Source organism: Lutra lutra, chromosome 3, assembly GCF_902655055.1.
Source record: "Lutra lutra chromosome 3, mLutLut1.2, whole genome shotgun sequence".
Lineage (NCBI taxonomy): Eukaryota > Metazoa > Chordata > Mammalia > Carnivora > Mustelidae > Lutra > Lutra lutra.
In genome coordinates, this window is record NC_062280.1 from 56,942,436 (window position 1) to 57,181,791 (window position 239,356).

The 239,356-nt window shown below is 44.5% G+C and overlaps 1 protein-coding gene across 11 annotated transcripts; it reads left to right on the forward strand.

The window, feature by feature from the left end:
* Positions 1 to 260: 260 nt before the first annotated feature.
* On the forward strand, positions 261 to 238,893 carry TANC1 (tetratricopeptide repeat, ankyrin repeat and coiled-coil containing 1). 11 transcript variants are annotated; one of them, XM_047721853.1, is made up of 27 exons: positions 271 to 383; positions 55,519 to 55,640; positions 78,970 to 79,049; positions 107,507 to 107,707; positions 147,374 to 147,478; positions 159,672 to 159,802; positions 160,884 to 161,070; positions 175,658 to 175,921; positions 181,294 to 181,416; positions 182,210 to 182,491; positions 183,683 to 183,840; positions 184,640 to 184,871; positions 187,002 to 187,168; positions 189,089 to 189,696; positions 196,525 to 196,633; positions 197,457 to 197,579; positions 203,950 to 204,186; positions 206,191 to 206,376; positions 208,944 to 209,022; positions 224,067 to 224,200; positions 225,971 to 226,094; positions 226,415 to 226,590; positions 229,355 to 229,487; positions 230,879 to 230,970; positions 232,984 to 233,130; positions 234,005 to 234,105; positions 234,750 to 238,893. In XM_047721853.1, exons 3-27 carry the CDS (start codon positions 78,989 to 78,991, stop codon positions 236,179 to 236,181), a joined length of 5,592 nt encoding a protein of 1,863 aa, XP_047577809.1. In that variant the 5' UTR covers positions 271 to 383; positions 55,519 to 55,640; positions 78,970 to 78,988; the 3' UTR covers positions 236,182 to 238,893. The 11 variants fall into 11 exon arrangements, with proteins under 11 accessions (XP_047577808.1, XP_047577811.1, XP_047577810.1 ...); XM_047721852.1 differs by lacking the exon at positions 55,519 to 55,640 and having other exon boundaries at positions 261 to 383; XM_047721855.1 differs by lacking the exon at positions 55,519 to 55,640 and having other exon boundaries at positions 261 to 383; positions 181,294 to 181,395.
* The last annotated feature ends 463 nt before the right edge of the window (positions 238,894 to 239,356 follow it).

The window sequence follows — 239,356 nt, forward strand, 5'->3', positions numbered from 1 at the left end:
CCGGCCGGGAGAGGTGGGGCGGGAAGGCGCTGCGCCCGCGCTGGGCGTAAAGTTCGCGCGCTGCGTCCCACCGGGTCCCGGGAGACGCCGAAGCCCGGGGCGGGGAGGGGCGCGGGAGGCGCGGCCCTGGCGGGCGCGCGAGAGGAAGGTGCCTTCGGGAACACGCGCAAGGGCGGGGATTCGCGCTGCCAATGAGGCCCGGGTGTGGGCCGTGCGAGGCGGGGGGACGGGCCGGAGCGCAGCCTTCGCTGTGGCAGCTGCGGGAGCAGTGGCCGCGTCGGGAGCCGGAGGAGAGGCAGCGGCGGACCGTCGAGCTGGCCGCGCCCCGAGGCCCGGCCCTGGGGTGGGGAATCGCACGGCGGAGTTGGAAACTTTCCCGGCAGGTAACTCCCGCCGCCCTGGCGCCGCCGCCGGCCTCCCTTGTGTCCCGGGCAGGGTCAGCTGCAGCGGTGCAGAGGGAAAGAGAGGGTCCCGCGGAGGAGGAGAGGGAGATGGGGAGAGTGGAAAGGCATGTGGGAAAGTTTCTGGAGCCTGCCTCCCCCGCCAGCCCCCCCTCGCTGGGCACACCCGGGAGCTTTCCCGGGATAGGTTTGGACATGTTGGGCGCCCGGGCCTTGGTCCTGCCGGCTCTGGATAGTCGGCGCCTTCCTTTCGCGGTCCCGTCCGCGCGGGACAGAGTCACCCCCGGCAGAACTGGGGTGCCCACCAGTCCCCCGGTGCCCCCGGGGACGCGCGGCAGCACGCTGGAGTTTCGGGACCACCCCCTCCCGGCGCTCCTCCTCGCCCCCTTTCCCTCCACCTGTGTAGCTCGCGGGCTTGGCAAAGGCTCGGGCTGCGCCTGGTACCTGGGGCAGGGGAGGCGGAGAGAGGCGCGCCTGGCACCGCGGGGTCCAGGGCGCCCCCGGAGTGTAGGGGAGCTCGGGTCGTGAAGTTGCCGGTTGAACTTAAGCCGGAGGGCGGAGTGGGGGTTGTGGTATTTCCCCAGTCGGGGCTGAAAGTCTATTGCTTCCCTTCCAAAACACAGCTATTAGCATAGCCACGTTCTTTTATGTGTTGGGGGGGGGGTATAGGATTAGACATTGAGGGGGAGCTGGAAAAGACGATGATTGTATCAAGATTGTGAATTCCCCTGTTCGTGGGTAGTGGAGAGTGGTCACTTTTGGAGGAATTTATGTCAAGGCTGACGTCTTACTGGAAGACTTTGGGGTGCGGGCGCTCAGCGCTGGGGGCATGGAGGGCTCCCCGCTTTGGCGCGACACCTTTCCGGAAGGGCTGGCGAGGAAGGAAGCCCTAAGCATTGTGTGCCGTATTTGGAGACAGAAAGGTCCCGGGATCGGTAGTCTCAAAACTTACTTGACTTACTGTGTAAGGCTCCGGGAGGAAATGGCAGCGGTGCCCAGGTAGAAACAACGCGTCGCGGCCAGGGGTTCGGAGAACACTGGCCTCGGCCACAGTCTTCCCCTCCAGCCCAGTTTTGGCAGCCCCAGATCACTGTGCCTCTCTCTGATGATGAGACTCCTATCGGTAACGCTAACGCTGTCCCTGCTGGAGTCAACCGGGTGAAGGTAGGAGGGCACCTTCATCTTGAACTTGACCCTAGGAGCAGCGCCGTCTGGGCGCGTTGCAAGGTAAATGCAAGCTGAATCTAACCGTGGGACGGGCCTCGAACTCTGGCACGGGAAGAGAAGTTCCTGGCTTAGAATCTTAGAGAAAGGGTTTAGGACTGCTGAGGTCACCAACTCTGGAAATGCCAGACCACCAGACTGCAGAGGTTAATAATGTGTTTGGAGGGGGTGGGGATGGGAGAGGAAAGGAGAAATCCGGTTAGTTGGTACAGAGACGTGGTATTCCTCTATAGAGGAAATGAGGGACATCTATTTTCCCCAGATCCGTTACCCTACTTTTCCCCTCCCCCTTCCTGGGTCATCTTTATTCCTGGCACTCCAGGGATGGGGGAGGGGAAGGAGAAGCAGCGGTTGTGAAGCTCCTCTGGCCAGCTTGGAGGTATTTTAGATCTGCTACTCCTTAGGAACGTTCCTGGATTTTAACAGCTGTTTCTTGATTGCTGGGAATGAGAGAATTTACGAGCGACTGAGAGATGGTCATTATAGTATAGTCTGAATGTTTCACTCATCTAATCTACTTAGAAATCTCACCAGGGACCTTCCTGAGAGTATGTCAGTTTCTGCAGAGTTTGTCAGACAGAATGTTTGGTGGATGTCAGTCAGAACTTGTGGTAAATACATCCTGGTGGTATTGAGATGAAAAGTATGCAGGGATAAAGGAAATATGGTATCTGACATCCTTCAGGACTTCCTCCTAGCGTTGCTCCTGTTACCTGCCAAGTGAACTTGGTCCAGGCTTCCGGACTGTTCTGATTTGACAATAAGGGATGGGAAATAGTGTCATCCATTTTAGAGGAGGCAGGAAAGTCCAGAAATAAATGTAAGGTTACTTTTTCATGACCCTGTCTTTCAGCTGAGATGCCACAAACTTAATCCTGGGACTTGAAAGCAATGTTTTTCTGCTTTCCTGGTTTAACCACCAGAATGTCCAAATTATCATAATTTATGTCCATACTGGAACTAAGGCATAACTGATTCATAGTCAGCCCTTTTTTGCTTCCCATAAGAGCCTGTGGAAAAAAAGAACATTTTGTCTCTTTCACCACACACGATTTATTTGGTGCCATACTGGGTTTTTGATACTGGGTGATTGAGGGCACAATTTTGAAGACAATGAAATTGTCTTGATTAAACTGTCCATTTTTAGGCAATATCCCCTTCAGAGTTGCTGATTAATTCTTTATTTATTTATTTATTTATTTATTTATTTATTTATTTGACAGAGAGAAATCACAAGTAAGCAGAGAGGCAGGCAGAGAGAGAGGAGGAAGCAGGCTCCCTGCTGAGCAGAAAGCCCGATGTGGGGCTGGAACCCAGGACCTGGGATCATGACCTGAGCCGAAGGCAGCGGCTTAACCCACTGAGCCACACAGGCGCCCCTAGAGTTGTTGATTAATTCTTTATCTCTCAGGGAATAGTATCCTAGTATCCCTGGGCTGCTAGTATCCCTGGGCTGCTAAAACTATTATCCATGTTATAATGATGCCTGCCTTATGGCATAGCTGGAGGTTAATGTTATGTCAATGTTTCTTTTAGACATTTCTAACCCAATTGTAAAGGTTTTGTCTAGGCTGGGTTGAAAGTAGGCTGAGAGCCTCACAGTCAGAGAAGTGGCTTTATTTTTATCTTTCTGATGAAAAGTTTAGTTTAACTTGTTACAGGAGTAAAGTTCACAAAAGCAAAATGAAGCAGAGGATCTGTGTGTGTGGGTGTGTGTGTGTGTTTATCTGTGTGTGCACACTCATATTGCTGGGGAGGGATTTTAGTTTCTAGGATAACTTTGTCTTTTAACTGTGTATTTCAGTGGTGGAAAATTAGAACCTCTTCCCAACCAGTTTACAAAAATGTTTTCTGTACAAGGCTCCAACACCTTTTTTTTTTTTTTTTAAAGATTTTATTTACTTATTTGACAGAGAGAGAGAGATCACTAGTAGGCAGAGAGGCAGGCAGAGAGAGAGGGGGAGGCAGGCTCCCCACTGAGCAGAGAGCCTGACGCAGAACTCAATCCCAGGACCCTGAGATTGAGACCTGAGCTGAGCTGAAGGCAGAGGCTTTAACCCACTAAGCCACCCAGGCGCCCCATGTACAAGGCTCCAACACCTTTCTGGGCCTTGTTTTTCCTCATCATTGTCATCTCTAAAATGGAATTATCTTTTCAGTGCTCAACTTCTCTGAGAGAGAAATGCAGGCTTTCTGTAACCAGTGCCGTAGTATTGGCACAGTGCTTTGGTTTACAAAGGGCTTTACCTACATATTTTAACACTTAATTCTCAGTTTAGTAAACCGAGGCTGAGCCAGTTAGATCAGTTTACTGGGTATCATCTATAAATTGTGGAGTTAAACTTGAAGATAGATCCTGTGATCCCCCCCCCCATTTATGGAGTCACCTGAGAATTGGTTAAAACTTGACAAACAGACTAATGTTAATATGTGGCAATTTCTCATATTTCATTTATGGGTTATTCTGGTTTCAGGACCCCAGGGTTAACATCTATACTTTGATGTCAGAGATTAAAAACAGATCAGTGATAATGGTAATAAAACTTTCTCCCCAAGAGAGTTTCAGAAATTCACATACCTCAAACTAAACATTTGTTTATTTTCAACTCCTCTTTTATTAAGTAGGCTTCAGGGTCTAGTGTGATTTATAATCCAGACTGGTAACCCAGACAGCATTCTTAAGGAAATCACTTCTCAAATCTGTGTGTCTTTTTTAAAAATAAGAAATGAACATATCATTTGCCTTTTATCTTGGTATTTCTTAGCAGAATTACAAAGCCTGGATAAATATCCCTTTTTTGGTGTCATCATTCTTGGGTTCTTTCTACTGATGTCTGGATAAGTCTAATTTTGCAGCACTTTCTATGCTACATAAGTTCTTAGGGAAGAATGCTGTTCGTGTAACAGTAAAGAGGTAAGGAGTAGGCTGCAGGTGACCCATTTTCATAGGGACTCTAAATGTCTGTCCTGTGTCCTGCTTGCCTGCTTAAGAGCGGAATGCAACTTGACACTCATTTGGAAGCTGGTATGGATTTTCTTTAAAAGGTTCTAAAATAAAATTATGTGCTAAGCTATAGGCCCTTTTATGTCTGAGCAGCCTGTCCATCTTGAGCTTTTTAAACTTATTCTCAGAAGACTGCCTCTTCGGAATATGAAGCAGTGGGGTTTAAACCTCAAAAAAGAGTAGTTACCCAAGAAGTACTGATTGACTGACTGGAAAGGCTGCCATTTCCAGGTGTGTGAGTAGAGAGAGCATAATGAAGCACTATTTGCTAATGAAGTTGAGGGAGACTTTGTTATCAGTGTACCTGAAGGGAACTAATGTAGCAAAGCAGAAGAGCTCCTGGTTTTTTTGTTTTGTTTTGTTTTTAAATCAGGAGACTGGATTTTGAATGATAGGGGAAAACTTTTGGTAAAAAGAAGGCTGTCAGGAAACATTATCTTGTGGAGAGTGAAAGGGGTTCCGGTGTAGTGTGGTTAAGGTACTGAGGGCGGTTGCCCTTCTTGAGTAGATGTTTAAGGGCTCTTGTAGGTATGTGTGATCAAGAAGAATATTCTGGAAAGAAGAGTCCCATAGGCAAGAATGTCAAGGACAAGGAAATTGGTGCAGAGGGATGGCATAGTCCCTGGATTTTACCCACTGATTTTTGCCACTACCATGAAGGAATTTATTAGTAAAATTCTTCCAGCTACAGTTGTAGGTAAATGTGAACCGAGTATGTTCAGTCATATAGCCCAGAGCCACCGTGACTCACCACCTTCCCTGCCCCACCCAGCACACCTAGGGTTACTTGCCTGTCATGAATAGTGGCTTATTACCTCTTTGAGTCCAGGTGGGGGGTGGGGCAGTCTCTAAGGAACACTTGGTTATGCTCTTCTCATGCATATATAGTCATGCAAAACCAGGATCTTTTATTACATGTGCTTTTGAAGAAATGTGAGAAAGGTTTGACATACAAGGGTACATATAATTTGCACGGTTTAGAGCATAGTGTATGCTTATGTAATGTGCTTTCTCCCCCTCTGTCATATCAGTATATTCTTTGGCACTGTTTTAATGGTTGTTTGGTAAACCCATTACATATGCTAACATAATTTATTTAACCAGTCTATTTGGATGTTTAGTTGCGTTGAAAAGTATCTCTTAGGCTATCAGAGCCCTTTGGCTCAGATGTGGTTTACTCATCATTAAATTACAGGGCCCATATAGGGGCACCGGCTGCTGGTAGCTTCAGAATCTCACACCATCAAGAAACGGACTCTTTGCTCTTAGTTCCGGTTTGGGAAAACCCTGGAGAGAACCCGGATCGGCCTGATGCCACCCAAAGGACAATTACGGTTGGCAGTCTCCATTAGACCCACAAGATGGGCTGTGGGGAGACAAAGTATCCCACAGAGAAGGGGTTCATTGTTAATGGAAGAGGGAGGGAGCAGGCTAAACAAAAAGAGCTAGTTGTTTAATGCAGGATATGTTACCAAAAGTGATATTCCTAGTCATAACAACATACCAATGTACCAGAGGGTAAGAATGATTTTAACGCTCCTGTGATGTGCACCCTACAGTCTTGAGACTTTTCCACATTCTGTGCGGATTTGAATTGCTGCATAGACAGGCTCTTGTATAACAGGATATTGAATTACTGCAAAAAAGTTGGGAATTGGTCATTATTATCATGTATCCCATTATACTTCCCTCTTTTTGCCATGCTTTATTCTAAATTACTTGGGGTTAGTGACATCAATTATTAATGTTTATTGAGTGCTTGCTTACTCTGAGCTACATGTTTGAATAAAAAAAAATTAGTGGAAATGAGACAGTGTAGTTTTTTCTTTCCCCATTGTCCTGTGTGCATAGAGTATTATACCAGGGATGGTTTGTTGCCCAAATCATAGCATTCTGCATCCTGGCCCTTTTTGCTTCTTGTGGTTTAAATCAGCTACTCTTTAATTGATCCAGAGGTGGAAATTGGAACTAGACTCAGCTGGCTGGTTTTTCTGCCTGGGCTTAGGCTCACTCACACTCTAATGGTTACATGATTCTTTATGGGGGCCACTGCTATAGTAATTTCCACTTTACTTAGAATCATCATCTTGCTTTTGATTAGTTTTCCATTGGCCATGCACTTCAGGGCAGTTGGGTGTATCCTCTGCCCTAGGGAGTGACTCTTGATTAAGTCAAGTCATCTTTAGTAATACCATACCTCTTGCTAGTGACTGACTAATGAATATTTACGTGACAACTTTTAGGTACCGCCATATTGGGAACTGAAGGTTGTTGGGAAAATAGAACAGGTTGACACTCTAAGGATCATAGAGGACAAAGATGGATGTGCCTAAGAATACAGTGACCTTTTCCAGCTACTGAATGAACTAATCCTGAAACCACTGTGACTCAGAACAGCTTTATTATTGTTTGAGGCCATTATCTCCAAATGGAATATGCTAGCCCATCCAGTCTGGAAAGGAAGGAACTGTTAGAACTTTATCCAGAAAGAAAAGCTTTACTAATATTTAGTAGATGGCTGACACTGGTTGGTGTACCTGAAAGTCTGCTGTTACTTAGGTTACATGAGAGATGAGTGGGCACTTTACAGCCTAGTGGAATTGCCAGTGGTACTTTCATTTTTATTCTTGCTTTTGGTGCACTCTATCCATGTAAATGGGTTTATGAATTATATTACCTATTTTTGAGTAAACTGACTCCCACAAAATGGGCAAATGGCTTAAAAAGATTCTTGCAAAGAAAGCTTAATGGTAATAATTTAAGTTTATAGGATCAAGAAAGTGTCTTTAGGAGATGAGAAAATGACTTTTTTAATGAATATTTTTTTATTTTTTATTTTACTTTTTTAAAAGATTTTATTTATTTGACACAGAGAGAGAGCACAAGCATGGGGACCAGAAGAGGGAGAAGCAGGCTCCTAGCTGAGCAGGAATCCCGGTACGGGGCTTGATTCTAGGACCCTGGGATCATGACCTGAGCCAAAGACAGATGCTTAACTGACTGAGCCACCTGGGTGCCCCTTTTATGATTATTTTTTAAAGATTTTATTTTAGAGAAAGTGCCAGCTGGAGCTGGGGAAGGAGTGGAGGGGGAGGGAGAGACTCTCCACCAGACCCCCCATAGAGCCTGTTGAGGTGTTCCATCTTAGGATCCTGAGATCATGACCTGAGCCGAAACCAAGAGTTGGAAGCTTAACTGACTGAGCCACCCAGGCGCCCCAAGGAAATGACTCTGAACTCAGATTAGTAAATTGGCAGAAAAATTGTGTATGGATTTGTATTAATAAAAATAAACTTAAGAATACTGTTTGCATCACTCTTATCCTTTAAAAAGTTTTTAATGGATATTTTATAATGTACATACTACATTATACACATGTAATTCATAACTTCATAGTTTTAATTATGTATAAATTATATGCAATTTACAACATGTTGGGGGTACATGTTTAATTTTTTCACTTTTAGGGCTACATGGCCAAAAAGTTTTGAGACTGTGTTTTCATCTGTAGTTTTATAATTCTTGTTATTTGTAGCTGAAAGCACAACTGATGCAGGGACCCATAAGAGCCATGGCTGTTCCCTTTTATTCACAGCTTTCAAGATTCTCCACGATATGGTTCATTACTTTCCTTTCCAGACCCAGTTGTCTTCTGTCTCTGCAAATGCCACTCAGCTCCTGCCCATTCTATAACTGTCACATACTTTGTATCAGTTTTGCCTCAGGGAAGGCTGTCCTCCCCATACCCCACTACATTTTTTTTTTCTTTTTAAATTTTTTAAAAAAATATTTATTTATTTGAGAGAGAGATAGCACATGAGCCGGGGTGTGTGGGTGCAGTGGGAGAGGGAGAAGCAGACTTGCTGCTGAGCAGGGAACCCAACATGGGGCTCAATCCCAGGACAGGAGATTTAGGACCCAAGCTGAAGGTAGATGCTTAACCTATAGAGCCCCCCAGGCGCCCCTCCCCACCCTGTTTCCATTGTCCTTCAAGGCCTAGCTCAAATACTGCTTTGTTACTAACATTTTCTCATCTTCTGCTTCTGTATTTGCATGGTTGGTTCCTTCTGTTTAATCCCCCTGGGGAACATTACTTGGACAATTACAGTGTTTTTTTGCTTTTTGCCTTTTATAAGGTGCTGGCCTGCTTGCTTTGCCTATGGGTTCGTAAGTAGGCTCCATGCCCAGTGTGGGGCTTAAACTCACAACCCCAAGATCAAGAGTTGCATCGCATGCTCTACCAATGAAGCTAGCTAGCACCATGGATTGTAGGCGTCTTGATGGTTGGAGTCCTGCCTTACCTTAGTCAGTTTTTTAAATTGCTTGTTTCCCTTTCTTGGGAGAAAAGGGAGGCAAGCAGAGAACACACAGTTGTTAAATTCAGCTCTGTGCTGGTTACTGGCTGGCAGGGAGGGTTCCTCTCTCCTCCAGCCCTCAACAGCCTTAGGCAGTAGAGTGCTCCATATACGTGTAAGGGATCTGAGGGCAAAGAATGCACATGGCTAAGACGGGAGGATCCTGGATCCAAACCCCGGGGAATTTTTATTCCAAAATTTTTTGTCTGGCCTCATATGTGTTGTCCACAGTTAGACATTGTTCTCCTTTCATGTGGGAACAGTGACATGGGTACACACGGGAAGCTCTGCGGGCTGACGCTGCAGAAACATCAGGGGCCAATCCTAGGCAGGTGCAGTCAGTTCAAAGGAGAGTCTCCTTCCCAAAACCTGGAGGATGTGTTATATGAAGCTCTAAGTGCCCATGGACAGTTGGCTGCCTGCAAGTCTCACCAAGAAAAATCATGGGGGGATTCCCATGGTAGGGTCTGGCCTGAGTGTCCCCGCTGGAGGAGGTGATGGACTTTACATGGTTCAGCTGAATCGAATTACATGTGCTGTTATTCTCTCCATGGTAAGGATAATTGAGGGTTGACAAGTTGTTGGCTTTCAAGTTGAGCCATGTTAGATATATGCTATCGTGATGGAAAACAGACATTTCTTCAGGGTTTTGAGGGTCAAATGACAGAATGTCTATGAAAGGGTTTTGAATGTTGTAAATTGCCTCTCTGATGCAAGAGAGACATCAAATTTTATTGTTCCCTTATAGCAGTGACTTTGCACTCATACTTCTTTGTTAGCCATTTTTGTCTTATTTTAAGTGTATTCCCCAAGAGTTTTTAAGTGTTGATGCTTTTATTTTTTTTATTTTTATTTTTTATTTTTTTAAAGATTTTATTTATTTATTTGACAGACAGAGATCACAAGCAGGCAGAGAGGCAGGTAGAGAGAGAGGAGGAAGCAGGCTCCCTGCTGAGCAGAGAGCCCGATGCGGGGCTCGATCCCAGGACCCTGAGATCATGACCTGAGCCAAAGGCAGCGGCTTAACCCACTGAGCCACCCAGGCACCCCGTGTTGATGCTTTTAAATGAATAGAATGGAATATATATATATAGAATGCTTTTAAATGGAATATATTTTACTCAAATGAATTGCAGATATTAATCAAAAGCTTGCTTTTACACTTTTAGCCATAGAGTAGATAGAATTTGTGATAAGGTCAGTCTGTCTTGGGATGGAATTTGTTCAAGTACCCAAAAGACCCTTTATAAGAATAGGACCACTTTTGGTGCATAAAAATGGCAATTGGGGGCACTTTGAGGTAAATTGTTAGAAGCCCTTAAGAATTACCTGAAAGACTGTCAAAGAGTTTTGATTTCAGTTTTTGTTTAGTTTTGTGTTTTGTTACTGTGAAGCCAGTAACTTATTCTGAGAAGTCATTGGTGAGGGTTTGAGGAGTCTTTGAACTGTATCAAGGAAGTTTCGAAAGTGAAAACATGGTGCGCTTTGACAACTTATGAATTTGAAATCTATTCCGTTGTGGATTTCAAAGGAAATGGATTTGAATAAGTAAAATTTAACTCCACTGAGGGAAATTTGGCAGTGGCAATTTTGTGTTATACAAAGAGTTTGATTTAGAAATTAAAACATGTTAAAGAGTCAGTATATACTTATTGATAGATGCAAAGACAGAAAAAAGTGAGAGGTTCCTAAATTGCAAATAGATGCAATTATTAATTTTTTAAATTATTATTTAGGGCTCTTGGAGCATGTATGTGACTTAAGAGAGCCTACTTCAGAGTAACTTAGCTGGGTAAAACAGCAGTTCCCAAAGGGAGTTTCATGGAAACTGATTCTCAGGGAATTAGTAGATGTTATGCAGTGATAAAAGGCTCTGTGTTCAAATAAGTGGGAGGATCTGGGTTAACCAAAATAAAATAGATCTCTTTATTTTTAACTGCAAGACTTTTGAGCACCATTCTTTTAAACGATCCTTGTGAATCTCCTTGGAGTGAAACAAAGTTTTAAGCATTTCCCAAATACATTGAATTGTAGAAACTTTCTTTTGCAAAGCATCTTTGCCAGAGAACAATGTTGGGTGTAATTTGCTGAAATATTTTTTATTTTATTTTATTTTCTTCAAGATTTAAAGACAAAATTTTAAGTAATCTCTATACCCAGTGTGGAGCTTGATCCTACAACCCTGAGATTGAGAGTCTCAGTGCTCCACTGACTGAGCCAGCCAGGTGCCCCTAATTTTCTGAAATATTTTCAAGCAAAGCCTAGACATCCTGACAAACTTTAGTATGCATTTCTAGCTAAGGACTTAAAAAAAACCCTACCACCTCATTATCACTTTTCATAAAATTAAGTGATTTTTAATGTCATCTAATTGTTCCCCAGATGGCATTTGTCACCATTTCTGTTTTCTTGGAACTGGGATTTGATCAAGGTTTTCTTTCTTTCTTTTTTTTTTTTAATTTTATTTTTTATAAACATATAATATATTTTTATCCCAGGGGTACAGGTCTATGAATCGCCAGGTTTACACACTTCACAGCACTCACCATAGCACATACCCTCCCCAATGTCCATAACCCCACTCCCCCCTCCCAACCCCCCTCCTCCCATCAACCCTCAGTTTGTTTTGTGAGATTAAGAGTCACTTATGGTTTGTCTCCCTCCCAATCCCATCTTGTTTCATTTACTCTTCTCCTACCCCCTTAACCCCCCATGTTGCATCTCCTCTCCCTCATATCAGGAAGATCATATGATAGTTGTCTTTCTCCGATTGACTTATTTCGCTAAGCATGATACCCTCTAGTTCCATCCACGTCATCGCAAATGGCAAGATTTCATTTCTTTTGATGGCTGCATAGTATTCCATTGTGTATATATACCACCTCTTCTTTATCCATTCGTCTGTTGATGGACATCTAGGTTCTTTCCATAGTTTGGCTATTGTAGACATTGCTGCTATAAACATTCGGGTGCACGTGCCCCTTCGGATCACTGATCAAGGTTTTCATAGTAGCACTGTGGGGTTTTGTTGATTTTGTCTTTTTAAATGTAGAAAGATGCTATGTCACCACTCCTTCTTTTTCCCTTCCAACTTTTAGAAGAGATCTTGTATGATGTCCCATATCTGAATTTGTTTCCTTGTGGTATTGTTTATCTTGTCCTTTGTCCTCTGTATTTTCTAAAAATTAGAGGTTAGATCTCAAGGCCTGGTTTAAATTCAGGTTGAATATTTTGGGAAAGAATAGGTTCTAGACTATGCTTTTCTCTTCCCTAGGATTTGGGAACAGGCATTTTAATTTAGCAATATATATTATATATATATATATATATATATATATATATATATATATATATATATATATAAATGCTATATAAATATATGTAATGGCTTAGAGTTCACTTGGAAGTTAATTTTATTAGTGTAACAAGGGGGTGCAAGCTTAATTTATTCCAGTTGTGGTTGGAAACGTGGTGTTATTCTGAATAGTTGGTCTGGTTGAATGGTTATAATTTTTCAGTATATTTTAAGATTATAAACTATGTGCCTACTGGGTAAAGTGGCTTGAGCATTAAACATTTTTGGTGGTTGAATTTTATGGAGAATAACAGGGTATCCAGATGTGTGGGTGGCTCAGTCAGTTTAAGTGTCTGCCTTCTGCTCAGGTCATGATCCCAGGGTCCTGGGATCAGGTCCTGCACTGGGCTCCTTGCTTAACGGGGAGCCTGCTTCTCCCTCTGCCTGCCCCCTGCTTGTGCTCTCTCTCTGACAAATAAAAATCTTTAAAAAAAAAAATGACAATCTGAATTGTAATTGTAAAACATGATTCTATAAAGATTTATTCTAAGCACATTAATTTAGTAATATGCATTAATTCTACCTCTACTGGATAAATTTTAACAGAATATTTTTCTGATAAATGCTTATGCTAATTTAAAGTACAGTTATTAATCTAAGCACACCCTCAGGGTCATAATTTTATATGTACATTGTGTTAGAAACTCAGACATGTAAATAAAAGTTCCTATTATAGCTGACTTTGCTAACTTAATTTGATATTTAAGTTTTTTTTTTTTCCCTTGATATTCTTCCAAGTACTTGTATGTCTGGGAAAAATTAAACTCAAAGAAATTTTGTGTGTCTCAATGAAGAATAGCATGGTATATATAAAGTCACCTTGCATGATGAATGGTAGCTATCATAGGTAGTTCCCAGCACATTCTTGATTTAATCCCCTAGAAGGCAGGAATACTGTTCTATATATTAAAATTTGTTTGTTGTGAATGATAAGGTACCTTGGATAGTAAGTACTTTGGAACTGTAGTAAGTACTACACTGAAAATACATACACGGTGCTCTCTTTTTTTCTCCTTTAAAAAAAAAATATATATATATATAGGACTTAGTGAAACAAGCCTGATCTTTGAAGCCTGGTGAACTGTGGTTTTGTGTGTGATTCTGGGCAGCTTCCTTGACCTCTGTCTTTTTTTTTTTTTTTTAATATTTTATTTATTTATTAGACAGAGAGAGAGGGTTCGTTCACAAGTAGGCAGAGAGGCAGACAGAGAGGGGGGAAACAGGCTCCCCGCTGAGCAGAGAGCCCAATGCGGGGCTCGATCCCAGGACCCTGAGACCCTGACCCGAGCCGAAGGCAGAGGCTTTAACCCACTGAGCCACCCAGGCGCCCCTTGACCTCTGTCTTTTTATCTGTAAGATGGGGGTAGTAATCCTGTTTCATAGGCTTCATGCCAAGACTGAAGTTGAGAGCCTGTATAAAACGCTCACCACTACTCGTGATGAGCATCAAGTGACATAATGGGAGTGCAGAGTCACTGTATTGTACACTTGAAACTAACATGGCGTGCTCTGTTAACTGGAATAAAAAACTTAAAAAATGAACAGACAAAACAAGACAAAACAAATGCTTAGACAGTGCTTGGCTCGTAGGTGCCGAAACACATCCTCTTCTCTCTTCTTTTCCTCTTGGCCATATTTCTAAGCTCAACTTTCTAGATCATTCGTTGAATGGAAGTTTTTGTCCAGAGTGTTTCTATTTTTATTTATTTATTTTTGTTCTTAGTGTTTTAAAAATTGCTTATTTTAAGATACTTGTTATGGAGTTCTGGATAAGACCTTGATTTCAAGATAATTGGTATAGTTTGTTGCTTATATTAAAACAATTAGATGTTTATAGGAAATGTTTTGAACAAACAAGTGGAACATTTTTAGGTGGTAATTTACAAAGCAGAAGGAACCAGAGAAGAAAGGGTATTTAAAAAAAATTTTTTTTATTTATTTATTTGACAGATCACAAGTAGGCAGAGGCAGGCAGAGAGAGAGAAAGGGAAGCAGTCTTCCCGCTGAGCAGAGAGCCCAATGTGGGGCTCCATCCCAGGACCCTGGGATCATGACCTGAGCCGAAGGCAGAGGCTTTAACCCACTGAGCCACTCAGGCGCCCCAGAAAAGGTATTTTTTTTTAATTGGCGTGAGGATATTGCTAATAAATGGTCTGGTTTTAAATGAAAAACAGTATTTTACAAATCCATTTATTTACTAAGGATTGTGAGAACATGAGAAGCTCTGCAAAGTTCAGTAGAGTTTCACTTGAATGTGGCTTAGAATAAATAATACACTTTATCTTACTTAGCTGAACTAAGCCTGTAGCACCAGACTCAATCAAGTAACATGTGTGTGTTTATGAACAGGGTACAGCCAGAAGAGCAGCCGTCCTGCACTGGAGAGGGGCCGGTGCTTCCCTGAAGGGCCTCAGAGCTTCATAGTGGGGACCAGGGGAGCTTCTCCTTCCTGGCCTGTGCCCCGTTAAAGACTCATGTAAAGGGAGAATGACTATACCCGAAGTTCTGAATGGGAAAAGTCAAGGAATACATTTTGGAGGCTGCTTAAATAGACACTTATGGGCCTTGACTCCTTGGGATTTTGGGTAAACCAAGAAGTCTCCTCCAATCAGTTGTTTCTGAGTCTTGGGACCTGTGGTTTTCTAATGGCTTGTGCAAGAGCAGGTCCCAGGAAGACAAGGGCTCACAGTGCTCTCTGCCCAGGCAGCACCTGTTCTCTGAAAAAGGAACCTGATTTCCTAAGGGCACTCAAGTCCAGTGCACTTGAACTTGTTATACTTTTCCCCCTACCATTTAGTAACAGTTTTGTTTATCCCTTCCTTTCTGAAATGTTTTATTTAAGCAAGAGGGGCCCCTTAAGCTGTCCAGCTCCACATACCGAAAGTCAAGCCGGAAAGAATCAGAGAGCGTGATTCCCCTCTCCCATCATGGAAAAAGGGAGGAGATGTCATTTCTAGAGGGACAGTGATTGAGTTCCAAGCAGATGGAACTTGCAAAGGCATTTCACCTTCACAGGGCTTTTTTCTTCCTTTATTAAGAGCAATCTTAGCTAGCTCAAGGAATATAATATCCTTATGAGTTTTAGAAATAAGAAGGGACCATGAAGGTATTAACTGTTTGACAAATTAGAAACTATTTTCATTTGGTGGAAGTCTTGCAATAATTTTTCCAACAAATATTTCTCGAGGGCGGTCCATTGTGCCCTTCTGAGGTCAAGGCCCAGCTCTGTGCCTTAATCCAAGGAGACAAGTTCATGCATAGTACCAGTGATAGAAGGCAGGTATGCAGCAGGAGAGTAGAGAAGGAGGTGCAGAGGAAGAAGGAGGAGGAAGAAAAGGAGGAGTTGGTGGTCAGGGAGGACTTCAGGGAGAGGGTGAAGGATGCGTTGCACTTTGCCAGGCAGGGAAGGGGGTGAGGGGCTTTCTGGGAGGGGGCAGGAGCAGCAGAGGCAGGGAGGCGTGAAAATACAAGTCATGTTTGGGGTACTGTTACTAGAACAGATGGTGCTTGGCATTTGGGTACCGTGGCAGGGAGGAAAGGGCCAGATTGCAGAAGGCCTTGCATGCTAGGCGAAGAAGTATGGATTTGATCCTGTAAAGCAAGTGATAGCTGTCACAGGTTTTGAAAGCAGGGAGATGATGTAATCAGCTATGTTTCGGGAGAAAAGCTCAGGCGGCGGTGGCGTGGAGGAGAGCCTGGCTCGGGTACAGATGGGCAGCAGGGCTCCCTGTTATGAGGCTTTTGAAGTAGGTCAGGTGAGAGATGATGTTTGGGGCCTGCACTAGGAGGAGGAAGAATCCCAATGTCAGTTCAGTACCTTCTGTTGTGCATTTAGGGTGCATTCGCTCATGTCATTGCTGCAGAGCACTTTTCATGGAGTGTGGCTGTCTTCACCCTCATTTTGCAGAGAAGGAAAGGGGCAGAAAGTACCCTGGCTCTGCTAAGATGTGCTCGGGTCGACAGCCCTGTGCCATCATGCTTTCACAGCAGAGGGAATGAGAACGCAGAGGAGGGTGAGTCTGGGAGATGATTTTTGCAGCAGAGTGGAAGCTGATCCCAGAACAGAGTAGGACTTCTTAGCTGCTGACTCGAGGTAGATGTTTCCAGGCAGGTGGCAAGGTGTGCACAATGGGTGATAGCCATGACCAGGGCCTTGCTGAAGAGGTGAGGGGCAGGGTTTAGGGCCCCTTGGGGATACCCTTTTGAAAATTCCCTATGGCCAGTTGGAAGTTTGGTTCTTGGAGCACATCCTATCCTCCCTGTGGGAACTCCTTGAAGTCCTTCAGGTAGGCCTGGACTAGAACTTCTACAGGAGGAGATGAGTAATGGGCCCTTCCTCCTGAGCCCCAGTCCTAAACAGTGCTGTACTGCCCTTAATCCAAAGGGCCCTTTCCAGCCCGTGCCTGTTGCTGTTTCTGTTGGTCTGGAGTGAGGGTTCGCAGTCTGCGTTTCTTTCAGGATTCTGGGATCCTGGAGTGAGCCGGGCAGGTGGCAACAGGATTGGACTGTTGAGAATGTTTGGCTCTGTGTGGCCTAGGCTGTCTTTTCACTTTACTTCTTTCGGGGCTTTTCAATAGCTCCTTAAATAACATGATGTTGATCTCTGGTAAGAACCAACACCTTGGAAAATTGCTTCTTTTTAGGAACGTTCATACATTCATATTTAATTTTGCCAAGGCTATTTTTTAGTTATTTGGATTATTCCAAGACTTGGGAATGTGAGTACTCTTGAAGGTTGTTTTGGGAATTGAGTGACATCAGGTCCAAACACCCAGGCCTAAACCTAGCCTTACGCCCTTAATCTTGGGAGGGAGTGTGAAGACAAGTCTTCAGCGCCTGCTTCTTCCACTTGGCCCCATACTGAGGGCTGACCGTGCAGTGCATTTCTTTTGAACCATTACCTACCGTATCCTACCTTTCCTAAAGAGGTAGGCATTCTTGTTTGGTTGTGGCTGATAATAGAAGAGAAAGCATTTTTTAGGTTTTATTTTCAGCCTGTGTGTCTTTTGCGTTGATGTCTGGTGACCATTGGGACAATTTCTGCTGCTTTTTCTCTCTGAGGAAGTAAGGTTTGGGTTCATTAACTGCTTGCTGCTGAGTGGTTCATTTTTCTCCTGTGTGGGAGGGAGGAGTGACTTCCTCTTGTGTTCCCACCTTTGCGAAATGCCACTCCTACTTTCTGTGCTCTTTATAGCACTTCTCTGTCCAGTTTTCTAATCCCTGTCCTGGTGGAAAGCATAGAAGGGGAGCCACTTGTTCTCCGATTGGTTTGTGCAGTCACTGACTTGGTGCCAGGCTCTGGGCTCTGTGGTTACTCTTAGACAGTCCAATTTCATACTCTTAGAGGCCGTGGGAGCAGGCAGTCTTTGCTCAGCTTGCCCATGGGGGTCCATCTGTGGCCCGGAGGCCTCCTAGCAGGTTTCCAGGAGGACCCTGGTGCTTGCTCCTGCAAGCTGCTCTCTGTCCCGCCTCTCACCCACTCATGGCCCTTTCCAGGGGTGGCTCATTCTCTGCAGAACTGGTCAGTTTTTAAATCCTTTATGGGTGCAGGCCCAGAGGTCGGTTTTAGCCCGTGGTTATGGGGACTGTGGATGCGGCGTGGTTGGGGGTGGGGAGAGAGGAGGAGTGCTCGCTGGGAGAGCGAGCTGGTGAGATTAAGCGGGTATCACCGCTGCTTACTTCGGCTTGTCCTCTTTATTGTGAACGGCTCCTGAAAGACCCTGCCTGAGTGTGCAGCGTGCGTATTTGTGGATGCTGTAGGTGAGATTTGCTTGCTGATGACCTCCTTTTTGCTTTCTGCTATTTTAGTCCTGCATTCTAGGTTGCTTTTGGCTGACTTTCGGGGGGGATTTGGGTTACCCACAACAGTTATGAAGGTGTCCTACCCTTCAGGACTGCCTAGTTGACCTCCTCAACTGAACTTTCAGGATCAGAATGGGTGGCCATCTGCTGAATGGAGAGATCAGAGATTCTGGAGTAAAGTAGACTTGCTCTCAAATTTTTGCTCCCCTTAATGCTTTTATTTTATTTTATTTTTAAAGATTTTATTTATTTATTTGACAGAGATCACAAGAAGGCTGAGAGGCAGGCAAAGAGAGAGAGAGAAAGAGAGAGAGAGAGGAGGAAACAGGCCCCCTGCTGAGGGGAGAGCCCAACGTGGCGGCGCTCGATCCCAGCACCCTGGGATCATGACTCGAGCCGAAGGCAGAGGCTTTCACCCACTGAGCCACCCAGGCGCCCCACCCCTTAATGCTTTTAGACAGGTTTCTTAACTTCAGGGCCTTGGTTTCTTCATCTGTAAGCAGGGTATGGTTGTGTTCAGGGAGGAGTGGTATTTGTGTGCTACATCTAGAGGAGGGTTTTACACCCTAGTATGTGTTCCGGAGCTTCCTTTCTCGTCCTGGCTTGATTCAGTGTGCCAGATAGTGTGCTAAACTCTGGCAAGCGCAAAGATTAATGCAATGTTTTCTTTCCCGGAGACATTTAAAATCTAGTGACTGGGGTTGACTTGCACAAATTTATCCTGAGGGAGGAGGATAGGCTGTGGGGGCAGCCACTGCATGGGAGCATTTCCTCTGCCCTGAGGGTTGGGAGATCCTTGCTTTCTGGAAGCAGGTTATACCTAAGCCCTCTCTTGAAGGACTGAGTAAGAATTAAACAAGCAAAGGAAGGTGGGATGGGTTGTCGCTAGAGCAATAACATGAGCAAGGCATGGAGTGTTTAAGAGAACTGTATGCTGCCTGGGTTTGGCTGGAAGCAGGAGGTCCTGGGAACAGAGCCTGGAGAGCCTGGTGGCCTTTGCTGAGAAACTTAGATGTAAAATTTGCTAGGATGGAAAATCAAAATGTAAGGTAAAAGAGTTACGTAAATAGTGTTTAATAGCATTGTTGGGCATTTTTATAGCACACGGTCTGATTTAAATCGATTAGCGTGCAACTGTAGAAGAGAGTGATCTGCTGGTGTTAACAGAATGAGGTCAGTTTATATGTGCTCTTTTTATTTTTTATTTTTTATTTTTTTTAGTTTATATGTGCTCTTAAGGAAAAACTTCCAAGAGTATTATTAAACGAAAAAGATAAATATGCACAGGGTGTCTTTGGAAGTACATATCCGTATATGTAAGCCACGATTGTCTTTCGGACGGATGCGGGGGTCTGGGATGGAGGACAGTCATCCATTGTACTGACGACCCTTTCGTACCATTTGTCCATTTTTCCACATGCACGGATTTCTTTAAAGAAGGAAAATACTGTAAAGAAATGACCAGTGTTGTACATCATTAGGTGAGGCAGAAACCAAGCAGCAGTGTAAAAATAATGTGGGCTGCTGCTCTATAAGGCTGTTATGCAGAATGCCTAATTATTTCATGCTCTGACAATAATACCATTCATTTAGAGTTTTCCTCTTCCACATACATGACTTCAGTCAGAATTAATCACTTTCCTCTGTACTTTCACAGCAATTAAAATGTTTTAAGAACTGTACATGTTAGATGATACTCTGTAAAGTTTGGGAAAGGAGAATATTATTTCTTTAATGCAACATCCATGGTTTTATTCCCGTCCATTCTTTGTATATGTGCCTTTGTGAAAACTACAACTCAAATGCACATTTACTTAATGGACTTCTCTTTTTATATGATTTCTCGTGTTTTCCTGAGTTTTGTGTAATTGTTCTCCTTATCTTTTTGAAAACCTACTTTTTTGGGGGAGGGGGTGGGAATGCGGTGGTTCCTTTCCCAGTGGCCCCTGTGACTAACTCATGCTTACATCCTATCACAGGTGTGCTGGTTTTCTGGGTTGATGTTCATCTCTAACTATATCCTCAGAGCTACGATGCCCCTTCATTACCAGACTGCAGGGCACGGGGAAAGGACTCAGCAAGTAGTTTTGAAGGAATGGATGTTCCTTTTGGGCTTTACAACAGCATTTTAAGGGCAAGAAGGGAGATATGTGCAGTTTTCAGCCAAAGAAAGATTCAGGTTAAGCAATCCCCAAACTCACATAGCAGCAACCTGTAAGTAGCAGAACTCAACCTTGAATTCACTTTTCCTGACCTCAGCCATTTTCCCACTGTTATTGAAATCAGAATTTTCAGTAGGTTTTGCTGGGAAAAGAGAGGGTGGGGTTCCATTTAGAATGAGTGAAGAGGATTTTGACCTTTTGAAAAATTTAATTGCTCTGGTGTGTTCTGGCAATGGGTGAAATTGGTTCAAACCCCAGCAGCCTCTTTGACAAGCTGTGTGACCTTGGGCAAGTTATTTAACATCTCTGGGCATTAGTTTATAATTAGTTAAGTAGGTCTAAAGTGTGTGTGGGTACCTACCTCCACAGGGCTATCATAGTACACATAAAGCTTTTAAGATGGTGCCTGGCACATGCTAGGGACTTATTCAATGCTAATATAACTTTTTCTCCTCATGGTTTGGTGAAAAAGAATAACCAGTGTTGGTAAGGGTAATGGGGAAATGAGTACTCTACAGTGTTGGGGGAATAAATGGGGATAACTCTTCTGGAGGGCAGTCTTTCAATGTGCTAATTTACAACATGCCAGCTCTTTGACCTAGAAATTCTAGCTCTAGAAATTTATGCTAAGAAGATAATTTTATAAACACATAAAGTTATATTACATGGATATTCAATGCAATATTGGTTAATAGCAAAAAAGTGGGGAAACCAAATTTCCCTCAAAAGGAGCTTGGTGATAAATTGGTGACCTGTACAGTGGAATAATAAGCAGCTTTGTACAGATTGAGAGGGAACTGAATGAGGGGATGTGAGAAAATGTCTTCTATCCACTGTTAAGTTGAAAAACAGGCTATAGAGTAGTATGCATGCCATAATCGCATTTGTGCTTTTTTTTTTTTTTTAAAGATTTTATTTATTTATTTGACAGAGATCGCAAGTAGGCAGAGAGGCAGGCAGAGAGAGAGGCAGAGAGAGAGGAGGAAGCAGGCTCCCTGCTGAGCAGAGAGCCCAATGTGGGGCTCGACCCCAGGATCCTGGGATCATGCCTTGAGCCGGAGGCAGAAGCTTTAACCCACTGAGCCACCCAGGCGCCCCGTATTTGTGCTTTTTTTCTTGAAAGTGTGCATTATGTAACTGGCACCTTTGAGTGTCAGTTTGAGGGTCTACTGTGTGCAGCTTGTAGCCCCGTTTAAATGGGTTGTGAAGGTGGAAAAAAGTCTGAAAGATCTTCGGGTGATAGGATTGAACAGCCTTCCCTATTTTAAAAAATTACTTCTATACTATTTTTTCCTAAAAGAGGAATTGTTTACATCCTTCATCCTGGTATCCGGCACATTTTATTCTTATTGTTTTATTATGTTTTTTGAGAGACAGTGTGTGTACCCAAGTAGGGGAGGCGGGGGAGAGGGGCAGAGTGGGAGAGAGAGCAAATCTTAAGCAGACTCCATGCTCAGCAGAGCCCAGCATGGGGCTGGATCTTACGATCCTAAGACCGTGACCTGAACCGAAATCAAGAGTTGGATGCTTCGTTGACTGAGCCACCGGCTGCTCCAAATTAAAATTTTCTTCTTAAAATTTTTTTTAAATTTATTTATTTGACAGAGAGAGACACAGCGAGAGAGGGAACACAAGCAGGGGGAGTGAGAGAGGGAGAAGCAGGCTTCCCACCAAGCCGGGAGCCTGATGCGGGGCTCGATCCCAGAACCCTGGGATCATGACCTGAGCCGAAGGCAGACGCTTAACGACTGAGCCACCCAGGTGCCCCTCTTCTTAAATTTTTAAAAACGTGGTTACTAAAGCTCTCTCTTGGTTTGTCTAGAGAGAAGGAATTGTCTTTTGTCCTGACTTGTGTTTCCTCCATAACATGGAGCATTTGGTGTCTCCTGTGCGAATGAGTGCTGGTTTGGTAGTGATGTTTCAAACGTCGACTATATGTTTGACATTATCACTCTTAATCATTTAAAGAGTGCTGAAGGAATTAAATCTTTTTTTTTTTTTTAAGATTTTGTTTATTTATTTGACAGAGAAAGAGAGATCACAAGTAGGCAGAGAGGCAGGCAGAGAGAGAGAGGAGGAAACAGGCCTCCTGCTGAGCAGAGAGCCCGATGCGGGGCTTGATCCCCAGGACTCTGGGATCATGACCTGAGCTGAAGGCAGAGGCTTAACCCACTGAGCCACCCAGGTGCCCCGAATTAAATCATTTTAATATGAAAAACTTTTCAGGTGATTTGGGCAAAGTAACTCTAGTATATTTGACTTAATCTAGTTTAAACTTTCAAGGGAAGTTTCTGTCTCAGTACAGTGGAGGTTAAACTATCAATGGGTCTTAGCATTTTTTACTTCATGGTTTGTAGATCACAAAATAGATTCATTGTTTTGTAATTAACTGTAGAAGCAGGATCTGTTTGTGGGGAGAGGAGAGTGAGTGGAAGGGGAGATGAGGTAGAAAGGAACAGGGTCATATATTTTAGAATGCAAACTACATTCGTTTTCACTGAGAATGAAGAAAATCAGTCTCGATGTTCATATCTCAATTTGAGATCTTCATATTGAAAAATGTTGAGTTTTTAATATTTTAGATTTGCATTCCTTTAAAAAAACAACTTACAGGGTGCCTGGGTGGCTCAGTGGGTTAAGCCACTGCCTTCGGCTCAGGTCATGATCTCAGGGTCCTGGGATCGAGTCCCGCATCGGGCTCTCTGCTCAGCAGGGAGCCTGCTTCCCTCTCTCTCTCTCTGCCTGCCTCTGTCTACTGTGATCTCTCTCTGTCAAATAAATAAATAAAATCTTTAAAAAAAAAAACAAAAACAACTTACAATCAAGTTGACTTACTTGAGGGCTTTGTAGTATTGTTTTGCTAGATCGTATCTGGCCAACTTTATTGTATTAGGGCTTGAAAAAATACTTTGGATTTTAAAATTGAATTCTTGGCATTCTATATGAATCATATCATAAAAGAACTATTATTTTGAGGAGAAAATGGATCATTATATATATATAATATATATAATATATGTAATATATATAATATATATATTAAAGGAGTGGTACGAAAGGTATGTTTAAGTCTGCTTTCAAGTTTGTTGGAACAGATGACACCAGTGTCATTAGAAAGATGACAGGCTTGGAGCTGGACAGAGCAAAGTGTGAATTGAAGTTCTGCCATTTCCACATTGAGTGACCATTTCCAAGACCAATCCTTGCCTTGCTGGTTGTGAAGACACAGAGGGACAGTGCATGAAATGTCTGATTCTTGTCCAGTTAAATGTCCAGCACATATGAGTTCCTTCTCCGCTCTTGCGGTTGAGATGAAGATTCTTTCTCTGTGTTTATACCTGTGCGTTCTGTGGTCCTAGCTGAAGCTGGCTAGCTAGCTGGTGGGCCCAGTGCTGCGCCCTGAAATGTTAGGACAAGCGGGAATTCAGTCATTATTGCCATTGAACATTTTTTTTTTTTAAAGATTTTATTTATTTATTTGTCAGAGAGAGAGGGAGAGAGAGCAAGCACAGGCAGACAGAATGGCAGGCAGAGGCAGAGGGAGAAGCAGGCTCCCTGCTGAGCAAGGAGCCCGATGTGGGACTCGATCCCAGGACACTAGGATCATGACCTGAGCCGAAGGCAGCTGCCCAACCAACTGAGCCACCCAGGCGTCCTGCCATTGAACTTTTCAGTATAATGAATGGTTACCAGTTACCAGTGTTTGTCTTACTTTCTTTTAAAAAGAAAGATTTGGGGGGCCCTGAGTGCCTCAGTTGGTCAAGCATCTGCCTTCTGCTCAGGTCATGATCCCAGGGCCCTAGGATCGAGCTCCATGTTGGGCTCCCTGCTCAACCGGGAGTCTGCTGCTACCTTTCCCTCTGTACCACCCCTACCGTGTGCTCTCTTTCTCTTTTTTTTCTCTCAAATAAATAAATAAATCTTAAAAAACAAAAACAAGATTTATAGGGATGAAGTGCAAATTCCAGTGTAAAAATGTTAATCTTTGAAAACCCAGAGCTAGGCTCCTGTTATCAGGCACTTGAATGTTATCAAATCTGCTACAGGCTAACCAGATCCTATTGGGTAATCCTCCCCACCCACCCTCAAGCCCTTGGCCAGAGGGCAGCTAGCCAGAAGTCGGATACTTCAAACTGAAGCTCCCCAAATGGCCAGAACTGCTTTGGATCTTCCTTGGGTTTTTATAGAATGGGATAAAGAAAAAACTTCCAGGTGGTTAGGTCGTCGTACTAATACATGTCTGCATTCACACTGCCTTCCCCTTTCACTAAATCTATCCTGGCTGTGAAGGCTCTGTCCAGACCCCACATTTCTCAGGATGCTTCCCAGACAGTGCTCACTTCCACTCTGTACTTCTGCCTGCAGTAAACGTGTTAGCATAGGCACCGCCGTCCTCATCTTTGATTATGGCTGACCCGTGGGCACCCACCATCTGTGACTTTTGCTTGTTTTTCTTTACATCTCCTACCTGGATGCAATGTGGACTTTCAGGACACAGCTCCTGATGTTGTTTCTTCCTTTTCGTCTGGTCCAATGTAAGGTTTCCCACACAGCAAAAACAGTCTTCTTTACTTTTAACTTAAAAAAAAAAAAAAAAGAGAGAGATAAAAATGATCTTAAAAAAATAATTTTTCGATGTGTTCCTTCCTTCAGTGTTTCCTTTTCATGGGTATACATGCACATGATATGTATGTTAAATGACTTGGTATGTTTTTTGTTATATAGTTTGCTTTTTTACATACACATGGTATGTGTTATTTTATATTAAGATGTATTTTATAATGTGATTTGAAATGATTTTAGATGTGATTTGAAATGATTGTGTATCATTCATATTCTAGCCTATAGGTATAACATAATTTTTTAAACTATATATTATTGAATTTTAAATAATGCTACAGTGAACATTCTCCTTCCACAGCTTTTAGTTGTAATTAATTAATTAATTAATTTTGGGGGTGGGGAGGGGCAGAGAGAGAAGGGTAGAGGGGGCCAGAAGGAGGAGGGAGGGAAGGGGGGTGAGAGGGAGAGAGAGAGAATCTTAAGCAGGCCCCCTGCCCAGTAGGAGCCTGATGTGTGGGTTCAGTCTCACAACCCTGAGATCATGACATCTGAAATCAAGAGTCAGATGCCTCACTGACTGAGCCATTCTAGTGGTCTTTTTTAAAAAATTAATTTTCTTTAAAGTAGGCTCAATGCCCACTGTGGGGCTTGAACTCAAAACTGTGGGATCAGGAGTCACATGCTCCACCAACTGAGCTGGCCAGGTGTCCCTCTCTTTCCACAGTTTTATTGAAAGACTTCCAACAACTTAATTGTATTAAAATCAATTTAATACAGTAGTTAAAAAAATGAAGTTGTAGAATCTGTTATTTTATTACTGTCCAAGTAATCCCCATGGTTTGAGACTGTTCTAGTTGTTGTGGGGTCCTCTCAGAATTAAATATTAAAGTACTAATGATCAAATAAACAGGTATACTAATAGGGTGTCAGGTATTTAAATAGGGTATTTATATAAAATAGATACTAAAGAACTTACGGAAATAACCTGAGTATCCTTTAGTGGATGAATGCATAAAGAAAAAAAAAATAGACACACAAACACACTAGAATAATATTCAGCCCTAAAACAGAAGGAAATTACGTTGTCTGTGACAACGTGTAGGAAACTAGAGGGCATTATGCCAAATGAAATAAGCCAGACAGAGGAAGACAAACAATGTACGGTATCATTTATATGTGAAATCATTTCTAAAAAAAAAAAAATAAAATTCAAACTCATAGAAAGTAGAAAAGTAGTGGATGGGGGTTGGGGGAAGAGATTCTGGCAAAATATGACAAACTTTCAGTTATAAGATGAGTAAAATTTGAGAATACACCCTGTGTATAACAGGGTGACTGTAGTTGATAATACTGTTTTATATGTAATTGAAATAAATTTGCTAAGAAAGTAAAACTTAAAAGTTCTCACCAAAAAAAAAAAAAAAAAAGTATGTGGAACGATGGGTATGTTAACTTGGGGGTAGTCCTTTCATAATGTGTCTGTATCAAAACACCATGTTGTGCACAATAAATATCTTACAGCTTTTTTTTTTTTTTTTTGGTCAATTAAACATCAGTACAGCTGGAGAAGAAAAATAATTTTATGCAAGAACTGTATATAAATTAAAAACAAAAAACTGGAGAGGGGTGTGTATGGCGGTGTGTGTCCCAGGGTGAATGTAGACTTTGACAAAAGAATCTACCTGTGTTACAATTATATGACAAAACCTCACTGAAAGGGATGAAGGACAAAAAGCATGAACCTGACAACTTTGGAAAATGGTGTTTTGAGTAGTCCCTCATAGAAGAGTTCCAAATAGTTTATGTTAATTCCACTTATTCCTCCTTCAGGAGCTGGGGCTTAATTTCCCTCCTTCCCTGGAGTGTGGGCTGACTTAGTGACTCACTTCTGAAGGAGACAATGTGCAAAGGGTGAAAGGTAAACTTAGAGTGAAGTAAACGGACAAACACTAGCTTAACTGAATTATCAAGGTTGACATCACAGGCGGTCATGCTGTTAGCATGTGTCCTTATTATAATGTGAGGAGAAGGGCATTTTACCTTTCTTGTTTCCCCTCTTGACCGCAGTCTCACTATGAGAAAAACATCACGGGGGCGCCTGGGTGGCTCAGTGGGTTAATGCCGCTGCCTTCAGCTCAGGTCATGATCCCAGGGTTCTGGGATCGAGCCCCGCATCGGGCTCTCTGCTCAGCAGGGAGCCTGCTTCCTCCTCTCTCTCTGCCTGCCTCTCTGCCTACTTGTGATCTCTGTCAAATAAATAAATAAAATATTAAAAAAAAAATCACGAAATCTCAACTGAGGGATTTTATACACAGTACTGGATCAGTAGTCCTCAAAACTGTCAAAGTCATGAAAAACAAGGAAGGACTGAGAAACTGTGACAGAACAGAGAAAACGAAGTAGATAGGATCAGTAATTACAAAGTGGGATCCTGGAGTGGAAAAAGGATGTTTATGGAAGAACCAGAAAAACCAAATGAGGTCTGGAATTTGATTAATTTTTTCAAAAGACCCTAAAATCCCCCCAACATTTAATTATGAAAACATTCAAATGTAAAGAAAAGTTGAAAGAAATGTACAGTGAACAGCCACATACCCTCCCCCTGATTCAACAATTAGGATTTTGTGGTCTTTGCTTTGTTACGTATCCATCCATCAATCCATCTTTTTTTTTTTTTTAAGATTTTTATTTATTTATTTGACAGACAGAGATCACAAATAGGCAGAGAAGCAGGCAGAGAGAGAGGCAGGGAAACAGGCTCCCCGCCCAGCAGAGAGCCCAATGCGCAGGGCCGATCCCAGGACCCCGGGATCACGAACTGAGCCGAAGGCAGAGGCTTTAACCCACTGAGCCACCCAGGCGCCCCAATCCATCTTATTTTTAAAACTGTTTCAAAGTAAGTTGCAGACATCAGTACATGTGACCCCCCTCCCCCACTCCACCAAAAAAAGAACCCAAAACCTGTTTAGAATGTAATTTCTGCCCAGGCTGTTGTCCAGTGCCCACTGGGCACTCAACAGTTGACATTATGTCTGTGGTTGTGCCCTATTGAGAACAGAGGAGGACGACCGGTTAGAGAGGATGTAAGGTTATGTCGGCACTTTCCAGCAGTGATCACAGTAGCATGTGATTAGGAGGCCATGCTGGACTGAAATGGAGCTGTGCTTGCGGGTGCTGGGGCGTTGTCAGGTCTGGGAGGGTCCAGGAAACAGCAGCTGGTTTCCTGCCACGTGGTTCCAGTACCTCACACTGATGTGCGCAGCTCTCAGGACAGTGGGAAGGGATGGGGGCTCTGGAATGGGACGGTGTGAAACGCTCAGGTATATGGATAGTGCCTGAGCATTTATTTGGGGAGAGTCCAAGGCCTCCCTGCCCATGCCATTCTTCCCTCCTCTCTGGTCCCCTGGGAAAATAAATAGAGCGGGAAGAGGGAGGCTTTAGCTCTGAACAGGGGTAGGAGGACTGATCAGCTCATCAATCAGAAGAGTGTGTAATTATGTGGAAAGGACAGAAATCACTCCCTGAAGGCCACAGACTTGGGGATTTGCCCAGAAGAGGACCTTACAGCTGCTAACAGTAGCCCTATTCAGCTGGGGTGCATAATGATTTTTAAACTAATCAGGAACCGAAGCCGGAGGCAGAGGGGACAAACACAAATATCTTGTTGACAGAGCAAACATCTAGATTTTGTTGGATAGGAAGTTGCTGAGGAAGGTCAGGGTGATGTCATGGTGTGTGCCAAGCTTTCATCCTTCAACAGATGGGCCCCTGAGGTATCATCCATCTGCGGCATCCTGGGCCCTTCGAAATCACTTCCTATAAATTAAATCATTGTAAGTTAGGATTGAGAAATTAGTATGGAAGACATACCTGAAGTAAAAGTAGACAAAGGAAGGAAATTTCCACTGGAGTTACCACTTCCTTTTCCTCCTTTGCCTTATAAATAGACCTGAGACTTATTATTTTGGTCAGCTTTCTTGTTTAGTACTTGAATATCACTGCCTCCCCGAACAGCCATCCAAAGTAAACTTCCCTTTCTCCTCTTAAGTGCAGACAACTGCACTTATCCCCACCTAAGCCAGTGTCAGCTGGATATTTTTCATAATCTGCCTTGCTATTTTGGGTTTTCTGTTTTGGTTGAGGAGGAAGTAGTGTTTTTGTTTCTGTTTTTTTCTTTCATCAAAGGAATATTTGTTCTGGGAAAGCAGGGGGAGGGGATGTTTCTCAGTCTAGATCAGAGGAAGAAGATGTTAGGCATCATATGTAAGTGGCTGATTGTGAATCTTAATTGGTGACGTTTTTAAGAAAACATTTTAATCAAACATTTAATGAAATGCTTCAGAGCAGAAGGCAGAGTCCCTGGATTTATTCAAAATTGTCGACACCCCTGAGTGCCAGGCACCAAGGATTCACAGTGGACCTTGTGGTCTCTGCTCTCGGGGAGAGGCACAATCAGAGGAGATGGCACAGTGGTTTGCAGAGGTGTGAATAGAAGATTGAAGCACTCAGTGGAGGAGCGAGGGGAGACTTCCTGGAGGAGGTAATTCTTGAGCCACAGCTTGGGAGTAGCCAGGTAAGGTATGGGTTGAGTGGACAGGACAGAGCTGAGACTTGGAAGGTAAACCTTTGTGTGGGAACAAAGTGGAGGGAACATGGAGTGCAGTGGGATGTTCAGGAGAGACCTATGTAAAGGTCACTTTGGGAAAGGAGCAAAGAGAAAAGCCAGGGAAGGATGCTGGTGGGTAAGGTCAGGGGCAGGAAGTTGGGGTGTTAACCTGTCAAGTCTGCCAGCTTTGGTTTTCTGGGTGAAGTGGGAGGGAAGGGCATTTCTTAGAGCAGGGTTGAAGAGAATGATAAGTTTGAGATAGTTGTTAAGGAGACTGGGAGGGGACTTTAAAAAAAAAGGGCACTGAGCGTCTTTCTGGGTCCAAGACATTCAAGTGCAGTGGCATCTTTTTGTGCGTAGAGTGGCTTCTCTTTGGGGATTTCGGGCTTAGCTTTTAGGCATGGGGAAATGGGTTGTGGTGTTGATTCCCATGGGTGTAGCAAAAGGAGAGCGTTGCAGAGAATGGAGGGTGGTGGCAAGGGGTTGGTGGGGTGAGTCCGATGATCAATGGTGTGGTCCATGCTGTTAAGGAATGACAAAGGGGACACACTCCAGGGCAGCGAAGAGCAAGTACCCTGGGAGTGAGGGCGCATGAGAACTTGGAAGGATAGGAGATTTGGTCTTCATGCTGGAGCGCTGAATTGTGCCCTCTGACTCTAAAGTGTGGTCCTGGGAATGGCTGACGAGAGTCAGGAGCCAAGGATTAGAAGCCCAACTGCAGTAACAGTGATGGTAACTCAGGTCAGTAACTAAGGGCTGTGTGTTAGGAGCTGCTGTATCTTGTTTGAACATCTTGTTTGAGCATCTCTGTGAATGATAGACCTGTTATTATCCCCATTCATAGGAAACTGAGGCCCTGGGGAAGATTGGTAATTGGTTAAGGTCACACAATTAATAGATGATGGAATTCTAACCCAGGGTGTCCTTCCCCCACCCCCAAACCCCCAAGCTCTCCTTCCTTTAGGAGCCGACCTTTGGCGGAAGAGAAAATTGTAAATTAAGTCCCTCCTTCCTTTTTCTAGTGTCTGAGAAGTTACCAAAAACAGATAGGTGACAGCTGAGAATTGGGGTGGAGGGTGGGATGACTGTGGGTTGTGAGTCTCAAAGGGGGGGGACAAACTCAGAGGAGGGTGAATTTTTTTTACATGCGTTTGTAAGAGAAGTGGGTTCAGCCAGTGCTTCCTGGTAGAGAGAGGCCCTGTGAAAGGTGGGAAGAGGGATTGGGGGGGTGGTTAGTGTTTAATGGACACACAATTTCAGTTGGGGAAGCTAAGAAAGTTCTAGAGATGAATGATGGTGACTGTTGCACAACAGTGTGAATGCACTTAATACAACTGAAGTGCACACTTTAAAACGGACCAAATGGGGGCGCCTGGGTGGCTCAGTGGGTTAAAGCCTCTGCCTTTGGCTCAGGTCATGATCCCAGGGTCCTGGGATCGAGCCCCCCATTGGGCTCTCTGCTCACCAGGGAGCCTGCTTCCTCCTCTCTCTCTGCCTGCTTCTCTGCCTACTTGTGATCTCTGTCTGTCAAATAAATAAATAAAATCTTAAAAAAAAAAAACAAAAAAAACGGCCCACATGGTAAGTTTCATGTTGGTAGTATGTTTTACCACAATACAAAATAAGATGGTGAACGGAGAAATGATAATTGTGACCGTTTATGATTTTCTCAGTATAAAACGGGCACTTATTACATACTTGAGTGTATGCTGAGGGTTTTGCAAAGTGCTCTATGTGTATTTTTATGTAATCCTCACTTTCAGAAATGAGGTAAATTCTGTTGTGCAGAGGAGGAATCTGAAATTTGAAGAGATTAGGCAACTCGCCCAAGGTCATATATGCAGAAAATGGCAGAGGCTAGGCACTACGAGATCATCCTGACTCCAAAGCCCTTACTACCATTAACCCTTATGGGAACTGAACCTTGGAAAGAAAGTTCCAGAGGCAGAGGTGGTGGAGAGGGCAGGGGTGGGGTTGTTGGTGGAAGGACTGGGATAAGGAAGATGCTTGGCGATGTGATGAGGTTGGGTGAAGTGGGGAGCAGCAGGACCGTGGCCATGAGACGTTGGACGCAGGGACTGCCCTCCTGTGTCTGGATTAGGCATGAGCTCTGACAGAGTTGGTGGGAAGGCCAGCCGAAACTGACCCTGACCCGGTCTCTGAAGGGGGCTGGGACTGTCGGGAACCCCAAGGGCAGAGTGTGAGGGGAGGGGTCTTGCCATCTGTAGTTTTGTTGGTAGAAGTTTGTTCTCAGACCTGTGGTAGCAGAGGCCGAAGGGGTGCAGTGTGCAGAGAGGGGGCTTAGCCTGTACCCCCTTTCTCATCTTCCTCCTGAGCTTCTTTCCTACTGCCTGTTGACTCCGAAGTCAGCAGCCTGATGGTGAATTTCAGTGGATGAATCTGGGAGGAGATGAGCTGATGGTAGTGAGGGGGCTCGGCTGTATTTCTCATGCTGACAGAGGGAACACCAAAGGGGAGGTCAGATCGTGGTCTGCTCTGTGCCTTGGTAGCTGCTCAACCAAACGTTTTCCTGCAAAATCAAACTTTTTTCTTTCTTTTTAACACGATGGTGTGAAATACATGTATCAGGAAATAGATGCACCTGGCTCTTCAGGAAGTTTTTGAGGGTAACCTGACCCTCCGAAAGCATATCCTGTGTTCAGTGGTGGCTGAGGGCCGTGGTGACCCCGGGGCTGCAGAGAGCGGCCTAGCTCAGATCTTTGGGTTCAGCGAGGTGGTTGTGAGGTGATCCAAGCTGTTTATAAGGGAGGCGCTCTGTTGAGAGCTGTTAGTGTGTCACTTCACGTGCTGCCATCGGATTCAGCAGAACTCTTTCATTCTCCTGCTGGTGGTTTTAGATTCCGTGCTGCAAAGCAGGCTCCTTGAGCATCACTTTCTGTGTAACAGTGGGGACTTTGGAGAGCGTGGCCTGGGCTTATATAATAATTTTGAATAAATAAAGAGCTGTTCTCATGACAGGTCCTGCAAGGGCAGCCTGGAAGCTGGCATCAGAAGGGATTAAGTTGCACTGCAGACGGATCTTGCAGCTGTCAGAGATGCGGCCTCACGCGGGCTGTAACCTCCAGGTGTAAACAGACTTTCATCAGCATTGTTGGAAAGTTCTGGGAGGATCTGAGCTCAGCAGGATGCTCTCCATCCAAAGTCCTTTGTAGAACCTTGTTCCTGGCTGTGATACGTTTTACCCCCAGTAGCTGGCTGGATCTATAGAGCTTTATAAGGAAGCTTTGCAAGGGAAGGGAGTTTGTGTACCTGCTGGTGCCAGATTCTGATTAATCATTTAACTGTCCCTTTTTCTGTCCTTTTTCTCTGGCTAAGAAACACTTGGGGGCCAGATAGAGGAAGGCAAGTGGGATTTACCTTAGAATGAAAATAAGCACTAAAATAACAATAACGAAGGTAGCCCTCAGTTTGGGAAATAACAATGGCTGACATAATGAGTGGTTGTCTTCTGGGCCAAGTGCCTTCTGGGTATTATCTGAAAGCCTCTCTGAGAACAGGATCTTGTCTTTTGTTCACGCTATATCCCCCAGCCAAAAACAGTGCCCGGCATAGAGGAGGTGCTCCAGCGAATGAATTTAGCACAGATAAGGATTCTGAGGCACAGAGAGGTTAAGTTCCCTGCCTGAGGCCACACCATTAATAACTGGGATACCTTGACAATAGGTACAGAAAGTGGAAGGCACAGAGAATAAAGGTTTCTCTTCAGAACCTCTTGATTGAAAATATGATTTACTGTGGTTACAGAGGCGTCTTGAGTTTTACAAAAGTTTATCTATTAAAAACTAATTTTTACAATTAATTTTATTAAAAATAAGCCTAATCATATAATTTTATAATTCTAATAATGTTAGGAAGATTAAATAAGAACTTGGAACACTGCCTATACCTTGATAAGAGCTGTATGTGTTTGAAAATTTGCCTTAAGTCTCATTTATCTTTTAAAGGATGTTTGATTGTTCACTTAGTTTTAATTTTGAAGTAAAACAACAAAAAAATTTTTTTTCACTATCTTAAAAGTAGACCTGAGTGAAGGTCACCTAGCTGGCTCAGTCAGTAGAGCATATGATTATTGATCTCAAGGTCATGAATTCAAGCCCCATGTTGAGTACGGAGGCTACTAAAAAAAAAAGAAAAAAAAAAAGGTAGAGTTGGGTGAGAAAATATAATTCAGAGATATTATAGGAAAGCCAAGAGTGAGGTCTAATTTTAGTAATAAGAATATTATGTTACAATGCATGAATACAAAATATTTTCTTAGCCAAACAACTAGAATACAGTAGTTTGGTAGGAATAGTCCATACAGCACTAGGAAAGGTTTCTTAGAAGAATGTGTTATTGTTTAACCTGGTAGTCTAAACATTTTTGACACAGAATCCTATCAGTAAAATACTTTTTGCTCATACCTGTAACATTTTGTATATTTTGTATGTTCATGAATTATAGTCATTATAAAACATACAAAAATAGGGGTGCCGGGGCGCCTGGGTGGCTCAGTGGGTTAAAGCCTCTGCCTTTGGCTCAGGTCATGATCCCAGGATCTGGGATCGAGCCCCACATTGGGCTCTCTGCTCAGCAGGGAGCCTGCTGTCTCCTCTCTCTGCCTCCTCTGCCTACTTGTGATCTCTCTCTCCGTCAAATAAATAAAATCTTAAAAAAAAAAATAGGGGTACCTGGGTGGTTCAGTGGGTAAAGCATCTGCCTTTGGCTCGGGTCATGACCCCGAGATCCTGGGATCGAGCCCTGCGTTGGGCTCCCTGCTTGGTTGGGAGCCTGCTTCTATCTCTGCCCCTCTCCCCCGTTTGTGCTCTCTCTCTCCTGAAATGAATAAATAAAATCTTTAAAAAAAAATACAAAAATAAAAGAATCAGACAAACATGATTAGACATTCTGATGTTTTCTTTCTACATCTAGGAGATCACCTTGCACCTTCCACTTTTGATCTGGTTTAGAAAGACTGAAAGTAATCTGGAAGAGAAAGCACGTAGTATTTTTTGAAGGAAGGTCTGCTAGATGGAGTGGGGTATGGATGAGAAATTGACAGAGAGGTAAACTGTCAGGCAGATTGAGTGTAGGATGTTTCGCAGAGTGAACCAGAAAGCTGTGCCTGGCCATCTGCTTGAAAATGTTGGTAAAGTGGTCATAAACCAAACTCCCAAGGATTAGAGTGTTCCCATTAGAATGGTCCCATCACTTCCTCGTGACTGATTATGCCAGCCTCACTGAGTTAGAGGAGAAAAAATATGGTGCATACACTAAGGTTTGCAAAATTTCTCTCAAATTTGAAAGGTATTTCAACTGTTTGAAAGGGGTAGACCTGAATGGAGTCGTAAGGAAGTTAAGTTTGGAAATGAGAAAGTGGCAGTAAGATGAAATCACCAGACCTGACCTTGGCAAGAGGCTGGGTGGAGAAAGGGGTGAGGAGGAGGTGAAAACTGTGGCCCTAGGAGTGGGCCACTGAGGTCTCTGCAAAGCCAGGAGTAGAGCAGGGAGTCGGGCACTTACTGTTGTCCTTATGAAATACCTGCCGGTGAATTAGTCTTAGTTTCCCACAATTTAATATTTTCTAAGATTGTCAAATACCTTACCTGTTTCCTGATTTAAAAGATCACAGGGAAGGGAGACTATCAAGTCAACAAACTTAAAAGTAGACCTGAGTGAGGCTCACCTAGTTGGCTCAGTAAGTAGAGCATCTGGGGAGAGTGCCATAGTAGGTGGCATTCTGTGGTAGAAGTCTTCAGCCTGGCACCATTGGTAAATGACTCACACCAACCAGTGGTAACGAATATGAATTTATTTGGGATGATGGTTGGGACAGACTGATCATCTAGTTTTCTGCTGATGCCTGGGACTGGGTTGATCTACTTTGACAAGTGGGGAATTGCAGACAGATACAGAATTCAAATTGTTTCTTTTTTTTTAAAAATATTTATTTATTTGACAGACAGAGATCACAAGTAGGCAAAGAGGCAGGCAGAGAGAGAGGAGGAAGCAGGCTCCCTGCTGAGCAGAGAGCCCGATGCGGGGCTTGATCCCAGGACCCTGGGATCATGACCCGAGCCGAAAGCAGAGGCTTTAACCCACTGAGCCACCCAGGCGCCCCCAAATTGTTTCTTGAACAACTATAAGCAGACCAGGGAAGTAAATGAAAGATTGCTCAAAGCGTCATTGTCATTTGCGAATGCACAAAGCTGTGTACTTAGTACCGAATGGAAAGTACAATGTGACAGCATTTCCGTGATGCATTTTATTCATCATCCACAAATACAATACTTGGTGCTATTGTACTGGGAACTACTGTAATATTTTTGGGAGAGACATTCTACAACAAGAGAGGTAAAAAGCCTCTTCTGGGAATAGGTGAGCTGGATATTAAGGAACCAGAGGAAAAAGAAGATAGGGGCCATTGATGGGTACCTTCTTTTCCCTTGAGAACTTCTTCTAGACGTACCCGGTCTTTGGCAGCATTCGGCTCTGGAGAAGTTTTTAAAAATGATAGTTACAATATTTTAAAATGTGACTAGTAAGTATTGCTGTTCTTAATGTTACATAAAAAAGGCTTAGTCACTCATAAATTATTGGTTGATGTGTTAGTGGCTTAATGGGGAATTTGAGAAACTGTGATAGTTGGCAAATACTTAGCAGTGCTACGAATAGAATTGGAGACTGATAAAATAAGGATTTGGGGTTGATAAAATAAGGATTTAGTGAGGTCACTTTTCTTGAGAAAAGTCCTTGAGAAAAGTGACCTCACTAAAGGAGTGGATCAAGGAAAAGTTATTTCGATTCCAGAAACATTACTCATTAGAGGAATGTAACTGAGCCCTTCCTCTCTGAATGGGAAGCCTTGGGAGCACCTGGGAGGGCCTGTCCTATAGCAGGTGTGCCCATAAACCCATTGTTCGGACGGTGAAGGAATTCATAGTAACATGTGGCTCTCGTGTATAGATTATAATCTGCCAAACCCTATTTCGAGGATGTGGGAAGGGGATAACATTCACAACTAAGTGTTTGTGGAAATGAATGAAAAACTTTGGAATTTTTTTCTGAGTGACCTTTAGTACATCACTTGTTCACTTTGGTCTCAGTTTCCTCCTCTAAAAATAAAAGAGGTTTATTGGAATAATCTCCCAGAGAGAGATTATCTCAAGTAGAAGAGATAATTGTGTGTCCATTTTGAGTAGACGAGGGTGAGAGGTGACATTTATTTAACATTACTACGTATGTTCCTGGTGCTTTGCGTACAAAAGTTCCTTTAATACTCATCGTTTCTTTATTCTAAATCCTCCCCGTAAGCTGGTGACATCACTGTTCCCATTTTACAAATGGTTGTGAGTCACGTGGACAAGGTCACTCTTATTAGCTCCCACTAATAAGTGGCTGAGCTGGAATACGGAGGGAAATGGTGGTAATAATAGTAACAGTGATTCATCATAAGTTTTTGAATGAAATGAGAAAAAAAGTCAGTGTTTGGGGTATTGGGATTGTTCTATTCTCTCCTCGGTTACTTGGAAGTAAAACAGACTTTTTAAAAGATAGCAAGATCTCAGATTCTACCCTTTGAGGTGGAAAAACTCATTTTTTGGATTGTTTGGATTTGGGGGAGTGACACCCCAGTTTTTCCTGTCAGTCTGAGTTCTGAACCAGTTCTGACAGAGAGACAGGGGCAAGAAGACATTGGGAATTCAGACTGCACTGTTTTTACCGATACTGGGGAATAGGAATACGTCTGTGTCAACGGTGAGCTTCCTAACTCTGAATCCCACGGCAGGCAGGCTTGCCCGGCGGCTCACAGGTCGCGCTGGACCCCTGAGGCTCCCCACCTGGAGGCCTGCACCCATATAGTCGGCATTTTAAGAAGACTTAATTGTGTGGTAGTTTTTTTTTTTTTCCCCTCCCCTCTGTCTGTTTTTTTTTTTTTTTTTTTTTTAAGATTTTATTCATTTATTTGTCAGAGAGAGAGGGAGAGAGAGTAAGCACAGGCAGACAGAATGGCAGGCAGAGGCAGAGGGAGAAGCAGGCTCCCTGCCGAGCAAGGAGCCCGATGTGGGACTCGATCCCAGGACGCTGGGATCATGACCTGAGCCGAAGGCAGCTGCTTAACCAACTGAGCCACCCAGGCGTCCCCCCTCTGTCCGTTTTAATTGTGTGCTTTAAGAGAGTAGCTTGGCACCCAAGGAGAGGAAGTGGGGATGGGCTGGGTCCCCATCCCTAGTTTCTGTTTCCAAACCTCAAGGACTAGATAAGTCACTAGGGCATTTAGGAGGGGGTGAGTGAGGGGCCAGTGGGGAGACCCAGATGGTCGCTGGAGGTCTGCTCTCCCCATGAAGGGAAACAGGAACTAGGTATCCACTCCCTCCACCCGTTCCCCTCCCTCCCCTGCCACCCTCCCCGTATTAAATGCTGTTCTGTTTCCCAAAGTCAACAACGTTCTGGAGTTCTGGACAAATTGTTCTCTTCTACTTGAGATACTGACTTTTGTAAAAGTGAAATTGGATTTCAAAGCAAAGCAAAAAGAGCCTTACCTGTGTTGTTGCTGGGGCCCAGCACCTCTGGTTTCCATCTTAGTAGGAATCCAATTAAACTATCATGTCGTATATTGTTCACTCCATGCTCTAATCCCGGTAATTGTGCTAGTAGCAGTGTCTTTCAGAAACTGAACTCAGATGCATGCCTTTGGAACTTTAAAATACCTTGGCGCTTCTAGTCTTTTTGGGAGATGGTGAATAGGTTGAACAATTCAGGTAAACAAAACCTGCCCTTATCCACATGGCTGTTGAAGTCTCTGCTCTGCGAGAGATCCTGTCATTATTTATTTATTTTTTTGCGAGAGACCCAGTTTTTAAGTTCTCTCCCATCATACACTTTTTTCCCCCCTAAGAGTAATGGAAGATACTCAGACTGAAAATTACTGTGGGAAACTGGCTTGTCATTTTCTAAAGTAGCATTTTTATTCAACAAGTAAAACAAATTTGCCCAACTAAATTATTCATACGAATTCTAAAACTTGTCACTTAGAGTGGATGTTGGGATATTCAGGTCATTCAGAAGGCTGTGGTTAAAAATAAAATGACCTAAATATATAGTTCTACTTTTTTTTTCTTAAGGGAAGTTAAGCTTTTAATTTTTGTTTGACATTGGTCCTAATTCTGCTTCTATTGGGAATGTAAGTAGCTAGTCTTTCAGTGTTCTAAATAAAGAAAATTCCTTCCTCTCTGTCTCTCTGTCTCTCTGTCTCTCTCTCTCTCTTTTTTTTTTTTGGTCATTTCTCATGGTATATATGGCTCTGTTTTTTACCCAGGTTGTGTAAGTTCTGTATCTTTTCTGATACTTGAGGGATCTATATGTGAGTGAGCAAGAAACTGGAGAGTTGGTAACCAAACGACTCCTCCCAGAAAAATTAATGACCGTTCGTTAATTGTTGTGATCACTCCTTTTGTACTTTAAAGGAAGGAGCATTTGACATGTGAACTTATCCCAATCTGCTTTGGGCAGTAACTGGAGCATAAAATGTTGAAAATCAATTTTGTATTTAGGGAGATGAAGCAGGCTGACATATTGAAGGCATATTGTATTCTGTTTGGAGGACAAAGCAGGACAGTTCCGTCATATTCCTGCAGTAAGATTGTGTCCCAAGGGGGTGAGACAGAGGATAACACATCCCAATGTGCCCAAACCTCACAGAACATGGGAGTTTTTATAACATACTTGCCATTTGTCCTGGGAAAAAAATCCTGTCTTAAAAATTGGCTCTGCTTTTTTGGTTGTTGGCTGATAAGTAAAGAATTTGATTTTTTAAAAAAATATATTCTTAGCACTTGATTTATAGCCATCTGGTCAATTTGCAGTGCATTATACAATTATACAAGTGCCAGTTAGGTGGTAAGATCTTGGCAGGAGAGGGTAGAGAGAGTTTTAGATTTCTTCTGTAACCCACTGTGCCTGACCCAGTGCCGACTAGCTACATAGCCATTTGTAGATTTGCAAGATACTCGCATGGGTCTTGTCTTGAGTTCACTTGATAGGAGAGGCCCCTGATGACTGGCTTCGGTTGAGTCTTAAGGCACACGGTTGGTAGCTGTATTAGTCTGGATTAGCTATATTGGTTTGTGAAGGCTGCTGTAACAAGTCCCACACATTGGGAGGCTTATACAGCAGAAATGTGTTGTCTCACAGTTCTGAAGGCTGGAGGTCCAAGATCAAGGTGTCAGTAGTGTTGGTCCCTTCCGAGCCTGTGAGAGAGGTTCTGTTCCCAGTTCTCTCTTTGGCTTATGAATGACCCTCTTCTCTCTGTGCCTTCATGTCATCTTTCCTCTGTGCATCTTGGTCTCTATCCGAATTTATCCTTTTTTTAAAGGGCACCAGTCATATTGTAGGGCCCACCCTAATGATCTCATTTTAACTTGATTTCCTCTGTATAAAGACCCCGTGTCCAAATAAACTCGCCTTCTGATGTACTGGGAGTTAGGTATAGTGAATTTTGGAGGGACACAGTTCAGTTCATAACAGCAGTATATCTGGGGTCCCATTCTTTTGTCTCCGAATTCAGCAACTATCTCAACCTCGTTTAATAAACATTTGTTATTTGGTTTATATATACAGCCTGGACAGGGAAAGCTGAATTTTTTACTCTTAGAAATGCCAATTGCTGTCCTTTTTGTTCCCTGAAATGCTGGTTTACAGACAGAAGTCATTTCTTAAGCCACAACAGTTTTGCTTGAAGCTGTTTTTTACTGTTTTTAAAAACATTAATCTTCTCCCCCTTTGATCTCTGGAATATAAAAATTCTTGTGATTTGATATACACATTGATTTAAGAGCTATAATCAATATATGTGCACTTTGTGATCTTTTCTCTTTTAGGAACACTTTTTCTGTCTTTGCAGGGGAAAATGACTGTCAGCGTTTGTGGGTTTATATATAGGATATGCAGCTCCCTGGGTGGTGGGTCTCCTAGCTACCAGATGTCAGTAAAAATCAAGGCACCAGGTAGTTCTCCCGTCCCAAGTTTGGGTTGGTACTCAGAATATAATATCTAAAAGATAAAATATATCCTATGGCTTTGAATTTTCAGTAATATTTAAAGGGATCTTTCCTACCAAAAAAACTTTGTGCCAAAAAAGTATTGGTTTATTTAAGAAATTTGCAAATGTAGTGCAGTTTCTTCTTAGAGCCAGGTCCACTTTGTCTGACTCAGGATTGTAAATTCCTAGGAAATGGCTCTGTAAATGTCAGGAAGTAACTATTTGCAGTGGTTCTAAGTCGGAAAAGACTACAGATACATGATGTACTGTGTGCGCGCAGTTAAATACAAGTTTCAAAGGAGTTTTAAGTTTGCTTATATTTTACATACTTTTTTTTTTTTAAATGAAGGACAGATGTCAGCATGTTAAAATTTTAAAATAAGACCCTGATTGAAATGGTTTGGGACATGGTCTTGTGCATGTTGATTTATAGCCTGGCAAGAGTCGTGTGTGTGTGTGTGTGTGTGTGTGTGTGTGTGTGTTTTGAATGCTGTTATAGAACAGGCATGGAGATCAAAACCTCTTGTCACTGTTGCCCCAGCATCCCACAGTTCAAAGGCAGCCAGTTACATAGTGCTTGGCAGGAAGCCTCCCATTCCGTATATTTGTTGAGGGAAAAGAGAGACAGAGGCATCTGTGTGGAGCATTTTATAATGAAGGAAGAACAGCCTGACTGCTGTAGGCAGGTATTAAAAGTCTCTCCCACCGGCCTCATACTGTATTTGCTGCGGATGCATTCCCACCAGGCCACCAAATGGAGAGAAAGCCCACTCTTGTGCAGCACAGATGTTAAAATAGTTAATACTCTTCTTCCTCAACTATTATGGGAAATACAGTATCTGGCTTTTGAGAACATGAACTTATGGTACATTTGGGGTCTCTGAGATCATTAACAATTTAATTCTAGCAAATAGTGGCAGACTGAATTATGTAGGCTCTAATAATTCATCTTTTTTAAGATTTTATTTTTAAGTAATCTCTACACCTGGTGTGGGGCTCGAACTCACAACTCCAAGATCAAGAGTCACGTGCGCCACCAGCTGAGCCAGCCAGATGCTCCTCTAATAATTAGTTTAAAAAAAAAAAGTGTGCTAAAATATATATGGCAAAATGTATGCTTTAACTATGCGTCAAGAACATTCAGATTGTTATACAGTCATTACCACATCCCACCTCCAGAAATTTTTCATCATCCCCAAGAGAAACTCTAAAATTACTGCGACATTAAACAGTAAGCCCCCATTCCCACCTCCCTGGTGCCCCTCTCAGAGAGAGTCTGCTTTCTCTGTCTCTATGACTTTGCCCATTCTGGGTACCTCATCTAAGCACAGTTATGTATTTGTCCTTTGTGTCTGGCAGGTCTGGTATTTTTTTTTTTTTTTTTTTTTTTTAACGTCTGGTAATTCTTAAGTTCTATCCAACTAGCTTTCACCATATGCCATTTTCTTTCTTTTTTTTTTTTTTTAAGATTTTATTTATTTATTTGACAGAGAGATCACAAGTAGATGGAGAGGCAGGCAGAGAGAGAGAGAGAGAGGGAAGCAGGCTCCCTGCTGAGCAGAGAGCCTGATGCGGGACTGGATCCCAGGACCCTGAGATCATGACCTGAGCCGAAGGCAGCGGCTTAACCCACTGAGCCACCCAGGCGCCCCGCCATTTTCTTTTTGATCATAAAATAATGTGGTAGAGGACGTCAGGCTATTAAAGCTCTAGGACAGAAGTTCAAAACTCCTATGCCTCCGGGGGCCCGACGGTAGTAACATCTCATATTTATAAAGCAGTTGCTTTATAAATAAAACAGCTCTAAGCACTTTGCAGGTAACAGCACATCCCCTCTCACACCAGCCCCGAGAGGGGGATACTCTCAATGTTGCAGTTGGGCCGAGGGAAACAAAGATGGATTATTTGTCTAAGATAATAACATGGCTAGTATGTGGCCGAGCGGAGATGCCAGCTCAGTGGTCTCTGCACGAGAGCCTGAACTTGGTTGTGTGCCAGTGGCGTGGACAAAGGCCAGTGGAAGCCTGAGCCAGCGACAGAGCAGGCGGGCGGTGAATGGCGTCCGGTCCTCAGCCCTGGTGCTGGGGTTGACTAAGGGAGCCGCAGGGGTGGAGTGCTGCTGAGTGGAAATGTGGCTCAATACTGCCGGCACTTCCAAATTTCCAAGAGAAGCTAGAACTCCTTCTTTCTGTATGACTTCACTAATTCTGAGTCTTGGCTACCTAACTCCATTAAAAGCAAAAACAAAGCATGTGGGCCAGACAGAATTTCTGTCACCGGTTAGTTAAGAGACCTCTGCTCTGGAGGTCTCCCAATAACCTTTTACCTACCCAAGCCCCTCAACAGTTTGTTACCCTGACACTCCGATCACTTGCCCTTGTTTGGACCCAGAGGCAGGCCTTGCTGATGTTTGCCTCCCCAGCTGCAGCTTTCAGGCAACAATGTTCAGTAAATGTGTGTGGAGTCTTCACAGCACTCGTGAGTTCTTCCTGCTGCTGCAAGAGTTCACTGCAAGTCTCATGTAAATCAAAACAAAGCCAGTTGATCTTGAGAGGTTCATGTCTTTTCATGTAGAGCTTCATAATTTGTGAAGGACATTTTTGGCTTAATGACGCTGATTAAAATAGGACTTTAAAGTGTGCGTGTGTGTGCGTGCATGTGTGTGTTTTTAGAAAAGCCCACCAAAGAAATTCAAATACATGCCATGTGTTATATTAACACATATAAACCTAAACCACCTTATTCTAATAACAGCTGCTAGCATTTGTGACATGCTTGCTGCACGCTAGCCCATGTGGTAAGGACTGTACACACCTATTTCTTTTCATTCAGTCATTTAAGAATTTGGATCTAGATTGAATTTTAGAATTGGAAGCACTTCAACACACCTAATCCAATTTGCTGGCTTTGTTTATGAAGCCGGTCAGGGCCAACAAATTTAAGAGCCTAGTTCAAGGTCATATATCTGTTGTGTGGTATAGCCAGAACCCTCTTGGGCACACACATCCATTGAGTGGTATAAACATAACCCGGTAGGACATTCACCTCTGTTGAATGGTATAGACATAACCCTCTTGGACATTTACCTCTGTTGGGTGGTATAGACATCACTCTCTGGGACACACACATCTGTTGAGTAGTGTAGCTAGTTTTTCTCATTTTCCCTGACCTCTGGTTCCATGGTCTCTTTCTAGGCACCATAGTGCTGCTGCTTGGATCTTTCTGTCATCCGTGGGAAAATGGGGCTTGTTAAGTTACAGTATAATAATGTGTTATCACTCACATGAACAGCTTCTGAGCTGTGGATCATCACTACAGTGTTTGAAGTGGTTTTTGAGTACAGGTGTGGTTTTGGATCATCTGTTGAGCCTTTGTGAGATGCTTGGAGTCTGAAGTTACAAGAGGCTAAATACCCAACTCCTTACCTAATTAGCATAGGACCCTAAACTAAAATACCTGATCATCTAAGAGATAATACTGTAAATGAGAATGTAAGGAGAATGGTTAACTTAAAAAGGATAATTTACATATGAATGATATAGTAATCATCACGGTCATCTAATATTTGATCCTCCCTCCCAATCCCCTCCACCGCACCCCCCCACCCTGCCCTGTGCTTGGTAGGTGTCCATGGTTTTTAAGTTTACATTTGAAACTAGAGGGCAGGTCTCCTGGATGCTTCTCTCACTCAACTGAAAATTATTAAGGCCCCCACCCTTTTTTAAAGTTATTTTCCCAATGACAAAAGTAATCTATGCTTCTGGAACAAATTTAAAAAAAATGCAGAAAAGTGATTTTATCATTCAGAGCTTTCCTGCACACATTTAAAATAAGACAGTAAATTTAATTTTATTTAAATTGAACAAAATACAACTGAAATTAAAACCAAAGGAATTGCTGAACTTAAGTGTTATTTTCAAATTTAATGTTTCCCACACATACCCCAAAGAATATTGCTTTAAAGTTAAAAAAAATAGTGTATGGAAAGTATTGACAAGCCAGCACGAGAATCTAGATTACTGTGACTTTAGAGTTCTGTTTTTTCTACATTACCATATTGTCCATGTGCAAGAGAAGGATTAAAAAATATGGAGTGGCATATAATTAAGGGCTAGAGTGTGTGATACAGGCTTTAAGTCAAAGTCTGAGGACGGGAAAGGGGACTTTCAACTCTCATTTTAAAAAACCTTAAAACCTAAACTGAAAATTTTTCCTATGGAAGTTAGTAGATCAATGTCTTTTTTGGCATTGTACAAGAAAAGAGTTCTGCTACATAAAATAGGTTTGAAAATCTTGGGCGTACATGATTTTACTTGCTCACAACAGCCTTTGGAGGTCTGTTCTTTCCTGGATCATTGAGATTTGGAGTCTGCTGGTGGTGGGGGGGCACACCACCCTTGAGGTGACCGTGCTTGTCAGGGGAGTGGCCAGAATGCCACCTTCTCTCAGCTGGTGCTTTTAGTGATCTCCTCAGGCAGGAGATGTAGGTATTGTACAGGGACAGTTATGTATCCCTTGGCAATGTAGTTGTTCTGAACACAGTCGCACTTTTGGAATTAAACAGAAAAGCCCTCTGAGCAGTCCACAATAAATAGATCATGTGTGTTTATACACACCTGTCTCCTAAGTGTGTGCCCAGAGCTCTTTTAGCTGGAGGCTATCTGAATGGTGAGCACTAATGTGTATTTGGGGACTCTACCCATAGAAATGACAGTATGGAAATTGGAGGCATGCTTGACTGTATAGGGACATCAGCTTGGAAAGAAAACATGCTGTGCAGTCTGACAGGCCTTTCTAAGATCCCTTGGCAGGATAGTAACTGGGTTTTTGTGATGACTCCAGGTTAGGCTTTGTTAGATTCCCAAATACTTACTTGGTGTGTACTCTGTGCCAGGCTCTGGGCATATGATGATAAACTAATAGGGTTCCTTACTTGAAATTTTTATTCCTTTCTTTAGAAATGTTATACACTTGGGGCGCCTGGGTGGCTCAGTGGGTTAGGCCTCTGCCTTCAGCTCAGGGTCCTGGGATCAAGTCCCGCATCGGGCTCTCTGCTCCGCAGGGAGCCTGCTTCCCCCGCCCTCTCTGCCTGCCTCTCTCCCTAATTGGGATCTCTGTCTGTCAAATAAATAAATAAAATATAAAAAAAAAAAAAGAAATGTTATACACTTTATTTGGTCTTACTTCTGATTGTTTTAACTCAGATTAGCCTTGATGGAGAGCTGTGCCTTACAATTTTTTATATTACTTACTTGTCACATTGCAAGGTCTATTCCAGGATTTGGAAAACATTTGAAACTCTGAGGGGTAGATTATAAATGGCTTAGGATACCTTGACCAGTTCCTTCGGTTTTGCTTCAGTTTCTAGCTGTTGGTGAGTAATTCATGGGTTGAAAGTGTGGAGTTCGTTCTACATAATTTGGCCCCCACAGCCGTTGAAGTCTCTTTCCTAGCATGCCTTCTTGGCTTGGACCAGCTCCGTGTCCATACTCACTCACATGCCAGGCTTGTTGGAGGCGCCACAGGCTCAGCTTACTCCTTCAGGGGTGGAGCTGAGTCACCCTCCATTTTGATGCTTTCCTCCACTGCTTCAGGCTTCTTTGGATCCCTGTCCCCTCTCTGTTCTGCGCTCTAGCATTGAATTCTGTGCTCGCCTCTACCATACATACTCCTCTTGCATGTAGGCAGTATGAAGCGGAAGGGATGGGAAATTTGAAGCCAGCATCATCTGAATTCCTGTTTCTTCTCCTCCCCCTCCCGCTCTCTTCCTCCCCTTCTCCTCCTCCTTCTTTTAAACTGTGGTAGAACACACAGGTACGTAACATGAGATCTACCCTCTTAACAAATTTTTAAGTATACAATATTTTTAACTATAGGCACAAGCTTGTACAGCAGATGTCTAGAACCTTTTCATCTTGCATGACTGAAATTTTATACCCGATGTGCAAAATTTCCCTATTTCCCCCTTCCCTCAGCTCCTGGCAACCAGCCATTCTACTTTGTGCCTCTGAGTTTGACTCCTTTAGATACCTCATGAGTTGGAATCATACAGTATTTGACCTTCTGTGACTGTCTTATTTCACTCCTCATAGTCCTCAAGGTTCATCCATGTCTTAGCATGTGACAGGATTTACTTCCTTGTTTAAGGCTGGATGATATTCCGTGTGTGTGTGTACTACAATTTCTTTATCCATTCATCTGTCAACGGACATTTAGTTTGCTTGTAGGCTTGGCTATTATCAATAATGCTGCGATAAACATGGAAGTACAAATCTCTCTTTGGGCACCTGATTTCAGTTCTTTTTGATAAATATAGCCAGAAGTGGGGTTGCTGGATCATAGGCCTAATATATCGATTTAGGTTTGTAATACAGAACCTGTGCTCTGTGTAATGCATGGCATAGAGAATGGGTCCTTTCCTGTCCACAGTCATTGGACAGACCCTCTTGTTCATGTATTTTGCTATATGTTATCATAGGTAGTTAGTGCTTCTTGCTTTCCTGATGCCTTACTGTTTTTGACCATGTGTTCAGGAACTTTGAGAATTATTTTGAGGCAAAGTCATCATTTTCCAAAAGGAAAAAAACAAACCAAGCTTTTATTCTCTGGTCACTCACAGCAGCTGTGTCACTGAGGAAGTGTTAACACTGCTTTTGGTTTTTAAATCACTGTGTGTTATTCCTTCCCAGGACTGAAAAAATTGCAAGGTTGGAATTTTCTGGATTGTTAACAAGATCAAAAAGCAAAGATATGAAGCCAAGGGGGAAATGTCTTTCTATAAAATAGCGGTGGAAAGCAGAAAATGCTAGAATTCTGTAGTAAATGATAGGTGTTGCAAAAATAAGCTTTGACCAGAAAATGAAGGTTACAGTTTTTCATGTTATTTTTGAATTGGGATACAGTTGAGCTAGCTAGAGTTTTTAATGTTGTCTAATTTTTTTTTAAAGATGTTGATTTAAAAATGTGCATATAAATTTAGCTTTGTTAACAGGGTTTTAGAACATGACTTGATTTCTTTGGAGAGAAGATTTACCTCGCTGTTTTTATATTTGTAATTTCAGTAGCTATAGGTGTTAGCTTTGGAGTGGTTTGTAAGAAGTTCACTCCCCTCCACCCAGGGAAGACACAGTTGTAGCCATTTCTCCGATTTTCCTCAGGTTTCACCTTAGAACTCCTGAAGGAAGCTGCGGTGGCGTCAGTGTATCCACGGTCAGCGCGGCGGGGGGGGGGGGGGGGTTTCTCACAGAACAGACACGTCCTATTTTCTCTTGCTTTGTTGATGTTTTGTTGCTGGGATTTGCATTTCTGATAGGTTAAGATCTTGTGACTTATTTGTGTTCTGGCCAGGGGACCCTCAGCTTTTTGTGATCTGAGTCATTTCCTACTGAGGCCCCATTTGGGCCTGGAACTCCCTGTCCAGGGCTGGGAGACATGTAGCAGGGCAACAGACCTACTGTTTGCAGCTGGGAGGAAGTCTAGTGTGCCAGGAGAAAAGAACAGGGGTCTTCAGTGCTAGTGGCCTGGCACATGGTGGTTTGGAATGGCCCAGCACAGCACAGCAGCCTACAGGGGCATCCGTGTTCCCTGTGGGTCTAGAAAAGACCTCTGGTCCCTTGGAGGATTGCCAAGGGCAAGGAAGCGCCTCAGCCTCCAGAGACTTGCAGGTTATCAGAACCAAGCAAGGGTGAGTGAGGCCTGTGGAAAGCAGGAGAAAGAAGTCGAGTCACTAGACACAGGGTCAGGGCTGGTTAAGCAGCAAAAGCAACTTGGCCCTAACTGTTTAAATCTCTATTCTAGAAATTCCCTGTGGATTGAGCCAAAGCATCAGGGTGGGCAAGGGTCAAGAGGCCTCAGCTGTGGGAAGGAAGGGCTGTAGAAGCTGAAAACAGCAGGCCAGGCCTGGATGTCCCGACAACCTTGACCCTCTTAAAATAGAGAGGTTTTCAGTACCCCGTAGGTCATTGTAGCCTGTTTGTAAAATGAATGGGTCTGAGACACATTCAACAATGAGCTTGAAACAAAACTCAGAATTGCTTTTGTGAATCTGGAAATAGATTTAGTTTTTAACTCAGTTTAGATTAAAAGAAAAACAAAAAAACCAAAACCCCTTGAAGGAAGTGTAAACCGTGACCTTTTATTATGGAACTGCCAGTTAAATTCATTAAACTACTCTCTTTACTAATCCCAAAGCAAGTCAGTACTTTTGAATTACTTACCAAGACAAAAAATATGAAGTTACCCAATAATCAGTTTCTGAATAGATAAATGATTGAAGTTGTTGGAGGTTAGGTTGTTCTTAGATGAGGAAAAACTCACCCTAACCTTTGTGGTTCTGATAGGTACATGCAATGGTGCAGAATTTATTCCTTGTCTCTGTGTCCCATATAGATTAGTTTCCAAGCTAAACCGAAGCTTGCCCCATTGACTATAGAATCCTAACATTTAAACTTTTATTTTTTAACTCCTTACGAAAGCAGGAAGATCATCATCTTTAAAGACTATAGAAATGCTTGGGCTTATGTTAACTATACTTGCATTAAAATTAAAAAAAAAAAAAAGAAAAGAAATGCTTGAGCTATTTTAAAACACACTTATTTAAATCCCTCCTTCCTTAAAAATGAAACAAGATGGGATTGGGAGGGAGACAAACCCTAAGAGATTCTTAATCTCAGGAAACAAACTGAGGGTTGCTGGAGGTTGGGGGTAGGGACAGGGTGGCTGGGTTATGGACATTGGGGAGGGTATGTCCTATGGTGAGTGCTGTGAAATGTGTAAGCCTGATGATTCACAGACCTGTATCCCTGGGGCAAATAATACATTATATGTTAATAAAAAAAAATCCCTCCTTCCTTAAGACCATCTGGGCTTCTAGACAAAGGGAACTGGGGGAGGGCAAGCAGGCATTAGCTGTGAGTTGCAGAGGTTGGGGACATGGTGTCCATGCATGGTATCCCTCTGCTCAAGGAAGTTTAAATCTGGTAAGGATGTTAACTGTAAGCACCACAAGAAAATGTAGATGATGAGAAGTGCCAGTGTGTGGTGAGGATGGGAGTAGGCAGATGGAAGCTTCCTGATCAGAATGGCAATGCTGTACCTGCCTTTGAAAGTCTGTCCCAGGGTTCAGTAGTGTTGGAGACCACCAAGAGCCAGCACTCCGCAGCTGGATAGAGCATCTTTTCCCATTTTTGAGAACACCTGGGTCCTGAGGACTGAGGTTGGCCATGTGGGCATCTTCTCTCTGGGATAGAGTGGCTTGGAGACCTACAGAAAGTGAAAATAACCTTCTCTTAGTGCCCGGGATAATCTTTCAGGGCCACTAATTGTGCTGTTTTGAAATGCTTTGTTTTGGTGTCCTTGGACACTTTTGGGGATTGAAAATCTATTTAAACCATAACAACCTGTAATCTACTGTTTGGGATTTTATAAATTGTCTCCTGTCAGTCATACTTTCTCAGGGCTGTCATTGTACCTTAATTTAGCAATTACCCACCACCCTCTTAATTTGCAGTGGCCTGGGAAACCAAATATTTCCCTCCTGTTAGAATCCTATCTAGAAGAGCTCTCAGGGAGGGCCTGCGAAAGAGGTATTGGATAGAAGTGGGGAGAGGCTGGCGAGTTTGTGTTTTGTTTGTGTTTTGAGCTGTCTGAAGGATTGCAGATGTTGGCAGCTGGAAAGACTAAATTTTGGTTCCTAGCTGCTTTTAGCTTAAGACTTCTGTCCCCTCCCCCCTTTTCCCCACTAGTGTGTAATTCTTTTCTCCCACCCACGCCTGAGCGATTTTGTCCTGGCAAGAAGAGCATGAATGTTTTTTCAGGGACAATGAGAAGAAGGTAAAGGAAGAAAAACTCAGGGCTGAGGCAAGGGTTCGGTCAGTCAGCCGCTATTCTCGAAACCAAGATGCATGGAGCCGTGTGGAAGATACAGACCCGAAATCCTAAGTGGAAGTGCTGGAGAAGTTTTGCTCTGGGTGTGCGTTCAGAGCAGAGGGACTGAGTCGGGAACCTTGAGCCAGCCGTGCTGGGGGCCAAGCGGTATTTGAGAAAGTGGTCATGCAGTGACGCTGGAGAGACCAGCTTCCCTGGGATCATGTAACCCCAGCGGGCAAGTGGCAGAAGTTCTGGAGACGCTTAGCAGCACATCTGGTGAACCCATTTCAAAGGGGAAGTGCGTGAGGCTTTGTGACTGGCTTGCTGACTGTTGTGTCTGTGTGGCTGATTAAAGTGCAGGCTCTCGGTCTCTACTCGGGGTAGTGTGGTCCTCTTCTCCTGCGGTCCGAGGTGGTGTCCAGGGATGATCTCATTCTGCTCCTGTGGCCTGCAGGACAGACTTTGGGAAACACTGGCAAAGGATGGATTAGGCAAAGCCGGTTAATTTTCCCACGAGAGACAGAAATTGGGAAGGAGGCATCCGAGCTCGGCTGCCTGATTTTTGTCACTGTTTCAGAAGGACGGGTAGAGCAGGTAGCCTAAGAATTAAGGACCAGGGAAGGGAGAATAGAATTAACTGCTCAACTGGAGACGGCCTTCCTGTAGTCCTCATCCTTCACCCAAATGTCCGTGTCCTCCTCAGCCAGTCACCGTCGCACTGGAGAGCATGACGATGCTAAATTAAAATCACGTCCGGGTTCAGCCCTTGTTTGAGCCAGCTGGGTTTTAGGCCTAGGGAAGCTGTGGTTTTTGGGTTCTGTAACTCTAGGAAGTTATCCTTTAATGATAGTGTGCTTTGTTAGATTTGGTGAGCAAGGAAATGTGGATCATCAGTTAAAACAAAACAAAACAAAACAAAACAAAACAAAACAATAACTCTGTTAATACTGTTACTGGAATAACCAGGAGAAATCATGGGGTAAATATGGTTCAGTAGATTCTTCTCATATGAAAACCATATTTTAATCACTTCTTACACAGCAAACACTTGACATGGGAATGTTCTTTACAGATGAGCTTTGAATTGTTCCCTCTTGCCCTCCAGGGCTTAACTCAGGGAACAGCCCAGGCTGTGCCACTCCTGTCTCCTTGAGGGAGTGTGCCCTGCAGGCCACGCCTTGCACCCACTCCAGTGCACACCACCTGCAAATTATTATGCACTTCAGCTTCCTCCAGCTCTGTCCCTGGTCCATTTGTTTGTCCTTCCACCCTCCTTTTTAAGGCATAAATATTTCCTGCTGCCCCCACACCAGTCAGGTAAAAAGAAAACAGCCCCGGGATAGGGCAGGGGCAGGGGTTCTAGGCCCGGCTATACCTTAAGGTCAGCTGATCAGCTTTATGAAGTATCAGCATTTGAGCCTCATCCCCAGAGATTCTGTTTTCATTTTTCTTGGCATCAGAATTTTTAAAGCTCGCCCGGAGATTCTGATCCGGCAGTTAGGATTCAAAGCCACCTTGGTATGGGATGTAATGACACAAGCAGTGCCTGCGTTTCAAGGAAAATGGAAGCTGCAGGATTTGAAATGAAAATAGGTACTTTATATTATTTATAATTTTTTTTATTAACATGGAAGATGTTATTTGTTTCAGGGGTACAGGTCTGTGATTCATCAGTCTCACACAATTCACAGCTCTCACCACAACACATACCCTCCCCAGTGTCCATCACTGAGCCTCCCCATTCCTCTCCCCCTTCCCCTCCAGCAACCCTCAGTTTGTTTCCTGAGATTGGGAGTGGTTTTGTCTTGTTTCATTTTTTCCTCCCTTCCCCTATGATCCTCTGCCTTGTTTCTCAAATCCCACATATCAGAGAGATCATACGATAATTGTCTTTCTCTGATTGACTTATTTCACTTAGCATATAATACCTTCTAATTCCATCCACTTCGTTGCAAATGGCAAGATTTCGGGGGTTTTTTGTTGGTTGCATAATATTCCAGAAAATAAGTATTTTAAAATAATGCCTTTTGCTGCTCCTGTCCCCAGGGCATACTGAGTCCCTGAGGTTCTCCTTCTCCCTACCTTCCATCTTTATTTAAGCCTGCTTTCTATTAAGCAGCAGCATTTAAAATGAAACAAAACGAGAACATTCCTTTCCTCGCTTTAGCATTTCTGTGGCATTGTTTTCCACTCTGGCAGTTGACTGTGACCTGCACCTCCGTGAACTATCATGTGACTTTCGTCCCCTCTCTGGGCCTCATTCCTAGTGAAGCAATGTTGAGGCTGCAGAACCCTGTGCAAGCAGAGGATGTGGACTGTCACATGCGGAACCAGGGGTCACGGGCTTTGGTCCACAAACATGCACAGTAATTTGTTTTGTGGTCTGAGGAGGCCCATTGCTAGGGTTTAGGGAGATAACCTGAGGGATAATAATTCTTTTTGACGAATACTTACTTTGATTGGATAAACACCTTGGGAGTCTCTTTGTTCATCCTTGAAAGAGAGTGATGACCAGGAAGTAAACCCTAATCTCAAAAGCATTTTAAGGTTTTTTTTTTTTCCAGGTGCCAATTAAAAATTAGATCTGCAAATTAAGAGCTACTGATTGGCAATTGGGGATTATCATTCATCTGGTCTCTAAATACCTGTGTTTTACGTCCCATTAAAAATTCTTCCAATAAGTACACTTTTTTGTCTTTTGAATTTTACAGGAGAATATTTTGTGGCATAATGCTAGTTTTTCAAAACGTTCTTGGGCCCAAATTTTGGATTATGCATTGAAAGTGAATGGAGCCCTTAGAATGGAGGAATACTGAAAAGCAAGTAAAAAGTAGAAAGTTGTCCTTTTTTCTAACCTAACATTGATTCTGAAGGCATAGTTTCTGAGTTTGGGTGAGTGATCTCACTGCAGTTCTAAGTAACTTCTCAAACACCATTCAGAGTTCCTCTGGTCTCCTTGACCTACTTTTTCCCCCTTTCTGTAATTACTGAATATGGATGGCCCTTAAAACCCATGTAGGACCAAATACAGAATCTAAACTCTGTGATCTCATCACCACAAAAACAGGCTGTAGGGACGGTCTTTCTTCTTGCTGGAAGCCGCCTCCCCTTGAGACCTCTGTGACTCTGTAATTTATAGTGGTGCCTTTGTAGTCTGGGACTCAGAAAGGACCTTTCCCCTTGTCCTTACAGAAGTTGTGTAACAGATGGGGTTGCTCTAGGTGGAGAAGGGGCTAGAGCGAAAGTATGTGTGTGCATAACCTGTTGCAGATGTAATTTTGATGGTGCCCGCACATCGGTGGGTCCTCTGGGCAGAGGGTCTGCCTGACAGCTGGTGTATTGTGGCCTGTTGATGGGTATTCTTTGAATACTTGTGTGTAGGTGTGGCTGGGACAAATGAGAAGGCTGCTTTTTCTGCTTAAGAAATGAGGCTGGCTGAAGTGCTCGCGTCAGCTGTGAGATGGAGCCACTCCCTGGCTGCCAGAACCTTCTGTAAGGAGGCAGGTGATCCCTTTTATGAGCGAATAATAGGGCCGCCCTGGGACACCAGAGCCACGGCTTTCACCAGGTGGTGCTGTCTTTCGGTGAAGCTCCCGTATTACCCGTGAGCTTGGCGACTGGGGCCTGGAAGCCTCTGCAGCATTTGTAGGCTGTCGCTGAATGCAAGATGAGGCCATTTTTTTTTTTTTTTAAAGATCTTATTTATTTATTTGACAGAGAGAGATCACAAGTAGACGGAGAGGCAGGAAGAGAGAGAGAGGGAAGCAGGCTCCCTGCTGAGCAGAGAGCCCGATGTGGGACTCGATCCCAGGACCCTGAGATCATGACCTGAGCCGAAGGCAGCGGCTTAACCCACTGAGCCACCCAGGCGCCCCGATGAGGCCATTTTTGAGGAAATGTTTGACCCAAGGTGATCACCCGGTCCACGTCGGTTTCTCCTCCGTGTTCTGCTCCAGCAGGATTTCTGCTGTCTCTGCAGTGGGGCAGGACTTGAACCTGTCCCCGGTTTGCTCCCCGGGAAAGGCTCCTATGTTCTGTTCTCATCTTTGAAGTCCTGGTGGGGAAGGGGGGCATGTCTCCTGGAGCTTCTCATTAAGCAGACTTAAAGAGGAGAGAAGGCCTCCACCCAGCCCTTGCGTGCACGAACCTATTAGGCTCCGCTGCCCTGCCTAGGTGGTTTTGTGGGCCTAAACGTGACTATACACGATTCTGTCCTTTTTGGCAGGGAAGCCCAGCAGCAGTGCTGTGAGGGCATTGATGTGGACTGGGCCTGACGGCTGGTCTGCTTGGGCATGGGTCGCACCCTTGCAGAAGAACATTTCCCCGGGGAAGTAGGCCTAGTCAGTCATGGGAACCTACTTTTGGAGTCCTTCATTCAACAAGCATGCACTGGGCACCTGCCTCTTCATGTAACAAGGGTAGGAGGTCAGGGTAGGGGTGGCAGTTCAGACAAGCCTTAGAGAAACTGGTAGGAGGGGAGGTAGAGGCAGAAGGAAGCAGATGCTAGAGCTCGGGTCCCTGAGAAGAAGAACTGGTGTAACTCCATGGGGGATAGGGGCAGGGCATGCAGGGGGATATTGGAGCTGTGCTAGGAGGATGACTAATTTCCATAGTGGGAGAGAGGTGCTTCAGGATGAGGGAACGGGAGAGCAAAGGTGTGAAACTGGGCAGTGTGTTCAGAAAGACGGCTCTGTAGAGAGCTGGGACCTGTGAGGACTGGGGCAGGAAATGTGGGAACTTTTGTACCCTGCGTGTTTTAGGGAGGTTCTTGGCCCCTTATCTCAAACCTTTGAAACATTTCTTTGTGTCCTGGGCTGCAAACCTATTAGCATCACTTAAAGGGAAAACCTGAGATAGGAGAAGTAAACAAATACTTCAGTACCTTGCTCCTGAACGGAAGCTTTCAGTAAGTGTCTCCTGTCAGCTCAGATGGAGGGCATCAGAAGAAAGAATGAATTTTCTTTCTTTTGCCAGCCGGTCACCTTGCTTTCCCCTCTGTTAAGAGTATGTATGTGCTGACGTCTCTTTCCTTTCCATCATGGCTTTGTTGGGAGTTTCCGGGAGGTCATAGCTGCTTTTATAAACTCTCTGCTTCTTGTCTCCTAGGGGAGTGTGCTCACAGGATTTCCTTTTTCCAGTTCTCTTTCTAGCTTTCTGTGGTCAACTTGTCCAGAGGAGCTTTCTGGGTGCCCCTCCCCACCACCCCCGAGTGAGACCTCCTCTCTCTGTTGCCAGCACGTGGAGTCTGGGGTGAGGCAAGGTGAGTGCGACCCATGGAGAATCCGTCCTCTGAGAGACCCTGATTTCCAAGATGAGTTATTCTCTGAAAATTTTGTGGGCTTTGAAAGTAAATTGGGATTTTAGTCAAAGAAATTTAAGAATTAAAAAAAATTCGTGTCTTAATTACTGTGTTAAAACACTCTTATTAATAGGGGTGCTTCAATATGGTTTTCTTTCCCCTTTTCCATTTTTTTGGTGCCCGTATCAAGATTTTGGGTCTCTATATGGTTCATAGCACAGTACTGCACTGAGAGCATATAATACGTGTTGTGTGACTAGCTTAATACCTTAATATTGACAGTTTGCAAACACAGAAGTCCTATTAACTTATTCTGAGTTGTGTCTTTTCCCTTCCCTTCAGAAACTTTAGGAAACCTGTTAAACTCCTGTACTATGGTTTTCCTGTGCTGCAGTTTTATATGTGAATTTTCAAACAAAAACCCCTACTTCAGGGGTTTGGGTAAGCCTGGAGGCTCCTGATGGGTAAAACTTTTGTTCTGTTCACATTGTTGGTTGCATTCCCTATCTCTAATGTGTGGCAGTTAGCAGGACTCAAATATTCCCTCTTTCCTTTGAGAAGAGAGTTCGCTGATAACTTGGTCTTCAATTCCATCTTAAGTGAGCACAGCTTGGAGGACTGTTTGTTATTTATGTTCAGCTGCTCACAGTTGAGGCCACAGAGCAGGCATCCCCAGGAGGTCCAGGATAGACTGGTTGACCGAGGGCTCTGAAAACTGCCCTATATTCCTTCTCTGTGGGTGTTGGAAGAGGTCCCCTTAGGAGATGGGAGTCAAGGTTAAAGCTGCTTCCGAACCACTGTGAATTCTTGAAACGTGCATGTAACCTGCAAGTGAACTCTGCCATATGTCCTGTGTGGCTTGCTGGCAGGACTTCACGTTCTGCCCTTACCCTCCTGCCCTGTGTTGCTTGTCATAAAGAACACAATGGTCACATTGCCCCTAAAACTTCAGGGGATCCTGCCGAACGGTAAAGCTTCTCAGCAGGAGCGTGGCTGGGGAGTACACAGCAGAATCCAAGGTGAAGCTTTAAAAATTAGAATACTGGGACTCCCCCCATCCCCCACCCCAGGTGTGCTGAACTAGAACTTCGGGTTGGGGAGGGGAGTCCCTGCTATGTTTTCTTTCTTTTTTTTCTTTTTCTTTTTTTTTTTTAAATTTCATTTTATTTTATTTATTTTTACTTTCAGCATAACAGTATTCCTTGTTTTTGCACCACACCCAGTGCTCCATGCAATCCGTGCCCTCTCTAATACCCACCACCTGGTTCTGCTATGTTTTCTTAAAACTCCTCAAATGGAGATAGTGTATAACTTCTTGAAAAATATTTGTATGTGGACTGGACTTAAAAACAAACTCGTAGCCTGAGCAGATGTCTGGGGGAATTATTTTTGAGCTCTTCTAACTAGTTTAACCAGTTCATACAGCCAAGCCAAACATTCCCTTATTGTGCCATAATTTGCATGGTAGAACCATTTTATAACTTCAAGTTAGAATTGCCCGGGACAACACTTTTTATCGTTGTAAGTATACAATAAAATAGAAAAATGACACTGCTGAACAGTTTTCTAAATTTAATAATAGTTAAGGCTTATTTAGGAATCCAGGTGGGAATCTCCTTAAATAGAATTTCACCCAAAGTATGCAGAGATTTGCATATTGAAACCAAAGCTTTTTGACCTATGGTAACACATTTTTCAAAGTGGTATTGAAATAGCAATTTAAATGTATTGCCCCCAGAGATTTATTAGGCAGGAAATTTATTTAGTAAGGGATAGATTTTTTTTCCCTATTCCAGGAGGTTTTTGGGTGGTAGAGAATTAGCTAATTTTTCTTTATTCCTTCCCTGGGACCAACATCAGGAAGTCGATAGGAGCTTTAATAGCAAAGATCATGTTAAATGTTTAACTGTCTCTTTTGCAAATTCCCTTTCTCTGAAGGAAAATCTTGCAACTTGTTATTTGAGGTTTTAATACTTTAAGGTTTGATGGAGAATGAGTTTATGTTTTGAGATCAAAGAATCTTACTGTTGAGGCGGGACCTGACAGATGACCTGTTACCTGCTTTTCATTGCCTCAGTTTCATGGAAACCGCTCTTAAGGTTACCCATGGCCTCTGATAGAACTCTCTGGCATGACTTTTTTTCTCAGAGATTTTATTTATTTATTTGACACAGAGATCACAAGTAGGCAGAGCAGCAGGCAGAGAGAGGGAAGCAGGCTCCCTGCCCAGCAGAGAGCCCGATGCGGGGCTCGATCCCAGGACCCTGAGATCATGACCTGAGCCGAAGGTAGAGGCTTTAACCCGCTGAGCCACCCAGGTGCCCTTGGCATGAATTTTCTGTAGCACTTGATAGTACTGCCCAGTCCTCATTTGAAACTTCCTTCTTGGGTTTCTTTGCATCATTTCTGACTACATTTCTTCTTTTTTTAATTTCTTCCTAGGTCGTATTGTATTTGCCCTTAAATGTTCATGTTCCCTGAGTTTTGATCCTTGGTGGTTTTTCTTTCAGTCCGCTGAGCCTCCTTGGGGGACCTCAGTGCCTCTGTGGTTTCAGCACCACCCACATGTTAATGACCCCTAAGTCTTTCTGTGAGTTCATTCTCTTGTCTCAATCTCTTGGATGGTTCTACTTGGATGACTCCTATTTACTTCTAAGTAGGAATCTCCAAACTAAACTCCTTTCCCTCCCAGTGCTTGCCTGCTTAATGTGTCCCTGCTCCCCGCCACCCCACTCACACAAGTCTCCTTCTGTCTGTCTCCCTGCTTCCTTCTCCCCACCCCCCCGACTCCCACGAGTCTCCTCATCCCCAGACTCCTGCCTGCTTTTCCCACTTTGGTCACTGGCATTATTCAAGCCAGAAAATGTGTGACTCATCCTTCATCCTCCCTCAGTCAGTCCCATATCTTCATTTGCAATTAAATTCTATCATTTTAATAACCTAAATAAGGAAAAGGCCATTCCACTGACATTTAAATATGGGCATTAAAGTTGTAGTTGGGCTTATATAAGCAGACCCAATAACCCGAGACAATTATGACCATTTATATAATATACATTTTGTACTCCGCATAATCCTAGATACTTGTCATATGTTATTTCTAATTTTCACAACTATTCTGTGGCATATTTGTTATATTTGAGGATTTTTTTTTTTTTTTTAAAGATTTGTTTTAGAGCTAGAATGTGTGGGGAGGAGGGGCAGAAGGAGAGACTTAAGCAGACTCCACACTGAGCTCGGAACCCAGCAGGGTGGGTGGGGGGGGTGGTACTGTTTCTCAGTCCTGAGATCATGGCCTGAGCTGAAGCCAAGGGTCAGATGCTTAACTAACTGAGGTATCCAGGTGCCCCATAAGTGTGGAATCTTAAGTTTCAGAGAGTTTAAGTTGCTGGCTTAAGATCACAGGGCAAGTAAAGCATGGTGGGGTTGGGACTGCGGGATATTAAGCCTGTGGGTTGGTCTGCCTGACTCCAAAACCTTTGACACCATGTCACTCTGTCTTGCTGTGTCCCCATGGTACTGCCATGCGGTTTTGGACTTCTGGTTGGTGGGTTGGTTTTGTTGAGGGCAGGAACTTGGTGTTACTCGAAGTTCTATGTCTTCTATATTTTTTCTGCATAGTAGGTGCTAAAGACAAGATTTTTTTTAAAGATAGTATTTATTTAGAGAGTGAGCGTGCGTGTAATTGTGGAATTGGTGGGGAGGAGCAGAGGAAGAGGGACAAGCAGACTCCATGCTGAGCACAGCGCTGGACATGGGGCTTGATCCCACAACCCTGAGATCATGACCTGAGCCGAAGTCCAATGCCAAACCAACTGAGCCACCCAGGCATCCCCAGCCTCTCTTGTCTTTTAAAGTTTTTATTTTAATTCCGTTTCATTAACATACAGTATTGTATTAGTTTCAGGTGTACAATATAGTGATTCAGTACTTCCCTTCCATATAATACCCGGTGCTCATTGTGACCATTGCACTCCTTAATCCCCATCACCTATGTCACTCATTACCCCCAACCTGCCTCCCCTCTGGCAACCCTCAGTGTCTTTTTTAAGAGTGTTTCTTGATTTGTCTCTTTTTTTCCCTTTGCTTGTTTTGTTAAATTCCACATATGAGTGAAACCATATAGCATTTGTCTTTCTCTGACTGATTTCGCTTAGCATTTTACTGTCTGGCTCTATGCATGTTGTTGCAAATGGCAAGATTTCATTCCTTTTTATGGTTGAGTAATATTCCATTATATATAGTCCATGTGTGTGTGTGTGTGTGTGAATGTATATGCCTCATCTGCTTTATCCATTCGTCAGTCAAGTGACACGTGGGCTTCTTCCATAATTTGGCTATTGTAAGTAATGCTGCTGTAAACATAGGGGTGCATGTTTCCCTTCAAATTAGTATTTTTGTATTCTTTGGGTAAATATCCAGTAGTGTGACTGCTGGATTATAAGATTGTTCTATTTTTCACTTTTTAAGGAACCTGTGATTGCTGGATCATAACGTTGTTCTATTTTTCACTTTTTAAGGAACCGTCATACTGTTTTCTACAGTGTCTGCACCAATGTGCCATCCCACCAGTAGTGCAAGAGGGTTCCTTTACCTCTACATCCTTGTTAATACCTATCATTTCTTGTGTTGTTTTTATTTATTCTGACAGGTGTGAGGATGATATGATAACTCATTGTAGTTTTGATTTGCATTTCCCTGATGATGAATGATGAGCATTCTTTCACGTGGCTGTTGGCCATCTGGATGTCTTTGGAGAAATGTCTGTTCATGTCTTCTGCCCATTTTTAAATTGTATTATTTGCCTTTTGGGTGCTGAGTTATATCAGTTCTTTATATATTTTGGATACTAACCCTTTATCAAATACGTCATTTACCAATATCCTCTTCGATTCTGTAGGCTTCCTTTTTGTTTTGCTTCCTTCATTGTGCAGAAGCCTTTTATTTTGATGTAGTCCCAATAGTTTATTTTTGCTTTTGTTTCCCTTGCCTCAGGAGACCTATCTAGAAAGAAGTCGCTACCGCCAATGTCAAAGAGGTTACTGCCTGTGTTTTCTTCTAGGTTTCAGGTCTCACATTTAGATCTGTAATCCATTTTGAATTTTCATGTATGGTGTGAGAAAGTGGTCCAGTTTCATTCTTTTGCATGTTGTTATGCAGTTTTCCAATACCATTTGTTGAAGAGACTTTATCCCGATGAATGTTTTTTCCTGCTTTGTCAAAGATTGAGCATATAATGGTGGGTTTATTTCAGGATTTTCTATTCTGTTTTATTGATCTTTGTGTCTACTTTTGTGCCAGTACCATACTGTTTTGATTACTACAGCTTCGGGTTTTTAGTTTGTTTGTTTTTAGGACTTAATCTCTACACCCATTGTGGGGCTCGAACTTATAACCCCACAATCAAAAGTCATGTCCTTTACCCACTGAGCCAGCTGGGTGTTGCAGTTACTACAGCTTTGTAATGTACTTGACTTTTGGAATTGTGATGTCTTCTGCTTTGCTTTTCTTTCAAGATTGCTTTGGCTAGTTGAGGTCTTTGTGTTTCCATACAGATTTTAGGATTGTTTGTTCTAGTTGGGTGAAAAATGCTATTGGTATTTGATAGGGATTCCATTAAATGGGTAGATTGCTTTGGGTAGTAGAGACATTTTAACAATATTTGTTCTTCCAGTCCTTAAGCATGAAATGTCTTTCCATTTCTTTGTCATCTTCAGTTTTTTTCATCAGTGTTTTATAGTTTTCAGGGTACTGGTCTTTCACCTCTTGTGGTTAGGTTTATTCCTAGGTATCTTATTCTTTTTGGTGCAGTTTTAAGTGGGATTGATTCCTTAGTTTATTTTCTGCTGCTTCATTATTAGTGTATAGAAATGCAACAGATTTCTGTACATTGATTTTTGTATCCTGAGCTTTCACTGAATTTATCAGTTCTAGCAGTTTTTTTAGTGGAGTCTTTGGGTTTTCTGTATGGAGTATCGTATCATCCGTAAATAGTTAAAGTTCTGTTTCTTACCTACTGATTTGGATTCTTTTATTTTTCTTGTTTGACTGCTATGACTAGCACTTCCATTACTATGTTGAATAAAAGTGGTGAGAGTGGACATCCCTATCTTATTTCTGACTTTAGGAGAAAAGGTCTCCGTTTTCCCCCACTAAGGATGATGTTAGCTGTGGGTTTTTCATATATGGCCTTTATTATGTTGAGATATTTTCCCTCTAAAACCTACTTGGTTGAGAATTTTTATCATTAATACTATTGTATCTTTTTTTTTTTTTTAAAGATTTATTTATTTGACAGAGAGAGATCATAAGTAGATGGAGAGGCAGGCAGAGAGAGAGAGGGAAGCAGAGAGCCCAATGGAGGACTCGATCCCAGGACCCTGAGATCATGACCTGAGCCGAAGGCAGTGGCTTAACCCACTGAGCCACCCAGGTGCCCCAATACTATTGTATCTTGTTAGATGCTTTTTCTGCATCTCTGGTGTATCACATTGATTTCGAGAATATTGAACCACCTTTGCAACCCAGGAATAAATCGCATTTGATGATGGTGAATGATTTTCTTTAAATGTACTGTTGAATTTGGTTTGTTAGTATTTTGTTTGGAATTTTTGCATATATGTTCAGCAGGGATATTGCTTGTAGTTCCCTTTTTTAGTAGTCTTTTTTTTTTTTGATAGAGTATGCACTTGCATGTGTGGTATGGGGGGTGCAAAGGGAGAGGGGGAGAGAGAATCTTTTTTTGGGGGGGGGGGTGTAGAGCTTATTTTATTTAAAAAAAAAGAAAAAAAAAGGTTTCGCCAATACAGGTGGCCAAGCTGTAAGGCAGAGCAGATCAGGAGGCACATAAAAACATGACAAAAAGATTTTGGGGAGAGAGAATCTTAAGCAGGCTCCACACCAGCAGGGCTTAATCTCACAACCCTGATATCATGACCCAAGCTGAAATCAAGAGTTGGACGCTTAACTGACTGAACCACGTAGGTGCCCCTTTAAGTGGCATCTTTATCTGGTTTTGGTATCAAAGTAATGCTGTCCTCATAGAATGAATTTGGAAGTTTTCTATCTTGGAATAGTTTGAGAAGAACAGGTATTAATGCTTCTTTAAATATTTGATAGAATTTGCCTGTAAAGCTGTCTGGGTGTTTTTTGATTACCGATTCAGTTTCTTTTCTGGTTATCTGTCCAAGTTTTCTGTTTCTTCCTTTTTCAGCTTTGGAGGCTTATGTTTTTTTTTTGTTGTTTTTTTTTTGTTGTTGTTTTTTTTTAAAGATTTTATTTATTTATTTGACAGACAGAGATCACAAGTAGGCAAAGAGGCAGGCAGAGAGAGAGAGAGAGAGAGAAGATGAAGCAGGCTCCCTGCGGAGCAGACGGCCCGATGTGGGGCTCGATCCCAGGACCCTGGGATCATGACCTGGGCCGAAGGCAGAGGCTTTAACCCACTGAGCCACCGAGGCGCCCCTGGAGGCTTATGTTTTTAGGAATTTATCCATTTATTCTAGGTTGTCCAATCAGTTGGCCTGTAGTTTTTCATAATATTCTCATGATTATTTGCATTTCTGTGGTGTTGACTCTTTCTCCTCATTTGTGATGTTGAGTAATTTCTTGGCTAAGTCTTCTAGATGTTTATCAGTTTTATTGATCCCCCGCCCCTTTCAAAGAACCAGCTCCTGGTTTTATTGGTCTGTGCTGTTTTTTGTTTTTTAGTTTCTGTGTCATTTATTTCTGCTCTAATATTTATTATTTCCTTCTTTCTACTGGCTTTAGTTTTTGTTCTTTTTAGCTCCTTTGTGTGTCAGGTAAGGTTAATTGAGATTTTTTTCTTACTTCTTGAGATAGGCCTGTAGTTGCTATAAATGTCCATCTTAGAACTGCTTTTGCTGCATCCCAGAGATTTTAGGCCATTGTTTTCATTTTCATTTGTTTCCATGTACTTTTTAAATTATTTCCTGGTTGATCCATTCATTCTTCAGTAGGATGTCATTTAATCTCCATGTATTTGTGTTCTTTACAGATTTTTTTTTCTTGTGATTGACCTGTTCTCATAATGTTGTGGCCAGAAGTTATGCATGGTATGATTTTGATCTTCTCGAATTTGTTGAGGTTTGTTATGTGATCTATTCTGGAGACTGTTCCGTGTATACTTGAAAATGTGTCTGTTAAGTCCATCTGGTCTAGTGTGTCATTCAAAGCCATTGTTTCCTCATTGATTTTCTGTTTAGATGATCTGTCCATTGCTGTGAGTGAGGTCTTATAGTCCCCCTACTACTATAATGTTATCCATTAGTTTATGTTTGTTATTAACAGTTTTATGTATTTGGGTGCTCCTGTGTTGGGTAAATATATATTTATAATTGTTACATCTTCTTGTTGGATTGTCCCCTTTATTATTATATAGTGTTCTCTGTTGTTACAGTCTTTGTTTTAAAGTCTGTTCTGTCCAATATAAGTATTGCCACTCTGGCTTTCTTTTGATGTCCATTTGTGAGAAAAATGGTTCTCCATCTCTTGCTTTCAATCTGCAGGTGTCTTTAGGTCTGAAATGAGTCTATTGTAGAGCCTTTCCTTTTTGTTTTTAAATGACAGCATGTGAAAATGTAGAATCCTCTGACTCTCTGGTCATGCTGTTTGAATCATTCATGTGCTGGTCATAACGAAGGCAGAAAAGGCCCTTTCAAGTAAAGAGCTTGTTAATGAGAATAGCATAGATCGACCTAGTTGTTAGCTTGAGGTTAAATGTGCTAGAATAGATGAGGGTATGACCTACAAAAAGCAGACAGTACATATGTAGGTAGAGGCAGGTAAATAAAAGCAGACTCTACTGACTTTTTTTTATTTGGTTAAATTGCTCTTGGGAGGGTGGATTTGAACATGAGTTGTGCTATACCAGAAAAACTAAATCACGGATGGGTGATTCTACACTTTGTATCCTTATAGGTCTCACCTTTTACCCTGTCCTGAGAAGGAAATATTCTTTGTTTTCCATCACTATTCTCCCTTCTGCATCAGATTTTGGTAACAAAAGTTTGTCTAAGGAGAGGGTCCCCTTTAAGGAATACATAAAACCAATTTGTCACTGTGGAATTTAGAAACTGTAACCTTTCAAAGTCTCAGGTTTGGTTTTTTTTTTTTTTTTTTTTACAAAGTTGTTTTATAAACTTGGAGGCAATGCTGTATTTTGCAGGGTTGTTTTAACTGTAACGTGACAGAGATAATCTCTGTCCATAATTAAGAGTTAGGTCCACAATGAAGAGTAGGTCTTATTGTCCCCATTTAGTTATCAAAAGCCTTTATTTCCTTTTTAAAAAAAAAAGATTAATTCATTTTAGAAAGCACGTGTGTGCAAGTGGGGGAAGGGGCAGAGGAAGAAAATCTCAAGTGGACTCTCTGCTGAGCGTTTGCAGGGCTTAATTCCATGACCCTGAGATCATGACCTGAGCCAAAATCAAGAGTCAGACACTCAATGGACTGAGCCACCCAGGCACCCCAGAGACCTACATTTTTCAGGTTTAAAAAGGCTTTTGCTGGTCCATCAAGAAAAAATTCTGGAAGAATTGATGTGAGATGGAAAGGGAGGAGGAGAGTCACAAGCAGTCGTTCTTTGGTATTGGACCCTGAAGAGTGTGTCATCATCAGCTGGGACTTATTAGAAATAAAGTCTCAGCTTCAAACCAGACCTAAAAGTCAGACTGGGTGTGGGGCTCAGCAGTCTGGCTTAACAAGCCCTAGGGGTGATTTTGATGTACTTCAACTGGTGGAAAGTAAGAGAAATCAGGCCGCAGGCCCTTCAGGTGGTCCAGCTGGGGAATGAGGATTATCTCCCCAGAGTGGTGGGAGGGAGTAGAGAGAGCTGGAACTGGTGAGACTTGGTCATTCGGTTGGCTACTTATTAGACCAGGAAGAAGGCCATGAGGAGGTAGAGGCCTGGAGTCTGTGGACTAAACGGGGAGGTGGGGGTGCTGTCAATGGGAACCCAGAACCCACGCTGGTAGGGGATGGCGGTGGGGTGTGGGTATTGGAGTTCCAGGGAAGAGGAAGATGAGTTTAGTTTTGGACATGTAGAGTTTGTGTTGCTAGAGTTGATGTCAGCAAGCTGGAAATAAAGTATGAAAACTACAGCCCAGGTGAAACAACGGAGAAACCTGTTTGTGAGTTGCCCACGTGGAGGTGGCCGTTGAAGTGGGAATTCACATCATTTTTCCAAGGAAGATGGTGCAGAGAAAAGAGCTGAGGTTGACTGGTTTGGAATTGGATGTTTGCGATGTTCGCATTCAGCTTCTGTGAGAAGCGTAAGTATAAAGTTTAAGTATAAAGTTTAGGAATATGCGGTGATAATAGTTTTAAATAAAACCAGATTATCCCAGTCCCTTTGGAGTTTTGTCCTCATGCTATCTTTCGAGCCCCCCTGCTGTGTGATAGAGGCTGGTCTTATACATCATCCAAGTTTGGGATCCAAGGCTTAGGGTTCCAGAGACAAGGTTCCTAGTGTTCTTTCCTCCAGAGAGAAGTGGAGTTAGTGTTCAGAGTGAAGGTGGCCTGGGGCAGGCTTCTGTGTTTCTCTGTCCAAGGGGACAATTAGAGTTCTGCCTCCTCCTTGTGACGACTGGCCAGGACCCCTCACCGTGGAAAAACCCCACAGTGCCAGCCAGAGTTTGCTTCTGTGTCCACCTGTGCTGTGGTTTTCATGGTGTCTTGTTGAATTTGTGGAGTAAAAGTCTCGTATTTGTAGCAGGTTTACAGTATTGATAAGAGGTAATGATAAGAAGTCCTGAGTCTCAGTTGGAGATGGATGGCTTCGTACTTTTCAATGAATTATCCGTACACGGAAATATGCATTTTATTAGGTTTATGAGAAGGCAGAGGGAGTTGGCTGGGGAAGTTTGCCTAAAAACGAGGACCAGGCATTTAAAAAGCTTATTTTATATCCTGCTCTGTTGTAGACCCACATATTTTGCTGTAGCTGAAAGATGTTTCACTGAGATCATGAAAACTTAGTACATCTGTGCAGCATCTTCATTATATCGAGAACAATTGCACTGCCAGGGTTTCTAATGTTCAAGGAACATGTGTTCCTGTTTTTCAGTAGGTTCCAAACGGGATGTTTTTCCTTAAAGGGACCACACACTTGTATTTAGAAAATAACTTTGTAACTGTGCTACAAGTACAAGGGACCTTGTAGGTGTGGAGACTGTAGCATCTGAAACTCACCCTTCCACACTGGCTCCCCCAACTGGAAAGGAGCGTGATCTAGGTGTATTTGGAGGGATATGTGGGTGTGGTTTCCACGCCACTTCCCAGTTCCAGTTTTGGTCCTTAGGTCTGAGATACGTTTCATACTGTTTGTATGTGTTATGAGACGGAGAGACAGAATCCATGATCAAAGGTTTCCCTGCAGAGTTGCGAAGGGCTTTAATTGAACCTTTCCCTGGGTTTTTAAGAAGAGAAGTCTGATGTTTGTCTGCGGCATGTGCCCTCACTTCCCGTGCAAAGCTTGAACTTCCTAGGTTTGATGGAACGTTTACGGGACTCCCAAAAAGAACACGTGTAATCTCCATGCATAGGAATTATTCTGTAATTCACAGTTTACCACAGTGCTGTTTGCAGTTGGGTTGGGTGTGAAAACCACTGGTTTAGCGCGGCACTGCTCTCCCAGCCCTTCTACGACTATGCAAGGCTTGCATCCTTCTGGGAAGTTGAGCGGCTGCCATGGCTGAAACTCTGAGCCAGACTTAGGTAATTTTATTAGTCTAGAAAAAGTATTACGCTCCTGCAGCTGTTGTTGTAGGTCCCGACCGTGAAAACAAAAACCGTCTCAGTTACCCAGGATCCATGAGAACTTGGCAGTGGCCCAGTGGAAGTCCATGTATTTTGGACTCTAAATTATATTTGTCTTACTATGGGCATCCCCTGGTTTAGGGTACGCAGCTGGGGAATGGCCTGACTGTATGAGGCGGTGCGGGTGGGAGAGCCTCGAAGACACCCCTGAGCTAGGAAGCCTGACCCAGTTAATTGGAGGCTACATCTTCTGGACCTTAAACACTTTTAGAAAGGATAAGGAGAGCATCCAAGAAAACAACAGAGCCATAATAAAATACGCTTGTCCCATATACTCAACCTGGCTTTCCTGTTTGTGTCTGTTGTCTCACAGTGTAAATTCCCACAGGTCTTTCTCTTGCAGCGCCAGGCTGGTTATTGTGGGTGGGTTGGTCAGTAATTTGGTGGTGATGGACCTTCTTGTTAAATAGAACTTTTATAGATCACTATGGAAAACTAATCATGGGACTTGGCATTTAATTGCTAGGAGTGGTGCCTATGTGGAATTGCCCATCTTGCTTAATGTGTGCCAGTCAATAAACGACTGTCTAATTTTCTGAATTTCAGTGGTTTTGTGAGTAGGAGAAAACTGCAGTACTGTGTTTCTAGAAGCTCCTGGGCTATTAGCAGAGCCCTTAGCATGTCTGAGTAATTGTCCCATTGAGTCTGACAAATTCTTTGGGTCAGAGTCTCTAATCCTTGGGGTCCTTGGATGCACTTCAGGGGATCTGTAAATGTGGGTGAGTGGGGGAAAAAATGACTTCTTTGTGTTCAAGATCTTTAACCAGAATGTCGCTTTTTCTCCGTCATGAAAGCGGGCAGCCTCACATATGGTCAGTAGCACCTGTGGCTTTGGCAAGTAGAAATTAGATTCTTGTATCATGTTGTGGGAGATAGTTGAAACTATTGCTTATGCTCATCTTTGCTTAGAAAATGGCAGTAACTTTTAGACCTGCTGCTGTGTCTTGTTGTGTGCGTTAAGCACACATCGACTCTTCTCACCCTTTTGCTGTTTAAATATTTTTATATCTGTATTTCAGTATAATTGATGTTCTTTGTAAGGGTATATTCTTTGTCAGAATCATTCAAAAACAATCTGAGAGGATCTGGATTATTGAAGCAATCCATGACACTTAAAAGGTCACAGACTCCTGCCTCAGATGGCACCCTTGTAGCTCTCTCATACTCTGAGACCAGATTAGTTAGCGTGGGGGAAAAAAAAAAAAAGTCAACCCATTTGGCTTTTTGCTTCCTAGCATGAATTGTCTTTGATTTTTGGGACTCTGACCTTCCCGCATTTGGGGGCTGTTGTAGTGAATTAAAAAAAAAAAGAAAAAATGACCCTCTGCCATTTCTGGGTAACCTTTCTTAATGGGCCCCTGTAAGCAGTCCCCTTTAAGATTGCTTACTGCAACCAAGTGTTTATAGCCAAAATGGTTTCCCTTACAAATTTCAGGTTTAAGACTATACAGTGCTCTCTGTGTTGATATTATTTGCTTTAACTATGGAGGAGAGGATGCCGTGTGACTTGTATGAATTTCCTTTAGCTCTTCATTGTGTTACCATGGCAGGCATACCCTAGTTTTATTTTAGAACTTGATAACCAAGATTAAAACCTTATTATATCTATTGGACTGGGTAAAACTGCCCAGAGAAAGAAAGCCTGGACACCAGGACACCTTTGCCCCCTTTCATCACCTTTCAACAGGCTTTATGCAGTTCATTCAGTGAGATGGGGGGTGGGGTTTTTGAGCTTCTCTTGAATCACACTGTTCCTAACTTCAGGGTGTTAAGAATAGGGGAAGCATTGCCCATGTGACACTGTGGTCTCTGTCCCACATACTCTTCCCAACTGGTGATATGGCCCAACTTCCAGTGTTGTTCTTCCGTAGGCTCACAAATTCAAGTGCTTGCTTGCATTTTGGTGTACGATGCCTCCAGGTCACCAATATTGACAACATTGGTGTTTGAAGTAACTCCCAGGTGCCTGAGCGAGTACGCAGTAGGATTCTCTCCGGAGAGGCAGTTTTTCTTTTTTCAGGATAGTTTTGAGACATGGGATGCTGCTGTGGGTGGAGGGGTGTGTGTGTGTGTGTGTGTGTGGCCAAAGATGATTTTTTTTTTCCTCTGTCCTATTAGGGAGTTTTGTCTCTTTGACCACCTCACCAGGCCCCTGAGAGCTAGTCTGTCTCATTTTTAGCCAAAAAAAAAAAAAAAAAAAAAAAAGGGCATAAGATAGGGACTGTGTTGTTAGGCTCTGGAGCACAACTACTGGGATGGGGAACCTGGCTGTGCTCCTATGAGCTATGTGACCCTAGCAGATCACTAGCCTCTCTGTGTCTTTGTAGAATGGAGATATTTATAGAACCTTCTGCAGAGGGTGGTTGTGAGGAGTAATTCTCTGTGGTCTACGTGCTTCGAGCAGGACCTGGTACAGAGTTCGTGTCAAATAGATGTTACGGGCTGCACAGTTCAGTCACCTGGGGGAGTTTTGAAAAACTACACTGGGTATTGGGAACTCCGATCCTAATGAAATCAAGGGCTTGGGGGCAGGTTATAACCTTGTTCGGAGCATCCTCGAGAGTCATTGACAGAAGTGGAGGAGGGATTTTGATGTCTTCTGTTCCAGGGCTTTAAGTGAATGATCCATCTGTCAGCTACATAAGCAAGAGATTTTTGTGTAATGAATAGCTGCCTTTCACGGGGCATCTTTGAAGTTGTTTGACCTTTTTCACTTTGAGGCCAGATGCCGTGCAATTTAAAAAATTTAATTTCTTTAGATTTATAATACCAGACTTCATTCTGCTGGCATTGATTGATTGAGTGCCTTTTAACAGTTTCTGAAAAATGGACTTTCTGACGTGTCTTCAAGGTCTCTTCTCCTTTTCCTGTAAAGGCTTATCACCCTGCCCAAGACTCCAGCCAGGAGCTCTTTTGTCTTCTGTGGTGATGTTTTTTCAGCTACTGTGATGACAGCGGTCTTATGAACCAGAAATAAAGTTTTCCCCGTAAAATCATAGTACCTGCAGGTGGAAGAGGCCTGATTGTCCAGTCAAGCAGGAAAGGGAGCAGAATCCCTGTCAGACAGATGAGTCAGTGAAGGGGCAACTGACTTGCCCAAAGTCATCTTGCTTATGGAATGCCTTCTGTCTTTATTCAGGGAGTTGTAATTGCCAGACATCAAGAAGTTGGTCCGTGTAATTGTACGGACCAACTGGGAGTTGATAGCTCAGTTGTACGATACAAATGGAAAACTTCACAGAAAGGAAGAAGGGGAAAGGGACAAAAATAGGTTCCGTGAGGCTGTCTGTGGAGCTAACTGCCATGGTGAGGATCGGGGCTTGGGTCTCCAGCTGCTGCAGACCTTGCGGGGCAACGTCCTGTGACCCTAGTCATGTCCTCTACAGGGCTGTGTGAGAGAATGGGAGCACGTTCAAAGACTCTGCTCCGTATTCAAACTCTAGGTGGTCCTCTGTGGGCTTCTGACCTCGTGGCCGCTGGGGCTCAGAGTTGATGTTGGCTTTCTCCCAGCGCACCATGGCTGAATCCAAAACAGCTACACTTTCACCTTTCAGCAAAAGCCGCCTTGTCTTTGAGGCATGTGTTATGTGCTCTCCTGGTCACTTCCCTACCCTGGCCCTCAGGTTCATTGAAGGCTTTGGAAGCAGCCACTTGGTGCCTGAGGTTTCAAGTCCCAGGACCGCCTTTACCTTTACACAAAGTTGTGAATCTAAGCTTCTCAGCTTCCTTGGTTATAAAAAAAAGAATCCATAAACTGTCTCATAGGGTTTTTTGGGGTCCTTTTTTTTTTTTAAAGGATTAAAAGAGATTACATATGTATGTAAAACTCCTTACCTGACATATAGTAAATGCTTATTAAATACTAGCTATTTGGATGACAGTTGATAGCCCAGATGCTGCCTCCATTACTGTAGTAAGCATCTGAATGGCCCGTTCCCACACTAAGAATCAAGTTGTTTCCGGCAACCCTCGTTGGAAGGCTGACCACTTGACTAAACCGTGCTTTTGGCCATCATGTGGTCTTCGTCATTGTCTGGTGTTATTCCATATCCAAAATTTAAAAATTCATTTAAAGGACTGGACTCTTTTTCAACTCCCTCATTCACTTCATCTGGCTGTGTTTGTTCCTTGATGTCCTTGAGACCCCATCCCTGTCTTCGCGGGCCATCAGATCTCTGAGGGCCTCACTGCCTTCCTGGCCAGTCCTGACTCTGCGGCGCACGGCTCTAAGAATGTCACGTGGGCACCCTTCTCAGTCCTGCTGGACTTGTGCTGCAGACACCCAGTCACTGATCAGCCCTCTTGTCCTCTGGGGGGCTCCCGGGGCTGAACATCAGAGGACACAGATGCATTGATTCCTTATTTGTTGCCAAGGCTTGGTCTGCAACCCGGACTGGGCAGTCAGAGCTGTTCAGCTGTCCTTGTAATCTTGCGCTTGCCTTCCTCTCTTCTGCAAAGGCTGTTCTCAACTTTTACTGCTCCTCTCATACCTTATTTTTACTTTAAAGGTTTTTTTTTTTTTTTTTTTTTAATTTGAGAGAGCGCAAGCACGAGTGAAGGGAGGGAGAAGCAGACTCTGCTGAGCAGGGACCCCGGGACCATGACCTGAGCCAAGGCAGACACTTAACTGAGCCACCCAAGCACCCCATCTTATTTTTACTTCATAGAGAAAATGGAGGCATGAACTCCTAGCTTCCTGCCTATGTTTGTTGACTTTCTTTTCTTCCCTTTCTATCCTATTATGCTTGACTTTGTGTCTCTCTTTGCTTTTGGTACGGATACTTAGGAATTTGTATAGAATGAAAAACTGCAATCTCTAGCCCAGTGCTGCTTCCTTAATTGGACAATCAGGTTGTCACCCCAGCTCTGTCTGCCGCTTGCTGACCCGGGAGAGTCAGGGTAAGTTCCTCTGATGCTCAAGGCCTTGCATTTTAGATGAGGCTGTTACATTTGTTTAAATTTATTAAAGGATGGTAGACTATTTTGAGATACAGCCATTCCCTTTGAGAATTACAGATGGATTATAATTATATAATTATGTTCCTCCCCAACGTGTCTCCTCGTATTGAAGCAACAAAACAAATACTGTGCCAGGGTGGGGAGTGGGGCAAGGTCTGACCATCCTGGCTCATAGCCTACTGGAGGAAGGCCTTGAGCAGTTTCGAGGTGGCTTTTTTTTTTTTTTTTTTTTTAAAACCTTTATTTACTAGAGAGAGCTTGCATGAGTGGGGATAGGGGCAGAGAGAGACTCTTTCAAGCCAATTCCCCCCTGAGTGTGGAGCCCGACAATGACTTGGGGCTTGATCCCAGGACCCATGAGACCTTGACCTGAGCTGAAACCAAGAGTTGGCTGTTTAACCAACTGAGCTACCCAGGCGTCCCAAGGTGGCTTTTGAAGTGGACTTGAGAAATGCCTTTACTTTCTCAAATAAATCTAAATATCTATGAATGTCTGGATTGGTGGTGTGGTTCTAGTATCACAGCTGTTTTGTCTTCTGGTTTGGAGCATCTTGCCGTTGGGGTGGGGAGGGAGTTGCTTGGTTGGGAGGAGCATCCAACCTAAAGACCGCTTCTGGGTGAGCAGGGGCTTTCTGTAAGACCGGTGCTCAGTCCTGTGCGACAGCCGTTGGCCTGCGAGGCATAAGGCTTATCTCCAGGGATGCTGCCCTTGGTTATCTCCGTATCTGAGCTTTTCCTAGTTTGAAGGAGAATGTATTGATTTCAGATTTTGGCTTTTCTGTCCTTGTACTTCTCCCTTCTGAATGTGTATTTAAAATACCGAAATAAAACCTCCTGGCAGCCTTCTGAAGACCTGGTAAGAGAACAGATCCTGCTGTGGAATTGAGTTGTTGATTATGAGGGGCCAGATAACTTTGACCGGAAACTTGGAAACTAGTGGTTGGTAGCAGAAAATTTCTGAAGTTATTGGTCCAGACCCCTCGTGGGGGAGAGTGGCCATTGATTTCAAGTTCTCTTCTATAACAACCTGCTATTCATTCATATAAAAAATGTACTTAGTGTTTGTTTTATGGAAGGTACATTGCTAGGTGCCGGAAGGGATTAGTAGAGTTGACTGCCATGGCCTGGGAAGGCTTTATGGAGGAAATAGTGTTAAAAGTTGGGCTCAACAGATCTCACAAAAAAAAAAAAAAAAGGTTCTTGGAGCCAGAAGGAAGTAGCTAGTTCATATTTTCCTCCTCAAGTGAGATTTCCTTTTTGCCAGGTAGTTCACAATATGAGAACTTCTTTGAACACACTTGCACATTAGTAATTTTCTAGTAACTTGAAATACTAGCTTGAGAGAGTCAGGTTTTAAAATTTTTTAAAGTAATCTCTACACCCAACGTATGGCTCCAACTCCCAACCCCAAGTTCAAGAGTCACATGTTCTAGTACTGAACCAGCCAGGTGCCCCAGGAGAGGGTTTTTTTTTTTTTTTTTTTTCTTAAAGAAATTTTTCCTAAAGCAACTTCTCTATCCTATACAATATTTAAAATATGGGCTAAAAGCGATTTCAGTCTAATAGAGAGTTTCCACTTAACTTGTGCATCAGAAAATGTTTGAGTTGAGACTTCATGCCCAGAAATCTTTTAAATTCAGATTACTTGGGGCTGTAAATTTGCTATGCTTTTTAATAAGGCATACTCAAATTGGAAGTCTTTTTGTCTACAACAAGCCTAACTATGAAGAGCAGTAGAATTAGAGGCACCATTTGTGCAGTGGCTTTGAATAAAGAGTGAATGGTTGAGCCTTCGTGTCTTGGGGAATAAACTGTAGCCCAGTGATACCATACCAGCAGTGGAAGTTGGGCAATAACATCATACAGTCACTTTCTGGTTGATTGATCAGTAGCCACTCTTGTTTTCCCCAGCTTTTCTGGACGAATCCTAAATCCTAGAGAAGTTCAGTGACTTGACCAGGGCTAGGATTAAGTCTGTTGATTCCTGGGCTTTTTCTACTATAGGGGAAAAAAAAAAAGTGGGGAGTGGGGAGAGAGACCTACTGGAATTTCAAGTATTCATCTAGGGTTGTTTTTTCCCAGCTTCATGGGAGCTTTGAAAGAATGTTGAGATATGGCTCTTGCTTTCAGGAAGCTTCTATAACGCAGTTTTCCGTGAATTTCCAGCCAACGGCCAGTGCCCCATCTAGCAGGCCTCTTTGTTTCCTTTTGTGGTCTCTGTTCTGCTTTGTTTTCTTGACTTGTTCTATTCTATATATTATTTGTCTTGAAAGGTGCTTCAGACCCCCCACTGCCGCCGCACATATCCTTTCTTTTAGTAAACATTAAAGATTGCTAATGGAAAGTAAATTCTAAAAGTAGCCATACAGAGGATATGGCTGTTATTCAGCTGAGTCAAATCTTGGTTGGAAAAAAATTTCAAACCCTCAAAGTTGAGGATGTTTTTGATGTCTCCCTTTTCTGGGGGTGGAAAACCTTAATTAAGTACAACTTAGGGACGCCTGGGTGGCTCAGTTGGTTAAGCAGCTGCCTTTGGCTCAGGTCATGATCCCAGCGTCCTGGGATCGAGTCCCACATCGGGCTCCTTGCTTGGCAGGGAGCCTGCTTCTCCCTCTGCCTCTGCCTGCCACTCTGTCTGCCTGTGCTCACTCTCGCTTCTCTCTCTATGACAAATAAATAAATAAAATCTTAAAAAAAAAAAAAAAGTACAACTTAGTTTTCAGTGTTTTACTTGTAAATATTGCTGTTCTGGTTTGCTTGATGTTGACAAAAGAAGGGAGGCGCCTTCAGAAGCAGCTTTGCTCTGAGGTCAGATAAACTGTTTGATGGGAGAAGCTCCTTCCAATGGAGTGTGCACAAATTTCAGTATAACTGGGTAATTAGATTTTGTGATCCTGAGATTTTTAAGGTTAATTCAGGTGTGGACATGAAGGGGTATTATGAAATGCAGCATTTTCCTCCCTAGTATCTCATTGCCTGATGTCACATGGATTTAACTGCATTTTCTGGCATTCCTTGTGAATGAAAATATATAGGAATGTTCCTTATAACTTATAAACTGCTATAAATGTTGGCTAATTGCTTGATTTGGAGGAAATCGCTCATCTGTGTTCATTGCAGCCTGGTTAAATCTGTCAACAAATACTGAGAACATAGTGGGTGCGAAGCCTGTGTTCTGGCTTCTGTTTGTATTAAAGAATAAACATAGTCCCTTGCCCTCAGCTCACAGATTCGACTTGGAATTGTGTAAACAGGCAGTATGGCACTCCAGAAGAGGAAAATTTTAATACTGGTGTTACTCTGTGATTTCAGACAAGCTGGTCATGGTTATGATGGTGCTATTGTAATTACAAGCCAAAAAAGATTTTGCCTTGCTTTCAAATCCTCCCCATTTTACCCAGGGTGATCTTTGTTATATTTTGTCTATCACTGTAATCACTGTGCAGAATTCTAACACAGAACATGGAGACATTGTGCCTATCCTCAAAGACTATGTGGTAAATGAGAAATCAAAGTAAGTTTTGTACTTTATGTAACTTCTGGGCATTTTAAAAGGAGGAACTTGTGGTGTTTGGGGAACTCGCATGTTGAATGACAGTAGAAAAGTAAGGAAATGTAGGTATCTGCAGGTCGTTGGTCTTCTAAGGTTAACGTCCTGTACTCACATTTTCTTTTCTTTTTTTTTTTTTTTAAAGATTTTATTTATTTATTTGTCAGAGAGAGAGAGAGGGAGAGAGAGCAAGCACAGGCAGACAGAATGGCAGGCAGAGGCAGAGGGAGAAGCAGGCTCCCTGATGAGCAAGGAGCCCGATGTGGGACTCGATCCCAGGACGCTGGGATCATGACCCGAGCCGAAGGCAGCTGCTTAACCAACTGAGCCACCCAGGCGTCCCTTATTTTCTTTTAAATGAAAATGATGGGAAGTTTTCTCCCATTAGAGAATCTCAGAAGCTGGTCTGGAGGCTGGTCTTTTCTCTCTCCCTCAAAAGTATATAATTTAAAGAATTGGCAGCCGAAGTGACTCTTGTACTCAGGTAGACTCATTGGAAGTTTCTCCAGGTCACAGTGGGTCTTAGAATATAAATTAAAGCTTTTCCCCTTGACTTGCTATTTATGGAGGAAAGCAGGAACTGGAAAGAAAAGTGAGAGTGGCTATCTGATTGCCTCTTTCACTTGACTCAAGACCACTGATGTGGAAGATATGACGATCCTGAAAACAGCTGAGCTCCCCAAAGTAGGCATCCAAGGTGTTGGCATGAGATTCCCAAGTCAGCGTGTCCTAGTCCTTGTCCCGTGGGACGTGTCTTCCCAGTGGCACAGCACATCTGCTGCAGGTTGGAGATGACCAGGGTGATGGATCCCGGGCAGCCTCACCGCCGTAGTGGGGCCTGAGCTAGTCCGAGATCCAGAGAAGTGCGGGGCTCCCAGAGAGCTCGTCAAGGGACCGTGGCCAAGCTCTGTTGGCATGTTTTCTTTTTCTTTTTTTCTTTTTAAAGTATGTAGTCTTTGTGAAATGACAAATCCTGAAGTTAGGTTGATTGATTTGGGAAAGAAAATATCTGTGCTGAGCAGGCAGCTATTACCAAATTTTGTCCACCATTTTTTACACAACATTTTGCGGTGTTTTCCGCATGACCATCAAGAGAAATCTGTGTCTCCATAGTTACGCTGTAGAAGCACACTGTGGTTGTCTTCCCAGATTCAGTGCTTGCCCTTCTGGTGAAACCCAAATCTTTGCACCTGGGTTCACTGAAGTACCATTTTATTTTATTTAAAGATTTTATTTATTTATTTGACAGAAAGTGACCCGGCGAGAGAGGGAACACAAGCAGGGGGAGTGGGAGAAGCAGGCTTCCTGCTTAGCAGGAGCCTGATGCAGGGCTCGATCCAGGGACCCCGGGATCATGACCTGAGCCACCCGAGCGCCCCTGAAGCAGCATTTTAAACAAGAATTAAGCTGTAAGCCATGGCCCTTTTGTGTGTAGAGGACCTGTTTGTAAGGTGATTTAACCCTATCAAACTGTGCTACAGCTTTCCCCAAATTCTGCTTAAAGATACTGTCTTTCTGGTATCTCTAGGCTGGGTTGGTTTGTTGATTTTTGTTTGTTCACTTGTCTGATAGCTGTTGCCCCAAGCTTTCATTTTCTGGGAGGAGAGGCAACCGTGGGAGGAGGAGGACCCTGGCTGGGAGTCCGCAGATTTGGATTCGGGCCCTGCTATTAATTAGCTGTGTGACCTCTGGGCAGTCAGCCTTCCAGAGTCTCTGTTTCTCTGTCAGGCAAACAAAGGACCCAGAAAAATAAATACAGGCCCGGACGAAATGATACGAAGGTCACCATGTGTGGTGCTTAGGGACCCTTTCCTCTCTGTGCAGAGGCTCTGCTTAACTCTGGGCTGGAGCAGTTGTGTGGGGAGCTACACGGAGGCCTTTTCAAGCATTCAGGCTCACGGGGGGACTAAGGGAGGCCCTCTTCATACACAAGTTTCTCCCTCTTAGCCCCCTCCCCCTCTTCCTTCTTCCAGGAGCAACCTGCTTGCCTTCCGCCTTCCTGTCCTTAGTGCGTTAACGGGTGCAACGGGTAACACAACCCATGCGGATTTGTTACTGTGGGGAGTTGTGCAGCCGTCTCATCTGAGTTGCTGGAGGGAAAAGAGAGCTGCAGGAGACTGATGAAATAATGGTCCTTTTGTCTGTCTCTTGCTATAGGGAGGGTTTTAGGTTTCATCTTAGGCCTGGGCCACTGTGTTGTTTCTTCATGCTTGGTACAACCCAGTTTAAAAATGCAGCTTATCGTTTAAAGGATTCAGCTGTAGTGCCACAGACTGTTTTGCTTTCCTCCCGACCCCCCCCCCCACCCAAAGTCCCAACTGTATGTAGTGAAGAAACCACTGCAGCGAATACTGTTTGACTGGGTCCCCCAACGTCAGCTTTAAAATGTGTTTCCGTTGTATTTATTTTGCAAATGCTTATAAGGTCTGTTTTAATCTGATAAACTTCCAAAATGTTTTCCTTGTGGTTATGTAATCAGTAGCATCTGCAAAACATGCCTCTAACCATGCAGCTTTCTTCTTAACCATTATCTCGTTGATTCTCCATTCTAATGTTTTCTTTTGATGAGCTGGGGCTGGGAGATCTGAATTCCTATGCCAGACCTGCTACAGTAATGTGCCCAGATTCAGCCTCGTAGCCTTAATAAGTTGTGGAATGCTGAGAAGGGCCTGTTTTGTGTGTGTGTATGTGTGTGTGTTTAACTTTTATAACAAGTCCGTGAACTGATGATCACTTCATTAAAAGTTATAAAATACTCCTTGTGTCTTTAACATGTAGTTCCCCATCTTAGTTTTTTAACAGAAAATGACTGTAAAACTCAAGGTACCTTTATATTCTGCTAAGCAATCTGTTAGAGGCCAAGTTACCTTTTGTATCAACATGTAAGTTCTATTCCAGCTCACAACCCCTAATTCCTCTTCCCTCCCCTCCTTTTCTCTTTAGAAGCAAAAGAGTGTTGAAAATGTTAAAAGCTGTGCTGAAGAAGAGCCGAGAGGGAGGAAAGGGGAGCAGGAAGGAAACAGGTATGTGCAAGCAGCGCGAACAAGCAGAGGGCCCTGGGGCAGAGACCCTTGCGCACTCTAGGCTAGGGGGGAGCTGTTGCATGGGGGTTGGGTCCGAGGAGTGTTTCAGGTTAGCACTCACGTAATACTGGAAGCTATGAGAAACTAAACGTATTCCTGAACTTTTTTTTTTTTTTTTTTAAAGATTTTACTTATTTGAGAGAGACCAAGAGAGTGAGAGAGAACACGGATGGGGTGAGGGGCAGAGGGAGAAGCCAACTCCCTGCTCAGCAGGGAGCCTGGTGTGGGACTCCCATCCTGGTACTCTGGGATCATGACCTGAGTCCAAGGCAGATGCCCAACCAACTGAGCCAACCAGGTGCCCCTGTTTCTGAGCTTTCTTATGGAAAGTGACTTTGAAATTTGAGTTTGTGTTACAAACCAAATCCTTCTCCAGAACACTTGGAAGGTTCATGATTTTAACAGATCATTCAGATCCAGAGACAAGTCAGAGCTATAGACATGGAGGGATAGCAGGTGTGTCCAGGAATTTGGTTTCTAGAAAGCCCTTTCCTTTTTCCCACACGTGATTGTATTTTATATGTTTAACCAACAGCTGGCTGACTGGACCTCGTCTTTTGAGTATCAAATTTTCTGCCTAACAGGTGTAGCCTCACTCAGTGCCAGACTGCTAGTTTTCATTAGATGAAAGCTACTTAATTTGGCTTGGATTTCATTTCTGTTTATAAACTTGTGGTGCTTATGTGGTCAATGTGACTCTTCATTGCATTCCATGTGACAGAGTCTTCTAAGGTTATTTTGGTGACCGCTTAGTGGTCCACTTTTCTAGAAAAATTACATATTGTTTACCATTATTGTACAATAAAACTCTGTTAGCATGAATTAATTTCCCCAAAATGTGCTATTTTACTCTGCAAACTTATGATAGTTCAGAGTTGGAAAGTGGTTTCCTGAGTTACTGTTTATTGAATAATATTTCAGTTTTTAATTTATATTAAAGTATAAATAAGTACTTATTACCAAAACATCACTGAATTATAGTGAAATCTTCAATTGAAAAGATCTTATAGTACCTTTTATTACATATAATACATGTATATAATTACATATAATGTATGTAATGTTATGACGTTTATCTGTTGTTTATAGATAGTTACTTACATAATAGAATAAGCGGGGTTAAACTTTTTAGTTACGTAGAACTTAGATTTTCTGTTACCCCTTAAACTAAAAAGCCTGCAGAATGGCAAACTTTACTAAAAGTAGAGTCTTTACTAAAAGTAGATTCTTTTACTTAAAGTAACTTTACTAAAAGTTACTGTTAAGATTCCATTAGAAGCTTCTCCATATCTCTGCATAAGCAGATACAAAGAAAAGAATTCAGTTTTTAATGACAGAAATAAGAGACCAGAGTCAGCTTTTAACCTTAAGAAACCAACCCCTACCATTGAATAATTAATTAGAATTGTTACTATGGAGAATTTTCAGTTCACATAATTTCTATCCAGGAGTACATTCACCCTCTGCTGGGTCAAGGCCAAAATATCCTTCTCTTTATTTCTCTGAAAGCAGTTTAAAAAAATCCACCCCCCCTCCAAGTTTTGGCTCATCTGACATTCATCCTAGGGACTTTGTTACTTGCTTCTTTAGATGTCTTTGTAATTTCCAGCATAAAGTTAGGTCCTAAGCTGTTTGTCTAGCTGAAGCAGCCCAACCAGTGGCCTGGGTCTCCAAGCCAAAACTCCCTACTTAGTAATGGAGTCTTTCACGACAGACACCCACCCCCTCCCCATCCTCTTTGACCAGTGCCCGTGAAATGACAGACAGTACAGTAATGATTTGGGGCACCCTGCCTTTCAGAATGGCCAGACAGTGAACATAGTTTGCATTTGTAACTTTTCCAGTATTAGAGCATGTGATTTTGGGATTATTCCCCTCTCAGGTCTTTAAGAACAACTACTGTTTTTTCTGAATCATTTCTACATAATAATTCCCACACTATGGCTTTTGCCTAATGCAAACCAACTTGAAAAAGCAATGGGAACATTTCTCATAAAATCTGTATGGTATGTGCCTTTTTTTCTCTTAACTAGAACCTGGTTGTGTTAGTTGGGGAACAAAGCAGATGGAATTTTAAATCTTGGTGAAGTTATGTCACAAGATCATTGGGGAAAATACTTGGAATTTGATCATTCATATGTTGAGCTCTGTGCCAACTCTCATTATATAAGTAGATCATAGCTAAGTTTTCTCTATAAATTAAAGCTGGCTAATCTACAGAGACTGCCCTGAAACTTGAGTAATAGTATCTCCTGCAATATGGAAAATTCTTGCTCTACTGTTTCCAATTAAAACCAATCTTTGTTGCAAAGACAAAGGCAAATTCATTTCTATGTACTTGAACTCACAATTACAGAAATTTAGGAAATATTTATGTCTAAAACCTTGAGCTCAGCATTTTATATATCCTTTGTAGGTTGTTCTTATAATCTTGAACCTCTATTTATTTATTTATTTATTAAAAATTTTTTTAAAGATTTTTATTTATTTACTTGACAGAGATCACAAGTAGACAAAGAGAGAGAGAGAGAGAGAGTGAGGGAAGTAGGCTCCCTGTCGAGCAGAGCCTGCCATGGGGCTCAATCCCAGGACCCCGAGATCATGACCTGAGCCGAAGGCAGATGCTTAACCCACTGAGCCACCCAGGCGCCCTGAACCTCTTTTTTTTTTTTAAATCGTTTTTGAGAATTTAGAAAACCTAATCATTGAGTTAAATTTAGTATTCAAAAGAAAACAAATACTTTTCAGAAATATTGAAAAGTTGGTACACCTTCAGTTCCTATCCCTAAAAGGAAATGTCACATATATCTCCTTTAAATTACCAGTAAAATTTTAGCAGGTATTGAAATGTATATGTATATAAGGGTATTTGAAATATGTATAGTATTAAACTATTGAACACTGAAATCTTAAAAATAGCTTTTTTGTTTTGTTTTGTTTTGGCTAACCTAAGAAATGCTTACAGCTAAGCAAAATGTGTTTCCTGGAAGCTGTAGAATTGAGTCAGAGTACAATATTAAAAACTTAAATGTTTTTGGGGAAAGTACACTTGCCATTGTTCTTGCTGTTCCATCAGTGTAAATGAGCACTGTGCTTCTCTTGACCTTGAGTTAGGCCTGAGGGAGCAAAAATCCATATTAAACTATAATGTGGGAAGAGGTAGAGGAGGGTATATATATCTATATATATTTTTTTTCTTCTTTTTCTCCTTCCTTTCCTGCTCCTATGTAAGACCTTGATCCAAAACAGTGTGGTATTTATTTTGAGGCTCACCAAGGAGAAACCACATCTTTTTAAGTGAACTTCGCTATCAAAAACCTTTCATGTTACTATGATTAAATCTATTTAATTTAAAAATTAAATAATTACTGTACTGTGAGTATATTGAAAGTATTCTGATACAAATCTGGACCAAAAGGAGTTTAGAGTTGATAGAAGAACAGTGTAGGGAATTAATATCTTCTCTTACAACACTGTTTAGATAATGCACAGGGTAATGTCCCAATTTATAATAAAAATTTAAATATTAACCTAATAAAAAATGTGCAAACCTTACATTGAAGAGAAGAGCAAAATTTGCTGAAGCACTCAACCGAAGACCTAATAAATGGAAAGAAATACAGTGTTCCCAAAGGAGCAAATGCGATATTTTAAACCAACTATCTCTTACAGAATTACCTGTGCATTCTATTTAATCCCTAATGAAATCCCAAGTGTTTTATTTTTAAAGACCTTGTTGTTTTATACCAGTTTTATGTTTGCAGCAAAACTGAGCAGAAGGTACAGAGATTTCCCATGTAGCCTCTGTCCCCACTCATAAAGAGCTTCCCCCAGGATCAGAACCCACCACCAGAGCAGTACATTTGTTACAACTGATGAACCCACACTGACACATCATAGTCACGCAAATCCCACAGTTTACATCAGGATCCACTCTTGGTATAGTACATTCTCTGGGTTTGGACAAATACGCAATGATCTGTATCTATTGATATAGTATCATACAGAGTATTTTCACTGCCCAGAAAAGTGCTGTCATTTCTTTTTTTTAACACGACATAACCAGTTGTTTTAAAAATTCATCTGGAAGAGAAAATGCTTAAGAGAGCCAAGGAAAAACTGAAAGTGTGGGGCAAGTGTATCTAAATGGCTGAGCCTGATTCCCATGCCTGGCTTCTAGCTGCAAGAGAGGCTGGACAAATGTGTATTTTGACTTCTTTGCATCTGTAGGGCAAAGTGGACTTCACCTCCCACCAAGCCATGTACTGTGGAGGATTCTTCTGTCATCGACATGGGCAAGTGCCCTCTACTACAAAAACCAAGCATAGATATTTAGTATAGCTCGTTAGAATAACTACTGCATCCACATAGTGAATAAATGATGTGGTTAGTTTTTTGGGCTTTTTCCACCTCCTATTGGTCTCCAAGAAATGAATCCTGATTTTAATCTAACATCTTTTTTTTTTTTTTTTTTTAAGATTTTATTTACTTAGTTGACAGAAACACAGTGAGAGAGGGAACACAAGCAGGGGGAGTGGAAGAGGGAGAAGTAGGCTTTCTGCTGAGCAGGGAGCCCAATGTGGGGTTGGATCCCAGGACCCTGGGATCATGACCTGAGCTGATGGCAGATACGTAATTGACTGAGCGAGCCACCCAGGTGCCCCTATCTAACATCTTTGATATAATTGTAGCTCGCAGCTGATAACAGTTCTGGTTTTTTTCTTTTAATCCCAGAGATAGTGGCATCTTTCTGGAAGCATTAGGCAGACAAGACCCTCCAAGAGAGGGTTGGTCCCTCTTCCTCTGTATGCATCCCTTCTCCTGTCTTCTGCTGATCTTGAAACTATAGCCTCTTGCCCTGTCCACCTTTTCTAGTTGCTCTGTCTTGGTGTGGAAGTAGCTCTGCACTGAGGCAGAAGAACAAAGTTTGGTGAACTTCTAATTGTGGTACTGCCTCAATTAAAATATAGACTGATGAAGGAAAGGTTGCTTAATATGCCAAAATAATTGTTTATTAGTCTTTTCCTTTCAGTTTCATTATTTTTTTTTAAGTGGGGGGCTTAGTTTGAAGCAATTTATTAAAAAAAAAAGACATTTGACCTTCACCTTTTCTTCGTTAAAACCCAGCTGGTCGGCTAAGTGCACTTATAATGGTGTTAATTAAGGCATTGGATAGTCTCTATAAACTTGAGTGTGTACTGAATTAATCTGTTAGCTTTCCATCTAATCCTTCACTTTGAATTTGTAGTAAAAGGAAGCTGTTTGCCTCTAAAGTTTAAAAGCCATTGATGTGATTGTTAAATGTGGTATTTTAAGCCATTCCAGGCTGCAGTCTGGTTTTCAGTGGTACCTTCTAAAAATGCCCCAGTACAAACGATGCTTTGTTTTATCCGGAAAATATGAAGCTGCTTTTGATTATTCTGTGCTGCATTGCCCATTTTCTGTGGTTGGGGACTATTATTTAGGAATTTAGTGCAGTGACTGTCTTGCTGAGCTGTGGATATTTGGTATCTTGTTGTTAACGGACTCCAAAATGTTTCCCAAGCAACAAAACAGGCAGAAATAATTCAATCTAACGATATTGTATTTCTCTTTACCAGGGCACGTAAGCAAATTTTGGGGGCATCGTGGGCAGGATATTGGGGCAGGATATAAACACAGAATAGAGGCCAAGCTGGTTTTTGGTAGAATCAGGACTGTTGTTCCCTCTGGTTAGCCCGGTTAGCAGTTTCTCTTTGTTGTCCCTTATACCTGTTTCATAGTCTAGAAAAAGCAGACTTTGGAATTAGAAGTCACAGATTCAACTCCCAGCTTGATCACCTCCCATTTACATGAATCTGGACAAATTCCTTAACTTGACTAAGCTGCCTGACAAGGATGTCATCAGGGTTAAATAAGAGAACCTTTTTGCAGAAGGGTATCGCTTGACACCTGGCTTCGGCTAGATACCCTGCGACCTTTGCTTTCCTGAGAAAACTGTATGGTACTTTGAACAAAACCGTTGTCAGAGTTCTTGTTCTTTCCCTTTTGAAGAGAAGGCAGGAATGCTATCAGGCAGAGGAGTGATGTTCTGGAAGCTTCTTGCATGACTTTCCATCTTCAAATATGGATTCTGCCATCACGCTTGCATACTGAAGTCTTTTGTGCAGTCTTCACCCTTTTCCTCATAACAAAGCTGGGAAAGCTGGGTCCTTGGTCTCTTATATGGTGGTTTATACTTGGGAAATATTTGTTTTGCTTTTCAGCCTATATCAAGTACTGGTATTGTGTCCTTTTTCTTTGTGAAGTTAAACTAAAAGACTTTCCCCTTGCTAAAGAGATTTTGGGAGTCAGTACGCAGCAGCTTTAAGAATAGATTTCTAAGTACCGTTTATATAGTTCCTGGGATGTTTCATTTCAACACATCCTTAATTGATGAAGGTCTTCCTCTGTAGAAGAATCTACCCTCCATCCTCTTTGTAGCTTTTGCATACATTTTAGGGAAGTACAATGGATGAAAGAGAGATGGAAGAGAACAGATACTTAGCATTTGTCATGTGTCAGGCACCTACACATCGTGGACCAAGCTGGCTCATCCTAGAGCCTGTTTCCTGTGAAGGGCATAATTAGAGAACGCTCTGGACAGGGAAGGTGAAATCAAGAAACCTCATGGATCTTCTATGTTTTCTGGCTAATAAGACCCCCCCGAGAAGTCACAGCCTATCTGAGTCATCATAAAGTTGGTAGCAGAATTCTCAAACAACAACATTTATTTATTTCGGTCCCTCTTTGTATGTACAGCTGTCACCTGAACAATACAGAGGTTAAGGGATTCCAGCCCCCACATGGTTGAAAATCTACATAAAACTTTTGACTCCCCAGAACTTCTAATAACCTATTGCACTAGAAGCCTTACTGATAACATTAACCATCTATTAACACATATTTTGTATATGCATTATATATACTATATTATAATCTAGAAAAAATTTTGCTAAGAAAATTTGAGGAAGAGAAAATACTTTTACAGTACTGACTATATTTACTGCGGCGGGGGGGGACCCATGTAGAAGTGGACCTAAGTAGTTTAAACCCGCTTTATTTAAGGGTCAACTGTATATGTGTAAATGTAGTAGGAAACTTAATAGAGAATATAAAATAACAGTTCAGAGTCTCATTTTTTGGGTCAAATCCAATTTCATTATATAAATCCTTTTTCAAAAAATTAAAGCTGCTTTTCTGTAAAATAACCCCAAAACAATGATCTTATTTTCTATATACCTAACTTTCCAGAGCTTTGTCATGTGGTATAGCTTCTTAAATGCCCATAAGAACTCTATATCTGAATTTTCATGTGACCATTTGCATTTTTTTAGCAATACCTTTTTTTTTTTTTTTTTTTTTTTTTTTTTGAGAGAGACAGCAAGAGTGCAGGTGGAGGGAGCAGGGAGAGGGAGAGAGAATCTTAAGCAGTCTCCACAGCCACACAGAGCAGATATGGGGCTCGATTTCATGACCTGGAGATCATGACCTGAGCCAAAATCATGAGTTGGTTGCTTAACTGACTAAGCCCCTGCCCCCCATTTGCGTTTTCTAGGAAGAGAATTCCAAGTTTCTGTTTCTGTTCTACAAAAATATAGAAAACTTGATTTCATATAATCTATTGGCAAATGTAGTTTCTGAGTGGGGAGGTAGGCTACTAAAGATTTGACATAGATTGAACTTTTTTTTTTTTCCCTGTGAAGGATGATCTAAGCTTAGTATTCCTCTTAAGAGGTGAGGCTTTGATTATGAGTTGTCCTGTAGCTGGCGGGTGGCCCCCAGGGCTAACCCATTGGATAGCCTTAACCTCAAGTTTAGAAACCTTTATTCACATCTGCAATCATGGATCTGGAAAGTAGAATCTGAATTTCTCCACCCTCTGGTGAAGACTCCTCTGGCTTGTAGACAGTTGCCTTCTTCCTGTGTCCTCAAATGGCAAGAGATAGCAAGCTCTCTGGTACTTCTTATAAGGACACTAATCCCATCATAAGGGCCTCACCCCCTGATATCAGTTAAAACTAATTATCTCTCAAGGGCCCCATCTCCAAATACCATCACATGGGGGTTTAAAGCTTCAACATAGGAATATTCAGCCCATAGCACTTGTCATACTATATTTCATTGATTATAAAACATATCCTATTTCATGTACCTCTGAGGGAGAAAGAGCTGTCAATTAACGGACAGTACTTTATTACTTTAAATGTTTGACTTACTGAAGACTTCCTTTCTTTAGAGTTATTTTTATGTATCTCAATCTTTTTCACAAATCAAGGAAATTAGGGGCGCCTGGGTGGCACAGTTGGTTGGGCATCCAGTTCTTGGTTTCAGCTTGGGTCATTATCTCGGGGTCATGGTATTGAGCCCGCCTTGGACTCCATGCTTGGCACGGGATCTGCTTGGGGATTCTCGCTCCCTCTCTCTTCCCTTCCTGCCTCTGTGCTCGTACACATGCACTCTCTCTCAAATAAATAAATAAATCTTAAAAAAAAAAAAGCTGGAGGAAAATATAAACAGGTTGGTTAAAGCATTTCTGATTTCTATTCAGAGCCTAATTCTTCTTCTTTTTTTTTGACCTAGTTATCCATATCCATTTTTCTCCACACTACATTGACACCATCCTTTCATGATCTCAAAGGAGATTTTAATGGAAAGCTTTCAGATAAACTCCAGGGTTCATTTTTCTTCCATAGTTGACCCTAAGTGATTTATTGACTGAAACCTGGAAAGGGCTAAAATTGTCCCTCTACCAGATGTGACAGCCCAGGTTTGCAGTCAGCGGCTGTGAGGTTGTAGTCATTGCCTGGCTAATGCCGGTTTTTAAAGATGCCGTCAACTAGTATATACATTTCGGTTTTAGAGAAGGTAAGGTGAGAATCAACATGGGTCTTTGAATCCGTGCCGAATATAATATGTGCTCATTTGTAAAAAATTTGGAAAATATTAATAAGAATAAAGAAAAAAGCCCCAGGATATTCTTTGTCTTTTGCTTTATACTTTTTGATGTCATTAGACTTTGATAAATGCCTAATATTTTATTGTACTGTAATGAATGATTTTGTGTGGGTATGATTTTTTTCATTCATTAAAAAAAAAAGCCTCTGGAAAATAGGTACCTGTGTACAAATCTCTGATTATTTTAATAGAATGTTTCTAGGCAAGGAATTAATAATGGAAACAAACTTTTCAGAAGCTCATGGTATCTCTTGCCAGATTGTTTTCCAGAGGGATTGTGTGGTCATCTGTGTAAGCAGTGTGTGAGTGTGCCTGCTTGCCTGACTCTTACTAGTATTGGGTGTTTGTAGATTTTAATAATCTTTGCTGATTTTGTAGGTCCAAGCATATATTTGTTTTTAGTTAGCATTTCTTTGAGATTGACAGAACTCTTAAATATTCAGTGCCCATTTATAGTTTCTCCTCATTGTCTTTATATGACCTTGAACAACATGGGGGTTAGAGGCACTGACCGCCCTCCTCCATACCCATCCATACCCAAAAAGTCAAGTATAACTTTTAACTCTCCAGAACGTAATAGCCTCTTGTCAACCGGAAGCCTTCCCAATAATGTAAATAGTCACCTGACACATTTTATATATTGATTATATACTGTAGTCTTACAAAAGAGTAAGCTAGAGAGAAGAAATGTAAAAATAAGAGAAAATACATTTGCAATATTGCATTGTATTAACTGGAAAAGTTCTGCATCTAATGGGCCTGTGTAGTTCACACCTGTGTTGTTCCAGGGTCAACTGCACATTTTTTTTCCATTGGAAGCGTGAGAGGCTCTTCAGTCTGGTTCTTCCCTTTCCCTGGTATGGCCCCTGGTGCATAGTAGTGGGATTTCCTTATAAAGTCACTCATTGGGGAATTTTTATTGAAGTTACTAAAATATGCCTGTGTTCCATGGATAGAAGTGTCTCCGGTGTTGTTAAAATTTCAGGTTTGTGTTGAGGCTGCTGGTCTGATTGGCTTCTATTTAAGAAGTTTATAGAGAAACCAAAATGGCATAAACCCAACTCAAAATGAGTCATCAGGTTTTCTACAGTACTTGATGAGTTTCTGCCTCTGTACACGAAAAGTCTCAGTACCTCCTGACACCTGGCTTCTGGTGAGTTGGTACCAGCCGGCAGGGATAGTTCCAGATAGCTAAGAATCTCCTTAATAACCTTTGCTGTATTCTTTCTTTTGAAAGAGAGAGAGAGAGCAGGGGGAGTGGCAGGCAGAGGGAGGAACAGGCTGCTCGCTGAGCAAGGATCCTGAAGCAGGACTCAGTACTAGGACCCTAGGATTGTGACCTGAGCCAAAGGCAAATGCTTAACTGACTGAGCCATCCAGGTGCCCCAAACTGCTATATTTTTAAGTGTAAATATTTTGGTCCATGGTTCATAATCTTAGATTGTTAGATGTAGGGATTATTTTTTAAACTAAGGTAAAGTAATGAAATTAAAGGATTTAGATCAAGAAGAGTTTTACAAATTGAGTTCAGTGTTTTTATTTATTTATTTATTTTTTAAGATTTTATTTATTTGAGAGAGAGAGAGAGAGAGCATGAGCTGGGGTGGGGGGTGGGCAGAAGGATTGGGAGAGGGAGAAACTGGCTCCCTGTTGAGCGGGGAGCCTGGCCAATGGTCTCCCAATCCCAGGACCCTGTGATCAAGAGTTGGATGCTTAATCTGCTGAGCCACCTAGGTGCCCCAGTGTCTTCATTTTTTTTTTTTTTTTAAAGATTGTATTTATTTGAGACACAGAGAGAGATAGTACAAGAGGGGGTTGGGGGGAGGAGGGCAAAAGGAGTAGAAGTAGACTTCCCGCCGAGCAAGGAGCCCAACATGGGCCTCCATCCCAGGACCCTGGGATCATGACCTGAGCTGAAGGCAGCCGCTCAACTGACTGAGCCACCCAGGTGCCCCAGTATCTTCATTTTTTGAGGAAAATTAGAAAAGAGGCATTTAGCAACTGCCCAACATTATATAGTTAATTAAAGCAAAAATGGGATCAAAGTATACTTTCTGACCCTAGACGAGTTCAGTTTCTACTATGTCCTTGGCTAGCTCCCATTATTTTTTTTTTATTTCTAGCACTGACTAAATATAAAGGAAAAGCTATCCCTGAGATAGAAGACAGTAGATTTCCTTTATAACTTTTCTCTCCAGGAAAAGTGATTTCTACCTTTTCCCAGCCCCAAAGGGTTATTTCTGAGTTTCTTATATGGTCTTTACCAAGACTCAGTAACTGAGTAGTATCTCTTCTTTTTCTATATCTTTTTCCTTTTTTTTTCCCCCTAAAGATTTTATTATTTGTGAGAGAGTGAGCAAGAGAGAGTGAGCGAGAGAGAGAGAGAGAAAACAAAGCTGAGTGGGAGGCAGAGGGAGAATCAGACTCCCTGCTGAGCAGGGAGCCTAGTGCTGGCTCCACACGGGGACTCTAGGATCATGACCCAAGCTGAAGGCAGACAACCAACTGACTGAGCCACCCAGGTGTCCCATTTTTTTAATATCTTAAGGACCATTTCTGCTTGGTGTCTTTGAGATTACAAACCCATCCTTTTTTGTTTTTGTAAAGCCATTTAAGCACCATAAATGTAAATAGTTAAATATACAATTATTAGAAAAAGAAAAAAAGCTAGGATGCTTGGGTGGCTCAATCAGTTGGGCGTCTTCCTTCAGCTCAGGACATGATCCTGGAGTCCCGGGATTGAGTCCCATGTCGGGCTCCCTGCTCGGTGGGGAGTCTGCTTCTTCCTCTGTCCCTCAACCCACTTGCTCATGCTCTCACTCTCTATTTCTCAGATAAATAAACAAAATTAAGAAAAAAAATTTTTCTTTAAAAAGCTATATAATGGTATTAGAAATAGGTACATCCCTATTTCTTCTCTGCTTTCCTTTTTGTTCTCTAAAGGCAATTAATGTTTCTTATTTGATCTTTCCAGATATTTTCTGTGTATATGCATGCATATGTACACACATGCATAGGTCCTTAAAATGCACAGATTTACACTGTTTTATTTGTAAATTTGATTGCAGTTTTAGACATTTTTCATATTAGCACACACTGATAGGTTTTTCAAAATTTGCTCAATATTACATTGGACAGATAGCTCATAATTTATTTCATTATTCTCCTATTGATTGCTGGTTAAAAAGTTTGTTCATTTACAATCTTCCTAGATTTTTGTCAAATTGCCCTTCAGAAAGGTGGCATTAAAAATTGCCAATTCCATTTTCAGTATATGAGAATACATATTTACACACTTAACACCACTGGTTATAATCACATTATTTCATCTTTGTAATGTGGTAGGCAAAAATTGTATCTCATTGTTTTAATTAAGTAATTCTTCAGAATGAATTCAAGTGCATTTTTGTGTTTATTGGCTGTGTGAAATCTTACTGCCTGGATTTGTAGCCTGGTGCCATAGTTTACCAGCTGTGTGAAAATGAGCCAATTACTTAAACTTTGTGTGCCTCATGGGTCACTTATGAGGATTAAATGAGTTAATATTTATAAAGTGCTTAAATCTATGCTTGACGCAACATATATGTTATATAAATATTTGTCAGAGAGATTTAAATTTGTTTCTCTGTCCTGCCTGTATGCTTATCTATTTTTTGTTGTTGTTGTTGAGTTTAGGATCTGTTTTAATATTCTGGTAAGTGGTTAACCATTAATTGTTTATCAGCTAGAGTTCTAAGCAAATCACACGTCATGTTTAATTTTGAATTATAAAACCTAAAAAAGATTCATGTATATTTCATCCTTCATTTTTGGTAGGATTAAGTGAGGGATTTTGTTTTAATTCTGTACGTTCAGTGTTGAGAACTGAGAGGTTACACATCACTCTTTCAGGGAGGTCAGCTCTCTTTCTTTCCCTGCTTTGTAGGAGAGTTTTGATGCTGCTAATCTTATTAAACCTCTTAAAGCTACATCCTTAGCTCTAAGATTATGAAGATTAGAGATTCTGGAGTTTCCTCCCCCTCCATCCATTACATGGTTTCCATGGTTATTGGACTCCCCAAACAGTACTTCAGATCCCGTCTGATTTCATGGAAGCAGCATCTCAAAGATGAACGAGCAGTCTGCTGGCTTGGCGTCAGGAAACTTGTTCCTGAAGGTCCAGTTTGATGTAGCTGCTGGCTCCTTTAGAACAAGTGTTTCATTTTTCTGAACGTCTGTTTTCTTGCCTATAAAATTAAGGTAATAATCTGCCATACAGTAATGATAAAGGTCAAATGAAATGAAGGTTTTGTTTGTGTGTGTGTGTGTGTGTGTGTTTTAACTTCAGGGGAATTTGTTTCACTTTTACCACATGATATCCTTGCTTTGGGGGAAATGCCTGTGAAGTAAGGAAATCAGATACACTCCTGTAAATATTTAAATTTATATCAGGAACTTTTGATACCCAGATGTTTTGAGGGAGGGGTGAGATCTCTTTTTCTTCCTCAGACATAATAAGCTAGGAAGTGAACCCCCTGGGAGAGAATAGGGCAGCACTGATGCAAGTTGTTCTTTGAGTATTTACTATGTATCCATGTGCTAAATGCCTGTAAATAGTTAGCCCACATAATCAATAGCTTATTAGTAGAGATTAAAGAGCTAGTTTAATTACTGTGCAGTTACTCAGTGGCAGAGCCAAGACTCGAACCCGTTTGTCTGTCTCCAAAGCCGGTGTCCTCTGTAATGTAGCAGCCGGAAGCTGTGTAAGCTTCTCTATCTGCAACACGGGGTTAATGACAGTTTCTCTCTCCTAGGGGGGTTGGTTGTCCTGAGGATCCTGTGAGTTACAGGGCTTAGAACAGTGCCTGGACCATCGTAAGCATTTTACATTTGCTCTTGCTATGACTGATAGCACTTTCTGTGTCATTTGGACTCTTCCCCCCCCCCCACACACCCCTCCTTTGATCCCTTTAGGCTTTAGTGAATGGCAGTGGCTTGGATAGTTTTGTTTCCTTGCCTGTGTGGCAGACACAACTTAGCCATTTCATCTGGTGCGGATAGAGGAGAGCCGTGGTGAGGGGTCTGGCCTTAGCAGAGTGCTGTGGGGGCAGTTGCTCTCAGCAGTCTGGGATGGCATGTGCTGCCTGGGCAGGGAAGGGGAAAAGAAAAGGTTTAAGCCCCTAACACAAGGATCCACCACCAGAAGGCCTTGGTATCTGAGAAGATGTGTGTGCACTCGAAGGTGCGGTGCCTGTGTGATCTGGTGTTCTCCTTGTCTTCGTCAGAATGGGCTTTTGCGTAGTTGTCCAGTGCATGGATTCCTAAACCTGGCTGCTTCCCCGAAAGCATTTGAGAGTCAAATTCCCACCTGTGGTGGGAGTTTGTAGTGCTTTTTGAATGGTTAGCCAGGTTTGAGAACCATTAGGATGCTGTGCAGGGCCCGGCCCCAGCCAACCATGGCAGAAGTACATATATGTGACTGGGAGAACTCCTGGTCTCAAGAAGGAGCTCCCCCATTATCTTGTCAACCCTGTTCTTGGCAGCCCTCCAAAGGTGAACTGGAAATACAGAAATGCAGCTCTACAAGGAGATGAGTGACAAGGGTTCCATTCCAGAAATAACCAGGGACAGGGTTTCATCAAAGCAATTTGTCAGTATATTTTATTTGGTACTTGTGTTTATGTCGATTCCTCATCAATATTTGCATATTCTCATGCTTCCAAGTTAATACACAAGAAGTGATAGCTATTGAATATAATTTTGATGCTTAATTGACATACAATGTTATAGAAGCTGTCGGAGGACTGTATTTCCCAGAGCGATGCTCAGAGAATGAATGGAGTAACGTGCATTCCATTTTATATTTGAGAAATCATGATTAGAGTGGAATGTTAATATGGTTAGTTGTGGTGAGACAATATTGACATTGTTGCTAAGATATCGTACCAGACATGTCATTGAGGCTGCTGTTTTGAAAACTGAACAACGCTGCCTTTTCCCCCCCCTCCTCCTCTGTGGTGCTAGTGGAGCAGGAATATAGCAAAAAAAATAATAGATGCAGAAAATGTAGTCTTCTCATTCTCTCTCTCCACTCCCTGCCCCCCCACCGTACAGGCCTAGAAAGGATCTTGTTAAACAGCCACATGTACACAATTGACTTAGTCTGCTTTTTTTTTTAGAATATGTGCTGAATTGGTTATATAGCATTTTTAACTGTGTTTGTGGGGAAGAAACTTTCAGTGCTGCCTAGAAACTTGGAGGTATTTCCCCCTAAATGTTTATAGATCCCATTTTCCTTCTAAGGAGTTGAAATAAGATAAATAGTAGCAGCTCCCTCTTGTCCTTCTTTTCTCTTGTAATGAGGCCTGTTGGCAGCAGCATCACGGGTGGGATGGCCAGAGTTTGGATTCGAGTAGTTAGTGAGGGGGTGATGTGCTGGTTTTGGCATTGTTCTAAAAGTCTTTTTCCCTTCCACTTATTTTTCCACCCCCAAAATGTCATCGTGTCCAATGTGACAGGATGTTCCCGATGATTACCATTCAGAGAAACATGACTCGCTAAATTATCTGTGGATGATGGTCAGAATTTCTTAAGCACCTAACAGCATTCCTTGCTTAGTATGCACCTTGGTCAGGGGACCCACCGTTACAAAGGCAAGCCAGCGTACAGCCATGATGAAGAGCTCGGACATGGCTCAGACTGCCTCGGTTCAAATCCAGATCTACCACTTGTCTGCTGTGGGGTCCTAGGCAGCTTACTTAGTAGCCTTCCTAAGCATTAGTTTTCTCATCTGTAGCCCAGGGACAATGACAGCAAATGGAACAGGGTGAAAAAATAAAATATAAAATATAAAAATTAGGGGTGCCTGGGTGGCTCAGCAGGTTAAGCCTCTGCCTTCGGCCAGGGTTATGATCTCAGGGTCCTGGGATCGAGCCCCACATCGGGCTCTCTGCTCAGCAAGAAGCCTGCTTCCCCCTCTCTCTCTCTGCCTGCCTCTCTGCCTACTTGTGATCTCTCTCTCTGTCAAAAAAAAAAAAAATATATATATATATATATATATATATAAATTAAATATAAAATATAATATAAATTTTATATAAATATAAAATAAAAAATATAAAAATAAGCTAATATATGCAAAGTGCTTATTAGCTAGGTCTGATATAGCACGTAAGGCTTTACTACTAACTTGATCACCCTCATTATTATTTGGACAGATACATTTGGTGAACATACATTTATAGTTAGAATAGAGAACTCAGTGGAAGTGCTGATGTGTTACTTGGGTACTTGCTTTAACATGAAATTCAAGGGTAAGTGGGCTCCAGCAGTCGTAGGGGGCTGAACGTGTAACTGAGGTAGAGAATGGCTTTAGGAGTCAGATATTCAGTCCCCGGGGCCACCTCCTTGCTGGTCCAGGGCACCATTCACATGGATGTGAGATGGGCAGCATGGTGGTCCTACCCTCATCATTCTTAACAGCACACCCAAGATCTACAGAAAAAGGAGAGTTTTCTATGTTGTAAGAAGTTATATTCAGGATGTTGTTTTTGAGAAAGGTCATTTATTTTAAAGATTTTCTTTATTTGAGAGAGAGAGAGAGAGGACGAGCATGAGCAGGGGGAGGGGCAGAGGGAGAAGCAGACTTCTCCTTGAGCAAGGGAGCCTGACGCTGGGCTCCATCCCAGGACCTCAAGATCACGACCTGAGCTGAAGGCAGACACTTAACCTACTGAGTCACCCAGACACCCCAGGAGAGTTTAATGTTAAGGAGTGATTGGTTATAGATTGAAAGTTGTAAGCAGAGAAGTCAGGCATGTAGATAGAGCTGGGGCAATGTGGTTCCTTTGTATGTTGCATACAGTACTACATACTACTTTGTATAGTAGCCAGTGTGGTACTACAGACAGAGTATATAGAATAAGGAACTGGATCTTGAGCCACACAGTGATGGTAAGAGGAAGCCAGTCCAGACCTTCACTGTGAGAGTAGTCAGTAAAGCAGACCATTCTATGTCTGTAAGCCCTGGGGAAGAGATGGCTATGGACAGTTTGAGCTACACAGACAAAGGCAAGTCTGAACCAGGTGGATGAGTGCCCAGATAAAGGAAAGGTGAATCCTCCTTCCTGAGGAAGGGGCTTCATGAGAGTGATAACTTGGCCGGTGTCCAACAGAGGGGCTTGTTGGGAAACCTCCCAATGTTGAAAGAAATGGATACAAATGTATCAAATAAATGTTTAGTGGAAAATAAAGTATGTTTTTTTCTAAAATATTCTCATTATAAAAATGTCAGAACATATGTCAAACCAAAAATGTAAAAGGGAACAACGGTTGCTGTTTCCACCCCCATAAGAATAACCATCAACATTGTATTGAACCTCCTTCTAGCTTTTAGTTGTACATATTTTCCTATTGCCATCACATATACAAGACTCTGTATACTGGCTTAAATGTTTCTTCCATATGTCTTTAAAAATGTTGATCATCTGATAAACTCAGATTTTCCTTTTTCGTAATTTCGGTTCTTTGGCAATGAAGATGGTGGTTGTGGTGTTCGGTGTTCTTATGCTTCTTTAGAGGTTGGGGGGTTGGGCGTGTGGGAGAGCTTTTTCTGCCCAGTGTCACAACCATTGCAAAAAATGTTAGCCATTGTTTCAGTTCTGGCACAGGGCACTATTTTTTTTTAAGAGGTTGCCAGATAAGGTAAGAGATTGTTTCTGCACTATAGAGTGAAGGATATGGTTCAAAAACCACATTTCCTGAATGAGAAGGGAGTGGAAGCAGAAGAGGGACAGTTGAGAGAAGTGTTTGAAGACTGGGCTTGGGCTATAGTTTATAGCCCTCTCCACTTTGTCCCAAGAATGATAACGTCTTCACTGTTGAAAAGTTAATTTTGGTCCTTAAGAGACTTTTTTATTTTTTCAAGAAGGATAAATGAGCTGGGTATTTTCTGAGCCTTTGAATATCTGAGACTGTTCTTTGGTTGATATTATACTTAATAGAAAACTGGGTGTGGTTTTTTTTTTGTTTGTTTGTTTTTAAATTTTTATTTATTTATTTGACAGAGATCACAAGTAGACAGAGAGGCAGGCAGAGAGAGAGAGGGAAGCAGGCTCCCTGCCGAGCAGAGAGCCCGACGCGGGCCCCGATCCCAGGACCCCGAGATCATGACCCGAGCCGAAGGCAGCGGCTTAACCCACTGAGCCACCCAGGCGCCCCTAGGTGTGGTTTTTATAAGGTTTGGTCTCTCTGTTCCCTTCAAGTTTTGTAGGTGTTGCTTTCGATCTCTGGTTTTGGTACTAGAGAGGAGGAGTGTTGTGGGTTGAATTGTGTCTCCCCCCACCCCGCAAAAGATGTTGGAAGTTCTAACCCTCAGTGCCTGTGCAGGTGACCTTATTTGGAAGTAGGGTCTTCATAGATGTAACAGAGGTAAAACGAGGTCATACTGGATTAGCGGGGGCCCTACTTTATTAGGACCGCCCTTAGAAGAAAAGCACAGACACTGAGGACGATGCTGTGTGACGACAGAGGCAGAGATTAGAGTGATGTATCTACAAGCCATAGATAACAGGCAGTACCACAAACCAAGAGAGGCATGGGTTCGATTGTCTCCTGGATCCTTTAGAGAGAGCCTGGCCCTGTTGGACACCTTAATTGTGGACTCAAAGCCTCCAGATATGGGACAGAATAACCTTCTGTTGTTTAAGCCACTCAGGGTGTGGTATACTGTTACAGCAGCCTGAGGACCTAAGAGAGGGAAGTTGGGTTCTTGTTCCTTTGAAAATCTGTGGTTTTGGGGCACCTGGCTGGCTCAGTGGGTTAAAGCCTCTGCCTTCAGCTCAGGTCATGATCCCAGGGTCCTGGGATCGAGGCCCGCATCGGGCTCTCTGCTCAGCAGGGAGCCTGCTTCCCTTCCTCTCTCTCTGCCTGCCTCTCTGCCTACCTGTGATCTCTGTCAATTAAATAAATAAAAAAATATTAAAAAAAAAAAAAGAAAATCTGTGGTTTTGCAGCCCATCAACTTTTTTTTTTAAACTCTATATTTACCCAGATTTTTATGGTTAAGAAAAAATTATCAACCTAGTTTTGCCAGGATAAGTCCAGGTATGACTACAGTCCAGAGTTCATCCTATGCCACGATGAACACCAGGTGTGTTCCCTTCAGGGACACAGCCCAGGGTATGGGGAGTCCTTTTTTATCTGCATACTTTAATTAAAAAAAGATTTGTTTTTAGGTTTTGAAACATGTCCTCATTTCTTCTCAGAAACACCTTTTGTTTTTCCTGTCTGTAATCTTACGTCACTAAAATGTTGACCACGCGTCTCTGCATCTGGGGAGACTTCTTCAAGCTTGTTCTTCATCATGGAGTCGATATTCTATAGTGTGAATTCTACTCTTCTATGCCTGGAATGTGGATCATAATATGGTGACAGCTTTTTAAATTCCTTGCTTTTCTTCCCTTATTTTTAATCTGAGTCTGGTGTATAGAGAAAATAAGAAACGCAGTGCATGAAGGATCTAGAAGGCCATGTTCTTCTGTATTCTTTTGAGGATGCCATGCCCTTCATGGAATGAATTCTTCGGCCTTTTTTCTTTTGAGTCTTCAGAAAGATACTCCCTTTCCTCTCTCTCATAAGCTGTGTGTTTCCTCATTCTCCCACCATTTATTACTTCAGGTTTGAGGGGGAGGCTTTTTTTTTTTTTAAAGATTTTATTTATTTGACAGAGATCACAAGTAGGCAGAGAGGCAGACAGAGAGAGAGCGGGAAGCAGGCTCCCTGCTGAGCAGAGAGCCCGATGCGGGGCTTGATCCCAGGACCCCGGAATCACGACCTGAGCCAAAGGCAGAGGCTTTAACCCACTGAGCCACCCAGGCACGAGGGGGAGGCTTTTTATCAAAGAGGTGGAGTCTAGTCAGCCCTGTTTTACCCACATGGATCTGTTGCTTCCTGCTAGTGGGCGTGGGGCAAAGACAGGAGTGGGTGCCAGGGTGAGGGCCTGGATCACTCCCTAACCCAGTGGGCTAAGTGCACTTAGGCCCTCAGTTGTTGCAATAACAAAATTGCCCTGTTGTTACCCTTAACATTATTGGGAATTCTTTCCTTTTCTGGCACTCCTTTATCTTTCTGTATGCTTTTTGCATTTATGAGTTTTTCTTTTACTTTGTAGTTACAAGTATCTTATCGGGATCTTGGGAGACGTTTTGCTAGCAGCCTTAAAGGAAACGGGATTTTCTGCTTTTATCACCTTTAGCCTACCACCACCCACCCACTGCACTCCTGGCTGCTCCCCCTTTTCCTTGTACCCCCATATTCCTTGGTTTTGTCCTGCCTCATTCCTAGCCTTTGCAGCCCCTGCTTTCCTCCTACCCTCTCTAGCCTGTTTAGCCTGTCTTTCCCTCTTCCTGCCCTTTCCCTGGTAGACATCCGATTACTCTGTGTGTGCCACAACCACAGGCATGCCCACACTCCCCCACCAGCGATGGAGATGCCCTGGACTGGAAGTGAGCCCAAATGCAGGGTGGGCAGAGGAGAAATGGAGTGTGTGCCTACACAGAGCCCATCCATGATGGGGGGGGGGCATGTGTGCTCAGTGAGACTGAGAACCCCACCTCCTTTGGAACAGGGTCCCCGAGTGCTTTCCCCGTACTGCGTCCACTTCAGCCATCGAAAATAAACTCACCACCTGGCAGTCAGCCCCCCACGCCAGCACTTTGAACGGTCTTTGTGGGATTGATCTTTATTTCACCCATTTGCCAAGTCAGGCCATGGTGGGTGACCCATTTAGACTTACAATCTTTGTATCTAGACATTGCCGTCCTAGGGAATGCAAATTTAAAATATTTACAGGAAACATAGGCACATAAAATGTGAACTGTGTAAAAGTGTAATCCTCCCATTCACGTTCCTCCTTGGTGCGCTTCCTTTCCTAGAAGCAGCCACTGCTGCCAGTTCCTGTGTGTCCTTCTAGAGAACCTCCGCTCACGTACAACTATGTACGTTTACATTTTTCATATATACATAAGGATACAGTGTATATGCGCGTGTGTATATAGAGAGGCATACATAAACACACACGCACACACACTAAAGGAATGTACATTCTATTTTAATCATCTGTATGATGGAGTATTCCCTCAAGTTTCTTTCCTTTTTCATCTCTCTCACCTATCTTTGGAGAGGGGCATAAATATTATTTGTCTGCCTTGCTGCCTTGGTGGTTCTCAGCCCTGGCCAGGCCTGAGAGGCACTCAGGGAAGAGAGTTGCCAGAGCCTGAGCCACACCCCAGCGCTGCTCTGACAGCCTCCCTGGGTCCTGCGGCTTCCCTGTGTGCGGGGCCTGGGAACTGTGGCTTTGGGAGCAGCAGGCCTGGCAGATCCACCCAGTCTGCGTGGGGGGTATTCCACAGGGCTTGGGGCCCTGAGTACCCCGGACAAGGAAATGGGGAGTAAAGGATTCCATGCAGATACCAGCTTGCTTTTGACCGCAAGCGGCCCACTCCTTTCTTCTTCACCTGGGCCAGGCCGAGTGGTGAGCCTCTTGGTTGGATGGGGTGGGAGCGGCACTGAGTGCCTCCACCATGGGCAGAGAGAGCAGGCCCAAAGCCTGCAGGAGTTAAAGGAACTTAGAACGCAAAGGAAGAGGAGAAGAAACTATTTCAGGTGCTTGGTGACTAAACATCTATCTCGGATCCACTTCGCTTGTATGGTGACAGCATAAGGTGTGACTGACGGAAAGAAAATTAACGATCTGGGCCTGGGTGCCTCCCAAATGGAATGATCCAGGAATGCTGTGGAGCTAATTAACCAGCCGGCACGAAACGTGAAAATAGATGAGGGAACAGGTTTCTTCTCATGGTGGCCTGGTACTGCGTATAGACCTATATATACTATTTTTGGCATTCCCTATTAAGTATTCAAAATGATGTAATGTTGAAAGATCTACCTCAGTAGCCCTTTTTCAGGGTAGCAGAATGGATTCTGGATTGGACCTCCTGGGTTCAGACTCTGCTTTTGCCGTTGGCCAGTGTCCGTGAACAGGATACCCGCTGCTTTCTGTGTGGTGGTCTCGTTGTCAGAGGAGCATGAAAACAACACCCACTTTTAAGGTCCTTGTGAGGATAGGAGATAATGGGTATAAAGTGCCTTGAACCCTGTCCTAATGCATAGTACTCCAAGGAAAGCATTTATTGTGTTGAAATACCACACCCCCCCGGGGGCTTAGGGGTGGACATTTTTGAGGCCTTGTATCTTTTTTTTTTTTTTTAAGATTTTATTTATTTTATTAATTAGAGAGAGTGCAGAAGCACATGAGCAGGGGCAGGGGAGAGGGAGAAGCAGGCTCCCTGCCAACCACGGAGCCCGAGGCAGGGACTCCAGGACCCTGGGATCATGACCTGAGCTGAAGGCAGATGCTTAACCCAATGAGACACCCAGGTGCTCTGAGGTGTTGGCATTTTTTAAGCTTAGAAACTCTTTCCTGGTGACCTGCTTAAAGGAGAATTCTGACAATAAGAGAGCAAATGCCAGTCTCTTTCCCTGGGTCAGGACAAAGTACATTTGGTTCTCTAACCACTGAAAATTGAGAGTAAAATTGTGAGGTACACAGTATTTACTGATCTCCATTTAGAATCTGGTTGGTGGGTTTGTTTTTTTTTAAAGATTTTATTTTTTATTTATTATCTTGACAGAGAGAGATCACAAGTAGGCAGAGAGGCAGGCAGAGAGAGAGAGAGGAGGAAGCAGGCTTCATGCCGAGCAGAGAGCCCGATGCGGGGCTCGATCCCAGGACCCTGGGATCATGACTTGAGCCAAAGGCAGAGACTTAACCCACTGAGCCACCCAGGCGCCCCTGGTTGGTGGGTTTTTGAAGGCAAATGGATAAACTTGTCCCGTTAACCAGGTTTTTCTGCACTGGGGGAGGGTAGGAGTTTGCTGCTTTGTTGCCTCTTGGCAGTGTTGAGTCTTAGTCACGATTCTGAATAATGTTCTGGAAAACTGCTTTCTTGGATACATTTATCTTAACTCTCTTTTTGGAAATGTACATTAACAATCAGTAGCTCTGGCTGGTTACTTGGGGGAAGATCCTGTAAGACATAAAACAGCGTAAAATGCTTTCAGTTGCAGAGAGGCCTTCCAGAGGCTCCCGGAATGATACTTGGATCTTGTGGGAGGAAATCTTTTCCAATTTCCTAGGTTTCTGTAAATCTATATGAGTTATGTGGTTATAAAACCTTATGATGGGAAATATGTTTAGGAAACATGAATGTGCTCCCAGGCAGGGACTGCACAAAAGATGCCCTAACACATTTAATGCCCCAGTTAAATGTATTGCACAAGTCCCGTTTTCTGGAACTGGATAAACAGAACATCTTTTCTTTCTATTCTGAGCTTCTGTCCCCCTCCCCTCTCCACCTAGTCACTTCAATGGCACAATAAATGGAAATCTTATTTCCTGCATCTGCAGACCTATTTACCTGAATGTCTAAGCTCCCCCTTGCCTTTCTCAGGGCTGTTCTTTCTGAAATGCGATTTTGCTTTCATCTCCCTAGTTTCTTTGCCCTCGTTTTTTTTTTTTTTTTTAAAAAGCTTTCTCTAATCCTGCACTCCATTTACTTTAATCTGTAACGTTGGACATTGCCATGCTGCATAGACACCTTTAAACATTCATCATCTCCCAGATTTGCATTTTCTTCCATTATGAATTTATATCCCTTTTCACAGTCTATACCAGTGAAAAAATTTTAAAATAAAGAACTATTATCAAAAGCCATTTCTGCCAGTTTAAAATGCCTTATTGGATAGCTTTAATCCTTTTTGATAATTCCATTATCTTTGTAAACTATGACTTGAATTTATGGTATGTGCATATGTATGTATGTAGTTATATTTATAACACATGGGAAGAACCTTATGCCCCTATGCCCTTTATGGTCTTTTATTTTCGGAACTCAAAGAAGTGGTGATTTTAAAATAAGAAAAGTGCGTGTGTGTGGGTGTGTATAACAGTGGCTGTACATGACCTGCAAAGCCTAATCCTTAAAAGCAAAATGTTCTGACCCTTTAAAGATGTCTTAATTTAAAATCATGTCTGTTTTGGGGACCTCCATTTTTTTTCGAAATAAAGTTCTTAAATGTGTAGAGCAGTGAGCTGGCCAGTTGCGGGAATTGGGAAAGGAGGTCATTCTAGGTATGTGGCCCCTGCTCCCATAGTTAACCTCCACGTTCCAGCTTCCTGTCTGTGAAGCAGTCTGATTGGACTGGATGTTCTCTGAGACTGAAGGCACGTTGGGGATCCATCAGTGTTCCATGGGAAACACCTGCTGGTGGGACCGGAGGCGGCCCGGCAGATCATGGGTAGTTGATAACATGATTTTCCTACTCTGGAGAGGACACCTCGGCCTACCAGGGCTGGCATTTCTGCCATACCAATAGGAAGGGCGATCCGAGTGTATCTCATCACTTAATGGAGGAGGGAAGAAAATAGGTCACAGTTCAAAGAACACCAGCACTAAGGGGACTGTGCTCACAGTGCCGGTTTTTTCAGTGAAATGGTTTTAATTCTTCTCGAAATCTCCTGGAGCATCTGCTGAGGAATGTCAAGTCAGCCAGAGAATTTCTGGTGTCATGTTGCCCAGAACCAATGTTGGATAACTCATGGATGCCCCTAAGAGATTTTCGCTCTCTGCCACTGGCGTCGTCTGCGTCCTTGTGTTGCTCTTGGATTTATGTTGACCTGAACACCTTAGCTCGCATGAAGTTAAAGCACCAGGCTCCAGGATGCCGCCTCCGGCTTCTAGGCTGCCTGATCACCCCACTTGTTTCATGCTGCCTGTTCATAGGTAAAACTTCGTTTCCTGCTTTGTGCCTTTCTAGTAAAAGGGAGCTGGAAGTTCGGGGTCTTTCACTTTGTCTGAAAAAGCAACAGGACAGCATGTTTGGGACTGATATTATGGTGAGATGTCAAAGTAAACTTGAAATAGAAACCCTTCCTTCCTGAGCCCCAACTCCAAGTGTCGTTTTATTGCAGACCACATAAAATCACAGTGTCAGAGTGCAGCTCTTCCAGAGGCTGGAGGTCCTCATGGTTACAGCCTGCTTTGGAAACATCCTCACCATACTTGGAGTTAATGAAAATATTTGCTTTGCTTGATATAAACAAAGTTTATGGGCAGAATTTGTAATTAGATAACTCTCTAATTTTCTTTTACCCTTCATTCCCCAGTTTTTTGCTTGTATCACATTGGAGAATACTAAGTATTTAAGAAAATAAACCTTTTTTCAGTAACAAGGTTTACTATTTTTTTCTGGTGTTGTCATAATAGATACATTTCTCCCTAATTTTGTTGTGTCCCCACAAATTAAGGGGCTTGAAGTCTGGTTTGGGGTTTTCTTTTCTTTTCTTTTTTTTTTTTTTTAAGATTTATTTGTCAGCGAGAGAGCACACAAGCAGAGAGAGAAGCAGGCTCCCCGCTGAGCAGGGAGCCCAGTACGGGACTCAATCCTAGGACCCTGAGATCATGACCTGAGCTGAAGGCAGATGCTTAATCAAGAGCCCCCCAGGCGTCTCGGGTTTGTTGTTGTTGTTGTTACAGGTTGGAAATAGTTGTGTGTGAGTAGGGAAGATGGTACCTTGTCACAGCACCTGCTCCTCTCAGGCCAAGCTAGCTGTTGAACTAGCAGGTCTATGATTTAGATAGTATGAGGACAGCCACAGGGCAAACCACATGGGTAACCTCTTCGAGGTGCCCCTCAACTCCTCTGTGCGTACCTTTTGGGGCTGTGGCCTCTGTGCTTTCCAAGTTCTTCTCCATCTCCTAGTGTTCCTTGCCAGATATCTAGGACATCAGGCAACCAGGCCCCATTCTTGTAGGCATAGCACCTGCTTGCATTCCCCGCATGAGCCCAGTGTAGTGGTGGTCACATGTTCCAGAGACTGGACCAGAGAAGACAGCTCTCCTTCCCTCTGCTTTCTCAAATCTCCTTAGTGTTCAGCTTGCTCGGCCTCAGTGGGCATTTGCTTTACTGTATACCCCCAGCTGTGCCTTAAGTTCCCTTCCACAGACAGAGATCACCGGAGAGGCAGCAGGGAAACCTCATGTCCTGGCTCAAGACCTCAAGGAGGTAGTTTTAAAGGATTTCTGGCTGATCTCCAGGGGTGTAAGAGCAGCTCCGGGTCCTGGCCATTGGTGGTGGCTTCTTACAGTGCAGATCAGGAGGCAGGGCGAGCGAGGGTTATAGGAGGACCAGACTGGGGCCCTGCTGCTGTTCACATAGATTTAGGATGTAAGGATTTCCACTACTTCCAGCTTCCTTCCCCCAGGGACAGAACGTTTGTGTGGATATTCTTGTTTTTGAAAATTCTAGTGAGGGTTTCCTGGTAATTCTGTTTATTTTTTCAAATACCAGTCGCTTGGACATTTAGTGATAAATCTTTAATTTCCCAAGTCTGTTAAAACCCGCTGAAGCGGGTGTCTGGGTGGCTCAGCTGGTTAAGCGACTGCCTTTAGCTCAGGTCATGATCCTGGAGTCCCAGGATTGAGTTCCCTGTTGGGCTCCCTGCTTGGTGGGGAGCCTGCTTCTCCCTCTAACTTACCCCTTTTTTGCTCTCTCTGTCATTCTCTCTCAAATAAATAAAATCTTTAAAAAAAAAACCCCAAAACCCTTCAGGCATAGCTGGCCCAGGGGAGACTCAAATGACCTTTCTGATGTTGCAAACTTACCTATTGGGCCCATGGCTTTTCCATTCACAGCTCTGCTGGTTCTGAGTTGCCTTTGAAAGCCAGGCATGAGCCTGTCTGCCTGTTTTAACCCCAGTCTCACCCCCCATCTGTGCACGGGGTGACTACTTATTTTCATACCTCCCAACATGATGAATGAGCACAGTGACGCAATTCGAACTTGAGAGTTTAGGTCATGTCTCTTTTGAGTCTTGTACACAAAGACTGACAAAAATTGAGCTTCCGATTCAAATCCAAGCCTTGGTTTTTCAGAGTCAGGAAGGTCTGGTAAGGACCAGTTGGGTAGTAGTTAGCAGAGAGACTAGTTTGCTTATGAAAAGCTTCCTGTATTTTTTCTAGCTCTGCTGTATATAAAATTAGAATACTTGTAGATGTTTTCATCATCAGGGCAATGGTTTACCTTCCCTCCTCACCCAGCCTCAGTTGCTTCTTAGTGCACTCAGGAGGGGAGGAAGGGATGGATGGGGGAGGAGCAATAGAAGAGAGTTTATTATCAGAATGCTTGAGGACCAGCTGTATCTTTTCCAGAGAGGCTGATCTTAGCCAACATACTCTTCCTTTTGTCCTCTCTATACTGTAATTGTGTCCTCTGTATTTTGTCGTTGGATCTGCTTACACTAGAGTATCTAATTTCGTGATAGTAAGCTTGTTTGTCCTTAAGTTCATTTAGGGGCTGAATTCCAGAGAGAACCTGCTTCATCAGTGAATCCTGTTTCCAGTCCCATGACTAAGAGTTGGGCTGGTCGAGTTGTAGGAAGGTAGTTGCTGTGCTGTGGGGATTGTGGTGTGGATCTGATGAGAGAAGAGGTCTATGGTACTGGGGAGAAATGTTGAAGTTGGGAGACTCTCCCTTGGGTTCTCTTATTGGAAAGAAGTGGCGGGAAGCCAGGGAGTTCTGGAAAGCATCTGGGTGTTTGAATCTCTTCTATGATACCTATGTAAGATCCCCTCCCTTACTTGAGCTGAAATCATAGTTTCTTATGGATCATTCATACTTGGTCTTAATCTAATCTCAAGGGACGAATGGGTGGCTCAGTCGGTTAAGCATCCAGCTCTTGATTTCAGGTCAGGTCATAACCACACGATCCTATGAACGAGTCCAGCATCAGGCTCTGTGCCCAGCAGGCAGGAAGTCTGCTTGAGATCTGTCCCCCTCCCTGCTCATGTACTCTCTCAAAAAAATAAGTCTTAAAAAAAAAAAATCTAATCTCGGTGGTGCGTGGGTTGCTCAGTTGGATAAACGTCTGCCTTTGGCTCAAGTCATGGTCCCAGGGTCCTGGGATCAAGCCCCTCATTGGGCTCCCTGCTCAGTGGGGGTGTGCTTCTCCCTCTCCTCCCTGCTCTTGCTCTCTCTTGCTACCTCTGTCTCTCTCAAATAAATAAATAAAATCTTAAAAAAAAATCTAATCTTAGATTGGTAGCTTTCTGGACCCATTGTTAGGAGTAAAACTGGGCTAGTTGATAGGATACAGAAAAGGGTATGAGGTATGGAGTTCATTGATACTTGAGTGGTGAAACTTGAATTTTCTCTCACATGGTAAAAAGTCCTCTAAGAATGGTAGAAATAAAAAAGAAAAAACTATTAAGAAAAACAACATACACATAAGACATATAGGAATTATATTCTAAGGATGTAGTTCTTAGGAATTAATCTACCTATAATTGATGATCTAAATTCAGGTTTTTCTCTCTTCACTCCAGGAGGTGACTTTGGTCCAGAGACGTCCCCCCAAGTCCTGCCCTCTTGCCATGGTGGCGACTTTTCCGTGAGCAGCCTCCCTGTAGCGGAGGACACCTACAGGGTGAGCTTGGCCAAAGGTGTCTCCATGTCTCTGCCTTCATCGCCTCTGCTGCCTCGACAGACTCACTCAGTGCAATCAAGATCAAATAAAAAATCTCCAGGTAACTGAACAACCAAACAGCACCCAAACTAGCTTGGTTGTATGTGTAATGCTTTTATTGAAATGAAGCAAACTGGTGCTTATAAGGAATTTTCTGGGAAGTTGTTTTCTTTGTTACAGTAATTTCTGGAAGAAGAAAATCTTAAGAAAGTTATGATTTGAATACACTCATTTCTTTAGTTCAGCCTGTATATAAACTTTTGATTGCTCAGGCTAGACTTTTATAAATATTCAAGATCTTGTTATCATTATTGATGTAATCATTAGTCTTGTTTTCTTGGTCATGAATTCGGGAATGCTATAATCTAAACTCACTGTGGTACATTTAAAAGTTCTGGATTTTGGCAAGGGTAATCTGACAACAGTTCATTTATTACTGCCTAGTGTTACAAACTGATGTCCTTTCTTTGATTACATCACCCAGCATTGGAACAATTATAAATTTTTTGAAAATTCAGATTTGTAAAGGGGTGGGAGCAAGGGTCTTACAGATTACTTTTTTTTTTTTTTTAAGATTTTATTTATTTATTTGAGAGAGAGACAGTGAGAGAGAGCATGAGCGAGGAGAAGGTCAGAGGGAGAAGCAGACTCCCCATGGAGCTGGGAGCCCGATGTGGGACTCGATCCCGGGACCCTGGGATCATGACCTGAGCCGAAGGCAGTCGTCCAACCAACTGAGCCACCCAGGCGTCCCCAGATTACTTGTTTTAAAGTATTTTGGCTTCCCTCATCATGACCAAGTTTTTGCACTTAACATTACCAGTGAAAACCAAATGTTACTTAACTTTGAGAGGTTATGGTTCAGAAGTGAGGAAAGCCTTCTGGAAACCTGCAATCATGAGCATTCCTCTGATGTTTTAGGTTTGCTGAGCATTTGTTTAGTGAGGGCAGTATAGTTTGGGGCCTTTGTTGACCAAAAGGGGGGGTGGAGGGGGTAAGGATTCTTCTCACGTACACATAAATGAATTTGGAATTGGTCTAAAATATGTCCTGGGGCTATAAAATTGGAATCTGTTTTTCTGGTTTCATAAGTATTTGTATCACTTGACACATGATAGTCATGATTTCTGAATCTTTTAGCGGATATTTGCAGTTCGTGTGGTGACAAAATTTAGAAGGCAAACCTTGAGGCTCTGAGTGTTAGAAATGGTGCTATGAATTGGTAAGTGTCCAAAACGCTTTATTGTTCTAGAGCTTTCTTATTTTGGACAGCATTGTTTACAATCCAGTCATTAGCTGGAACTTGGAAACCCTTTTGGTATGAAGCAGTTTCCTGTGCCAAGGAATTTGACCTGTTTATCAGTATTTGGGGAAATTCCTGGAATGTCCTTCTTTCTCTTTGCCGTTCCCTACCACTATATCTCTTGGTCAGATTTCTTCCCTTCTTTCAAATTGTGGTTCCCACACTGCCTTTCTTGATGGTTACCCCATTGGAGTTATCTTCTCCCTACAAATTGTGCACAGCATTTTACTTTTTCCTTTATCAGCCCTGTCATTTGTCCTTTTCCCGTTGAATCAGTGTTTTTTATGTGTAGCCTGTGTCTGATGGGCATGGATAGGCCTGATGGCTGCTTTGAGTATACTTCATCTATATAAAACCGATAAGAGAATTCTGAACCTCTCTGGATTTTATTTATTTGAGAGAGAGAGAGTGTGCGAGAGAGCATGAGAGGGGGGAGGGGGAGAAGCTGGTTCAGTAAGCCAGACATGGGGCTTGATCCCAGGACCTTGAGATCATGCTCTGAGCTGAAGGCAGACTCTTTACCCCTGGGATCATGACCTGAGCCAAAGGCAGACAGATGCTTAACTGAGTAAGCCACCCAGGTGCCCCCCTATCTGGATTCTTAGGGGACCTTGGTTGAGGGTAATGCAAGTGCAAAATGCAGAGATTCGACCTTTGGTAGAATTTGCTCTCCTATAGTCTGTGCTGCTGCAAATGAATTGATGCTGTTTGGGCCTTAGGTCTGGTGAGACTACCTAAGAGCCTAGGGAATATGTATTTCAGAGAGAATTTTATTAATGTTATTATTTTATTATTTTAAAGATTTTATTTATTTGACAGAAAGAGAGAGATCCCAAGTAGGCAGATGCAGGCAGGGGTGGGCGCGCGGGGAGGGGTGGTGGGTGGGGGGAAGCAGGTTCCCTGCTGAGCAGAGAGCTGGATGCGGGACTTGATCCCAGGACCCTGAGATCATGACCTGAGCCGAAGGCAGAGGCTTTAACCCACTGAGCCACCCAGGTGCCTGAGAATTTTATTATTAACAGATGTTTGTTTTAGTGGGACTTGAATCTTTTTCATCTTTAACTTGATTTTTGCCGCTCTGTTGAGATACACAACTATAACTCGTACGTTTAAGGTGTAACATGTAGTGATCTTATGTGCGTGTGTGTATGGCAAAATGATGACAGTGAGGTTGGCATATCCATCCTCTCATAGCTCCAGTGTGTTTATTTTGTGGGGTGTTAGTGGGCTGCTAAGTAGTGATGAATGTCATGGTGAACACGGAAGGGATGGCTATCCAGAATGTTCTCAGAGGCCACAGGCTCTCACGGGCCAGAAAGCCCTGAGGAGGCCTGACCAAATTTGGTATTGTATAGTTTGATTTTCTCCATAGGAATAAAATTTGTTTCTGCTGAGTTCTTTGCAAGGCAAGGCCTTATGAACAGAAGGGAGTAGTTGTGTGACATTCAAACTTTTAATGGATCGAAGAGAATATTCTCCATATTAGATGCTTTCGGTCCAAATTAAATACACTAAGCAGATCCTTCTCTAACAGAGCCATGTTTGTGCTTCGCCCAAATTTGTGCAGCAAATTGATGTCTCACAGTAGTGATTTGCCTTCATTATCTTGGCAATCTTAATTCAAAAGGGAAGCTAAGGGCAGATATGCTTGCTTAAAAATGGCAGTGACTCAGAGTACATCAGACAACAATGTTTTTCCACAATGTCTAATGCTCATAGGTTTCTGTTTAAGCCATATTGTTAGAAACGTATCCAGAGACCGAGTGTTCTACCTGCCTGTAAAATTAGTTGGCATATGGTTGTGAACGTGCATTGGATTTAAAAATAGCCATCTATTTAAAAAACTCACACTGTTGTTGCTAATGATACAGTAAATACGGTATGTGCGTGCTGTGCCCATAGGCACTGAGCCCTCCCTCCTGCACTCCCCTTACACCAGCCGGGCTGGGCTTTAGGATCTTGTCATCATTCAGAACCAGCTCTGAATTACCGTGATGACTTCTGTTCTCATTTGTATGATAAGACCCTTTTCTCTCTCTTTTGTTTAAGAAGGTGCATTTAAAAAAAAAAAAAAAGTAAGAAAATCTAAACCTGTTTTACTTGTTTGGATAGAAACTCTTCACTAATTGATGCTAATCAAGAAACTGTCAGGGACTGAAACTTCTAGCTAAGGTCAAAGACTATATAAACCCCTATAATTGGCACTCCAAGTAGCCTGTTTTAATGAAAGCTTGTATTTTAATACAATAGGTGATTAGCTCTCGGGCCATGGGAACTCTGGGCCAGAGACAATTTCATTAACCTTGCAATAATGTGACCCTGCATTTTTCATGGTTGAGTTTCTTACATTCCACTCATATTGCTCGGTAATATTATTTGCTCTCATACTACCTTGTTCCATATAGTTATATTTTTTCACTTGTTAGTCTAAAGATGCAGTTTTTGGGTTTCAATTTATTTCCCCCCTGGAATGGAAACTACATTTGCTGGTAAAGAAAACAAGGGCCAGTATCCATTATAGTCCTGTGGTGGTTGCAAGCTTTTTTGGATTAAGAATTCATTAATATTTGTAATGTATCCTTTTGTCTTCCAGAGAAAACAAAGCCCATTTCCTGTGGTTTATTTATTAGTAATATCATTAGTTACTTTATATTTGGATTATATTTCCCAGATTACTTTGGGCCCATTATGCAACACTCCAAAGGTAGGGCATGAAACAGGAAGCACGCTTTTAAAATACTGTGATGGTACAGCAGTAGAGGGTGGAAAGTGGGGGATACTGCTTTTTTCATCTGTGCTTGTGTGGCAAGACTTGCTGGTGCCGGCCCTTTCACTCGGTTCCGTGTCCATTTCTTGCTGTAGCCATTTTGGAAACCGCCCTGGCTGGCTGTTTCTTTAAGGGAGGAACCTCCAAGTTGACAGGCTGTGAAGTGGAAGTCATTCTGCCCTTTGATTCTTGGACCATAAGTTAATTGTCTGTCCAGGCCCTCCCTTTCTCACCCTGCAAGTGTGTTTTATAGAAAATTAGCGCTTTTGTTTAAAAAGATTTTTTTATTCTACTTCATCAAGGGAGCACCAGGGTGGTTCATCGAGACCTGAAACTACACGTGCATGGCCTTTTTTCACTTAATATAATATCATGAACAATTTTCAGTTTGCTTGAAGAACTTGAGATTTAATGTCTTTTGTTTCACTATTCCATGGTTGATTTTTAACTAATTTCCAGTTGTTGGGTATTTGTTACTTTTCAGGTTTTTAAATTGTAGCATGAGCCAAGATATTTTGCTTTGTTTTTGCTGTTCAGTACCTACGAATTCAGAAATTTTAATTGTGGTAAAATACAAGTAACAGAATTTACCATCTTAACTATTTTTAAATGTGTAGCCCAGCTGTGTAAAGTTCATTCACATTATTGTGCACCCAGTCTCCAGAGTTCCTGATGTGATTGTACTTGTCCAGTAATTTTTGTGCACATCTGATATTGTAAGAGAGGCAAGTTCCCAGAAGTGGAATTATTGAACTAAATGGACTGTGTTTTTAAAGATTCTCGGTGCATACCGCCCAGTCATTTTCCAGAAAAGCTGTATTGATTTCACATTCCCTCCCACATTCTTTGAGAGGCTTCTTTTTGAAGTTAACAGTCTTCTGGGAACCATCTCAGATGGATAAGTGCTGGTGCAGTGCTTTGTCCGAATTAGATAGAAGGGGCTGAGAGAAGTCCTCCTGTCACCTTCCTCTTTTTGAACTTCCCTTCTGTCTGCATTGCTCAGACAATTTCCATTTTCTTTCCTTCCATGATACTGTGTCAGGGGAATGATCGCAGCTGAGTCAGATCAAGTTCATGGTCAGAAAAAACACTCAGCTGGCCTCTAGTTTTAGCTACAACCACACTCTCTGTTATGTGGGGAAGATCATAGACATTTTCTATTTTTTTAAAAAAGATTTTATTTTTAAGTAATCTCTACACCCAACGTGGGGCTTGAACTCACAACCCTGAGATCAAGAGTTGCAGGCGTCCCTGGATCATAGACATTTTCGAGTTGGCGAGGCCTCCAGAACAGGTCAGACCATCGGTGCCAGGCCTCTTTGCAGGTATGGAAGGCATGGAACTTGCCCCAGTGTGGAAGTTACTGGTGGAGCTTTGGCCTATGCCCAGGTCCCCCGCTCTGTCCCCAGCATGTTCTCTGATGCCACTCTGCATTGTTCTGCCTGTTCATTGTTGACACATGAGCGGTAAATGACGGGGCTTTGTGTTCTGGTTACATGCACAACAGGAGGCTATGGGCTTCATGTACCCACATGCCTCTGTGAGTCTTTTTGATGGGGGAGGGGAGAGAATAACTCAGGAAATGCACAGTCCCAGCCCAAGCCTGCCTGTAGCACTGGGCTAGTGTGAGGCCCTGCTTTCACATAAGTGGTGTGGGCCACAATTGGGGCTCTGATTTTCAGCAAGGACAGTTCCTCCCGCTGTGGTGAATAGGAAAACATTCTTTGTTTCCTCCCAGAGACTTGTTATCTGATAGCCCCCTCCAAGGAGTAGGCGGCTGCCTGTGCCTCACTGCCACGCCCATCCGTGACCCGGACACACACACACTGTTGTTCTGTGTTTACACACTGAACCCACGTGCATTCCTTTGCACCACTGTGAACCTGAGGACCTTTCTGAGTGCCCTTTATTTCCACACCTGTGATCCTGGTTCACCCATATACACTTTGTCCGTGCCTCTGACACACCCCAGAGTTTTAAAGAAGTCTTTAAAGGCAGTCTGGGTCTGCCTTCAGAGATTCTGATTTAATGTATATGAAGTATGGCCTGGGCATTGGGATTTAAAAACAAACAAACAAAAATAACTTCCCAGGTGATTCTAATATGTAGCAAAGTTTGAGAGCCACTGGTAAGGAATTAGAATTATAGGAGATAATCACATATTATTTTTTAATGAAGGTAAATACACTGATATTAGCTGTAGTTTTTAAATTTTAGAAATAATATTTGAGGAGGAAAAGACATTACAAAAATGTACTAAATAAAGGTACCAGTAAATCTGGGTTTCCTCGTACCCCCAGAAAGACCACCTCTTTTGACACTCGGTTCAGTGGCTTTCCTGCCGTTTTGTAGTACAGATGTGATGGATTTGACCATTTACCTGAGCACTGCGTATAAGACGTTCCCAGTTTTCCACCAAATAAAGAACAGTAGAAGAACATTCTTTTATATTAATATTTAAAGGCATCTCTAATATTTTCATTGGATAGACTATGCAAGTGGGATAACTGGGTGGATACTGATATTGAGAATGGATTGTGATATACTTACCAGTCATTGGTACTTTTTTCTTTGGGGACTTTTTTGTGGTATTTGTCTAATGTTCTACTTGGGCAATATGTATTTCTTACTGGATCATCATAGCTTTCCTGTTATTTGCTTTAAGGCTATCAGTCATATATGTCACAAAAACATTTCCCCAGATCATTGTTTTCCATTTAACTATGTTTATAAGTGTTTTATGACTTACTAAAGTTTTTTTGTTCTCTCCATTCAAATTTACGTACTTTTCCATTGTGATTTATCCCATTGCATTTTTTAAAAACAGCTTTATTGTGATGTATCACAATATAATTCACCCATTTAAAGTTTACAGTTCAGCGTTTTTAGCATTTTTACAGGGTTGTGCAACCATTGCCACAGTCTAATTTTAGAACCTTTTTATCTCCCTTTAAAAAAACCCATTCACATTAGCAATTACTCTACATTCCTTCCTACTTCCCTCCCCCTCTCCCTAATCCACCATCCCGCAGCCCTAAGCAAACAGTAATCTACTTTCTATCTCTGAATCGCCTATTCCAGGCATTTCATATAAATGGAGTCCTGTAACGTGGGCTCTTGTGACCGACTTCTTTCATGTAACATCCACTTTGTATGTAGTATGTATCAGTACTTCATTCCATTTCATTACCTAATGTTTTATTGTATGTATACACCTCATTTAAAAATCCGTTCTTCAGCATGGGGACATTTGGATTTCTACTTTTTGGTTTTTTTAAATAATAACGTTATGAACATTTGTGTGTGCATTTTTGTGTGCATATATCTTTTTCCTTTCTTGGGTATATACCTAGGGATAGAATTGCTGAATCATATTTTGGAGCACTGCCAAAATATTTTCCAAAGTTACTGCAACAGTTTGGATTCTCACCAGCAGAGTGTGAGATTTCCAGTTTCTCCACATTCTTCCCAACAATTGTTGTTGTCCGTCTTTTTTTTTTTTTTTTAATTACAACTGTCCTACTGCATGTGAACTGGCATCTCCTTGTAGTTTTATTATTAAGTTGTAATAATGCTTTTTCTATTCTAATTACAAGTTATGCAGTATACAAATTCCCTTTCATTCTGTGAATTGTCTTCACCTTCTTGATAACTGTTGTTTCAAGCACAAGTTTTTAACTTTGATGTAGTCCAGTTTATTTTGTCGCTGTCCTTTTGATGCTCTAAGACACTATTGCCTAATCTAAAGCTGCAAATACTTATGACTATGTTGATTTTTCATACATGTTTTGAGATAGGGGTCAACTTCATTCTTTTACATGTGGTTATCCAATTGAACTGGTGTTATTTATTGAAAAGACAATCTTTTTCCCCGTTGAATGGTCTTTGACCAAGTCACTGCTATGCTCTAAACCAGCCCGATGTTCCACTTTCCCCTTCACTTTATTCCCCTCCCAGTTCCTGAGGTCAGAACTTCTATCGGACTTGATGTCGGACTTCATGTGTGTCCTACATCTCCTGCTTCCGCCAGCCTTCCTTTGTGTCTCTCCTTTTCCCCGTGTGAGAAGTAACTTCTTGCTCCAAACACTTGTAGCACTGTGTTTCCTTCTCCCTCTGCACAGACGTTCGTTGCACGTCTCTTCCCTGACATTCCCAGAGCTCCTTGTCTTTGTTTCTTGTCCTTGTTTCCCTATGGAAGCCTTGGAAATAGGATCTAATCACTTCTTTCAGTTACCCTGTTAAAATGGATAGGAGTTTAGTAATTAGCAGTCATCAGACCCATGTGATTGGTTGAAATAGTAATGGATACATAAGCCATTTCAATGAGATGGTACCTTACATTTTTAAAGTTAGAAACATAGTTTCCCCCATATCTAGAGAGAATTGATTCTTTATAATTAAGGTCCTGTCTCTCTGTCAGGGCTTTGCTATCATTAGACGTGAGCAAAGGGGAGTATATTTTAAGCTGGGTTTGTCAGGGGCCTTCTCAACACTACTTTTCTTTCTTTCTTTCTTTCTTTCTTTCTTTCTTTCTTTCTTTCTTTCTTTCTTTTTAAGATTTTATTTATTTGAGAGAGAGCGAGCACACAAGCAGGGGGAAGGGGCAGAGGGAGAAGGAGAAGCAGGCTCCCAGCTGAGAAGGGAGCCCAATGTGGGGCTCTATGCCAGGACCCCAGGATCATGACCTGAGCCAAAGGCAGACGCTTGACCCACTGAGCCACCCAGGCGTCCCTCAACCCTCCTTCTCTATGCTCCTGTCACTCTGCCATGTTCTCAGCCTCTTGGCATTTTTGGGGCATGTTTCCCACCGCCTGCGGTTAATGATGACTGGAGGCTTTATCCACTCACACTTACAGCCGCGTCAGCTGCACCCTGTGGTGGTGTCACATGGCGGGCGGCGAGAACAAACCCCAGTGCTGTGCTCAGAAATGAGTCTCTTTACCTCAAGAAAACAGATGGGGGGTACGCCTGGGTGGCTCAGTGGGTTAAGCCTCTGTCTTAGGCTCGGGTCATGATCTCAGGGTCCTGGGATCGAGCCCTGTGTTGGGCTCTCTGCTTAGCGGGGAGCCTGCTTCTCCCCCCCCCCCCCCCGCCCCCCGCCCCCGCGCTGCCTGCCTCCCTGCCTTCTTGTGATCTCTCTCTCTCTCTGTCAAATAGGTGAAATCTTAAAAAAGAAAGAAAGAAAGAAAGGGAAAGAAGGAAAGCAAACAGATGGAGGCAGGGAGAGCAGTGGTGGGACTCTCTTCTTTTCGATCATTTCTGATTCTCAGACAGAAGTAACAGAAGCCCATGGATGCTATGGTACCTGTAGTTAACACTGATGAATGTTAAAGTAGAAATAGATGGGAAGGAAAGCTTGATGCGCCATCTTGAATCCTCAAGCTGGTCGTGAAACAAGTGTGTGTGGGTGGGGGTGCAGGAATGGCTGGCTGTGTTCTAGGTGGAGGGTCAAAGGTGTGCATTGGAAAGCTGAAGGGAACACAGAATGGGGATCTCCAGAGGCGAGCTCAGTAAGAACCAGAGTGCCTTACAAAGGGAAAACCGGGACCATGGGGAAAATCTTCATTATCCAGGCCTGGTGTGTTGAACCCAGTAAGCTTTGCCTCTGGTGGCTAATGGAGAGTAGCTGGCAAATAGTTACACATGGAACCCTTTGTGTGCACAAGCGTTCTGAGAAATAAAATTTAAGAAACTCTTCCAGGGAGGTGTGACTTTCTTATTACTTTTATCACCAACCAGATCTTCCTTTATTGGTCAAAGGTCCTAAGTGGCAGTTGATGAGGTCACTTACTGTTTTTTTAATAGAATTTTTAAAAAAGAGCAGTTCACAGCAAAACTAAGTGAAACCTCTCGAGGTGTCTCATACACCCCTGCCCCCACACACGCTCAGCCTTCCCATTATAGACATCCCCCATCACAGTGGGACATTTGTCACAACCAGTGAATCAACATTGGCATGCCATCATCACCCAAATTCCAAAGTTCACATTCTTGGTGTTAGACATTCTGAGTTTGGGCAAACATATAATGACATGTATCCATCATTATGGTATCCTAATGTATTTTCACTGCCCTAAAATGTGCTCCATTCCGTCCATCACATGCACCCCACCTTGAACCTCTGGCAACTCCTCACCTTTGTAGTTACAATCTCCATGGTTTTGCCTTTGTTGGAAGGTCACATCGTTGGAATCCTATAGTATGTAGCCTTTTCCTGCTGGCCTTTTCACTTAATAATTATGCATTTCAGGTTTCTCCATGTCTTTTTCATGACTTAATAGCTTATTTCTTTTTAGTGCTGAATAATATTCCATTGTCTGAATGCACCACAATTTGTTTATCCCTTCACCCACCAAAGGACATCTTGGTTGTTTTCAGGTTTGGCAGTTATGAATAGGTCTTTTGTAAACAGCTGTGTACCAGTTTTTGTGTGGACATAAGTTTTTAACACCTTTGGGTGAATACCAAGAAGCGTGAATGCTGGCTCATATGGTTAAGAGTATGTTTAGTTTTTTTTGTGTTTTTGTTTTTTTTAAAGATTTTATTTATTTATTTGAGAGAGAGGCAGTGAGAGAGAGCATGAGCGAGGAGAAGGTCAGAGGGAGAAGCAGACTCCCCGTGGATCTGGGAGCCCAATGCAGGACTCGATCCCAGGACTCTGGGATCATGACCTGAGCCGAAGGCAGTCGTCCAACCAACTGAGCCACCCAGGCATCCCAAGAGTATGTTTAGTTTTATGAAAAATTGACAACTTCCTTTCAAAGTGGCAGTACCGTTTCTGCATTCCCACAAGCAATGAATAAGAATTCTTTTTTTTTTTTTAAAGATTTTATTTATTTATTTGACAGAGAGAGACACAGCAAGAGAGGGAACACATGCAGAGCGAGTGGGAGAGGGAGAAGCAGTCTTCCCACCGAGCAGGAAGCCCCATGCGGGGCTCGATCTCAGGACCCTGGGATCATGACCCAAGCCGAAGGCAGACTATCAACGACTGAGCCACCCAGGCACCCCAAGAATTCTTGTTGTGCTACATTCTCACGTGCATTTGGGGTTGTCAGGCTTTTTTTAATTTTTTATTTATTTTTTTATTTTTTGGATTTTGGCCATTCTAACAGGTGTATGGTGGTCTCTTATTGTTTTAATTTGCAGTTCCCTGATGACATAAGTTGTAGAGTATCTTTTCATAGCATATTTTTCACCTGTATATCTTTTTTGGTGAGCTGTTAAGGTTTTGGACATTTTCAAAATTAGGTTGTTTTCTTATTAAGAGTTCTTTGTATGTTTTGGATTTAGTCCTTAATCAGATATATCCTTTGCAAATATTTTCTCCCAGTTTGTGGCTTGTCTTTTCATTGTCTTGCCGTTGTCTTTCACAGAGGGGTTGTTTTTAGTTTTAATGAATTTCAGCTCATCAGTTATTTCTTTCATGAATTGGGGTTGTATCTAAGCAGTCATTGACATAGCCAAGGTCATTAGGATTTCTTTTATGTTACCTTCTAGGAGCTTTATAGTTTAGCCTTTTACATTTAGGTCTGTGATCCATTTTGAATTAATTTTTGTGAAGGGTGTGAAGTCGGTGTCTGGATTTAATTTCTTGCATGTAAATGTCCATCCTTCTTCAAAGTTTTATTGGCTATTTTGGGTCTTTTGCCTTTCCATATAAACTTTAGAATCAGTTGTCTAATATCTACAAAATAACTTGCTGGGATTTTGATTGAGCATACATTGAACTGTAGATCAAGATGGAAAAATTGGCATCTTCACAATATAGAGTCTTTCCTTCCATGAATATGGAATATCTCTCTCCATTTGGTTAGTTCTTTGATTTCTTTCATCAGCATTTTTTAGTTTTTTTCATGTGGATCTTTTACATATTTTGTTTATACTGAAGGATTTCACTTTTTTTTTTTTAAGGTTTTATTTATTTATTTGACAGAGAGAAACAGCAAGAGAGGGAACACAAGCAGGGGGGAGGAAGAGGGAAAAGCAGGCTTCCCACTGAGCAGGGAGCCTGAAGCCAGTTTTGATCCCAGGACCCTAGGATCATGACCTGAGCCGAAGGCAGACTCTTAATTACTGAGCCACCCAGGCGCCCATAGGATTTCACTTTTTGAGGCACAAATGCAAATGGTATTGTTTTTAGTTTGAAATTCCACTTGTTCATTACTGGTATATAGGAAGTCAGTTGGCTTTTGTATATTAATTCTGTATCCTACAAGCTTGTTATAATCCCTGTTCCAGGAATGTTTTGGTCCATTATTTCAGATTTTCTACATAGATGATCATGTCATCTGTGGAAAAGGTCAGCTTTATTTTTTCTTGCCGATCTATATGCCTTGTCTTGTCTTGTCTTACATTAACTAGGACTTCCAGGGTAATGTTGAAAAGGAACGGTGAGAGGGAATATCCTTACCTTGTTCCTAATCTTAGTGGGAAAACTTCTTGTTTACACCATCAAGTATGATATTAGAGTTCTTGTAGATATCCTTTATCAAGTTGAGGAATTTTCCCTCTATTCCTAGTTGACTGAGTTTCTGTCATGAATGGATATTGGATTTTGCTATGTGTTTTCTGTATCTATTGATGTGATCATGTGATTTTGCTTCTTTAGCTTATTAATGTGATGGATGACATTAATTTTCTGATGTTGAACCAGCTTTACACATCTAGAATCAATCCCACTTGACTGTGATATAGAATTCTTTTAATTTATTTTTTTAAAGAGTTATTTATTTATTTATTTATTTTTTTAAGATTTTATTTATTTATTTAACAGAGAGAGATCACAAGTAGACGGAGAGGAAGGCAGAGAGAGAGAGAGAGAGAGGGAAGCAGGCTTCTTGCTGAGCAGAGAGCCCGATGTGGGACTCGATCCCAGGACCCTGAGATCATGACCCGAGCCGAAGGCAGCGGCTTAACCCACTGAGCCACCCAGGCGCCCTAAGAGTTATTTATTTTAGAACGCATGTGTGCACACAGGCAGGAGGGGCAGAGGGAAAGAGAGAGAGAACCTGAAGCAGACCCTGTGTTGAGCACAGAGCCTGATGCGGGGCCTGATCCCATGACCCCAAGACCACAACTCGAGTTGAAACCAAGAGTCAGACGCTCAACTGACTGTGCCACTCAAGTGCCCCTATCGTTCTTTTATGCATTCTTGGATTTGATTTGCTAATATTTTGTTGAGCATTTTTGCATCTATATTTATGAGAGCCATTGGTGTGTAGTTTTCTTGTACTGTCTCTGGTTTTTGTATTAAGGATGCTGGCTTCATAGAATCTGTTACAGTGAATCAGGAAGTATTCCTTTTATTTTTGTCCCCTGAAAGAGATTGCAGAGAACTCGTATGATTTCTCCCTTAAATGTTTAGTACAGTTCACCAATGAACCCATCTGGGCCTGGCACTTTCTATTTTGGAAGGTTGTTTGTTGATTCAATTTCTTTAACAGCTTTTTAGGCCTATTCAGATGGAGCTCATGTTTTGAAAAGCCTAATGTATCACCTGGCATCAGTCAGAAACCTGTGAGACTCTGCTTTTAACTAAGTAAAATATTAACAATACTGACAGGTGCAGAAGTCTCCAGCCACGCCAGTTTGGGGCAGTTTGGAACTGGGTTCACCTCTTACTTGGTGTGCTTGGGTAGGTGTTTCCTTATTTGGGAGATGGGGGTAATGAAAGTTCTCTTTACAGGGTAACTGAAATTTAAATGAGATGCAGACTGTGAATTGTAGGGCCTGATGGCACATGCTCTTCTTTGGGGATTGTTGTTTGAGTGTAGCCATCTGCCTTGGAGCCTATCTTCATTTTCCTTCTTCTGACTTGGTGGCCGAGAATGGAATCTCACAGTATTGGTCGTCTCAGTTCTCCATCCTCAGCCAGATCCTCCTGCCGTCTGCCCCCAACGGATTTCATCCTCCAATATCTGTGTTTCCTGGCAAGCATATGTCTTCCTTGTGGGCAGCAGGCTTTATTCTCTGTGAACAGGACACGGAAGCAGGATAGGGCAATGACTGAGCCACTGGGTTCTGATCCCAGTTTGGCCACCAACTACTTGTATTATTCCTCCCTTGGTTTGCACGAGATTGTACGAAACGATTACAGTTGTGTCTGTATGACTGCCCTGTAGAGGAAGCCAGCTCTGTGAGCTGAGATGCACGTGCAAATGTTTAAGAAAGCACTTCTGAGCAGAAAAGAGACATTTGGGCAAAGAAAAGGTGGGGTGCGTGGTGGTGCCGCCCTGCCTCAGTGATCTGTGAAGCTCCTGTGAGCTCTGTACAAACCAGAGCGAGTGACGGCTGAAGCTGATGGAACGTAAGTGCCCCCGCGTGGTCCTCACGTGCTCGCCAGGCGAGGGGAGTAGAACTTCGATGGGAGCTGAGCGGACACTCGCGGGTCTGAAGCACAGTCACAAAGTTGCTCCTTGTATGGGTAAGTGATAAAGTTGGCACTCAAGGCAGAAACCTCTGTCGGGTTACTCCTGGACATCCCGTAGGCTGCTCAGACATGCCATGTGCAGACATGCTGTCACTGGATGGCACGGTCGATTCTCTGCTGTTGACACACAGGGTTGTTTATTCGTACATGCCCGATGAAGTAGGTAACTTGGGCTTAGGTCTGTGTTGTAGCAGCAGTATAGTATGTACCTTATATGCAGAATCCCATTGCTTGAGGGCCTGAGGGGCCTGGACTGGCTCAGATAGTAATAGATGCGTGGGTCTCATCCTCTAGAACCTTTCCCCCACCTTGTAGCGTACATGTGGTTGAATGCAGGGGACGTGGTTGTGCCCAGGTCACAACTCCACTGTAACACTGCAGGGAGGTGTCATCTGAGAACATAGGATTATGGACACCTGTGTCTTGGGCATTTTGATACTTCACAAGGACTCTGGATGTGAGGGTCTTCAGGACTCAAAATATGTGCCTGTTGTATACATCCTAGGTTCTGGTGTTTATATTTGACTTGGGAATTAGAGGTCTGGAAGTGAAACTTAGAGGCTAGGAATCTCCTATTTTGTTAATTAAGAAGGACTTTGAGATCTTTAGCGAAAATTCAATAGACATTTTCTTTTTAAAACTGGTTTGCTTTTACAAAATAACTTACAACATTTTTTTCTCAGTTCTAGAGTTCTTATTAGAGCCAGGTATGTGTTCTTTAAGATTTGAATGAATGTATGTATGCACACAAACATACGTTTAAATTTGAGTATATGCGTTTAAAGGATTCTCAGAGTGCATGGTTTTGTTTAGAAGTGGTGGTGAGATTTGAACAGATCTTGTCTGCATTATATAAGGTGAACTTCTGTACACGTCATTTCCCCTGCTGGAGGAAATTCTGTCCCTTAAGCCATGTAGTGCTGTGGGAAGTTTCTGGATAGACTTGGGGTTCAAATCCGTAGTCCTGTTCTTAAGTTCTGTGTGCTTGGAAGTGACTCGTCAAGCTTTCTGATTCTTGGTTTCCTTGCAGTTCTTTGAGAGGATAGAGGGGATGCTGGTAAAGCGCCCAGCTCCTAAAACATGCTCGGGAAGTGCTGTTGCCCCAACTTCTGAGATCAGATAACTTTGCCCCCTTTCCCATGTGTTGGCTTCTCATACTTCCTCCTCTTCTGTTTGTCTGACCTGGACAGTGGGGAAGGCACTGCTGTCTCGGTGCAGGGACCTCTAACATCTTGCTGGGGATACCTGGATTTGCCTCTCTCAGTCTGGGTGTGGCTTTGCAGAGTTCACCCTTCCACAGCTTGTGTGAAAGGTCTCATCCCATCTTTCCTTGCTTTTCATTTCCTGCGGTAGGTGTTGTTCCCAGCCAAGTGCGTTGTTTCTTTATTCTTGGTCCTATCAGAATTCATAGTGAAAGTGGTAAAGATCCGTGGGAATGCAAGTAACCAAGATTTGGAGTGTGAGAAGCAGTTCACAAGGACGCGAGCTGATACTGGAGATTTTGGGGTGAGGGTGGAAAAATCACCCTGCATCTCTACGCTGTTTTGAGGGGGGATTGATTCTGCCCAGTGTGGAAGATTCCTCAGAATGGCCACCTGGGCCCAGTAAGACTCTCAGGAAGAAATGCTGTCAACAGGCCCAGGTCAAGGAAGCACACATTAAACAGTTTCTGAGACGTGATATTTATTCTGCATTAGGTTTTGCTGCATATTTTTTTAACTTTATGATGTTTTAATAAGCAATTGAAGAATAACAGGTCCTTTCAAGGCAGGAAAAATCTTTCTATAGCTTCATACCTGGAGTCACCTTGACTTTGTCACTATTGCTTGTAGATTTCTTTCTTTCTTTTTTTTTTTTTTTTTTTAAAGATTTTATTTATTTATTTGACAGACAGAGATCACAAGCAGGCAAAGAGAGAGGAGGAAGCAGTCTCCCCGCCGAGCAGAGAGCCCGATGCGGGGCTCGATCCCAGGACCCTGGGATCATGACCTGAGCCGAAAGCAGAGGCCTTAACCCACTGAGCCACCCAGGCGCCCCGCTTGTAGATTTCTTAATGATACAGTGGAAGGAAAAAATAAAACTTACTGAGTCCAATATGTTTTCCCTGAAATGAGAAAGAAACCTTCTAGCGGACTGCTCAAGAGAATCATTTCTAGTTTGCGTTTGGTTATTCTTACTATTTTTGTGGTTTAGTTTCCCTGTTTCTTCCTTTCAAACTGGAAATTCTTAGTTTGTGTGCCCTTTGGCCTTTAAAAATAGTCCCTCTTTGTGCATTGGTGCTCTCAGGAGCTCCTGCTTTCCCCAGCTCTTCTGGGCTGGCTGGCAGCTGAGTTGGCAAGAGACTTTTCCTGGACCCCTTTAATCATAAGAGGATACTTTGTAGGTGATGTGACTCTTTCATGGTGGTGACCTTTATTTTTTCGAATGTCCTCTGAGGCCCCCTGAGTTACTTCAGTCTTCTTTTCATTTGGTGATTTCATGAGGTTCCATAAACACTTGTCTTATTCAGGCTAATTGAGCATTAGCTGTGTGTTGGGCTGCGGGGTAGAGGTGAGGTAGGTAGAAAGGTAAATAAACACTTGGCCCTAAGCTTTGGGCGCCTCCCAGATTAGTGAGAGGGGTGATGACTTGTGAGACCTTGAGCTGTCTACAGAGTTGCGATGTCACGGAAATGAGTGAGAATCTCTGGGGGCAGCTGGTAAGGTGCCGATGTGACATTGGAAGGTGCTCTTAACACGTGAATTAGGGGTTGCATAGCTAACGGGGTTTGGGTGGGTAGGAGGACGGTTGTGTGAAGTCTGGAGAGCATGCAGGAATGTGAGGGACTGGGCAGCCCTGGCTGGAGCTCACAAGGCACAGTGAGGCAGCCGGCAGTGTTGGAGAAGAGCGTGGAACGTCGGCGGGAGCCAGGAGTGATTTTAGTCTTTTGGCAGTGGTGTTTTTTGGCCATTATTTTTAAGTAGAAAGAATGTATAAATTGGGGTCTTAGGAAAATAACTATTTTTATATGGGCCATCTTGGAGTTGGGGCAGCTGGTTAGGACTCTTGTGATGATTCAGATGAAGTCTAGTAACCAAAACCTCTGCAGTGACAGGAGAATGGAGGGAGGTGGGAGTCTGAGAAAGTTGTAGGGAAAAGAATCCATAGGTTGTGGTGACCTGTTTGTACCTGAGAATGAGGGAAGAAAGACAAGTGCAGAATGGCTCTGAACAGACCTTGCTATCTCTTGTCCTACCGTGGCACATGGGAGAGATTTGTTCGGCATTTGGGATAAAGGGACTGTCCCTTGGGGCACTGCCCAGTAGTCCAGACAGTGGAGGGATCCACATCTCTGCACACGCTTCCCTCCTTCCTTGCAAACCAGTTGGGAATCTTGCCAAGGGCTCCAGCTTGGTTTTCTCGGGGGATCTAGATTCAAAAAAATCGTTGTTGCCCTAGTGGCTTTACCCTTCCCTGCTATGTAATTATTAGGAAGTGTCTCCATGGTGATCATTATTCTTGTAATTTAGGTAAGGCTCTGACGGTTGGAATTTCAACCCGGGTCCTGGGATTTCAAGTCCTGCTATTTCTGTGCTGCTGTAAGGCGCAGGTGTTGTGTCATGAACTACAATGTAGGATCCAGAAACAGGTCGGTTGGGTGGGGGGGAGAATTTGTCTTTGAGTGTCTTGAACCTTAAACGCTCCACAGAGCCTTGTTCATGAAGAGTACTGGGGAGTTGCAAGCACAGAGCCTGAGCGCCAGCCGAGTGCTCAAGGGAGGAGGAAGAATTCAAGACGTGGCATCTGTGGCAGTGGCTGGGAAGTTCAAGTACAATAAGGGATAGAAGGTGCTCGCCTGTGGAAATGGGGTAACTGATGACAGAGTAGAACTGACATATTTCTTCTGTCAAAGGCCAGATGGTAAATATTTCAGGCTTTGAGGGCGGTAGGGTTGGTATTGTGACTACTCAGCCTTCTCGTCGTAGCACAGATCAGCCACAGTTGGCCCATAAACGAAGGGTCATGGCTCTGTGGCACTAATATAGAAACATGCAGTGAGTCTGTTTGCATAGTTTGTCAGTTTAAAGGAAAGGAAGGGGGGATGGAAAATTAGTATTTATTTAGTACTTGACCACATGCTAGACAGGGTATATTTAACCTTGAGGTGTAGGTACTAACCCCATTTTCAGTTGATGGAGAGACCCAGGAGTGGATAATTTGCTCAAAAGTTGTGGAGCTAGTTCCTGGCTGGCTGCGGCTTGAAGTTCTGTCAGCCTGACTCCAAAGGCGCCGGGCAGTTCCATTTCACCTCATCGCTGCCCAGAAGGGCAGCATTTGGTTGGACTCCTCCCGGCGGGGACATGAGGCATGGAGGCCGTCAAGCTCTTCATCCCCATGACCTTCAGTGACGCCGGGGATTTTTGCCTCCCCCTTGTATAGTTTGCTGGTGCTGCCATAACAGAGTACCGCAGAGTGGGTGGCTCAAAGAACAACAATGCATTTTCTCACAGTTCAGGAGGCCTGAAGTGCCAGATGAGAGTGCTTACAGCTTTACTTCTTCCTCTAGCCCCTCTCCTTGGTTTACAGAGGGCCTCCTGCTCCCTGAGTCCTCACGTGGTCTTTCCTCTGTGCCTGTGCGTCTTGGTGTGTGTCTGTGGGTCCAGATTTTGCCTGTAAAGACACCACGTAGATGGGATTAGGGCCCACAGCAGTGGCCTCATTTTAACTTAATTACCTCTTTAAAAGCCTGGTCTCCAAGTACAGTCACATTTGTAGATACTGGGAGTTGGGCCTTTAACCCATGAAATTTGGGGGAACACCATTCAGCCTGTAACAACCCTCTTCTTCTGCAGTGGGTATCAGAGGACTGTCAGGAACACGGCTGGAATTCCTGAATACAGAAGATAAAGGCATTGTCCTGTATGTGAAGGTGTCGGTTACCATATGAGCCTTGAATGGACTTTTTTAAACATAAACTTTTAATTTTAAAGATTTTATTTATTTTAGAGAGAGAGAGCAGGGGGAGAGGCAGAGAGAGAGAGGGAGAGAGAGAATTTCAAGCAGACTCCATACCCAGCATGGGGCCTGACCTGGGGCACGATCTCATGATCCTGAGATTATGGCCTGCCAAAATCAGGAGTCAGACGCTTAACCAACTGAGCCATCCAGGTGCCCCTACACTTATTATTTTAGACTAGTTTTAGATTTATAGAAAAAGTTATAAAGGTAGTTCAGAGTTCCCATCTAACACATACCCAGTTTCTCCTGTTATTAACAGAGTACATTAATGATATATTGTCACAAATATTTTTTAAAAGGTTTTATTTATCTATTTGACAGAGAGAGGGAGAGAGAGCACAAGCAGAGGGAGAAGGAGAGAGAGAGAAGCAGGCTCCCCACTGAGCAAGGAGCCTGACATGGGGCTTGATTCCAGGACCTTGGGATCATGACCCAAGCCAAAGGCAGATGCCCAACTGACTGAGCCACCCAGGCACCCCATATATTTTCACAATTAATAAACTAATACTGATACATTATTATCAACTAAAATCTATGCTTCATTCATATTTATCTAGTTTATAACCAACATCCAGGATTTATTCAGGGTCCCACATTACATTTATTTGTATGTCTGCGTAGGCTCTGCTCAGCTGTAATAGTTTCTCAGACTTGACTTGGTTTTGATGACTTGGGTGGTTTTGATGTGTACTGATGGAATTTTATAGGATGCCCCTCTGCTGGGATTTGTCTGATACTTCTGTCACGATTAGACTAGATTTAGGGGGTTTTGGAGAGGAAGTCCGCAAAGGTGAAGTGCCCTTCTTATCACAACGTGTTGATGGTGAACACCAGCAACGTGACTTCTCACAGTTTATGTTAACTTTGGCCACCCAGCCACCGTAGTGGTTTTCAGATTTCTCCATAGTGAAGTTACTCTCTCTTCTTATGCCACTCTCCATATCCTACTCTCTGGAAGAAAGGTGCTGTGAGCAGCCCACATAGGAAGAAGGATAGGGTGTTCTCCTCCCTGTCCTTGACAATGAGGTATCTGCATAAATTTTGGATTTTCCTCATGGAGATTAATTTCTTCTTCCCCATTCAGTTATATCAGTCTGGAGTCACAGGTAGATGACATTTCAGGTTGCTCTGTGAAACGGCCAACTCCGGGACCCTCAGCCCTTCTGCCCTACATGTTGCCTTGTGGGCTGGGCTGTAAGTGAAGGGAAGCTCTTTACAGGGGCCAGAAATGTCAGAATTCTGTGAGGCTCGGCCTAAAACCTGGGCAAAGAGCTGCTGTCTCGGCAGCTTAATTCCTCCATGTAGACTGTTGACCTCATGGGTGTTACCTGAAACCATCAAGAAGAAGCTTTTGTCGGTTTCACTCTCCCAACTCCTAATGGGTGCAAGCATTGTTCTCCAATGATGAAGAAATGCCCTTGTGGATTTGGTCTGAAATCCACATTGAAGCAGCGCCACCGTGTGGTAGATGCTGAATGATGAGTGTGTTCCAGGAACAGTGTCTGCTTAGTTCTGGGACTCTTTGGACCCATGTCCTTAAAAGAGGCTAACTTCCAACTTTGGCTTCCTACATCACCAGGTGTGCCTACAAAATAAACACTTGAAGGTTAAAATTCTCAATAGTTTTTTCTTTTGGCATAGAAACTGCTAACTTTGCTCACCCAACCCAAAGGGTGTCTGGATAGCTTAAAGTAAGCTTTCTTTCTGATTATTCAAAATTTGTTGAGACATAAAAGTGGCACAGGTTGAAATCTCGAACTTCTGGAGCTGTTTTTCTTTGGCTTGAGCAGGTTGGGGACTGATTTTTAGAGTGTCATTCTCCTTTGCTGAAGGGTTTTAAGGTGTTTGAGCCTGTGGGGAAGGCAGGCAGGGAGGCTGCTAACCCCCACCGTAATGTGTAGGAATGTGGGGGTGGGGTGGGGCTTCTGGATCTCTGCCCCCTGGAACATTCACAACCACAGGAGGAATCTTCAGAATGGGAGGGGTTGGGGAGTCGGTAGGGTAACTTAGAGGGCTTTGTGATTGACCTGGTGACCAGTAGCAAGTGCTACGCTGGAGGTCAGCATGACTGCCTATTGGAATTGGTTTAAAGAGAAAAAAATCAAAAAGCTACTCGAGTGGCTACTCTTGTTGTCATAAGCCAGTGTGGAATCAGGAATTCCAAATTGAATGTTAATCTTTAAAAAAAAAAAAAGATTTTATTTATTTATTTGGCAGAGAGAGAGAGATCACAAGTAGGCAGAGAGGCAGGCAGAGAGAGAAAGGGAAGCAGGCTCCCCACCGAGCAGAGAGCCCGATGCGGGGCTCGATCCTAGGACCCTGAGATCCAGACCTGAGCCGAAAGCAGAGGCTTAACCCACTGAGCCACCCAGGCACCCCTGAATATTAATCTTGATCAGCTTTTAAAAGTGAGATAAAATTGTAGTTGTTTCGGTGGATAAGAAAAGTTCTAAAGAACCATACTGTAATTCTGTGGGCAAACCCCGCTCCAGAGAGACAGACGTTGCTGGAGGGGTTTGAGAGGGCTCTGTCATGGCAGGGGCTGGCTGCCTATAAGGAGATGTGCCCTGCCAGTGGCTCTTCAGCTTATTCTTTGTCAGTGGTGTTATGGGTTCCCTATGTCATCTGTGAGGGCAATTTGTCCTGTTCAAACTGAAAGAGATAACAGCTAAGCCTCCAGATACCACTCTGTGGCTGCTCTTTTAGGCTGCTCTTTTAGGTTCCCGATGTTTCCACGAGGTATTTCAGATAATGGCAGTCACATGCTTTCAAATGTGAGCTTTTCACCAAAGAGGTCACAGAAGAACATTTGCCTCAGGCTCACAAGCCCAGTCTCTGCTCTGCTCTTGCTTTCAGTCTCCGATGATCCTGTTGTGGGACTCCCTGGATTGTCAGGGGCCATGAGTGTGTGGCCTGATGCACCAACCTCTGGCCATGTACAGCAACACCATGGGCTGCTTCTGACCTTAGGGAGAGTGTCTCAAAGCAGAGTGCTGCCTCTTTTCAGACACCAGGAACAGAGAGGAGTGAGTTGTCTGGGGGATGCTAACAAGAATAGCGTGATGACCCTGGGGACTGTGGTGGCCCATGGAAGGTTTTAGAATTTAGCTGAAGGATTAGAAATGAATGATGGCTGGTTTTGTTGGCTGGTAATGGTTGTGAGAGGGGCATGGGCTATGGATTGTGGTAAACTTGGAGTTAAGGGAATTTTTAGGTCCTCTTTTCCTCTCTCTTTCCCTCCTTCCTTCCATCTTGAACTCCTTCCAGTGAGCATTTTGAAGGTGAGAGACTGACTTTATACTTTGGAGAGACCATTATTAAAAGGAGTCTTTTGATGTCTGAGAGCAGCATTTTGTATACATATGATGGTAAGGGTTTCAAATTACTGTTCAAGGTACTGTGGTTAATAATTTGAAACATAGCTTTCCATAGCCTTTAAACTCAATTTATAAATCTTATATTTATAATCTAAAGTCCTACATTTAACATGAATTTCACTTAAAGCTAAAAATTACATATTGCAAATAGGAATCACAAAGCTAATCAGTCCTGATAGGCCACATTTTAAAAAACATTAAAAATTCTCTATTAGGGGCGCCTGGGTGGCTCAGTGGGTTAACGCCTCTGCCTTTGGCTCAGGTCATGATTCCAGGGTCCTGGGATCGAGCCCCGCATCGGGCTCTCTACTCTCCGGGGAGCCTGCTTCCTCCTCTCTCTCTTCCTGCCTCTCTGCCTATTTGTGATCTCTGTCTGTCAAATAAATAAAATCTTAAAAAAAAAACAAAACTTAAAAAAAATTCTCTCTTAGACATATTCCCTGAGTATGTCAGCAATGGCAAAGTTATTCTAAAGGTAACACTGTCCTATCAATACTTGGAGTTTGACTTCTTCAGCTCTTGATTTAATTCTCAACCTTGCTGAGGTTGTAGGGTGACCAATATGATTGATCAGTTCAGGCATGTTGAGGTTGGGGCCAATAATTGATTATTACAGTTTATTACTATATTAGGATTAAGTTTGGTTTCAATTAAGAATGATCAAATACATAATAAATAAAATAAAAATTCGTTCTTGTGAATGGTCTAGAGTTAGATGATGCTGGGCTGAGGTGACTTCAAGGTATCTGTTGTCAGGGAACCAGGCCCCTGTCTTGTGCCTACCCTCTCCCTCTGTGTTAGTTTCCTGGGGCTGCTGTCACAGAGTACCACAGGCTGGATGGCTTAAAACAACAGAAATTCATTCTCTCACGGTTCTGGAGACCAGAATTCAGAAATCAAGGTCTTAGCACAGTTGTACTCTCTCCAGAGGTTCTGGAGAAAATTGTTTTTGCTTCTCCTAGTTTCTGGGGACTCCAAGGGATCCTTTTTTGTGCGGCAGCTTCCCTCCAGTCTCTGTCTTGACATGGCTTTCTCTGTGTGGTGATCTGGTCTCCCTTTGTATCCTTTGTAAGAATAGTCATGATGGTACTTTGGGCCCACCTGGATAATCCAGGATGATTCCTTCACCGCAGAATCCTTAGCTTAATCACACAAACCACTTTTCCAAATAAAGAACATTTACAGGTTTCAGAGATTAGGTCATGGACATATTTTTGGGTGCCATTATCAGCCTGCTGTACCCTCCTCCCTCAAGGTCACCTCAGGGTCCAGTATGATTGTTAGCGCTAGCAAGTCAGCATTTCCTGCCAGATGGAGGAAAGTGAGAAGAGTCATAAGGGGCCCCTCTCAGCTTGGTCGGCTTGTTTTAAACACTCTTCCTTGAAATCCCACCCAATACTGGATTTCCTCACAGTGACTGCATTTACCTCGCTGCCAAGGAGGCTGGGAAAGGCACTCTTTGATTTATTTAATTCCCTGTGCTGCTGAAGTATAATTTTCAAGAAGGCGAAAATAGGACATGCAAATGTAAAAGGTCATATGTCAATAATTTTATTTAGCTCATTAATTAAAGAGGGAAATGAGTAAGATGTTAAGGCCAGTTTAAATGAGAATTTGGGGGCGCCTGGGTAGCTCAGTGGGTTAAGCCACTGCCTTCGGCTCAGGTCATGATCTCAGGGTCCTGGGATCGAGTCCCGCGTCCGGCTCTCTGCTCAGCAGGGAGCCTGCTTCCCTCTCTCTCTATCTCTGCCTGCCTCTCTGTCTACTTGTGATCTCTCTCTGTCAAATAAATAAATAAATAATCTTAAAAAAAAAAAAAGTTTAAATGAGAATTTGGATTTACAGAGATTTATATTCTCCGCCACACAACATTTGTTTCCATTGCTATGGACGGGAATCATTTGCATTGCTACTACGTTTTTGACAGTGTGCAGAACTGTGAAATAGTCCAGTTGCTAGTCAGTCAGCCCAGAGTGTAGAATGAGATAGTCCTGGAAAGTCTGCTTTATGTAATCACCCCCACCACCCAACTCAAGGGACACTCTGTCATCTCTCTGCCTCTTTCTATGTATTGGGTACTTCTTAAAACTTCTTTTAACTATTCTAAAATAGTTAGAAACTATGGCTTTCTTACCAAAGTAGAAGGGGATGGTAGATGTTGGAACTGGCCTTGTTGTTCTCTCAGTAGGTCAGAGATATTTGCCCAGAACGGAGGCATCCTACAAGTAGTGCTTCTCTCCCAAATAGATGGATACCCTAAGTCAGACCTCTCTTTTTTTAATTAAAATTTTTTTCATTTTTGTTTATATACAACGAAGTTTACTTTTTGTTGTATGGATCTGTGGGCTTTAACAAATGCCTGAGGTTGTGTTATCAGCACCCCAACAGTCATGGACAGAACAGCTCCCTCACCCCAAAATATTCCCTCAGGCTGCTCCTCTGTAGTCCACCCCTGCTCCCTGGGAACCACCGATCTGTTGTCTAAATCTGTAATTGCCTTTCCCATAATGTCCCATAAATGGAATGATAGAGTATGCAGCCTTTTGAGTCTGGCGTCTTTCACTGAGTATAGTACATTTGAAATTCATTTTTTTTTTTTTTAAAGATTTTATTTATTTATTTGACAGACAGAGATCACAAGTAGACAGAGAAGCAGGCAGAGAGAGAGAGGGAAGCAGGCTCCCTGCCGAGCAGAGAGCCCGATGTGGGACTCGATCCCAGGACCCTGAGATCATGACCTGAGCCGAAGGCAGCGGCTTAACCCACTGAGCCACCCAGGCGCCCCGAAATTCATTTTTTAAAAAAGATTTTATTTATTTGAGAGAGTGAGCATGAGCAGGGCAGAGGGAGAGGGACAAGCAGACTCCCAGATGAGCAGGGAGCCTGAGGCGGGGCTCGATCCCAGGGCCTGAGATCACACCCTGAGCTGAAGGCAGAGGCTTAACTGAGTGAGTCAGACATGTGCCCCTGAAATTCATTTCTACTGTAGTGAGTATCAATGTTGTTTTACTTTTTACTGCTGAGTACTATTCCATTGTGTGGATATACTGTAGTTTATCCATTTACCAATTGAAGGACGTTTGAGTAGCTTGTACTTTTGGTAGATTATGAATTAAGTTGCCATAAACATGTACATGCAGGCTTTTGGGTTAACATACATTTTCATTTCTCTTGGGTCAGTACCTTATTGTGGAATCACTTGGTCCCATGGTGTGTTTAATTTTATATAAAAATGCCAACTCTTTACCAATGTGATTTTACCATCTTGCTTCCCTGCCGACAGTGGAGAAGAGTTCTCATTGATTTGTATCCTCACATCACTTTTTACTCCTCAGTTTTTTGTTTTTAAATTCTACCGTTCTTCTAGGTACATAGTGGTAATTCTCAGGGCAACCTAGTCAGATTGTAACAATATCTGTTGCTGATCTTTCAACTTATTCTTATTAGGCCTGTTAACCCTCTTATCCAGCGCAACAGTTCAGTTATTTCTCTATAGGACCTGCGGAGTCTGAATCTCTTGCCTTTTCTTGCCCTTGATCTTGTCACCAAGAACACAGAAGGATTGGTTGACATGGATGTGACAGGATCATGAGTGCTATTGGAAGGAAGTGGGAGGATGGAGTGGAGCATTGTTTTCCTCTTCCCATTCCACGCAGGATGAAAGCTGCTTGAGGCAGAGAACCTTGCCCCTTGCTAGCTCCCTTGGAGTACTATTACTTAAGGAGTGCGCAAATACTAGTTCTGATGAGAAAAAGTGGCTGCGCTTTAAAAGAATTACATCTATTTGCTATAAACTGATAACTTCTAAGGAATATCCTGATTTGGGACCATTTTTTTCAAATATTCAGCACAGTCACTACTATGAAATCCTGTTCTAACCTCTTTCATCTTTTCTGTTAAGGGTGGAAGATTTGGAGGTAAGGGAAGAGGTGGGAGGGAAAAGCATGCATCCCAATCCATCCAGAGGTTCCCACCTGTAGGCAGGTGCTCCATGAGCCCTCCCCAACCATTCAAGAGAGGGCAGGAGAAGAGCAATTATGCCTCACTCATCAGCTCCCTTCCCATTCTTCCACAGTGGCCAGGTCCAGATTTCTTCACTCTCCTTCAATAAACCTTGGACACATACACACCATACACACACACCCCACCCTCACCCTATACAGGAACCCATCACAGACATAATGGCATCAGAAGGAGCCACCTGAAACTCTGCTCCATAATACAGATGAACAAAATTAGTGATTTAGAAAAAATGGAAAAAAAAATGGAAGTCCATTTTTGCCCTTAAGTGTACTAACTTGTGTGACTGTGGTAAGGATGGCTACCTGACTGACTGGTGGTGGTCTGCTCTTGAGTGTGGCCTTTTATTTTATTTTAAAAATTTTTTAAAGATTTTATTTACTTGAAAGAGAGAGAGAGCAAGCAGGGGGAGGGAGAGAATCTCAAGCAGACTCCATGCTGAGCGCAGAGCCCCTGCCCTGTAGGTCTGATCCACCACGAGATCATGACCTAAGCTGGAATCAAGAGTCTGATCTGTTGTACACCTAAAACTAATGTAACATTGTGTATTACATTTCAATACTTCAATTTTCAGTATTGTTGCCCGCCCCCAAAGAGTCTGATCCTTAACCGACAGAGCCACCCAGGTGCCCCTAGATTTTCAAAGCTTTTATTTATTTGAGAGAGAGAGAGAGCATGCATGCTTGTGCTCTTGAGTGGAGGGGAGTTGACAGAGGAAGAGAATCTCAAGCAGACTCTGCTGAGGGCAGAAGCCTATGCCGGGCTTGATCTCATGACCCTGAGAGCATGACCTGAGCAGAAATCAAGAGTTAAATCGCTTAACTGACTGAGCTATCCAGATGCCCCCAGCCTTTTGTTTAAAAGCTACTTCACCTCGGGGTGCTTGGGTGGCTCAGCTGGTTAAGCACCCAACTCTTGGTTTCAATTGGGGTCAAGATCTCAGGGTTGTGAGATTGCGCCCCTATGTCAGCCTCCACGCTTAGCTTGGAGTCTGCTTGAGATTCTCTGTCTTTGCCCTTCCCCCTTCCACACGCTCTCTCTCTTTCTCCAATAAATAAAATCTTAGGGGGAAAAAAAACTAGTTAACCTCTAGAGTCTGTATTCCATATTAAGACAACTAATTGCTTTTAGGCAGTAGCTTGAAGGCACGTGACACACATTTATATCACATTATTTATGTTGAGGTGTTTGGAGATAAAATTTGGGCAATGTGATAGAGTTCTGTCCCAGAAATCTGGGAGCTCCAGGAGAGCGTGTCGATGTCTTGTTCTCACCCTGTGCCTGGCGTGCAGTTGGTGCCAGTGGGTGCTTGTTGAGTAACTAAGTAAGGTGAATGAATGCATTTCCCTGCGTTAGTGCATAAAAACGGGTTCAGTACAGGAACAGCATGACAGACCGAACTGCGCTGGGACAAAGTGGAAACATGACTCAGGGTATTGTGTTGAGCTAGGGGTTTATTATACTCACAGTGCTGTAAACATGCACATCGCAAACTGAGACTAGAAAATCATTGTCAACATTTATTTTAAAGCTGATTTATTGAAAGGAACGTGGCTCCATTTTAGAAATGTTTTCCTACTAGATTTAAGTGGCCAAATGGCAATGCACATTTATATAACACAGGGCCTTGTGCGTTGCATGGAGTAAAGGCTGTGTGCCCTTCTCAATGCACTCTTTAAAAAGAGGGTATTCGAAATAGGAAAGAGGAGGCTTATTGAGAGTAATGTCAGGTAACTCTCCTATTTCAGTTACCATTAGCAGGTGAACCATTGTTGTCCTCTCACCTTCTGGTTGTTTTGTTTTTTTTTTTTTTTTTAATTTTTAAAATCTTTAATTAACATAATGTATTATTAACCCCAGGGGTACAGGTCTGTGAATCGCCAGGTTTACATACTTCACAGCACTCACTGTAGCACATACCCTCCCCACTGTCCATAACCCCGCCACCTTCTCCCCCTCACCACAACCCTGAGTTTGTTTTGTGAGATTAAGAGTCTCTTATGGTTTGTCTCCCTCCCAATCCCATCTTGTTTCATTTATTCTTTTCCTACCCCCCAAACCCCCCATGTTGCATCTCCACTTCCTCATATCAGGGAGATCATATGATAGTTGTCTTTCTCCTGTTGACTTATTTCACTAAGCATAATACCCTCTAGTTCTACAAATGGCAAGATTTCATTTCTTTTGATGGCTGCATAGTATTCCATTGTATATATATACCACATCTCCTTTATCCATTCATCTGTTGATGGACATCTAGGTTCTTTCCATAGTTTGGCTATTGTAGACATTGCTGCTATAAACATTCAGGTGCATGTGCCCCTTCGGATCACTACATTTGTATCTTTAGGGTAAATACCCAGTAGTGTGATTGCTGGGTCGTGGGGTAGCTTTATTTTCAACGTTTTGAGGAACCTCCATGCTGTTTTCCAGAGTGGCTGCACCAGTTTGCATTCCCACCAACAGTGTAGGAGGGTTCCCCTTTCTCTGCATCCCTGCCAGCATCTGTCATTTCCTGATTTATTAATTTTAGCCATTCTGACTGGTGTGAGGTGGTATCTGTTTTTTTCTTCCCTAGAATTAGTCTGAATTTCCCTAGACCTTACCAGTGTTGGGGTGTGGAGGAGGTTATACCCAGTGGTGACAACTCCGATTGCACTGAGTTACTATCCTCTCCCTGCACAAGGCCCCAGGCAGTCGTTAAAGTGTTTCTAGAAGTTTCTGGAAGCTTCCAGGGGGCAGACCAGAGAAGTTCCTGCTGAGGTAGCTGAGGCACTTCGCCTGGTGCCTTGCCTCTCATCAGCTCCTAGTATATCCAGGCATGTGGGGTGAGGAAGCCTCGGGCTGCCTCTGTCCATCCGTGGAGTATAGCCACCTCAAGCAGCATTTTAGGTTTTTATTTGCAGTCTCTTCCCTGCTTCTTGTGGGAGAAATTCAAGTGATGGACAACACATTGTGCTTGAAATTACCCTCCCTTTGGGTCGAGGCTTCCTGACTGGGTCAGTTCATTTTCTGGCTCCTCCTTCCCTCAAAGTGACTCTTCCCAAGAAGCTCTCACTGCTCACAGGTAGGGTTGCGGGTAGTCCCATCAGCTCACCTGCCCTGCCTCAGCTCAGCACGGGACAAAGCAGCAGGGAAGCAGGACAGCCCGGTCCCAGGAAGGTGTTCCTTTCATGCCCTCAGGCCAGATATCCCCCTTTCTCAGTTCCAAGCCTGTGTCTCTTCCTCCCTGCAACACTGGCCTTATGGGATACAGGCAGGAGAAGGGTCAGACATTGGAAGCTCTCAGTATCAAGCCCTTTAAAAATCCCAGCTGTCATCTGATAGTTTGCCACACTTCACCATTTGGGAATTGACTATTTAATGACATTTGCTTTAGTGATAAAGCTCCCCTCCCCCAAAGAAAATTCTCTTTTTTTTTTTTTTTTTAAGATTTTATTTATTTATTTGACAGAGAGAGATCACAAGCAGGCAGAGAGGCAGGCAGAGAGAGAGGAGGAAGCAGGCTCCCCGCTGAGCAGAGAGCCCGATGCGGGGCTCGATCCCAGGACCCTGAGATCATGACCTGAGCCGAAGGCAGTGGCTTAACCCACTGAGCCACCCAGGTGCCCCAAGAAAATTCTCTTACTTATCCTTTTCATTGTTCCCCTCTTTGTATGAACATTTCCCAGTGTAAAATGAAAATCCCAGACCAGGTAAAATTGACAGGAACCTTGTCTGAGAAAGTTCAAGATGATTTAAAAAAAAAAAACAACAAAGAAACAAACAAACAAAAAAACCTCTAAAATGATTGATAATTCAAAGTGTCACTTTTCCTCTCCAGATGTTGTGAAAAATGTAAGACTGCATTAAATGCATTAAGTAGCCTCAGGTGTTCTGTGTCCCAAATACTGCTTTTATATATATATATATAGATATATATATATCTATATATATATATAGATATATATATATCTATATATATATATAGATATATATATATCTATATATATATATATAATTATTTTTAACTAAAACACTCTGAAATGAAAAGTAACCCCTGCCCTTCTGTCTTTCACTGCCTGGAGATAAAGCCCAGTTTGGTTTATTTCTGCCATCCCTTTTAAAAAATATTCCTTATATGGCAGTTTCTAAGCAGCCGAATAGTGAGCTATGTGATTAAAATGTTAAAAAGAGCAGGAAAACTGACCGCTGGGAAAAGTATATTTGGAGTTTTACATAAAGGCTGTGGACTGAATGGAGAGAAGGCCTGCCTCCGAGGCTGTTGACTGACGTGATTCAGGGCGGTTCGCCAATCCCCCTCCCAGACACACACAGGCCCTTCTGTACAGTGGAAAGCGCTGGCAGGAGCTCTTCTCGTGCAAGCTGCGTACGGGGAACCTGTTTAACCTCTCTGGGGCACCTTCTGTGTCTGTCTATCTTTGGAGCCCTTCATCTTTAAAGTTGAGGGCCCTTCCCCTGTATCAAATAGTAGAGAATGGGGGTGAGCAGTGGGGGAGACTGGATGAGGTGGAGAATCTGGAGTTGCTGTGAAATGGGTTATGATCGGGGCACCTGGGTAGCTCAGTGGGTTAAGCCTCTGCCTTCAGCTCCGGTCATGATCTCAGGGTCCTGGGATCGAGCCCCACATTGGGCTCTCTGCTCAGTGGGGAGCCTGCTTCTCCCTCTCTCTCTGCCTGCCTCTCTGCCTACTTGTGATCTCTCTCTCTGTCAAATAAATTTTTTAAAAAAATGGGTTATGATCAAGAATGAGTTCCATTTATGACTGAGAACAATCCTCATTTATCTAAAACCTGGTAAATTGGGCAAGTTGGTGCTCCAGCCACACAACTGTAGGTCCTTCTCAGACCTGATGGAAGAAGGGTGGTCTTCTTTAGGGGCCCTGCCCATGGTGGCTCTGCTGTCCTACTTGATACCTTTGCTACTAAAGTGTGGCTGTGGTCCCAGCCTTATACACCTAGTAAGAACATCAGAATCTTCATTTTTACAGGACTCCCCCACCCCCCACCCAGGTGATCTCTATATACAGTAGAGCTTGAAAAGTGCTTTATACCAGTGTTATGGGTGAGCTGCCCAGGAGTGATTGGGAAGTGAGGCCATCGTGACAGGGAAACATGTTGGCCTTTACCTGAGCTGAATTTCTCACTTTTTTTTTTTTTTTTTAAATTTTGAGTAATCTCTATACCTGCCATGGGGCTTGAACTCAGAACCCTGAGATTAAGAGTTGCATGCTCTATGGACTGAGCCAGCCAGGTTCCCCTTGCTGATGTTCAAGCTAATACCTGATGGTCATATATAGTTTTTAAGGAATGCTTGCCTTAAAACACAGTAGCCAGCAGGGGCACCTTGGGTGGCTCAGTCCTTTGAGTGTCTAACTCCTGATTTTGGCTCGGGTCATGATCTTAGGCTTGTGAGATTGTGCTGGCCATGGAGCCTGCATGGTTGTCTCTCTCCTTCTGCCCCCCCCCCCCAACTTAAAAAAAAAAAAAAAAACTAGTGGCCAACATACCATGCTTTCTGCATAATTATTATGTAGTATTATATTTTGGTTATTCTGTGGGGATTAACCTGATAGGGAGGCGGGGGAGATTATTTTACTTTAAGATAACTTATGCTTGGGAACACTGAACATTCTATTTTATTAAAAAAAATTTTTTTTAGATTTTTATTTATTTATTTGACAGGCAGAGATCACCAGTAGGCAGAGAGGCAGGCAGAGAAAGGAAGAAGTGGGCTCCCAGCTGAGCAGAGAGCCCGATGCTGGTCTCGATCCCAGGACCCTGGGATCATGACCCGAGCCGAAGGCAAAGGCTTTAACCCACTGAGCCACCCAGGCGCCCCTGAACATTTTATTTTAAACAAAAAGCTGTGTCTAGAAAGGTGCTGGGCAGTAGTATCCCCTGAGTAAGAGGGTGGCAGGGAGATGGAATTCTCAGTTTGGGTCCCTGTTGACATGGTGGCCACTTCGTTTTAGGGGAGTTTGTTTCAGGTGTGGAAATCAGTGTCACTGTGGTTTAATAGCAGCTCAGGTGTAAGATGGGTGCCTGGAGGTCACATGGCTCCTGTCAGCATGGCCTCTCTTCTCGTCCTTCAGTCAGTCTGCTCAGCGGCCCACCACAGGGACCCTAGGTGCCCTTTGTGATGGTCATCCTTTGGGTAGTGGAAGCAATAACTCCTCATTCTGGAGGGGGTTCCTCCTGTTTTCTCGGATCCCTCACAGCACTCTTCTTGTTCCAGTGGCTGCTTTTCAGGGTAGGGTCTTCCTCGACTGTCTGATCCTAGTTTATATCTGAAGAGCAAAGAGGCTGATTGAAATTGCTGGCTATGTGTTGAGGACAGGCTTTGTGATACCATGGTTGTTGGGGATGTGCCATGTCTTTGAGGGGATATGCCCAACTGCTCACTTACTGGTCTTTTCTCTTGGTGACTTTCTCCAGAGTGGAATCCTCTGATGTCTTTCTGCCCTGGTGTGCGAGATTGCTGTCGCTGGTCTCACAGCTCGGGGTGGGGGGCATTGGGGACCCACCCCAATGGCCCACCAGTCTAAATGTGGAATTTTTCTTAATCCCAGTTTTTTAGTTTAGCACTTAAGAGTTTAGCTCTTGAGTCTCTGTGCTCTTGGCATTAGGCCTTTCCAGAGCAAAACTCAGGCTCCAGGGTGAGAGGGAATGCTTCCTGGTTCTGAGGGTCTGACTCTCCCTTAAATAGATTCTCAAGCCCTAATCCTGCGTGGCCCCATCCACGCCCCTGTCTTCAGAAGTGCCTCCCATCTCTGAGGCTGAGCCATCCCGTCCCCTACCCTAGCGCTAACCTTTTCTAGCCCACTCAATTCACTGCTTCTTGGCAAACTTTCCCACTCTCAGAAGTTTGGTTTCTTGGCTGTGGTGTTCTCCTCTCCCCATCAGTCTCTCTCAAATCCCTTTACTGCAACTCTAATGATGTTTTGGAAAGGAGTAAAGGCAAATGAGTGTTCATCTGGTTGTTTAATGGAAAGTGTGCAAGGAGTCTCTAATGAGTGATTGAGAGGAGGAAGGAACAAAACCTCTATAGTTAAAATTTTTCTTGTTTTATAGCATTTGAGGTTCAGCTCTTCGTGGAAAGCAATTTAAATAAGAGGATCATATTGGAGAGCCATTGCTTGCACCAGCATGCCTTGTTTTATGGCGGTTTGCTCTGTCACATTTCCTAGATGTTGCAGTTTTGAGATTGAAGATTTGTGGCAACCCTGTGTCCAGCAAGTCTTTTGGCACCATTTTTCCTACTACATTGGCTCACTTCATGTCTTTGTGTCACATGTTGATAATTCTTGCAATATGTCAGACTTTTTCATTACTATATCTGTTACTGTGATCTGTGGTCAGTGATCTTTGTTCCTATTGTAATTGTTTTGGGATACCATGAACTGTGCCCATATAAGACGGCACACTTAATTGATCAATGTTGGGTATGTTCTGGCTTTTCTCCCGTGTCTTCTCTCTCTCCTCGGGCCTCGGTATTCCCTGAGACACAACAGTATTGAAATTAGGTCACTTAATAACCATACAATGTCCTCTAAGTGTTCAAGTGAAAGGAAGAGTCCCATATCTCTTACTTTAAATCAAAAGCTAGAAATGATTAAGCTTAGTTAGGCTGAAAGCCCGGCCTCTTGCCCCAAAGAGTTAACCAAGCTGTGAATGCAGAGGAAAAGTTCTTGAAGGAAGTTAAAAGTGCTACTCCAGTTTTACCTGAATGATAAGAAAGCAAAAACAGCCCTATTGCTGATACCGAGAAAGTTTTAGTGGTCTGGGTAGAGGATCAGACTAGCCGCCACATTTTCTTAAGACAAAAGCTAATCCAGAGTAAGACCTTAATTCTTTTCAGTTCATGAGGGCTGAGGAGAGATGAGGAAATTATAGAAGAAAAGTCGAATGCTAATAGAGCTTGGTTCCTGAAGATGCCATCTAGGACTTTCCTAACAAGAGAGAAGTCGATACCTGGCTTCAAAGCTTTAAAGAGGACAGGCTGTCTCTTGTTACAGACTGATGGAGTTGGTGACTTTAAAGTTGGAATCAGTGCTCATTTGCCATTCTCCAAATCCCAGGATCCCTAGGCATTAATATAAATATATTCTGCCTATGCTCTATAAATGGAACAACAAAATCTGGATGACAGCACATCTATTTACAACATGGTTTACTGAATATTTTAAGCCCGCTGTTGAGACCTACTACTCAGGGTAAAATTCCTCAGAAAATGTTACTGCTCTTTGACAATGCACCTGGTCACTCAAGAGCTCTGGCGGAGATGTCTCAGGAGCTTAATATTTTTGTGCCGTTTAACACCGCGTCCATTCTGCAGCCCATGGTTCAAGGGATAATTTCAACTTTCAGGTGTTATTTAAGCAATATATTTTGTAAGGCTGTAGCTGCCCCAGATAGTGATTCCTCTGATGGATCTGGACAAAGTTAAACTGAAAAGCTTCTGGAGAGGATTTACCATTCCAGATGCCATTAAGAATATTCATGATTCATAGGAAGTGGTCAACATATCGACATTAACAGGAGTTCGGAAGATGATTCCAGCCCTCATGGAGGACTCTCCGCGTTCAGGACTTCAGTGGAAGAAGCAACTGCAGATGGGGTAGAAGTAGCAAGAGAGCTTGAACTAGAAGTAGAGCCCGAAGATGGGACTGGATTGCTGCAGTCTCGTGATTAAACTTTAATGGATGATGGACGGTTGCTTCTTACAGATAAACAAATATTTTCTTGAGATGGAATCTACTTTTGGCGAAGATACCATGAAGATTGTTGAAATGACAACAAAGGGTTTTAGAATATTGTATAAACGTAGTTGATAATGTAGTAGTTGGATTTAAGAGGTTCGCCTCTAGTTATGAAAGAAGTTCTGTGGGTAACAATGCTGTTAGCATCACATGCGACAGAGAACTCATTCGTGAAAGCACCAATTGATGTGGCAGACTTCATTGGATTCTTACTTTAAGAAATGGCCACAGCCATCACCCTCATCAGTCAGCAGCCATCAACATCAAGGCGAGGCCCTCCACCAGCAAAAAGATTGCTACTCACTGAAAGGCCAGATGATAGTAGTCACTGTTTAGCAATAAAGTAATTCGTAATTAAGGTATGCACATTGATTTTAGACATAATGCTATTGTATACTTAACAGACCACAGTCTAAACATAATGTCATCTGTCCTGGGAAACAAAAAAATTCATTTAACTCACTTTATTGCAGTATCTCCAATATTTAAAGTATGCCTGTAATCACTGTAGAATATCTCAATTCTTAGTAAAAGGGATGATCAGAGACAAGTATGAATAAAATATTGGTTGACTATCCCAAGGTCCGTGGATGACTAGGTGGTGGTGGAAGTGTCTGTCATTCTGGCCTTTTCTAGGACTGCACATTTCATCTGGGTTTCCTGACTAGGTGGTGGTGGAAGTGTCTGTCGTTCTGGCCTTTTCTAGGACTGCATGTTTCATCTGGGTTTCCTGCTTTTATTGGTGCCAAGTGCTGGTTGAGTACACGGGCTTCAAACCTGCTTGGACCACAGAACTCGTGTTTTGCGTGTGTGGGCCACAACAAGCTTGTTTAACTAATTTGAGCCTTAGTTTCTTGACCTAAAAATGCAAGTAGTGCTCTTCTCCCAACGTTACTACCACTGAATGAATTAATGTATGTAAGTGCTTAGCCTCGTGTGACCACTGAATACATGTTCTCTTTACTTTGATGTTCCATATCTCCTTTCCCGTCTAGCGCCACTGTTTACTGTGCCAAGTGCTAAGCTAAGCCTGGAAATCAGATCCACGTCTTAGCTCTCCTGGATGTTCCCCTTGGAACAGGAGGCTTACTTGGTCATCTTACATCTCAAGGATATTACTGAGGCCCGAGCTGGGGAGGGAACCGTATTTGAACCTAGGTGGGTCTGCCCAATTCCAGAGGCTCTGCTCTCAACACTCTGACTCCTCAGTGCGGAGTAGTTCTTACAGGTAGCAGTTGGCTTCTGAGCCGAACACAGTGATAGAGCGTTAGATGGATGGGCGTGGATGCTTTCTGAAGGCTCTGGGTGACGTTGGGGTTCATTGTTCCAGCCATTCATAAAAACCATTGTACATCCATGTGAGATGGCCCGTGGTTTAGGACTACTCACTGTCAGAGACTATTTTTGAAGGATATATGGGGTAGGTAGATTGGAGCCTGTAAATAGATCTCCTGCTTAGATTTGCTTAGATTTGCTGTTACTATACCCTGAAGAGTTAAGGGGAGCAGAAATTTACAGGTGTCTCTTGAGCATCCCTCAACCTTTGATCCTTCATCCCTCAACCATTGAGGGATTGTTGCTATTTGGGATAATTTGAATCATTGGGCAGAAATAATAAAGGGCTTTACCTCCCCAGAGTCCTTTAAGTGGAAGATAGCAGATGGTAGGGGAAAAGATCCCTGTGATCTCTTTTACCACAGAGAATAGGTCAGGAACCAAAAGCGTAGAAATGTTCTTGTGCTTGTCCTGATTCCATGTTTTCCTGCCCTGTTAGAGCCCTTCTTCCTAGTTTGTGGCTCCCCCATAGCAAATATGTTAAATTTTCCTTTATGCCTCTCCCCCCAGTCTTCTCTCCATGTATATTTATATAGGATATGTGTAGATTTTAGATAAAATCTGAGTAATGCTTTGTATTCTGCTGCATAGCCTACGTCCTCCATTCATATTGTGAACATGTTCTCCCTCTTACCTGTAACTGTTCCAATTTAACCTTTGAAAAAATCCCCTTTCGGACAGGGTTAAGTAAATTATGGAGACGGCCATGTGATTAAATACTGTTAGCCATTTAAAAACCATGATTTGTAAAGTTTGAGACACTATCCCTATTTGTCGAGCACCAAACGCTGCTTTGATAATGTCACCTGTTTTAATGTGTAATCCGTTGTAGGGGCTGGGAACTGGGATATTGTTATACTGATGTAGATGCTTATGCGGGAAGCCTTTAGATGGCAGCATCTCTCACCACAAACCACAGTCTGAACAGAACTCCTTGGAGGCATACGGTGTTTCATGCCCAAGGACGCTCAGGACCCGCCTGATTCACGGGACCAGTGTGTGGCGACGGAGCCGAGGCCGGAGGGTCGGCTGAGCAGGAGGGAGGGCTGCGGACCCCTGGCTGCCTCTCTTCCCACGAGCTTTTCCCTCACTGCTGTGGAACATGCCTTGCCTCTGTGGCCCTGTAAAAGCGTACTTTAAGTATAAAGCAGCCAAAGAAAATGAAAGTCGAGTGGGTGATTCTGGGCCAAGTGTAATGTGATGCTTGAAAGGAACAAACAGGATGGGCAGTCTTTTCTTTTTTTATGTGGCTTCATTTAGATGTAATTCACATGTCCTACAATGCACGCATTTAAAGTGTACACTAGAGCGGTTTTTAGTATATTCCCAAGGTCGTGCAGCCACCACCACTAATTTTATTTTATTTTATTATTATTGTTTAAAGATTTAATTTACTTGACAGAGAGACAGTGAGAGTGGGAACACAAGTAGGGGGAGGGGCAGAGGGAGAAGTAGGCTTCCTGCTGAGCAGGGAGCCCAACGTGGGGCTCGATCCCAGGATCCTGGGAAACGACCGGAGCCGAAGGCAGACGCTTAACGACTGAGTCACGCAGGCGCCCCCACCACTAATTTTAGGACATGTTAATCACTCCAAAAAGAAGTCTCCTGCCCTTTAGGCATCACCCCACTAGCTTGTGTATCTCTCAGCCTCTGGCAGCCATTCGTTGTTTCCATACATTTGCCTGTTCCGGATATTCCATACGCGTGGACTCCTATAACATGTGGTCTCTGGGGACTGGCTTCCTTCACGTAGCATCGTGTTTTCGGGTTCTATCCTGTCGTAGCATAAATCAGTACTCCATCCCTCTGTGGGGCCCAATACTGTCCCCCTGCATGGACAGATCACATTTTGTTGTCATCAGTTGATGGACGTTTGGCTCTCGATAATGCTACCACGAGCACGGGTGTGCGAACTTCTGTGTGAACGTGTGTGAGTCAAGAAGCGGAACTGCTGGGCCACATAATAACTGTGTGTGTAACCTTTTGAGGAGCTGCCAAACCGTTTCCTGAAGTGGCTGCACCTGTTCATTCCCGCCGGCGGGTGAGGGGTCCATTCAGTTTTCCTAAGAATTCCAGATTTTCCAGTGATAAGTTGAGGTTGAGGGGAAGGTGAGAAATAGGACTGACGGGCCTCTTGTGTCCCCGAGTTGCACGCCGGACGGGCTGCTGTGCCTTTTTGAAGGCGGCTCTGTCACGTGCCAAGAAAACCGTCGCCTTCCCTGCCCCACACAATCGCAGTGCGTCACCAGGGTGATAAAATGCCGGCGCTCTGTGGCCTCTCGGAGTGTGTGGATGTTACAGCCCGGCTGTTTGTAATCCTTGCCTCCTGACTTCCGAGATAGCAAGCAACCCAATCGTCTTTGTCCCAGTTAGAGACATGTTCCAAATAAAAAAAAACCCTTTGCCAGAAGCTGTCCAGGTTTGAACATGTCAAAATCCCTTCCTTGATGTACACCAAAGACAGCTGTTGCGTCTTCACAGCAAAAGAGCGGCTTTTGTTTTTGCCAGAGTTGACATTCTCGAAACTGAGCTTACCCATTTCTGCTTTGGCAGCCAGGCTGGATGTTCCCGCGGCTGTGCTGGAATGACCGTGTGTGTGTTCAAGGGAGGAGAAGGGGCCGGCTCTTCCTTGAGGCATATTTGGGTCCTGGTGAGGACACACACACACTGTACATGCCGAAGCTTTGTTTGCGTCTGGAAAAAATTAGCCACACTTAGATCTTTTCCACCACAGGTCCCGTCAGGAAGCCCAAGTATGTGGAAAGCCCCAGAGTGCCTGGAGATGCAGTTATAATCCCGTTCCGAGAAGTGTCCAAGGCAGCAGAGCCCAGTGAGAATGGTAAGAATATATTTTCAATGATTCCCTTCCCCTCCCCCAGAGGATTTTACATAATGACATTCCATTTCTGAGTGAAACTGGAGTGCCTCTTGTAGGAATGTTTTGCCAAACTGAATGTGTTTGGGAGGACTGCCCCCTGCCCCGGCCAGTTCCAGAGATGTGGTGAGCTAATGTAAATTCTTGGATTTATATACACTGGTAGGAATAGTTGAGTGGGTGCATATGCATTGTTTAAGGATTGAGCCTATTTCCTCTCAATTTTGACCTCCCTGGCGTGGGGAGATAAGGAAAGCCAGTCATAGACGGTTTCCAGCACGCTGTTTTGTTTATGCTTTTTGGTACTCCACCGTTTGGAGAATTCAACAGGCTTTGGCTGAAAACCTGACACTTTCACTGGACAAGTTTCTGATAACTAGCCTTCTTAAAAGCACTGGATAGCTTTTGAAAGCTTTTTGCTTTTTATCTTAATTTTTTATTTTTATTTTTTTTTAAAGATTTTATTTATTTATTTGATAGAGACAGCGAAAGAGGGAACATAAGCAGGGGGAGTGGGAGAGGGAGAAGCCAGCTTCCTGCTGAGCAGGGAGCCCGACGTGGGGCTCGATCCCAAGACCCCGGGACCGTGACCTGAGCCGAAGGCAGACGCTTAACCGACTGAGCCACCCAGGCACCCCGCTTTTTGTTTTTTAAGATCTAAAGTTTCTCTTTAGGGAATGCTGAACTAAGAGCACCCCCCCCCCCAAACAGCCCAAATTAATTGAAATCTTTTAGTAAAGATATTTTATATCTTTTTTTTCCTAGATCTGGAAATAAGTGTAACAGACATTACAAACTGTAGTATTTCATAGGTATATTAATTGTTCTTATTTTTAAAATCAGTTTGAGAATTTTCCATTTGTTTCTTTCCGTGGTGTCAAGGGGTCCCCAGCTCATGACTCTATGGTCCTTTAATTTGTATGTTTTGAACTTGTATCCCATTTTCCTGCAGAAACATGTGGTTAGGAATCCTGGCTTATGTAGAGAAGCCCATTTTACCTTCAGTGTGGATACAAGTTTATGTAGTCCTGCTGAAAGAGAAAGCTCATCTATATTTCCCCTTTGGAATACCTAGCATCCTCCTCTTCCTAGCTGTGGATGGTCAGGGGTACAGTACAGCTTTATGTTAGAACCTTTATGTTCTAACCGCTGTGTTTCTTTCTTTCTTTCTTTCTTTCTTTCTTTCTTTCTTTCTTTTTTTTTTTTAAAGATTTTATTTACTTATTTGACAGAGATCACAAGTAGGCAGAGAGGCAGGCGGGGAGGGGGGCGGGGAAGCAGGCTCCCCACGGAGCAGAGAGCTCGATGTGGGGCTCTATCCCAGGACCTTGGAATCATGACCTGAACTGAAGGCAGAGGCTTTAACTCACTGAGCCACTCAGGCGCCCCTAACCACTGTGTTTCTGTGGATACATATAGTGGAGTGGTACAAAGCAGGACATGGTAGAAAAATGGAGTAAGTAGGGTGGTAATGTAAAAAAATAAACCTAAAAATGAGCTGAAGAGAGGAGTTGGCAGAAGGTAAACCTCAGCAAGGGGAGTTTAGAATGGTGGGAGATGAGAGGGGGCCAGGAGCTGGGCATTGTGGGCAGGGAAGAGGTGCTGTTGCCTGAGTCTTGGCATGAGAAATTGTACCCTTTCCCTTCTGTCCAGGCGCCAAGCTGTTTGGTTTGGGTAAGAGGTTCCCACTGGGATCGTGCTGAGGAGGGCAGGGCGCCAGGAGCATGGTGGTAAAGAGGGGAAAGTCCCCGGTGGTATCTGGCCATTCTACAGACATGAGGACCCTGTTGGTGGTGAATTCATGTGTGAGGGTGTCCATTTTCAGATCTCTTCTCTCCTTTCTATGCTGGGTTTTGAAAGAAAAATAAAAGCTTTGTCCTCTGAAGTGAGTATCAGTAATCAGATTTACCAAGCTATTTGCCCATTTCAGAATAAACCTCGCCTAACCCTCATCCCCACCCTCCAAAGCCTTTAAGTCCTGGTCATTTATGCCCTTGGTGTTTTGACTGGCCTAGACGGCATGATGTAACCTCCTTGAAGTCCTGTGTAACATTTAGGAGTCTCTCTGGGGTAAGAATGGGGGAGAAATTTAGGATTTGTTTTGGGCAAAGAAGAGAGGTTAAAAAGAATTCCCATTGTCAACATTTCTCCTCTTGCCCAAGGCGGAATCAGCTATCTTTCTTGGGGGAGGCATTCTCCTGCTTGGCTGCCGGCTGAACTAATTAAAGTGTCAAGATTGGTCTTGCTAGCATGTCCTGCAGTTTGCACGTGCACTCACTCCTGAGACCCAAGCCCTCAGATTCAGCATTGTCTGTCTCCAAGGGGACTGAACTCATGATGTATCTGGGCTGTGAATACAGACCAGAAGTTTCCAGAAGTTTGGCCTAGAATTAAGAAGTAGGGTGCATTTTCCCTTTCAGTGTTCAGGCAAAGAGAAAGAGATATGGTTCCTCTTTGTAAGCCTATGGCCTTGTGTGGATAGTCATGATGTTGGTGGAAGCCCCCGCAGTTATCTACTGGTTCAAGAGAAAGTGGTTGCTTGACACAATTCAGCTTGGCAATTAGTAAGGGATGGTGTGTTTTATAATCCCCGTGGAATCTTTTACATATCAATAGGGTTAATTAAATCTGCCGTATTAAAGTGTAAATTTTATATCCAGGTCAGTGAACCTAAAGGAGAGGCTGGAACAGACTACAACTAATTGAGTTTGGGTATTAACCCAAGCACGCACTAATGTATGGCAGACAGACCTACGCTCTAGGGTTGACTGTCCAGCATCATCACTTCAGTTTTAACTTAAAATTTGGACTTAGGCTTTTCATATTTTCTTTGGGCATTTTCTTTTCTATCCTTAAGATGTTTTTCTGGATCCTCTCAATGACAGCATTTCAGTATTCTCCAGAATAACAAACTATTGAAAACAGCTCTTTGTGAAATGTTTTCAGCATTTCCCATAGGCTCACGAAATACCGAGTTACTCCTAAATGTCTAAAATACCCTTCCCGGACTAAGCTGCCTCGTTTTATGGTTTAGCTCCATAAATTCTTGATTCTTAGCTATTTGAAATTTAAATCAAAGTAAAGCAAAACCACTGAGCACTTTGAATTTGTTCATTAATCTATAAGTAATTTTATTTATGTGAATTTGCATATCTTAGCCATCTGGAAAGTGGGTTGTAGGAGACGGGCAGATGAATATCTTTATTATATGTAAAGAATCAATCTGTTAAAGTTTACATTTACCTGGGAACATTTTTAGAGAAATATATTCTACTTTATTTAATATTCTAAAATATTTTGGAAAAAAAAATTTCTACTCTGGAGAAAAAAAAAGTGACTTAATCAGTTCCTCAAAATACAGTCCCCCTTTTTCTGTCGAATAGTTCTAATAACTTGTGTGTCGTACAGAATATGTTCTTCACGAATGAGCTTCCTATTGCTAAACCAACATATTGTTTAGGGGGAGAATGTCATTTGCCTACAAGACAATACCTCTGCCTTAAGGGAAAATTTTAAAAAACAACAGATAAATTAGAGAGGATTATTAAATTGCAGTAGGATTCACAGCTATATTTCTTTGAGTTAGGGGCAACCATAATCCATTTAGGTTTGCTTCCATCTGTCATTAGCTACTTGAGCAAGCTTCGATGGGGAGGGGTGAGAAAGTTTTAGTCTAGTGAGTCATTGCTTGGTGAAGATCAATCTCAAAATATGATGAAACTTTTCTTCTGGCATTCTGTTAGCAAGTAAAAGCTAACAATATGAAACAGCAGAATAATTACATGCAAAGCTATCTTGGGAAGAGTGTCATTTTTTAGATATGTTTAAGTAAATACTGACACCTTATGTTTTTGGTTATTATTTCAGACATTCAGCTTCTTAGAATGGTGATATGCCATTTGACTAATAGTTGATTAAGGTGTTAGTTAGATGAGAGTTCAGAAAGGGGATGTGCCTGGTGTGTGTGCCATGGAAAAGAGACCAGAGGTAGGGTATCCATTCATTCTGCATTTCCTTAAGTAAATATTAATTCTGATGCTGTGAAAAGTGCTGTATTAGATGCTATTTGAGATGGGTTCTCAAATAGGTTCTTTCTCCATGGAGCCTTAGAGTCTGGTTGGGGATTAAAGACCTGTCTATATGCTGAGTGACTGTAATACAAGGGGGAAAAGTAGTGTTGACTAATCCGAGCTGGGTGCCAGTGGAGGAGCTGAGCTGGGAAGGATTTTTTTTTTTTTTTTAAAGATTTTATTTACTTATTTGACAGACAGAGATCACAAGTAGGCAGAGAGGCAGGCAGAGAGAGAGGAAGGGAAGCAGACTCCCCGTTGAGCAGAGAGCCCCATGCGGGGCTAGATCCCAGGACCCTGGGATCGAGATCATGAGATCATGACCTGAGCCGAAGGCAGAGGCTTAACCCACTGAGCCACCCAGGCGCCCCAGGATTTGATTACTTTAAGATTGACCTGACAATAAAGTATAGGATACAGTGGGGCAGGAAAGAGACTAGGGTCAGGAAGATGGTGAGGAAGAGATTTCATTAGTTCGATAAGACAGAGGAAGGTCTCAAATTAGAACAGGATCAGGAAAGAAGAGGTGAGAAATAGGAATATTGTGGAGAAATTGCATGGACCTGGAAGCCAGAAGAGACAAAGCTGATGACTTAAAGGCTTTGAGACAACATTCAGAGGGACTGAAAGAGGGAACTGTCCATTTCGGTTTGAGTTCAGTTTTAGGTATATTGTGCTTGAGATGTTGGTGGAACATCTCGGCACAAATGCCCACTGAACAGTTGGAAAATCAAACTGGGTCTCAAAAATTCTGGGTATGGACTTTTGTTTAGAGGGAACGTGATGAAATGAGGATGTGTTAGACTAGGGAAAAGGTCATTAGGAGAAGAGAGCTGAGAATGGGTAGAAGAAGAACCCACAAGACCATACAGTAAATCCTGGAAACTAAGGATTTCCTCTCTGAGTGTCTGATGTGACAGTTGCCACTTTCCTCCTTGTAGGACAGTGTATTTCCAAGGTCAAAAATTACAGGAAAATCAAAAGAGGAGCCTTTTAAAAAGACAAAATTACTGTGCCTACCAGGTCTGGTTCAGGAGGCTAGTGAAGGTGAATGACTTTAAGTTGTAGGTAGGCGAAAGGGAAATGGAATTGGTGGGGATAGACCATTGCCTTTTTACCCCAAGACTTTGAGCAGCTAAGGGGAGAAGAGAGATCAGTTAATAGGTTGAGAGGTATATGCAGCAATCATTTTTTATTGATTTTAAAGAAAAGGGACAATTTAGTACAATTGAAGACTTAAAGCAGAGGTTCTCAAAATGTAGGCTGCAGACTTCTAGGCATCTCCAAGCCCTTCACTGAGGGCTGTGAGGTCAAAACTCTTTTTGTAATGATATTAGGATGATATTTTCATATCTCTTGCATTGACATTTGCACTGATGGTGCAAAAGCAATTGCTAGTAAGACTTCTGATGCGTTAGTACACATTAAGGTAGGGGCACCTTGGGGCGCCTGGGTGGCTCAGTGGGTTAGGCCGCTGCCTTCGGCTCGGGTCATGATCTCGGGGTCCTGGGATCGAGCCCCGCATCGGGCTCTCTGCTCGGCAGGGAGCCTGCTTCCTCCTCTCTCTCTGCCTGCCTCTCTGCCTGCTTGTGATCTCTCTCTGTCAAATAAATTAAAAAAAAAAAAAAAAAAAAGGTAGGGGCACCTGCTCTACTAGAGCCAGATGTAGTATCTTCCACCACCATGCACTAGCATTGAAAATAATAACTCAGTAATGTCCCTGACAAAGCCCTGGAAATAAGGTTATTAAATCTTGTCCCTAGATTGATCTTCTTAATAGTCTGTGTGATGAAACGGGAAGTCTCCATAAAGCACTTCTACCGCATGCTGAAGTATGATGATGGTCTCAAAGGAAACCACCTGTGTGACCGTTGGAATTGCCAGTTTTGTAGTGGAACACCATTTTTACTTGAAAGAATGACTGGCAAACCATGGTCATTCAGAATTGGGTATTAGGCACACATTTTCTCAAAAAGGAGCAAAATGAGCATGTCATTTCAATTAAAAAACACTGACAGGGATTCCTTGCTAATGATAAAATCTGACCTTTTAAGTGAAAAATTAAGTTTTGAGAATTTCTTTCTGTCACCTTGAGCTTGATGGCTTCTCAGGACCTTTCATTTGAGATGCAGTGATATTAATGTGATATTTTGGTCTTATATAATAAAATGTGTCAGTTCTTGTAAGATCTGCAAAACCAGTATTTTCCAAATTACTCAATGCATGATGTTAAAAAATCCTGCATGGGTAAAAATCCATTTGACTCTTAGACTGTTGACTTTTTGCTGTAACCCAGTACAAAAAGTGTATTCATACAGATTCAAAGTCAACAGTAGAACTAACATTTAAGGAATTGCTACTTGTCAAGTTTTGGTGTGGTATCAAAGAAGAATATCTGTAATTAATTGAGAAGGCTCCTCCCTTTCCCAGCTACATATCTCTGAGGCCACCGTTCTTCACATGCTTTAACCAAAAGAATGTATCACAACCGATTAAATGCAGAAGCAGACACGAGAATCTAGCTGTCTTCTATTAAATCAGACATTAAAAAGAATTTGGAGAAGTGTAAAACAATGCTATTCTTAACCTTTTAAATGAAAATATTTTGTGGGGTACCTGGCTGGCTGGGTTGGTAGAGATGTAACTCTTGATCTCAGGGTTCTAAGTTCAAGCCCCATGTTGGGTGTAAAGATTACTTAAAAATAAAATCTTTGAAAAAAATATTTTTTTATTAAAAATGTTTAACTTGTAGGTTTTGTGAACTTAAGAGGAATTGATGTAGATTTAAAATGATTCTTACTTTTAATTTCTTTTAAAAATTTTTTTATTTAAAAAAAATTTTTTTTAAAGACTTTATTTATTTATTTGACAGAGAGAGACCACAAGAGAGGGAACACAAGCACAGGGAGTGGGAGAGGGATAAGCAGGCTCCCCACAGAGCAGGGAGCCTGAGGTGGGGCTCAATCCCAGGACCATGGGACCATGACCTGAGCCGAAGGCTGACGCCCAACCAGCTGAGCCACCCAGGCGCCCCTTACTTTTAATTTCTAACATGATAAGTATCAATGGCTCACCTATGCCAAAGGTCTTTGTAGTCCTCAATTTTTTTAAGAGTAAACCTGAGACAAATAGTTTGAGAACGAATGGCTTTGAGGAAGGAAAAGAAGATAGAAAATAAAAAGAGATGAGAAAATTGGTCCAGAGTCTGATAATTACCTAGACTTGAGGGGATGAGGACTTGATAAGTGGCAGTATGACTAGAAAGAAAGAGACTAATTCAGGGATATTTTGAAAGAGGAAATGGTAAGCTTTGATAACAGTTTCAGTACGGGGTGAATGGGATGGAGAGCTTAAAGATAACTTGTGTGATAAGTATATTTTTTTATTCAGGACTAGAAACCAATTAATGGCAGTCAGCTTAGGTCCGTGGGTAGGTACTCCTCTATAAATACTATTTTTGAAAATTCAAAGAGGAGGGAAGGTAGGTGGCTTAGGAGAAGGAGCAGTCAGGAAGAAACAGGATGTAAATAGAAGGCAAGGAGGGCAAGAAGTTTAGCAAGAAGGAGATCATGGGCATTTAGAAGCAGAGGATGGGACTTAACATGAAGCTGTGTCTCATTTAACAGACTCCGTTCAGAAGTACTATCTTGGAAATGGATATTAAGTCAGTTGCTCAGAGTCACATGGTAGTAAATGGCTGAACGTTGTCAGTGGTGTCCAAATTCATAGAGTTTGAGGAGGATGAGAGAAGGGAAAGGGCATGTCTTGCTAGAATGATCTTTGGTCATCCCCAGGAACCTCCACGGTTTTAACATAGTCCGACTTTAAGAAGAGAGAATGATGAGATAAGAAATGAAAGCAATTAGTGTGGGCCAAGTGGGAACAGTTTGATAATTAGAAAAAGGAAATTTTTTGTTGTCTTCAAGGAATAATGAGGTTCAGAAAAAGTTACTTAAGACAGAAAAGTCATCAACAAAAAAACTATTTTTTGTTAGCTAAGAGAAATTGAATATAGATAGAAATCTGAGAAACCAGAAAATGAAATAATAGTGAGAAAGTGGACTCTTGCTGTTCGAGTTGGTAGAAATAATGACCAACTTTGATATAGCATCTTATCTCGAAGATGCTTGGTATATAAATTATCATCTCACTTTTTTTTTGGTAAGCTCACGACCTTTAAGAAGTGGTTATGGCCACTTCCCTCATGAGGAGATTGAGGGTTAAAGAGGTTCACACAGTAAGTGGTCCATAATAGCTTTGGTAGGGAGAAGAAGACCTTTCTTCTGAGGCTGAAGGGAAGGATGGGGGGATGGTTATAAGAGGCACAAATGGCTTTGACGTTATGGGGGTGGTAACTGGGGAGCTGGTCAGTGTATGGACTGTACTTGAGGGTTGGTGCCACAAATCCAAGTGTGATTAGTTAAAAAGAGACAGGAAGTGACCCAAGAAATTCCCTTTGCCTTTTTCCACTTGATTATTCCATTATGGTGTGATAGTGAGGATTCCATGAAAACATTATCGGGAAGGAATCACTCTCCACTTGTCTAATGGATTCCCAGGAAGTGTGAGGCCAATTATTCTCTCAACTCCAAATACAGCCATCATAAATTCTTTGGGTATTGGAATTTGTGAGATGTAAAGTGTTGCTAAGATGTGATGTCTTTATCTCCAGTTCATATCCTAACGGTGGTTTTGGGTAAGGTATACCTATTATTGGTGAGTGTTTTAATATTAGCTACATGAATGAAAATACTTTCCATTTAGAGTGTCCCACTGGATTTTCATTTTGGAGTATGAATGCGTTCTAAGGAAATCTTATCTGACTGTTCAAATCTTAGTATTTGTTGATCTGCTGTGGAAGTAGAAATGTATTTTAATTTCACAGTCCAGTGTATCAGTGTGAGTTTGTAGGCAACTCATCTCTCCCAAAATGGCACTGTCACTCTTCACCCAGGGGTCCTTCTGCCAGAATGGAAAGTTCAGAAAGTTCAGAAATCTGTACGTTAGGGAGGGGAAAATGTGGACGGCTTAACGTGGATTAAGGGATTCAAACTGAAGGAGGCTTCTGAAGGGAAGGTCACTGGAATGACATTTGAGAACAAAGAGAATAATATGAAAAGACAGTTGGGAAGCTTTTGGACAAAATGAAATAGCGGTGACTTACTAGTTGCTAAACCTGAAATGAAGGATGTCTATTCATGCATCCTGAACCCAGGTAAAGTTTGGGAACTTTGGTGGCAACTGAGTGCAGACTGAATGGTTAAGAGGACAAGTTGATTGTGAGCTTGGAGGGCTGTCCTGTCAATCCAGACATTGAACCTGGGGATTGCCAGAGCTCCCAGCTTGTCTGAAAGGGGAGGTTTGGATGAGAAGTCAGCTGTCTCTGCATCAGTATATGTTTTGGGGGCGCCTGGGTAGCTCAGTGAGTTAAGCCTCTGCCTTTGGTTCAGGTCATGGTCTTAGGGTCTTGGGATCGAGCCCCTCATTGGGCTCTCTGCTCGGCAGGGAGCCCGCTTCACCTTCTCTCCCTGCCTGCCTCTCTGCCTACTTGTGATCTCTCTGTCAAATAAATAAATAAAATCTGTAAAAATATATATACATAGAATATATATATATGTATATACACACACACATATTCTATATATATATATATATATGTTTTCATGAAAACCTTGGCAATTTGGGGTGTCTGTGGACACAGTGTGGAGGCAGCAGTGGCTCCCTAGGGGGCACCCCATTCCCCAAGGACCTGTGTGGGATGCAGGGTCTCAGAGTGAGCCCCGTGTGAGCAACAGGCTGTGGCCTCGTTTGTCATCAGGGTAAATTCTGTGGCAGCCAAGCCCGTGCAGCTGTTCTGTGTACTTCCACAGCAGCTGCCAACTGGGAGTCGTTTCTGGCGCTTTCCCTGGAATTTCAGGTTGAACCAGAAGCTGGACAGGGGCACATTCACAGTTGGGGAGCAGTATAGAGATTGTTTCGAAAGGAAACAGGGGTGTGGAGTAGAGAAACTGTGGAGTTCCGCCCCTTTACCCACTTCTTCCCCTTGCCATCTGCATCCTGTTCTCCCCCTCTGGTCCAGCTGCCACCTGAGATAAAAGGGCCGTCCCGCCTGAGCCTTGGGGCGAGGGAGGGTGGGACTGATCCTGTTCTGAAGTGGTTCAGCCCTTGGGTGTGCCTGGGTTTTGCCGATTTGGTTTGGTTCCTTCCTGCCTTTCCCAAATGCCCAAGTACTTTGGGAATCAACATATGGTTGGAAATCTCTGGTGGGAAGGGATCCTTTGTAGAGTGGTCTTCTGGGTGTGGTTGACCTGCCCCGGGGTGCTCTCTTACCCCTTTTGGCTTGGGGCCATTGCCCCTTCCTGGTAGGAGTTTAACACAAATGATCCAGAAACATCCGGGCTCTCTTGACCCAGAACAATCAGTCTGTGGTAATTTTACCCCTGTAGTTTTCTGGAGCAGCTAAAAAAAAAACCATCCAGGCTGGCAAACCACAGTTCTTACTGCAAAGTCAGGAGCTTTTGAGAGTAAGCAAGGGGCAGGATGCTTTTCCTTCCTTGAGGATACAGCCAGCCTGGTTTCCCTTGTAGCTGCTATCCTGGGAGCATGACTGAGCAAACCTGGTATGTGAGTGAAGATAATACAAATGGTTCTCAGCTCTACTGGTTTTGATTTTATGGCTCCGTACAAAAGGCAAAGTTAGCATTGAACTTGGGTGGGGATACTGTAGCTCAAAGGTAACACTGCTATTTTGTTCTTTCCTCATGTTATATTTCTAAGACTTACCTACAGATTTCCACATCTAGGAAAAACGGATTCGTCAATGTATGGGTCTGTGTCTCTAGATGATTAATAAAAAAGAACAAAACATTAAGATGAATGAGTATATTACAAGTGACATATTGTTCTTAAGTTCTAACTTCTGTAAGCAGGGTTTGCTTTATACGTTATTTCATTCCCTGATTTAAAAATAGACAAGAGGTGTTAGAATGATGTGACCATCATTTCGTCAGCCGTAGTTAAGTTCCCTTAGTCTTTTGGATACAAGGTTAACCTATAGCTCAATATTTAAACCCAACAACAGAACTCTTTTAAAAAAGTTGGGGCACCTGGGTGGCTCAGTGGGTTAAGCCGCTGCCTTCGGCTCAGGTCATGATCTCAGGTCCCCGGGATCGAGTCCCGGATCGGGCTCTCTGCTCGGCGAGAGGCCTGCTTCCCTCTCTCTCTCTGCCTGCCTCTCTGTATACTTGTGATCTCTCTCTGTCAAATAAATAAATAAAATCTTTAAAAAAAAAAAAAGTGCAGAAAGCTAGATGACCAGCTTCTCAGGGGGAGGCCAGAGAAGGGAAAGGTGGCGAGTGTGAGCTGTGACCCTTAGGTTAACCGTGTGTCCAGCATTACTGTGGAGTGTGCAGAGAACACAGCCTGATTTCTCTCCATCTCCTACAAATAGGAGAGTGTTACTGGGCTTTGTCTCCTGGGACATATTTCGCTGGGATTTAAAATCTTTGTTTCAGAGTGGATTCCTGACGACTGACCCTCGAGTTGGGGTCCTGGCTTTGACTTTGACTGCTGTGGCTGTGGGGTGGGCACAGCATGTTTCCACCAAAGTTAGTCCTGCCCCTGTTTTTGGTTAATGAGAGCTTGGATTTCAGTTTTACCCCAACATCTAAGTATCGTGGGGCTCTGCCAGCATGCCACTTGGGTTTGACTTTATATCTGCCTCCTGTGGGCACTGGCCACCCTGTCCTCTTAAAGAGTTAAGACGAAGGCCTCTTTCTGCCTCTGGCGTGGGAGGTGTGCCCATTTTTCACATGCCATGGAAATCAGGATTGCTATCCTATAATCACACTGTGTTCTGATTCAGGTCAAATATTTCACTCTTTGCACTTGGAGTTTCTCTTTCACTGTTTTCTTAACCTGTCACAGCCTCTTAATTAGAATGTATTGCTAGAGGACAGGCAGCATTGTCAAACTTTGTGCATTTTATAAGAATACACAAAAGCACCCTACAAACAGCTGTAACACTCCAGATGCAAACCTGAAATTCCCCAGAGGGGCGTCTTCATTGTTTTCTTTCTTTGTTCCAGAAGCAAAGGCCGATAATGAACCGAGCTGTTCGCCAGCAGCTCAAGAACTGTTGACAAGGCTGGGATTTTTACTGGGAGAAGGGATCCCAAGTGCCACACACATAACCATTGAAGAAAACAATGAGACCATGGTAATGCCTGAGGAAGACACTGCATATCCTACGGGCTCAGAGGATGTGTGAAGGAGGGCATAACCCTCTTCTTCCCCTCCCTGCGTTGGGGGAGGCATGGTTCAGTCAAATGAGTCTGGGCTGTTGTGTATCGAAATTTACTTCAACAGTTCGTGATTTCTGCAGTGGGGGGGTGGGGCGAGGCAGAAGGGTGCAGAACTGAAGAAAATATCCATGTTAACCTTCGAGTCACCCCCCAGAGAAGAGTAGCTAAATGAATTGAAGTGGCTGAAAGACTCCCATTGTCACGATAACTACTTTTATCTTTATAACATGGTTCTTCTCATCTGGCTGCTTTGGGATATGCTTTCCTGTGCATTTTTTTTTTTTTTTTAAAGGCTGAGATTTTGGAGGGTCAGTGGGATGAGGAAAGATTTGTAGGAGGTGAGGCAGAGACAAAGTAAGATGTGATCAAATGGGTCATGCATGGAGAAGTGTTCTGCATCCTAGGGAGCCGGCAGCCTGTCCCTTCAGAGCGGAGATGCTTAAGGTTTGAGCAGCGGTGAGGGGCCAGAGCTCCCGCCCCCCCCCCCGAGAGGGTCTCTGCAAGGGTGTCACGCACTGTTTGAGATGGCAGTGGCCACCAGCCTCCTGGCCCTGCTTGCAGAGCCCATAAATCTTCGAGAATTGAATCAGGCTGCAGTGCTCGTGAAACATGACAAAAACAGAGTTCCCAGGTTTTCCGTACAGAGGTCAAAGAACGCATTTGTCTTCTGCAGACTTTAAATGAAAGGAAGTCTGCCCGTTGGCTATTTCTATTTTATGAATGTGCGTTCCCACTAAATTATGTCTGAGACTGCCCTTTTAATAATAATGATTTAAAAAAAAAATCACCGGGGAAGGGGACAAAACAAAGAGATTTCTTTTTTACAATTTGGGAGGCCACATATATATATTAAGTATATATATTAAGCCCCCTCAGTTTGAAAAACGGTTTTCCCGTTCCTGTTTGCAGTGTTACTGCTTTAGTGTCAGAAACAAAAGCCTCTGTGGAAGCGTCATGTGTGAAGCCATGCTAACCCTCCTTCCGTTCGCCTTGCAGCGCACAGCTCTGAGCCAAGGCATCAGTCCTTGCTCCACACTAACCAGCAGCACCGCCTCTCCCAGCACCGATAGCCCCTGCTCAACCTTGAATAGCTGTGTCAGCAAGACGGCAGCCAACAAAAGTCCCTGTGAGACCGTTAGCAGCCCTAGTTCCACCCTGGAAAGCAAGGACAGTGGAATTATAGGTAAGAAGCACACGGCTCGGTAACGGAATGGCTCAGTGCCCGTCAGCCAGAGCGCCCACCAGGCGTGACTGCAGAGGATTGTAGCCTGCATCGTGAAGGTCGCTCGGCCGGGCCTGGCCCTGCTCTTTGCAGCCGGCGCCGGCTCGGTGGACAGCCGAGAAGATGAAGCCTCCTCACCTTTTATGTTCCTTGGTGTTGGTTTTTATAACCCTGGGCTCATTGGGTTAAGAAATGTCCTGATCGCATCTGACATGTGAAGTTACGAAATCTTACCTCCTCATCGATTAATTCCATTTGCTGGATGTCTCGTCCCCCTGGGACATAGAACCCGGCAATAAGTTCCCTGTGTTTTGAGGCGTCTTCCCAGCCCAATCTCAAGGTCATTCATTTCCTCACTTAGTTCCGGGTATTTTCTCTTTAGTTTCTTTTCATGGGATCTGACCACTCTTTTTGAGGCTAGAATTTTCTCAGGATGTCCACGCGGGGCCCCCGCACTCCCATACCCACACCAGTGGGTTTCCTTGCCCTGAACTGTGGATGAGGAGACACAGAAACTAGTCCCGACTCTTAGGGTGCTTGGCTAGATCAACACTTGCATAACATTGGCGTTCTTTGCACACTTTGTTCCCTTTCATTCTCTGTCAAAGTAAGGATTCTGATTGGTTCAGTAGTTTATGGTCTCAGGTACACGTTAGAATCAACCAGGAAAGAGCCCTTACCTTTCACATCCTATCCCAGGCAGAGTGCCTTTACATTTCTGTAGGTGGGGCTGTGCACCTGTGTGTCTCAGGTGTCCGGCGCGGTGCCTTTCAGGTAACAGGTGTGCTGGACCATTGGATGGGTTGTCTGGGCCCTCCTCTGCTCCTGGATTGTGCTGCTGTTCAACATCAGTGCTCTACTGCACATACAGCTCCTGCCCTTTTTCTGACATACGCGTGTGTCTCTGAGGGACAGCTTATGTTCTAGTATGGACTGAATTGAACCCCAGTTACTTCCACATAAGTATGTAATTAAAGGGAATGACATTTGAGCTCCTTATTTTCTTCTGACACCTGCTATTTCAAGAGTAATTTGCAAAACCAAGTTGCAGGTTCATAAACTTCATATTTTAGAGATTGCCCCAGAAGATCTGTGAGGTCGCTGGGGCTGTGTGGCGGGCTCTGTGACGTAGACCTCACTGTAGCTGTCTCAGGAGCCCTTCACACAGGGACGGCCGCCTCTGCCCTTAGTTTCCACTCCAGTAGGTTTTTGTTTCATTCAGTTTTGATCGTCTTAATAAGATGCAATCACATACCATAGTATTCACTCATTTAAACCACTGAATGGTTTTTGGTCTGTTCAGAGTTGTACAGCCATCACCACAATCTGATTTCAGAAACTTTCACCCCAAAAAGAACCCTGTAGCCATTAAAAGTCATACTCCGTTCCCCCTGCATCCCCAGCCTTGCTCATGCAGTAGTCTACCATCTGTTTCTATAGATATTAGCTGCCTCTGGACATTGCATTAAAGTGGTGGCTTGAGGTTTCTGTAGCAAATGTAAACTCTCACGTATTCTGCTGATTTCCTGTTCCCACCTCACTCTGCTTCCCCACCTGCCATTTAGTCCAACTCATTTTTCCCCATGTTAACTTCTGTCCTCATGCCCTCTCTGAGCTGTTGTCCACTGCCAGGCCTGTGGTGGTCTTCGATAGCCAGGCATCTCCCCTTATAGCATTTTTCACTCTCCTGAAATGTCCTGTCCTCACTATAGTTTATCTTCTTTCGAGAAGTTCAGTGCTACATGGTTTTTTGGGCCACCTTTTCTCTTCTCATTATATGATCTGGCATCGGCACTCTATGTCTCTGATTATAACCAAGCCAGTTTCTTACTGTGACAGAGACTTTTTCAGTGACCAAAGAGGACCCTTACCCCTTCATTCTCTCCTCTCTCTCTCTCATTGAGATATAGTGCTGTAATTTTAAAAGTATTCTAAGGGGCACCTGGGTGGCTCAGTGGGTTAAGCCTCTGCCTTCAGCTCAGATCATGATCTCAGGGTCCTGGGATCGAGTCCCACATCGGGCTCTCTGCTCATCAGGGAGCCTGCTCCCCCCCTCCCCCCACTACTGCCTGCCTCTCTGCCTACTGGTGATCTCTCTGTCAAATAAATAAAATCTTAAAAAAAAAAATAAGAAAATAAAAGTATTCTAAAAAGGGGAAGTTACCAGTTTGGTTTTCTGTCTTGTCAAGTTCGAGCTGCAGGAACACAGGGCTCTGAATGAGAACTTGACTGAATACGTCCCATCTGGTCCCAGAGTGCTTAGTCCCCCTATTACATGCTCTCCATAGCACCTCAATGTTTTCCTTCAATTTACTTGATCATGTTTTATTATTTTTGTCTCTATATGTAGGGGAAAGAGGGGGTTCTCATTTATATTATTCTGGCTATCTGGGTCCTAGCATGGTGTTGAGAATGAGAAATTAAGGAAAAGAGAATTGTTGCCACGGTCACGTTGCATGGGAGGAGGGAAAGTCTAGTTGGTTTCTAAAGAAGCTGTTCGAGATTCCCGTTCCAAGTTGGCATTGTCAGGTCTGTTAATGGCACCTATATTCTAAGCTGTGTCTTGTCATTAAAGTTAAATGACACGTTTCATGTCATTGAGGCTGTCCTTCATTCCTTGGCTTAAGTCCGACATGTTCCCTTAATGCAGCTTCACATAAAAACGGTGACAGTTGAGACAAAGTGGGGGTCGTGAGGAATTGAAGTCCCTCCAACTTTGGGGATGGTGCTTCTCACTGACTTAGCTGGCCTCCTGCCGGGAGTAAGGACTGTAGGTGGCTGAGGGGGAAGCTCAGTGCTGGTGACAATGTTCTCCTGTTCACTCTCCTTCCGTGACCTGTAGAACTAGAACCTATTGCCAAGGGACACATGGGAGCTATAGTGGGGAGGAAAAAGCAAGTATTTCCTCTCCAGGCAGACGGTAGCCACAGCTCCTTGAAGAGGTGGGCGTGGGAGGGCCTGAGGAGGGAGAGCGTGTCCTCCTGAATCAGTGTGAGGTCCGCAGGTTTCATGGTCTTGTCACGGAGCGGGGATCTGTGACTCAGTTGTGATTCTGTGATCACTGGGGCTGGGGTGTGTGCTTTTTTCCACCTGAGGAACAGGACTGTTTTTATAAGGTGTAGCCTGGGAACGGCAGCCTTTAGGCATCTTAAATGCTCAACAGAATGAACTATTCAAGAACACGGTGATCTTAGTGGACAAAGGTGAAGGTGAAGATACCTTGGCTTCCTGCTTCGGAAGGCCGGGCAGCTGCTTGTGATAGGCTGGTCAGGATCCATGTTCTAAATTCTTCAGGCTCTGGAGAGAGGGGGAAGAAGTTTCCATTGAATTTTCCATTTCCGGTTGTTTCAGGTGTGTCCGCCCCTAGAGCTTGGGTCGAAGCAGCAGAAGTGTAGGGAGGTGGGGGGCTGGTGACAAGTGCACACAGTTGGCACGGTGTGATGAGCTTCGGGGCTGCAGATGCCCACACGGGGCTCAGAGCTGCGTGTACAGTATTGGGATCATTTATTTAGGGCACTTAGGGGAAATTTCAAATAGTGTTAACCCAGCCTTAGAAATTCCTAGCCCTCTTCTTAGTATGTAAGCTGATTTCCATCATGGTGATTATATATATATATGTATATTTTATTTTTTTATATATATTTTTAAAGATTGTATTTATTTATTTGACAGAGATCACAAGTAGGCAGAGAGGCAGGGAGAGAGAGAGAGGAGGAAGCAGGCTCCCTGCTGAGCAGAGAGCCCGATGTGGGGCTCGATCCCAGGACCCTGGGACCATGACCTGAGCCGAAGGCAGAGGCTTTAACCCACTGAGCCACCCAGGTGCCCCAGTCATGGTGATTATATTTAATCTACATATTTTGCCCAACAGATGCTACTTAGGGAAAGCATTCCCATGTGGTCAGACAGCCTTCTCGGGGCTGCCACAGGCTGCCCTTTCTGTGTTCTGTTTCTGCTCGTTTTGATGTATTGGAGGTGAGGGGGGTTTTCTTTTTTAGGAATGGCTTAGTGGGAGAAAGGGTAGAATCATGCCCATTAGAAGAGTTTGTTGGACCCCTTCCAGTCTCTTTGTGCAGAGGTCAGAGCTTCGCAGAACCTCTGTGCCCTCTTTTCCAACTTTACTGTGTTATGCAGAGGGAAGTCCCGCTTCATGTGATTTGAGGAGGTCTGAGTTCTTTTTTTTTTTTTAAAGATTTTATTTATTTATTTGACAGAGAGAGATCACAAGTAGACGGAGAGGCAGGCAGAGAGAGAGAGAGAGAGAGAAGCAGGCTTCCTGCTGAGCAGAGAGCCCAATGTGGGACTCGATCCCAGGACCCTGAGATCATGACCTGAGCCAAAGGCAGCAGCTTAACCCACTGAGCCACCCAGGTGCCCCAAGGAGGTCTGAGTTCTTAAATGTTCTTCAGACTGTAATCTGTCATGTACAAGTACTGTCTCAGCTGGAGGGGTGTAACTGAATTCCCTACAAATATGTGTATATATATTTTGAAGGCAAATATGTATATTTTTGAAAGCAAAAATTCCTACTCTTGACATAATAGAATCATTGGCATTACCTAGAAATTAATGTCTGACTTTTTAAATTTGCAGTGTAAAGAACTTTTAAACCCAATCAGCATAAAGTAGCTTTTTAATAACTTGCTCTAAAAGGAAAACTTTGTAAAGAAGTGGCTTCTTAGGGGCACCTGGGTGGCTCAGTGGGTTAAGCCTCTGCCTTCGCTCGGGTCATGATCTCAAGGTCCTGGGATCAAGCCCCACATCAGGCTCTCTGCTCAACAGGGAGCTTGCTTCCTCCCCTACCCCCCACTGCCCCCCCACTTCCCTCTGCCTACAAAAAAAAAGTGGTTTCTACAGGTGTTTCCTCCATCCCTGAGAATACATTTTTTTCTTAGTGACACTCATTTGAATAAACTTGTTTCCAACTGCTAACAAATGGAAATTATAAACTGTATTAATATCACCTTAGAAAAAAAATTAAGTAGGTGTACTCACTAGGATGTGTATGAAGGCCAATCTGAGTATTTATTTATTTTAAAGATTTATTTATTTATTTAGAGACTGAGATTATGTGAGTGGTAGGAGGAGCAGAGGGCCAGGGAGAACAAGAATCCTCAAGCAGCTTCCCCGCTGGGCACGGGGCCTGATGTGGGGCTTGATCCCGGGACCCCAATATTATGACCTGAGCCAAAACCAAGAGTCGGCTGCTTAACCAACTGAGCCACCCAGGTGCCCCCAATCTGATTTTTTTCAAAAACATCACTGAAAGCAATAGGTTTTAACAAGCACCTTTTGATTTAAAGGTACTCTTTAGTTTTTGTTTGTGTCCATATCATGATCAATATTGTGTTTCTGTGTTTTTTAAAAAAATGGATTATTACTCTATTTAGGGAGAAAGGGAACTGGATGAGGAGAAACAAAACCCAGCCTTCCTATCAAGACTTAAAAAAAAAAATCAGGGACGCCTGGGTGGCTCAGTTGGTTGGATGACTGCCTTCGGCTCAGGTCATGATCCCGGGGTCCCGGGATCGAGTCCCACATCAGGCTCCCAGCTCCATGGGGAGTCTGCTTCTCCCTCTGACCTTCTCCTCACTCACACTCTCTCTCACTGTCTCTCTCTCAAATAAATAAATAAAACCTTTAAAAAAAATCATTTCTATGTATTAATAATAGGTGTGCCCAGGGGAAGGACTTACAGGTAGCAATCTGGCTGAGTAAGAGACCATTAAAAGTTAGTTATCTGTCCCTTCCAGGCCCTTCTCTACTATTTGCTTCTACCTGCCGACATTTATAATCTCCAAATTACTTTTGTAGAATCCCAGATCGGTTTCTCTTTGAGAGTTGGTGTTAGGACAGCCCCTTGGAGGAGGAGAAGGTGTATTCCGAGTGGATGGTGTCCACATCTCCCCACGCTGGGCTTGTCTCCCATGCAGAGCAGGTGTGTGTGTGTTGTTCACCTGCCCAGCTTCCCACCACCTGAGCCACCACATTCCACCAGGCCAGAGAGCTCTCAGGAGATTAAGTGCTCAGAATACGAAAAGGGTAAAGAACCAAGGCTCCGGGGCACCTGGGTGGCTCAGTGGGTTAAAGCCTTTGCCTTCGGCTCAGGTCATGGTCCCAGGGTCCTGGGATCGAGCATCACATCGGGCTCTCTGCTCAGTAGGGAGCCTGCTTCCTCCTCTCTCTCTGCCTGCTTCTCTGCCTACTTGTAATCTCTGTCTGTCAAATAAATAAATCTTTAAAAAAAAAAAAAGAACCAAGGCTCCTCCTGCCGCCTTTCCCATTTCTTTGGTGGGGACGTGGGTGTGGCTTGCATTTGCTCTTTTTCCCTTTGAAGCTGGAAGGCAGATGTAAATTTAGGCAGGGGAATACCTTCCCAGGAACATTTCTCCTGCAGAAGTAGCTGGCAGGAAGTACTGGATACTTGATTGTGTCCTGCTGGTGCTTACTAGAGTTTGATACTGTTTGTTTTTCTGGCCAGTCTTAGGATACTAAAACAAAGCTTATCGTGTGCTGACTTTTATCTTGTGACTCCACCAGACTCCCTCCTGGGCTTGTAAAATGAAAGTGATTCTGGAGGTAGCTAGAGACCTTTTGTTCTTCTGTTTCCTGGACTTTGTGTCCCAAGGGAGATGATCAGATGCAGAGAGAGGCCTACAAAGAGGAATTAACTGTATTTTATTTTCATTTTTAACTTGTTGTGAATCCTGCCCTTTTGATTTTATGCTAATCATGCTTTGTTGCCACCTGTATTGCCCTGCTTGCTACTAAATTGAAATGCTTTGAAATTGATTTGGTAATAACTATTTAGCGTGTTTCAGATCTGTGTTAATATTCATTTTGCTACATTGCCTGCAATTTAAAAAATCATCCTTAATTATAGAAGCTTTTCTTTTTTTTTAATCATCTCGGGTGAAGGAGGAAAATTTGCCTTTACATATATAATTTGGTGATGTACTTAACGTGGGAAAGAAATCTGTAGCGATGATTCAAGGCAGCAGAATGCCTACTGTACTTGTATTCATTCACACTGTGGTTGGATTCTTCAGGCAGCTGTTCTGGTGGTGTAGCAAGCATTTATTGGCACCTACTGTGTACCAGGAGCAAGTCTATTTGTACTGGTACAGTAAAGCTCAGGTACAATATCTGTTTCAAAACTTGTCCACCTGAGGAACCAGAGTGGGCATCTGTCCTTGGAGACCTGGGCAAGTTGTCAGTTATTGAAAAGCGTTTAAAACATGGCAGTGATTGACACCTCTAGATGGAAGATGTAGGTTGTAGGTGCATAATAATACCAACAACTGATAGTGCCTTGTGCTCTTTTCTGGAAGAGCCCAGAACTCTGCGGAGTCATTGGACAGTGTCTGAAGCTCCAGTGTCTATGCCTTCAGTGTACGGGTCAGACGAGGCTTTACGGAAACACGGCGTTGGGTGTTATTGCTAGGAAACTTCACATCGTACAGACCTACAGGCTTTTCTCTGGAGGCTCTTACCTGCTGTATCAGACTGTGTGTGGGCAGTGTGTGGCTGCCCCTCCAGTTCCCTGTCCCTGCTGACCCTCAAGGGGTTTCCAAAGTCCAGGGCACCGACAAATGCTGCTGTGCGCCATGGCTTGGGTCCCTGGCCTCACCGCATGTCCTAGCAGAGCGGGGCTTGCGCAATGCCAGGAGCACCGAGGCGGAGATGTGCTACTGAGATCTGCCGGCTACAAGCCCAAGCCCGGCGCCCCTGGGCAAGGCCAGAAGGAGAGCCAGGCTCTGTGGTGCTCGACACAGGCCAACTGTGGTCCCCCAGAAGCTGTGGAAGGAGAAGCCAGAAAGTCCCCTGGAGCCAGAGGAAACTCAGGCCACCTCCCCCGGAGTCCTCTCCTGGCAGGGCTGGAGAAGGTAAAAGCTGTCCCTCCAGGTCAGCCGCCTCTCTTCCCTGTGTGGTTCGTTAGCGCGCAGGGGCCCAGGAGGGAGGAGCCCAGACTGGCCTTTCTGTCTGAAGGTTTCGGGCAGGCTGGTTTCATCTCTGCCATCCTTCCCTTCGTCCGTTGGGGAAATCCAAAATACATCACGGCAGCTGGAACCACGTGTAAGATGTTGGGGGCGAGCAAGGGAAGACGTGAATCCTGGCAGGCCAGGAAGACCAGGGGGTCGGGCACGATGCTGCCCTGACTTTTCTCTTGTTTCTTTACCCCGTCTGCTTTAGACTCTCGTTTGTCCTTCCACAGTTGTTAGTGATCTTCATTCTGTCAGGTCAAAGGCGGTCAAAGGACTTTCGTTTTTCATTCCCTTCTCGCATTTCTCCCAGCAACCATTATGTTCTTTTCTTGTTTGATCTTTAATTCATTGGTCCAGTGTTTTAACTTCTAAACGCTGTGTCAACCATTAAACTGAATATAGAAGTTAAAAAATGTTTGTTTTTTCAGTGCTGCTTTATTTTCATTGTATGGGAGAAAAACATTCGTGGGTACCGTGAGATAGGAGGCACTCTACGTACCTGCCCTTGTGTCTGATTTTCTCCACAACCCAGGGAAGGACGAAGGACTCTCTTCATAGAGCCCTGGCTTTGAAAATGGAGAATGCGAGACCGTCCGTGGAGTACCCGAAGAAAATGGCAGTTTCTGGGTTTTTAAGAAAAGTCTCTTCAAAATTCTGGGTGTGTGTGTGTGTGTACTGTAAATTAGGGTACTGCAGGTACATATCTTGTAAATGCATGTATTGGGGTGCCTGATCCTAAGTTTTCTGGTAGTATGGTGTGCTCAGAACCGTGCAGAGCCCCAGGGCATGGCTTCAGGCCTCACGGAGCTTCCGGCGTTGGGGGCTGGTCCGAGTATTCAGCGAGCTGAGATCAGAGCCCCTAGTAGGAAGCACAAATATATTTATGGTAGCCACTGCTATTATTTCCTAAGGCTACTTTATACGTACTCCCTCCCCCTCCCTCCCCCTCCCCCGTCCCCATGGATTTGAAATGCTTACAAATATACATTTAGTAAAATAAGATTTCCCCCCAACTCCAACAAAGGTATGACTTGGGGAAAGGAAGTAAGAGCAAAAGAGCAAGTGAACGAGGGCGGGAGGTGAGGGGGATGGGGAAAGGGAGGTACAGGTTTCCAGTTCAGGAATGAATAAGTCATGGAGATGAAAGACACAGCAGTGGGAATACAAGTCCGTGGGCTTGTAGTGGCGTCGTACGGATGCTGGCTCTACTTGTGAATGGGGCATAGTGTATAGACTTGCTGAATCACTATGTTGTGTATCTGAAACTAAGGTAACATTTGTTTATATTCCAATAAAAAAATACAAGAGAAAAGGTGAAGCGCGGGGGGTGCCCTGGGTGGCTCAGTCATTAAGTGTCTGCCTTCAGCTCAGGTCATGATCCCAGGGTCCTGGGATAGAGCCCCGAATCGGGCTCCCTGCTCAGTGGGGAGCCTGCTCCTCTCCCACTGCCCCTGCCTGTGTTCCTCTCTTGCTGTGTCTCTCTCTGTCAAATAAATAAAATCATTAAAAAAAAAAAAAAAAAAAAGAGAGAGAAGAAAAGATGAAGCTGGGAATGAGGTTTTTTTTTTTTTAAGATTTTATTTATTTATTTGACAGACAGAGATCACAAATAGGCAGAGAGGCAGGCAGAGAGAGAGGAGGAGAAGCAGGCTCCCCACTGAGCAGAGAGCCCGATGAGGGGCTTGATCCCAGCACCCCGGGATCATGACCTGAGCTGAAGGCAGAGGCATTAACCCACTGAGCCACCCAGGCGCCCCAAGGAAGGAGTTTTATTAGACTTTTTCATCTTGCTTATCAGCGGGTAGGAAGTTTGACAATTCCTAGTAGCCAGCGTAAAGAGAAACTCAGGGGCGCCTGGGTGGCTCAGTCAGTTAAGCATCTGCCCTCTGCTCAAGTCATGACCCCAGCGTCCTGGGATGGAGCCCTATATCGGGCTCCCTGCTCTGTGGAGAGTCTGTTTCTCCCTCTGCCAATCTTTCCCCACCCTCAGCTTGTGCTCTTTCTCTCGCTTACTCTCTCTCAAATAAATAGATAAAATCTTAAAAAAAAAAAAAAAAAAAAGAAACTCAAATACATAAGTTGATGTTTGTAAGGTGAAGAAAAAAAGGTACGCATTCCCAGTATTCAGTGTGGAGAGACTTACCCTTCGTGGATCCTCAAAGGGGAAGAAGCCAAAGTTTGAACCCAAGCCCTTTGCACTTTTTACCTCGTAACTTTTCTCCACCTCAAAGGCGGGTGAATTTTGCTCTACTTACATGTATCCATTTGATGTCAAAACCCTTCGTTCCTAAACAATTCTGGACTAACACTGTACTCATTTTAATTTTCTTCTTAGTGTTCCTTTAAACCCATAACTTGGTTTATATCCTGCCAAACTACTTATTGGGCCCTGAACTTACACTGATTTTTAAAAATTCTATTTTAAGTATACATTCAGTGTATGAAAGAGCCTTCAGTGGGCAAAGAAGGGGGTGCAGGAAAGCAGGGAAGGAGAAGGAATGCAGTTTTATTATAGTACTTTATAGAGCAAAACATGTAATGACTGAGCAGGTCTCTCTGTCTCTCCCACCTCCTAGTCAACCGGAAACTTCGTCTGGGCTCCGGTGCACTCATGACTGGCTTCTCTCTACCAGCCCCTGCCTGGGGACTGCTGTTCTTAACAAGGCAGTCTTCATGAACTGCAACATACTTTTTAGTCACAGATACTTAGAGAACTTTGGCTTGTTGAGAGTTATGCAGGGCAAAGGGAGTTTTAATATAGTGCGTGGGCAGGCAAAAAGGCTGGTGTTAGACCTACCAGTAAGTGTGTGTGTGTGTGTGAGAGAGAGAGAGAGAGACAGACAGACAGACAGACAGGGAAGCAAGGTAGAAGGGGAGAGAGATGAGTTTCTCCCAAGTCTGTTCTGAATCTCTAAAGTGGGTTGATGGTTCTCAGCCTGTCTGCCTCTTCTCCAGGACTGTGGTGATCATGTATGTGTCCTGCTGTGTGTTGGACGTGCTTTGGAAGCTGTGTAGCCCTGTGCACCCGTAAGTCTGGTTAAATGTGCCATTTACAACAGAGGAAGAGATTGCGCTTCCTTAAAAGGAGTTTTCAAATGATACAGAGCGTCGGAAGTAGCACACGTAAATCAATGAGCAGGACCAGACTTAAGGTAATACTAAACTGTGGGAAGCAAAGCCTAACCTCAGAGCTCAGAAAACTTGAGATCTGACAAATCACTGATTTAACCAAACGCTGTGTGTTGGGAGAGTGGTGAGTGGTTGAACTGCCATCTGAATGGTGGTGGCCAGTCTTCATTGACAAAAGCTGCCATCTGTACTGATTTATGGAATAAAGTGTTAGAATGTTCCAGTTGTTACTGAACTTGAAAGATGACTGGCGTCTCCAGAAGATGTCAAATGTCACGTCAGTTTTTGAGGTTTGTTTTGTTTTTCTGAAGCCATCATTTTGAAGACGTTGCCATAGTTGTGCATGTGTGTGTTAACTTGGAGGTGACTGGTTAACCTGATGAGGAGTTGGAATTTGGTAGCCAGAAGAAAAATCGGTATTTTTGATTAGCCTGTCCTTTGTTTCAGGAACCAGCTTCCCTTTCTTGGCTATTGTGGAGCTGCCCTATTCAGTGTGTTTCTTGGGTCATACGGGAAACTTGTCAGGTCTTCATCTGCCCCCTTGAGTCTGCATCAGGGCTTAATGGTGCCTGAACTCAGAGGAAAGTACGCTGTGGGCTTCCAGCCGTGTGGGCTGCCTCTGGCACCAGATGGCAGGGCAGAACATCGTGAGGCGGGGTGATCTTAGCAGGAAGGCCTGTGGCTTCGGAGCTGCTCGCCTACCTGCACAGTGCAATGTGTGTCTTTGCTGAACATCACGAGGGCATCTGCGAGAGTCTCCTATTTAGAAATCCTCCTTTTGAAACAGCAGCCCTGTCTCGGACTTGCCTTCCTTCCTGTTTCTGTAGCTGGGTGCCCCCCCCCCACCCAACTGTCCTCCTTAGTACCTGGGCATGTGTAGTGGGAGCAGAACCTTCAGCTCGTCCCTGTGGTCTGGGACTGCTGACCAGGCCGTCCCCGTTCCGGAACGCTGCTTCTGCTTCTGCGACTGTAGCAAGCAGTAGGGAAGTCCCAGTTCCTGTTCCCACTGCCCGAGGTCTGACCCAAGGTTCCCATTCTTGGGGCTGGGACCCTGCAGTGCATGGCACTGAGGGAAAGTGAATGCGGAGAAACATCACTTCGATTTTCTGTGTGTTTTTCCCTTAACAGTATGTGCTCCCAGATAAAACCGCCACAAAAGAAAACCAAACAAATCATCCTCATTCTGACACTTTTCCTGTAACTTAGATGTTGGCATAGCCTGGGAACCTAACTAATTAGGTCTGTGAATGAATGAAAAGCATTCTGAGTCCCCAACACCGGACTTATAAAGAAAGGATTTTCTTTAAAGAAAGCACTTATAAAGAAAGAAAAGCATTCTGAGTCCCCAACACCGGACTCCCCAAATGAATGAAAAGCATTCTGAGTCCCCAACACCGGACTCCCCAAATGAATGAAAAGCATTCTGAGTCCCCAACACCGGACTTATAAAGAAAGGCTTGTAACAGTCACAGTCACAACTTATTAAGGAGGTTACCCTCAATCGTTATTAATAAGCAATGATCTCATTAATAAATTAGACTATCGGGCGCCTGGGTGGCTCAGTGGGTTAAGCCGCTGCCTTCGGCTCAGGTCATGATCTCACGGTCCTGGGATCGAGGCCCGCATCGGGCTCTCTGCTCGGCGGGGAGCCTGCTTCCCTCTCTCTCTCTCTCTGCCTGCCTCTCCATCTACTTGTGATCTCTCTCTGTCAAATAAATAAAAATCTTAAAAAAAAAAAAATAAATTAGACTATTACTGTGAAGCATTAGCACCGTCCCTGACGTGTAGTAACCTTAAGTAGATGTCAGTGGCTGCTGGCACCACCACCGCCAGCATGTTCAGGGTGGAAAGAGTCATTCTTGCTATACTTACGCTCATAGGAATGGTCCACTGAATAAAAAAACACACAAGACTCTGATTCCAGAGAGATGGAGAAGTTAGTTTTAATACTGTTGATAGGACACTTGGAAATGTTGGGAGTAATGGCAGACACCGGTGATGGGCCCATCCCAGATCCACTCAGCTTTTGGCTGGAGACAGAATATCAATATCACCTGAATACATAACAATGAGATTAATTAAGTGTAGTGTCTCTGACCACGGTTGGAAGAGAAGTGTGTTCGTTTGCTTATTTATTGACTATGCAAATGTTTATTGAGCGCTTAGTATGTGCCAGGTGCTGTGCTGCTCAGAAAAGGGAGCTGTTGGCTGGAGGGAGATAGTCTGAGGCTTTAGCACGCAGGAAGGATTTTTGAAGAGGGAGACAAGCAGTGGATAAGGAGTCCAGACTGGAGCCGCAGGAGGAACTGTGACAGAAGTCCTGCAGTCACAGCGAGGAAATGGTTTTGTCTTTACTGCTAAACCTTTAAAGAGCATCATAAAAATAAACAAAACGAAACTCAGACCCTTTGATTCCGGAGAACAGGCTGTTGGAGCTGACTCACCAGCCTGCTGCTAGTGTGTCATCAGGTCACGTTGATGAAGTTGCTTAATCCAGGTGGCCGATCCATACACTTAATCCAGTGTTCTCCATACATTCTGGCCGCATCCCATTGGCTGTCTTTGTTAAGGGTCTGGGCTGTGGGGATCCCAGCAGGGAACACAAAGGGATCAGAGGACATGGCCCTTGTTCTCAAGGACACAAGCCAGTGTTGGGTCCATGGTAACCTGGGCTTGCAAGGGGCTCAGGTGTTTAAGTTGGAAGTGGCTGTCTGTAGAAGCCACGCAGGGCGGGTATTGCTGTCTTCTTGCTTCACGTTCCTCTTATGCCAAGAAGGTTTTCCATACTGGTTTCCTTTCTTAGAGGCTAAGTTATAATTCTGCAGTCCAGCATCCCTTGCCATGCTTGTTTTGTGTGTGCTGGGATGTCTTCCACTCCGTGCTGTTAAAGGAATAAAGTCACTCTTCTCTGGTTGATCGCGAACAGCTGTTATGAAGTTTAAATCTGAGGATCAAATTCTCTGCTTGACTTTATAATTTTTGTTTTTATATATTTTTTTAATAGATTTCTCCTCCATCTTTTCTGCATTAACCATTGTTATCGCCTTGTCCCCTAATTTGGGAAAAGATATTTATAGGTTCAGAGGAATTTAATGAGATATGAATTTTGTGAGCAGTTTATCTTTGTTAAAAAGACGGATACATCATCTCTAAATTACATGGATTTACTGTTAACTCTTGGATACTTTTGGACAGCTTTTTCATTTTCTTACCAGCTTTTCCCCCTCCCCTGTAGAATGCCTTAGTTTATTTTCCTTGATAAGCAACATTCCTCTAATTTACCAAAATATACTGTTTGAAACATACTTTGATAAAAATCTGCATGGACCAGAAAAGTTTCCATTGATCACGGGGAGGGCAGTGTGCTTATGTTAACTCTGAACAGCCCCAGCTCAGCCTGGCCTCCTTCAAAGTATTTTGGTCTCTCATTTCAGCCACCATTACAAGTTCATCCGAAAATGATGACCGGAGTGGCTCCAGTTTGGAATGGAATAAGGACGGAAGCCTAAGGTTAGGGGTACAGAAAGGAGTCCTTCATGATCGCAGGGCAGATAATTGCTCCCCAGTGGCAGAAGAGGAGCCCCCTGGGTCAGCGGAGAGCGTGCTGCCTGACACTGAAGCCTCAGTTGGAGATGGTCCGGTCCCTTATTCTCAGAGCTCCAACTCGCTAGTAATGCCACGGCCCAACTCAGTTGCAGGTAAGGCCATGCCTCTCTCCAGGAGGGTTTTCTCTCTGGGTCCGAGGTGCCCCATGTTCACTGTCTCTACTTGGGGATCGCATCCGGACACAAGCCAGCTTTGTGATCGTGGATTGGGCACTTACCTCGTCTAGGCCTCAGTTTACCCATCTGTAACAATGATAAGACTGTCCTTCATGGTCTTTAAGTGATCCTTCCACTCTGGAATTCTGTAAAACTAATATTTAGAATCTTCTGTTCTTTTGTGTACAAAAGAAGAAAGTGCCAAAAACTTTGTCCTTGTTTTCGATATTTTAAGCTTGAGTAAATTCATAACTTTCTACTACATCTTGGTAAACACGAATCCTTATTTAGAATTAGTTTGTTAATATCAGCTCCAGGAATTTCTGATCCAGCTTTCAAACTTACTTTTCTATAATTGAGGCGCATCCTAGAGATGGGAGGTCTGCTCTCTGTATCGTTCAGTTACAAGGGAGCTCACAGCTTAAAACCTATGCGGTGCAAGTGAGCCTTCTCGATCGAGCGCATGCAGGCAGGCAAGGCAGGTGCCCCTCAGTGGGATGGGGCAGCTGGAGCGAGATGAGGACCCCAAAAGGGGCGACTATTCCCGGTTGATAGTGAGTGGTCACCAAGCAGGGAGAGCAGTGGGGTGGGCGAAGAAAAGAACCCTGGTTCTGAGCTGTGCTGACGGCTTTTATGGTCCTGAGTTTCTGAACTCTGTGCTCCTGGGTTGAGTTTAGAAGATGACCTTGTTTCAGCCCTTCTTTTTCTCCAACCTAGCACTTAAACTTCTCTACTAACACAAAGACCCAGGTTCTTTCTCCCTACATCAAAGAATTTTTTTTTTACACTGCTTCGTGGGGAGATGGCAGGTCAGTCTGGTTGTTGTGGGGCATTTTTTTTTCCCCCCAGTGGAACTCTGAAGCAGCTGATACATAAATGGCCCTAATGGAAAAGTCTGGAGAGGCAGCTCTAATTCACTTTCAAAGGATGTAAATGGCCTTGTTCCAGAAGAGGGATTTGGCATGTCTGCCAGAGAGAAGTTCTGGGGAGCGTTATTTATATTCAGTGATGGCTCTTCCAAAAGCTTTTATGCCCTCCTACCACTTCCCCACTCCCAACTGTACAGTATGACACACCCAAGGCATTTTATACCGCGACTACCTCGTTAGGATGAATGGTTCGTATGTATGATCCCAGAACTTGATAGTTTTATTGACTTCAACAAAATAGCAAACTTGTATTCAATTTAGCCAAGCTGGTTTAAAATTAGTAAGCACATTGCTAGTGTTGAAAGCCCCCCATGTGGGGTGATGTTTCTGCCTGATGTTCTTTCATGTGGCCTGCCATGTGTGGCGACAATGGGTCGGAGCTGAGCCTTTCCAGGACAATGCCCTGATTATAGAGCAGGACTTTCAGATTTCTGCTGTGCTCATTCATTAGTGTCGATGTGCGCATTGGAGCTAGACCTCCTGTGGAATGGGAGGATTTTACCTCCAGGTTTGAGCTGTGTCTGCCTGGCCTAATGGGTTGGCTCACTTCTTCTGTGTTGCAAGTTTTATCAGCTAAAAGCTTATTTTGGAAACAAGCGAATTCCTTACCTCATGGTATCTGTCACAAGCTAGGAGTCTGGGAGAGCCTTCACGGCCGCCTTCCTTCCCCCTCAAGCCAAACCTCAGTCAGAAGTCATGGCAAGATTTTTCCACATATCGTTGAAAAGAGTAAAAGATTCAGGTTGTGTAGACTGTGTGTAGCACTTTTTCTAGTGATGAGGCGGCCAGCTGCTACAGAGGGGGCAGTAGGCAACCCTCAGTGTTGGAAGGATTAAAATAATATGTCCAAGACCATTATTGCAATCCCTTGGAAGTATTTGCATGTGAAGAGCCACATAAACACAAATAAATTGGCATTTGGGGAACATCAAACGATTAAATTGGGCTAATGAGAGCAGAGTAAGGACTGGCAGGTGAAGGAACGGGGATGCCAAGCCTCTGTCCACAGCTGCCCTGGGGGTTCTGGCCTCCCCTGGGGGGTGAGAGTATGGAAACAGGTTCCTGAGGTTGCCAGCCTTTGCTATCAGTGAGCCTGTTACCAAGAACTGTGGTTACCTCTTCACTGTTGTGTCTAGTACAATAAAATTCTTATGTCAGAGACTATAAAAATAAGTTGGCTGGGTTTGGGGATTCACTGTAGAAAGACTTTCTTTGTAAAGGTATTTGTTGGAGTGGAATTGGTTTCAAATGCTACATTCAGATTATTACTTTATGCCACATCAAATGTGCGGCATGGACACCTCATTCCTTTGTTAGAAAACAGAAGAGAAGGCTTTAAAGTGATATCTTAGATAATCTAGAAGTTGGGTGATTAGGTTCTGTTGTTTTTGACTAAGTTCTTTCTTCTTTTGAAATGCTTTCTAAGTGGATCATAGACACAGTATTTAGTTTTCCAAGAAACCAACAAACAGAATTACCAGCCAGTTTTCATGAAATTGCCTAGACTTTATGGCATTTACATTTAATATGTTAGGACATGGTGTTTCAACAGGTGTTTCTTTTTGCTCAGTTTAGGGAAGTTTCCTTCTGCTTCTCCCTCCACCCTACCCACCACCTAAAAAACTCTCCCCTTCTTAGCATCCGGAAATGTCTTTCTCATTGAGATGTTAGATGCAGTGTGCGTGTGTGTATGTGTGCAGTGAGTGTGTAAATTAACGGTAGGTTTACTAGCAGCAGGCTTATTGCAGCATAAAATTATTGCTTTTTTTTTTTTTCTTGACCCTGAGTCCAGCTGAGACTTTGAAAACATTTATTATTAAATACCGGAAGTGAGTCTCCGTGTCTGAGAACCTACTGTACGCATGTGTGGGAAGGCAGGCTGTGGTCCTAGTAGCCTGCTCTGCCAGGGGAGCGCACCAGGGGCCCAGCAGGTGGCTGGAGCTCCGCTGTCCGACTTGTCTCTCTCAGTGGCTTTGACAACAGCTTAGGAAGCAGAGGCGGCCCGCAGCTCCTGGCTGGCAGCACCCCCTCCGAGCTACTCCATTTCACTGCATCTTAATCATGCTTGAAACAGAGAATCAGGAAGGCTGCAGAGTGGGTGAGGCCACTTTGTTGCATACTTGGGAGCCAGAGATGTAGTGACTGGAAATCTCAAAACAGGGCTGTTTTCAGCCTCACCATCTCCTGTATCTGGGTCCAGCTGGGGCTCCATCGAGATCCTCTCTTTTCAAAGCCTTTATAGAGTCTCGTGTTCTTAATCCTTCCAGTTGTCACGAAATTATGAACTGAATGTTGTGTTCTGAGGGGTCAACAGAAGAAGGAAAATGGGAAACCCTTGGGAGGCTCCAGGTGTCCTTGAGTTGCCCAGAGCTGAAGTGGCAGGTCAGATCGTCGTGGCTGTGCTGGCTCCGAACTGCACTTGGCTTATAGGTTACAGCGGTGGCTGCTCCTTCTCCCTTAGCCGCCGGCATGCAGGCACCTTCACTGTAAGATGTGTTGAGGAGAGGGGCATTTGCAAAGGCCTGGGTCAGAGTCCCAGGTCTCAGGCAGCAGCCCAGAAATATATGTTCCAGGCGGTGTAAGTGTCAGGAGCCAGGGTGAGGGTCTAGTGGCCCACCGGGGAATTTCACACACCTAGTTGTAAAGGACCCAGAGGGAAGCTAGAGGCTGCCTTTGGATTCCCAGAAATTGGGTCCATTTAGAAGTCCTGCCTAAGGAATTAGTTGAATCTTTCTCATGGGAGAGATTTCTGCGGGGGTATTGACATAAGTTAAATGAACTGTGGCTATTCACCGGAAGGATACTGGAACATTAAGTATACGCTGTTGTGAAGTCAAGGCATCAGATGTCTCTCCTGGTACTGGGCATGTGGTGGATTGCCGTCTGGGGAATGCGGCAAGGGGGGACATGCCACCACAGAGCCAAAGCTTGGAGCCACGCAGGTCTTGTTGAATGAAGGAGTCAAGGTGGGGCGTGGGGGTTGTTAACAGTGAGGAGGAAAAGGATGAAAGCCAGCAGGGGAAATAGGACCCAGACTGAGCAGGTGGTGCCGGCCAGTGGCTGGATGCTCTGAGCCAGAAGGTTTTCAGCAGAGAGATGGCCCAACTTGACTTCTCGCCCTCAAACCTGGTCCCGCCGATGATTGCACCAGTCCCTGGAAGCCTTCGCCCTTGGAGGTCAACTCCTGCTCCCCACTTATTTACTCTCAAATGATGCCTATGCTTATGTCCCAGAAGAGAACTATAGGTCTTGGGTCAGCGGTACCTTATGTTGGGCCACTTAACCCACAAACAAATTAGGTTAATTTTATTGAGAATTCTCTCATTGTGGCCTGGGTTGTATCTGCAAATAAGAGGAGGTTTTCTTATTATTATTTTTTTTTCTTTTTGGGCAAATACATGTATCATGTATTTGTTGTTAAGATTTGCTAAGAATTAGCAACACTATTTTGTATTGATTGTTTTTATAATCCAACTGGTATGTATGCTCAAGCAGATTTTAATGCATTTTAATGGGTACCTGTGTGCCCTGAGTCTTACTCATTTGATCAGTGGTAAATATTACTTCCTTTTAGAATTAAAAAAAATACATACCTATAGTATAGTATATAATTTACACATAAAAATCTAAAGTTTGGGAATATGTTTATTTCCGATGAAATCCACATGGCTCCTTTCCAGCCGGGAGCTGACGTTTCGTGTTCAAGCTCTGTGGGATTGAACTGCAGACTCTGCTCATTTAATTAACAAGGCTGGAATCCAGCAACCCCGGAAGGCTCTCCGGAGCTGCGGAGAAGTCCGAGAAGTCTCTAGCACCGAGCTGTGTGTTTGCTGTAGTACTGCAGCCTCACTGAGTGACGCTTGAAGGTCAGGTTCCTTCGTAAACATTTTTGGCGAAGTCTGCTCTTCCCAGGAATGATGGAGAATTCCGGCAACCTTAGCACCACAACGTTAAGAATGAGGAACACTTGGTGTTTATCGTTTTTCAGTTAACCTCCCTGCCAGAGAAAATAAGCTGGCACGGGCAAACAAAACCGAATTACCTTGAAGTCATTTTTTTTTTTAAAGATTTTATTTATTTATTTATTTGACAGACAGAGATCACAAGCAGGCAGAGAGGCAGGCAGAGAGAGAGGAGGAAGCAGGCTTCCTGCTGAGCAGAGAGCCCGATGCAGGGCTCGATCCCAGGACCCTGGGACCATGACCTGAGCCGAAGGCAGCGGCTTAACCCACTGAGCCACCCAGGCGCCCCACCTTGAAGTCATTTTTGTTGAAAGCCTGAACACAGTTGCTTAGTGCTAAGTGATTTATGATTGATAGTAGTTTGGGTATGATACTAAAATCGACTTTGAAAAAACTAAACTTGAGTTTACTATTTCAGCGACAAGCTCCACCAAGTTGGAAGATCTGAGTTATTTAGACGGGCAGAGAAATGCCCCTCTTCGAACGTCCATTAGATTGCCGTGGCACAGTACAGCCGGAGGTAGGGCACAGGAAGTTAAAGGTACTTACCTTTGTTTCTGCTGGGACAGTGGATATCGTGAATGTGTTCACCCAACACTGAGGATCTGTGATGACCAGCGTTTAAGTCAGCTCATTTAGAAACATGACATGTGCGTGCTGAAAGTGGGTCTGTTAGGTGTGCCGGGAGGCCCTCTGTAACGGTTCGGGGCTTCTTCCTTAGAAATCTGTGACCAACTCATTTCTGCAGTTGAATAATAATTCTGCAATATGTTATTTTGAAGTGAGGGGTAATTTAACACACACTGGATAACACTCCCTTGTCACCAACAGAAAATCAGCTTTGTTTCAGGTCCATGAGCCATTGGCCACCTCCTGTAATTCACAGTCGGGTGGTCCGCAGCCTCACCAAGGGGGCCTCCTGTCATCACGGCCCGATGAGAGCTGGGGCCCTGTCTCCAGGCAGACGCCTTTCCCTTTGCCTCCTATGGTAGTGGAAGAGACCTGTCTTAGATACTGTTTCACACAAACTAATGAGACCTGGTTTGGCCGCCTGCATCGCTTTCTCTAATCCTCTGTGCGTCTGTCCTGAGTCGTGAGGACAGAACTATCCGGTCATTTTAATAGGACCCTTTGTAAAACCCACAGGGGATTATAAATGAGATATGACAGAAGTATTAATAGAACCAGATTGAAAACACTTACAGATCCCTGGTGGCTTACAATTAAAGGCTATATAGTACTAAGTATAACATACGAGCAATGCTAACTTGAGTTTTTAAGTGTATAAAATGATGGCATTCTTCTAAAATAATTATCTCTTTTTCCCCCCCAAGCACGATTTGCTCCCTACAAGCCACAGGACATTTTGTTGAAACCCCTGTTGTTTGAAGTACCAAGCATAACAACGGACTCTGTGTTTGTGGGAAGGGATTGGCTCTTTCACCAGATAGAAGAAAACTTGAGGAACACAGAACTGACAGAAAATAGAGGCGCCGTGGTTGTTGGAAACGTGGGCTTTGGGAAGACAGCCATCATTTCTAAGCTGGTGGCACTTAGCTGCCACGGAAGCCGCATGAGGCAGATTGCTTCCAGCAGCCCCGGTTCACCGCCTAAAAGTATGTGCGTGTTTAATGCGGTTAGTAGATGATGGGGTGTAAGGCAGAGGGAGGGCGTGGCTTGGATAGGCATCCCTTCTCCATTCTCCCCACGTCCTTCCAGCTGCCGGTTCAGATCTGCCGGCACATGTGGGAGGGAGAACCATTTGAACGCCCACCCCCTCCCTCCCTCCCTCCCTCCCCTGGGGTAAGGCCAGCCTTCCCTGGTCTTCTCCCTGTAGGGCCTGTCTCCCTCTTTATGTGGGCAGTGAGGCCCAAGTGATTGGGTGTCCTGGGGAGTTTGGGTCCTAAAACCAGGCTGTGGAAGCAGCCAGGAGGAGTCTGTGCATAGTTCTCTTGTTCCCTGTTCTCTACAGCCTATGCCCTCTCTGCTGGATTTACCAAAGGCTTAAAAACTAAATATGGGATATAGTAGTTAAATACCTGACTAGTCCTGTCTTATGTAAAATAAGCCTATTAAAAGAAGGTGTCTCTAACATGGTACATAGGAATGAGTGAACTGTGAAAGAGTATGATGTAGCTTTTTTTTTTTTTTAAGATTTCGCTTATTTATTTATTTATTTTTTAAAGATTTTATTTATTTATTTGACAGATGGAGATCACAAGTAGGCAGAGAGGCAGGCAGAGAGAGAGAGGAGGAAGCAGGCTCCCTGCTGATCAGAGAGCCCGATGTGGGGCTTGATCCCAGGACCCTGGGACCATGACCTGAGCTGAAGGCAGAGGCTTTAAACCACTGAGCCACCCAGGTGCCCCGTCGCTTATTTATTTGACACACAGAGATCACAGGTAGGCAGAGAGGCAGGCAGAGAGAGAGGGGAAAGCAGGCTCCCTGCTGAGCAGAGAGCCTGACCACGGGGCTCGATCCCATTACCCTGGGATCATGAGCCGAGCTGAAGGCAGAGGCTTAACCTACTGAGCCACCCAGGTGCCCCAAGTATGATTTTTTTTTAAAAGCAAAAGGAATTTAATAAAAGAAACCAGAAACAGCAGTTCTCCCAGGAATGCATCTGGGTGGATGGGAGGCAAGACTGAGAGGGATGCTTGTGTCCTCCTTTGAACCTTTGCATTTGGGACCGTGTTTACTCATTACCTGTTAAAATACTCTCTGCCTTTAATCAAGAAATATGTTCAGGGTCTCACCATGGCCCTGTTCTGATGTTGTAATATTGAGCTCCGTCTCTTTCTCTGCAGCTTTGGATTCCTCCCAGGATCTTCCTGTCACCCCACTGCTCTCACCGAGTTCTTCTGCAGGTGTTACTGACACAGCTAGAACACCCCCTGGGTCTGCGCCTGATGCTCCTGAGAACCAGAGACCGAGAGAGGATGCCGTGAAGTACCTCGCCTCGAAGGTAATCTCCTGTCCTGGGGGAGCCTTCCGGAGAGAGGAGTCGGGGGAGAGAGAGGGATTTGTTAGTTTGGCTTCTGAGAAAGGAATTTAAGGAGGGATCTTAAAACAGATGTAATTGCGTATAATAATGCAAAAATGGAGCTCTTGATAAAATAGCGATAGAGTACCCCAGGTAAGAGGTCTTAATGACAGGACAGGCAGACAGTTGGTGGTTTCTGATTTGGGTCCTTTGAACTCTGCTGCTGTTGAATTTCTCCACCGTGTCAGGTGTGGGGAGGGGGCCGAGGATTTGAGCCAGGCTGCCCAGCCCTCCGGTCTGGGAAAAGCAGCAGCTAGGACTTTCGGCAGGGCTCTCCTCGTCGCCAGCATTACCTGGTCTGGGGAAGCCGCAGATGAGCTTCCCAAGGAGATGCTGCTTTTTGTCGAAGCAGAAACATGCTGACTAGGGCACTTCCCACTGTTGAATACATCAGGATTATTCGGCATTGATTTAAGCCAGGGCAGGCTTCAGGTTTTATGAATGAGTTTTATTCCTTTGTTTTCCGTACGGAGTCAGGTGTACCGATCTTAGTGCTAATCAAGATGGATTTGTGGCTGCAATTAAAAGTCTGCCCAGAAGTTGGCAAAGCGTGTGAATCAAAGAATGGCTGAACCAGTTAAGCTAAATCATGACTTCGTGCTGGCGAATAGAGGAGACATGTTTCGAGACCGTGGTGGACGGGAACACTGCGTCTGTTGGGGTTTGGGAGGAAGTATGTGATGGGGGGAAGGGGACACTGATGGCCGTGCTTCTTGCCTAGGTCGTGGCCTACCACTACTGCCAAGCCGACAACACATACACGTGCCTGGTGCCCGAGTTCGTGCACAGTATCGCAGCCCTGCTCTGCCGGTCCCAGCAGCTGGCTGCCTACAGGGACCTCCTGATAAAGGAGCCCCAGCTCCAGAGTGTGCTGAGCCTCAGGTCCTGCGTGCAGGACCCTGTGGCCGCCTTCAGGAGGGGGGTGCTGGAACCACTCACCAGCCTAAGAAACGGTACCTCGGAGCAGCCTCTTTCTCTCTCTCTCTCTCTCTCTCTCTCTCTGTCTCCTCTCTCATTAGGAAGCCGGAGCCCCCAGGATTGTTCTCCAAAGGTCTTGGTTGGGAGTGAGGGTGGGCACCTGGGGAGGATGTGGGTGCATCTGTGTACAGCTCCTTCTCTTCCCCAGAACCACCTCCCCAAAGCCCTTCCATGCTTCTTGAATGGTGTTGTTGCAAAGGAACACCTCTAATAAAGAATTACCTCCACAGTTGAATATTCATTTCCAAAGTAGCTAATTTGTAACCACAGGTTATTTAGAGGACTTATGCCCTGGAAACTCTTGCCTGCATATTTCATATCCCTTCCTACCTCGCAGGGGAATAAGTTGTTCAACTGAGCAACTTGCCAGTATATGTTTTTTTTTTTTTTTTTTTTTGATATTAATATCTCCCTTCCTTCTTTTTTCAGCATATGTTTTTTTCAGCGCCTCGGTTCAGTTGAGTTGAACCTAAAGGCTTTTCTAGAAGTGTTCATTTGATTCCTTCCTTCCTTCCTCCCTCCCTCCCCCTCTTTCTTTTTTCTTCCTTCCTTCTTTCCTTCCCCTCCCTTTCTCTCTCCATTTGTTCTTTCTTTCTTTCTTTCTTTCTTTCTTTCTTTCTTTCGTCCTTGAAATATCCAGCAAGGTAGGAGATGTCAGTGCTCTTCTGGGTTTCTGCATTTCTTATCCTTTCTCCTCCTTGTCCCTCACCTGTGGGTGAGTTTACCTGCCTGCATTAACACTTCTGCGAGAGAAAAGGGGATTGAAACAGATCTGTCATCACTTCTCCTCATTTTCATGGGCAGAAAGTTGGTGCTAATAAATGGGAAACTAGATGGAGGCTTATGGGAAAGAGCCCTGTTTTAGAAGTCTATAAAAGAGAGGTTCTCACTATGGGCTGCCTGTGTGCCTTGGGCCAGGTGCTTTGCCTTTGAGGGTCTGTTTTTATTCCCTGACATCCACTGAGAGGATTCTGTGGGGAGGACCTGGAGTCTTCTCCAGAGTTAATCTCCATGTGTGCTAGTTATCTTTGCCATAGCTCACCCCAGTGACAGGAGTTTATGAAAAGCTAACGGTATCATATATGCAGGTGAGATTCTGCCAATGGGTGTAACGCAATGTGTTTCTGAACACTGTTTATAAGATTTTTCTCTTGGCTGTGTGCTCTGGTTTTAACTATAAATTTAATAGAAGTAGGCTTCTGGGAAAACCAGTTCTTTTTTTTTTTTAATCATTTTTAAAATTTTATTTTCAGCATAACAGTATTCATTGTTTTTGTACCACACCCAGTGCTCCATGCAGTCCGTGCCCTCTCTAATACCCACCACCTGGTTTCCCCAACCTCCCACCCCCCCACCTCTTCAAACCCTTCAGATTGTTTTTCAGAGTCCATAGTCTCTCATTGTTCACCTCCCCTTCCAATTTCCTCCAACTGCCTTCTCCTAACTCCCCATGTCCTCCATGCTATTTGTTAGGCTCCACAAATAAGTGAAACCATATGATAATTGACTCTCTCTGCTTGACTTATTTCACTCAGCATAATCTCTTCCAGTCCCGTCCATGTTGCTACAAAAGTTGGGTATTCATCCTTTCTGATGGAGGCATAATACCCCATAGTGTATATGGACCACATCTTCCTTATCCATTCGTCCGTTGAAGGGCATCTTGGTTCTTTCCACAGTTTGGCGACTGTGGCCATTGCTGCTATAAACATTGGGGTACAGATGGCCCTTCTTTTCACTACATCTGTATCTTTGGGGTAAATACCCAGTAGTGCAATGGCAGGGTCATAGGGAAGTTCTATTTTTAATTTCTTGAGGAATCTCCATACTGTTCTCCAAAGAGGCTGCACCAACTTGCATTCCCACCAACAGTGTAAGAGGGTTCCCCTTTCTCCACATCCCCTCCAACACTTGTTGTTTCCTGTCTTGCTAATTTTGGCCATTCTAACTGGTGTAAGGTGATATCTCAATGTAAAACCAGTTCTTCTGTGATATGTAAGCTTTTTTTCTTCACACTTTAAAATGTGCATTAAAATACACTGGGTGATGCCATTTTATAGAAAGGTATAATTTCTTAATTAAAAAAAAATTATTTTATCCTTTAGAGCAGAAAATTCCTGAAGAAGAATACATTATTTTGATAGATGGCTTAAACGAGGCTGAGTTTCATAAGCCTGACTATGGAGATACGCTTTCTTCATTTATTACCAAAATTATTTCTAAATTTCCTGCCTGGCTGAAGTTGATTGTGACTGTAAGAGCAAATTTTCAGGTAAGAAAGAAGTCTCAGATCTCTTTCCAAGACCCCATACCTAAATTTTATGGTGTGATTAACAACATTAACTATTATAAAGCATGTAGCTGCTGAGTTGAAAACTGTATTAGGACTTTGAAATATTTAGTCCACAGAGCCCCAAATGGGTGAAACCAGAACCTTTTTAACTATCTGAGGCACATGAATCAGGGTGTCAGGAAAGTCTCCTCTTAGCATGGCACTGTCCCTCCATTTCCAAAATGCAAGTCTCAGCTCTGCTGCTAATTAATTTGTGTGAGGTAGCAGTGGGACTTTGTGTTTGTTTTTTTGTTTTTGTTTTTTGAAGAGAGAAAGGAAAGAGTTTTTTTTGTTTTTTTTTTTTTAAGATTTTATTTATTTATTTGACAGAGAGAGATCACAAGCAGGCAGAGAGGCAGGCAGAGAGAGAGGAGGAAGCAGGCTCCCCACTGAGCAGAGAGCCCGATGTGGGGCTCGATCCCAGGACCCTGAGATCATGACCTGAGCTGAAGGCAGAGGCTTAACCCACTGAGCCACCCAGGCGCCCCAGGAAAGAGTTTTAAGACCTAAAAAAGGTCCGTTTTTTTCATACAACTTAAGCATGAACTACCTCATGCAGCCAGATAGAGTGTTGTTTTTTTTTTTTTTAAATTCTCTTCCCCATCTTTCCCCTCATGCGAACCCTAAATTACATCTTAAAAACCTTTGACTCCTTCCCTCTACCCCTGTCCTTTTTTAGTAAAGACATTACTCTTAGATTTTGATTTTTGCCTTTTATGATGATGTCTATTTAAAAATAGCATTTGGGTTCTTTCTTTCCTCATTAGAAGTGGCATTAGGCCTCAGTCAAGCCTGATGTTTGTTTCTCTGGCCATTTGATTCATACCCTTTACAGTCATTTATCACACAGGAAGCAGAATTTGGCAATTGATAGAGCACAGGAACAGAGTCCCGTATTTTCTGTACTAGCTGTGTAAGTTCTGACAGGTCCGTTAGCATCTTTGTAAAATGGGAGTGCTTCAACTCAGCCTGCCCGCTGCAATTACTACATTCAGTGAGGACATGGAGTTAATTCTTCGGAGATGATAGTGGGAAGTTTAAAGAAAAAACCGAAACCGTCTCTGCTGTGAGGTGGCAGGATAGTGCTGATCTTTGGGGGTGGGGTTGGGGTGGGAGGGGATATGGGGCTTCGGGAGCTGGCGATGTTCTGTTTCTAGCTGCTGGTTACACAGGTATGTTTGACTTTGTGAAAATTAATGACACCATGCCATTACGGTTTGTAAGTTACACTTCCATTTCAGTTTACTTTGAAAGGATAGCAGTTTAAAAAAAAAAAAAGATGGTAGGCTCTACTGAAGTCTGAGGTAGGCAGCTTTGTCAGGGCAGCCTGGGACTGGGGCACGGCCTGGCGGGGGGGCGGGCCTGTTTCGGATTTCCTGGCTTGGTTCTGTAGTCCCAGTATCTGATGCATGGTGAGGGATGCCTCTTATCTCGGTGCTTGGCCGTGTTCTTAGATACACAGTGCTGGTTTGTGTCTGTGCTTGTTGGGTAACCTCTGCACAGTGTAAGGATTACGGGTATCAGGTCACCTCAGGAGCTCCCTGGCCCTTGGCTGGTATGGCCAGCTCGCTGTCTGCTTGGGGCCCTCCGATCTCACCGGCTCCTAGTCTTCCGACGAGGGCTTCGGGAAAGCCATTACTGATTCAATCTCGCATCAGGATTTCTTTCACATAAGCTTTTTATCTTCAACTTATCCTATTACATGTTTTATTACAAAACAATGAGTCCCTGTAATCCATGAAAATCCTCCTTGAAAGAAAACTAGTGAATCTGGTTTGAAATGCAGCTACCGTAAAAAAGAAATCTCTCTGGAGTGACGCCGTGGGTTTTTTTTTTCTTTTCTTTTCCCCTCCCCCGCAGGAAATTGTAAGCACGCTGCCCTTCGTCAAGCTTTCCTTAGATGACTTCCCAGACAACAAGGACATTCACAGTGACCTGCATGCCTATGTCCAGCACCGGGTCCACAGCAGCCAGGACATTCTCAGCAACATCTCCCTGAACGGCAAGGCCGACGCCGCCCTGATCGGCAAAGTGAGCAGCCACCTGGTGCTGCGGAGCCTGGGCTCCTACCTGTACCTCAAACTCACCCTGGACCTCTTCCAGAGGGGACACCTGGTCATCAAGAGCGCCAGCTACAAGGTGGTGCCCGTGTCTCTGTCCGAGCTCTATCTGCTGCAGTGCAACATGAAGTTCATGACCCAGTCCGCCTTCGAGAGAGCGCTGCCCATTCTGAACGTGGCCCTGGCGTCCCTCCACCCCATGACTGATGAGCAGATCTTCCAGGCTATTAATGCAGGCCACATACAAGGGGAGCAGGGGTGGGAGGACTTCCAGCAGAGGATGGAGGCGCTCTCCTGCTTCCTCATTAAGAGGCGAGACAAGACCCGCATGTTCTGCCACCCGTCCTTCAGGGAGTGGCTTGTTTGGAGAGCAGATGGCGAGAACACAGCCTTCCTGTGTGAGCCCAGGTACGGCAGGCCGCTTCCTGTCAGCGCTTCGTGGGGAGTCTGGTGTGCGACTGGGGAAGGGATTTGAAACGCCTTTTTTCCTTTTTCCTTTTTTCACCTTTTTTCCCCTCTCCCTGCTTCTGACAGTTCACCTTTTTTAATGGAAAGGCAACACAGGATGAATAATTCAGGAGGGCAACGGACTATCCTGCTTCTGTACAAAAGCTTCCTTCCTCAAATGGCTAGAATTTGGGGGTTCCTCAGTACCTTCGGCGAGACAGAAGCTAGGCAACACCTGGTGACCTTTTTTTGCTCCCGTTCTCTTCTAGACCTCGGGACCCTTTGTGGGAATCACGTGTGGGAAGGTGTGCTCCATGCTCTAGGGGACAGCAGGCTTCTCCAGAGGCTGCTCGCAGCTCAGTCTCTTCACCTGCAGTCTGTGGACTGTCTTGGACCCCACCCCACACCCGCTGCGCTGCCACCTCTGGGGCAGGAAGCCTCTAGTCCCAGGGACCAGGTGTGTCTGCGAGCCCACACTGGAGCACGGAGATCACATCAGGTTGCCTTATTTTGCATTTGTGGTTCTGTGTGGTGTAACAGGTTGGAACCTGGGCTTAGCAGGATTCAGGTTCCAACCTCAGATGCCCCGTTTACAACATGGTGCTGGGGTGGCTGCATCTAGGGAGTTGAAGGTTCTACGGAGGCTTCGAGCAGGGCTGGTCCGGGGTGCAGTTCTCCTCACTGCCCAGGGCCGAGAGGCGGTACACCTGTCCCTCGGGTGGTCTTGTTCTAGTCGGGGTGGGAATTTAGGGTGTCTGAGGGTGCAGATGCTTTCATTTCAGTAAGGGTAGGTTCTTGTCCCTCTGCTTCTGCCGGGCCCCAGCCTGCGTCACTGCTGTCTGGGGGAGCTTCTGTCCTCCGTGAGTCAGAATTGTCCCCGATTCTGTAACAGAGCCAGCAAGCAGCTGGACTGTCGCCTGTGAGCTGGACGGGGCATTTGACCAGATGCTGGGGTCCAAAAGGAAGAGGTTTAAAAAAAAAAAAAAGCATTAGTGAGCTGCACACCACCTTCCTCCCCACGAGGACTGACTTAACATTGACCTAATATGGGTCTGGCTGCTGTTTCATGTTGTGGGTAGCCTTGTTTTCTTAAGTAACCCTAGGCTAAAAATTTGTTCTTTTGAGTCTGGTTTGAGGCAATAAACTTGTAGCCTGCAGGCTATCATAACTGGGTGGAAATGTGTGCCATTTTATATTTGATACAGTTAGCCAAGTCAGATCATTGTCTAGGAAGATAGGCTATCGTTGAGTTTGTAGAAACATAGAAACAAGTTTGAAAGACTTCAGCAGGGCATGTAGTTTTGTTACTGGAGTTAGAGGCAGAAGTCACTGGACTGGAGTCACCGTGAAGCATCGCTCTGGTTTGAGAGGGTAGGTGACACTGAGGGTGCACAGCCAAGGACAGAGCCCACCACACCGTGACTGGCGGCTCCCAAGTGCTGATGTTTTCCAATAAGCAGGTGTGGGGACTGACCCAGGGTAGGACTGGGGCTGCACCAGGGCAGGAGAGACACCCAGTGCAAAGTGTAAGGAGTTGCTGCTACTTAGGATTGTGTACATCAGCATTTACCCAAGACCCCTATAGTTCTTGAGCTTCATTTTGCAGATAGAGATGGTGGGAGTACGCTACTGGATGCCTTTCAGCAAAAGTTTTTGCAGACCCTTCCCCGCAGGGTACTGTGGCAAATACACAAATTCTCTGGGACAAGGGCCTGCTCTCGGGGACTTCCCACACAGGAGGGCTAGGGATGACAGGAGGGGAGGTGACCATGTGTAAGGAAAAGGGAAGAGAATTTTCCAGCTAGGGGAGACCATTTTTGGAAGATGTTTCACATGCCTGAGGACATTTGGGTTGGACCTTGAAGGATGGGTAGCATTTCTCTTCCCACTCAATTAGTTGTGATTTTGCCCCAATTATGGAGAAGCAGCAAAGAACTCCACACCCAGAGACAATAACATTTTACTCTTTTTTAAAGATTTTATGTATTTATTTGACAGAGAGAGAGAGATCACAAGTAGGCAGAGAGGCAGGCAGAGAGAGGGGGGGAAGTAGGCTCCCCGCCAAGCAGAGAGCCCGATGCAGGGCTCGATCCTGTGACCCTGAGATCATGACCTGAGCCAAGGCAGAGTCTTAACCCACTGAGCCCCCCAGGTGCCCCAGACATTTTACTTTTTATTTCTGCCTCTTTTCATTTTAAACATTCTCCAAAGCAATTTTTCTATAAAATTCCCAAACTGCTTTTTTAAATTGACACATCACGGACAGCTCAGTGAGCGGTTTGGAAATGTCAGGAAAGTATCATTTTTCAAGGCTGTGTAAACCTAGTAGCTGAATGGTCAAGTGCTTTACTGTACCCTTATTGTGGGGCTTGGCGGTTGTTCCTGGGTTACTTTTAAATAAAGAAACCTATTGCAAATGTCTTGGTGCGTTGCAGGAAAGCAATAGAACTTTCCTCCCAGGTTAGATTATTCCTTAGGTCAGAATTACAGGAGCAGAATTAAAAAGATAAAGAGTAAGTTGCTTGGGGTCTACAATCACATCACCTAGGCTTAAGCATCCTTCACATTTCATTATGTTGTTTTTTGCTGATACAGGTTGTAGACACCATGACATTTTACTCCTAAGTAATGGATTCTGGACCTCCAAAAGACATTTTTTTTAAGATTTTATTTACTTATTTGACACTCAGAGACCATGAGCAGGGGAGAGGAGCAAGGGGAGAGAGAAGCAGGCCCCCTACTGAGTGGGGAGCCCGAGGCGGGACTCCATCCAGGACCCTGGGATCATGACCTGAACCAAAGGCAGACACTAACCTGACTGCGTCACCCAGGTGTCCAGAAAGACATTTTCATCCTTAACCACAACACCATCACCACACCTGAAATATTAATACTAATTCATCAGTATTTTCACACATTTAGCTGTGCTCAAATTTCTCCACTTCCTTCATATTTTTCTAGTATATTTGAATCATGATCCAGATGAGATCTATGAAATTGTGTTTTATGGTGTCTCTTTTAATCTCTAGATTCTCTCCTCCTCCTCTTTTTGCTTTGTCCTTACATTTCTTTAAGAGAATGACGGAGGGGCACCTGGGTGGTGCGTTTGGTTGAGCATTGGACTCTTGATTTTGGCTCAGGTCATGACCTTAGGATTATGAGATCGTGTCGGGCTCCGCACTGGGCATGGAGTTTACTTAAGATTCTCTCTCCCCCTCTGCCTCCTTCTCCACTCCCCTCCTCGTGCTCTCTCAAAATAAAATGATGGAGTAATTTGTTCTGTATCGTTTCCTATAATCTGAATTTTGCTGATTGCAACCTCATGGTATTTAATGCACTTGTCCCCTCTATTTCCTGAAACTGGTGTTTAAATCTAGAGACTTGATCAGATTTTGTCTTAAAGTATTTTTTGCAAGGATCCTTAATAGGTGGTAAGTCTCCTTCCATCATCATGCCCACAACGCCTTAGGGCCGCTGATGATCGTTTCCCAGATCTGTCCGTTCATTAGGGTTGCATGAGGAGTTTTAACGTCTTGAACAGCCTCCTGTCTGTCCTCTTTTCTACATGTCACGGACTTGAGGAATGACCAAGTGGGATGTCAGGGGGTGGCATGAGCTACCTCGGAAGAGCTGTCCGAGGCGTCAGGTCAGAATAAGCAGGGTGTGTTCTGGCAACAAGAAATCTAGTTTGGCTAGAGTTTTTGTCAGGGACTGGAGGAGTTAACAGAAGCATGTGCTAGGGAAAGTGGACTTGAATCTGTCTTCTACGGAGAACCCACGGTTGAGCAGTTTCAGGACGCAGGTTGCCTGCGTGGGCAGGAGTGTGGAGGATGTAGAGCCTGGGGACCTGTGTTAGAGGCAGTGGGGACTCAGTGACCCTGGCTTGGGGGCACAGCAGGGTGGAGGCAAGCCCTGCTGATGTGAGATGGCGGGGCACGGCGTGGCCTTCTGAGCAGAGTTGCGGAGGAGGAGGTGCTGTAGAAGATGTCGAGGTATCAAGCTTCGGAAACCAGGAGTGGCGCCGGGCTTCGGAAGGCTAAGAGAAGCAGGAGCTGAGGAGCAGGTTTTGCTTCATGAAGCTTGAGCCTGTGGGGTGAACAAAAGCCCAGACTCCACCCTGTGCCACCAGTGGGTAGGTTCTGGTGGGGAAGTGAAGGGGGGGTCTGAAGCCTGGGGAAGTCGACGACGTGGCATCATTGGTGGGAGAAGTGGTGGAAGTGCCTGGGGAGCAAGTGTCGTTACCCAGAAAGGGAGCTCCTGACTTCTGGGGCCTGGAGCAGGATTCCAGGAAGGAGGCTGGGGTTCAGGAGCTGCTGAGAGCTAAAGGAAGATGAAGACCAAGAGGGAGCTGTTGGCTTCCTAGTGTGAGAGGAGGGTTCTTCCTCCTCAGAGATTCCTTCCATCCGGCTGTGAGGGGCGCTGGAGGGGAGAGCCGATGTCCTGGAATGGGAAGGGGAAGGGTGGAGGGGGCCACGGACACACAGTGTCACAGTGTCTCTCAGAGCCGCTGATGATCATACTTGCTGAGGACTGTTTGTGCAGGGCAGGGTGGGGGAGGGTTTTGTTTTTGACACAGGAGGTGCAGGTGTTGTTGGAAACGGTGTTGAATAATGTGGGGAAACTTAATCCGTGAAGAAGGAGACATTGGACATGTAAGGGGCGGGGGCAGGGGTACAGGCAGCTTGCCTCCTCTGTGTCCCCGCTGAGGCCCCTCATGGCACATTTCTACTGAAGCACGTTTACCACGTGTCTCCTCCGGTCGCTGAGAGCGTCTCCAGGGAAGCGCCTCACCTCATTCCCCAGGGAATCCTGTGTCCAGCACAGTGCTAGCTAGGAGGTGGTGTTACGTATGAATGAGAAATCACCAGGCGCTAACGAAGAGCATAGGCCCTCGCACGGGCAGATGGTGGTTCAGATTCCCAGCCTGTTGTTTCTCAGCTGTTTGGTCTTTGGGACACGTCCCTTAACCTGTACGGCCTCTGTTTCCTCACGTAAACAAACTGGGATTATGATACTTGGTGGTTCACGGGGTTGTGCAGATTAATGAAAGAATTCAGTTTCTGCATCTGGCGTATAGTGAAAGCTTGATATAAAGCAGCTTTGGAGAACAGACTTACGAGTGCAGGTAGACTCAGAGGGGCATGTGATCCGGAGACGAAAAGGTAAATGGGATATAGAGGAATGCGGGTGTCTAGTGATTACATGGTGAGTTGTCTCCTCGGGCAAGAAGCTGTGTGTTAAGCTGAGGTGACTAGAAGCTGTTGATCTCGCCACTGAAGGGTGATGGTCGTCTCCCTATAAGGGACAGCTGCGCTACTTCGCCTCTCGTGTCTTTGTGGTGGACACGGTTGGCATGGCCACTGAGCTTGGCAGACTGGGAGACTGAAAACAGCTTAGCCTGTGGCTGGGGAATGTGGGCCGGGATGAAGCCTGGGACCTGCCCATGTCTAGGGAGCACTGGAAGGTGGCAGAGAGCAGGAGGGGTAGGAACATGGGAGGATCTCACCTGAGAGGGCAAACCCACGCTTGAGGTCTGGGAGGTGGATGTGTGCTCGTGGAAGAGCTCTAGTCCCTTACAAGACGTCAGACAGGACACTCAGTGTCAGCGTGGTTGTAAGTCTTGCCTTCCCCTATAGTATAAAAAGCAATCTCTTGGTCTCCTGCCTTGGTCTCCTCATCTCCAACATGGTTTGTAACCTATTTGTAAAACAGGCATGCAGGTGAATAGCTAAACAGTATTTAAGTAATGCCTGCTTTTAATCATCTAGTTAGAGAATGCAGTTTTTTTTTCTTAGCCTTTATCCTTTTCTCTACAATTACCTGCTCATCTCCCCTGCCCCCCCCCCCAAAAAAAAAACCCCAGCACCTGAGTTTCAGGGTCTCCATGAGACCCTCTTCATGGAGAGCCAGAAATGAGAATAATTCACACTGTACAGAAGTCAGTGCTATTGGAGTAAGCAACCCTTAGCATCTTTCCCAGACAGACGGGCCCAGATAGAGGCCTGGAGCCCACAGGGGGCGGAATGTGGCTTATGGATGTGGAGAGCATCCTGGGTGGGATAGCTCCTTCATGAAACGGTTGGTGGGGGATGAGTTGGTGGTGTTAGTTGAATGTCCACCATATGCCCAGACCTAGCAAGTTCACTTGTGCATCTTAACTTTCTCCCCCTGACAAGGAACTGCCTAGAATTCCAGGTGTTTCTGTGATGAGCTTTTGCATTGCCTGGCTTGATTTTTCTTTCCTTCTCATGGTCAGGTTTTCTCCTTTGGCCAGGTCTCCTCCCAGTGGTGATTATGCTGAGGGGAGGCCTGATTCCTGGTCCAATGATGGTTCTGCTCCATCTACCCGTCCCTTCATCCAAGAAACATATACTTGAATGGTTGCTGAGGGGCAGGCATTTGCTTGGCCATGTGACAGTCAGTATGCCTTAGGCAAGACCCTTCATCTCATGGAATGTACATTTTTGTGAGGGACCTAAGTAAGTGAAGTGAGGAGTAATTCATGAGGGACAGAGAGTGGGATGGTTCCAAAGATTAAGACCTGTTCTGTCCTAGGACCTTTTTCTAGGTCACTCCACAGAGATAGGGGAATCCAGAGAAAGCCCTAAAATGATGGGAAGAATAAATAGCATGGACCGTCTTTGTAAAGAGGCAAATTTTCATCTATTTTATATGGCGATCCTGAGGCACCAGGAGAACAGCTCAGAGTTGTTGGAGATGTTCACACCTGAGAGCCTACAGTTCATGGAATGGGGTCTTCGTTCCCAGCCCTTGTGTTTCTTCTTCTAGGAATGGGCATGCTCTCCTGGCCTTCATGTTCTCTCGACAAGAAGGCAAGCTGAACCGCCAGCAGACCATGGAGCTTGGCCACCACATCCTGAAGGCACACATTTTCAAGGTGAGACACATCACTGCCAGGAAGAGTTTCGTCACCATTTTGATGGATTTTGGTTTTGGATATTTTCAACAGCTTTATTAACCCTCAGAGAGCTTTCCATGAGCCCCATTTGTCTTTCCCCCTTTGAGTCTCTTTTAAAACTTCATTTTCATCTAAAGATTCCACTTCATTCATTCCCTGTTGTTTCTTGGGTGTATAGATGTTGAAGAGCCTGAGCTACATGACCTGTGGGGTTTTGTACTCCCTGGATTTTCTACATCCCCATTTCTTGGGGTCTAGTTTAACATGTTTTTTTTTTTTTCCTCTCTTTTCCTCTGGATTTCCTGTCATTTGGTAGTTATATCTAGAGGCTTAATCAGGCTCAGGTGATTATTGCTTTCTTGGGGGTGGGCAGAATGTCACAGTTACTTTTGAGTTTAAACTTCTAAGTTTGTTGGGGCTTTCTGGCATCAGGAGGGATAGCATTTGGGCTTGCTTCTCTTAGTGGCTATTACCAGTAACTACTGATGTCTGCCTGGACTCTTCATGAAGGGTTGCAGAATGGTGATACTCCCAGTTTTTATTCTTCCTTTATGAAATGATTGGAGAACTTCTATAAAAAGAAACTTTCTCCTCTGCTGTAGTGTATGTAGCAAGGACAGGCGCGTTCCTTGGCTCTCGCTTTTAGGGAGGGAAGTCAGGCTCCCAGGTCCTGCCATTCTTCGTGCCACAGCATATGCCCTGCCTTAGTGCCCAGCTGCCGCCTCCCAGGTGTACCCCCATTGCAGCCAGACAGCCCTGGGAACGGAGACATGGATGCCCATTTGTCTCGAATTGCTTCCAGGGCCTCAGTAAGAAGACAGGAATCTCTTCGAGTCACCTCCAAGCCCTGTGGATCGGTTACAGCACCGAGGGGCTCTCTGCTGCCCTCGCCTCCCTCAGGAACCTCTACACTCCCAACGTGAAGGTGAGCGATTCTCTGTATGGAGAGCCCCTAGCCCCCGCCCCTGTTCCTCCAGCCATCCTGCCTTCCCCTGCCCTGGGGAGTGACCAGAGGAGCTGGCCAAGCTGCTAATGATGCTTTTTTCACTGATATAAATCACAAGGTTTAAATGCCCTATGACTGGTTCTCCCCTAGGAGTTTAGCTTTTGCTTGGGCAGGAGAATGGGTGCTGCTGTGTGAGCACGTGGTGACAGTTTCAGAGCGGATGTGATGAGGAAGCAGTTCACAAAGGAGAGCAAAGGTCAAAGGGAGATTTCCAGGGGAAATGGATTTTTAAAGTGTCCTGGGTTTCGAATCTGGACCATCTCTTTACAGTTCATAGGAAATTAAGCATTGATGAGCGACAATAAAGCAATGGGTACACAGAGACACACTGTTCTAGAAGTTGCACGTACGTGGGTGTTTGTGATCTTGGGAAGCATAGCAGGCAGGGGTCAGCCCACGGCTGGGCCAGGAGTGTCCTCACTCTTGATCACTGGCTGTCATGTCACGGTCTTCTGCTGTGCTTCTAGAGTAGATTTTCCTTCCTCATTTAACCCAGTCTGGGAATCTAAAACACATGAGGGTCAGAGAATCTAAAACACATTAGGGCAGCAGAGAAGGGCTGACTCGAGAACGAGTGTGGGAATGACTGGTTTACATTACAGCCGCTTACAACCATCCTGTCAGGTGCAAGGCAAAAAGATCACAAATGTCTTCCACTGGACATGTCAGCGAGACTCCAGGCCTTTCAACCCCGGGCGCTGACATGCCCTGCTGCGTACAGAACCTCTGAGGCTGTTTCTCAAGGAGCCAGGTCCTCCCCTTCCAACACCTCCATGAGCACAGTACTGCTTCCCTGCTCAGTAGCATGAAGGGCGAGTGTAAGTAAGTGGTCATGTGGGGAAGGAGGATCGAGGCCCTGGAGGTTTCTGGGCATCTCCCTTCCCTCTTCCTTCCTCCAGTTCATCAGACCCACCTGGGAAGGGTGCTCTGGGGACACTCCTGGGGGCTCCTGCACCTCTCCTCCCCTGCCGTCCGCACACCCCACCCTCAGTGCCTGCGCCTTAGCTGTGTGTCTGCAAGAATGGGCCTTGCAGACCGCTTCCTTGGTAGATAGAGTTCTGCTCCCACTCCCTCCTCTGCCTTCCTGGTGTTTGAGAGAAGCTAGCATGAGCAGACCGAGGAGAGGAGCCCACGTGTCAGGAAGGATGTGGCAATTCTGAGTCTGGGGCAGCCCCCCCCCGGGCCCAATGGCCCAGGCAGCGCCCCGGCGTTGGGTAGAGAAGGGCCGCTGCGCCTGGACGGATGCACAGTGGAGCTTTGCAAAGAGGAGTGCTGCCTCGTTCGGGCAGCCTCAGCCCCCTGTTAGGGTTCCAGGCTTGAGGAACCCAGGGCACCTTGGATTTCAGTGTGCCTCCCCTCTTGGCTGGGCCCCTGATAGCAGAGCACCACGGACAGCCACTCATAAGGACACTGTGCTCTGCCCTGCTCCCTCACCCGACAGGTGTGATTGCTGCGTGCCAGGCTGAACCCACAGGAACGCTGTACGAGGCGGGTGGATGGGGATGTGGATGTTTGTAGGGAAGGAGATCGAGCTCCTGCTCACAGGAAGCTCTTCCCTTCTGGATGGAGTTACTCTAGAAGAAAGGTGGAGACCACGGCTGAGTTTAGAGTTCACATACTGGAGAAGTCCTATTAAGAATTTTTGTTTTACTTAGATTTTACAGAAATGAGAGTCGAGGTTACTGTGATAACATGGTTTTCTCTTTCAGCTAAAAGCATTTCTTTTGGCTTCTTCATAATTAGTAAAATTCTGTGATGATGAGGAAGAAATAATAAAAATGGCCGTATCTGTTTTCATTACTTGAATGAATTATGAGCACAGAAGTTATTCTTTTAATGTGGAGAAAAGTAAATGGGAAATGTCATACCCTGTCGAGGATGAGTTTTTAAGACAGTAAATTAGAAGGTACAGAGTGAAAATGTAATGAGCTTGACCCTCCTGAGATCATAGACTTCCCTTTTCAACATACTCACAATTTTAAGAGTTGTCTTTGTTTTGTAGAACTCCAGTGTCACCTACATCTACATGATGCCCAGAATTCTATGACTTGGTTATAGAATTTTAAGGCTTTCCATTATCCTTCTGTTTCTTTTATGTTTCAGGGGGAAAAAAAGGGTTTTCACAGAATCTTGAACAAATTACAGTAATTTAAAATTATGCATGCAATTAAGGAACTTTTTTTAGAGAGTATTAAATGTTGTCATACAGGAATGAATGTCATTTTGAGCAATAATTGCAGTTTGCCACTTTGGTAAATTAAAGTGACTTGCTCCAGAATGATTGCTTGGTAGATGAATTTTAATTTTACTGGCATGCTAGTGATTTCTAACAGCGTAGTCTCCCCTTGCAGGCCGGAGTCATGCCAGCCCACTGGGGTCCTGGCTGCCAGGGCTTCTAGGCACCCACCCAGCATGTTGTTTTCCTCACGTGGTCCCATCAGAGTGGCAGCCAGCCGTGGGTTTCCTAGGGCCATGAACTGGGAGAATTGAGGCTGTGATTCTTCTGGCTGAAGGCAGAGGGAGGGGAGGAGACGGGAATTAGGCTTGGACTTTGGCCGGACTTGCCCTGATGCAAAGGGCCCGGTCATATTCTGCATGACAGCAGGCAATACTCATTTAAAGGGATTCTGTTGGTCTGAACCTGTGGGATACTTGGAAAACTGGGACTCCAGTGCCGCTTCTGGTTTTTCATGATCTCATTGGTTTGCCTGTCTTCTTTAAACCCCTTTTTTATTTTCTTCCATTCATTAAACCAGACGCTTATAGATAATATTTCCATTTCCAAATGTTAGGAAGGGAGAGCTTATGTGGTAGGGAGGAAGAGGAAATTTCCATGGGCTTAGGAATTAGTGTATAGGATGAACCATTAAGTCCCTTCCTTGAATGCGGAGTAATCTTAGCTAGAGCTGCCGCAGCGGCCACTGGACCACAACAGTAATGAGCTTTGTGCCCAGAGCTGACCTGTGCCTTTCCCCTCGGAGCCTCTGTTCTCTCACCTGTCAAATAGGAGGTGACCAAAGAACCTGTCTTACACTGATCCGAAACCTCATCAAGATGTTACCACTTTTGGAAGAACATCTGGCATCTCTTGTGTGATAGTAAAAAACAAAATTTAACCAAAGGAAATATGAAGATCTAATTGGCTCTATTAAGGGATTCATGAATGGGTCAGCATCCCACCTAGCGAGAGCAGAGGGGCGCATGGAGGAGTTGTGCAAAATGGCAGGTTTTCAGAGGAAGGAGAGTGGGGGACGAAAGTTATAAGCAAAGGTAAAGAAAAGATTGTTCCAGGCAAGGTCACTTTCCCTCGGGGGAAAGGGCAGGGGGGTCTTTTTTTTTTTTTTTTTTTAAGATTTTTTAAAATTTATTTGACAGCGAGAGCCTGCACAGTAGGGGGAGCGTCAGGGAGAGGGAGAAGCAGGCTCCCTGAGAAGTAGAGACGTCCTGCTGACTCAATCCCGGGACCCTGGGATCATGACCTGAGCCCTGAGCCGAAGGCAAACGCTTGGGGGCGAGGGGGGGTCTTGTTTGCAGATATCTCATCTTCCATCTTCCTATGGCAGGTAGAGAAGGCTCCTGTGACAGATGACCTCACTAATGCTGATCAGAAAATTCCAGATTGACAGGTTAAGACTTAGTTTCTGGGGCGCCTGTGTGGCTCAGTGGGTTAAAGCCTCTCCCTTCAGCTTAGGTCATGATCCCAAGATCCTGGGATCGAGTTCCGCATTGGGCTCTCTGCTCGGCGGGGAGCCTGTTTCTCCGTCTCTCTCTGCCTGCCTCTCTGCCTGCTGTGATCTCTATCTGTCACATAAGTAAATAAAATCTTTAAAAAAAAAAAAAAAAGACTTAGTTTCTGGAGGAGATTGAAACTGCACCCAGGTTAGGTATTAAGCCCCGGTTTGGTGACTTGGGTTGGCCCAAGTAACACCATCCATTTTGGACTGGTGGTTTTCTTTTTAACGATGGTTAAGTGAGTTCTTTTTATTAGGTTTTGGCTACTCTCAGGGAACTGAGACTCTGCTGTAGGCCCCTGAGAACTTCTGGATGTACCTTCCCGGTGCTTGTTACAGGAGGTGCTACACCTCTCCTCAAGTAAGCAGGAGGTCTCCCTGCTGCTCTGTGCTAGTGACGGGGTGGGGGCAGTTAGGTGGACCTCTGGGTTGCCAGGCACCTGGGTCTTGTCCCTTCTAAAGAGTCTGTGGAAGGTGACTGACAATAGCAATTAATATTTATTTAGCACTTAGAGGATGCTAGGTCTGTGCCAAGAACTGTATGTGTGTGAGGCATGTTCATTTTTAATCTTCTCAACAAGTCAGAGAAGTGAAACTCTTATAGTCCGTTTTTCCAAAGAGGATGTGGAGGCTGGAGGCAATTGGTAGCATGTCTCAAATCTCACAGCTGGAAGGGTGCCTGGCTCCGAGCAGGCCCCTGCTTTGCAGCTGCATTTATCACCTGATGTGTTTACAGCCCCGGCTGCCAACTAGAATCCCTTGGGAGCTCTTGGAACCTAGGCCAAGTCAGAATCTCCAAGTGTGGGCCTCAGACATTGGAAACTTTGAAGCTCCCAGGGGGTTTCCGTGTGCAGTGAGGTTAGGAACTGTGGGCTAGGGAGAGAGCCACAGACCGATTGGGGGTTAAGTGGTAAAAATACCAGTAGCATCACACCAGCAAAGGAAATGTTTTTCCCAAGAAGCAGATGAAGTGTGGGTTGGTGACAGATATCTTTAGGAGAGCTCTGCCTCTAAGCGCGTACCTTCCAGATAAAGTCTTGTAAGGAATCCCGCAAGGATGTACTAGATGTACAACATTGTTAGCAGAGTCCCTGTGGGGTAGGATGGGATGGCATGCTGTTGTTTTCTTAGGAGACCCCTGAAGCACAGAGAGATTGAGTAATTTTCTGAAAGTCTCACAGCAAGTTTAGTGTGTGGTGGATGTAGTAATTAGTAGAAAAAGCTGGTGATTTTCTGGGAGTCTTCTGCGGCTCACAGTCCCAGAGGCATATGAACATTTTAATGTATTGTACTTTTTCTTTTAGGGATGCTTTTTTTGTAAAGAAAAGAGTATTTGCCATTACTTTCGGCTTTACTAGCTCACTGTTCATTATTTAATCCTGTGATGATTGTTTACCTGTCAGAAAAATGAATTTTCTGTTTTTATTTAGATTAAGCAGTGATTTTTCAAAGTGTGGTCTGCTGACCAACAGCATCCATATCGTCTGGGAACTCATTAAAAATGCACAGTCTCAGGCCCTCCTGCAGACCTACTGAGTCAGAGATTTGGGGGTGGGAGCTGAAGATGTGCATTTTAAGTATACTTTTTATAAAAGGTTTTTGTGGGTTTTTTTTTACTTCAGTTTAAAAAAGCCATGAAATTTACTGTCTTAACTCTTTTTAAGTGCAGAATTCGATAGTGTTGTGTACTCCTGTTACTGTACAGTAGATCTCCTGAACTTTTTCATCACAAAACTAAAACCCTGCGCTCACTAAACAACTCGTTTTCCCCTCCCCTCACCCCCTAGTAACCGCCATTTTACTTCTGTCTCTCTGGATTTCACTTCTCTAGGGAGCCCATGTAAGGGGACATACAGTGTTTGTCTTTGTCTTGCTGTGACCAGCTTTTTTTTTTTTTTTTTTTTAACTTAGTCTCATGTCCTCAAGGTTCATCCATGGTACAGCATGTGACAGGATTGCCTTCCCTTTTTCTTTTTTAGAGATTTTATTTATTTATTTGAGAAAAAGAGCACGCAGAAGGAGAGGGAGAAGCAGGCTCTCTGTTGAGCATGGAGCCTGATGTAGGTCTCGATTCCAGGACCCTGGGATCACAGCCTGAGCGGAAGGCAGCTGCTTGACCAACTGAGCCACCCAGGCACCCCTGGATTGCCTTCCTTTAAAGGCTGGAAAATACTCCATTGTGTGTAGGCACCACTTCTGTTTCTCCGTTCATGAGTCCACAGACATTTTAGTTAGCTTCCATCTCTTGGCTACCGTGAAGAGTGCTGATCCCCGGGGGTGCAGATATGTCTTTGAGATCCTGATTTCCTTTCCACTGGATATAGTCCCGGAAGTGGGCTTGCTTCTAGAGGAAGGTCCGCACGGTTTTGCATAGCAGCTGCCATTTTAGATTTCCACCACCAAGAAAGGACATGGTCTGTGCGTTTCTGGGTCATACTGTTGCACACTCTAGCTTGAGGGCCCCAGATTAAAGTACAGATGCTGCCCCTCTCCGCAAATGCTGTTGTGACTGACATTTATGTGAGGAATTAATCTTGTTGGGGGACATCAATCAACAGGTGAGCCGTCTCCTGATTTTGGGAGGGGCCAACGTGAACTACAGGACGGAAGTGTTAAATAACGCCCCAATCCTATGCGTCCAGTCCCACCTCGGCCATGAGGAGGTGGTCACTCTGCTCCTGGAATTTGGCGCCTGCCTGGAGGGAATGTCGGAGAATGGCATGACCGCCCTCTGCTATGCCGCAGCTGCCGGCCATATGAAGCTGGTGTGTCTGCTGGCCAAGAAGGGCGCGAGGGTAAGCCCGTGGCATTCCCCAGTGGGTGGGGGCAGGGGCGATGTCTTCAGAGCCTTGTTAGAATTATCGTCAGCTGGGCCAGCCTCTCTGCTTTGTCGAATTGCAACAGCTAGAAATTGCCACACAAACAGAAAGGGTGAGCAGCCTGTGTCAGGCAGAGCCTGAGGGTCGTGCTCGGGGCTCAGCCTTGGCGGGGAAAGAGGATCCTGTGTTTTGCTCATAAGCTCTGAATTCTGCTTCATACTGCCCAAGACGAGGCAGATACCAAGAACGCCCCTGGCCACTGGCCGCAGGAAGGGGAGTCATCCTTCCAAAAGCCTGGAGATGGTGACCTAGAGCTCAGTCACACATTGTAACACAGCGCTGGATTGATTGAAAAGGTTTTAGATGTTTGATTTTTTTTTTCTCTCTCTCTTCTGCCTATCCCATTTCATTGCATGTCTCTCTCTCTCTTTAAAGATTTTTGTCAGACAGCTAGTGAACATGAGCCAGGGGGAGGGGCAGAGGGAGAGAGAGATACAGGCTCCCCACTGAGCAGGGAACCCAATGCACCAGGTTCAAACCCAGAACCCTGGGATCATGACCTGAGCTTCACCGACTGAGCCATCCAGGCATCCCTCATGTCTCTTTTTTTAAACAATCAAATGAGTCCTGCGGGTCTTAGAAGCCACATGCTTGAGCACGTGGCATGGGAGCTGGACAGCCAGAATCCCCATTTCTCCACCTGCCAGAGAGGATACTGGACACCCTGTGGAGCCTGTGTGCCTCAGGCTTCCCATCTGTATAATGAGTATCACAACAGGATCTACCACAGGGCCGCTGTGTGAGCATTAAGTAAATGTAACCATGTTATTAAGTAAGTTACTCTAGGGTCATTAATGTGAAGAGATTAAATGAGAACAGTGCCAAGCTCACAGTAAACTCTATTTAGGTTACTATAAACATTTCATTGGGAGAGAGGGCATGTGCAATAGAAATAAATTGCTGGAATTTGTCTTTATGGTGAATTAGGATATTTAAGTTTCAACAAAAAGACATTTATTAGGCTTACAGTAACTGTGGGAGCCTTTTTGTTTTCCCCTCCAAAATACAGCATTTGGGACAAATGAACTTTAGCTCCTGGAAGAAGGAGAGTGCTGCAGTGAAGCAGTGGGTTCCTTCATTTTTGCATCTAAACTGTGGCATCTTTATTCCGAGGCTGGCTGACCCTTCCCAGCACAGCTGACAGCCCTATAGGAGGAGACTGGGTGGCATTCAGGGGGCTCCTGCAGAGCTTTCGGGTGGGGGTGCAGAGTGTTCCCCAGAATCCACAAGGGGGTGAGGGTAGACCCTGAGCTCCTTTCAAGTGCAGTATTTCTGGGATTAGATAGGGAATGACACATCGTCTGTGGCCTCTTGGACCTTTAGGAGGTAAGCTGCCCTTAGACACTAACTTTGTGGCGAGCTGGCCTTCCTGGCTTTGAGCCCCCACTTTACCTGCTAACTCATCCTAGCTCACCTGACTGTACATGACCTCCTTCCCCAGTTACACAACCCTCAGGATCCCTTGCTGCTCTTCCCTCTTCATAGCTGGGTTTTTCCAGATCCCTGCCTTTTGCTGCTCTCCTGGTTCAGTGACTAAACTGCTTTATTTCCCCAAATCCTAGCTTGTCAAAGCACACTTAGAGTGTTCCACTGATGTGACCAGCATTGGGAAGCCCAGGGCTTTGGCTGAGGTTTTGGTCTGTGTCCTCACCCATGTCTCCCAGGGAACTTGGAGCTCTAAGTCATTTGCTGGAGAGCCAGAAAGTGATTGCTAGATCTACAAAGGGTCCCAGTGGCCTGGGGTCCATTCACTACAAGAAAGTCATTCAAATGGAGATTCAGTGCTCTAGAGAAAGTTGCCTTGGAATGGGAACCCCACAAGCACCTGCTGTGGGATGGGGTTTGTGCACTTCATTTGGGGTGCAACTGTGATCTCCGAGGGGAGGTGATACTAAACCGTTCCCTTCTCCTGCCCCCCAGGTGGACCACTTGGATAAGAAAGGCCAGTGCGCGCTGGTGCACAGCGCACTGAGGGGCCACGGCGACATTCTCCGGTATCTGCTGACCTGTGAGTGGTCGGCGGGCCCTCCCCAGCCGGGCGCGCTGCGGAAGAGCCAAGCCCTGCAGCAGGCGCTAACGGCGGCCGCCAGCATGGGCCACAGCTCGGTGAGTCGGCACTATGGGGTCCCTCCTGGGAAACTGGAAGTCGCAGCCCGGTGTGGGTCAGGTGCTTTTTCCGGTCATCTTAGTTGCTAGCCTGTGATGCACATAAGGAATGAAAGGAAATGAGGATTTTAAGAAATGGCAGTTGGTTTGACCGCGTGTTCAGACCTTGGGCTGGTGTCCCACCCTTCCTGGGAGAGACCCCAGAGTCCAGGGTCTCAGTGTGCATGCGTGCTCTGCACCAGGGTTGGCGAGGAGGGGGCTCTCGTGATACTCTTTCTCTGCTCCTTGTTAGTGTCCCAGTTCTTCCTCTGTTGTACGTTTACTCACCAGCCCTGCTGTCTTCCACTTTTTCCCTTTGATTCATTCTTTTGTCCTTGTGATGTTTTAAAAATAATCACGTGGAATGCTAATTCTAAAATTGTTGGTGAGTATTTGAAGCATTTTTAAAAATAGGACTTGAAAGTTCTGCTAGCATGTGAGAATGTTTGTCATTCATAGTCCTTGCACTGAAGGAAAGCTTTGTGAAGTAGTTAAATAGAGCACTTATTTTTGGTAGGTGCCTGTATTTCTCGATATTTCTCCCTTTGAGGATTTAATTGTCATCTCCAGACCCGTGGGTCTGGGACTTAATAACATTTTACCTGTTCTCTTCCACCTCTTTCTCACTCTATTACTTTCAAGCAATTAGAGTTACCAATATTTGGTAAGATCCTAACCCACAATGATTTATAGTAAATTTGGGTGCAAAGCCAGCTGGCTGGCTGATTTTCTGGCATTTAGGACACAAGGGCAGACACACGGTCATGTGCACACACACCCATGTGCACACATGCACGCATGTGTATGGACTGAAAGCTGGCTTAATTGTCGCATTTAAAACATTAAAATAAGTACACGTAGACAGTGTACTTAAGCCAGCACTATATATTGCAACGAATGCAGAAATACAAAAGAACGCAGCTGTTTTCTCTTAAGACATGTAAAAAAGATTTACAAAAATATGAAATAATGCCAGCCAATTTACCTATGTATTTTATTTTTGGAAAAAAGTAGTAATTTCATTTCAAAAATACATATTTCATAGCAATATGTTAAATGTTATTGTGTAATGGGTGTAGAGTTATTCCTTTAAAATACAATGATAAATGTGTTTTTTAAATAGCCATATATGTAGATGCACTGAGAGCGTGTTAAATACACACATCTGCAAATGGAGATGTTTTCCATTTTTAAAGTGCTCCCTAAATCTGTGTGGGAACACAGAGTGTGAAAAATCATCAGAAGGAGGACAATGAATGCCATGTACAGATGTGACCGTTATCTTAACTCCTTTCATACTCAACTTGTTTCAAAGCTGGCTGGGAAGAAGGCTGTGCAGAAGCAGCCTCTGTGGGGCCCGGAATGGTCTCCTGGAAGAGGGTAGGGCTCCTTCACCAGAAGACTTGAAGGGTGTAGTCCTTTGCTAATGCTGTTGAAACAAGTGACCACAAACTCCCGTGTCTTCAAATAACACACACCTATTCTCTTACAGTTCTACAGGTCTGAAGGCTGAAATTCAGGTGTCAGAAAGCCAGTGTTCCTTCTGGGGGATCTAGAGGAGAACATTTCCTTGCCTTTTTAGAGCTTCTAGAAGCCTTGTATTCCTTAGGTAGTGGCCCCTTCCTCTGTATTCAAAATGTGTTACTTTAACCTATGCTTCTGTCATCCCATCTCCTTGCTCTGACATTGGTTCCTCCTTTCCCTCTTTTGAGTGATTATGTCAGGTCTCTGTGAGATGTACACCTGATAATTCAGGATACTCATCTCATGTCAAGGTTCCTAATCACATCTGCAGATTCCCTCTTGTTCTATAAGGTAACATTCACAGGTTTCCAGGCAGAGGATGTGGACATGTTGGGGCCATGATGCAGCCTGCCACAAAGGCTGTGGCTTGGGAGAGTGGAAAAGGGCCTTGTAACGATCTCCTCTTGGCACTGTTGCACAGGGTGAACGCTGGCTTGGGGCTCACGTGCTGCCATTTCCCCACGAGCCAGCACTCCTGCCTGCACACTTGGGATCCAAAGCTCTGTTTGCTAAGGGAGAAAGGAAAAGAACTAGGGAAAAGAAGAGGAATGTTGTCAGTAGAAAAATCATCTGGATGATACTATTTATTTTATTTTATTGAAAAGGTGTATCTTGCTTTGTTTTCTGTCTTTGTGAAAAAACGGATTCACTGTCTCATGGCGATTTATGCAGAAACTGCACTTTGTACCATCTCCCGTGTCCTTTGTTGATTAGGCTGGCATATTTGGGTCATGTTGGAATTCATTAGAATTCTGAGTGCCTAGTAATCCTGAACGATGTTGCTGAAATTCACTGAGGGTTTTTTTTTTTTTATTCTTCTAAAAGTGAAAATGTGAATAGCATATGAATTATGCTTGAAAACAGTTTTCATTATATTTTGTCTCCTTGTGCAGCATGAGATAATCATGGTTACAAAAACAACACCCTCTCTCCTTTGATACATGGGACATAATAAGCACATATGGCTCTGAGAACTCATTAAGTCACCTTGCCACTTCTGACAGGTGGTCCAGTGCTTGCTGGGGCTGGAGAAGGAGCACGAAATAGATGTCAATGGCACTGACGCGCTGTGGGGAGAAACAGGTAATTATGGTTCCTCGGCTTGTGGTCTAGGCCAGCTTTCTTGATGGGTTAGCCCCCGTTTTGGCCTGAATTGTCTTAAAAATGACGTGGGATGCATGTAGTCCTATTGTTATTTATCACGAGGCATTTGAAGTGTAGAGCTTTTAAAACTTCCCAAATGAGTAGTAAAAACTTTTCTCGAAGCCAGTAAAATCATTTTTTTTTTTTAAAGATTTTATTTATTTATTTGACAGAGAGAAATCACAAGCAGGCAGAGAGGCAGGCAGAGAGAGAGGAGGAAGCAGGCTCCCTGCTGAGCAGAAAGCCCGATGTGGGGCTCGAACCCAGGACCCTGGGATCATGACCTGAGCCGAAGGCAGCGGCTTAACCCACTGAGCCACCCAGGCGCCCCCAGTAAAATCATTTTTGAATTAGACTAGCAGTTCCTGCAACATCTAATGAATCTCAGCTAGAAATACTGAAATACAATGGTAGTTTCTGCTTGATGGAGTCTTCCGTATCCGAACCAGCCTGGTCTTCCAGTGAATGATGCAGCCTGAGCAGGGCAGGCTGGTATTCTGATGAATCGAAGGTGCTGGGCAAGGAAGGCTGCAGCCAGTCTTGCAGAATGAGAACAGGACTGCAACCCTGGGGAGGGGGTTGGGGTGGTGGGGGGAACTACTTAAAGTCCTGACTACAAGATACTAAATCCCTTTTCATTGGTGCATGGGGTGTCGTGTTTAACTGTAGTGCGGGAGGGAAGCCCGAGGTGAGTACATCCTGATGAAGATTTGAGTCACTTACTTGTCAGATGAGTGCAGATAATGCTGCTTTGAAATTTTCCATTTGACTGAGTTGGGATTCAAAAGATAAGACTCCAAGTGATGAGTTGTTATTGAATAGGTGTAACCAAGAGTGTTAAAATGCCTTTCCAGGCTGCAGCTTGTGGCGTACGTACCTTGGAAATACTGCAGGTTCAGCTCCAGGCGCCACAATAAAGCAAATAACACAGTGAAGCGAGTCAAATGAATTTTGGGGGTTTCCAGTCCATGTAAATGTTCACATTGTACTGTAGCCTGCTAAGTATGTGGTGGCATTATGTCTTTAAAAATATACACACCTCGATTAAAAAGTAATCTTTGCCCAAAAAAGCTATCCTCTAGGCTTTGAGTGAGTCATAATCACTGATCACAGATCACCAAACAAATAAAATAATGGAAGAGTTTAAGTATTGTAGGAATTACAAAATGTGACCCAAAAACATGGAGTAAGCAACTGTGATTAGAAAACAACCCTTTCTCGGTGGCAAGGTTACCACAGACTTTCAGTTTATAAAAAACACAGTGTCTGTGACGTGCAGTAAAGTGCGATAAAACAAGGTATGCCTGTGTCTGCCTTCAGTCTGTACCTGCGCAGTATTTCCAAATGCTTCCCAGTTGTTTCCTAGCAAGCCAAACGCTAGTGCGTAGAGCTGCTCAGCTAACTCACACTTGCGAAGCATGTCCGGTGCCCAGCAGGGAGTACAGGCCTGCGCTCCCGAGCCTCCTGGCACCCTCTCTCTGGGGCTGCTGCCATGTGAGTGGCTTAGGAAGCTCACTGTGGTACCTCGGGAGGAGAAGGCAGGACCCCAGATGGGGTTTGATTACGCTTGGGCTGAACGCGCATAGGTTTAACTAGTGTCCTGGATTCCGTGGAGCCTTTCCTCCGCCCGTTCAAGTAAGCACAGGCTGCTCTGTAATTTGGCAAAAGAGAAGCGTCCATCCACTTTCATACTGTGTGGCAGGTAGCAGTGTGGTGCCTGCCAAGTCACAGCGCACGACTTGGCTTTGTACTGAGCCTAAGGTCAGAATCCCTATGTGGACTGCCCCACTGTGGGACCCGTTTCTGTTCGCTGACGACTCTCGGAAGTAAAAGAAGTTGTTTCACTTGCTGGCTGTGTTTGGTCATCATTCCCGAGTGTGGTCCGTGGTGCTTTGTGTCTCAAGCACTCTGAACTGGAACTTGTGGGACTCCAGGTGCAGCCCAAGGGTAGCATCCCATGAGAGATCCTGTCGGGGACGTGGGAGGGTGATGGGTGTAACTGGAAGCATATGGATAAAGCAGTTCGGCATTTCTTTTTGAACCTCTGTGGAAGTTAATACGGGTCTGCTCAGTAGACAGTCAGCGATGGCCACCTTGGCTTTAGGATACCCACCGATGGGGTCACCAGGCAGGGTCTCCTTGGTCCATGTTTGGCTCACCTTCCCATCCTTTCTCTGTGCAGCGGTGCCGCCCTGTTTGCTGATGGTAGCTACCTGCCCCTCTCTGCTCTCATAGCCATGTTCCAAAAGTGGGGCAACTACATCTGTGCACAAAATCCTTCCCCACTTTGCTGCTGGGAGAGACCCTTGAGCACCTTGTGTATCTCCTTTATGTTGCAAAAGTGTTGTTTTCATGCCTGTTGCTGATTAGAAGCTGCAGGTCATCCGTGATGACAGCTGATGGCCAGAGAGGAAGGAGTCCAGGGAACAGCAGTCCCGTTGGAGGTCTCTGGTCACTCTGGCCAGTTGCGGCAGGGTTGGTGGGAGTAGGGACAGTCATGTGCCTTCTGTACCCTGAGCATCTCCCTGCTGAAGACCTGGAGTCACTAAATGTCATTGCAAAAGCAGATGGTTCCTATCTGAGGTTGAAGGTATAATGGATTTTAAAGACTTTCATCTAAAATAATAACAGGGTTTAATTTGAGAGTTTATTGCCGTAAACCTACAGCTTTTAGAAAACTTACAGGACGTGTCTACTGCCTTTAGGAACAGAGAGCTTAATTTATGTAAGTCTCCCTTTCACCAACACCTGGGCCCATTTGCTTTTCACGTTTGGTTGACATTTAGAGTCCCGCTCTGGAGTCCGGTAGCTCTTGCTCACCTGCCCTCAGGTGGAGAGGTGGTGGGACCCATCGGAAGACACAGAGGCACCAAGGAGGGAGGGGCTGGTGCGGGCCTCTACCCACAGCCCCTCTGAGCCTCTGCTCCATGAGGGTTGTTCAGAGACACTCCCAGACAGTCTCAGGCCCATGGTCTCGGGGCAGCGTGGAACAGGACACCAACCTGTCAGATGCTTGTGTTATCTGTCCCAGGCATTCCTCAGTCATGACAAGTAATTGCTGGCTCCCACGAAGTCCCAGCCCAGCCGACTTACTGTTTCCATATCTGTGTTTGTTGTGAATGAGCTCAGACTGAAATGATGGGAGATGCCTGACTGGTGACGGCATGCCGTGGCGAGTTGTCCGAGGAGCTGTGGTTCCAAGCTGCAGGCTGCTCTCAAGCCCGTGAGCCTGCTCCCTGGGTGTTGGGTCAAATTTTCTCTTGCTCTGTAGGGAGACAGAGGCCCTTCTCTTTCAGCCTTTGTCATTTTATGTGCAAATGTTCCTGTCTTGAAGCAGAGCCTTCCCCCACCCCGACTCCGTTGGGACATTTTGCAAGTCAGCCATTTATATATTTAGTTGTTGATGTTGTTTATTTATCAAAGGCTGTTTTCCCCAAACTGTGGGCTTTAAGAGGGCAGACGTTTCCTGGTCTCTTGTGCTCACCTGTGTGAATGGCGACTCTTGATTCTGGTGTTGTCCAGCAGAACTTTCTGTGATGTTGGAAATGCACTCTGTGCTCTCCAGCCTGGTGGCTGCGAGCCACTGACCTCGGCTGGTGCTTGTCACTTGGGTGCTGGCTGAGTGAACAAGTGGGTTTATAGAAAACAAAACCGTATATAGGGTAGGTGACATTAACCTTGCAGAATAATTTGGGAGAAATTTTGTTGCTGGAGAGGGAGAGGAAAGGATCCTCTTGCTCCTGAGGCCCCAGTCTTGCAGTTTCTTCATTTCTGTCATCGCACAGGTCGTGTCCTGTTGGATTCTGGGCTGGCTCAGAGACTCTCGTCCGAGGCAGCAGCGCCACACGTGTGTGGAAAGTGGACCAGGGTGCTGGCCCACAAATGCAGGAACACAGCTGTTAGTGACCAGACGGGGTGTGGGTGTGGCAGATAGCACCCAGCACCCGTGCCAGCCCCTCCTTGTGTCCCTCACGTCCCCATGCCTCCCTCCCTCCACCACCAGCTCCATTGCTCACCCACGTGTGCTGTGCCCTCACACCGTTCCCTCAGAAACCCTTCCCACCGCTTTCTAGCTGGTCTGTCAACAGGCCTGAGGCCCTGGGCATCAGAGACAGCTCCCAGAGCTTCCCTTCCTTGATTTCTGCAATGGGCTGCCCTGTCAGGGGAAGTCAGAAGTCTGACTGAAATCCTTCCTGTCAAATGTTCTCTTATGTTGCTCAGGCTATTTCAGTTGGTAAAATAGTTTGGTTGGTAAACTCTTTCTAAAGAAGTTTAAGTATTGTAAGTATTATGGTTTTTTTTTCTTTATAAGGATTTTATTTGTCAGGGAGAGAGCGGGAATGCGTGTGCACACAAAGCGGAGGGAGAAGCAGGCTCCTCACTGAGCAGGGAGCCCTATGTGGGGCTCAGTCCCAGGACACTGGGATCATGACCTGAGCCGAAGACAGACACTTAACTGGCTGAGCCACCCAGGTCCCCCTAAATACTATGGTTTTTTTAATGACAAAACTGTTAATACCTGATTTGTCTCTCAAAGAGCTGACTTTCCTTTGCTGTCCATTAGGTAGCTTCTTCAGCTCCAGGGCCCTCCCTTTCCTGGCAGGTTGGGGCAGGTTGGTGCGGCATGTGTCCTAATCACGACTCACTGTTCTCTTTATTCTGGATGGAATTCTGGGTAGGACCTGGCTGCCTCTGGAACTTGAATCTGAGGTCTAGCCCTGTCAGCTGGTGTTGGGTGCGGGGGGCGGGGGGGTTTACTCACACCTGTTTCCGTGCTGGACCATGAAGCTGAGTAATGAGTTGTACTGCATCCTTGATGTTTTCAAAGTTGCCGACTTTTCTCCCTGAAACTGCTTTAATTTCCCACTTTGTGGCTGTGCCCACCCTCCCAGGGGAGGCATAACCTTCAGCTCTAAATGGCGATTGGACCCAGGCCATGGACGGCTGAGCTTATTACACTAAGGTGTGCACACCCCAGGAAACAGGATGCCTTACTGTTGGCTTGAAAATGGCCCTTTGTGGATAGTGAAACTATGGAAAGAACCTAGATGTCCATCAACAGATGAATGGAAAAAGAAGATGTGGTATATATACACAACGGAATACTAAGCAGCCATCAAAAGAAATGAAATCTTGCCATTTGTGACGACGTGGATGGAACTAGAGGGTATCATGCTTAGCGAAATAAGTCAGTCAGAGAAAGACAACTATCATATGATCTCCCTGATATGAGGAAGTGGAGATGCAACGTGGGGGACTTGGGGGTTAGGAAAAGAATAAATGAAACCAGATGGGATCGGGAGGGAGACAAACCATAAGAGACTCTTAATCTCACAAAACAAACTGAGGGTTGCTGGGGGGAGGGAGAGGGTGGTTGGGTTGTGGACATTGGGGAGGGAATGTGCAATGGTGAGTGCTGTGAAGTGTGTAAGCCTGACAATTCACAGACCTGTACCCCTGGGCTAACAATACATTATATGTTAATTTTTTTAAAAATGACCCTTTGTGGGATGTCTGGGTGGCTCGGTCGTTGAGCATCTGCCATCATTCAGCTCAGGTCACGATCCCAGGGTCCCAGGATCAAGTCTTGTGTCAGGCTCCCTGCTCAGGGAGGAGCCTGCTTCTCCCTCTGCCACTCCCCCTGCTTGTGCTCTCACTCTCTCTGACAAATTAATAACAAGTGAAACCTTAATTTAAAAAAACAACCCTTTGTTCATTCAGATTTTACTTGATATTTCTTAGAGAGAGGAGGGCTGTCACTTGTTAACTATTTAGAGTACATTTAAAACTTACGGCATTGAGTTGGGCATTCATGTATGTATGGACATCTCAGAGCAGATTTTCAGGTGACAGACTGGAAGGAAAAGTGTTTGTCCATTGCTTACTGGGGCATGTAGAGAATTTGTGGTAAGAACTTCTCTAAATGTATCCTCCTGAGACAAGCGAAGTGACTTGCTACTGCACACCTAGGATACTCCCATTTTTGGAGGTCCTCAGAATCTCACCATGCTGTTGTTTGAGAAAATCCTTGTCAAGACATTCCTTCCTCTGTTAGTGTTTGAAAGCACATAAGATTAGTGGAAATTCAGATTTTGTCACTCCAAACAAAGGTAGATGTTCTTGATTGGTTTTGGTCTAAAAGCATGATAGAGGAGTAACCCAGGACCCTAGAGGGTGTGGGGGGGAATAAGCCAGGGTGAGGGTAGTAGTCCAGGATCCTGGAGGGTGTGGAAGAGGGAGTAGCTTAGGACCCTCCAGGGAGTGGGGCGGGATAGGTTAACCTAGGACCCTATAAGGGGGAGGACAAAGCCTGGTAATATAGGACCCTGGGGGAGGGGCTAACCCAGGCTCTGGAAGGAGGGAAATGGGCATGAAGGTCACCCTAGAGTAGAGAGAGATTTGGGGGTAAGAGCTAAGGGGGCTGGGTTTGTCTGTACCCTGCCTTCTTCCTGCTCTAGCAGACCTCTGGGGTTTGCCCCTGGCATGGGTATGCTGTGGAGAGCCATTCCTCTCTGCTGGTAGGACAGCAGAAACCAGCTGACCTGTGTGTGCCTGCGGGGTGGGGGGTGTGTGCAGGGAGTGAGGCATGCTGAAAACCCACACAGTGCACCTCAGGTGCAAATGAGCTGGTAGTCTGACCATGTACTGGGATTCTGTTCACCACATGTAAAATGTTGCTTTTGCTGTGCATGGAGTCCATCCTTCCCGTAAGTAGTTCCTTACTGTTCATTAAAAAACCACAACAAAGGTCTGCTTTCAGCATTAGAAACTTGGCTTCTAGGGACGCCTGGGTGGCTCAGTTGGTTAAGCAGCTGCCTTCGGCTCAGGTCATGATCCCAGCGTCCTGGGATCGAGTCCCACATCGGGCTCCTTGCTCATCAGGGAGCCTGCTTCTCCCTCTGCCTCTGCCTGCCATTCTGTCTGCCTGTGCTCACTCTTTCTCCCTCTCTCTCTCTGACAAATAAATAAATAAAATCTTTAAAAAAAAAAAAAAAAGAAACTTGGCTTCTAAAGTTTCAGCTGAAACTTTTCAGCATTAGAAACTCTACATTTCGGGGCGCCTGGGTGGTTCAGTGGGTTAAGCCTCTGCCTTCAGCTCAGGTCATGATCTCAGGGTCCTGGGATCGAGTCCCGCATCGGGCTCTCTGCTCAGCAGGGAGCCTGCTTCCTCCTCTCCCTCTCTCTCTCTCTCTGCCTGCCTCTCTGCCTACTTGTAATCTCTGTCAAATAAATAAATAAAATCTTTAAAAAAAAAAAAAAGAAAAGAAAAGAAACTCTACATTTCGGGACCTAGAGCATCTGTACCTCCGCTGCTGCTCGTTCTTTCAGTGCTAGGAGGACTGTGCCTGGTCGTCTGCACTTCCACAGAAAAATCCCAATTGTTCTTTCAAATTCTTACTGAAGTGTGTGGCTCCTTCCTTCCTTGCTTCCCTCCTTCTAGGCTGAACATGAGCTTGCATAGAATGGCTCTGTGGAGGGGCACCTGGTCTGCTCAGTCTGTTAAGCATCTGGCTCTTGGTTTTGGCTCAGGTCATAATCTCAGGGTCCTGGTATCGAGCCCCGCTTGGGACGCCCTGCTCAACAGGGAGTCTGCTTCTCCCTTTCCCTCTTCCCTTCCCCCCACTCATGGTTTCATTCTCTCTTTCTCTCTCTCTTGCTCACTCTCTCTTAAATAAATAAAATCTTTTAAAAAAAAATGATTTTGTGGAAATGCCGTTTTTAACCCTGCCTCCTTGTACGGAGTTCTGCACATAACTGTCCTCACGGCATGCCCAGCCCTTTAAGGAGAGCAAAACCACACGTTATACATGCTTTAAATATTTGGTGTGTAAGAGGATCTATCAAAGAATGTGAGCATTCTCAGCACACTTCAGAAGTGACAGCTGTTAGAAGCTGTGTCCTTCTGATAGATCTTCAGAACAAAGTCTGCATGAAATGTGATTTATGTTGTCCACATTTTAGGAATTTGTTCTTAAATTGAATTTGTTATTTATAGTACACATTATTCCTCAAAGGATTTAAAGAGGCTTATTTGAAATAATATATGAAGGAATAGGAAAAAAACTAAAGTCAAGACCAGGACAGAGGGCGCAGCATGGTATTCCTGCTCCTGTTTTGGCTTTAGGATGCTGTGTGACCAGAGTTCGAAGGGAACATAGTCATTGCAGATTATTCTTATTGTCTGTGGGAGAAAGCTTAACAGTTCTTCAAAAGAAAAGTATTTTCTGGCAGTCTTGGTCTAAAACAGCAGTTAGGGTCGGCTTCATTAGTTGACCATCTTTAAAGAAAACTTCCTGGAGACAACAGCGGAGGACTTAGGATCTTGGACTTCACATCCTATCTCCTGTCTCCCACTAGCTGTGTGACCTCAGGCAGCTTGCTTAACTTCTCTGGGCCTCATTTTCCTCATTTGTAATTCGAGGTGAGTGATACTTGCCTCATAGAAGTTGGTTGTGTATTAAATGAATTTATGACTTGAAAGGGCCATGAAGTGTCAATGTAGGAAGAATTTTATAGGTATCATAGTAGAATCATAAAATATGTCAGGATCTTCTTATTTCTGTTGAGATAAATAGATCCAGCTTCATTCAGCTATTTGGCTTAACTCCTGAGTGATTCTGATGGGGCTGGGCTCAGGGCAAATCATGTAATAGTTCTTTCACCTCAATGAAATGGACAGAACAGTCATCTCGTTCAAAGGATTCTTGTCAGGATTGGATAAAAGTTCACCCACAGTGTTTGACCCAGAGCTTGGAGGTTGTAAGTGTTCAGCAGCTGCAGCAGGCTTCCAGGGTTGGGATAAATTGATTAATATTTAACGTTATTTACTTAGACATTTATTTGGTCTTAATAGATTATTGAAGCAGATGATTAAGTGATAAATTCTTAGTTCACTTTGGGATTGTTTTGCAGGTATGAGGGACAGAAGTGGATTTTGGTTACATATTTTGGTTACATGTAGAGTCCTGCTTAGTGGCAATTGTACATTTTATTTCCTCATTGAATCCCTTGGCCATTTGAGGTTCATGTTTAATCCTCCCACGGAGACGGACAGCGTGTTTCTACAGAACTTGTAATGTGTCAGGAGTGTCCTGGCTACTCAGATTTGGTTCCTGCCTTGTTTTAACCTCCATAGTAGCTCACTGGGAGTTGGGACCATGTGGAAGGGAGTCTGCGTTTTATGTGATGCTCAGTTGCCCCCTGTCCCCTGGTTACACAGATGCCCTCCCCTCCATCCTGGCTGCCCCAGGCCCTCCTGGGGCACCTGTGCCAAAAGGAGAACACGATGCAGGGGCAGAACGAGTTAGAAGACTCATGGGGCTTTGGGCAGGGCTGGCTGCCCGCTCCTAAGGGTGCGGAGCCCGCCCAGCAGGGCTTTGTTCAAGGCTGGCAGAGCTAGAGGCTTCTCAGGGGTTCATCTCCCAGTGCAGTGGTATTTTTCAGTAAGAATATAATCTCTCTCGTGTTTCATTTTACTCTTTACCTTGTTAAGGATTAGATCAAATAACTGTCCGGCCTCTGTGGAGCTGAAGGATTTATAGCTGTGGGCAAGTTGTTCTCTTGAACAGAAGCCCTCCCTTCCCCTCAGTGATGGAAGCAAAGCCTAACAAAGCAAGGCCAGGAGATTTGGCTTTTATAAATCTTGCTCCGTTGCTAGAAGGTGGAACAGGGTCCGTTGCCTAGCTTTTGTTTGGGGCTTAGTGCTGCTTTCATTCAGGCCCAGGACTTTGGGGCCAGCCTGTCAGTCAGCCCAGACTCAAAGACAGCAAAGCCAAACACAGCAGGGGGCTGGGGACCTCCCTCCTAACCACTTAACCTGTCTGTTGTCGGAAATCAAGGGAGAGGGGCTGCCATGCCCGAAGGTTTTTAAAAAATCATAAAATCCCCAATTACACTTTATCTTTTAGATAAAATAGCTGAGGCTCTTCCGGGATTGCGTGTGTGCTCTTTACTTTCCTTCTCCTTTACTGCTGAGTGGGGTTAGGCCAGCAGGCGTCCAGCTGAGGCTCAGACATCGCTGCCTTTGGCACATCTAGTAGTTTCCATCTTGGTTGCAGCTAGAGGGCATTTATGAGAATCCTGCTCATTACTAACTTTGCTCTTTTTAATCTTCCACTCGTGTTTATAAAAGCTGGAAAAGCCAATATATTAGGAAATAGTGCACCAGCAAAGGTCAGCGTGGAAGCAATGCAGAGCCATTTTGTCCCTGTCACGCTCACAGCCCTCTCGGCCGGCGGGACTGCCCCTCCGCAGGTGTAGACTCTTCTCACGTGCCCACTTCGGGCCTGGGAGGGCCGTGTGGATGCTCAGTGTGGGACGAACGTAGGAAAAGTTGGCTTTCTGGAAGTGGGAACCACCTCTGTGCGCAGACCTGTCACCCTTCTCTCAAAGTCTCTAATTTAGGGACAGAAGCATCCGAGGGGACGAGGGAATGATTATCCATTGTTCAGGCCCTAGAGCCGGCCATCCTGCGCCTGTGTACTTGAGGGACAGAGCTGCCATAAAATGTTATGAACAGCCCTGTTCACAGAATGACTGAGTTCTGGCAAGTTGACAGGGGAGTTTTTGTAAATCACACGTCTGCCCAGAGAACTTTAATGTGTCAAGGATTCCTGCAAATGATCTGGTTTCCAGAGAACCATATATGATGTCTTCAATAAGTTGGTGTTACTGGGAGTAAATGGGGTTTTCTTAAAATTAACATCTGCAGTGATAAATCTCACGCTCTGAAGACAGGACAGTATTGCCGAGGTACAGTTATTCAGGATCATCAGAGGAAATTTGCTTTCGTGGGAATTTCATTAGAAAAATGCCATCTTGTTAAAGAATTTGCGAGTAAATGAATTTGCATTTGGTTTGAGTCCGAGAAAGTGCCATATGTTTACATTGAGTTTTAGGGTCTCTTTTTGCCTTTGTCTCTGGACTCCATTGGCCAGAAGACAGGCCGCTCTCCTTTGCCAGGGCGTCCACTGCTCCTGCCCTCCTCCCCTCACCGCTTCTCTCTGGCCACATGGAGTCCACTGACCCTCGTCGGAGCCAGGGTCGGCTCAGAGGTCAGCCTTTCCAGCAGCGTCGTTGGTATTTCTGAGCAGAGTCCTGCCTGACCTTGTTTGAAGCCTGTAGTTGACTAGTTGACCATTCTTCAGTCTCGATTGTCTCTGAAGACGGTGTCCTTCCCTCGAAGGCTGCTAGAGCTTAGGTACCCTCTAGCCTCAGGGGTTTTGAGTGATGAGGCCAAAACTCTTCACTCTGAGTAGAAAAAGGGACACATAGGTCCTGCTGGTCTGCGTCACTAGAAGATGCGAGCCCCTCATTAGGACTGTGTGTGCAGAACGTGGGCCGTGTCAGGCCTGAGCGGGTTCAGTGGACGTGGCCTTCCAGCCTGTGCTCACTGGTGCTTTCTCCTCAGAAGTCCCTCACAAAGACATGGGCCTGGCTGGAGAGGAACAGACTGGAGTCCAGCCCCGTCACCAGGCCTGCGGGGGGCGCTCTCGTCTCCTCAGCTGCTCTGGCTTCAGGCTTCTCTGGTGCCTCCGTGAAGCATGCGGTTTTATTTTTAGGCGGGGCTACGCTTTCTGATGTGCTGCTGTGGCAAAGATTCAGTAGCAGCTGCACCAGACGTCCTGACTTAAGGCCCTGTTTACAACAGGGATGGGGCTTGTTTACCAGACACGAGATAACGGAATGTGAGTGAGCTGCTTCAGACCTCCTCCAGCGCCAGGGCCCCGAGTTTGCTCCTTCCCAGGGCGTCCTGTGTATCTGCCCGCCATGACCCTGCCTCAGGCATGCGTGTGGATTCCTTTGTTCCTCCTGTCCTTGCTGTGGTCACTGCAGCCAGAGGGGGGCGAAGAGGAGACCCCTGCCTGGAGGAGAGTTGCAGAGGGGCAGCAGGTCCAGGGGGTGGCTCGCCATCCGGATCTCCCACCTCGCCAGCCACTCCCTGGTCATGTTCCGATCCATCCAGAAAGCGCACATAAGCGTGCCCCAAGGCTCCTGTTCTTCAGGAGTTAGCACTGACGCCCCAGCAGGAAGGGACTGTGCGGGATGTGCAGGGGACCGCCAGGGCCAGGATGCGCTGGTTTAGATTGTGTGATATAGACAGGAGGATCCCCTTCACCACTAGTTTTCAAACCCAGTGCATTGGTATCTAAAACTGATTTAAATACTATTGTGTTTATGATATTTATTTATAATTTACTTACATGTTTCAATGTATGATGAGTGGCTGTGAGCCTCTTTGTGTAACACACATAGGAAAGGCACCAGCCTTCAAGACCCCGCAGTACCTTCCCCCTCTCCATCCTGAGAAAGTCAGCAGTACAGAGGACAACTGTCGTCAAACGTGGCTCTTTTTTGTAGTTGTCAGAAATGCTCTGGCTAATGACAGGAGAGCATTATTGAGATTGCCCCATGACAGGCTAATCTGGGGACGCATCCCCTGCCTGGGGGACTTGGGTTGGGAGTGAGGTGAGTGCTCACTCCCTTTTGGAAGGAGAGAGAGGGCTTGCTCTCCCCACCGGCTTCCTCAGCCTGACCTTCACATTCTCAGGGCCCCAGGGGTAGGACAGCCTGGCACATCTGCTCATGAGTCCCGCCACCTTCCTCACTTTGCTGGCGCATTAGGTCCCTGGGACGGCGTGGAGCTCAGATATCTGCCGGGCGGACATGGCACCTCTGCGTGAAGAGGCGAAGTTGCTGGCCCGCTGCACCTGTGTCCCTGGAGATGGCCTGAGGGGACGTCTTTGTTTCTCACAGGAACTGCTCTTTGTCATGGGGAGATTAGGTCCAGACGTCAGGTTTCCATCCCTGGGTGTGTGTGGCTCCTGGGCCCTGAGCTGTGGCCAGGCTGACTGGGGCTGGATTAGGTACAGCCGTCTGTCCTCAGAGGGGTCTGAGGAGGACAGGGACAGAGATGTGCGTGTGGAAGGAAGGACCTGTGAGCACATTGTTCCCCTGGGCTTCACTCCTGTGGGTGCCCAGGAGAGCAGGGCACAGACCCTGGGTGGGCGGCTGAGCCAGGCCGCCCTGCGAGAGGAGGAGCACAGCCGGGGTGGGGCTCTGTTGCTGCGCCGTAGGCCCCCTCACCCTGGGGTTCTGTGGTGTGGTGTTTCCTTGAACTGCTGATGTGCTGGTGAGACTGGCCCATGCGTGGCCTTCAGCTGCATATCGTTTGTCATTGCTGTGTGGCCTTCCCCTGGTGGACAGGACCATCGTTTGTTGATACATCCCACTCCTGATGGCCACGCGGTTGCTTCCGGTTTGGGGCTGCTGCGAGGACATCCCTCAGTGTGCGACAGGGCACCCCAGGCATGTGTCTCCCGGCGGGGCTGCTGTGGGATGGACTAGGTAGGTCTTCGGCCAGCGGTCTGAGAGCATGTCCCGTTCCTCAGTTAGCTGGATGGCTCACGAGGCTGGGTACTACTCATGAGCTCATTGGCATTTGGACCTTACCTTTTGTGAATGGCCTTGTCCTGTGTTTTCCTGATTTTCATCCTGACATGTCTTACTGATTTGTAGGAACACTCCATCTATTCTGGAAGCTGGAAATGTGTCAATGTGAGGCTGTATTTAAAAACAAAGTTGTCTGGGGCGCCTGGGTGGCTCAGTGGGTTAAGCCACTGCCTTCAGCTCAGGTCATGATCTCAGGGTCCTGGGATCGAGCCCCGCATCGGGCTCTCTGCTCGGCAGGGAGCCTGCTTCCTCCTCTCTCTCTACCTGCCTCTCTGCCTGCTTGTGATCTCTCTCTGTCAAATAAATAAATAAAATCTTAAAAAAAACAAAAAACAAAAAACAAAAACAAAACAAAGTTGTCACAGGCCGGCAGTAGGAAGAGAGCCTCTCCTGTAGGTGCTCCCTCCTGTGGCCTCACTGTCCCACCACAGCCCCTTCCTGTCCTTTACTCACTGACGCTTGTCCTCCTGGTTTGGGATTGTCCTCCAAATCGACCACTGTCCTCTCCTCTAGATGATGATTCATGAGACATAGCAGTGGACCCTCTTCAATGAAACCCCTATCAGGAATCATGACCTGGGGGGTCATGGGGCACAGTCACTCATGTGGGGGTCCTGAGAACCTTTTTGATGTTTTCTCTTTCCTTCCATACTGTTCTTGTTTTATCCTTGGCTGACCTCCCCAGAACATGCATGCTGCCAGCGGGCCACTCACTCAGAATCTCCCTGGGCCAGTCACCTGAGCACTCAAGAAAACCTACAATCCGACCCTCTTCTCTTCTTTCTTGATAGTCTTAATCCAGAATCTTGACTAGTTACAGAGCTTTTCAACTCCATAAAGACAAGGATGATTTGATATGCCCTTGGCTCCCTCAGTAATTACTAGTTCTTGTTGATTGAAATGTATGCCTCTAAGGGAAGAGGCTGGACTGGGTAATATACTGATCTGTGTGTGTGTGTGTTGCACTATTTTCTGGTTCTCTCTTGCTATGGGGAGAAAACAAACAAAAACCCTAAAAAACAAAGTAAAACAGTAAAACAAAAGCATAGTGGCTCTTGAATCCACAGTGTGGCCTGGGCTTGGCAGGGAAGGTTCCCCTCTGCTCACCTGCTTTACCTGATGGAGCTAGACTCTGGGGATCCGTTGCCAGGACGGCTCGCACACACCATGGCCGGGTTGTTGCTCGCTGCCTGCTCAGAGCTCACCTGGGACTGTCAGGCACACACAGGCCCAGGTTCCTCTCCCTGTGAGTGACACTGCAGGGCGCTCGGGCTTCCTCCCACCATGGCAGCTGGGTTCTGAGAATGAGTGTTTGGAAGAGAAGTGGACGTTGCCCGTCTCAGGATGTGGCTCAGATGCTGGCATGCTGTCGTTTCTTCTGTGTTCTGTTGTCACAGAGCCCAGCCAGGTTCTGAGGTGTGGGGGAGGATGCACAGCCGTCTTCCTGTCGGTGGGAGGGTGACGGGAGAACTTGGGGCCACTTCAACCACCGCACACTAACAGATTCCCCCTCTCCTGTGACCTTCCTCTAGCCCTGACTGCCGCTGCCGGAAGAGGCAAGCTGGAGGTGTGCGAGCTGCTGCTGGAGCACGGAGCTGCTGTGTCCCGGACCAACAGGAGAGGGGTCCCACCTTTGTTCTGTGCGGCACGCCAGGGACACTGGCAGGTACCTGATGGGCCTGTGAAGGCTGCAGAAGCAGCGGGTGGGATAGAGTTCACTATGGCCCGTCTCCCCTGAGCCCTGTGTTTTTCACATACTTGGCTTCTGCTTGTGCTGTCAGGTCTCGATAACCATAAACGTTTGACAAGCAAGCACAGTCCGCCATTGTAGGCTGGTAACCAGGAGTTAGGCCGGGGCCGGGGGAGACCCGCAGCTGCTTCCTTTCACCCTGCGAGGGGGAGTGGAATGGGTGCACCCTGTCACCATAACAGAGGACTAGCCATGACAGCTGTTGTCCTGATTGTGTGACCTACTCATCTGGTATACTTGGAAGAAGAGTGGTTCTCTTGTGCTCTTTAGAAAAGGAAGCATTTTCTCTCTGGTCTAGCACTGTGATTCAGGCTGGTTTCATCTCATCTCTTCTCTTTGTTTTTTCAAGATTTCCTTATTTATTACAAAGAGAGAGAGAACACAAGCATGAGGGGCAGGGAGAGGGAGAGAAGCTCAAGCAGACTTCCTGCGGAGCACAGAGCCTGATGTGGGGCTGGAAGCCCCATGAGCTGGATCCCCATGAGCTCATGACCTAAGTGGAAACCAAGAGTTGGGTGCTTAACCGACTGCACCACCCAGATGCCCCATCAGGCTGGTTTCTTTGACTAGGAGTGACTTGTTGCCTTAATTCAGAGGACCAGGGATCATTGAGAACAGCATTTCGATCATTTATTCATTTTGTAAGCAGCGGCCATGGACCTACCCCATGCCTGGCATCAGGTTCCATACAAGCTGCAAGCAAATGGATCCTACCATGTCCATTATAGGAAGAATTTTTAGATCGAATTTTGCATCATGGAATCATGTCACTCCTTGTTCGTCCCATTGTTAGGAGCTTCAAGTGCTCCCCATCAAGATTTTGGCTTTTCAGTTCCATTTACAAGAGCTTGGTCTGTACCATCTTCTCCCTATCATCCTCACAACTTCTCTGTGCTGCCCTAGCTCATCCTGTCTCTGGGTCTCAGACTTCCTAAATCATGGGGAAGTTTAGAAAGCACAGGTCAGTGTTTGAGGAACAGGAAAGCATGGGGAATATGCTGCCTTTTGTTGCTGTCCCTATGTAACAGATACTGTGCCAGAGGGAGGGGGACTCCAGCCCACCCACTCCGTAAAGCCCCTCCCACTGGGATGGTAGTTGCATGAGAAGCCTCTGGTTTTTTGTTTTTGTTCCCCAGCCTTATCACCATGCACTGATTGAAGGCACAGTTCTGAGGCTGGCAAAGTCTTCAGGAAGCTTTGCTAAAAATTGCCTGCTGTGAAGGTCAAGCCATCCACTAAGCCCCTGAGGCTTAGAAAAGCAGGTTGCTTGGGGGTATGGTAGGTGACCGCTTTCCTGAGAGCCTGTGTCTCCTACCAGAGTGTAGCTGGTAGGAATGATCTTCGCCCTCTCCTTCAGTTCTCCAGTCTCCCATATGCCCTGTTGTGGCTATCTGGTCATTGCTTGATTGCGATCGGTATCTCCCCTTCTCCCTGTTACTGTTTATGCCTTGTATGTACGTGTTCTATATGTACAGTAATGAATTGGACATGTCAAAAAAAGAGTATATACTTGCAAGAAGATTCTGTTCAAAGGAATACAATGGAAAGATTGCCCAGGCCCTACAAATCACACAGCTTTGAGAGGCATTTGAAGAAGAGAATCCTTTGCTACTTTTAAGTGTAGAAAAATCTGCCTGGGTAGAGAGCATGGAGCAGGGCAATTATAATTCCAAGTGTTTCTTTCAGATTGTTAGACTGCTTTTGGACCGCGGCTGTGATGTAAGCCTAAGTGACAAGCAGGGCCGGACTCCCCTCATGGTGGCAGCTTGTGAAGGACACTTGAGCACCGTGGAATTTCTCCTTTCAAAAGGTAGCAGCGCGGGGGCCCCTGCTGAGGTTTCTTCCAGAAGGACAAAACAAAGAGCTTTGGCAGACCCACTGACCGTACCTTCTGATTCAAGTTTGCAAAGTCTTTTTGTTACGGACATTTTTTATCTGCACATAAGTAGAAAGAGTGGGCAGTGAATGTCGTACCCATTTCTCAGCTTCCACAGCGGTGATAATTTCGCCGGCTTCGGATTTCAGAGGCCTGATTGCCGCCTGTCAGTGCGGGTGTTTGCAGGTGGGAGTCTGTTTGCTTCTGGGCTTTGTGTCACGAGTTCATGTTCTGTGAACGTGCTGTCCCTGCAGGTGCCGCACTTTCTTCTCTGGACAAAGAGGGGCTGTCGGCCTTAAGCTGGGCTTGTCTGAAAGGTCACAGAGCAGTGGTCCAGTTCCTGGTTGAGGAAGGAGCCGAGATAGACCAGACGGACAAGAACGGCCGCACTCCCTTGGACCTGGCCGCCTTCTACGGCGACGCGGAGACGGTAGGTACCGGCAGGTGGCCCCTGTCCAGCCGCACACAGAAACCATTCTCGGAGTCGAACCATTCCCTGCGTGTGCGTGAGGCCGTGTCTGCATGTGCTCAGCGTGTGCTGTGGGGTTGCTTTCGTTTTTCTCTTATTCTGTGACATGCAGTCTGTTCCAGAACATTAGTAAAGATTTTAATAGACTCTTAAAATCTTCAAAATACTCAATTACACACCACATCTCCAGCAGACACACGATTGAATATGTATACACACGTGTGTAAGTAGTTTTGTTTTCTTTCGTAACCCATATAAATAGAATTTCTGTACAGAGCATTTCAAAATCGCTTTTTTATTTATATGAGAAATTACTAATCACATGGTTATCTGGTTTGTTTTTAAATGGATGCGCCACTGTCTAGAAATAATAGTAAATGCTTAGGGCACTATCTTTATCTCTTTGCCAGGTGTCCAAGTCTAACGGAGATAAGAAAGGACAAAATGTTAATAAGCTAAGAACTGCAAAATGTCTCTCAGGGCAGAAAACCATGTCTTTGTCAGGTTCCACGTCCCAGTCACTGAGCAGGTGTTAAAGGAATGTTCGGCTCCTTGAGAGTTACCACTTCTGAAGCATTAAGTATGTCTCATGTTCTCATGTGCACATTAGCCAGAGAGATCCTGGGTTGCTGGAAGCAGTGGAGCTTGGAGCAGAAGCTGTCCTCACCCTGCATGTCTGTGCCTTAATGCTTTTAGGAGGCAGTGATGTTGGCGTTCAATGGTCTCAAATTCCTGGACAGTGTAAATTGTACTTAATGTCGATTTTCAAAAACAGTTGTGTAACTAAATCTCCCACATCCTCACTTTTATGTTTCAGCTCTTATCACCTTACCAAATCCTAGTTTATCAGTATTAGGGAAGCGTGAAGCACTTAGCATTCTAGTGTAATTTTTTTTCCCATTGTGATTAAAAAACGCACAACATAAAATTTACCATCTTAAGCCATTTCTTTTTTTTTTTTTAAGATTTTATTTATTTATTTGACAGAGATCACAAGTAGGCAGAGAGGGAGAGGGAGAGAAGCAGGCTCCCTGCTGAGCAGATAGACCGATGCGGGGCTTGATCCCAGGATCCTGGGAGCATGACCTGAGGCGAAGGCAGAGGCTTTAACCCGCTGAGCCACCCAGGCACCCCCATCTTTAGCCATTTCTAAGCAAAGAGTTCAGTAGTGTACGTACCCTTCACATTCCTGTGCAGCCAACATCCACACTTTTCCCCGTAACCCTGAAACACTGTACCACCTCAGCAAGGTGTCGGTTCTCTACTCCTGCAGCCGCGGGCAGCCACCGTTCTGCTTTGTTTCCGTGAATGGGCTCTTGTCCTACCTCATCTATGTGGAGTCCTAGAGTAGTTGTCCCTCAGTGACCGGCTGCCTTCACAAAGCATCATATCTTCAAGGTTCATCCATGTTGCAGCCTATAACAGGATTTCCTTCCTTTTTAAGGCTGACTAACATCCCGTCATGTGGCTCTGTCACATTGTATTAATCAGTTCATCTGTCCATAAATGCTTGTATTGCTTCCAGCTCTTGGCTGTTATGAATAGTGTGTGTACTTGTGAACATGGGCTTGCACATACCTCCTCCAGATCCTGTAAATTCTTCCAGATCTAACTGTATTCTTTGGGATATATACCTGGAAGTGGGATGGCTTGATCCGGTGATAGTCCTGTTTTTAATTTTTTGAGGAAATTTCATACTGTGTCTAGAGGGATCACACCAATTTACATTCCCACCAGCAGTGCACAAGTGTTCCTGTTACTTCACATCCTCTCCAACACTTACAATTTTGTTCTCTTTCTTTTTGTTAGCAGCCATCCTAATGGTGTGAGGTGATAATATTGTGGTTTTCATCTGCGTTTCCCTAATGATCAGTGATGTTGAGTATCTTCTCATATGCTTGGTGGCCATTTGTATCTTATCTTTAGAGAAATGTCTAGTCATGTCCTTTGTCCTTTTTAAAAAATTGGGTTATTTGATTTTTTTGTTGAGTTGTAGAAGCTCTTTATATATTATGGAAATTAATCCAGTGTTATTTTGAGCAGCTGGTTGACTATCAGATTCATATGACAAATTAAGTTGGCTACAGACTTCTTTTCTACTGACTAGAACAATTTGAGAAGCCAGAATGGTTTTTACCTCTGTGATCTATGTCCAGGTGACTGCTATCATACCACATCCAATCCATCTATGTAGCATGGTCTCAAAACTTGCTCCTTTACATTCCCGGTATTTGAGTCTTTTTCCTAAGCCTTAAAGTGAGCTGTAATTGAGTTTATCCGATCTCAAGCTTCTCCAGCTTGCGGTCCGCAGGCAGTGTGGATCGCATGTTTCTGAGATACCACTGCCATGGACTACCAGCCCATAGGCACTTTGCTGACGTCTGCCTCCTAAGTAACTGGAGATGAAAGGAGGATTGTGGCCATTTCGGTGGCTGGAAGTGGACGTGCGTGTACTCCTCTGTGGAGTGCAGGTGCATGTACATAGCGTGTCCCTCCTTAGGAGTGTTCACCCGCCTTCCTCCTTGCCAACGGCAGACTGGATTGTAGCTCCTGTTTCCTGTCTGCTTCGTTTCCGTTAGCGTCCTTAATGGGCAGAAGTAGGGAAGTCACAGTAAAGCTCAGACTGCCAGCCCCTCCCCAAGAGGCAGAGGTGGGTGGGTGCGGCCCTCTTGCCACCAGCAAGTGGCACCGGCCACCACTCAGGGCTCTGTCTTTCCCACCGCAGGTGCTGTATCTGGTGGAGAAGGGAGCCGTGATCGAGCACGTGGACCACAGCGGTATGCGCCCCCTGGACAGAGCTATTGGTTGTCGAAACACATCTGTAGTGGTTACACTGCTGAGAAAAGGAGCCAAATTAGGTTAGTAAACCCCTCGTTTCAGCAGCAGGAGAGGGAGGTGTGCTCTGGATCCTAGCGTATGTCAGGGACCATAAAGACTTAACCTGCTCCTAGATTAAGAAGTAAGATGTCAGGTGCTTAGAGACTTTCTTTTTTCTTCCTTTACTATAAGGCTCATTTAATCACAGTTATCCAAAATGTTTAAATAGCTTATAACATCGTCACTGTAGTGTGGGCCGAGAGCAGCAGCCAGTGTTGAAGAGCAGTCTAGAATTGAGGGTGTTAGGGATGTCCAGGAGCTGTGGTGGGGAGCGGTTCCATTCGTCTCTGGGAGGGGGATGCTGGGTATCCTGGTTAGGAAAGCTCACAGGTGCCTCTGCTGAGCCTCTGAGTTTGAGAACCGCTGTCTGGAGTCATCCTAGTGCATTGGGTAGGGCCGGGGCAGCCCCAACAGTTTCTGTGAAGGAAAAGTCACAGAATTTACTGGGAACAGGATGGAGGGTGTCACTTGAGGACACTAATGGGGCAGAGGGGTCTCTGTAGGGAGAGCCCCTTCTGTGTGGTTGCCCGGAGTGTGACCCACCACCCAGAATGTGTGGGTACGGGGCCACCAGAACAGGGTCTTGTAGTTTGGCGTGCCAGACCTTTGCCCAGCGGTGGTCGCGACGAGGGGACTCTGGCAAAGAGGAGAAGGTCAGCGGATATTACTAAGCAGTTCACTGTCTTGGGAATTGTTCTGTTTCCAGCTTCGGCTTCACCTGCTCTCAGTAGGTAGTGATGCCCTCATGTTACAAGGAGGAAACCGAGGCACAGCGGGGGCAGATAGCTTCCCTGAGGCCGTAGTGCCTGGCAGAGCCCGTGTTTGAAGCCGAGTGCTGTGGCTCGGGACCTGGCTCCTCCGTAAGCCACCTCGCCTGCCCGTCTCAGGGGCGGGGCTGCACGGGAGCGGGGCTGTGGGCCGCAGAGGCGTGAGCCTGGCCGGAGCCGGCCGGCGGGGCGGCCACAGTGTGCAGGCTGCTGAGAGCGCACGCCTGCACTCGCCAGCTAGCGTGGGCCCTGCGGGAAGCGGAGGAGATTATTCAGAAGCCGTGTTTAATTGATCCTCCCCAAATTCTCCACGGGAACAGGGTCGGGGAGATGGGCACAGCTGCTCTGATGCCCCCGTTTCCCTGCACTCCATTTTCATCAGGGTAACAGCCTCCCTCCCGGGTGCTTCCTTCAGTGTGAGGCAGATCCGAAGGGAGACCCACTTCCCGGGGCCAGCCCGTGTCCCCTTCATTTTACCATTGCCTGGAGGCTGCGGACACACCATGCTGCTGTCCGTGACCTTCACTGTGGTGCTGCCTCAGAAGCCGTGATATCCTTTCCTCCCAGAGCACTGACATGTGTCTAAATGCGTCTTTGTTTTTCAGGAAATGCTGCCTGGGCGATGGCTACTTCCAAGCCTGATATTTTGATTATACTTTTACAGAAATTGATGGAGGAAGGAAACATGATGTACAAAGTAAGTGGTACTGGCGTTTTCTAGGATGTGATCTCTTAGCCTGCACACCACACCGGTTCAGGAGCCACAGCCCGGCTTCAGGAGCCACTTGTGAGGCCGGGGGCCCAGGCTTCTGTGCCTTAACAGCAGGACCTTCCAGGGAGAAGGCCCCTCTCTGTGTGAGAACCGTTTCCTTGGAAGGAGTCCTTGTGGCTGTGACTCAGAGCCTGAAGCCTTGGCGTGAAGGCACAGTGGCTCCCAGCAGGAGGTCCCTTAGCACACCGCATGGGGACACACGTGAGAAAGGGACACTCAGGAGAAAGCTTCAGAAAAAAAGGATCATTAAATCTCCTAAGACTCTATTACTTTAGTTTTTTTTTTTTTAATCTTAAATTTTTTTTTATTTTTTCAGCATAACAGTATTCATTATTTTTGCACCACACCCAGTGCTCCATGCAATCCATGCCCTCTACAATACCCACCACCTGGTGCCCCCAACCTCCCACCCCCCTATTACTTTAGTTTTAATATCCATAAGCTTCTGCCATTTGAAATGGTTTCTAGAGATGTTTTCACTTAAGATAGGGAGCATATAATACTCTGTTACTCAGGAGACTGACTTAATTTTTCCCCCATTTTCCCTTGGAAATGGAAATATAAAGACTTATAATTTAAAAGTAAAAATTTCAAATAAAATTTAAAGTAAAATTTCCCAAATAAGACATCTTGGATAGGAGGCCAGCAGACTTTTCCTGTAAAGGGCCAGATAGTAACTGTGTTAGGCTCTGCTGTGTGGTCTCTGTCACCACTCTCCAGTTTCGCTGGTGTGGCAGGAAAGCAGCCACAGGTGACATATGAGCAAATGGGCGCGGCCGTGGCCCAGTCAGACTGTTTGTAAATGTGGGTGGCAGGCCAGATTTGGCCTGGGAGCTGTAGCTGGCCTATCCTTGGCTTAGATAGATGCTGTAGGCCATTTACGTGGAGCAATGCTCTTTCCAGGTCTGTGATTAGACAAAATTAAATGTTTTGAAAACAAAAAACGGTATTATGAGCATTTTAATCCTTTTATCATGAGGCTGCTGCACAGGCTACGTTTAGTTTTTCCCTTTTCTTTTTTTAATAATAACAAATAAGTAGGCTTCTAGCACAACCCAGCAGGGTTCCTGCCTTGGAATCCTTTTGAAATTGAGTTCAGAGTGTGTGTTGTTGTGGCTTTGAAGTGGTTTTAATATGAATTTTGGTAGGCAATTATGTTAGAACTATCAAGCCATTTTCAACAGACTTCATACCTGCTGCGCTGTGGAACTGACTGAGCAAATGGATTTCTTTAGCCTTGAAAATGACGTGCGGCGCTGTTCAATTTTTAAAGCCCGTAGTTTAGTTCCTCTTCAAAGAAAAATTATGATTCTGCAGCAAGCTCTGGGCTTCTCCACAAGACTGTACTTGCCTTGAGAACGGCATCATTTCTTCATCTGATTTCTATTACACTTAGCATCAAAACGTCTCTAGACAAGGATAATTTCTAAGATGATGGTTTTCGAAAATGTCTAACGGAGGGGCACCTGGGTGGCTCAGTCCGGGAAGCCTCCGATTCCTGATTTTGGCTCAGGTCATGATCTTCGGGGTCATGAAATCCAGCCCTGCTGAGCTGGGCGTGGAGCCTGCTTAAGATTCTCTTGCCGTCCCCTGACCCCCGCGTGTGTGTCCTCTCTCTCTCTCTCTCTCTGAAAATAATAATAAAAATATATATAACAGGATAATCTGATCTATTAAGATTGATAGTTCTCAATTTGGCAATGTACAGGCTGCTTCGTAGAAAACCAGCTTGTGTCTTCCTGCACGAGGCCGGAAGCTGCCGGAGCCTGTGTGGACAGTGAGGCTGGTTCATGGCAGCCGGGTCGCAGCACCCTCAGCAGGACCATCCCATGGTTTCCGTGATGGGGGGAGAGCCTTGCCAGGGTCTTCAGGTTGTGGGAGCCTATTTGTCTTGGAGCATCTGAAAAAGGATCAATTTCTGTGCTTTTTGATTCCTAGAAAGGGAAGATGAAAGAGGCAGCCCAGAGGTACCAGTATGCCTTAAGGAAGTTTCCCCGGGAAGGATTTGGAGAGGATATGAGGCCATTCAATGAATTAAGAGTTTCTCTCTATCTCAATTTGTCTCGCTGCCGGAGAAAAACAAATGTAAGCTGTGGGCCCTTAGTCTGTTCTTTTAGTAGTAGAAGTGTTGGCTCGCGGTGAGGGCCAACCCCACACAGGCCAAGGCATGGGTGTCCTGTGGGATTTGTTCGCACATCTCTGTGAACTTGGCGTGTGGGGAGCTGCTTCTCTTGGGTGGTCGTCACGTGAACTCTGTCACGGCCCTCCTCTCACGGGCCGAGAGAATGCACCGGGGGGCACTGTCCTCTGCCTCAGCAATGAGAGGCCACCAGACTACCGCCCGGCCCATTCCCGGCTGGGTACGGCCAACATGGTCACGGGCGGCGCTCTCCCGACACAGAAGGGAAGGATCTGTCTAGTGGTTATTGCGTTTGCCCAGAGGCTATACCAGTAACTGGTTAACTTGTAATTAGTAGTAGTTACTTCATAGTTAATTTGTAACTAGTAACTAGTGGACTTGTTTCAGTACTTCTTTCTCCTACTTTTTTTTTTTTTTTAACTTCCTTTTCTTACCACCAAATCCGTTGACCTGCCTGTTTCTGTGTCCGTGTTTCCGGTGCCTCGCTGTGCCAATGGGGGCGTCTCTGCCGCTCTCTGAGTCTGCCGCTGGGTGTGCAGCCCCCGTCCACTCTCACCCGCCAGTGCATGGCTTCTACCGCTATTTTCTCCATCTTGTATCATTAATTTTTGTTTCTCTACTGAATGCTTCTCTTAAGATACTAATAAGCTTTAATTCTCTCCCTACTTTAAAACAAGAGAAATAAAACTTCCCTTGGCCTTTACCTTCCCAGCTATCCCAATTCTCTGCTAACGTGTAGAACAAGACTCCTATTAAAAAGCTGCCCGTAATCCTGTCTCAGGGCTTCCTCTGACTCCTGTATTTAAATGTTGACACTAGGACTTTGGCATGGCAGAAGAATTTGCTTCCAAGGCTCTCGAATTGAAACCAAAGTCCTACGAAGCCTTTTATGCCAGGGCAAGAGCGAAGAGAAATAGCAGGTACTGTCCGGGGTGCGATCTGCGACTAGAGACGCCTTCTCGGGGCTTTCTGGTACCGACGCTGCTGGTTGACTTGCGGGGGTGTCATTCACAGGCATTACTCATTGCCTCTCATCCCTTTTGATACTAAATTGGTAGCTTCCAAGGAGGCCACAGTGGGTATTAGCAACGGGTAGACGTGTGTCTTCTCCTGACATCCCAGTAACTGTTCCTCCCCTGCACCCCAGCTGACACTGCCACACAGAATCCTTAGATTAGTCTGTGTTGCAGGGAAGCTGCTGGCGAGAGACACGAGAGCAGGTAGGTGGGGGAAGGGAGGAGAGGCCTGTAGGAGTTTTGGGTTAGAGATGGACAGCGTGAGAGGCTGTGGTGAAGAAAGATTCCGACCCCCACTGGTTTATGCCTGTTCCCACTCCCGGCCCAGTGGTGTTTATGGAGACAGCGGGCCCCTGGCAAGGCGCACGTGTGGGTCAGAATTCGCTCCCACGTGGCTGAGTAGCTCTAAGCTAGAGCAGAACGGCTCCTGTCCACCATGGTCAGTGTTCCAGACTCTCGTTCTTGTTAGCAGAGCTCTGTCACGAACAGTGACCTTCAGAGCATGTTCCTACACGGCTTGTAACTCCGTCTTCTGTTTTGCCATAAAGGCAGTTTGCGGCGGCCCTGGCTGACCTACGGGAAGCTGTGAAACTGTGTCCCACCAATCAGGAAATCAGGAGGCTCCTGGCCCGTGTGGAGGAGGAATGCAAGCAAGTCCAGAGGAGCCAACAGCACAAACAGCAGTGCCCACCACCGGCGCCACCCAACGACTCGGATAACGAAGAGGACACCCCGACCGCTGGCTTGAACGACCACTTCCATCTCGAGGAGGCCGAAGAAGAAGAAACTTCGTCCCAGGAGGAGTCCGTTTCCCCGACGCCCAGGCCTCAGCCATCCTCGTGTGTCCCCTCCCCGTATATCCGAAACCTTCAGGAAGGCTTGCAGTCCAGAGTCAGGCCGGTGTCCCCGCAGAACAGGCCGGGAGTCGGGAAGGCGCCGAGGGAGGCCGTGGCTCCGCCGGGGCTGGTGATGCAGCCCACGCGGCAGGCGCAGATAGTGAAGACCAGCCAGCGTCCGGGGCCCGGGCAGGCGGGCGTGCGAAGCGGCAGCACCAAAATGCAGGTCTCCGCTCAGACTCCTTCCCCGAGCCCTCTGCCGGGTGGGATGGCGGCCGCTCCGGCCGGTGGCAGAAACCAGCGTCTGGAGGGCACAGGTACTTTGACCGTGGGAGCCGGTTCCGGCCCTTTCGGAGAGCGGCTGGGCCCCAGCCACGGTGTCCAGCTGCCGCTCGGCGAGGCAGGTGCCGTCTATCCTTTACCCAGCAAGATAAAAACTGCGGAGAGGCTTCTGTCTCACGCCCCCATTGCTGTGGATGTGGCTCCTTTAAACCAGGGCGGGCTGGCAAGCCGCAGCGACGTGCGACATCCCGCTTCCCTCAGCTCCGGCTCTTCCGGCTCTCCGTCCGGCAGCATAAAGATGTCAAGCTCAACCAGCAGTCTGACGTCAAGCAGCAGTTTTTCAGACGGCTTCAAGGGCCAAGGACCGGACGTTCGCATTAAAGACAAGGCTGTTAACCCGGGGCAGAGCGGCACAGCGGAGCACAGGCCGCGCAACACTCCGTTCATGGGCATCATGGATAAGACTGCAAGGTTCCAGCAGCAGAGCAATCCTCCCGGCCGCACCTGGCACTGTCAGCGGCCGGAGGGGCTCCTGACGAACGCGACGTCCGCGGCCGGCCTGCAGCCCTTGAACTCGGAGAAGCCCTCTCTCAAACAAGCGGGAGGATACGCTAGCCAAGCCAAAACCTGTTCTGTTTCCACCCTGGGTGGCAGTGTCCACAATGGGGCACAGGGGAAGGAGCTAGAAGAGAAGAAATGCCAAACGGCAGTCCACTGCCAAGATAACAGGATCGCTAAGACGGTGTCTCATCTGTATCAGGAGAGTAGCTCTAAACAGCAGCTTCACGGCAGTAACGAAGCCCACAGGAGTCACCTCCCTTCAGCCAAACCAAAACGGTCATTCATAGAGTCAAACGTGTGAGCCTTAAGAGAGAACCACATGTGGGATTGGGAAAACACTGTGCTAGCTCCTGGTGGTGATTAAAAGGTTTTTCATGAGAAAAATTACCTGTCAGCTATGTTTTTTTTTTTTTTTTTCTTTTTTCCTTGGGGGCAGATCAGGTGCCATTGATACGTTCAAAATGTGGGATAAAATTTCTTTGGTAAATAGCTAGGAGTCACCATAAATAAAAGTGTTAACCAGAATTCAAAACTATAACTAGTTATGCATATTCAATTAAACATTTAAGAACACCAAGAAGACATTGACTTATGCTTTTCTCTATGAAATGGTTTGGTTTCTGTCACGTTTCTCCTAGCCTTTGCTATGTGGGAAAATTGTAATATTTCTTAGAGAATGTCAATGTCTAGTGATAGGTCTAACTCATGGCACAATGTCCAGATGATGTATTCTGGAAAAGATGGAATTTTCAAGTTTCAGTTTCATTGAGTCAGATTACAATTTTTTATATATAAATATATAAAGTTTCTAGCTGAACATAAATGTGACTATAAATGTTATACAGCTGATTTTTTTCTGTTTTTCTAAGCAAAATACGAGAACATCCAAGTATGCTCCCTGAGTAATCGTTCCCTTAAGAGGATTAAACATTTAGTTCCATGTTATGGTTCTCATTAAAAATATTTTTATAGCACCTTTTTTGGAACTATATTCCCACTTCAAGGTGTTTTTAACATTTGGAAATAGCGTAAGCCATTTAGAATCATGATTGGTGGTTTTAGGCTAAAGTTGGATTTAGGCTAAAATACCAAGGATACAGCACTGTTTATAACGTAAATTCGCTCTCAGCTGGTTCCCAGACTGCTTTTAACAATGATAGCACTCCTGGAACAGGTGTTCCCACGTCCTTTAAGGACAGCATTGGATTTGGATACTTAAGGTATGGTTGGTCGTTGCTTTTGTTTCATTACACAATCATGACTTTATAGTCACATGTTGTACATATTAGATAGGCAAGTTGTATTCAGACTTGTAAATATAACTTTCAAGTAGTTAATCATAAAAAAGCTCATATATTTGCATGTTCTCAGTAAGCTTCCTTCATGCTGGTTATTGCACTGAACAATGTTATTATTATGGCATGTTAACAGTATACCAGTAACAGCACTTTATCTCATTTATATGAACACCTTTGAGGTGCTACTAAGTCCAAACTGATGTATTATTCCTTTGTAAAGATAAGGTACAGGAATGAACCTTGGTTTAAAGGTATTTTTATACGAAAATGGTATGCTATTGGAGGATGTGAAAATGCTAAATTGAGAGAGGTGGGAGTATAGTTGTTTTATATGTTGGGATGTGAAATTTATTTTCTAGAATTGGGGAGAAGGAAGTTCTATATTTACAGAATGTTTTAAAAATGAATAGTTGTCTTGAAGTTCTTGTGAGTATCATTATGGTTTTGTATGAATAGGAGGTCTTCTGGTGTCATTCTTCAACATTTGTTCCTGAGTGTGTAAGCGTACTTTGTACAGCTCTCTCATTTTTATAGGCTTTCCATGAGTTCTGCTATAATTACTATGGCTTATTTATTGTTCATTGTTTTCTTTAATATTTGTGAAAGTCTTACTCTTTCTTTTTGTAGTTTTGTTTCTGCACAACTACTGTACTTTTCCATATGGAATAAAGAGTATTAATAGAATCTGTTTTGTAGTAAATGAAACAATGGGTAAGTAGAGACTGCTGTGATGACAACGATCTGCTTCGGTTTAACCCTGGGTGATCTTATTGCCTTAAAGGAAACAGTGAAAAGCCTATTTTTAGAGTAATACTACCAGATGCATAATTTCATTGAATAATAATTTCAGAAAAAGTGAAGCTTCAAGACATCCCAGAATGTTCATGGTTAACATTAGTCCTTTTGCCTGCAGTAGGAGGAAGAGCATTCTGTACTTCATGTTCCAAAAATCTTGGTGTCTGTTTTTACTGGCAACAGAAGCCCTTTCATACTGTAACTCTCACTTTGGCAATACACCGAACACTGTGTTGATAATATAATCTTTCAGTTAAAAGGATTCATTTGTCTTTATACCCACACAGTTCTGTCTCCGAGCAGTGGGAATGAAAGTGAACATCAAACTGGGTTGTATTGTGATAAAACCCTGAAGGGGAGTCTTAAGCCAGGGTGTCCCCTAGGACTCCTTCAGGTTCCCGTCTGGGTATGGCTATTGTTAGCAAGGCTGAAGAAAGTGTTTGCAGACCTTCTTTAAAGCTGTATATTAAACTTAGAGGTTCAAAACAAAACAAAACAAAGACGGGAAGGATAAGTTTTTAGCTCATAGATGATTGTTAGATGACTCTGGCTATGAAGCTACCAGTGGGACTACTGGAATTTATTATAAACTACATTAGGATTTAGATATCGTCTTAGTAAAGATATTTGGTCCAGTTACCCCAGAAAGGAGTGATGTCATCTTGGGAAGCCACTAGTCAGTCCTGGGCCGGGGTTGCGGGCAGGTAAGCACTGCTCCCGTGTTGTCCTCAGTGAAGGGCTCAGCCTGGGGAGGACAGCGGAGGGGCCTTGGGGGGACCCTTCCTCTGGCTGGTTTTGGATTTGGTTTGTTTGCTTGTGTGTCTGGGTGGGGGGCAAGGAGGAGGAGTTGTCTGGCTATGGACTTATTTGCATTCATAAACAGAAGCACTTCATTTTAGTAAAAATTATTGGCATCTTAATTTTCAACCACTTTGTTTAATAAGAAACTATGATGGTGAAATATAGAAGAGAAAATCGCCTTCTTTAACACATTTAAAAGATAACCAGTCTTTTGTCTTTGTTTTCTATCAATTATGTCCATGATTTTTAGTAATTTTTATGTAAAAAACCAGTCCGCCCTTTGGAAAATAAGTCTGTCAATCAAAACAAAAGATATTTGGCCCAATGGTGGGCTGTCACTTAAAAAAAAATCTTTTGTTAAAATTATGTTAACATACTTCCTCTAAAGAATACAATAGAAAAACACCTAAAACCTGTTCCCAACCTTTTTTTTTTTTTTTCGGTTCTCACTTGAATGTAAGAAGCATGGGTGGCATGAAAAAGAAAATCCTTTTGTGGGATCAGACTGTAAATCCCAGCTAGGACACAAAGGAAATAAAATTTAGTAATCCATTAGGAGGATGGAAGTTCTACAAAGCAGCA

Excerpts from the sequence above, each read along its gene's own strand:
- TANC1 (XM_047721852.1), top strand. The coding sequence starts at position 78,989 with ATGTTAAAAGCTGTGCTGAAGAAGAGCCGAGAGGGAGGAAAGGGGAGC. Across the intron at positions 206,377-208,943 it reads CCAGCATGGGCCACAGCTCG|GTGGTCCAGTGCTTGCTGGG; the intron begins GTGAGTCGGCAC and ends CACTTCTGACAG. Across the intron at positions 209,023-224,066 it reads CGCGCTGTGGGGAGAAACAG|CCCTGACTGCCGCTGCCGGA; the intron begins GTAATTATGGTT and ends ACCTTCCTCTAG.